The following is a 267,160-nucleotide window of genomic DNA, read 5'->3' as shown; positions in this document are numbered from 1 at the left end:
CCTTCAAGCAATGTGAAGTTTTCATAAATCGCCAGTTCGTGAAAATTGCATTTTAAAAGAGAAGATAATAAATGTAATAAATGTGTAGTGACAGTATTCCCCACTCTCCCAAATCCTCCCGCACCCCCCCAAAAAAGGGACATGGAAGAAGGATCCTGTAAACCCAAAGTGCAACAGTTTGAAAGCTCTTAACTTCATTAAGGGCTTAAATACCATTTCTGCCTCACACACAGTTTATGCCCCTAAGGCTTTTTATAGGCTCCATTTCAGCAGAGAGATGTTAACGTTTGGAAGCTACAAATAGGGTAATTTGATAAGAAGTTGGATAGAGACCCTGAATAATAACAGATTTAAGATAACTTCAAAGAAAAGAGGGATAAAGTAATTCCTAGTTTGAAAAAAATAATGAACATGTATTTCCTAAATGGAAGTAACTGACATGAAATATTTTGTTACAAGGTTATTTTTTCCTTTCAATTCAATGTCTGTGGCATATTATAGAACATGGCAAATGCGTATTCCCTTCCAGTTTCTTTTCTTTTTCTTACTGTCACAAATTTTACACACAATCCCTTTCAGTTTGTACCATCATTTTTCTCCGACTTACGGAGTAAATGAATTATGAAGCCATTCTGCTCCTAGCATGCCCACTACAGGAAACCAGAGACTTTTCTGTCTGTTCACCACTGTATTCTCATTCCTGGTACATAAAGACACATGATAAATATTATCTTGAATAAATTTTGCTCTAAAGCTCAATTTGTACAGTATAAGACTTGTGAGCCTTTAAAATACACAGATGTAGATATATAGATATGAGGCCATGATAATTTTTCAACTCAGTATTAGAAAAAAATACAGTCATACCCTAAGTGAGAATTATAATGTCTTAGTAACCTATTACTGTAATAAATCTCAAAGAAAGAAATTTAACTGGAGAATTACAACTCAAACTTGGAGACACTTAGTCCTTTGGTTTTGTGTGCCAACTACCAAACTACAAACGCTCATGAGCAAATCTAAGGCATTGGCAACCAAAAAGGTAATATGGAGAAATAGAAGAGTAGGCAAAGGAGAAAGAAGAAAAAGAGCAAGAGGCCAGAAGTTGTAACATCAGATGATGCTTCTGATTCCACACTGTAGCTGGCACCTGTGCCAATGTGGGCTCCACCTAGCTTGTGAAAGAATGAACCACGGCCTTTTTTTTTTTTTTTTTTTTTTTTTTTGAGACAGGGTCTCACTTTTGCCCAGGCTGGAGTGCAGGGGTGATCACAGCTCACTGTAACCTCGACCTCCCAGGCTCAAGCAATCCTCCCACCTCAGCCTACCAAGTAGCTGGGACTACAGGCACAGGCCACCACACCAGCTAATTTTTGTGTTCTTTTATAGAGACAGGGTTTTCCATTGTTGCCCAGGCTGGTCTCAAACTCTTGGGCTCAAATAATCTGCCTGCCTTAGCCTCCCAAAGTGCTGGGATTACAGACATGAGCCACCAGCCTAGTGCCCTTATTTTTAAGATGGAGTCTTTGTGAGTTGAAGAGTTTCGCGAGATGGGGAGACTTCTAAAAGAAGGCTCCAAAGGAAAATGAGCAATGCAAAATACATGCAAAGAGCCATAAAATATCAGCTCTGTCCGCATGAGAGACTTAGTCTACTCGCCAGCCTTAAGGCAAGGCCACACCTCCACTGTCCCCAACAGTTAAGTATCCATCAAATAAATTGGAATTCCAGTAAAACAGGAAATGCACCCCACTGGTTTGCTGGTTCTCACAGTTACTGCTGTTTACTGGGGCACCCATGTAACAAGAAGCATGGTGATTCAGCTTGGGCAGTGATAAAAAATGAATTTAAGTGAATACACGTGTTGAAGGGATGTATCTGTCTGCTGCCCTGAAGGCACACCCCAAGGCTCTTGGTGTTTATGAGATGCTCAGTGACTTGTTTCTTTAAAGATGATAAATACTCCATTGAGAGTATATATAATAAGGGAATTGGTACCATTTTGAGAGTGACACAATATTAAGTAGATGAAAACAAATATTCAAGATCTTGTGTTCAGATTTATTAACAGCTGTGGCAAGAAGGATAATCTGACAGTATAAAAAGCACTTACATAAGAGCTGACTACAAAGAGGTAACCCATGCTGAGTGGGGATGGGGACAGAGGTCAGGGGAGGTCCACGGGTATTAGTCAGGATTTGTCTAAATTTGCAAACGACCTAGGCCTGTTTGTGTGTTTTGCTAATTAGAAATGTTTAAAAAAACTGATGGACACTAAAATTTGGCAGAATTTTGTGGAGTGTATCTAATTCACTAAGTATAGCTCGTGACTAGAACCAAGGTTCTTTGCTAATATATTTCAAGTCCTCAGGTTTGAGGGCTGTACTTTGAGGGGCACAGCTTAACCAATCACTTCCCAAATAGCTTCATTGATTGCTAAAAGAATAATTACCACACTTCAAGAATCTCAGGAGAAAATATTAAAAATAAACAACATAGAGATTAAGATGCAAGCATGTAAAAAAAAAAATGGAAAATAAAGAGTGCCAGACAAGTGAAAAAATAGAAACGAAAGCTACTAAAGACAGTTTTTAACCTAAACTGACACATTGGACTCTGTCACTATGGTATCAGATGATACCACATTACAACCATGGATGAACAGGTGTTCTGTCCTGAGGTGAGTTGTCAGAGTAGGGGATAGCAGGAAAAAAAAGATGCCATTTTGTTGTTCTCGGTTGTTCTTCCACTTAGCACCCCCTGGACTGTTACCAGGAGTCCAGGCTAGAAATCAATTTGGTAGGATCAGCTCTTATGAAATTCACTTGAAAGATGATAGAAGCTGAGAGGAAGAGGAAATCCAGCCAGCCAACCATTAAATGAGCCATCGCTAATACTGGCAAGTGAGCTGAAGCCATGACCCAAATCTACAGGCAATCTAAAAAAATCTATTTTCAGGCCCAGCGCGGTGGCTCACACCTGTAATCCTAGCACTTTGGGAGGCCGAGGCAGGTAGATTGCCTGAGCTCAGGAGTTGGAGACCAGCCTGGGCAACATGGTGAAACCCCGTCTCTACTAACAACAACAACAACAAACAAACAAACAAAAAATTAGCCAAGTGTGGTGGTGGGCACCTGTAGTTGCAGCTACTCGGGAGGCTGAGGCAGGAGAATCGCTTGAACCCAGGAGGTAGAAGTTGCAGTGAGCTGAGATCACGCCACCGCACACCAGCCTGAGCAACAGAGCAAGACTCTGTCTCCCCTCCACCCAAAAAAAAAACAAAATATATATATATACACACACACACATATATACACACACACACACACACACATATATACACACACACACACACATATATATATATATATATTTTCAGCCTCAAACTTTCCACTGTTCTCTTTATTCACCTCCATCAACCCCTTTCCAGGAAAGTTGGCTGATTTGAGTTTTATAAAATGATATGGTGCTAATGTTGAACAAAATTGTTACAGTTTTGAATAGTAGGACACAGGAAAATCAAGGAAGTGCATAATACATTAAATAAGACAAGAGATAAAACACTTGTGTCCGTTTTTCTTTCTTTCTTTTTTTTTTTTCGAGATGGGGTCTCACTGTATTGTCCAGGCTGGCATCAAACTCCTGGACTCAAGTGATCCTCCCCCTTGGCCTCCCAAGGTTCTGAGATTACAGGTGTCAGCCATCACACTTGGTCCTTCATGTCAGTTTTTCTAACAGTGTGGTGTGATTCTTTAAAGGCTGGCAAAACTTGACATTCAGTCAACAAATATGTAGGGATCACCTGCTGCAACTCAGGTACTCACTGGGTAGGCATGTGAATTTTCTTGAACCTTGTTAGAGTTAACACATTTTTAAACTAAGAGTTGTTCTCAAGTCATGAATCTGTGACTAAAGTACATGATGAATTTCATTCTAAAATCAGATATAGTTTAAAGAAAACATGATTTAGGGACTAAAATACATATCCAAAGAGCCATATTTGAGTTTTATAGATTTGGATGTGTGAATCTAGGAAGGTACCACAGAGGTATGTTCGAGTTATTTTGCATTGCATTTGTACATATCCAGTTGAACAGGAAAGTCTAACCTTGATTAATTTTATGTCAAATGGTACTTTTTTAAATTGACAAATAAAAATTGTATATATTTATGGTGTACAGCATGCTGTTTAAAAATATGTAGCCAGGTGCAGCAGTGGCACACACCTGTAGTCCCAGTTACTTGGATGGCTGAGGTAAGAGGGTCACTTGAGCCTAGGAGTTCAAGGTTACAGTGAGCTATGATCGAACCACTGCACTCCAGCCAGGGTGACAGAGCAAGACCCTGTCTATTAAATAATTGATTAAGAATGTATACATTAGAGAATGATTAAATCAATCCAATTAACATATGCATTGCCTCACAAACTAATTTTTTGTGGTAAGAGCACTTAAAATCTCTTTTCTCAGCAGTTTTCAAGGATACAATATATAGTCGCTATGACATACAACAGATCTCTTGAACTTACCATGAATTCAACTTTTTAATATTCCACGTAAGTGGAATCATGTGGTATTTTCCATTCTATACCTGGCTTAACATGATGTCCTCCAGGTTCACCTATGTCATCACAAATGACAGGATTTTTTTTTTTTTGAGACAGGGTCTGGCTATGTTGCCCAGGCTGAACTCCAACTTCTGGGCTCAAGCAATCCTTCCATGTAGCTGGAAGAGTCCCACTCCCTTCTTTTATAAGGCTAAATGGTATTCCATTGTGTAGATGCACCACACATTTTCTTCACCTGTTGGTGGACAGTCCTACCTTTTTTTTTTTTTCTTTTTCTTTTTAGAAAGGGGGTCTTACTCTGTGGCCCAGGCTGGAGTGCAGTAGTATGATCATAACTCACTGCAGCCTCAAACTCCCGGATTCAAGTGAGCCTCCCTCCTAAGCCTCCCAAGTACCTGGGACTACAGGTACTTGCCACCATGCCCAGCTGGGACTAGTCTTACTACTACTCTTGGCAGTTGATTTCTTTAATGGCAGCTAGCTCTAACCTCATTGACTGTTCTTAGAAATCCATCCTCTCCAAGGCCCTGGAAAGGGGCCTACGTGTTACATACTAAGTGGTTCCACACCTCCTTAATCACAGTTATGTAGACCAGGGCTGGAAGTAGGGGAAGGCAATTTATTAGTGGGCCAGTGGCCAATCAGATTCACCTTTCAGATCATTTGAGCCAAGGAACTCAAAGTCTAACTAAATTTTACGTTGTTGACCTGGGAGTCATCCAGAATTGATAAGTGGTCCTTGTGTGGTGAGAGAGAAAAGGTTGATGTAAAATAGAAAGAATGAAGCAGATGAACAGAGAGAAGCAGCAACAGAGGACATATGGCTCCAGAATAATGTAGGTTTCTGGTTTTTTTTTTTTTTCCAGTCACTTTTCTAGCCTCTTTTGAAACCCAAATACACCTTCTTCCTTTAGGATATACAAGATACTATGGCATCCTTAAGGTAAATTCCTCATTTTTCTTTAGCTAAAAAGCTAAATTTACTAGTAATTAATTTATTACTAGTTCTTGGTAAAGAAATGAACCCAGTCCAAGACAGAGATGAAAATGAAGCAAAGAGCTTTGACTACCTTAGCTTTACTCTGGATAGAATGGAAATCTTGCCATTTAGTGTTTTATGAGCCGTGTATAGTTAAGAACAGTTTTAGTGAAGATAAACTACTACGAACATTATTTAGATTTTCAGGAAAAACGACACACTTTTAAAGAAAAACAAGTTTTACTTATTGAATTACCTTGGGAGAAATGTTTTCCATGTAGAATTTGGTATCTTTAAAAGCTGAGTAGAATGCATAGATTCTGTGCTGAATTAAATAGTATTAGTACTGGGAACACCTACAAGTTAATGCCAGGAATTGCCTCACTGAACACTTTTCTAAAAGATCTAGAGGTCAAGGCACACAGATGTCCAGGTGTGAAAATGTTACTAAATTCTTTCAGCTAGTGAAATGAGAAACAGGTAGGATAGCCATGCCTGACTGAGTTGTTAAGTAACCCAATACATTAAGGATACCTAACACAGGCTCTTACACCTGCTGTTAGCGTAGGCCGTGCCCTGCAGTGGTTAAAACCTCAGGCTTTGGAAATACACGGACTGGGGTTTGAATCCCAGTTCCACCTCTTACCGTGTTCTTAGAGGCCTTGACACCTGAAGGAGCCACTAAATTTAAACCTGTTTCTTCAGCTGTAGTTTGGAGATAATAGGGTTGATGTGTGGAGCCAATGAGTTAATAATGCACGTAAAGTATTTAGCAAGCTACCTTGCACATAGTGAACTTTCAATAAATGCCAGTTGTCTCAATAAATGCCAGTTGTGGTTATTAGTATTTTCTCTCAATAAATGCCAGTTGTTATAAATGCCATTTGTGACTAGTATTTTCTCTGCCTGGAATAACCCATCTGTTCTCTCAACTCTCTTTGCCTGCCTAACTCCTACTTGCCCGTTAAGGGTCACTTTAGAAGTGTCCTCATTAGCAAATATCTGTATGCCTACTATGTGTTGCACACCTCCTCCAGGAAGCCTTCGCTGATCCACCAGATTAGATAACAGACCTGTAAGATAATTAATTCTAAACTAGCATGGAATATTGGAGTTGCTGTAAAATTTGCTCTTAGATACATGTTCTGCTGTGGCTAAAAGTATAAATATAAAACTGAATCCACTCAGAAAGGTGTAGGAAACAAGAACACACACCATTCTATCTTTTTTTTTTTTTTTAAGTACCATAACAAGTTTAAATCCAACTAAAAACCCAGGAAAAGAGTATAAAATTCAAAACTTGCAAGTTCTGAAATAGCAGTAAATAGTTTTGAATTGTTAAAATGAAAATCAAATGCTTCTATGAGCTCAGATAGAAGAAAAATGCTTCAGGGAAAGAAAAAAATACAATTTATCATGAAATGGGAACTCAGAATGTCTACTTTTTACTCTTGTTCTTGTAGCTGTTAATAATACAAATGACAAAGGTTGACGGTTTCTCTGCAGATTTCATTCCAGTGTCACACCACAAAAGTTAGTGTCTCCTCCTATCCCCCAACCCCTACTCACCACAGGCACACCCCAACACCCCAACACCCCAAGGTGACCCATGTGAATAGCCTGGTATGAATTGTCCTCTCTTTCTCTATTTGTATAATCCTACAGGGATACACTCACAGATCCATGACACACACGAGTTTTTTTGTTGATTGTTTGTTTTGTTTTGTTTTGAGACAGAGTTTCATTCGTTGGCCAGACTGGAGTGCAATGGCACGATCTCGGCTCACTGCAACCTCCGCCTCCTGGATTCAAGCCATTCTCCCTCCTCAGCCTCCTGAGTAGCTGGGATTACAGGTGCCCGCCACCACGCCCAGCTGATTTTTGTATTTTTAGTAGAGACGGGGGTTTCGCTATGATGGCCAGGCTGATCTTGAACTCGTGACCTCAGGTGATCGGCCCACCTTGGCCTCCCAAAGTGCTGGGATTACAGGCGTGAGCCACCGAGCCCAGCCCCACGCATGAGTTTTTAATGCTTGTTTTGTTCTTAGTTGTTTTTAAAAATGGAATCCTATTAAACACACTTTCATCTTGTAGAAATCCCTCCAAGTTACCTGACAGAACCTTCGTTCATGTATATAATGTGGATCTTTTACCCCTTGGTACCAGTATTTCATACTTGATCTAGCCATTTCCCTGTAATAAGCATCTCTTTTGTTTCTAGTCGAGTATTTTCCCCTACCGCAAATAATATGACAGGAAATACCTTTTACATAGTTCCTTAATTACTGGTGATTTTCTTTCTGTGGGCTAGATTCCCTAGAGTAGGATTGTTGGATTGGAAGGTATAAATGTCTGTAGTTTTATGGGATGTTGCTTGACAATTTTACAACAACAACAAAAAGTTCTCCCACTCTCACCAGTGATGTTGAGAGTATCTTTTTTTTTCCTTTCTCCACATCCCAGCCAGCAAAAAGTGTTAGCTTTCTTCTCAGCCAGTTTGATAAGTATGAAGTGACAGCTCATTGCTCTTGTTATGTGCAATTTCCTGACTACTAGTGCTTTAGAGCATCTTTTCATGTGTTTGCTGTATTTGGAGTTGGTCTTCTGTGAACTGTCCATTCATATCTTTTCCCCACCTTTCTACATGGTAATATGCTTTTTTATGGAAGAGTTCTGATATGATTGCTATTAACATTACTATGTTACTAATGCATCTTGCATATATTGTTATATATACTGTGACCATTTCCAATTCTCTATTCTACCCACTGATCTGTCATTCCCATGTCATAACATATTCATTTGATTACCACGACTTTATAGAAGCCTCTTATATTCCCAAAGTCAGTCCCCCTGCTCTCCCTGACCAGACACTGGTGGTTGTTTTTCCCATGCCTTTCTTGGATATTTTTGGGCATTTTCTTCATCCACATAAATTCTAAAGATATTTTAGACAATTAAAATAAACCATTTTAGGATTCCATTTGGAATTGAACTAAATTTATGCAGTGGTTTTGGTACAAGTAACATTTTTATGATATTAAGTCATCTCAAACCAGAAAATGTTATACTCAGCTTTGTTCGGATCTTTTTGAAATGTCTGCTCATAAGATTTTATAGTTTTCCTATAGATCCTGTGAACCTCTTGTTAAATATATTCCCATTATTTACTTACATTGTGTCACTATTATAAATAGAAATTCCCCTATTTTCATTTAAGAACTTACTGCTAGAGCAGAGAAAAACTGTTTATCTTTTAATATTTATTTTGTATACTACCATCTTACCAATAATTTTTAAGTGAATCTAGTACATATTTTACTAGAATCTCATGGATTTCTAGGTATGCAATTAGGTCATCAACAAAAAATGTGGTTTTAATATCTTTTTTAATGTCGATGCCAGTTGTTTAGTAACTAGTTTTAACAACTGGTTCCTGGTTTTAATGGAAATGGTTTAGTGTATTGTGTGTTATAATTTGGAATGACAGTTGTGGTTTGTTTGTGAATTGTCTTTAGTAGATCAAAAAGTTTCATTACTTATCTTGAGTTTTTGTTAGAGATGGTTGTTTAGTTTTATTCAAGCTTTTTCAGAATCTACTGATACAATCCTATGGATTTTATCCTTTAGTCTGTTGATGGAATAGATTGTGCTGATGGTCACTGAGAGTGATTTTCAGAAAGCAAGTCACTCCCACATTCCTTGAAAAAAACTTGCTTGATCTTAGTGCACCAGTTTTTGAGAACTTGCTGATGTCTGTCCATATTTTGTTTAGAAGTTTTTGCATCTTATTTGAAAGTGATATAGGTCTATAAATTTTTATTCTGTGCTCTACTAGATCAGGCTGTGGCATTAAAGTCGTGCTGGCTATGTAAAATGAGTTGGAGACTTTTCTGTCTTTCCTCTCTACCCTGGACTAACTTGAATAGCATTGAAATGATCAGTTCTTTAGAAATTAGATAGCATCCAGCACAAATGCCCATTTGGTCTTCGTGCTTAATTTAAGTGGTAGCTCTCTTACTACCCTTTCTTCTGTCATAATTGGTCTATTCAGATTTATGATTTCTTCCTGGATCTATTTTAGTCATTTGTATTTTGCTGGAAAACTATTATTATCTTCTAGGTTTTAAAATTTGTTGTCAGATTTGCCTTTAGAGAGATAAATATTTCCTTATCATTAAAAATTTCTCTTACATTTTTTTTCTCGTTTTTTTACCTTGTCTCTTTGGCTTTCTCTTCTTTCTCATCAGGCTCCTGAGGGATTTATTTCTATTATTAATCTTTTTCAAAAGACACTTTTACGTAAACTTATCCTTACTCTTTTTGTGTTTGTTTGCTGTTTTATCTTTGTTAATTGTTATTCCTTTTCCTCTTTTAAAAATTGACCTCTTTATAATTTCTTAAATGAAATTCTAAGTTCTTTTATTTTTAATTTCTTTAATGATATAAAAGCATTTCTGTGGATAATTTGTCCTTTCTACTTAGGATCTTATAAGATTTTCCAGTTGTCCCTAGAATTTAGGGGGTTTACTATGCTATGCCTGTGTACTTGTGATTTCTCTTCAATGGATCATTTAGTTTACTGACTCAAGTCTTTCTCCTCAAAGTGAAAAGTTTCGTTTGTTTAGTTTTTTGTTTTTGACACAGTCTGTCATGCGCCCCCCACCCCCCAATGCCCCCCCGCCCCCGCCCTCGCCCCCGCCCCCGCCCTGGCTGGAGTGAAACGCCGCGCGGTTCACGCAATTCTCCTGCCTCAGCCTACCTAGTAGCTGGGACTACTGGCGCACACCACCATATTGGGCTAATTTTTTTCTATTTTTAGTAGAGACAGGGTTTCACTATGTTAGCCAGACTGGTCTCTAACTTCTGACTTCGTGATTCACCCGCCTCGGCCTCCCAAAGTGCTGGGATTACAGGCGTGAGCCACTGCGCCTGGCCTTGTTTAGTTTTTTAAAAATTGTTTTCTCTTTTGGTATATTGTTTTCTCTTTCTGAAATTTCTATTATTTGTCTTTTAAATATCCTGAATAGATAGCCTCCAAATCCCTTACAGTTGCTGTCATGATTTCCAACTTCTTACATTTTTGTGTCCATGAATTTCCAGACCACTAATTCAGACCAGTGACCATTCTCTCCTTTAATTTACCTGTGAAATTTCTAATGAGAAATCATGCGTTTTTATTATTAATGAATTATTATTATTATTTGCAGATGCACTTGGGCTTTTTAAGTGCTTGCTTTTGTTGGTTTGTTTTGTTTTCAGCTTATGTTTTCATCTGTCTCCTGTAGCAGTTGTATTTCCTTGGGCGTGTGCTTGTTCTCTTGGTTTTTCCTCTCTCTGGCTGCTGGGTGCCATCATATGCAGTGTCATGTTTCTTTGTTGGCTGGTTCGGTCTCAGATCTGGTTGGTGGAGAATCCTTACAGTGGGGACCCACAGGTGGTGGAAGACAAAGGGCTTCTCAGGTGTCCCTACGCCTATGGGCCAGTCTGCTGCCAGTTCTCTTGCTTCCCTGCCAGGTTACCTGCAGGAAGCTTCCCTCTTCCTTGGTCCTCAGTCTCAAGGGCAGGGAAGAATTGCCCCCTTTTGGCCTTTGCAGAGGTGGCCAGGAAGGCTTAGCATACCCACGTAGAGCAGGCAGTGTCTCCTACCTCACAGACGCTGCATGGCCCATTTCTCTTCTGGATCCTCTTTGGGAAAATCAATGGTATACATGAGGGCAAGTGGGGATGTGCTCAGGACTACCACTACTGTGAACTCCCCGAGTTATATTTTCTTTTTTGTTTGTTTGTTTGTTTTAGAGACGGAGTCTTGCTCTGTTGCCAGGCTGCAGTGCAGTGGTGCAATCTCGGCTCACTGCAACCTCCATCTCCCAGGTTCAAGCAATTTGCCTGCCTCAGCCTCCCAAGTAGCTGGGACTACAGGCGCAAGCCACCACACCCAGCTAATTTTTTGTATTTTTAGTAGAGATGGGGTTTCACCGTGTTGGCCAGGATGGTCTCGATCACTTGACCTAGTGATCCCCCAGCCTCAGCCTCCCAAAGCTGAGATTACAGGCGCAAGCGCACCGCACCCGGCCACCAAGTTATATTTTCTAAAAGGAAATAAACTAACAAAATTATAACAGGGTAAATGGAAAAGGATATGGAGTCAAACAGATCCGGGTTAGAAGCCGATTTAGTGAGAATAGAGGAAGTTTAAATAACAAGAGTACTTTGCTGCTGGGTGTGGTGGCTCACGCATGTAATCCAGGTACTTTTCAAGCTGGCCAAGCTGTTTTATACCTGTAATCCCAGCACTTTGGGAGGCTAAGGTGAGAGGATCACTTGAGCCTAGGAGTTGAAGACCATCCTGGGAAACATAGTGAAATCCCATCTGTAAAAATAAAGATAAAAATAAATTGTCTGGACATAATGGCATGTGTCTGTAGTCCCATCTACTCTGGAAGCTGAGATGGGAGGATTGCTTGAGCCCAGGAGGTAGAGGCTGCAGTGAGCAGTGATTGTGCCACTGCACTCCAGTTTGGGCAACAGAGCAAGACCCTGTCTCAAAAAAAAAAAAAAAAAGAATATTTTGCAAGGTGACTATTTCAGGGAAAAAGCTTCTTGCAGACCGAGGAATGTTTGCATTTAAAGACCAGAAACTATAGCTGAAGGAGTGGTCCAAATTGACTCAGCCAGTGAATTTGAGAGCCAGGATTCCCAGCCCAATGTATCTGGAGCTTTTAAAAGCCTTCCGAAATCTTTCCATAAGTTCTTCTTAGCCAGGAATTGGAAGCATTAGCTACCTGTTAGCTTTTTAAAGGCTCAAGCAAAATTTATAAATATCTCACCAAGGGTGTTTTCAGTTTTGTTTTTAAATGTGATTTTTAGTTTCCCCATTTGTAGATTTTAAAAATCTTTTTACTATCTAGTACTAAATGACTTGTACTGCCATCAGAGAGTGTAATTTGGGTATTTCTATGTTTTGAGCAAAAGGGGACCTTAAGAGAAGCAATGGTGCGTGTCTGTAATCCCTAGCTCATCGGGAGGCTGAGGCACGAGAATTGCTTGAACCCGGGAAGCGGAGGTTGCAGTGAGCCGAGATCATGCCACTGCACTCCAGCCTGGGCAACAGAGTGAGACTCTGTCAATAATAATAATAATAATAATAATAAAAAGAGAAGCAAAAGAGAGTCTTTGCTAAGTGATCTTTCTTCTTAGGGGATATCTATAGTGGATACTCACCTGGAATACCAGATGCAGCTGGGCTTAATGTGCTTCAGAAAGAGGCATAAAGGAAGTTTGAAGGTCCTACAGAAAAGCAGCAAAGAAGCCCACAGTGTTCATTCTTGATATTATACATTCTACCCCAACACACAGCATCTTATGGGTTTGGACAAATTTGTAATGACATGTGTCTGCCATTATAATATCACACAGAATAGTCTCACTGCCCTAAAAATCCTCTGTGCTCTGTGTATTCATCCCTCCTTCCCCCTAACCCCTGGCAGCCACTGATCTTTTTACTGTCTACAAACTTCGGCTTTCCCAGAATGTCATACAGTTGAAATAACATAGTATGCAGCCTTTTAAGATGAGCTTTTTTTCACTTAGTAATATGCATTTAAGTTTCTTTCATGTCTTTTCATGGCTTGATAGCTCATTTCAGTGCTAAGTGATATTCCATTGTCTGGATGTACCACTGTTTATTCATTTACCTACTGAAGGGCATCTTCATTGCTTCCAAGTTTGGGCAATTGTGAATAAAGCTGCTATCAGCATCTATGTGTGGGTTTTGTGTGGACATAAGTTTTCAACTCCTTTGGGTAAATATCAAGGAATGTGATTCCTGGATCGTATGGTAAGAGTATTGTAAGAAACAGTACAATTGTCTTCCACAGTGGCTGTATAATTTTGCATTCCCACTAGCAATAAATGAGAGCTCCTGTTGCTCTACATCCTCACTAGCATTTGGTGTGGTGAATGTTTTGGAGTTTGGCCATTCTCGTAGGTGTACAGTGGTATCTAACTGTTGTTTCTATTTGTATTTCCCTGATGACAAATGACAAGGAATACCTTTTACATGCTATATATCTAAAAGAAAAAGCAAAGGAACCATTATGAGACCAGTGTAATCCTAATAACAAAACCTACCAAAGATACTACAAAGAAAGAAAACTGCAAATCAATATCACTTATGAACATCAATACAAAAATCTTAACAAAAGATTACAAAATCAAATCCAGCAATATATTAAAATAATGAGGAATGCAAGGATGGCCTTATATTTAAAAATGATCTATACATTTTACCATATTACAAAAAAGGGGAAACATTTTATTAATAGATGCAGCAAAAATATTTGATAAAAATTATGAATTTCTCATAAAACTCTCAGCACATGAACAATAGAAAGTAACTTTCTCAGTCTAATGAGCATCTGCTCCAGTTATTTGTTACTACAAAACAAACCACCCCAACATGCAGCAGCTTTAACAACAAGCAATTTTTTGAGACAGAGTCTTGCAGTGTTGCTCAGGGTGGAGTGCAGTGGTGTGATCTCAGCTCACTGTCTGAGTTCAAGTGATTCTCGTGTCTCAGCCTCCCAAGTAGCTGGGACTACAGGCACCTACCACCACGCCTGGCTGATTTTTGTATTTTTAGTAGAGGTGGGGTTTCACCATGTTGGCCAGGTTGGTTTGGAACTCCTGACCTCAAGTGATCCGCCCACCTTGGCCTCCCAAAGTGCTGGGATTATAGGAGTGAGCCACTGCACCAGGCCCCAATTTTTAAAACATATATTTATTTTTAAATTTTTATTTTAGGTTTAGGGGTACACGTGAAGGTCTGTTACACAGATAAACATGTGTCACGGTAGTGGGTTGTACATATTATTACATCACCCAGGTATTAAGCTCAGTACCCAGTAGTTACCTTTTGTGGTCCTCTCCCTTCTCCCACCCTCCACCGTCAAGTAGACCCGTGTCTTTTGTTTCCTTTTTTGGGTTAATATGTTCTTAACATATACCTTCTACTTATAAATGAGAAATGCAGTACTTGGTTTTCTGTTCCTGAGTTAGTTTGCTAAAGATGATAGCCTCCAGCTCCATGCATGTTCCCGCAAAAGAGATGATCTCATTCTTTTTTATGGATGCATAATATTCCATGGTGAATATGTGCCACATTTTCTTTATCCAGTCTGTCATTGATGGGCATTTAGAACAACCAATTTTTTTTTTTTTTTTCACTCACAAGTCTGCAATTTGAGTAAGACTCAGGGAGTATAGGTCAGCTTGTTTCATGCAATGTTGACTGGGACAGTTTGACCCGAGGATGGGGGCTCTGTTTTCGAGCTGATTCAGTCACATGGTTCACAAGTTGGTACTGGCTGTCAGATAGGAACTAAGCTGAGCTGTGAGCTAGGAGCCTTGGTTCCTTTCCATGTGGAACCCTGCTCTGGCTTCTTGGGCTTCCTCACAGCATGGCAGTGGGGTTCTGAGAATGATTATCTCAAAAGTGCCAGGGAGAAGAGCATGGCATCTTTCATGACCAACCCTTAGAGGTCACATACTTCCCTTCCATCATACTCTATTACTTGAGACAGTCACAAATGCCTGCCCATGTTCAAGAGGAGGGAAAAATAAACTCCACCTCCTACTGGTATTGTGACAAGGTTCTAGAAAAACACGTAGGATAAGAAATTTTGTTGAGTCCATCTTTGGAAAATATCTGCCATAATAACTTTGAAAGACCTTAAGCTAACACCAATGTTAATTATGAAATATTGAGCACTTTCCCTCTAAAATTGGTGCTATACACTGAATGTTTACGCCCCTCCAAAATCCATATGTTAAAGTCTAATCCTCAATGTCATGGTATTTGGAGGTAAATGTTAGTGAAGATGTGAAGAGATTGGAACCCTGATACACTGCTGTTGGGAATATTGCAGATGTTAGCCAAAATGCTTACCGTGGATTATCTGCCTTGTGAATACTGACAGTCTATCTTCCTAGGAAAAAATAAATATATGTCACAAAGTATCCCTTGACAACATAATATTTGGATGAACCATTGGCATGAACCCATATGACGTTTCCTGTTTTTCTGTTGTTTCCTGATTAACCTCCTTCCATCATAGAATCTGCCCTCCCCTTTTAATATACAATTGCCTCTGCTCAGAAGTATTTGAAGATGAAAAACTAGCTGCTAATCAAGGTCTGAATTATGTTGGCAGACATTCATGGAAAAGAGACCTAATAATTCAGTTAAACTAAAACAGTGGGGGTTTTGTTAATATCAGCCCCAATACTGTGCCTTTAAACTAAACTGAACTAAACCAACTCATTCTCACAGTTTAGGGTACTTTAATCGTTTTCCTTGTGATAGCCCAAGACTATTTATAACCGGAATTCCACTGGTTCCTGTCCTATTGGCTTGGTCCTCCTTTTCTTTTGGCTCCATTCACCCTTTGGATTTGGTAGCTGAACTTGGATTTTCCCGTTTGGACTGCACAGGACACTTGAAAACGTGGATCCTACTCAACTCTTGCTGCACTTACTCAGACTGCTTCAGGTAAAATACCTACCTACCTTTGGAGTCTCAGTCTGGTGCCAGACTGGGTCCCATTCCAATTGCCCAGTGGGTAGAGGGTTGGGAGAAGGTGGATTAGCCACTAGAGTTCAAAAGATAACAGTCTTCTTGTCTCTACAAGTCTTAGTAAATGGCCTCTTCAAGTCCCGATAGCTCCTTGGTTACCAATAGCGTTCAAAGCCCATTTTGATTTCTAGTGGTAATGTAAATCTTAGAGCCTGGAGGAAGCAAGATAAAATCCAAGTAGCCCCACAGGCAAAAAATGAAAAACTCAAAGAACTGTGTGTGTCACTTGCTGCTATTAGGGTGAAATATGCACTGATGAATTGTTGGGTACAGCGATAAAAGCCCAGGAAGTCATTTTTCTAGGCTCACCATTGATATTTGAGAATAACATTTAAGCATTTTCTCTTTCTCCAACTGTAACATTTAAGCATTGCCTCTTTCTCCGACTGTAAGCCAAAAAGGAAAAACAGATAAAGTGGGAGGGAGGGGCAAGAAGACTTGAAGTGGCAAAGACTCTTTGAATTGAAACTTGTAAAATACTTTATAATCCTTGAATTATTATAAGAGAACAAATAAACCAATTGTGAAGTCACTAGTTTTCTTCTGATTTACCTTTGGGGATACAGGAGAATCTCACACATACAAAATTGGGTTAACTGTAATTGATCCTTGCTTCACAAACACTATTATCTTTGGTCCACATAAGCTGTCTTTTCTTTTTCATTTATTTATGTTCTCATTTGTTTTTGCTTAATGACTAAATGAAAACCTATGAACCTGCCATTCAGTCTAAGAGCTACAATTATCCCAAAACTTAAAACTTTGCCAGGTATGGTGGTGCATACCTGCAGTCCCAGCTACTTGGGAGGCTGAAGCAGGAGCATCACTTGAGCCCAGGAGGTCGAGGCTGCAGTGAGCTGTGATCATGCCACTGAACTCCAGTTTAAAAATTAAAATTTAAAAATAAAAAACTTGGCTGGGTGCGGTGGCTCACGCCTATAATCCCAGCACTTTGGGAGGCCAAGGCGGGTGGATCACGAGGTCAAGAGATCGAGACTATCCTGGCCAACATGGTGAAACCCCGTCTCTACTAAAAATACAAAAAATTAGCCTGGCATGGTGGTGGGCACCTGTAGTCCTAGCTACTCGGGAGGCTGAGGCAGGAGAATCGCTTGAGCCCGGGAGGCAGAGGTTGCAGTGAGCTGAGATTGTGCCACTGCACTCCAGCCTGGTGACAGAGTGAGACTCACTCCATCTCAAAAAAAACAAAAACAAAAACAAAAACAAAACTTGCCTGTGTGCTGTCTTCAATTCCAGAAACACCCCCATTTTGAGTTTTGTGTTTATCATGTTTTGTATATACATAAACAATATGTTGCTTAGTTTTCCTTATTTTATATCTCAAACTTGCTGTTCTCACTCATTATTATGTTACGCAAATTCACTTATGTCCTGGTGGGTAGCTATGGTTCACTTGTACAATTGGGTGACTATGTCACAGAATATCTATTCTGCTAGTATGAGTATCAGTTTGTGCTGTTCCTAGAAATATCGATGTTGAGGTTGGACACAAGAATATACCTAGGAGTAGCTGGGTATGAGATATGGGAATGTTCAACTTTACAAGATAATGCCAAATTGTTTTTCCAATATGGATGTAGCAATTTACATTCCTGCCTGCAATCCTGTTGAGTCCCATCCTTCTGAAACTAAGTGTCAAATTAGTTAAATTTTGCCAATTGAAAGGGTATAAAATGGTATCTCATTGTGGTCTTGATTTGCATTTCCCTTTTAACTAATAAACTTGAGCATCTCTTCACATGTTGCTTTGGCCATGTATATTATCTCTTCAGTGAAATGCCTCTCTGTTACTTTTGGGTAGGCCTCTATTAGGTTGTCTTTTCCTTATTAACTCTTATTAGCTTTACATACTCTAAAACTATTATTATCTATTATATGTGTTACAAATACCTTATCTCAATATGTAGTTTATCTTTTCACTTTTGAAAGCTCTCTTTGATGAGCAGAAGTTCTTTATTTTAATCTAGCCAAAGATATCAAGCTCTTATTTTATGATGAGTGCATTTGGATGTACTCTTTCAAAGCTCCATGGTCAGAAAGGTTTAAAGTTTTACATTTGACACATAAATCCTTAAACCATTTAGAATTAATTTTTGTGTTTGGTATGAGGTAGGGATCCAATTTACTGTTGTTTTTCTCTTTATAAATCACGTATCTGTATTCTCCATTGACAGGTAGAAAGAGTGTCAGAGTGCCTAAGAAGAAAACCTCTCAATATATATTTTTCTCATTAGAGTAAAAGATGAAAAGACCATGTCACCCATTTATGAGAACACAAATGTAATGTACTGCCCAGAGATTTATCATCGGATTATAGGAATGGGAAGGGCTTTCAGAGTTGTAGAATTCATCACTCCATCTCCAGAGACACTTCAACTAAATCTCTCAGGGCAAACAAATATTTGACTCATTTTAAGATTTCTCTGAGAAAAGATTTCTCATTCCAACATGTCATTGTTTTTGTTAAAAAGTTTCCCCAGAGATTCTAACCCCAAATTAATTTAAGTTAGTGTTGCAGATAAAGGTTTTGAACCTGACTCCATAAAGACTTTTACTGGCCTATAGAACATTTACCTCTCTTCTGGACTATGTCATCACATTGATGAGCTGATGGTAGTTATCATTAATGGCATAAAGAATATTGAGGTTCTTTTTTTTCAACTGAAAGACATTGCATGCAGTTTAATTTTATCTAAGCCTAATCCAATTTATTTTTAGCTCTAATGAACCTAGGAGAGAGAATAAATATACGGCTGAAACTAGAAGCAATAATTGTTCTAAACAATAACAACAACCACCACCAAAAACTAAATTACAAACTGAATTTAAATCTGATTCTCAGGTTTTTAGATAACAGGAAAACAAGGGGGAAAATAATTAAATAGGCAGCAGTTCCATTTTAGTCAATTATGCACTGAAAACAGAACAAGAAAGCCCTTCGTACAATTCAAATACAAGATCACACTCTTGGTCAGATTTTTTGTCAGATAATAAATGTAAGTATCTTCTTATTTATAAAGTATTAAGACAAAAATAAGCCAAGAAACCTACCCAAACCTGATAATTTTAAGAAAGGCCATACATTCCTTTTATCTCTTCCCACTATGTATGTTCTGATGCTCTTCTTCCCTGTAAGATTTTCTTCTTGGTACTTTTCAATTTGCTCGCCTTTAACATTCTCACTGTAGACCCTTTGTTATAGGCTAAAGGATACTATTTTTTAAAGTGCAGGGCTTGACTTAGAGTTCTTCTGTACCTCTTTCGTGGTCTCAGTACTGTTATCCAAGAGGTAACTCATAAAGGCAGTTACTAGTTTGTTACCGGTAGGGTCTTGACTACGTGTCGTCCAGATTCTTGGCATTTTGAATGAAGCAACAAAAGCATAGATTTATTGAAACGAAAGTACCTGCCACAGAGTGGGAGCAGGCTGGAGCAAGGGGCTCAAGAGCCCTGGTTACAGAATTTTCTGGGGTTTAAATACCCTCTACTGATTTCCCATTGGTTACTTGATTATACCCTATGTAAATGAAGACTTGGCTGGCAACCAGTCTGATTGGTTGCAGGAGGGGACCAATTAGAGGTACTTTCCATTTTTCATCTGCAGTAGTGGAGATGGGTGGGTAGCAAAGGGAGTGGCCTTATTCTGGCTAACAGTGAAACCCCGTCTCTATTAAAAAAACACACACACAAAACGTTAGCTGGGCGTGGTGGCGGGCGCCTGTAGTCCCAGTTACTCGGGAGGCTGAGGCAGGAGAATGGCGTGAACCCGGCGGGCAGAGCTTGCAGTGAGCCGAGATCGCGCCACTACACTCCAGCCTGGGCGAAAATGCGAGACTCCCTCTCAATAAAAAAAAAAGGAGTGGTCTCTGATCCTTTTGTTACTTGGGCGTGGAGAGGTGTGGTTTTCCTTTTGGTTCAGTTCTAGGACGTAAGTGTGAGTCGGCCTTAGGTTCTCTGCCTCCAGACTCTATTCTCCGGCCTCAAGTTTAGGTGGAAATTGTTGACAATGGCTTTATTGCTTTTATGTACAATAGAAAACAGTAATGCACATTTAGGGGTGGGGACAAGAAGATATATAAGCATTTATTTATTTTTGTTAGAAAATCTCTTACGTAGTAATGTTGCTAATAATCTAAATGAAGGCTCAATTGAGGCCATCATAAAGCTATTCAAATATTGAAATACACTTTTAAACTCAAAAACTGAAAGCTACATTCTCTCATAATTAGTAAATGAACTAGAAGTTATATTTCTGTTTTCATTTTATGTTCAAACATGTGTACTCACAACTTTTCCCCCAAATTAGAAGTTATACGAGCTCTTTTGGGTTCCCATCAAAGAGCTCTTAATTTCCTGCTTTGCCTATGCCATGGATGTGATGAGTTTTTAACAAATCATTCTATTTTTCATTCGTTTAGTTAATATGCTAAATGGAGATTACCAACACATTTTGCAAGTCTTTGTCAGAAATAAAAATAGTTGAGAATGATTAAGTACTATGTGCTATGTTTACTAGCACAATTCCTTATTTTCCCTTATAGTAATTTGTAAGGCATGTGGGTTCTGGTCTATCACTATTCTTGGTTTAGAACTAAAAAGAATAATATAAAGAATCCTAGAAAAGACTGTAAACAAACAAAGGTCCCAAAGCATATATTACTGGATATTTTTAAGAGAAGAATGGGAAGAAGGAGTAAAAGTATCTTTTCTGTCCTTTCCTTCCAAGTTTCAAGTTTACACCCTAAAAATACAAAAATCAACTAATTACATTGGAGACTCAATGACTAAGTGTCAACACAAATGCCAGTGTGTTTCTAAGTTGGAAATTAACAGAGGGGCAGGTCAGGAGTAGCTTCTCTTCCATCCCTCTCAAGTTCCACTTTGATGCCTAAGCACCTCTGTCCCAGGGAGGACCTGCAGCCTTTCATCGGGCCATGGTTGGGGCAACCTCCCCAGGCCAAGCTGTCCCTGGTCACCCTGTAGGCCTGTAGGCCTGGAGAAGCCTGGTTCCCTCACTGAGTCAGCTCAAGGCAGGTCCCATAGTTCAGTTTGGTCTGTATTTAGTTCTTGGCAACTGCTCAGAAAAAAATAGGAAGGTGGTGGATAAGATGGAAGGGGCTAGAGAAGCAAATGGATGGTGGAGAGTCACTAATTGTCATTTTCTTGTCCTCTTCAATGGCAAATGATTGGTCATCATCAGTTGCTCCTTTCATGGAACACTTTCATGTCCTGGGGAGAACACTGTCCTTTAGATTTGTTGTCTGGACCTCCACTGGAGTATATAGTCAGTGTCTTTCAGTGAATTTGTCCAACTTTTTAGTGAACCCAAGAAACAATGCTCTTTCAGCTTCCAGGGTAGCTTGCCAGTGGCCATTAGTTATTTTGTCTTAAAGAAAATAAAAAGCAATATATGGGGACGAGGAGAGGCAACATTTATATGGATGATATGAAAGAGAAGAGTGTAAACTGAGGTAGGAGATGTCTTGGATAGTAGGGGAAGTCAGGAAGAAACATAAATATGTAAATGACAGAAAATGCAATGACAAAAACTCATAAAGTACTGAGACACTATGGCAATAAATGTTTCCATATTAAACAATATATCACCTAAAGGAAAAATAAAAAGATAATAGTATGAATTGCTGAGATGTCTCAAAATTTAATGGTTTATTTAGTCTTTTTTCTGTTTTGCTCTCTCTCTTCAGGAAAAACTACAAATATAATTTTGCTTGTCTCAGAAACTTTTTATTGGGTTTCTAGTAGCACCAAAAATTTGAGCTTTTAAGTTTTACTTTTAAGATCTAGGACACAGGGAGGCCTTAAGGGTTAGAAGTGATTGTGCCTTTTTTTTTTTTTTTTTTTGCAGAAAATGAGTTGGTTTTGTGGCAATTAAGGCTGGGTTGAAAACAGCATTACACATTCTGTGTGCACAGGACACAATGACATCTGAAGGTGACCGATAGAACAAAGCCTGGGCTAAAAGTGTGCTATTTACATTAGGTGCATGCAGGCTGAATGTTGGCTAGCCCATTCTGTGAGGCCTTCCCTGCTCCTCTAGCCCAACCCTCTTCTTCCTCCACAGCCTCACAGCTCCTTAGTGTTTCCTGGGCTGCCTGTCACCTGCCTACACAGCTGCCAGTGTCTGGAGGCCTCAGACCACATTTTAGGTCACATTCCCTTAAAAAAAAACCCAGGACAAAACTTTATGCGCATGTGTGTGCATGTGACAATTGAGAGAGCTCTCTCAGGAGATATCCACAGGGGAGGGAGGCAGCAGTATACAGAAGGGAAAGGACATGGCTCCCAACAGGTCCTTGTGAGATCGGGGGCATAAATTATACTGCAGAGTCTGTCCTGCCTTGAGACTGGGAGCAGGACTTTCATACCCTCCTCCAGGGGTTCCTGGCCATGCACGAAGGCATCTCAGCTCTGAGCAAGTTGGCTTCCATTGCCCAAAGGCAATTCTCTGGACACGTTTCCAGGGGCCTTCAGCCAAGCATCCACAGAAGCTGGGGGGACAAGCGTACCAACCAACAGTAAAAGGGATTCAAGGGATCCGACTGGAGCACCAGCATCTTCTGCCCCAGAGAGGACCCACTTAGCAGAAACCTGCATGGATTATGACTGAGGAGCAGAGTCTGGCGGTGTGGACTACTCAAGACCTAGGACCAGATGATGATAATAAGAGTAATCAATATAGGGCTAGGAGCGGTGGCTCACACCTGTAATCCCAGCACTTTGGGAGGCCAAGATGGGTGGATCACTTGAGGTCAGGAGTTCAAGACCAACCTGGCCAATACAGTGAAACCTCATCTCTATTAACAATACAAACATTGGCTGGGTGCAGTGGTTCATGCCTGTAATCCCAGCACTTTGGGAGGCCAAGGCAGGCAGATCACTCGAGGCCAAGAGTTCGAGACTAGCATGGCCAACATGGTGGAACCCCATCTCTACTAAAAATACAAAAAATTAGCCAAGCATGGTAGTGGGTGCCAGTAATCCCAGCTACTCAGGAGGCTGCGGCAGGAGAATTGCTTGAACCCAGGAGGCGGAGGTTGCACTGAGCCAAGATTACACCACCACACTCCAGTCTGGGCGACTGAGTGAAACTCCATCTTGGAAAAATATAAATAAATACATAAAAATACAAAAATCAGCGGGGTGTAGTGGCGGGCACCTTTCATCCCAGCTACTTGAGAAGCTGAGACAGGAGAATTGTTTGAACCCCGGAGGCGGAAGTTGCAGTGAGCTGAGATTGCACCACTGCAGCACAGTAGCTTCCCTTAAGGCCTCCCTATGTCCTCCAGGCTGGGCAACAGAGCAAGAGTCCATCCCAAAATATATATATATATAAAAAATAAAAGAAGAGTAATCACCATAATAGCTAATACTTATATACTGTTTGCTACATGCTAGGCACTGTACTAATTTTTGTTAAATGAACATATTTAATCCTCACAGTAACCTGATGAGGTAGGTACTGTTCTTCCCAATTTACAGATGAGGAAATTAACACTCAGAGACGCTGCATCCCTTCACTAAGAGTAACTGCAGGCAGGTGATTGAGCTGGGTTTTAAATCCAGGTGGTTTCTGCTCCGAGTCCCTGTACTATGTGGCCTCTCTGTAGCCCCATTTCCTTTCCAATCCAGAATTCAGCCACCACTTCCAGGACAGTGGCAGTGGGGTGTGTATGAGTCTCCTATGACTGCTGTAACAAATTACCACACTTGGTGGAGTTAAACAACACAGATGTATTATCTTACAGTTCCAGAGGTCAGAAGTCTCAAACGGGTTCCACTGGACTAATCTCAAGGTGTCAGCAAAGCAGTGTTTCTTCTGGAAGCTCTGAGGGAGAATCCAGTTTTGCTCTGGTGGGGTTTTTTTGTTTTTATTTTTGATATTTTTTTTTTTTTTTCATTTTCCAACTTCTAGAAGCCACCTGCATTTCTTAGCTTATGGCCCTTCCTCCTTCTTCAAGGCCAGCAGTGTAGCATCTGCAAATCCCTCTCTCTCTAACCCTGACCCCCGTTTCTGTTGCCATATCTTCTTTGACTCTCCTGCCTCCCCCTTTCACTTACAAGGACTCTTTCTATTACACTGGGCCCACCCAGGTAATCCAGGATATTTTCCTTATCTCTCTATCTTTAAATTAATCATATCTTCAAAATCTCCTTTGCCATGTAAGGTAACATATTCATAGCTTCTAGGAATTAGGACCCAAGCATCCCTGGGGGCCATTATTCTGCCTAGTATAGAGTGGTAAGGAGTTGTCTCAGATTTCATTTTTGCCACTTAACCCAGCAGAAGGAAAGTTCAAGATATATTTTAAGTTTAATTATGGAAGAATAAAGCTACATTTCTCTCACATCTGAATTGGTAACCTGAGATTCATATCAGGTAATATGGTTTGTACATATCTTATAAGCCACATCCATTAACTTATTTATTTATTTATTTATTCATTCATTCATTCACTTAACAAGCATTTATTTACCGCATGCATGGACTGTTTCATGAGATAAATTATCTTCTAGAGGTTTTAGCCACTTTATATCTGGGGAACACTTTGCTACTGGGATCTAGGCTACCCCAAATAATACATTTAAATTTGATAATGTAATTTTAAATGTGAGCACACAAAGGTTAGTTACTCTAAGTCAGATTCCTGGTTACTCCAGCATATTCCTTACTATTTGGGTTAGATTGTTTGTAATTTTTTTTTTTTTTTTTTTTTTTTGAGACAGAGTCTCATTCTGTCACCCAGGCTGGAGTGCCGTGGCACAATCTCAGCTCACTGCAACCTCCGCCTCCTGGATTCAAGCAATTCTCCTGCCTCAGCCTCCTGAGTAGCTGGGATTACAGGCACACACCACCAAGACGAGCTAATTTTTTATTTTTAGTAGAGACAGGGTTTCACCATGTTAGTCAGGCTGGTCTCCAACTCCTGACCTTGTGATCCACCCGCCTTGGCCTCCCGAGCTTACGCTCGGCCTCCAAGCATAAGCATGGGAGGCTTATGCTTACAGGCATAAGCCACCGTACCCAGCCAGCCAGATTGCTTGTAATTTTTAAAAATTGTAATAACATACATAAAACATAAAATTTACCATCGTAACCATTTTTAAGTATACAGTAGTGTTAAGCATATTCATATTGTGGTGCACCAATCTCCAGAACATTTTCATCTTGCTAAATGAAAACTCTATACCCATTAGGAAACAACTTTTCATTTCCCTCTCTTCCCAGTCCCTGACAACCACACTTCTACTCTCTGTTTCTATGAGTTTGACTACTGTAGGTACCTCATATAAATGGATTTGTACAGTATATGTCTGGGGTTTTTTTGTTTTGTTTTGTTGAGACAGAGTCTCGCTCTGTCGCCCAGGCTGGAGTGCAGTGGCATGATCTCAGCTCACTGCAAACTCTGCCTCCCAAGTTCAAGAGATTCTCCTGTCCCAGCCTCCCAAACAGCTGGGATTACAGGCATGCACCAGCATGCCTGGCTAATTTTTGTATTTTTAGTAGAGATGGGGTTTCACCAGACTGGTCTTGAATTCCTGACCTCAAGTGATCCACCCGCCTTGGCCTCCCAAAATGTTGGGATTACAGGCATGAGCCACTGCGCCCAGCCAGGTTGTGACTGGATTATTTCACTTAGCATTATGCCCTCAAGATTCACCCATGTTGTAGCAGGTGTCAGAATATTCTTCATTTTTAAGACTGAACATTATTTCATTGTATGCATATGCCACAGTTTGTTTATCCATTCATCCATCGGTGGACATGCGGTCTACCTATCTGTAATTCTTTCAGAGACTAAGAGGCTTCACTGCAAGAGAAAGGTTCTACAGGTCATATTTTAGATCAACTCTATTTCTCTACCTCCAACAGATCCTCCTTACCAACCACATTCTAATTCTGAAATAACACACTCAGGTATTTAGATGACAGTTGAATCAATGCATGAATAGATACAATGTAAGGGTTTTTTTTGTTGTTGTTTTGTTTTTAAAAAAAGCACTTGAGTATTCACTAGTACATTTTCCACACATTTTGGTGTGCCATGTAGAAAAACAAATCTACACAAGAAATCAATTGAAAATATGACTAATGAAGAGCATTACTATAAGATATAAAGCCTGAAGTTGACATCAGAACATCCAAAATTATATTCATTACTCTGAAATTTTGTATATGCCTCATGCTGAAGAACAGAATACAATTTTATAGCTCTATTACGATTATTCATAGCTTTTTGATCTATTATCTCAAAGAGAAGGCCTGTCATTTATACCTCCTATCCTTAAAAAGATGTTTTTCAGCTTTACATTAAAAGAGAAAAAGAACGTTTCAAATGCTGATTTAGGTCAGAAGTTAAAGTTGTTTCATCAACTCAACAATTAATGAAACTTGGATTTTGATTCTTTATAAAAGGACAGTGCCACTTCATTTTTGATGTCCATCCTACAGAAATATTGGTAAATGTATACAAGGTTGCATGAACAAAGATATCCATTGGATTATTGTTTATGTTAAGAAAATAGAAGTGTCCGAAACATCCAACAATAAGAGAATGGTTATATGGATCATGGTACATTGATACTACAGACTAATATGTGACCATTTATAAGGATATAGCAGTCACTATATCCTTACCTGAAAATAGCTCCAAATGTGTTTTTATGTTAAATAAAAAGCAAGCTACAGATTAATACATACGATACTCATTTATTCAACCTATCTGTTGAAAGTCAACTACCTAGTAGCTAATTGTGAGGATTTAATGAACTATAATTCATGTAAAGCTTCCATAGAACACAGCCCACACATATATCAAGTGCTCCACAATGTTAGCTATTTTACTAGATAACATTTTGCTTATAAAATAGCAGAATAATAATATAAGCAGAATAACCTCCAACAATAAGTCTCTAAGATATAATGTTTCCACTTCTTTACACAACAAAGTGAAATCGTGCACTTCATCATTCCCTTTTCTGCTTTGTGGACCTGCTTCTCTTCGGACTTCCAGGGTCCTTGGGCTATGATACCTGCATCCTTTCATGGGTCATAACCCTATTTACCCAGGATGCCTCATGAGGCCCTTATTCAGGTCTCTCATCTTTGAGCAGAAGATAAAATATTTATATTTCCTGTGTTCGAGCCCCATTAAGATTCTGACTGAATTACTAGCTAACCAGAAAAGTTAATCTATATCAGATCTATGAGTCTTTGCTAAGGATTCTCATTTTTCACAAAGATGTCTCCATTTAACAGCATATTTTGAAGACACTGTCATCTTATGGCATCATTGTCTGCCATTCTGGGTTCAGAGTGCAGAGAGAATGGGTTGTACAGTCTGGGTTCTGCAATCACATGGTCTGGCTTGGAAGCCCAAATTCACCATGTATTCTTAGTTCTGCGATTTAAGGCAAATTACTTACTTTTCCTAATTCCATTTTCTCCATTTGTAAATATAGAATAATACACACTTTTTAAATGTCCTTGGAAGGATTATTAAGATAATAGATGTGAGGCACTTAGCATAGTGTGGGGCATACAGAGTATATTCACCAACTCGTAAAGATATCACTGTCTACATAAATCAGTGAATATCTAGACAGTTTCATATTCCCTCTCTCTCTAATGTGTGTGCTAGTCTCATCTGCTTATTACAGCTATAAATTCCTTGAATATGGCACTCTGCCTTCTATTTAAGATTTACTCCCATAGCTAAGGTGATTTGGTGCCGAGATTTTCCAGGGTATCTTTCTTGTCCCCTTTGAAAGATCAAGGTGTGGACCATGTATCAGCTTTTTGGACTGGACAGTATGGCCAGAAGAATAACATAGAAGTTAAGACTGTGCTTTCTGGAGTCCAACAGACAGAATTCTGCCACATATTCACTGTTTGATCTTAGGCAGACTATTTAATTCCAATAAATCTGAATTTCCTAATATGTGTATATGACTAGTAAAAATTCCTACCTCATAAGCGTTAGTATGAGAGTTCAATATGATTGTGTATGTAAAAAACTGTAGTATAGTTGCTGGCATGTAAGACGTGCTGATAAATGTTAACTGATAACATCCTCCTCTTCCTTACCTGAATGCTAGAAAACCTAGCTCTAATGCTTAGTGTATAGTTTTCATTCCTTCATTTGGACAATGGCTTAATGAGTGCCAACTATGCCAGGAACTGTAATAGGCACTTTAGAATATAAAGATGAATGAGTGTGTTCCTATAATCATGTTGCTCACTAAATGATGAAGGAGACTGACAGACAACGTGGTAAATTAAACGATGAGAGTGGTAATGCAGGAAGAAGGGTAGAAGGAAATCAATACATTTTCCTGATGAATTCAATGGGCATAAATGTGCTCATTGCAAAGACTGACCCACCATCTCCATTTACTTCCAGAACATAAAAGTCTATTTTGTCCAGACTCAGGGAAAACACTCTACTCCACTATCTGACTGTTAGTAGAGGTTTCCTGGCAGGGCTTTCAGGGCAAGTGAGATTATGACACAGAAAGACATATTCTGAAAATGATGGAACCTTGTGGTTGCCCTCTCAGCCCCTATGCTGGACGTGGCTGCTTTGCTCAGGTCTGGGGCAGGCCCTCCATTCATTCATTCATTTTTTCATTCATTCATTCATTCAGGGAGGGAACGGTCTCTGGGACACTCTCTTATTAACGTGGGTGGTTGGGCTCCTACATAAACATGTGTATGCCTAGTATGTTCCATGTTCACAAACACTCAAAACCTCTGTCAATGATTTCCTTTTTTAACGGTTTGTATATCTTCTATGTTTACATATTACAATGCTGTATACAGGCTTTTGTGTGTAGAGAAGAGGGCACATGATTCAAGCCTTGGATGTCCCACTAGCTTTCTGGGCAATACTGCTCTCATCTGTAAAAAGGGGGGTGATAAGACTGGCCCTGCCTCCCTCCCATACTATATCAGGATTCAGAGAAGGAAGCACACTCTGGAGTAAAGAAAACTGTATACATTTAAGTCAATGTTATTGTTATTACTAAAATGGATACCTTTTAAATTTATCACTGTTTCTTTCCTTAAAGAACAGAAAAATGAGTGAAAAAAAATCAATGAAGAAATGTTCTCAATTTGCCAGCTGCTTGCCAGTATACATGTTTAGGACGCACTAAAAACATCTTGTACAAAGGGATGCCTGAGAATGTTCAAAGGGGATGCGCCTACGGTATCAGGGTGCAGGGAAACAATTGTCAGTTAGTGATAGGCTTTGCAGAGGCCTCATCTATGCAATGATATAGCACTTTATTACAGATGCTAAATGGGATCATTGCTTATAGAGATCCTGAATGTGGTATTTTAATAAAGCAGAAGACAGCTGGCCTCTGTTAACCAGACAGGAGGACATGAGTGGATGATGACTTTGATCTCTGAAGAAATTTATAGAGTGGGATAAGAAAGGAAGAAGGGGAAAGAGCAATAGTATTAAAGCAAGAAACATCCATTAACAAGGAGCTAGGGCAAGAAAAAGATTCCAAGCCCAGTTCTCTGTCTCTGTCCAGGGAAATGAATCTAAATTCCATCACAAAAACACTATATTGAGTGACAGTGGTTCCAGAATCCCCCACAGATACCAAAATCTATGCATGCACAAATCTCTTATATAAAATGATAAAGCAGTATTTGCATATAACCTATGCATACCCTTCCATATACTTTAAATCACCTCTAGATTACATATAAAATATAATACAATGTAAATGCTATGTAAATAGTTGTTACACTAGATTGTTTTCTATTTTTATCATTTTTATTGTTGCTTTTCTTCCCAAATTTGTTCAACCCCCAGTTTGTTTAATCTGCAGATGTAAAACTCATATATACGGGGGGCTGACTGCATATGAATATTTGGGTCTTGCCAGAGCAGAAAACTGCTGTAAAACTTGTCACTCTGTAAATCTTGACATATTCATTTTTGAGCACGGAAGGATTCAAATTATATATGTGTTTGTTATAGTATAGTTAAATCTAATCATGAGGTGAAATTTGCATTTGGGGAAATAATAGTTAGAGTCACTATTTTAATTCCTGTGCAGCGTTCACACTAAGGGCACACTTTTCCCAGACTGCTCCCAGCCAATGACTAAGCACAATGGAGTACAAGAGCCTGGTGATTTCTGCCCAAAATGGGACACCTCTACTGGGAAACTTTTGCTCTGGAATTCCCCCATAACCTTATCTGGGACTTTCTCAGAGCTAAACTACAGACTAAGTCTCCTCTTACTCAAGCCTCTCTCCTTCCCTTCTCCTTTTGCTGGGGTCAGACCAGCCTCACATCTGAAATCTTTCCCTGCTAGTCCAGCTCCCTCTTTTCTTTATCCTCCACAGTCATTCCTCCCAATAAATCAATCTCACTTCTAAATCCACGTGCTTTCTGGTGAGCCTGAACTGACACATATCCTCAAAGGTTTGTTGTGAAGATTAAATGAGATCATGCCTGTAAAGTGCTTGTCATGATGTTGGACTCATAGCAAAAGCTCATTGAAAATGAGTTGAATTTTGAAAAAGAAGACTACAGTTGGAAGAATCACACAATTTGATTTTAAAACTTACCATTAAGCTATAGTAACCAAGAAGTGAGGGTATTGATGAAGGAATATAGATGCACAAATCAATGGAACAGAATAGAGAGTCCAGAAATAGAGCCACATCAATATATCCAATTGATTTTTTACACAGGTACAAAAGCAATTCAATGGAGAAAGGATGATCTTTTCCAACAAATGGTGTTAGAACAATTGGACATTCATAGCAAAAAATAAATAAATAAGCCTTAACTTTATATCTTACACAAAGCTTATCTTACACAAAGATCTTTCAAAGATCTATATGAAAAATCTGAAACTATAAAACTTTTTAAAAAAGAACACAGGCAAAACTGTAACATGGGTTTAGTTCTTAGACATAAAGGAATGACTCATAAAAGAAGACAATCATACATTAGACTTCATCAAAACTTTTGCCTGTGAAATGTACTGTTAAGAGAATGAAAAGACAAGCTGTAGACTGGGATAAAATATTGGTAAATTAAATATCCTGCAAATGACTTATATCTAGAATATATAAGAATCCTCAAAATCAACAGTAAGGAAACAAACAAATCAATTAAAAGCCAGCAAAAGACAAACAGATACTTCACTAAAGAGGACATATGGATGGCCAATAAGCAAATGAAAAGATGTCCAACATCTTTAACCATTAGGGAAATGCAAATCAAAATCACAATAAGGTATTGCTACACACCTAGTAGAATGGTCAAAATAAAAAGTACTGACAATACCAAGTGCTGAGAAGGATACAGAGCAACTAGAACTCTCAGACATAGCTGACGAGAATGCAAAATAGTCAAGCTATGCTGATACTTCCATATAAAGTTAAACTTAGGTTTATCATATGACCCAGCAATTCCACTCCTAGGTATTTACCCTATGGAAATGAAAATGTGTTCATAAAAAAAAAGTCTGTACACAAATATTTATAGGAGCTCTACTCTCAGTTGTCTAAAAACAACCCGAATATCTTTCAACAAGTGAACGCATAAACTGTGGTGCATACATACAATGGAATACTACTCAGTAATGAAAAGGAGAAAACAATTAATACATGCAACAACTTGGATGCATCTCAAAAGCACTATGCAGAGTGAAGGAAGTCATTCTCAAAAGGTTATGCATTGTATGATCCATTTATGTGACTTTCTCTAAAAGACAAAGCTATAGCGATAGAGAACTGATCAGTGGCCCAAGGATATGGGCGAGGGGAGGGTGTGACTACAAATGCGCAGCCTAAGGGAATTTTTCTGGAGTGATAGAATTATTCTGCATCCTGACTGTGGTAGTGTTATCGAGAAATCAATAGGCTTGCTGCCTGAGGTACATAGAGCTCAATACCATGGCACTCATTTTGAGCAAAAATTCTTTATTTGGCAGGGAGGCAGGAGGAAATGCCCCAGTGTGTCTCCTCAAGCTGGGTTTGGGTCAGGTTTTATAATCATAGGGTAATGAGGTGTGCTCTGGTTGGATCTTGCAATGAAATGATGCTGGGAGGCATGATCTGACTGGATCCTGCTCTCAACCTTGGGGCAATGCCAGAGCTCAATCTGATTGGATCCTGGATTCTGCCATGCAGTGTCTGCTTCTTAATTCAGTCTCTGCTCCTCAGTCCGGGCACTTAGGTTCCCCCCTGTGATTGCATACTTGGTTCATCTGGGCAAGCTCAGGTTACATGACCTTCATCCTGGGGGTCTATGGCAAATGAAAAACAACTCACAACATTGTTGCATAAAAGTTGAGCCAGTGGCTGGGCACGATGACTCAAGCTTGTAATCCCAGCACTTTGGGAGGCCAAGGCGAGCGGATCACCTGAGGTCAGGAGTTCGAGACCAGCCTGGCCAACATGGCGAAACCCCATCTCTATTAAAATATGAAAAAAAAAAATTAGCCAGGCATGGTGGCAGGCACCTACTGTAATCCCAGCTGCTCGGGAGGCCGAGGCAAGAGAATCGCTTGAACCCGGGAGGCGAAGGTTGCAGTGAGCCAAGATTGCACCACCATACTCCAGCCTGGGCGACAGGATGGGACTCTTGTCTCAAAAAAAAAAAAAAAAGGTTGAGCCAGATTGATCTAGTGTGGTTACAGTAGTGGTTACATGAATCCATACTGTATTAAACTTCATACCACTATGTACCAAAGACGTCGATTTTACCATATAATTTTTAAAAATAAAGTTAAAAAAATTTAGTCATTGATATAAATATTGATATTATTGAGTGTTTATTATATAAATAATAGTTGTCATTGATTGTTGTCTACTTGTTTTACATATTCCTAGTTTTTACTTCCCCCACCCTGCTAAACCTCCCATCAAGCTCATGCCAACTCTCTCTTGCTGTTGGCATACTAAAACCTCATTCAATCCTATAGTAAATCTAGGAATATTTTCTTCAGATAATTGGTTCAGCAAAGGATAGCTAAAAATGCTGTTAACTTACCCGAGTTAATAATGATGACAATGATGATGATGATGCAGATTATGATAACAGCATTCTGAAACTCTGAAGTGTTTTCCCAATGGTTCATATGTGTAGAACAAGTTATTAACACTAACTCTTCCTCCTGGCATGAAAGTCAGCAAGTCATGGCTCAAAATGGGGTGAGAACTTCCAGAGGGATGCCCTTAGTGACACATCAGTGTAACTTTAAAGTGTGACTTTACAGGACTGAAAGATTCTTTTTGCTTCCTGGGAAGACTCTCGATGGGTCTGCATGGCAGGGGGGACTTATAGAAATAACTCTAAGGCTTGATTCATCTCTTTTTCTTTCTTTTTTTTCTTTTGCGACGGACTTTCGCTCTTATTGTCCAGGCCGGAGTACAATGGCGCGATCTCAGCTCACCACAACCTCTGCCTCCTGAGTTCAAGCGATTCTCCTGCCTCAGCGTCCCGAGTAGCTGGGATTACAGGCATGCGCCACCATACCTGGCTAATTTTGTATTTTTAGTAGAGATGGGGTTTCTCCATGTTGGTCAGGCTGGTCTCAAACTCCTAACCTCAGGTGATCCGCCCACCTCACCCTCCCAAACTGCTGGGATTACAGGCATGAGCCACCATGGCTGGCCAATTCATCTCTTTTTCACTTATTTTCTGATCATGCTTACTCTCCATCAATTGCTGACTTGCTTCTGAAAACTGGGCAATCCTGTCTACCAGGTACCTGCTGGATTGCAGATGGTTTGCCTTGGTTGAGTGATGGAACACTCATCCAGTGATGAAGACTCACATGGGACCTCCCAGGGTACCAATTGCATGAGTCAAATGTAGCCAATTAACTCTCTTTTCATCCTTTGGATAGACCCATTATTTTTCTCGAAAGCACATCCACCTCATCTAACTACCAACCACAGAACCTCTCTGAGTTCGGAGTTCCTATACAAAGGTAACAATTCTCTGGTTGAATTCAGAAGTCCACAAACCTTATTTACGTTTTTTTATAAGCAGTATTTTTTCCTGCTTTGAAGTAGAGTTAGGATGACATTAAATACAGTATTTTCTGGTTTTTATTTTCACAGAACCTCCTATCAGGCATAGCCTATTTGTACTTATGCTTTCATTTTATTTAAGTAGGGAAGTACTCAACTCAACAATTCTTGTCCCAAATGATACTTTTGATGTCTCATCATTAAAAATTCATACCACCTACACCTGCCCCACTGCCAGCTTCAGTTCCTTGTTTTGTTAAAACTTGCACGCATGTTCTCTCTGTTCTCTGCCATAGGGGACTCCAGGGAGAGGGAAAAATCAACATTTATGTGGAGTTTTCACTTCTGGTTAAGAGCTTTATGGCGAACAAACTTCTCTCGCCTGTAAAGGGCCTCTTGGGATCAAATTCTGTGTTTCTTAGAGAGCTTCAGATGTGTCCATGCAACACCCTGGCGTCCTTCCAGCAACTTCCCAACACGGAGAGAAGATACACATCTGATTCTAGTGTTACCATCCTTATTAATGCCTAATTTCTTCGCTGGAATAACACCACCTGCCACAGCTTAGAGTTAAAGCCTTCCTCAGTGTTTCTTGTAGTACCCAAGAAACACAAATACCCATTTGCTACAATCTTTCAAATCTGCTTCCTGAGAAATAATGACCACAGGGGATTCCAGCTGCTTCACAGGCTCTGAAATGGCATAAACTTTAAAAATCTCTGAGATCTGTGCTCCAGAATTAGGAAAGAATGTGAAACTTTACTGTACACCCAAAGACAATGCAGAAAAATACTAAGTGTTCTGAACTGACAAACAGGGTAAGGGATCATCAAGGCTCATCATGTGATCTCCTTCAGGGAAGGCTTCCCGCAAGAGGCAATATCTGAGGAGAGGCATGAGGAATGAGTAGGAGTTAACCAGGGAGGAGTGGGGGCAAAGAGTGGGAACATCTTGGCAAATGTGTATGATATGATCAAAGGCACTGAAGCAAGAAGGGGAAAGGAGAAGTGCAGAGGGAGAGCAGCAAGACCCAAAACCAGGGAACAAATCTCTGAGAAAAACCCCCAACCAGTCTAGGCTGAGTGTAACTATTCTGTTGGGATTCACTGATGTGGGATTGTTACTGCTTGCTACAATTTGCACCATATTAAAATCCCAATATGTAAACTAAGATATAAACAAATGTATTTTTTGCAATTCTCACTTTTGAAATTTCCTTCTTTCCACATTTTCTCCTCAATAAGAACTTAGCTCCAAATAGTTTCCATCCTTTTTTGCTGTAGAGTTTTATGTAAGTTTAGATTAGTAGCAATGGTCTCACCCAACAGTAGGAGATGACCTGCTTATATTTGAATAGATATGAGTGTTTGTATATGTATGAGTGTGTGTATGTGTAAGGTGACACAAAAGGTATGCTTTATCCATTGAACTTTATTCCCTAAGTACTTTTTCATTGTTCTGTGGCTTGGCCCATGCTGTTCCCTATGCCTAGAATGCCTTTCCTCCTATGCCTTCCCCACCTGATGAATCTTTGCTAATCTTTCAAACCTAGTACCCACTCCTTGATGCCATTCACCATAGCCCAGGCAGCGTTCATTGTTCCAGCTGTCTTCCCGGAACATTTTCTATCAGTTTTGAACACTTAAGATGCTCAACTGTGGCTGGGCATTAAAATCATTCGGGTTGGGCCGGGCGCGGTGGCTCAAGCCTGTAATCCCAGCACTTTGGGAGGCTGAGACGGGTGGATCACAAGGTCAGGAGATCGAGACCATCCTGGCTAACACGGTGAAACTCCGTCTCTACTAAAAAATACAAAAAAACTAGCGGGGCGAGCTGGCGGGCGCCTGTAGTCCCAGCTACTCGGGAGGCTGAGGCAGGAGAATGGCGTAAACCCGGGAGGCGGAGTTTGCAGTGAGCCGAGATTGCGCCACTGCACTCCAGCCTGGGCAACAGCGCGAGATGCGTCTCAAAAAAAAAAAAAAAATCATTCGGGTTTTTTTGTAAAAAATACCTTTTCTTGGCTTTACCCCTAGAGATTCTGATGTCATTGGTCTGGAGTAGAGCCTAGGAATCAGTATTTTTAAAAAGCTCTCCAGATATTTCTAATGTGAATCAATACGGAGAACCAATACTTATCCTAAGAATCTATCTGTTGACCTGTCTTCCTACCCTATTAGACTTTGTGATGGTTAATTTTATATGTCCATTTGGCTAGGCCATGGTACCCAGATCGTCAAAACTAGTCTAGATGTTACTGTGGATGGACTTTTTAGTGAGATTAACATTTAAATCAGTAGACTTTTAGTAAAAGTCTACTTGGTAGACTTCGACTTTCTTTGTTACAACCAAGAACCCTGACCAGCTGCAAACCCACACAGAAAGAGAGAAGGAAGCCTAGGGTAGGCATTCAGATCTTGCAGAAGAGAAAGCAAAAGCAAAACAACAGCTAGATTTGCTCAGAGAACAATTCAGACACCACATGGCACCAATTACAACATTTTTCAGGATTAGTAAATCAATACGAAGTAAGCACAGATCACCTCCCATAATATGGGTGGGCCTCACCTAATCAGTTTAAGGCTAAGAGAAAAAGACTGACACTCCTTCCCTCCACCCTCCAAGGAAGAGAGAATTCTGCCTCTAGACCATCTTTGGACTCAAGCTGCAACATCAATTCTTCCTTGGGGCTCCAGCCTTCAGGCCAACCCTGCAGATTTTGGATTTACCAGCCTCCATAATTGCATGAGCCAATTCCTTAAAATAACTCAGTCTCTCTCTCTCTCTGTCTCTGACTCTCTCTCTATCTACATATACATATGTATACGTACACACACACACACACACACACACACACACACACACTTGGAACTTATTGTTTCTGTTTTTCTGGAGAACGCTGACTAGTACAAACTGTGAGCCATTCCTGGAAGGCAGCTGTGGCTGATTCCTCTCCATTTCCCCAGGGCCCAGCACAGTATTGGGCACAGAGATGGTACAGCACTTCTATTAGCCAGGGCTTTCTGGTTGCATGTAACAGAAACCAATTCAATTAGCTTGAATAAAAGGGGGAAATAAATAATGAGAACAGCAGGGTGTCTTCCATGATCAGAGGGTGATATGGTTTGGCTCTGTGTCCCCACCCAAATCTCATCTTGAATTGTAATCCCCATGCATCAAGGGATGGAGGTGATTGGATCATAGGGGTGGTTTCCCCCATGCTGTTCACGTGATAGTGAGTGAATTCACACGAGATCTGATGGTGTTATAAGTGCTTGACAGTTTTTCCTTCACACTCCTCTTACCTGCTGCCATGTAAGACATGCCTGCTTCCCTTTCTGTCATAACTGTACGTTTCCTGAGGCCTCCCCAGCCATGCGGAACTGTGAGTTAATTAAACCTTTTTTTTTTTTTTTTTTTAATAATTACCCAGTCTTGGTCAGTTCTTTATAGCAGTGTGAAAACAGACTAATACAGAGAGCAAGGAAGTTCCTAGGTCTTAGTAAAAACCGCTGAGAGCTCATTAGCACTCTGGCCCCATCTCTTATTCTTACTTCTCTTTATTTCTCTTTCCCCTGCTCTCAGCTTTTCTCAACATGGCTTTATCTTTCTTCAGTAGCTCAAGATAAAAATCTTGGCATCCTTCTTGATTCTTCTCTTTTTCTCACACTCCTCACCGATCAGTCAGCAAGTCCTATCAGCCTGACCTTCAAAATATTTCCAAGTCCAAATACTTCATCCTGCCATTATCAATACTAAGCCATTATCGTCTCCTACGTGGAGTACTGCAATAGCCCTTCTGAGCCCCTGGGCCTACAGCTTATTTACTGCCCACATGACTGATCCTCAGAAACGTCAGTGAATAATCAGATAGTATACCAATGTTTCAGGTAAGGAATTCAAGAGGCAAAATAAGAAGTGGGTAGCCTGAGATAACACAGCTTGAAGAAATTAAAATTGAGACCCAAACCTATTAATTATAGATTATACATCATAGGATTTTTTAAAAAGTACCAGTGGGCTTACAAACTAATTTTAGAATTCGGGATCTGTTTCCAAACAACATGTTAATAGAATTCCAATATATACGTTAGATATGAACAGAGTTGCTGGGGTCGAAAGGTGGAATTGGCCTCCAGGACACGATGGCTGTACGTGACAGTGTGGAAGTCAGCATCCTGCATTGCACTTTGGCATTGAAGGATGGAGGAATGACCAGTGAGAACGCAGCTTCCTCTAATCGTAAGTGGAGTCCATATGATGTGTGTTCTTTATTTCAACAAGTTTTATCACAGTTCAATCCCAGTTTCTTCTGCACACTGAAGTTGAACCCATTTCTCCCATTATTTCTACTCTAATATAGGAAAGAGGGAAATCTTGCATCTTGACGGATCACCACCTGCTAGACTACTTTGCAATATTCTTACCTGGGTTTACTAGAGAACAAAGACAAGATGAATCTTGGGCAATGTCTATGGAAATCCTAGAGTTCTCCTTTTATTCAGCCATTCTTTACAATCCTCTAAAGGGATGGTTTAGCCAGGAGGCACGGTGAGAAGCAGAAAGGCTATGGGCAAGGGTCGCAGGCCGGCCACTGATGTGGAGCTCCTTTGCCTCATCTCCAGTGACTCATTGACAAACCAAGTTGCAGTGAAGTGTGCATGACCTCTGGGGCTTTCTGCCACATTGCCATGTCAGTGGCATCTCAACGGAATAATGTTAAAGAGTAAACTTAAAAAAAATTTCTCTTGTGATTACTTTTAAGTTTCAGGCTTGAGATTTAATCTCTACTATTTCCTGGAGAAGAAAAAACAAGTGGCTTCCACAGTCCCAGCTCCTGGTGTCACTACCCACTGTCCCTCCCCCACCACACACACACCTGGGGGTATAAGGAGGTGACCATGTATAAAATCCAACAGCCCACACTTTAGGAAATATATCAATGCCAGTCTGTTTTATTTCTGTGACTACTGGCAGCCAGAGGGGTTAAATAGTGGTTATTGCAGCATCAGACAGGACGGCAATAGCTTCATGGAGTGTCTAACCACTTCCAATTGTACAAGGTCAAATCCTTCAATGATATGACCTATTTGATTTTTCTGGAACTTTAAACTTTTATTTCTATGTCTTATCTTTCATAATTTCTACCTCTGCTCAGTTTTGCAGTAGGTAATTTGATCATATCAGTCTTCCAATTTTCTAATTCCTCCTTCAGGGACAAACTCTTTCTAATCCAGTCTAGTTTTTAAAAGCATTTACTGTGGGATTACCCCCAAAACAATCATGACTAACTACTATCTAATCTAACAAAATAAAGCATACAGGAGTCTTTACTAAACATTTGATTAGTTTCAAAACAAAAAACAAAACTTTTTTGTTTTGAGATAACCAGATAAAATCAATAACAACCTAACAATCAAATGAAATGAATTAAAATACTATGTAGTACTTTTTTTCCTTTGTTTTTGGGAGACTAGTCAATGCTAGCAAGGATGTGTGTGAGATAGATATTTTCATATATTTCAGGTGTCAATATAAATTAGCACAATGATTTTAAGAAGCAATTTAAAATATGTATATTAAGAAACTTTCTTCACTAGTTAAAGATTATGAAACTTATGTAACAAAGACAATGCTCTGAAAATAACATTACATTTTGTTTGTTTGTTTTGAGATGGAGTCTCGGAGTCTCCCTCTGTCTTCCAGGCTGGGGTGCAGTGGCGCTATCTCAGCTCACTGCAACCTCTGCCTCCTGGGTTCAAGAGATTCTCCTGCCTCAGCCTCCCAAGTAGCTGGGATTACAGGCACCCACCACCAAGTCTGGCTAATTTTTCTTTTTTGTGTTTTTAGTAGAGACAGGGTTTTTGTATTTTTAGTAGAGACAGGGTTTCACCACGTTGGACAGGCTGGTCTTAAACTCCTGACCTCTGGTGATCTGCCTGCCTCAGTCTCCCAAGTGCTGGGATTACAGGCATGAGCCACTGTTCCCATCCTGGAAATAACATTAAGTTTTAAAACAAAGTATAAATTATATGTGCAGTATGAATTATTACTATGGAATATACATGGAATAAATTGGCAACAGTATTTAGTTTGGGGTGGCAGAATTATAGGGTAATGTTTTTCTTTCTGCTTTTTCTTATTTTAAAATAATAAATTTCATTGTACTGCTTTTTATGAATGTAAAATTTACATAAAATAGAATTAAGATTTTTAAAATGTACAATCCAGTGGCATTAAGTGCATCCACAATGTTATACAACCATTACCTCTATGTTGTTCTAAAACATTTGATCACTCCAAAAGGAAACCTCATATCCATTAGGAAGTCTCTTCATACTTCCTCTTCTCCAATCCCTGGAAACCATTAATTTGCTTTCCGTTTGTACTAATTTACCTATTCGGAATATGTATGTAAATGGAATCACACCATATATGACTTTTTGTGTCCAGCTTGATTCACTTACTTAGTATATTTCCAAGTTTCACCCATGTAGTAGCAGGTATCAGCCCTTCATTCCTTTTTATGGCCAAATACTATTTCATTGTATAGTATACCACATTTTATTTATCCATTCATCCATCCATGGACATTTAGCTTGTTTCCAACCCTTGGCTAGGGAAGTAAATAGTGCTGCTATGAACCTTCATGTACAAGTTGTTGTTTGACACCTATTTTCAGTTCTTTTGGGAATATACCTAGAAGTGTTGGTACAGAAAAAGAGCTAGTTGCTCAGTGAAGGCATATTTATCAATTTTTGTCTCTCAATTTGTGTGCAGCATCTTGGATGTGATGGAAAGCAGAACCATATAGTAGATCTCGCATCAGCACAGTCCCAAGGGAAAGTGACAGGAAGCGCGTGAGCTCTGGTGAGCCGCCGCGGTTGTCCTGAGGACACCCTAGACTAGTGTTACTGAAGTGTAGTCCAGGAAGCATCCTGTGAATAATAGAGTGCCAATCAGTGGACTGACATTTTGAGGAGCATGACTTAGGGCTGGTAAGGTGCTAAGCACTGATAAGAACCTGAGGAGGTTTTGTAATAAGACTAATGGAGATCCAAGAATCCTTGAATTAGGGTTAAGGTAAGAGGGGTCTTTTAGGTCTGTAGGGACACAACAGTAGGCTTCTATTAACCTTGCATGGCAGCCTCAGGCCACATCTAGAGGTGGGAAGGAACAAGAAGTGTCTGTACACCTCTTTTTCCTGGCAGCCCTTCTCCTCTCACTGTTTGTGACTCAAGGCTGACTTGATGGATTGATGGTTACCCAGGCAACAGATGTTGCATGGCTCTCATCAAAGGTTCTGCTTTGTGTGTGACAACTTAGGAACACTGGGCTTTGCAATGCTTTTCTGGAACAATTGGGGCTCTCATCTGGAATTTGCTTCCAGTTTCATCACAGAGAGCTGATTTCAATGTTATGGGTATGGTCTGAATGCACCTCTTACTTCTTTTGTTTCCTGCAGGAAGAATAAAATCATAAAACCAGATTACAAATGGAGAAAACAACCCCCTTGATAAAATGGATGGAAACTCATTTACATATTATTTTTTGAATGTCATATGTTTAAGCCCACAGGAGCCCCTGCAAGGATATTACAAAGATATTGCAGCCAGCACACACACACCCACACAACTACCTGAGAAATAGTTGCTCCTCTTGATGGGAAATGGAGATTAATCCCAACTGGGCATCAAACATCAGCCAAGTGCTCAAAAACTGTAGAGGCAGAAAATGTTGCAGGTTTTTAATCAAAGTTCTGGCTGGGTCAAAGTGATATTCCAAGTTGGTGCAGCCGCGTATAAACATTTCAACCAAAGGTGAGTAGCCTTTAATACTTCTCCATAACTACAGTAAGAGTGCTTTAATTAAATAGGAGACCAAAGCAAATAGCTGATATGAATCTGTTCTTACATATTCAATGCAAAGCCCAAGTTTGAGCACTTTTTACCAAGCTTTCAGTGCCATTCTAGAGTCTGGATTTGGGCTAGTCAACAAGTGTCTCCTGGTAGCTAATACTGGGATGACAACATCAAAGAAAGGCACCTTAACCTTGAACTCAAGTCCTGTTCCTCAGCTAAGCGTTAGCCTCAGCATCTGAGTGGTAGAATTTCCAGGGATAACGTTCTTCCCTCTGTGGCAACTGAGAACTTGGAAAAAAGTGTCCTTCCTGAGCCTTTGGCTCAGAGAGTTTCCTTTAGAAACACCACGGCCCTTCCAGATGTATCTAGTTATTCCATTTAGCAAACAGGTTTCAAAACTGATTCACAGTAATCCTGCAGGAGTGAATTGAGAAGGAGTCTAAGGCCATTTCGGGGCGCAGTAACAGAGTGTGCTACGTGCTGCCGCAGGCCTGGGAAAGGATTTCTACACTTGCCATTTCTTTTTGGCTTAGAGTCCACAGTTGTTTCCCATTACTGGGGCTGTTTCCCTGGCCTGAGATCCTATCTTCCCACCCATTGTCCCAGGCCTGCCTAGTTTCTCAGCAGTGGGATGGAGTGGAATGGGTTTTGGTTCAAACTGCCCTAGATTCAAACCCTAGCTCTGTTGCTTATTAGCTGTGTGTCTTTGGTGAGAGAATGAATTGAAATAGCACAAGTAAAATATACAGGAGAGGACCTAGGCATGGTAGGTGCTCAATTAATTATATTCTTTTTTATAACTCAAGTTGAGCTACTTTTAGGAAGCTATTTCTGGCTCACTTAGTTCCCATGGCCTCCCACACACCCTCTCCTATGGACTTGTCCCACTTGACTGTGATCTCCATTTTCATCTCTCTCCCTAACTAGTCTGAGCTATTTGTCTTGTTTGTCTTCCTGTATCTCCAGCAACTAACACCATGTCTGACACATCTTAATTGTTCCAGAAATGCTGCTTGTTGACAGCTTGCTTCTAAGCTACTAGTTCTTACCTATCTGCCTTAACAAATTAAGATATTGTGGCTTGAATGATGAAAAACATCAGTTCATAAGGCTTGCATCAGCGGTGTCAAAGGCAAAGTCAGCCCCAGAAGCAGCCGCTCTTCTCCAATAGAAATGAGCCAGCAGCACAGAATGTGAAGACAGCCCCAGTCATTTCCAGACCATCAAACTACAAAAGAGCTTTTCCAAACCACCATATGGCCGGTGAAGCCAGATGCATCCACTGACAAGCATCGTGGTGACACACAGCCAGGCTGCTCACTGAGTCACTGGTGGTCAGGAGATAAGACTTTTGATGCTGCTGGAATCAGGATCTTGATGGGGTTTAGGGAATGATGCATCTAACCAGCTGCTCTTAGAATTCTCTATTGAGTTCTTAACCCTCCTAAATTAGACCTCTGGGGCTTAAGCTTGGCATTGGATGACCTTGTAAAGAAAGCCATGAAATGGTCTCTATGCCAGACCTCTGTGTGGGGAGTTAGGTAGAAAATTTCTTAACATATTTCCTGTCGGTTCAATGCTGTGTCCACCCCTATTGTTTTTCTTTGTTGTGCCTTAGTGCAGAGGGGTCTCTTAACATAAAATAGGTACATAGTTTTCTATGGGAGATGATTGGTTTTAGCATGAAAGAGGCTGGCTTATGTGGTGGGTACTCTACCTAAAGAATTTGAAAACACAGGCAAACAGGACCCCGGTCAGGAAGCAATGGAGAGCCCTGAGAGATGGCACTCACCAGCTCCACCCCAGGGCAATGACAGCATGAGGCTGAGACCTGGGGAGATCAGTGTTGAGGAGGTGGGATGCCAGGAGGCCAAGGGGAAGTGGCTTCTGTGTGCCACATAATATTGAATCAGTGCTTGCTGAAAAGTGGCCCAAAGGGAGAGTGAAGACATATTTATGTATTATATGCATGTAACATATATAGTAGATAATATATATAGTATATACTAGAAATATATTAGGGGCCACATGTGTTTCTGATAAGCCATAGCTAAGATCAAGCTTGTCTTGCGATCAACTAAGAGGGTTCATCTTTCTGGACTTTGAGGACCACAGTGGCAGGATTACGTGGGCATATCTTACTTAAAAAGGAAAAAAGCAAGCTCCTGCTCACTAACCTGCCTGGAGAATTCTCCCATTTTCTTATCCACGCCATAACAATCACTTTTACTACAAGTCAGGCACAGTTCAGTGCTTCCCATGTTTTAACTCACTAATTCTGCAAGTATTATCATTTTATCATTTGTTCCTGAGAGGAACTGAGGCACTGAGAAATAAAGTAGCTTAACCAAGTCACAGGAGCTCATGGTGGCAGAGCTGGAATTGTGAGTGTAGGCCATACAGCCTTTTCTCAGCCATCGAGAGCCTCTTCCACACACCGCCTTTGGTCCTCACCTGCCTCCTGCTTCCTGTGGCTTCTCCCTTCTGTGATCCCAAACTGTGCGTAGGGGGCTGTGCAGTGGCCCTCCTGTTACTTGAAGTATCTATTACTCACTTCTGGGCTAGTCTATGAGACAGTTAGGAGCATGAACCTCATCTCTTCATCATTTTTAATTCCTTGGTGTCCCATTTGATAAAAAACACAAAGCTAGTACTGACAAATGTTTGACCGATGAAATGAATGAGTAAGTGAATAAACTTAGGAATACAGGAGAAAACTGGGGTCATATGTGCATCACTGGACCTAGTAATAATAGCCATTAATATTTATTGATGGCTTGCTCTGTTCCAGGCAGTATGCTTCTATCCAGACAGGTTCTGCTTCTATCCCCATTTTACATTTGAGGAAAGCAAGGCTCCAATACATGGGCTTAGTCAAGTTCGCATCGCTAGTGATCTACAGAGCTAGGATCCCAACTCACATCTATCTGACATCAAAACCTATGATCTTAATCTCCACAACCTTTTACTGTGTTCAGATCCCTGCCCTGATAGTCTAACCTTGCATACTTGGTCATGGGAATCTAGCAGGGGCTTTCAAAGCTACATTTTTAAAGTCCCACCATGTTTGCTGTGTATCTCCCTAAAACAATGCTGCATGTGGTTGTCTTGAAAATCCCTGTTTTTCTTATTGGTGTTAAACCTAGCTACTGGTCATCACATTGCTATTACCACTGCCTAATTTGTAATGGACCCTTGCTATGTAAAGGGCTAGATCCTCATAGTATTTTAATGGGTTTAATTCTGTCAACAGCCATACAAGGAAAGTACTTTTATTAAACTCATTTTATGAAAGAGGAGGACATTGAGGCCCAGAAAGTCAAATTAACTTGCCCAAGGTTTCACTATAAGTAAGGGAAAGGCTGGTATTTAGTTCCAAGCAGCCTGTGTGCAGAGCCTGCATTCTCAGCTGCTGTGCTAACCTGACTCACCAGCAGGGATGGGTGGTTTCACGTCCCAGCCTGTGGTTGCAGTTCTTTAATTCGCTTGGGATCTTCAAAGGCCAAGGTTATAGGCTTGATCTCTGATAGCACTAGTCTGTGCCTTAATCCTGGCCAGATGTCCTGCAAATATCTCATAGATCTAGGCCCTTGGTTACCAAGGAGACCAGGTGGGAGAGTGGGGATGAATAGTGCCAGTCAACCAGTTCTGTGGAGAAAACTGTGCTGCTGACAATAGATCAGAACTAGCTTCCCCATGTCATTAAAATACTCACTGAAAACATGTTAGTCAACAAATCTGCCTTACATGCCCAAATGCTAAACTTGTCCCCAACTGGCTTTACGTGCACAGAATGTTGGCTCTCACATCCACGATTCATTGAAAAGGTCAAATTCCACTCTGGCTGTTTCATCAGAAGGGTAAATACTGTGTGTTTAGTTATTTGATGTGCATAGACTTATTTGCATTTTCCAGTGAAAGCTTCAGAGGTTTGTGGGCAGAGCCAGAGTCACAGGGGATGTTAGAGCTGCCAGGGGCTTTAGGGAATCAAAGTCCAGCCCCCAAAACCCCTGTTTTACAGATAAGGGAGGCCAGATTGCCCCTGCATGCATGCAGCTAGTGATGGCAGAACCAGGACTAGACCTCCCACCTGCCATGAACTGGCTTACGGAGATTGTCAAATTATGTTATCAAAACTCTTCAGAGATTTATTTGGCTTCATTGGCAAAGCTTGGGAATTGAAAGTGGATATTCCATCATTTGGGAAGGGGGAAGGATGTGCTTTTAGGGCATTAGCATCTCTCTATAGTCCAACTGAAATGAAAAATTAATCAACTTTCTGGTCAATTTGATCAATCAAGGTAGTCAATGGGAAGTTATTTCCTCAAATACCCAGGTTCTATGTTTGAATTAACTGCTGTCTGTATGTTAATTCTATGTAACTGCTCTATGTATTTCACTGTGTTTCCATTGATAAAAATAATATTGAAGTCTTTTTTAAAAATCTTGACTAATAGGAAAATTGTCATACTGTCTAAAAGATCTGATAAATCCTTTGCCTTTCACAAATCTTTGCATGAAAAACATGTCTGTCACTTCAAAAATAATTTGTCATATGGGGTTTCCATTTGGAATGATGAAAACTTCTGGAACAAGACAGGAATGATGGTGGCACAACATCACAACTGTACTTAATGGCACCAAATTGTATACTTTACAATGGATAAAATGGTAAATTTTATGTGTATTATTCCACAATAAAATAATTTATAAAAAACCCTACTATTGGGAATAGAAAAAAATCAATTCAGTGACAAATAATATATTTCATTGATCTGTCCAATAAATATATATGGAGTACCTGCTATTGGTTAAGCACTTATTTGAAAAATGTTTGAAAGTCGAGTACTTGCTAACTGTAAGGTGTTATGAAAACATGTTTGTGGATAACTGTGAGTGTGCTTGTAGGGCAGGTGCTGGTCATTTACCCTTCACACCCTTCACTCTTGTGGATTCACTCTTTACTCTTTTCCACCTTGCTTTGTGTTTTGGAAGTCTCTCCTGAATGGACTGCAGCAACAGTTTCCCTTACCAACCTGGCCTCCTGTTAGGTTTGGCCAATGGTGGGGTGGCAGGGGGTGGGGGGATGCCAGGAGAAGAAGAGGGAGAGGGAGGAGTGTGAGGTTTGCATATATTCCTTCAACTCCCTTCCTGCTGGTTCATTGTAAATTGGTTGCATCCCTTTACCAAAGGGCCCCTGTCCCAGAAATCCAGAAGTATTCAAAATAGAGAGAACTAAGTTTCAAGATCTTCTACCAGTTCTGAAGTATTCAAAATAGAGAGAACTAAGTTTCAAGATCTTCTACTTAAGGTTGCTTCTAAGTTTTCTTTTTCTTTTTTTTGCATTATGGCTCATGGTTTAAAAGATGACCACATTTTCAAATGGGTTAACATTTTTGAAAAACTCCATTTTAGAAAAAAATGGAGTTCCAATTAACAGAGTTTTGAATTATCCAATATATTTTATTATAAAACAAGAAATCACCATTTCAACTAGGGAGCACTGATTGCTTAAAACTACACTCTTTTGAATAAACCCATATTAGTTTAATGAAGTTTTCCTGTGATTAGTATAATCTACTGCAATTGTATTCAAACCCCAAATTATGGGTATTATACACACGAAATACAGCACTGGTTAAAGGCAATTAGTTTAATCACTTTCCTGATGGAAAATGAGACAGGGACACCACAGAGCAGGGCTGCCTATTAGCACGTGATGTGAAGAAGCCAGCCCTCCTTTCTGGTTCTTGCAGGGCACAGACATACTCTCTCACGCCTGCCACTGCCCTCTCCTCCTACAGCACATAGCATTTTACAAAACACTACGCTATGTAGTGGTGGCTTTTTTCTGTTAATCAGTATCCTCAAGCCATGTAGTTCAGGCCTTCCTCATCACTCACCTGGACAATCGCCACCACGCTGCCTTGTAAGCTCACACAGCGTGCTTAAATCCAGCCTGACTCCGCTCATCATGCATTTGGTGCTTCTACCCAGAAGAGGTACCTTTTTCTAACTTGCTCAAATGTGGCAGTAGCAGCCCTGTTGCCACCATCTCTTGACTCATCTCTTTTCCTCTGGTCTTGCCCTCTTCTTATTCATCCTCCCACTTACAAACTTATAAAATGTGGGTTTGACCATGCTGCTCCTGCTTAAGCCTTTCAATGGCTCCTGATTCTAGAAAGCAGTGCTTCTCAAACTTCCACATTCACGTGAATCACCTGCAGTGAAGGTGGGGATGGATCTTGTTAAAAGGCAGACTCTAATTTAGTAGGTCTCAGGTGGAGCCTGAGACCTTGCATTTCTAACTAGCTCCCAGGTGAAGCCAATGCTGCTCGTCTGCAGATCACTTTGAGTAGCAAGGTTCTAGGGCAGCCCTGTCCAAGGGAAGTCTCTGTGATGGTGCCTGTCCAATATAGTGGCCACTAACTGTATGCAACTACTGAGTACTTGAAATGTAGCTAGTGTGACTGAGGAACTGAATTTTAAATTCAATTTAATTTTAGTTAAGTTAAATATAAATCGCCACAGGCAGCCAGTGGCTACTGTATTGGACAGCACAGCTACAGAGAATAACATCCATGCTCCTCACTGTGACTTACAAAGTCCTCTGCAGATCTTTTGCCTACTTCTTGTTCCTTGTTTTCTGCCCTTCCCTATCTCTCCTTTTATGATACACCACGAAATTTCCATAAATTTCCAAACAGGTCACATGTTTTCACGTCCCCACTTTGCAAGTGCTGTTCCCCTTGCTTGGAATTCCTTTCTCTGCCTTTTGTGCCCAATGATGCAATATCTTCTGATCCCGTTCCAGCCCCTCCTCGTCTAAGAATCCATCCCTGACCATACCCTGCTAACAGCAACCATTTACCGAGTGTCTCCATGTAGTGTAACAGGGCCCTACACACACCTTATTTCATTTGATGTGCACATTAAGTTTGATATATGAAAACAAGCGTCAAGTGGCTTGCCTAGGGTCACAGAACTAGGAAGTTGAAAATCATAAATTCATACCTAGGTCTGCCTGATTCTGAAGCTCATTCTTTCTCCGCCACACCATGGTGCCCTCCACTTGCACAGGACTGTAATATACATAGCACTAACCACGTGATGGTGAAATTGTTTGTCTATGGTCTCTCTTCTCCATGAAATCATAAGCTGCTAGAGGTCACAGGCTAGGTATTTTTTTATTTCTGGATTCTGGGGGCCTGCTACATCATGAGTGCTTTATCACTGTTGTTGAAATGTGTATGTTTCTTCTCTTCAGCTCCATTGTAAAATCCTTGAGTGTGACAACTGTGTGTTTTTTGTTTTGTTTTGTTTTGGTTTGGTTTTGAGATGAAGTCTCGCTCTGTCACCCAGGCTGGAGTGCGGTGGCGCCATCTCAGCTTACTGCAACCTCCACCTCCCAAGTTCAAGCGATTCTCCCGCCTCAGCCTCCTGAGTAGCTGGGATTATGGGAGTACAACACCACGCCTGGCTAATTTTTGTATTTTTAGTAGAGACGGGGTTTCACCATGTTGGTCAGCTGGTCTCGATCTCCTGACCTCATGATCTGCCCGCCTCAGCCTCCCAAAGTACTGGGATTACAGGTGTGAGCCACCGCGCCTGGCCCTGTTTTATTTCACAGATGTGCTCCGTGTTCGGTAGGCCCCTGATAAGTATTGGAACAAACAAAGGCATAATTAAATGAGTGTGCTGACTATGGACAACATTGGCAAGGATTTTGTTAGGAACTCAAGGGTAGGGTTTCTTTCCAAACAACTTTAATGCAAGAGATAGGTGGGTACCCAAATAATGCCAAGGAGGAAATTAGGGGAGAGTGTAGGGGAGTGTGAGAAAGGCTGAGAATGGAAGAAAACTGCAATAACAAGAATTTGATGTGTGCTTCCCTTCAAATCTGCTTAATTAGCATGGACAGTGTTCCCCTGAATTAACATCTTGAAAAGTACACGTTATTGAGAAAGTGAAAAAATGGGAATGCTTATATGCTGATAGAAGGACCCAGGAGTGTAAACGGGCATGAACTTTATAAGGGAAATTTGGAATAGTATTCACAGTCTTTAAAAACATGCATGTCCTTTATCCTATCAATTCTACTTGTAGGAATTTATCCTAAGATAATCATAGCTATGTACTGAATTTTGTCAGCAAACACATCATTTTAACATTATTTATAATGATTAACAATAAAAAATTCTTTTGAGCCCCTAGATTAAATTACTTAAATCCATGATTGAATACTATTTAGTCATTAAAGTGATATGAAATTATATATATTGATATAGAACATTATGTATAAGATAGAAAAGCAGGTTACAACGTGGAATATTTCATATTATTTCCTATTTGGGGGGGAAGTTTGAGGGTGCTTGTATATGCACAGATAAAACAAAGACATCAGGAAATTCCTGAGTCTTTTAAAAAAATTACTGTAACTTTTATTTTAGATTCAGGGAGTACCTATGCCGGTTTGTTACATGGGACATGTTGCATGGTGCTGAGGTTTGGGGTACAATTGATTCTATCACCCCGGTAGTTAGCATGGTACCCAATAGTTTTTCAATCCTTGCTTCCCTCCGTCCCCACTCTAGTAGTCCTTAGTGTCTATTGTTGCCATCTTTATGTCCATGTTCACCCAATGTTTAACTCCCACTTATAAGTGAGAACATGTGATATTTTGTTTTCTGTTCTTGTGTTAATTTGCTTAGGATAATGGCCTCCAGCTGCATCCATGTTACTGCATATAACATGATTTCATGGTTTTTATGGTTGCATAGTATTCCAAGGTATATATGTACCGCATTTTCTTTATGCAATCCACCGTTGATGGGCACCTAGGTTGATGCCATGTCTTTGCTACTGTGAATAGTGCTGTGATAAACATATCAGTGTATGTGTCTTTTTGGTAGAACAATTTATCTTCTTGGGTCTATGTACCCAGTAATTGGATTGCTGCGTTGAATGGCAGTTCTGTTTTAAGTTCCTTGGGAAATCTCCAAACTGCTTTTCACAGTGACTGAGCTAGTTTACATTCCCACTAACAGTGTATAAGTGTTCTCTTTTCTCTGCAGCCTCACCAGTATCTGTTATTTTTTGACTTTTTAATAGTAGTCATTCTGACTGGTGTGAGATGCTATCTCATTGTGGTTTTGATTTGCATTTCCCTAATGAGTAATGAGGTTGAACATTTTTGCATATGTGTGTTGGCTGCTTGTCTGTCTTCTTTTAAGCGTCTGCTCATGTCTCTTGCTCACTTTTTAATAGTTATTTGTTTTTTGCTTGTTGAATTAAGTTCCTAATAAATTCGGGATATTAGACCTTTGTTAATTGCATAGTTTGTGAATATTTTCTCCCATTTTGTAGGTTGTGTTTGCTCTGTTGATGATTTTCTTTTGCTGTGCAGGAGCTCTTTAGTTTGATTAGGTCCCATTTGTCCATTTTTTGTTGTTGTTGTTGTTGTTGCAATTGCTTTTCAGGACTTAGTTATGCCTTCTTTCCCAAGGTTGACATCCAGAATGGTGTTTCCTAAGTGTTCTTCTAGCATTCTTATAGTTTGAGGTCTTACACTTAAATCTTTAATCCATCTTGAGTTAATTTTTGTATATGGTAAGAAGTTGGGGTCCAGAGTTTCATCCTTCAGCATATGGCTAGCCAGCTATCCCAGCACCATTTATTGAACAGGGAATCCCCAAAAAGACTCTTAATAAGCTCCCTTGGTGATAGGATTTGATATTTTTGCCTTTACACTTTTCATCTGTATGTTCTACTTTTATGACCAGAAAAATATGTTAAAAAATAAAGACATTAATATGTTCACTAGTTCCATTTTAGCCTGGTATCTAATTATCAGATATCTTCTTCAAGATCCAGGATACACCTCGTAGGAAATCTATAGGTGGCCAACTGCTTAGAAATCTCTCCAGCTCCAGGAAGTCATGCTCTCCTGTCATCATTCAATGCCCTGATTTCTTGATTTCCAATATCTATTATTTTCCTGATTCTGCTTTCAAATCTAGGCTAGCTCTAGGCCATCTCACCTTCGTCCAACCTTTATTCCATTGATGTTCCCCTCGGGTGGGTCATCTGTGGTAGACATGAGCCTCTGGTGCTCAAAAGCTGGCCCAGGTATGTTTTTCACTGCCCTGTCTCCTTCTGTTTGCTGTGCATTTTAACATGTAACTTTGTAATCCCTGTTGTCACCATCATCTGTTGCTCTTTTGTTTTTGAGATGCTGTTGTTGTCTTTCCTCCCTTCTGCTATCTCTTCCTTAGCCTCATAGTCAGCAAGAAGAGGGGGTCATACACTTGGTCCAATGTGAATCATTCCACCCACCAGGAGCCTGTGAGTCTCAGATGAAAAGCAAACAAGTAATTAGAGCCTATTCTAGCATCTTAGACACACTTTGCTCTATGAGAAAGACCTTTTAAAAGAGAGAAACAAGCTAAGGAGTAGCTCACTGGTTTGTTCCAATAAGCACAAGATAGGTTTTAGAAGCACAACATGAAATCCTTGAAGGAAACTTTACATGATCATCCTAAGGAATTTTTCAGCTTTGTGTAAGGAGGAGAGAGTTCTAAAAACAAAATTAGAAAATGATGTGATCCGATTTTTTTTTCACTCTGTGAAGACTGTAGATTAAGCTATCTGCTTGTGTTTTACAATATTGTTATAACATATTCCAGCTCCCTGATGTCTATCTGCATTAGAGAGTGTGGCAAAGGGATATGCAGGAGCAGCAAAACACCATGGGTGTGAAGAGAGAGGCCTGTACATAGAAACTACTAAAAAGACCATAGGGGGTTGAGCATGGTGGCTCACGCCTGTAATCCCAGCACTTTGGGAGGTCAAGGTGGGAAGATCACTTGAGCCCAGGAGATTGAGAGCAGCCTGGGACACATAGTGAGACCCCATCTCTAAAAAAAAAATTTTTTTTAATTAGTCAGGTATGGTGGCACACACCTATGTTCCCAGTTACCTGGGAGACTGAGGTGGGAGGATCACTTGAGCCCAGGAGGTTGAGACTGCCATGAGCCATGATTGTGCCACTGCATTCCAGCATGGGTGACAGAGCAAGACCTTATCTCAAAAAATAAAAAATAAAGACCATGGGAATGAGGCCAGGTCTGGGACACCACATCCATCAGTGGTCCCTTCAACTGGAATAAATCAGCAAATACTCAGCAGGTTGGTAGGGGAAGCAAATACCGAGAGCCAGCTTGAAGAAGAAACTGTCCTCAACTAGTATGGCAAATGCATGCAGGTCACACCTCCCACAGTGAGTGTATGCTGCTGACTCATTGGTCATCCAACAGCCATTGACTTCCCACCTCTCCAGTCCCATCTCTCTCCACATTCCTATTGCCTCTACATTCCATACAGCTCCATGAATGCACTGTAATGCCATCGGCATCAGAACCTGTGCCTACACCCCTCAAGCTGCCAGGAATGCTCCTTTCCTTCCTCTTTGCCTAGGTAACTTCTGCTTATCCTTCAGAACCCAGGATATGTCTATACCTGTGTCTATGCCTATGTCTTTGTCTATATCGAGCTTTAGATGTAAACAGAGATGTGGATGTAGATACTCATACACACAAACACAAAAACACATATACACACACTCAATTTATTGTGTGTATGGCACAATAAATGGAGTGTGGCGGGGCACAGGCTTAAGAAGTTTCAAGGTCACTTCCTCAGGAAAGTCTTCTCTGATCACACTGCAGACCAGGTCAAGTGCCCTGTTGTAAGTCCTCTGGCACCGTGTATCTCTCTATTGCATGGTAATCACAGTGTAATTAGAAATGTAAACTCCTCAAAGGTAGGGATTCACTGTTGTGTCCCCAATATCTAGAGCAGAACTTGTCACAATCATGGATGTTTAATAATATTTATTTGTATGTTTATTGGATTCACATCTGTCTTCCAAGCTAGAAGGTAAGTAATCTAGATACTGTGTTTTTGTTCATGGTTTGTTTCCAGCACCTAGTACAGAGCCTGGCACATAGGACACATTCAGCAAATATTTTTGAGTGAATGACTGAACTCTATACCATATGCTGACACAGTGACTGCAGGAGTGAATGAGGGCCAGTCACTGGCCTCACGCGGTTTGCATGAGGCAGATCTTTTAGTGGGAAGACAGACGAGCAGACCATTACCATTCGGTGTAAAACGTGCTGTGAAGAGTGAGAGCAGAGTGAAAAGGAGACACACAGGAGGACATCTTACCCAGTCTAGGCGGAGGGAAGCAGAGAAGTTTGTATGGGGATGGGGGGTCATAAAAGGGACTCTGGAGGGGGTGGCATCTAAGCAGAGAACAGGTGATGGCAGGAAGAAATATAGGCAGAATCATTCTTGGCCAAGGGAGCAGCACCAAAACCCAAAAAGAGAGTTGGAGAAAGACAGGCAGAGACCCAAGGAGACAGACACATGGACACGAAGGACAGACTGCCAAGTGCACTGTAGAGGCAGTGATACTTACCCTTGCTTCAACTTCCTTTTAGCGGGATGGTATAGATATTGCATGATGCTTGTAAAGAACCTTACTGCACAAAATAGACATTATCTATGAAACCGTTTCATTAAAAAAAGAAGCCTAGTTGGAAGGTTTCAGTATGTAAGCAGGTATGCATTTTGTGACTTCAGAAAGGTCCCTTAAAACATCCCCAGGATGGATCCTTGTTTATGCCATCCAAGCCTCAGTTAAAGATAGAAGTTTGACTGGAGAGGGATTCTGCTGCAGGGCATGCAGTGCTGATGCACTCTCTCAGTGACTTGAGCTTGCAGGTTAATGACTAGCAGTGAAAAGTGTTTTTATAACAGGATCAGCACTCATGGACTTTTTCTTCCCCTCAAAGCTAGCTCTGCTCTCAAAAAGCCCCGGTGATGTGCCTTAGCAGCTGATTAGGGAGGAGATACTGTTTGTTGTGTATCACCTTCCCCACACCTTATGCCTCTCAGTCACCTGTATTCATTTAGAAGACGTTTATTATGTGCCTTTTTAGGCTCCCAGCCTACTTAAGGGAAACCCCAGTATTTGAGTTCCTAGGTACTAAGAACTCAGAGATTCAGAGAAAAACTAAAAGACCTAGTCCATAGTGTCACAGAACTTACAATTTGGTTCAGGATACAAAATATATGCATCTGAAGCAATTAGGGGATAGTACTAATTTATATTCTGTTATTTTCAAGCAACAGAAATCATATCTTCCCTCTTAAGAAAAAGGGAAAATTACTGAGTGGAGACAAGGGAATCACACAAAATGGAAGGAGAGTTTGACAGACAGGATGTGAAGGACATAGGGCAGCTCAGGGATCTCAGTAGCAGGAATGTGTGGACCTTTGTCGAGATCTGTCATTTAGGGATGTGCATATAAAATATAAAGAAGAAAATTAAAACCACCTAGTATCTCACCTCCCAGAGGCAACCACCAGTATGCTTCTGACATATATTCTTCTCATCTTTTTTTTTCCTTTGAGCATCTGGGTGAGTGTGTATATTTGTCACAAAATTGAGATTCTGCACTTTATGCTATTTTGTGTCTTGCTCTTTTCACTTAACGTTATACTGAAAACATTGAACTGTCATTGAAACCTCTTTGAAATACATCTTTTAGTGGCTGCATAATTTTAGTATGTGGCTGCACCATAATTCATTTACTAGTCCCTATTGTTGAGCATATAAATTATTTTCAATTTTTCACTATTATAAAATATACTGTAATAAATATCACAGTACATTGTCTGAATTATTGTCTGAATTTCTGCGTGGGAAAAAAGGTTTCAATCAAGGATAAGACGGAATCATTACCTGTGATTTTAAATGCCTGGGATAACCTGAAATATTCTGCCCCCAAAATACTGTTCCACTAACTTTGCCATTTTATGAGGGTATCCATTCTTTTTCACTCCACAATCAAAACATCATTTTGTAAATCACTGACTTCTTAGTGCTCTAAATAGTCTTTGGAAAGAAAGAATGACCCCAAAACCAAATCAATATCAGGCCAGTTATTTATTCTTGGTCCTCGGATATGAATCTACTTTGTGGAGGCTAGGGAGAGTCAACTGGTTGCATTCAGCTTTTCAGTAGACCTTTTCTCCTGGGTCAGTAGAGGAAGGAGGCCGATGTGTTCTGGGAAGAGGGATAAAATCTAGGAGACAATTAGGGACCTCAAAAGATTCTAGTTTTTAATCTTTAATTTAATAAACACCGTGTGTCAGACATTGTTCTGAGGGTTTTATGAAATCACTTAATCTTCCTACTAATGTGTATTAGTTTGTTCTCACACTGCTATAAAGAACTTCCTAAGACTAGATAATTTATAAAGGAAAGAGGTTTAATTGGCTCACAGTTCCAAATGGCTGGGGACACCTCAGGAAACTTACAATCATGGTGGGGAAGGGAAAGCCAGGACCTTCTTCACATGGCAACAGGAGAGAGAAATGCAAGCAGGGGAAATGCCAAACACTTATAAAACCATCAGATCTCATTAGAACTCATTCACTATCATGAGAACAGGATAGGGGAAACCACCCCCATGATCCAATCACTTTCTTCCCTCAAGATATAGGGATTACAGGTCCCTCCCTCAATACATGGGAATTACAATTCAATATGAGATTTGTGTGAGGACACAGAGCCAAAACATGTAATTCCACCCCTGACCCCTCCCAAATATTATGTCCTCACATTTCAAAACCATTCGTGCCTTCCCAACAGTCCCCCAAAGTCTTAACGCATTTCAGCATTAAGTCAAAAGCCACAGTCCAAAGTCTCATCTGAGACAAGGCAAGTCCCTTCCATCCATGAGCCCATAAAATCAAAAACAAGTTTATTTTTTCCAAGGTACAATGAGGGTACAGGCATTGGGTAAATACGTTCATTCCAAATGGGAGATATTGGCCAAAACAAAGAGACTACAGGTCCCATGCAAGTTCAAAATCCAGTGGGGCAGTCGTTAAATCTTAAAGCTCCAACGTAATCTACTCTGACTCCATGTCTCAAATCCAGGGCATGCTGATGCAAAGGGTGGACTCCTATGGCCTTGGGCAACTTTGTCCCTGTGGCTTTATAGGGTACAGCCCCACTCCCTGGCTACTTTCACAGCTGGTGTTGAGTGTCTGCAGCTTTTCCAGACACACAGTGCAAGCTGTTGGTAGATCTGACATTCTGGGGTCTTAAGGATGGTGGCCCTCTTCTCACAGCTCCCCTAGGCAGTGCCCCAGTGGAGACCCTGTGTGGAGGCTCCAACCCCGTATTTCCCCTTTGCACTGCTCTAGCAGAGGTTCTCCATGCAGACCTCTGCTGCATGGGAGGTTTGCTCCTGCAGACCTCTGCCTGGACATCCAGGTGTTTCCATACATCCTCTGAAATCTAGGCAGAGTTTCTCAAACCTCAATTCTTGACTTCTATGCAACTGCAGGCCCAACACCACATGGAAGCTGCCAAACCTTGGGGCTTGCACCCTCAGAAGCAACGGCCTGAGCTGTACATTGGCTTCTTTTAGCCATGACAGGGATGCAGGGAACGAAGTCCTGAGATGGCACGAAGCAGCAAGGCCCTGGGCCTGGCCCATGAAACCATTTTTTCCTGCTAGTCTTCCCAACCTGTGATGGTAGGGGCTCCTGTGAAGACCTCTGACAGGCCCTGGAGATATTTTCCCCATTGTCTTGGTGATTAACGTTTGACTCATTACGCATGCAAATTTCTGCAGTTGGCTTGAAGTTCACCCCAGAAAATGGGTTTTTCTTTTCTACCACATCGTCAGACTGCAAATTTTCCAAACTTGTATGCTTTGCTTCCCTTTTAAATGGAAGTTCCAATTTCAGATCATCTCTCTCAAGTTCAAAGTTCTACAGATCTCTAGGGCAGGAGCAAAATGTCACCAGTCTCTTTGCTAAAGCATAGTAAGAGTGACTGTTGCTTTAGTTTCCAGTAAGTTCCTCATCTCCATCTGAGACCACCTCAGCCTGGATTTCATTGTCCATATCACTATCAGCATTTTGATCAAAACCATTCAACAAGTCTCTAGGAAGTTCCAAACTTTCCCACAGCTTCCTGTCTTCTGAGCCCTCCAAACTGTTCCAAGCTCTGCCTGTTACAAAGTTGGTTCCACGTTTTCAGATATCCTTATAGCAGTACGTCACTCTCCTCAGTACCAATTCTCTATATTAGTCCATTCTCACACTGCTATAAAGAACTTCCCTGAGACTGGGTAATTTATAAAGAAAAGAGGTTTAATTGACTCATAGTTCCACATGGCTTGGGACACCTCAGGAAACTTACAACCAGGGTGGAAGGTGAAGGCAAAGCAAGGACCTTCTTCACATGGCAGCAGGAGAGAGAAGTGCATGCAGGCGAAATGACAGACATTTATAAAACCATCAGATCTCAAGATAACTCACTCGCTACTGTGAGAATAGGATGTGGGAACCGCCCCCATGATCCAGTTGCTTCCCTCCCTCAACACATGGGGATTATAGGTCCCTTCCTTAAAACATGGGGATTACAATTGAAGATGAGATTCAGGTGGGGACACAGAGCCAAACCATATCATAATGTTATGATGCAAGCATTATTATTACCTTCATTGTATAGATGAGAAGACTGAATCACAGAAGACAAAGTATGGGGTAAACCTGGGATCTGAACCCTGAAACACTGGCTCTCAACAACTGTACCTTGCTTCCATGAATATACTGAAGTTTGTATTTTAAAATCAGGATGGTTGAAAAATGCTCACACACTATAATCAAAGAACATCAATCCAATATGCTTTTTTTTCTTTTACTGGGCTTTAGTATTTCTTATCTTGTACAACACAAGCATTAGCAACCTGGGCATCCCCAGGTCTTCCAAATCTCACTTTAATATTGTAAAAACTGACTCAGTGCTCTCTTCAGCAGCACATATACTAAAATTGGAATGATAGAGAGATTAGCATGGCCCTTGCACAAGGGTGACATGCAAATTCATGTTCACAAAAATTCATTTGTGATTCATGTTCTTGTTCATGAGCAATAAGAAAACACCTGAAGGTGTTTTCAGGTGAAGGTACAAAACTCACTGATAATACTAAGTATAGAGATAAACACAAAATATTATAACAATGTAATTGTGGTGTGTAAACTACTCATGCCCTGAGTAGAAAGACTAAAAGATGAACCTATCAAATATGATGGCTATAACAACTTTTCAAGACACAGACAGTGTAAGATATAAATGGAAACAACAAAAAGTTAAAAAGTAGGGGTGATGAAATTAAAATGTAGATTTTGTATTAATTTTCTCTTTGCTTGTTTGTTTTTGCAATCAATGTTAAGTTGTCATTAGTTTAAAATAATGTGTTATAAGATATTATTTGCAAGCTTCATGGTACCCTCAAATTTAAAAAGCCTACATTAGATACGCAAAAAATAAAAAGCAAAAAATTAAAACATACTGCCAGAAAAAAAATCATCTTCACAAAAAGGAAGACAGATGGATGGACAGATGGAAAGAAGGAAGGAAGAGAAGACCACAAAACAACCAGGAAACAAAATAATAACATTGACTATAAATGGACTAACCTCTCCAATCAAAAGGTATAGAGTAGCTGAATGAATTAAAAAACACGATCTGAGCTGGGTGCAGTGGCTCACACATGTAATCCCAGCACTTTGAGAGGCTGAGGCAGGTGGATTGCTTGAGCCCAGGAGTTCAAGACCAGCCTCGGCAACATGGCAAAATCCTGTCTCTACGAAAAATTCAAAAATCAGTCAGTCATGGTAGCGTGCGTCTATAGTCCCAGCTACTCAGGAGGCCGAGGTGGGAGGATCATTTGAGCCTGAGAGGCAGAGGTTGCAATGAGCCAAGATTGTGCCACTGTATGCCAGCCTGGGCAAGACAGTGAGACTCTGTCTCCAAAAACAAACAAACAAAGAAACAAAACCCCATGATCTGTTGCCTACAAGGAACACACTTTATGTATAAAGACACAAATAGAAAGAAATGGAAAAAGATATTCTATGCCAGTGGGAACCAAAAAAGAGCAGAAGTAGCTATACTTACATCAGACAAAATAGATTTTAAGATAGAAACTATAAGAAGAGACAAAGAAGGTCATTATGTAATTGTAAAGGGGTCACTTCAGCAAGAGGATATAACAATTGTAAATCAGCAAGAGGATATAACAATTGTAAATATATAAGCACTCAACATTGGAGCACCAAGATATATAAAGCAAATATCATTAGAGCTAAAGAGAGAGAGATAGGCCCCAATACAATAATAGCTGGAAACTTCAACATCCTACTTTCAGCATTGGACAGATCATACAGACAGAAGACAAACAACAAAACATCAGACTTAATCTGCACTACTAACTAAAAGGACCTAATAGATATTTACAGAACATTTCAACCAATGGCTGCAGAATACACATTCCTCTCCTCACTGCATGGATCATTCTCAAGGATAGACCATATGTTAGGCCACAAAACAAGTCTTTATAAAAATTCAGAAAAATTGAAATTATATTGCATCTTCTCTGACCACAATGTAATAAAATTAGAAATCAATAACAAGAGAAACATTGGGAAATATACAAGCACATGGAAATTAAACAATATGCTCTTGATGGCCAGTGAGTCAATGAAGAAACTAAGAAGAAAATTTTAAAATTTCTTGAAACAAAAGATGGAAACAATACATACAAAAACCTATAGGATACAACAAAAGCAGTAGTAAGAGGAAAGTTTGTAGCAATAAACATCTACATCAAAAAAGTAGAAAAACTTAAACAACCTAACAATGCATCTTTAAAAACTATAAAAGCAAGAGCAAACCAAACCTAAAATTTGCAGAAGAAAATAAGTAATAAAAATCAGAGCAGAAATGAATGACATAGAAATGAATAAAACAATACAAACGATCAATGAAACAAAACTTAAAAAGAGAGACAGAGAGAGAGAGAGATAAACAAAACTGACAAACCTTTAGCCAGGCTAGTAAACCAAGAAAGAAGACCTGAATAAATAAAATCAGAGAGGAAAAAGGAGACACTGAAACTGATATAACAGAAATTCAAAGGATCACTGGAGACCACTCTGAGCAACTATATGCCAATAAATTAGAAAACCTAGAAGAAATTGACAAATTCCTAGATACATACAACTTATCAAGATTAAACCATGAAGAAATCTAAAACCTGAACAGATCAGTAACAAGTAATGAGATTGAAGTCATAATAAAAAGTCTCCCAGTAAAGAATACCCTGAGACCCCATGGCTTCACTGTTGAATTTCATGAAACATTTAAAGAAGATCTAATACCGATCCTACCCAAGCTATTAAAAAAAAAAAAAAAAAAAAGAGGAGGAGGGAATGCTTCCAAACTCATTCTATGAGGCCAGTATTACCCTGATACCAAAACCAGACAAAGATGCATCCAAAAAAGTGATTTTTTTTTTTTAGTTTTCTAAAAACACCAAAACTATCTCTGATGAACATTAATGCAAAAATTATCCACAAAATAAATACTAGCAAACCAAACTTAACAACACACTAAAAAGATCATTCATTAAGATCAAGTGTGATTTATCTCAGGGATGCAAGGATAATTCAACATATGCAAATCAATCCATGTGATACATCATATCAACAGAATGAAGGAAAAAAATCATATGATTATTTCAAGTAATGCTGAAAAAGCAGATGGCAAAGTTTAATATCCCTTCATGGTAATAACCCTTGAAAAACTGCATATAGAAGGAACATACCTCAACATAATAAGAGCCATATATGACAGACCAACAGTTAGTATTATATTGAATAGGGAAAAACTGAAAGCCTTTCCTCCTAAGATCTGGAAGAGGATAAGGATGCCCACTGTCACCACTGTTATTCCACATAGTACTGGAAGTTCTAGCTAGAAAAATCAGACAAAAGAAAGACATCCAAATTGGAAAGGAAGGAGTCAAATTATCCTTGTTTGCAGATGATATAATCTCATATTTGGAAAAACCCAAAAACTCCATCAAAAAACTATTTGAACTGATAAACAAATTCAGAAAAGTTGCAGGATACAAAATAAACATACAAAGGTTAGTAGCACTTCTATATTCCAACAGTGAATAATCTGAAAAAGAAATGAAGAAACTAATCCCATTAATAATAGCTACCAATGAAATAAGCTACCTAGGAACAAATGTAACCAAAGAAGTGAAAAGTCTTTACAATAAAAACTATAAAACACTGATGCAAGGAGTTGAAGAGGACACACACACACACACACAAATGAAAAGATATTCCATGTTCATGGATTGGAAGAATAAATATTGTTAAAATATTCATACTACCAAAAGCAATCTACAGATTCAATGTAATCCCTATCAAAATACCAATGACATTCTTTACACAAGTAGCAAAACAATCCTAAAATTTATATGGAACCACAGAGGACCCAGAATAGCCAAATTTATCCTGAATGATATGGTTAAGCTGTGTCTTCACCCAAATCTCATCTTGAATGGTAGCTCCCATAATTCCCACATGTTGTGGGAGGGACCTGGTGGGAGGTAATTGAATCATGGGGACAGGTCTTCCCATGCTGTTCTCGTGATGGTGAATAAGTCTCACGAGATCTGATGGTTGTATAAAGGGGAGTTCCCCTGCAAAGGCTCTCTTGCCTGCTGCCATGTAAGAAGTGACTTTGCTCCTCCTTTGCCTTCCACCATGATTGTGAGGCCTTCCCAGTCATGTGGACCTGTGAGTCAATTAAATCTCTTTCCTTTCAAATTACCCAGTCTCGGGTATGTCTCTATTAGCAGTGTGAGAACAGACTAATACACTGAGCAAAAAAGAACAAAATGGGAGGAATCACATTACCTGACTTCAAATTATACCACAGAGCTATGGTTATGGTAACCAAAATGACATAGTACAGGTGTAAAGACAGACACACAGACCAATGTAACAGAATACAGAACCCAGAAATAAACCTACATATCTACAGTGAACTCATTTTTGACAAACATGCCAAGAATATAAATTGGGGAAAGCAGTCTCTTCAATAAATGGTGCTGGGAAAACTGGATATCCATATGCAAAAGAATGAAACTAGATCCCTATCTCATGCCATATGTAAAAATCAAATCAAAATGGACTAAAGATTTAAATCTCAGACCTCAAACTATGAAACTACTACAAGAAAGCATTGGGTAAACTCTCCAGGACATTAGACTGAGCAAAGGTTCCTTGAGTAATACCCCACAAGTACAGGCCACCACAGCAAAATGGACAAATGGGATCACATCAAGTTAAAAAGGTTCTGCACAGCAAAGGAAACATCAACAAAGTGAATAGACCACCCACAGAATGGGAGAAAATATTTGCAAACTACTCATCTGACAAGGAATTAATAACCAGAATACATAAGAAGCCCAAAGAAGTCTATAGGACAAAATCTAATAATCCGATTAAAAATGGGCAAAAGAGCAGAATAGGTGTTTCTCTAAAGAAGACATTAAAATGGCAAACAGGTGTATGAAAAGGTGCTCAACATCAGTGATTATCAGATAAACGCAGATCAAAGCTACAATGAGATATCATCTCACCACAGTAAAAATAGTTTTTATTCAAGAGGCAATAATGAATGATGCTGAGGATGTGGAGAAAAGGAAACCCTGATACACTGTTGGTGAGAATGTAAATTAGTACAACCACTATGAAGAACAGTATGGTGGTTCCTCAAAAAACACTAAAAATATAATTATTACATGATCCAGCAATCCTACTGCCAGGTATATACCCCAAAGAAAGGAAATCAGTATTTTGAAGAAATATATGCACTTCCACATTTATTGTGGCACTATTCACAATAGCCAAGATTTGGAGGCAATCTAAGTATCCATCAACAGATGAATGGATAAAGAAAATGTGATACATATACACAATGGAGTACTATTCAGTCATAAAAAAGAATGAGATCCTGTCATTTGCAACAACAGGGATGGAACTGGAGGTCCTTATGTTCAGTGGAATAAGCCAGGCACAGAAAGAGAAATTTCACATATACTGGCTCATTTGTGGGAGCTAAAAATTAAAATAAAGGAACTCATGGAGATGGAGAGTAGAATGATGGTTGCCAGAGGCTGGGAACGGTAGTGTTGGGGTAGGGGGTGCAGTGGTGGTTAAAGGGTACAAAAATATAGTTAGATAGATTAAATAAGATCTAGTATTTGATAGCACAACAGGGTGACTACACTCAACAGTAATTTATTGTGCATTTTAAAATAATTAAAAGAGTACAACTGGAATGTTTGTAGTACAAAGAAACAACAAATGCCCGAGGTGTGGATGCTTCATTTACCCTGATGTGATTATTATACACTGTACACTTGTATCAAAATATCTCATCTACTCTATAAATATATATATACATACTAAGTATGAATTTAAAAATAATGCCTCAAACCCATGAAGTGAACATTGCAGTTGTCTCTCCAGCATCCATGCACACTCACCTCCCCTTCCTCCATGTGTAGAAGCCATGATTTGAGTGGGTTGACCCTGCCTGTGTTGGTGTCAGCATAACCTCATCTCTTTGTCTCAGTGATTGTTTCAGAGATGGGGAGTGCTATGGTTTGAATGTGTCTTCCAAATCTTCTGTGTTGGAAACTTAATCCCCAGTGAAACAGCGTTGGGGATGGGACCTAGGAAGAGGTGATTTGGTCATGAAGCTTCTGCCTGCATGAATGGATTAAAGTTATCAAGAGAGTGGGTTAGTCATCTTGACAGTGGGCTTGTTGTAACAAGCTTGACTCCCTCTTGTTCTCTTGCTCTTCTGTCTTCCACCATGGAATGACACAGCAAGAAGGCCCTCACCAGATGCTGAGTAGATGCCAGCACTATGCCCTTGGACTTCCCAGCCTCCAGATCTGTGAGCCAAATAAATTTCTTCCTGTATAAATTACCCAATCTGGGCCAGGCGCAGTGGCTCACGCCTATAATCCCAGCACTTTGGGAGGCCGAGGCTGGTGGATCACAAGGTCAGGAGATCAAGACCATCCTGGCTAACACGGTGAAACCCTGTCTCTACTAAAAATACAAAAAATTAGCCAGGTGTGGTGGCAGGCACCTGTAGTCCCAGCTACTTGGGAGGCTGAGGTAGGAGAATGGCGTGAACCTGGGAGGCGGAGCTTGCAGTGAGCCAAGATCGTGCCACTGCACTCCAGCCTGGGCGACAGAGCGAGACTCCATGTCAAAAAAAAAAAAAAAAAAAAAAAATTACCTAATCTGTGGCTTTCTGTCATAGCAGCACAAAATGGGTGAAGACAGGAAGTAACAAAAAAAAAAAAAAAAGCCCATCAGCACCTAGTGTTCCTTGCAACACAGGGACTGGTTCAAATTGGTTCAATCTTGGAAACGCAAGGTTTTGTTTAATAGTTGTGGAAGGAAACAGCTCCCTTTTGCATCTCACCTTATTGTCCTCTCTACTTGGAACCTACAAGGTACTGAGTCATGGTTTCTTTGACTTAACCTTCCCAAAGAACCAGTACCACAAGGCAGAGTATGTGGCAGATGTTTACTGGAAGTTGAAGACAATGGAGATGGCTACATAACATATAGAACAACAAATACCCAACAGAAAATATTAGCCTGTTTTCCAAAGTCTCTATGCTCTGCCTCCAATCTGGCTTTCTTTTCCCCTTAGCCACCAGCTTCCACCATCATGCTCAACAACTCTGGCTCCAACTTCCCTGCATCTTGTTTATTTTCCCTCACTTCCTGGGCCCCTTACCCTCTTCTTCTCCAGCTGCTATGCAAAACCAGAACATTCTCATTTCCTTTGCAAACTAGTTCAGCCTTCCTTTGTCCTATCTTCTTCTGTACAGCAAGGTTTATGTTTTGTTTCCCACTCCCATGAATAAACCAAGGTATTTTTTTTTACCAAAATTGCTCCTTGAGGAGGAATTCTACTGTGGCTTCCAGCTTTTAGAATATTTTCTCTCTGTTGCACTATTAAAGAAAATATGATCTGACCTATCACTTGAACAGACCTTGTGCCCTGACTTCACATGCCATTTTCTGCCAGCCATGACATACTATTGATTCTGCATCAGAGAAGTTCTCCATTTAAGCCCCTCTTCTCCCACCCTACCCTGTTCTGTGGCTCTATTTTAGGCCACCATTGTTTCTCCCTAGACTGGGGTTACCAAAGATCATTCCACAGACTCTGATAAAGTTTGTGCTAATCTTCAGGGAAAAATAAAAATAATGCAGTGAGTTTCTCCATAAATTCATTTAGAATCACTAATTCAAAACTGGGTATCCACATGTAAATAATGAAGTTGGACCCTTACCTTTCACTCATATACCAAAATTAATTTAAAATGAATCAGGGACTTACATATAAGAGCTATAAAATTCTTAGAAGAAAACACTGGGAAAAGCTTCTTGACATTGGATTTGGCAATGATTTCTTGGCTTTGACACCAAAAGCACAGACAACAAAGGCTAAAATTGATAAACTGTACCTCATCAAAATTAAAACCTTTTATGTATCATAGGACAGTATAAACAGAATGAAAACGCAACCCACAGAATGGGAGAAAATGTTGCAAATTATATATCTGATAAGAGAGTAATATCCAAACTATTTAAGGAACTCCTACAACTTAACAAAAACAAAACAAACAACTGGATATACGAATGGGCAAAAGACTTAAATAGATGTTTCTTCAAAGCTATACAAATGGCCAATAAGCACATGAAAAGACACACAAATCATAAAGGAAATGGAAATAAAAGCCATAATGAGATACAACTTCACATCCACTCAGATGGAAATTATCAAAAACAAAACAAACAAAATCAAAAAACAAGCATTGGCAAGGATATGGGGAAATTGGAATACCTAAAATGAGTTAGGGTGTATTTCCTCCTGTTCAATTTTTTGGAAAAGTTTGAGAAGGATTGGTGTCAGTTCCTTGATATTTCTTGAAAAGAATCATTCTTTTTTTAAGAATAAGAAAATATTTCCTGGAAATCATCCATTAGACTTGCCCTCACAGCTAAGTATTAGATTACATGTTGTGTCAGAGATTCATGGTTACACATCATAACCTTTTCCTACTTCTCTAAGTGAAGAGAATTCTGACTTTTTGATGGGTTCTTTATGCATTGTACAAGCCACACACTGTCACTTCTCTCTTGTTCTACTTGTTAGATGTGAGTTATTAAATCCAACCCACACTCAATAGGAGGCGGTTATACAAGAGTGAATACCAAGAACCAGGGATCACTGGGGACCATCCTGAAGGTGAGCTATGATGGACCTACTGTGTTCCAGGACCACCTTAGGCACTTTACAGCATTGTGGCCAAGTAGGTATTATTATTACTATTTTAGAAATTTTAAAAACATGAAAGAAAATACTAATGTGGTGTCCATGAAAATACTCTGCTCAAATCTCCTTCCAGAGAATCTTCTGTGGAGAGTATAAGTTAGTTGACAGCCCCACTGTTACTCTAGAATCATTCCCAAATTTGAACTAAGGCATTGCTTTCCCTGGGCTGCTGCTGGCCAGTGACTGAGCACAGCTGGGGCATCAGAGAGGACCCATTCCTGGAGGATGCAGGTCTCATCTAATGGGCAATGTTCACTCAGGGACTTCTCATTGGCCTGTCTGAAATGTCTCAGAAAAATCTGGGGCTTTTCCTATACAATTTTCCTTCCTTTCACAGATGTCAGACCTGCCTTGCAGTCTAAGACTGTTCTTGTCCATTCCTGCTCTTTCCCTTTTATCCTTCACAGGAATTTTCCTCCAATAAGTCTCTTGCATGTCTAATTCTACATGGTGTTTGTTTCCCAGAAGATCCGAACTTATGTGTCATAAAAGTTGAGTGATTTGCCCAAGTGAGTTGGGGGCATAGATGGGATTTGAACACATGTTTTGACTCCAAAGGCCAAACCCAAGCTCCTTCAACACAGCATGCTACCATTTTGTATTGGGTTAATGGTGGCCCTCCTAAAGATAAGTTCATGTCCTAACACCTGTAACCTGTGAAGGTGACCTTATTTGGAAAAAGGGTCTTTGTAGATGTAAGTTAAGGTCCTTGAATTATTTGTGTGGGCCCTAAATCTTATGATGAGAATCCTTAGACAAGACAGAAAAAGAAGAAGACACAGATACAGGGAGAAGGCCAGAGATTAGAAAGATACCCTGAAGCCATCAGAAGGTGGAAGAGGCAAGGAAGGATATTTCCCAGGAGCCTTCAGTGGGAGCTCGACCCTGCGAATATCACCTTGATTTCAGACTTCTGGGCTCCAGATCTATGAGAGTGTAAAGCCACCCAGTTTGTGGTCATTTGTTATGGCAGCCATGGGGAACTAACACAAGTATTTAACCTCTATCTTTAATACTAGCACAGTGCCTGGCACATATTAGGTGTTTTAAAAGAGTGATCCTTGTGGCACATATACACCATGGAATACTATGCAGTCATAGAAAAGAATGAGTTCATGTACTTTGCAGGGACATGGATGAAGCTGGAAGCCATCATTCTTAGCAAACTAACACAGAAACAGAAAACCAAACACTGCATGTTCTTCCTCATAAGTGGGAGTTGAATAATGAGAACACACGGACACAGGGAGGGGAAAATCACACACTGGGGCCTATCAGCGGGTTGGGGGCAAGTAGAGGGACAGCATTAGGACAAATACCTAATGCATGTGGGGCTTAAAACCTAGATGACGGGTTGATAGGTGCAGCAAACTACCATGGCACATGTATGCGTGCGTAACAAACCAGCACATTCTGCACATGTATCCCAGAACTTAAAGTAAAATTAAAAAAAAAAAAAAAAAAAAGACACTGATCTTTGCTTGCTCTGGGAAGGTTTTTAAAAAGAGCTAATTAGTTAATAGATAACTACATGGGGATGATGAAACAAAGCTTTAAACTGCTTCCAAGTAACTTGGATTGAATACTATAAAATTGTACTTGATGACTGATTGCTAGTTTGAGTGTTATCTAGGAAGAGAATGAATATTTGTGGGGCACCTTCTGTGTACCAGACACTAAGATAAGTTTTATTCATAAATTACATCACAGTGGGAGGAAATATTATCAATTATAACGGTGAAAGCAAGGCTTTTGGAGTCAAATTTGAGCTCTGATTCTCATTAGCTGTATGACCTTTAGTAAATCATTTAAACTCTCTTAGCCAAAATTTACTTATCTGAAAAAAAGAAAAGTGATTCCTATCTCCCTGCCTTGCTTTGAAGATTAAAGGAGATAATGAATGAAGCAGCTGAGCACAGTGTCTGGCACATAGAAAATTTCAACAAACATCAGTTATTAGGAGCGAACCATGCTGGTGGGTGCAGGACTGTTGAAGTGGGAACTAGGGCTCTCACCTGAGAGCAAGAGGTGCTAGATACCCCCTTCTAAGAGGTCAGAGAACTGCAGTGTTTGGGACCAGCTAAATCCCCACAGGGCTTGCTGAGAAATTCCAATTTCAGCCCCACAAACACAAACCCCCCAACTCCTGTCTCCTCCAGGTGAACTGGGAGTATGGAGACGACTGTCTCTGTGTGTTAGGCCTGCATCTCCCTAAGGTCAAGGAGCGTGGGGGTGGGAGGGGGTGCAATGAATTTACTTAAGGGAGGAGACTAAACTGAGCCTCTGCCTATGCTAATGCGGGGCTGTGGCTATCTAGCATAGGAACGTTGCCAGGCCCCTGGACTAGCGGAGGTTCTGAGTCTTCCAGGACTCTCAGGTTTCCGTGATATACCAAAGCTTGGAAGGAGAACTGCCTTCCCTAGGTCCCTTCATCCCTGTCTGCAACCCGTGACAGACAACCCCAGTATTCCACACACCCCAACAAGGCTGCCTAGTCAGGGAGGGGACCCTTGGCAGCAAGAGGCTGTTAGGGGCTCAGGGCTGCTTCTGTCAGAGGGCTGATCTGGGGAGAGCAAGCTGAAGCCTGATCTCCCACACCACAGGCAAAGCAGCAGGAAGACCCTCAGGGGCCCTCTGCGGAACCAACACACGGGGTTCACAGAAGAGCCCATATTTGGACGCCTGCCATACCCTGGAACAAATGGCCTGTCGTCATCAAATGGAGGAGCTGTGGTGGCCAACAGAGAGGATTACAAGCTTACAACAGGCATCCAAGTAAGATGAGACCTGCCTCTCTTTCTCCTCCTGCCCCCAACGCCAGCGCAGTGCATGCTGGGAAGGGGGAGGTGTTGGGGGAAGCTGAGGAGGCCAGACCGCCCTCCCAGCGGTCCTGTCAGCCTGGGTTGCACATGAACATCACATGGGGAAGCTTTCAGGAATTCTTCATGAGCCCAGATATTCTGGTTTAACTGGTCTGGAGTGGAACCTAGGCATTGACATTTTTAATGAGCAGCCGAGGCCGCGAACCACTGCTCTAAAGCCGAAGTAGTAGCCTGTGCCGCTGGGGGAAGGTGTAGGATTGCAAGAATTCGCAAATACAAATAAAAGTATCATATGACATTTCCGTTGAACACTTATTTGTCTATCTAAAATTCTAATTTCACTGGGCATTCTGTATTGATAAAATATTTATAGTGACAATCCTAGGAGGGTAGGAAAAATATTTGGATTGCGTAGAAGATTGAAATTTGAAAATGAACAAACAGGACAGAGTTTTAAGGATCAAAAGTAACTGTTTAGTAATAAAAGGTGACTGCAGTGTTATGGAATGGGGCTGAGCTGTCAAGAAAGGAGATGTTACCCGGTGAAAAATAGGGGGATTTGACATAAGTACACTGGGGGCAGTTGCAGAAAAAATAAAACCATTTCATATTGATGCCCCTAGTGAGTTGAGCCTCCCAGTAAACCAGTTATGTCATTACAACCAACAACCTTGCAGAAGGGATGAGAGAATGGAAGCTGAGAGAATTTACGTGATTTGTGGAAGTTCAACACAGCTCGTAAGTGACAAGCCAGGATTTGAGCCAAAATCAGTTTGTCTTTAAAAAAACAAAAAGGGCCGGGCGCGGTGGCTCACGCCTGTAATCCCAGCACTTTGGGAGGCCGAGGCGGGCGGATCACAAGGTTAGGAGATCGAGACCACGGTGAAACCCCGTCTCTACTAAAACTACAAAAAAAATGAGCCGGGCGCAGTGGCGGGCGCCTGTAGTCCCAGCTACTCGGGAGGCTGGGGCAGGAGAATGGCGTGAACCCAGGAGGCGGAGCTTGCAGTGAGCCAGGATCGCGCCACTGCACTCCAGCTTGGGCGACAGAGCAAGACTCCGTCTCAAAAAAAAAATAAATAAAAATAAAAAATAAATAAAAATAAAAATAAAAAAACAAAAAGGTAGCAAGTTGTTTCTTTCTTTCTTTCTTTCTTTCTTTTTTTTTTAAGACGGAGTTTCACTGTTGTTGCCCAGGCTGGAGTGCAATGGCTCGATCTTGGCTCACTGCAACCTCCACCTCCCAGGTTCAAGCGATTTTCCTGCCTCAGCCTCCCGAGCAGCTGGGATGACAGGCATTCACCACCATGCCTGGCTAATTTTGTATTTTTAGTAGAGACAGGGTTTCTCCATGTTGGGCAGCCTGGTCTCAAACTCCTGACCTCGGGTGATTCGCCTGCTTCGGCCTCCCAAAGTGCTGAGATTACAGGTGTGAGCCACCGAGCCGAGCCTAGAACTTTGCTTTGATACTAGTAATACTAGTAGATTGCTTCCCTAAAACAAGTAGGGAAAGGAAGCAAAAAGTCCAGAGAAGCGCCCCCCCCACCGCCCCCCACCCTCTACCCCCATTAAAGTACAGAGTGAAGAGAGGCAGGGACTGGGGCTGTACATTTTGGACCCTACAGACTGGTCCTATCCCTGGCCTTGCTGCCATCTGTAGGTGATCAAGGTGCAAGCAGAAGACCCTTCTGTCTCCTCATCCTCTCAGCTGCTGAGCACCCAAATGGGGGGAGCTGCATGAACGTTTATTTGGCGGTAAGTTCTGCTGCTCCATCATGATGTCTCCTGCTTACATTTCTGTAATTAAATGTCATCTTGTTGTGCCTGTACTTGTTGTGCTTAAGCCCCAAGGCTGTTTTAGTAAAGGGTACAATTTTGTAAATCAAATGGAGAAAAATAAACAAAACCACCTGTTCTGCGAGACAGTGTGCTGCCAAGCGTGGAGCTCTCCTGTCCCTCCCTGCCTCCCCCAGAGTCCAGGAGGGGAGGGCAAGAGAAGCCCCCAGGATGGGGGCTGAGGAGTGTAACCACATCAGTGAGGGGTACCTTGTCCCCATTCAAAAGTAACTCTCTAGTAGGGGGCTCCCCACCGCAGGGCCTTGGCTTTGGGTGGGCCAAGAACAGCTGTCGTGACAGGCAGGGACAGCCACTCAGGACATGAGGGAAGTCAGGCTGCAGAAGGTGGACAGCCCAAGAATTCCCTTAGGCTCACATATGGGAAAGCAAAACTTATGATTGAATAATGCCAGCCTTTGCCTTGCCCCTTCTCACCTCCTGTTAAACAAAAAGCTGTCTTTTCCCTCTCAGCGTCTCTCTTTCCTCCCCCATATGGAGAATTCTGTGTTTGCCAGCCTGTCTCCTGGGATTTCAAGATGTGGCATAAGAGTAGGTACAGAGATACAGGACAAGAAACATAGGAAGGGAGAGAGGGAAACTAAACCCACTGGGCTTGTGGGCTGGGCTTTGGGGAGCATTCTTGGTAGAGTTGAGAGGGAGATACCAAAGCAGTCTTAGGTTGGGAGAGAAAGGGGTTTGTTTCTCCTCTGAATAATTTATTGAGGAGAACATTAACATAACATAAAGTTAACCAATTCCACGGGAACAATTCAGTGGCATTTGGCATATTCACAATGTTGTGCAACCATCCACCTCTGTCTCATTCCAAAATGCTTCCATTGCTCCAGGTAAGGGTATTTTAAGGTGTGTTGATATGGACTATGCATTTGATCCTTTAATGTTTGTCAAGGGACGGAAGTGAATATTGGAGTATATTTTTAATAACTGTTGACTTGTAGACTTTAACCTATCAAAACTGGGTCAAGTGGACCCTAGGGGTTATTTGGGTTCTGTACAGCCATGGCCCCCAGGGCAGGAGACCTGTAGGAGTGCCTCACCCACCACGACATTAGGCTCTGTGCTCCCAGGTTTCCTACAGTGACCTTGGTACCTTGGTATTCTTAATGACCTTGTAATGATATTACCAGGTTACACGTTAGTGGGTGGGATGCACTTTGTGATAAATCCTGTACCCATGTGCTCTAAGACTGAGAGTCTGACCTCAGTATCCTCCAAGAGAGGACCCCACCAGCAGCCTTGGAGTGTGAGCTTTGGGTTATCTCAACCCCTGAAGCAAGCTGAACTACTCATTCTTTTCCAAACATTCCCTGAAGCCTCCCACCGTTATCCTTCCCAGTGTCTACACCAGCTTCCCCCCCATTCTTTACTCCCAGATAACCAGATGCTAACAGTTTTTAAATTTTCTTATTGCTTATATAATATCTAATATGTGATTATACACACATGCTTCAGTACATATACTTTCTCTCTCTCTCTGTCTCTCTGTCTCTACATATTTGAGTTTTTTGCTTGCTTTGGAAAAATTGGATCATGTATTATCTGCATCTTCTATCTCTCATTCGAAAATATCTCATAGAAGTTCCTCTCAGTCCCCTGGTATGTTTCAGATTCATTATTTGTGTTGGCAGCATTATAATCCATAATGAGGCTCCTTCATAATTTATCCAACCCTTTCTCTATTGATGGGTATTTCCTCTGTTTTAAGTTTCTGTCCCTCCAAACAATGAAGCAATATTGTTATACATATATCTTTATATACCAATGCTTTTACTTCTATTGAATGAATTCCAGGGTTGAAAGTCATGTGTATTTTAAAATTTAGTATATATTGCTTTCAGAAAGGCTGAAACATATTTTCATCAGCAAAATATAGAGTACTTTTTACCCTCATCCCTAGTAGCAACAGTTGCTGTCCCTCCTTTTAATTTTTTTCTAGTCTTATATTCATGAAGCCATATCCATTGTAAACTTAATTTGTAATTTGCTGTCTACTGGTGAGCATGAGCATCTTTTTCAACTGTTTATTGGGCAGAGGGATTTGCTTTTTCTGTGTGTGTTGTACTTCAATACAAAAACTTTCTTAGAATGTAAAAATCTGCTGGGCTTATAATTGGGATTGCATTAAATTTTTAATTTTGGGGGGAATTAATTTTTTATGAGATTAACTCCTCTCAACAAATTGCGTAGTATTAAAATATATCCCTGTTTTTTTCCCCCATAGGATTGTTGTTCACATAATCCTGTACCTCTCTTTTATATTTATCCCTCAATGTTTTATAGATTTTAGCTGGGTGCGGTGGCTCACGCCTGTAATCCCAGCACTTTGGGAGGCCAAGGTGGGCACATCACTTGAGGTCAGGAGTTCGAGACCAGCCTGGGCAACATGGTGAAACCCCATCTCTATCAAAAATACAAAAATTAGACAGGCATGGTGGCAGGTGTCTGTAGTCCCTGCTACTCAGGAGGCTGAGGCAGGAGAATCGCTTGAACCTGGGAGGTGGAGGTTACAGTAAGCTGAGATTGCACCACTGCACTCCAGTCTGGGCGACAAGAGTGAAACTGTCTAAAAACAAACAAACAAACAAACAAACAAAATTTTTATAGATTTTTATCACTAAAATATTTTTCTCATTTATATTTCTTGATGAATATGCTATAGCGAATGTTTTATTTTATATGCATTTTGACAAACTTTGCCACCTTGCTGAAGTCTTTATTAATCTGAGTGGTAGGTTTTTTGTTTTTTTTTTTTTGTGATGGAGTCTCACTCTGTCATCCAGGCTGGAGTGCAGTGGCGTGATCTCAGCTCGCTGCAACCTCCACCTCCCAGGTTCAAGCGATTCTCCTGCCTCAGCCTCCCAAGTAGCTAGGATTACAGGCGTGGGCCATCACGCCCAGCTAATTTTTGTATTTTTATTAGAGATGGGGTTTTGCCACATTGGCCAGGCTGGTCTCAAAATCCTGACCTCAGGTGATCCTCCCGCCTCTGCCTCTCAAAGTGCTGGGATTACAGGCATAAACCACCATGCCTGGCCTAATCTGAGTGTGTGTGTTTTTTTAAATTAGTTTCCTAGGTTTTCTAAGAATGCAGTCATGTGATTAATGAAAGAAAATATTGTCAAATATTTATGTCAGTTATTCAATTTTATATTCTTATTGTATTTTCTAAAAACCTCCAATACAATGTTAAACAGTAAAGGTAAAAGCAGGCATAAATCTGGAAAGAAAAGATAGAATCATGAGCAAAAACAAATATTGCAATACTTTGTCACTTCTTTCAAATGTTTACACTAATTATTCCTTTTGCTTACCTTATTACATTTGTTTAACTCTCTAAGTCTCTAAGAAAATGTTGAATTAAAATGGTAATAGTGGGTATTCTTGTCTGATTCTTGATTTTAATTGAAATGTTTTTGGTGTTTTGTTTACTAGAATATTGTCTATTGTTTTTTAATAAAGAGATTTTATTATATCCAACAATCCTAATTTTTATTTTACTTAAAGCTTTAATAGGAATAGCTACTGAATGTTATCAAGTGCCTTTGCAGAAACTACTGATAAGATGATACGGTTTTTCATCTTTAATTTTTTGATAAAAAGACTTCCATTGATATATTTCTTGATGTTGAGCTTTGTAATACTAGAATAAATTCTCCTTACTGTAGTGTATTAGTCTTTTTGCTACATTGCTAGATTCTATTTGTCAATATTTTATTTAGGATTTTTGCATCTCCAGTTATAAGTGTTTGTCTATAATTTTCCTTTTTATGCTGTCTTTATAGGGATTTAGTGTTAAAATTAAGCTTGGTTTGTAAAATAAATTCAGAAGCTTCCATTTTTATTCCTTGGTCTAGAATATATTGATAAACATTACTATTATCTATTCTTTGAAGATTAGAAAACTGAGTTGTGGACACCTCTTTCCTGACACCCTTTTCAATGGTAGATCTTTAATAATCTTCCTGATCTGGCCCAATATAATGATTTATTCAGGTTTTCACTTCTTGGATTAACTTTGGTAATTTCCTTTAGATCTTCAACTTTGTTATCATGGAGTTAGCATGTAATACGTTCTTACAATTGTTCAAATCTCTTCTGAGACCATGGCTCTTTATTCATTCCTAATCTTGTCTTTTTGTTGTTGTTCTTTTTTCTTTAATTAGATTTCAGAGAGGTTTATCTGTTTAGTTGAACTTTTTAAGAATTAGCCTTTGGGCTAGGTGTGGTGGCTCACGCCTGTAATCCTAGCACTTTGGGAGGCCAGAGGTGGTTGGATCACTTGAGGTCAGGAGTCTGAGAACAGCCTGGCCAACATGGTAAAACCCCATCTCTACTGAAAATACAAAAATTAGCTGAGTGTAATGGTGTGCACCTGTAATTCCAACTACTCGGAGGCTGAGATAAGAGAATTGCTTCAACCCGCGAGGCAGAGGTTACGGTGTGCCGAAATAGCACTACTGTCCTGCCCTCCAGCCTGGGTGACCAAGTGATACAAAAGAATTAGCCTCTGGATTTGTCGACAGTGTCTCCTGTGTTTTTGTTTTTTGTTTAGTTCACTCCGTTTTCATGTTTATTAATCCTCCTTTAGAATAGCTTTTCTGCCTCAATTTCCTCTCCTTCTCCAGAGAAGTTATGATAAAATAAATGCTTTGACTTTATTGTTCTGTCCTTCTCCCACTTCTAGGTTTTGTTGACATACAGAAGAACTTTTCAGTCTAGATTACCTTTATTAGAATTTACTTGGAGTATTTATTGCCTATTTCAGGAATCCTTATTTAGAACTTGTATTACACATTCTTAGATAGTCTATCATTATAGGTTTAGATATTCTACGTATTTATATAAAAAGCAAGCATGGCTCACTGCTATTTCCTATCTTATTCTTCTTCCGTAATCTTGAGTTATCTGTTCTGATTCATCTGTTGTTTCACCAGAGTCTTTTTCTCTTGTATTGTCCCCAAATAGGTATGAGAATAATATATTCTCTGAATTCTTGCATACCCCAAATATCTTCCTTTCTTGCTGATATATAAAGGATATCCTGGCTGGCATAGTCTTTTTTTCTCAAGAGTCCATAAATGTCACTCCACTAACTTCCAACACAGCAATGTTATGTGTCAATCTGATTCTTCTTCCTCGTTCTTTTTATCTGTGAATTTAAAAAATTTATACTGCTACCTGTGGAATTCAGAAACTTTACCAAGATATGATTGTGTGTCTTTCTTCTTTAATCTACCCTAAACCAGTGAAACCTTCCAACATACTTTCTGATCCTTCTTTTTATTTTTATTTGTATTTATTTATTTTGAGACATATTTTTATTTGTATTTGTTTATTTTGAGACAGATTCTTGCTCTGTTGCCCGGGCTGGAGTGCAATGACACAATCTTGGCTCACTGCAACCTCCGCCTCCCGGGGATTCTCCTGCCTCAACTTCCCAAGTAGCTGGGATTACAGACACCTGCCACGACGCCCGGCTAATTTTTGTATTTTTAGTAGAGATGGGGTTTGACCGTGCTGGCCAGGCTGGTCTTGAACTCCCGACCTCAGGTGATCCTCCTGTCTCGGCCTCCCAAAGTGCTCGGATTACAGGCGTGAGCCACCGCGCTCAGCCTCTGATACTTCTTTATCCACAGGAAATGTTCTTGCACTATCGTTTAATTGTTGCCTCTTCCCACCTGTTTCTTCATCTGGAATTACTGTTTTCCTGTGCAGTGGACATCTTGACTTGATCCTCAGGCCCTCAGTTGAATCTCAACACTGACTGTTCTACTCTTCACCTAATTCAATTAGTTTTCATTTGAAAAGTCATGTTTATTTGTTTAAATTCCAGGTCATCTTTTAAGGACTTTTCTTAAATCTCCTCAGTTTCTCGTTATTTTTATTTTTGTATAGGTCATAGACTTGTCTCCCCCAGTAGCTCCAATTTTTGATGAGTACTTCTTCTGTACTGATTGCTTTGTTTGTCATTTTTCTCTCTCTCTAGCTGTTGTCCTTCTGTGATGTGTGTTTTTCTGTGTTTACTCCTTGGAGCTCAGGCATAGCTGCTAAGAATCTGATGTGGTCTCATATCCAAGGCAGGAGATGGCCTTGTGCTCTCAGTCCTAAAGGCCAGCAGTGGAGCACATAGGGGTTGTTGGACACTTGGGAAGGTACCACAAGAAGGAAGACTTTATGTTTTATTATGTTTCCTATTGTTCATGAGCTCCCCACCTCAAGGATGAAATGGCCTCAACTTACCTTTTCAGCCTTGGAAATCAGATATGCCTTTCCAGCAGATGAGGATGTTCCTCAGGGATGGGGAGTCCCCTGGGGCCAGCTTTCCGAGGAAACTCTGTTCACATCCTTACCTGAGTCCTTCAGACACTAGTGCCCAGGCTCTCATATAGCCCAGAGGGGAGAAGCCACTAAACTGTACAGGTGCCCTCTGATCCGCTCCTACCGTATGTCTGGATTATGTAAGACAATCAGGCTGGAATTGCAGTTGGGAGGGGAAAAAGTTAGGACATGTTAAGCTACCATGTTCCTGTATTCCTGCTGATTTCTTCAAGTCAAAACTCTTCCCATCCTTAAAGGATGTTCCCACAAAAGCCACTTCCTATATCCTTCTTGATCCTCTTGTCTCATGGTTCGTTCTCAACCCTGGCCACACCCTAAAATCTCCTGAGGAACTTGAAAAAATACTAACACCCGGGTCTGATCTGGTCTAACTGATGTGGAGTGCAGTCTTTGGGATTTTTATTTTTTTTATTTTTATTTTTTTTGAGACGGAGTCTCACTCTGCCGCCCAGGCTGGAGTGCAGTGGCGCAATCTCGGCTCACTGCAAGCTCTGCCTCCCGGGTTCACACCATTCTCCTGCCTCAGCCTCCCGAGTAGCTGGGATTACAGGAGCCTGCCACCACGCCCAGCTAATTTTTTGTATTTTTAGTAGAGACAGGTTTCACCGTGTTAGCCAGGATGGTCTCGATCTGACCTCGTGATCCGCCCGTCTCAGCCTCCCAAAGTGCTGGGATTACAGGCGTGAGTCACCGCACCTGGCCGACTTTGAGATTTTTAAAGCCCTTCATGTGGCTCTAACAGATGAGTCTGACATGCAGCAGGGGTTGAGTATCTAACCTGGTGTGATCATTCCCCCGTCCTTCCTCCCAGCATTCAGTCTTTCTTGTATCTTAACTTTTGTGTGCTTATTTTATCTTCCTACTAGTAAATGTCTTGAGCCCACATTCCCTTATTCTCTCAGTAATTCAGTCATCCACTTCCTCACTTCATTCATTTAACAAATATTTAGTACGTGCCATCCTCCAGGCAGCAGGCCCTGGAAGATTTAAAGATAAATAGGAGTCTCTGTGTAAATATATTTACGGACTTGTTTGGGTTAATATTTTGCAAATGGACATCAATTTTTTCCTTGTGCTCCTCCTTAAAACAGACCTGGAGAAAGCTGCTATAGACTGCTCAGCCACTCTGCCCTGACAAGTGTTTGTGAGGAAAAGTGCTATTGCAATTTCAATTTTTAAAAATCCAGATAAATAAAGGTGGCGGTTCCAACTGTTGGCAGAGACAAATGGGAAAAGCCAGAAAGATCTGTGAACAGGAAAGTCTCAAAAGTCACATAGCATGCAGACTTGTGTCTCAAACATCTGCTTCTCACTAACCTAGAATCCAAACTCCCCCAAGAAATTGATAGCAAGATTCCCTTTTCTTGCCACAGATTTCTCTTTTTGCCCCCTGACTGGGTATAGTTTGCTCTGAGACATAAACATGAAAAACCATTTCTAAGTACTAAGGTTCTGGTGCAGTCTGTTGTTTGCGAATCACTGCTGCACACGGGTTGGGAGGCAGGGCCACCGAGGGAAAGCCTGCTGGCTCTCGAGCTGGAAGGTGCAGTCCTGGCACCCCACCACTCCTCTGAGAACTACCTGCATGGGTCATGTGTACCCTTCACACATGACTGGGAGCCCAGGTGACCTCTTTCTATCCTGAGTGAACATTTGTGTGGACAGGATTTTCAAAAATGTGCGTCTGGAATGCCAGAGGAAGGGTGTCTATGCAGAGAAGCGGTCCTGAGGCTACATTCCCTAAGCACTGGGAAGCTAAAAAAATAAAATAAAATAAAAGGCCGGGCGCGGTGGCTCAAGCCTGTAATCCCAGCACTTTGGGAGGCCGAGATGGGCGGATCACGAGGTCAGGAGATCGAGACCATCCTGGCGAACACGGTGAAACCCCGTCTCTACTACAAAATACAAAAAAACTAGCCGGGCGAGGTGGCGAGCGCATGTAGTTCCAGCTACTCAGGAGGCTGAGGCGGGAGAATGGCGTAAACCAGGAAGGCGGAGCTTGCAGTGAGCTGAGATCCGGCCACTGCACTCCAGCCTGGGTGACAAAGCTAGACTCCATCTCAAAAAATAAAATAAAATAAACAATAAACAATAAACAAAAAACAAAAACCTGACTTCTGAGCTAGAATAACAAATACCACCAAATTACAGTAACTTTTCTCCTCTCTTAATTTACTGTATTTAGAGTCACCTCACCTATCAGGATCCTAGCCAGGAACCAAGAAAAGAAGCCAAAAAGGGCTCTAAGTAGAGGTAGAGATGGTGGAAGTTTTGCCGCGTGGACATTCAGGCATTTTATATCTAGGAGTACCAAGCTGTCATCCAACATCCATTTCCTTTTCTTTTCTTTTTTTTTTTTTTCTTTTTTCTTTTCTTTTCGGAGATGGAGTCTCGCTCTGTCACCCAGACTGGAGTGCAATGGCAGATCTCTGCTCAATGCAACTTCTACGCCCCGAGTTCAAGCGATTCTCTTGCCTCAGCCTCCCAAGTAGCTGGGATTACAGGTGTCCACCACCATTGCCAGCTAATTGTTTTAGTATTTTTAGCAGAAATGGGGTTTCACCATGTTGGCCAGGGTGGTCTTGAACTCCTGACCTCAGGTGATCCACCTGCCTGGGCCTCCCAAAGTGCTGGGATGACAGGTGTGAGCCACCACGCCCAGCCCCATTTCCTTTTCTTCATACCTAGTTTAAATAAGTTGAAGTATCTGGTGTCCAAACTTCCTAGAGATGGATAGTAACACATTGGAGGGCATAAGAGGATGTTACAGGCATGCACACTGACAGCCATGAGAAGCAAGCAGAAGACAGAAAAACGAAAATGTGCAGATAGTGGCATTTCTCTTTTCAGCTCATTCCATTTTCAATAAATATGAATGTTTCATCTCTTCCTAGAAATTCTGATACCTGGTCCCAGGCAGACATCCTCCTCCTCAGCATAGGCTGGGTTGCTCAGGAGGCCGAATCTGGAGCATGTTGGCATGTAGGTTTATTATGGAGAGTCCTGGGGACCACCACTGTGGAAGGAAGGGCAAGGAAGCAGAAGTGGGCAGATAGAGAAGTCAAGCCACAGTGTGGCTCAACAATAGTCTTGACCAACTCCATGGGAGACTCCAGAGCCAGAATAGTCCTTTAGAGCTGCCTTGTTTGGACCATGATGAACAGGTCTTTATATTCGTAGATCAGTAGTCACTGAAGCAGGCTGCTGAGGCTCCCTGGGCAAGGAGGCTCTTTACAGCTGAGGCAGTCCCTGGAGGACTGGCAGGAAATAGTCTCTGCCACAGCATCCCCTGCAGCCTACACCACAAGCCCCTCCTTGACAGGACCATGGCAACCCGTCACAGTGTCCACAGTGCTCCTTGACTCATGCCCTGGAGGACCAGGATAGTCTCACCTTCTCTGTGCCTTACTTCACTGATGGCTGTGACAGAGACTGCTCACTATCCACAGCCTATCCATTCCAGATTTGGGAGTGAGGGTAGCAAGGCACCCAGCTAGAATATTTTATTTCTCTGCCTTCCTTGTGAGTTGGCGTGGCCACGTTATTTTGGCCAATGAGATATAAATAACAGTGCTGTGTAGGAGTTCTGGGAAGGCTTTTTTAGAGTGACACACTCAGCTTTCTCCTTTGCTGCTGCCTGGAACGTGGTCATGAGAGCAGAGTTCTGGCAGCAATCTTGAACCATGAGGTAACTTAAGGATGGGAGCTATGTATTTCCATAGATCAGAAAGACAGGCAGAGCCTGAGCCCCTGACGACTCTGGAGCTGCCATTTCGGAGCAGTTTCAGAGGAACTGCTACTTCTGGACTTCTTTTTGTAAGAGATAAACAAATGGTTATCCTGTTTAAATCACTGCTATTTTGAGGTTTCTGTTTTGCAGCCAAGTGCAGGGGCCAAACTCTACTGGGGATTTGTGGTTAATTAAGATAGTAATTTTTGCTGATTTTGGAATCCATCGTCTCTTCATTACCACAATAGCTATAGTAGAAGTCCTTGTTTCTCCCTCTGTTCTTCATCCCCTGCAATAAATTGCCCATACTACTGCCAGAGGGATTTTCTACTTGATAAATTTGAACATGGCCTTCCCATTGTTAAAAACCTTTCAAGAAACTCTTAAGCTCTAAATTGTGTGTCATACTTTGTCTTATGAATTGAGTATTAGGACATGTCTTACTGCATATTCGTGTTTATTAACTATGCAGTTTTTATCGTGTGTTCATAAGTATTCAAAGAGCATTGCTAGAAACAACACTGGCAGTTCTGCAGGCTGGGAAGCCACTGACTGGCACAACACCCCATAATAGCCAAGGAAATAACATAAATTTATTGTTAGTAAGCTGAGAGTTGGGAAAGTCTAGACCCACCTCTGAGCCACAGTCTAGCAGCCACCCTTATGTCTAACCACGCTATTGTACTCTTCTTTAAATTCCAGTGTCATCTGAGCCATTCCACTTTTCCTTCCTCTGGGTGCCCTGAGCAGGCCCAGCTCCTTTGCAATGAAATGGAAATTACAGACCAGCCCCGAGCCCCAGGCACAGCCAATGGTGTGTTGCATTACGATATCAATGTTTTTACCCCATGCAGATCTCTCTGACTTTTTTGTGTGTGTATACATTTTTTAAAATGATACTTTTGTTTTGACATAATTGTAGTTCACATATAGTTGTAAGAAATAATAACAATACTCTTCACCTAATTTCCCCCTGTGGTAATATCTTACATAATGGTAATATCACAACCAGAAAATTCACATGGATACAACCCACATCAATTTTTAAAAATTATTTTGTTTTCCTAACTTTTTTTTTGAGACAGAGTCTTGCTGTGTTGCCCAGGTTGGAATGCCGTCGCGTGATCTTTGCTCACTGCAATCTCCACCTCTTGGGTTCAAGCAATTCTCCTGCCTCAGCCTCCCAAGTAGCTGGGATTACAGGCGTATACCACCACGCCCAGCTAATTTTTGTATTTTTTTAGTAGAGATGGGGTTTCACTACGTTGGACACACTGGTCTCGAACTCCTGATCTCAGGTGATCCACCCGCCGTGGCCTCCTAAATAAACTTTTGTTGGTATATGCTATATAGAGTCTAGATTCTTCTTGTGATAAAAATACACTTTTTCTTTATTAAAAAAATAAAAAGTTTTTAAGAGCTCCTCTTCCCCTTGGGATAAAATCTGGAATTCTCTACATGGCCTTCAAACTCCTCCAAGTTCCGGCCCTAACTCCCCACACTTACATATCATAGATCTTACCAGGATCCCCCAGGCCCAGCCTTATAGAGCTACTCCACCACATGGAAAATCCTCCTCTTAACTGGGTCTAGATAATTCCTATCTGTCTTTCAGATGAAGTGAAGTCTGTAACTCCTCCTAGAAGCATTAGCCACCCTCTCTTTCAGACTGGGTTACACGCTTTTTAATTTTCATTTGTTTGTACTTCTTGAGTGCCTGGCACACGGTAGATCAGGGGTCCCATCCCCTAGGCGTGTACTGGTAGCCAGCAGTGGCCTGTTAGGAACCAGCCGCACAGCAGGAGGTGAGCACCCAGTAAGTGAGCATGCCGGCTTGAGCTCCGCCTCCTGTCAGATCAGCCTTGGCTTTAGATTCTCATAGGAGCCAGCTTTATTGTGAACTGCGCATGTGAGGGATCTAGGTTGCGTGTTCCTTATGAGAATCTAACTAATGCCTGATTATCTGAGGTGGAACCGTTTCATCCCCAAACCATCCCCCAACTCCCCTATGTCTTACATGAAACTGGTTCCTGGTGTGGAAACCAGGAATCCACTGCAGTAGATAACCAAAAATTATTTGTCGAATGAACAAATGAGTGGGTAGCTCTTACCAGTTTAAGAGTGTTGGAATAAACTGCCCGCTTCTCCCTTCCCATAACCTGACTCTAGGTTCCACTTTTGGGTGGGGAAATCTTGTTCAATTGCTTTTCTATGGGCAGCACCCAGCCCAATGCCTTGCATATATTAGGTGCTCAATATGTGACAATGGCTGACTGGTGGGGAGCTGGGAATTGAGACAAGAAGGGCAGTGTGAGCACAGGCATGAGATAGTGTATTCCAGGACAGCGAGTGGACCATTTGGCTCAGAAAAATCATTTTATAGCCCATTTAATCCATGTCAGCAGTGAGTCTGGCTTATATCACTGGGCATCTCAACCTCAGACATTTAATGGATCCATCCTGCTTCTGCGCTGCTAAAACACACTGTAAAAGAATCTGCAGCTTCTGCAACCTTATACGCTGTGAACATCATTAACCCCCATGGGCTCAGTTAGTGCCTATATTCATCTATCGCTATTCACAGAAACTCCTAGAATCAACGATCGAAGGGAATTGGTGTGGCAGATCTGCTCCATTTACCTTCAGGAAGACAAAATTTTGCCCAAATTCTCAGATAGACTTAAAATGAGCTCCTGAATAGCTGTGACACCCTTAGTAACTTAAAAGGAGCTCCCTACTCTCCCAGCACAGCATTTTATCTTAGGATAATATGAAACTCAGGAAGCTGCAATCCACACACAGTTTGGCAGTTGGCAGCTTCTACTGCATGCCTGCAGCAATAACACCCACTCCTGCCTGTGAGATGCTCTTTTCCATAGAGCCAGGACGCACCACCGGTGAACCAGAGGCAGGGTCACTGGGGCTGGATGTCCCCACTTTTGAATCCTGGTTCTGCCATTCTCCTAGTGTGGATTTAGTCTCTTCAGTTTCCACATCCATAGAATATGGAAATATGATGGTCTCACCTCATAAGAATAATTGCGAGAATTCTGTGGGCTAATGCATGGCAGCTCACACCACAGGAGCAGGCACACAGCAGGGGCTCGATAAATGTTCACTCCGATTGTCATTGCTATTATAAAAGAATCATAGTCAGCCATGAAGTATAGGGGTTCAGGAACACAGAGGGGGTGTTGTTATAGGCATTTCTCTTATTTTTCATTATGCTAGGTCATTGGTGTATAGATATAATTAATATTAGCTTTACCACCGTGGAAGGCTGAATAATGGCCCTCCAAAAGACATGCATGTCCTAACCACTGAAACCTGTAAATGTTACTGTATATGGCAAAAGAGGATATTGCAAATATGGTTGAATTAAGGATCTTGAGATGGGGCATTATCCTGGATTATACAGATGGGCTCTAAATGCAATCAGATGTATCCTTATAGGAGGGAGGAAGAGGAACAGTTGACACACACAGAGAAGAGGAGAAGTGATGTGACCATGGTGTGATGTGGCCGCAAGCAAAGGAGTGCCATCAGCCATCAGCAGTTGGAAGAGACAAGGAATAGTTTCTCCCTTAGAGCAGAGAGTGTGGCTCTGCTGACACCTTGATATTGGCCTAGTTGGACTGATTTTGGACTTTAGCCTCCAGAACTATGAGATAATACATTTCTGCTGTTTCTGGGGGCGGGGGGTTGTTTTTTGAGAGACTGAGTCTCACTCTGTTGTCCAGGCTGGAGTGCAGTGGCACTATTATAGCTCACTGCAGTCTCAAACTTCTGGTCTCAAGTGATCCTCCCCCATCAGTCTCCTGAGTAGCTGGGACTACAGGTGAGCACCACTATGCTTAGCCACTATTATTATTATTTTTTTGGTAGAAACAGGGTCTCGCTATGTTGCTCAGGCTGGTTTCAAACTCTTAGCCTCAGACAATCCTTCTGCTTCGGCCTTCCAAAGTACTGGGATTACAGGTGTGAGACACTGCACCGGCAGTTTCTATGTTTTAAGCAACCAAGTTGTGAAAATTTGTTATAGTAGCCACAGGAAGCTAATATATCACTTAGCTGCATTTTTAATTTTTATTTTTGCTCTTTGTTTTTAAGGTTATTTCCCCCATCTTTTTTGTTCTTTAGGAAAAAAGCATGTAAAATTAATGGACCCCAGATTCAAGTTATAAGTAGCAGATTTTGATGCCTTTTTATTTGCATTCCTGAGTGGTAAAGTGTTATTTTGCTCAATATTGGTCTTCTAATGGGTTCTATGGAGCTTCAGTATAATTTACATTTTAATACTTAATCTGTATTTTAATCTTTAATAAAAGAATCTGAATTTAGAGTATTGCAGACCTGAGGGTTAGGTGAGAAGTTATTGTTTTTCTCATAAGTGGTTTTAAAAAACCAATTACTTATTAGTGATGTTTCTAATAGAGTTTAAGTGCTGAAGACAATTAGCTTTTACTTTAGATTTCCCACAGTAAAATCATGGGTCGGAAAGCGAGAAGACAACTGGGTGCCGTTTTTACTTTTCTGGGACAATCATGTGGAGTGTTTTAAACTGTATGGACTCAGGAGAGGAACATGATTTTGGGGACAACTGGACTGGCCGTCTCTCCATCTTGTTTGTTGTCTGAATGAGTCCATTTGTTCAGCATAGTCGGAGAATCCCTGTAAAGATATTCAGGCCTCAGCCAGGCGCGGTGGCTCAAGCCTGTAATCCCAGCATTTTGGGAGGCCGAGACGGGCGGATCATGAGGTCAGGAGATCGAGACCATCCTGGCGAACACGGTGAAACCCCGTCTCTACTAAAAAAAAAATACAAAAAACTAGCCGGGCGAGGTGTCGGGCACCTGTAGTTCCAGCTACTCGGGAGGCTGAGGCCGGAGAATGGCATAAACCCGGGAGGCGGAGCTTGCAGTGAGCTGAGATCTGGCCACTGCACTCCAGCCTGGGCGACAGAGCGAGACTCTGTCTCCAAAAAACAAACAAACAAACAAACAAACAAAAAGATATTCAGGCCTCTTCTCCTTGTAAAAATGCAAATACAGTTGATTCTTATTATTTATGGTAGTTTTGTTCTATCAAGTCACCATGAACACGGAATGAACAAATACTGAGTCATTGATCCGAGGGGCAATGCAGGGTTAGACTCTTTGGAGCCTCTGGTGATAACATTTTGATCAACCAGTCAATATATAACCTTATTTTATGTGTGTTTCTGTTGAAAGATACCTTGTTTAGTATACATTGTTGATTCATTAACACTGAACTCACGTCCACCAGCACTAGAACTCATGACTAAATGGAGCTTAGCTAACATGCGTGTTTTCTTTGTAAGACACATCAAGCCTAGACCTAGACCACCAAAACGACACGTGTAGAATATGGCAACTGACACAAGAAGGCAGTGTTGCCTCATTTGACCTCAGCTGGGAATGTGTGCCTCAGGCTACTCGCATTTTTCACCTCTCTCTGAGTGTCCATGAAGCTCTCTGTGAGTGTTGATTTTGGAGTTACAAATAAATTTTAGTGAGCACCTGTAGGTACATTTGAAAATACACAAATGGCTCACACCTGTAATCCCAGCACTTTGAGAGGCCGAGGTGGGCGGATCACCTGAGGTCAGGAGTTCAAGACCAGCCTGGCCAACATGGTGAAATCCTGTCTATACTAAAAAACACAAAAAATTAGCTGAGCATGGTGGCGGGCACTGGTAATCCCAGCTATTTGGGAGGCTGAGGCAGGAGAATCGCTTGAACCTGGGAGGTGGAGGTTGCGGGGAGCTGAGATCGTGTCATTGCACTCCAGCCTGGGCAACAAGAGCAAAACTCCGTCTCAAAAAAAGAAAAGAAAAGAAAATATACAATCTATGAATAATGAGGTTCAAATGTACTCCATAGAAAGTTAACAAATCTGGCTTCACCAGCAGTGGGCCCTTGAATGTGAACTGACTTATTTGAAACTATAAGCTGAGCCCGTGCTCATAGTGAGATACGGTTCTTATTGCTGAGGGCCTTAGAATCCAGTGAAGGAGCTGGGCAAGGAATCAGATGCCTTATACCATGGGTGCCTTAACAAAGCTGGGTCAGAATTCCCCATGGACAGGGAGAAGTGTATCTGAGAGAACTACAGAGACATTTCCTGGCAGTGGGTCTTTAAAAAGGAGAAGGGAAGAGGATGAGGATTCTAGGCTCCCAGGAGACAGAAATGGTGAGGGAAGAGAGGCAGAAAGGGAAGCCATGGGACAACAAAGGGATGTTTGCTTCCATCACAGTTTTGTCTGGAGTCTGTACTCCATGTGCTAGTAACAATTGAAGAAAGGTCTGATGATGTGATTATAATCTGATTAACTTTTCTTGACATAGACACAGGGGAAAATTACATATAAAGAGGATTCCGTTTAGCAAAGAAAAATGTTTGTGGGATGACTCAAGTTCCTGAATATAATTTTTATTATACAAGATCTAGAGCTAAAGGGGGATATGATTTTATCAAGTCCCTTTTCTTTGTTTTTCAGAAATGATTAAGTAAGTATTCCAAGGTCTTAGAGTGACAAGGCTAGAACTAGGGTCTCCTAATGTCAATGTCCACCCTACATCATCTTTTAAAAATAGACTTTATTTTATGTCTATGTTATATTTTAGGTCTATTTATTTACCAGTTTTAGGTTCACTTGGACCTACAATCTTTTAGAAGAACTGAGTAGAAGATACAGAGCATTCCCGTATATCCCCTGCCCCCACACAAGCATAGCCTCCCCCATCGTCAACATCCTCCACCATTTGTTACCATTCATGAACCAACATGGACATATCATTATCACCCAAAGTCCTTAGTTTATTTCAGGGTTCACTCTGGGTGTTGTACATTCTATGGGTTTAAACAAATTAATATTGACATGTATCCACCATTATAGCACCATATAGAATAGTCCCACTGCCCTAAAAATCCTCTGTGCTCTGCCTATTCCTCCTTCCCTCTAACCCCTGCCAACCACTGATCTTTTCATTGTCTCCATACTTATCCAAAATTTTATGGTGTAATCATACAGTACGTAGCCTTTCCAGACTGGCTTCTTTCACTTAGTTATATGCATTTACTTTTCACTTAGTAATAAGTAATATGTAATAGTAATTAGTAATAAGTGAAATGTAATTAGTAATTAGTAAGTGAAATGTAAATGTTTATTACTAAGTGAAAGAAGCCAATTACATTTATATCTTTCACTTAGTAATATGCATTTACATTTCCTCCATGTCTTTTCTTGGTTTGATACCTCATTTCTCTTTAGCACTGTATAATATGCCATTGTCTGGATGTACCACAGTTTATCTGTTTACCTACTGAGGACATCTTGGTTGCTTCCAAGCTCTGGCAATTACAAATAAAGTTGCTATAAACATTTATGAGCAGGTTTTTGTGTGGACATAAGTTCAACTCCTTTGGGTAAATGCCAATGAGCACAATCGATGGATTGTGTGGTAAGAGTATGTTAAGTTTTGTAAGAAACTTTCAAATTCTCCTTCACAGTGGCTGTATTGTTTTGCATTCCCACAAGCAATGGGTGAGAGTTTCGTTGCTCTACGTCCTCACCAGCATTTGGTGTTGTCAGTGTTTTGGATTTTTGCCACTGTTACAGATGAGCAGGGATAGCTCACTGTTATTTTAATTTGTAATTTCCTCTGACACATGATGTTGAGCATTTTTTCATATGTTTATTTGCCATCTGTAGATCTTTGATGAGGTATCTGTTCCTATCTTTTGCCCCTCTCATTCTCCCCCACACTAGAATGTAAGTACTTGGATGTCAGGATGGTGTTACATCCTTTGCCCACTCCCAGGGCCTAATCCAGTGTGGTCAACAAATATTATAAAGCAACAGTAGCTAGCATTTGTTGTTTATTACATGGCCTGGCGTGGTGGCTCACACCTGCACTTTGGGAGGCCGAGGCGGGTGGATCGCTTGAGGTCAAGAGTTTGAGACCAGCCCATGGTGAAACCCCATCTCTACTAAAATACAAAAACTAGCTGGGCGTGGTGGCGGGCACCAAGTAATCCCAGTTACTTGGGAGGCTGAGGGAGGAAGACTGCTTGAACCTAGGAGGCAGAGATTGCAGTGAGCCAAGAATGTGCCGCTATACTCCAGCCTGGGTGACAGAGTGAGACTGTCTCAAAAAAAAAAAAAAAAAAAAAGTTGACTACATTCTCTGCCCCACACTAGACATTTTATGTGCTGTCAGGAAGCCACAATGATGAATAGAAAGGAAAGGAAGAAGCCCCACACCCTCTGTCAACACCCCCTACCCCTGACAGAGTGGCCAGCAGAACAGATTCAAGCAAATCCAAGGCTAAATGTGAAAAGGGTAAGAGAGGTAAGATCTTGGTATGTCACGTAAGCTCCCTAATCTGTATTTAACCTCATTTGTAAAATGGGCATAGTATGAATACCCACTTCAAGGGGTTCTTGGGAGGATTAAAACAGATAATATAGATGTAAAGTGTTTCACATAGGGCCAGGCACATATTATTTAATAAACATTAGCAATATTTCTGGGGAAATGCGGCAACCCCCACCCCCTGCCCAATCAGGGCTGCAAGGCAGTGATAGAAAGAGGTCAGACACATGCCATTTCCACAATGCTCACCTAATGTCAGTAAAAGAGAACAGGATAGATTCTACCTGGCTTTCCCCAAACACAGCTAGGGCACAGATGAACCGACCATGGTCACAAGCTGCCATTTGTTCCCTCGCATTCAGTGATCCTAAGTAAGATACTGAACAACTTGGTGACTGGGGCAAGGGAGGCCTTGAACCTCCCCTTCTGGCATGGTTGCAATTGTTCCAAAACTTGGAGGAGGAGGTGGGGTGACAGATAGCCCAATCCACCCACTTTTCTCCCTGCCTAGGGGAGAGGTGGGCAGAGCAGCCAGAAGGCTGTTGGGAGTCTTACTGGGACTAGCTGAGGAAGACAAGTGGGGAGAAGATGAGGAATGGGATACGTCACTGCTTGACTGACCAGACACTCACATCACATGGGACTTGTTCTATGCCAGGACTCAGTGCTTAACCCACGTTCACTCATTTCATCTTCCTGGCAATGAGGATGAGGCAGGTACCAGATTTCTATTGTCATTCTTTCTGGGGAAGGAGGAAACTAGGACCCTCAGTGGCTTAATAACTTGCCCAAAGTCATCAAGCTGGTAAGTGGCATAGCCAGGATCCAAATCTAGGTAGTGCCAGAGCCCATGCTCCTCACCACCAGGCCAGAAGAGGGGGTGGGTGTGTGTGAGAGACAGTGGAAAAGGTGTGTTTGCATAAGAGAGAAGTGTGTGTGTGTGTGTGTGTGTGAGAGAGAGAGAGAGAGAAAAAAAAAAGGAGGAAGAGGAAGAAGAAGAAGAGGAAAAGGAAGAAGGAGGAGGAGGAGGAGGTAAGAAGAAGAAGAGGAAAAGAAGGAGAAGGAGGAGGATATGGTTTGACTGTGTCCTCACCCAAATCTCATCTTGAATTCTGACTCTCACAATTCCCACATGTCGTGGGAGGAACCCAGTGGGAGGTGATCAAATTATGGGGTCAGTTCTTTCTGGTTCGTAGAGGGTGCCTTCTTGCTGTGTCTTCACACGGTGAAAGGGCAAACAAGCTCTCAGGGATCTGTTTTATAAGGGCACTAATCCCATTCATGAGAGCTCTGCCCTTACTACAACCTAATCGCCTCCCCCAAACCCCGCTTTCTAACGCCATCACCTTGGGGGTTAGGGCTTCAGTGTATGAATTTTAGGGTGACATAAACATTCAGTTCATTGCAATAAAATACTGCCAAAAGTGTTTGATACCAGTTATCAGTGGGCACTCTCACCAACAAGGGTGAGAGTTTGCATTTTTCATATTCTGGCAAACATTTAGTATTGTCAGACATTTAAATTTTTGCCAATATGGTGGATATAAACTATCTTATTGAAGTATTGATTTATAATTCCCTGATGACTAGTAAGTATGAGCATCTTTTTATATACTGATTGACCATTTGGAGTTTATCTTCTGTGAATTACCTGTCCATAAACCTTGACCATACCATTCTTTAATTTCCTTTTGTGTTTTTTTTTTTTTTGACACTTATTTGTATAGATTCTTACATATTATGGATACTCAGTGTAAAAACTTTTTCTTCTAGGTTATCAATTGGTTTTTTTACACTTTTTTTTTTTTTTTTTTTTTTTTTGAGATGGAGTCTCACTCTGTCACCCAGACTGGAGTACAGTGGCATGATCTCGGCTCACTGCAAGCTCCACTTCCTGGGTTCACGCCATTCTCCTGCCTCAACCTCCCGAGTAGCTGGGACTACAGGTGCCCACCACCATGCCCAGCTAATTTTTTTGTATTTTTAGTAGAGACAGGGTTTCACCATGTTAGCCAGGATGGTCTCGATCTCGTGACCTTGTGATCCACCTGCCTCAGCCTCCCAAAGTGCTGGGATTACAGGCATGAGCCACCGCGCCTGGCCTGTTTTTTCACTTTTTAATAGTATTGGGTTTTTAAAGTTGTGGTAAAATATACATAGCATGAAATATACCATTTAATCATTTAGTGTATACAGCTCTGTAGCATTAAGTACATTCACATCATTGTATATCACCAGCATCCATATCCAGAGCTTTAGGATCTTTCTCAATTGAAACTCTGTACTCAATAGCATTTGAGATTTTAATGCAGTCAAATTTATCAATCTTTTCTCTTAAGGGTTAGAAATCCTCCAGAAAGATACTCTCTAATATTTCCTCCCAAAAGTCTTTTTTTTTTTTTTTTTTTTGAGATGGAGTCTCACTCTGTCACCCAGGCTGGAGTGCAGTGGCGCAATCTTGGCTCTCTGCAACCTCCCCGTCCCAGGTTCAGGTGATTCTCCTGCCTCAGCCTCCTGAGTAGCTGAGATTACAGGCGTGGGCCAACATGCACAGCTAAGTTTTGTATTTTTAGTAGAGACGGGGTTTCACCATGTTGGCCAGGCTGGTCTTTAACTCCTGACCTCATGATCTGCCCGCCTCGGCCTCCCAAAGTGCTGGTACTACAGGCATGAGCCACCATGCCCGGCCTCCCAAAAGTTTTAAAGATCCACTTTTCATTTTTATATCTTAATTTACCTGGAGATAATTTTAGGAAATTGAGTGAAGAGAGGATCTATTTTAATTTTTTCCACACAGATGACCAGTTGTCCTGGCATAGTTTTATTGATTAAACCATTCTTTTCTCTTTGATCTTTAATTTTAATTTTGTTATACATTATTTTCATTATGCAAGGATCCATTTCTGAACTCTGTATTCTTTTGTCTTGGTCTGTTGTTCTCTCCCTGCACCAAACCACACTGTTTTAATTGCTGTAGGCAATTAAGGGTACCTTATTTCCTCTATCCTTTCACTACCTGATTCTTTCCAGAATTGTCTTGATTAACAGTGAGCAAACCCTTAAGGCAATTATAATTTAGTGACAAACTGTAGTAAAATAATCACACAAATAGATGGCCATGCATGGGGATAATGCCAGAAGGATATAAATGAGGTTCTGAGAGTAGCAGGGTGGGGGTGGGACAAGCTGACCTTCTGTGGGAGGCAATCCTGCAAGACTTGAGGAACAGGAGGAAGTCCATTGTGGCCAAAGCTGATTGAGGAGAGGGTGTATTAACTGAAGCTGGAGGCTGGTGTGCTAAGGCCAGACCTTGCATGATGTGGGCCTTGCTAAAGATTTGGTCTTCATCCTAAAATCAATGGAAGTAACTAAAGAGTTTTAAACCCAGGAGTGAGTGACATGATCAGATTTGCATTTTAGGAAGGTCACTCATCTCTAATATGGAGAATACATTGGACAGGGCATGAATGGATGTGGAAAGACTAATTAAGAGCATATTATAATTCCCAATGAGAGATAACAGAGACCTGGACTAGGTAATGGCACAGGTAAAATTGAGCTGAAAACCCAGTGGGTGTTTATTCTGTGCCAAGGGACATCATCCATGCATCATCTCATTTAATCCCCACAGCATAAGATCCATGACATAGTGCCACTGTCATCCCCAGTGGGTGAATGATGAAACTGAGGCTTAGAGAGGTTAAGTTTATACTGCCAACTAAGCACAGACCTTAAGACTTAAGCCCAGCTAGAATCATTCTTAATATTTTTTTTTTTTTTTTTTTTTGAGATGGAGTTTCACTCTTGTTGCCCAGGCTGGAGTGCAATGGCATGATCTCAGCTCACCGCAACCTCTGCCTCCTGGGTTCAAGGGTTTCTCCTGCCTCCACCTCCCGAGTAGCTGGGATTACAGGCATGCGCCATCACGCCCAGCTTATTTTGTATTTTTAGTAGAGGTGGCGTTTCTCCATGTTGGTCAGGCTGGTCTCAAACACCTGACCTCAGGTGATCTGCCCACCTCAGCCTCCCAAAGTGCTGGGATTACAGGTGTGAGCCAGCTCACCCGGCCAGAATAATTCTTTACTATGCTATACTTCTGTGGGTGAAGGTGGGAACAGAGGGGTGAAGGATGATCCTTAGGTGCTCCCAGACAGAATTCGAAAACTCCTAGCTAAAGGAGCAGGCTGAAAGGACATGAAATGTCAGGTAGGTGCACTGGACCAGGAGACTGGGGGAGCTGATTCCAATCTCAGATCTTCACTCACTTCTTTGTCTGGATGACATCTTTTGTCCCTTCCAACACTAAGACTCTAGGATGATTATGTGACTTTGGAAAGGCCATGGATCTCACAGAATCCTGTTTTCTCATCAGTAAGATAGGGAAATGCCTGTCCACTGAGATGATACATATGAAAGTGTTTTATAAACCTTAAAGAGACGTAGGACGCCAGCTATTGATTACAAGGATTACCTTCTCGTGGAGCAGTTCACTCCATTTGGGGCAATTCTGCGAGTCAGAAAGCGTTTCTTCATCTTCATCCGAGATCAGCTTCGCTGAGTGTTTCTTCCACCCTGATCCAAGCTGCTCTTAGGTGCTAAATCTAAGAACACGGCCCCTTCTCTCCCAGGACAGGGCTTCAGCATCAGAGGCTACTGTGCTGCCTCCCGTGCGGGCCTCGCCTCACCCCGCACACCAGCAGCACCTGGAGCAAACTTCAGCCGGCATAGATTTCAGCCCTCCCAGCATTTCTCAACGTTCTCTGGGCTGTCGGTGTCTGGGTTAAGACGTGGCACTCAGAGCTGAGCACACGGGATTCCCGATACTGGCTGACAAACCTAGCTCCTCCCTCATCTGGATTCTCCACTGCAGTTCTTGAAGTTTGCAAGAGTTTAGTTTACAGGCCCTGATAGGCTGGCAGAGGGCTTCAGCTGTGGATTTGAGGAACTAATTAATTCTTACACAACCTCCTCCTGCCTTCCCAAAAGGGCCTGTGCACCATTCATTCTTATAGCATTAAAAAAAGAATTAACACATATAAATACAGGACTTTATAGATGATACAAATAAATCCTAAGGAAAATATCCAGATGAACCTGGTCCTCTCCCTCATTGCCAGAGTTAGGTACCATAATTTCATTAGTCAAAGTTTCTCATATTCTGGGGAGGAGGATTTCACTGGAAATTTGACAGATTTGAACAGAAAGGTAAAGTTGGAGCAAGGCTTAGGAGGGAAGAATGATGGGAAACGGTTCAGCTGACTTTTATTGATAGTGGAAAAAAATTCATTAAAAAGATGTGATGCTTTTTTTTCCCCAATATCACCTCAAAAATGAGTTCCAAAGCTTTGAAACTTCAAATTCAATTCCAGGAGTCCTCAATAAAATGAATGTGTTGTCTAAGTAAGTTGAAAAAATAAAAAGTGAGAGAACTAATTCCCTTGCCTCCATCAGAAAATTTCTTCTGTTTCAACCTGAATTTGAGAAGGGAACATTTATTAAGTCTAAGGTGGGAATACTTCAGGTGTTTTTTTTTTTTTTTTAATCACTGATGCTTGCCACAGATCTACTAACTAGAAACCAAGATATTTGATTAAATTTTAGCCCAGTGGAGTGCTTAGGTAGTTACAGATGAGGTCTACATAAAACCAACTGTAGTAGCCAGATAGCTTTCACTATAACATAAAACCTGATACAAGTAATGAAAAATTCCCTTTTGCTTCATTTCCCAACTTGCTGTCTTCGCATTCACAGATTTCGTGTGCACTTTCTCCTCTCCACTGGTAGCATTATGACTTTTTCTTTTCCACATGTTCAAGATTTAATAACTTTGAGTACAGTCAACATGCCATTGCTGAGAGCTCAGGCTCCATTTCATGTGCTTCTAACCAACTAAGTAGACATCTTGGAGGAGATGCCAAATGTGTGTGATGCCAACTCACTTGAAATAAACAAGATGTCCATAAAAATGACTTGTGCATAAACCCAGTCCCTCTGGCCTTAGCAATTCCAGTTTTATAGCCACTGCTTTTGGCTTTGGGCTGGGTTAGGCTGTAGGCCTTGCCTCTTCAAGGTGGTCTTCTCAGTACATTTCCAAAACAGGAGCTCATCAGGTAGAGAAAAGTAAAGCTGGATTTCAGATGACCTCAAAGGCAGGTGACCCCATTTCACACAAGGCCATGTATTTACCAATAAGTTCGATATTGAGGACTCCAGCTGCATTTTAACCTAGAAACATTGGGGCTAAATATGTAGGCCTTTACTTTGTTAATCAATTCACTAAATATTTACTGAGAATATATATTTGTCATCCTTTCAAAGCCTGTGACCCATAGTTCATCTCAAATATAACTGGAAGGTTTTTCAGAAGCTGCTAAGTCCACACGGCTAATAGTTGACCAGATCTCCCCAGGATACAAGTTAGAGTTGAAGAAAGTTTCCATGTTTCCCTAAATCTTCTCTTTTCTAAGCTAAACACACAAAAGTAGCTAATATGACAGTGGTTTTCAGATCTTTAAGTACGGAGGTCTGTCCTGAAATGTGGGGCTCAGAATTTATAAAACTTGAATGCTTTGTACTAGTGCAGAGCCCCCTGTAGCCATTAGCTCCTTTTCTCCTGCAACTCTGCTCTAAGAAGACAGTCTATATATGTATTTGCTTTGGGAAGTCATATCAGACAGTGGGGTCACTTCTAGTTGGGCAATCCACACTTAGAGATTAACATGCATTAAAAGGAAGATATCTGAACTGGCCCTCAACACCCCTGATATTTACCGGTAGCAGGGAGAATCCATAATGTGAATATGGGGAAGGGAGGAAGGGAATACACATTTATTGGAAGTCGACTGTGTGCTGGGAATTGTGGTACATGCTTCACATACCTAACCTTCTCTGACTCTCACGAGAACCCTAGGAAGTATCATTTTAGTTCCCATGTGTGATTGTTCTAAACGAGTTTCACTGCAAGTAACACAGAGATTGACAACAAAGACTTATCTCTAAAAATATGAAATCTGGAGGCAGGCTGCCCAAGCTTTCCCAGGAGCTCTGGGAGCCATCAGGGATCAGGCCTTTTCCATCTTTCTGCTCTGCTATCCTTAGTGTGTAGGCCTTCCTCTTCATGTTTTCCACCTCATGATGATGGAATGGCTGCCTCCCCTCCAGGAATCATGTCCAGGTTCCGGGGGAGGGGGAAGAAGGAAAAAAGGCAAAGGGAGAAGTTCATGCCAGCCCAGCCTGCTCTTTCAAGAAACAAGCTTCCCATCCACTGTACCTAGTGATTTCTACTTATGTGTCATTGGCCAGAACTATATCAAATGGGCAACTGGTAAGATGAATATTTTATCTGGGCATAGTTAAGCTCCAAACAAAATCAGAGTTTTATTGGTAAAGAAGAATGAGCAACAGATATGGTGTAAGCAACATCAGGGTCTGCCACTCTGTTACAAATGAGAAAATAGGCCAAGAGACATAAAGTCCATGGCCACGGTCACAGCTGGAAAAAGGATGGGCTGAGATTTGAAGCCAGGCCCCTGCCCAGTCCAAAACTCTTGTTTTCTTGACTGTGCCATACTGCTTTTGGGCATAGCATAAACAGATCTCCCTTCCTAATGCCATCAGGAAGTAGGCATTCTGTTGCTCAGAGTCATTTTACAGATGGAGAAATTGAGGCACAGAAAGGCTAAGTACCTAAGGAACAGAAGATTTGAACTCAGTGTATTAGTCTGTTCTCACACTGCTAATAAAGACATACCTGAGACTGGGTATTATTCTAAAAAGAGGTTTAATGGACTCACAGTTCAACATGCTGGGGAGGCCTCACAATCATGGTGGAAGGCAAAGGAGAAGCAAAGTCACATCTTACATGGTGGCAGACAAGACGGCTTGTTCAGGGGAACTCCCATTTACAAAACCATCAGATCTCGTGAGACTTATTCACTACCAGGAGAACAGTATGAGGGAAATCAACCTATGATTCAATTAGATCCACCTGGCCCCATCATTGACACGTGGGGATTATTACATTTCAAGCTGAGATTTGGATGGGGACACAGTCAAACCATATCATTCAGTCACCATAAAGAGGAAGTGCCACAGTAGAGCAGCATTAGTCTGAAAACTCTCTCTCTCTCTCTCTCTCTCTCTCTCTCTCTCTCTCTCACATGCACACACACACACAGCCATGAGCTGTTTCCAGGGACATCCTACCCTGGGGGAGATTCTGACACTCAACCTAGGACTTGTCAAGGAGGATTGTTGCAGGCTACCAACTGATATATTAAAAATAATATGCAGCCAATTACTGAGACTGTGGGTGATTTCAAAGTTATTCAGAATGTACATATTAAGTTATTCAGAAGAAATCAATTTTGGCTTTAACATTTTCAATGTAATGACCCTTACAGAATTGGTTTGTATCAGAAATACCAAAAGCTCAGTGGTGCCCACTGATCAATTTGTCCTCTACAGTAGCGCTCAAGCAGAGATGGATGAACCCAATAAGAACAGGTGTTATTTAATGAGAGCTTAAGAAGTGCCAGACATGGTGATCAATGTTTACACTTGTCATATTATTTCAACTTGACCCATCTTTCAGAGAGGCTTCCTGTTATCCTTACCTTTCAGGTGAGGACCTGAGGCTCAGTGAAGGCGAGTGACTTGCCCCAAAACACACACCTATGTAAAGGCAGGACTGTCCTGTAATCTAGGTGGCCCACCTGACCCCACAACATCAATGTCCCTGACTGTGTGTAGGGGCTGAAGATAGCAGAAAGGAACTTGGAGTGAGGACCAGTAGACTTGCAAGTAGATAACACCCCAAATGTGCTTCTGCCGCTGAATTTCTAAGCTAACCAAGGACTGTTACGTTCAGCTCTTCTAATTTATATTATGTTCATACAGACCAGTGTTTTAGCCTGGTGAGATATTTTTAGACTAGAAAACCTGTGCAATGCTGAGGATTAAACAACTTTAATTCTATTGCACTTACCCACATCTGGCAGGCAGGGTGTACCTTTATGTAAAATTAAAAGCCAATGAAACTTGCCATTTTTTTTAAAGTTTGGCAGTAAAATTGCTTTCTTCCAGTTGTTCACAAATGAAACATGCTGTGCTGGTTTCTGAAAACCAAGAAGCCTGGAGAGAAATTTATGACTTTGAAACAAAATTTAGAGGTTGAAGGATTTAGCAGTTTGCAAAGAACATGGAGCTAAGCCCTTGAAAAAAACTGTTCAAAAAGTCCTGGCCTAAAGTGCCAACGTCGTTTTCAGAAGTCCCCACAGAAGCTCTTAGGAATCTGAAAGTGTAAAAATGGGGAGAGAGCATTTTAAAGACATCTTTCCCCTGAAAGCCGGTGCTTGTGAGCCTGTGCATTTTCCCACACGAATATGCTCGGCCGTTATGTTAGCCAGGCATTTCCTGCTTACGGCAGGTTTGTTATCCTTCATTTTTTTTTCCTTTTCCTTCTCAGGGAATTATCCAAGATTTGTAGCCAGCAGTCTCTGCCATATTTTCTCTCAGCCCTTAGTCACACGCCCATATATGGAAATCTTTATCACATAGTCCCTGGCTAGGACATTTTATAGGAAGTGTTTAGTGTATTGTGGTCTTTATAACTAAGTCATTCTAAGGATAAAATGGCGGCAATTGGCATGACTATGTGTGCGTGTGTCTGTGTGTGTGTCTGCGTACGTGTCTCTGTGTGTGTTTAGCCTTTGGAGCTGGGAAACATATTTGACAAGTTTGAAGTCAAGGTTTTATCCCCTCAGTAGTTCTTGTATAGCGAAGTGAATTTTTGCTATTTAGAAAGGAATCTTCCTCACTTTTGCCCTAGAAGTAAAGTGGAAAGGCATGCTGGGATATTTTCCCCATAATAAGGGAGTTCAACCTCTCCACATTTGGATATTTTCCCTGCTTAGGCAGCCACAGCACAGAGAGAGAATTAGTCACAAGGTTAGTCCAGCTTAAATAAGCAGAAGTCAAGTTAGTGCTTCACAGATTGGTCTTTTAGCAGATGCTCTGCCCTTTTGAGGAATGCAAGGGGCAAATGTGAGCTCTTAAGGATATTTTACATTTACGCAATGAGTTACGCTGTTCAAAAAACTTTCTCGTCTTTCTACCCTTGTGCAACCTAATTTCTCTTACCAGAAACCTGAGGCTCCAAAGGTAAGTCAGTTGCTTGAGAAAACACAGCTGATACCACTTTACATTCAGAAACTCCCAGCAGCTCCCACTGCATGAGTGATCAAGACCAAGCTCCTTAGGACAAAAGTGAAAGTTTGAGAAACATTTAGCAACCATTTATACACATAAGTACCGGTGGTTAGGCACCGTGAGGGGTCAAACCAAATAAGATGAATTCTTAGAGAGCTGTAATAGAAATGCGGGAATCTGTCATCATACAAATAATTAATTGCAGTAAGTGTCTTAGTCAGCTCAGGCTGCTGTAACAAAATACCACAGACCAGGTGGCTTAAATAACAATTTATTTCTCACAGTTCTGGAGGCCGAAAGTCCAGGGTCAAAGTGCCAGTGGATTACATTTCCTGGTGAGGACCCTCTTCCTGGCTTGTACCTGTAAGTGGCCACTTACAGGGTGAGTGCACTGATATGAGAGAGAGAGAGAGGATCTATTTTCCTCTTTTTATTTTTTATGTACTTATATTTTTATGTACTTATTTTTTTGCACTCTTGCCCAGGCTGGAGTGCAGTGGCATGATCTTGGCTCACTGCAACCTCTGCCTCCCGATTCAAGCAATTCTCCTTCCTCAGCCTCCCCAGTAGCTGGGACTACAGGCACCCACCTCCAAGCCCAGCTAATTTTTGTATTTTTAGTAGAGACAGGGTTTCACCATGTTGGCCAGGCTGGTCTCAAACTCCTGACCTCAGGTGATCTGCCCACCTCAGCTTCCCAAAGTGCTGGGATTATAGACGTGAACCACCGTGTCCGGCCTATTTTCCTCTTCTTAGAAGGGCACTGTTTCTCTCATGAGAATTCTCACCCTCACGACCTCATCTAAACCTAATACTCCCAAAGGCTTTACTTCTAGATACTATTACACTGGGAGTTAGGGCCTCAACATACGATTTTTCAGAGGACATAAACATTCAGCCCATAGCAGTAAGCAAGTGACTGGGGAAGAGTGGTCTGGGATTGAGCAGTGTTGAGGTAAAACTAGCTTTAAAAATCATATTCTTTCCAATGGTCTCCCCACATGGACTTGATCCAGAGTCTGTGAATAGCTTCATCCTGCAACTAGTGATGCATCAGAGCAAAAAAAAAAAAAATAGGCAGGACATAATGCAGCACTTAGGAAGGAGGACGTGTGTGCGACCATCATCAGACTTTCACTTATAGTTTAAAAGAGAAGTGAGAGTTGCAGCTGTGTGTGAGGCCAGGGTAGGGGAAGGAGGAAGCTGGGGAGGGGCTGGCAGGGAAGACCAACACTATGTCATGGACAACCTCCCTGGAAGGTATTTCCCAAATTTCCTTCCAAGAAGATGGTCTGTTGGTACATTATTACTGACATTTTGGACCCAGATTATGTCTTTTTTCAGAGATATTTGATCACTTGAGCCCTTCTCCATATCCAGATCACCTCCAGGGTTAGTGAGATAGTTAACATATTATAAGTGATATTGACTTCCCCCCAGACGTGGTAAGAGTCTCCTTTTGTATAGGCAGTACAGGTTCTGTGAGTTCGGCCTGCCTGCAGTCAAAGTCTAATACAGGCCTGGGGATGAGTGTATTTGCTCTGCTAAGTAGTTGACTCCAGACACATTTTGCCTGTACAGAGACCTGAAGTGGGCATGTGACTGTGTTCAAGATAAAACAAACAAAGAGAACAGCCTCGGGTGACCAGTGTCATGGAGCCCGGCCAGATAAACACCCACTGGGTATACTCAATGCCAATTTTGGTATGGGAACCCTTTTACCCATTGTCCTGCATGGGCTTCAAGAGTCCCAGCAACCATTGGGAAATAATTAAATCACCTTATACGATTGTTCTTGGAAGTAAAATGCTAAGAACTGTTTGTACAGGTCAATCGAGTCAACACAGCAGGAAGCAGAGTTAGCTGCTTTCTTTTAAAGGGGCCTAGCACTATATTCTGCCTTCCTCTCTTCTTCCCTCCTTCCATGACTTCCTCCCACTTCAAATTGAACATCTACTATGTTCTGGTACTGCCCTAAGCACAGGGAGTACGTAAATGACAAAAGTGTGGCCTGGCATTTGTCCTCTTTTATTCTGTGAATATTTATTTTATGTGCCAGCCTCTATGCCATGTACTAGGCATGCTGCATGGAACAGGAAATGCAGATTCTGCATTGTCAGGATACAGGATAGTGGTAATAGTGCTGAGTAAGTAATTAGGAGTGTCTCAAGAGTCATAGAACAGAGTTCCATGAGGACGTATAACAGAAGGGCCTAACTGAGTTTATGGTATCAAACAACTCCTCATCTGAAAAGGAACACGGAGAAAGTGCTTAAAACGTGCTTTTACCTAAGTAAGGTCTATTTTAAATTCAGATTCTATCTTCCTAAAGTTAAGACAACCATATGACTTTTAAAAATGTATTTTATTACATTATATTGATTACATGAGTCAAGCAACCAGTTTAATAAGTGAATTAGTTGCTTAAGATTTAGGTAGATTTAGTCTTTGGATGTTTTCGAGACATATCTCAAAAGATCAAACTCAGATTCAAACTTCCTAAGTTCATATGGCAAGTTAGGCAGAATTCTAAGATGATCTCCAACATTCCCACTCTCTTCTTCCCTGGTGTACACATTCTCCCAGTTATTTAATCAAACTCTAAGCTGGGTACCATGAAGAGATTTTGCAGATGTAGTTAAGGTGCCAAATCAACTGACCTTAAGGTGGGAAGATTATCTGGGGAGCAGCAGGTGCTGATCTAATCAGCCAAGCCCTTAAAAAGGACTGGGCTCCTGCTGATAAAAGAGATTTGAAGTGTGAGATACATTTGACACTAGGGGGTGGGGGGGATTCTCCATAGCTGGATTTGAAGAGGAATATTAGGGGCCTTTAGGAGCTGAGAGCAGCCCCTAGCTGATAGCCAACAAAGAAATGAGGGCCTCAGTCCTACAACCTCAAGGAAGTGAATGCTGCCATGACCACATGAACTTGGAAGATGACCCTGAACTCCCGATGAGAAAAAAAAAAAAAAAATTGCCAATGCTTTTTAGCCTTGTGAGATCCTGAATAGAGAACACAGCCACACTGTGCACAGCCTTCTGACCTATGGCACTGTGAACTAATAGGTGAGCATTGTTTTAAGCCTCTAAGTTTGTGGCAACTTGAGACACAGCAATAGAAAACAAATACAGCTGCTGTTCTGTTTCCCTCTCAGTATGGACGTCTCTATTGCTTCCAGTATGACCCAAATCCTCTTGATTAAAAAGACTGGACATGTGACCAGGTTGGCAAATCATCATATCTCTCACCTCTGAGCATGATGATTGGCTCAGGTGTTGGGATTGTGACCTAAGCTGTGCCACCAGTGTCCTTACCTGTGAATTATCAAAGATGAGCTTAAGGCAGAATGCTAACTTCCCCAGGAATGAGAGCCCAGAGCTGCCCATATCCATGACTCCACTAACATGATGAACCTGATTTGAACCCTGAAACCCAAAGAGCACAGAGAGTCCTGACAGTGTTCGAGACCCTACATCCATTGTCTTTTGGCCACGTAAACCTATGCCCTTCCAGCAACTTGGTTATAGGAACCAAGGCTTCTCCTTTTGATTTGAGCCAGGTCATGCTGAGCTTCTGTTGCAGGCAGCCAGAGAGATCTGAACAATAAAACTAGAGAGAAGTAAAGAACAGTGAGCTACATCATCACTGGCCATCAGAGAAATGCAAATCAAAACCACAATGAGATACCATCTCACACCAGTTAGAATGGCGATCATTAAAAAGTCAGGAAACAACAGGTGCTGGAGAGGATGTGGAGAAATAGGAACACTTTTACACTGTTGGTGGGATTGTAAACTAGTTCAACCATTATGGAAAACAGTATGGCGATTCCTCAAGGATCTAGAACTAGATGTACCATATGACCCAGCCATCCCATTACTGGGTATATACCCAAAGGATTATAAATTATGCTGCTATAAAGACACATGCACACGTATGTTTATTGCAGCACTATTCACAATAGCAAAGACTTGGAATCAACCCAAATGTCCATCAGTGACAGATTGGATTAAGAAAATGTGGCACATATACACCATGGAATACTATGCAGCCATCAAAAAGGATGAGTTTGTGTCCTTTGTAGGGACATGGATGCAGCTGGAAACCATCATTCTTAGCAAACTATCACAAGAACAGAAAACCAAACACCGCATGTTCTCACTCATAGGTGGGAACTGAACAATGAGATCACTTGGACTCAGGAAGGGGAACATCACACACAGGGGCCTATCATGGGGAGGGGGGAGGGGGGAGGGATTGCATTGGGAGTTATACCTGATGTAAATGACGAGTTGATGGGTGCAGCACACCAACATGGCACAAGTATACATATGTAACAAACCTGCACATTATGCACATGTACCCTACAACTTAAAGTATAATAATAATAAATAAATTAAAAAAAAAAGAAAAATGTTAATATTAAAAAATGTACTTTTTGATATTTTATAATAAACTATGGCAACATTTGGAAAGAAAAAAAAAAAAAAAAAAAAAAAGAACAGTGAGCTAGAAGACACCAGTTCTGCTTATCAGACATTATCAAGACATGGAAGTGTCTCCTTGCACGTAACCTGAGTTTTCTATTTTGTTCTTATAAATCAGTGCTGAAGGACATCAAATGATAGCAAAAACAAACACTAGCCCAATCATATTATCAGAACTTGCAGGAATTTTAGATGCTATCTGGTCAAGGGCCCTAATTGTCTATGTGTGGAAACTCAGCCCAGAGAGGAGGAGCAACTAGTTAGGTAACAAGGTGGTCATTCCAGAATTATTGAATAAAACTGACCCAGGTTGAATGAAAAATGATGCTCTCTGTATCTAATCCGTTTTCTTCTGCTTTCCATGATTACTTGGGTCTTCCATCATTTCAGTGTCTTTTTCTCAACTTTTCTAAAATTGTGTCTACTGAGCACTGTGACTCTCATGATCCCTATGATATATTTTCAAGCTAGACTCTCCAGTTTCTGAATCTCTGGTGGTATCTCAGTTTGTCACAGTGATTTCTACTTGATTCTACTAAAAATGGTGTAAAACTGTGTCCTGTTGAACATACTGCAAGAAGCTATCCTGGGCACAACTTACCTTTGTAATGATTGCATAAGGATAAATTCATAAATGATTATCTCCCTTGAATACAAATGTAAGTTGTTTCCATAGATACCTGTTCACAAAGATTAATGAGATAAATGTTTTCCAATGCCTGGTTGAATTACACTTCTGACAATACCAAATTGTGAACATCTTACCCCATTTGAACATGGAATTACAGAGTAGAAGATCTGGGAGAGGGCCTTAGGGATCACCAGACTCAGTCTCTCATGGATCAGAGAAGGACAATGGGCTCCAAAGAGCGGGAAGGCCTTGGTCAAGGTCAGAGCCTCTCTATTTTAAAAATCAATAGGTCGCCTATTGTGCTTTTAAATGAGATGAACTCACAAACATCTTTTCTTAAAATTTGCCTTTTCTGCATGTAAATAAACAAAAGTAGCAAAAAATATAAAATGTAAACATTGTCCACCACATGGATTTCGGAGCAACTAGGGAAAGATCTGTTTCCGGGATTAAGAACAATCTTACCAATGAGATAATAAAATAACCTATTAGTTATTAATTTTAAAACTTGAGTAATTGAAAGAACAGCGTTGTTTTTCTTTATAAAAATTGATATACATTTATTTTTAAATATTTGGAAAACTTTAAGCTGCAGAAAGAAGGAGAAGAAATTGCTTATATTCGCACTACCCAACAAAACCAATTTTTAACATTTTTGGTGATTTTTCTTCTATCTTATTTTATATGAATAGAAAGTCTATGAGGATGGAAGTCATAAACATTTTCCCACGTTATTACATCTTCTTTATAAATATCTACTAAGCACATGTGGTATGTTTTTCTTTAGCAGCTAACTATTCTATTATGGGAATGCTGGTTTTAAAATAACCTTACAAGGAGCATCTTCATGGATACATATATTTTTCCATATTTAGGAGTATTCTTTTATTCCTCATAAATGGAATTTCTGGATCTGTTTTATAATAGGTGCATAGCTCAATTGATAGACATTACAAGAATTGAATAAGTATGTTAATCAGAATGAGCCAGGTGAGCTGTGGTAACAAGTAGCTCTATTATCTCAATGACCTAACAAAAATAAAAATTTACTTCTTAGTCATGGGAATTCGTTTTTGGGCTCAGGTTACTCTCTGAAGCTGCTGTCCTCGTATGGGGACTTAGCAGTCCAGACTTTTCAGTGCTTAGGTTCCACCGTCTCAACCAAGCCTTCTCTCTTATTACATCTTTATGGGAAGGTTCCTAAATACTCACTCGTACCCCATATTACACGGCCCTGTCTGCCTTCAAGGCGGTGGGATTGGGTGGGAAAGCGTGGTCCATCCATGTACCACAAGTAGGTGAGCACTTTCATGTTATTGACCAATTGCTTTTCACAACAATTCACATGCCCATCAATTTGCATGAGAAAGTCCTTTTCACCACATGCATTTACTATGCTAATTGCATATTACTCCTTTAAAAAAAAGCTTTGCTACAGTGATGGGCAAAAATATTTAGTTTTTATTCCTTTGATTACCTCAAGGTAGACTTTTTAATTAATTAATTAATTCATCCATTTAATCAATCATTCAACAAATACAGTTATGCGGCAATGATGAATTGGATATGTGGTGGTGGTCCCATATGATTATAAGGGAGCAAACAACTTTAACCTCAGTGTGGATGAGGATGACATTGAGGAGCCTCTAGATGTGAGTCCTGAGGAACTGACAGAGTTGTGAGAGCTGGAACAGGAACTCAAGAGCTTAAAGAAGAGTCAAGAGAAAAGGAAACTGCAGAAGAAAAAGACAAAACCCTGAGAAAATTCACTGTCAAGGGTTTGGCAGAAGCCTTTGTAGACCTCAGCAACTCGGAAAGTTTGAAACCATGGACCCTAACACTGAAAGGTTTTCATTGGTAGAGAGGAGTGTTCATGATGCATTATCTACTTACAAGCAAATCTATGATGAAACAAAGAAATAAACCAAGCTTTCTTTTCTTTTCTGAAAAGAGTGACACCTCCTCAAGAACAGTCCCAGGCAGGCCCTTCAGGAGGTGCTTCAAAAGAATGTATTGTTTTCATAGATGACAGCTCCATGCGTGTTATTACCCCTTCAGTCCTTCCAGTGGGACAAACTGGAGAAGCAGAAGACAGTGATACTGATGATCCTGACATTGTGTAGGCCTAGGCTAATATGTGTTTGTGTCTTAGTTTTTAACAAAAATGTTTAAAAAGTGAAAAATAAAAAACTGTGAAAGGAGAAAAAAGCTTATAGAATAAGGATATTAAAAAGAAATATTTTTGCACAGCTGTACAATGTGTGTTTAAGCCAAATATCTACAAAATAATCAAAACATTTAAAAAATTAAGAAGTTTATAAAGTAAAAATGTTACAGTAAGCTAAGGTTAATTTAGTATTGAAGAAAGAAAAATATTTTCTATAAATGTAGTGCTGTCTAAGCGTACAGTGTTTATAAGGTGTACGGTTGTATCCTAAGCTTTCACATTCACTCACCACTCACTCATTGACTCACCCTGAGTAACTTCCAGTCCTGCAAGCTCCATTTATGGTAAGTGACCTAAACAGGGCAGGGTGTGCCATTTTTAAACATTTTATATTGTATTTTTACTGTTTTCTGTTTGAATATGTTTGGATACACAAATACTTACCATTGTGTCATAATTGCCTACAGTATTCAGTAGAGTAACATGCTGTACAGGTTTGTGGCCTAAGAGTGATAAAACCATACCATATAGCCTAGGTGTGGAGTAGGCAATACCATCTAGGTTTGTATATGCATACCCTATAATGTTCACACAATGACAAAATTGCCCAAAGAAAACATTTTCATTGTAAATACATGACTGTATTTACTTAACAGGTGAACCAGGCACCGACCCAGGTATCAGGTCTCTAATGGTGGACACATACACATGGCCCCTTTCCCCATGGGCTTTGTGATCATTGACTAGTTACGGTGCCTCTTTTATGAATTGTCTGTAAATATCCTTGCATGTCTGTGTTTAGGGTTCTTTGCATTTTTCTTATTGAGTTACTTCAGCTCTTTATAAAGAAAAGATAGCAGCTCTTTTTTGCATTCACTGCAAACTTTTTTTCAGTTTGCCTTTTAATCTTAATTTTGGTGACGTTTTCCCTTTTTTTACAGATTTTTAAAATTATCTATTCAAATCTCTTGGTCTTTTCCCCTTAAATTTCTTTCCTTACTTTTAATCTTAGGAAATACTAAAAATGGTTATTTCTGAGTTTTTTAGAACTTTTCTCTTGCTAAAAATCACCTTGTGAGAAAACACACACCTACACTCACATATGTGTATGTATGTGTATAGATATTTTTAGAGAGAGAGCATGAGAGTGTGTGTGTGTGTGAGAGAGAGAGAAGGAAATACAGAGAGAGATAGAAAGAGAAAGGAGGGAGAGAATTCAGTGGATAATTCAATTCCAGACTCTTTATGCAGGTTATGAACCTAAAGGCCACTTTAGCAATCCCAGTGCCTGCCTACCATTCCTGATTGCCCAGTCTTTTCTCCTCTTGGAGTTCCCAGATGGAAGGTGCTATGGAAGGTGCTTACACCTTCTGTAGTGCTGTAAGAACTAGCTGCCAGCACTTTCTGTAGTGCTGTAAGGACTAGACAGAAGAATAATGCATGGTCTGTCCTTCTAGTTTATAAAATCACACGCACAACTACACAGGCACATGCACGCAGAGCTCATTAATTCAAGGCTGTGTGTGGTAAGAAACGAGTGAGTTGTGTAGACTGGATGGACTCCAAACTTTTTGTTTTGCAACCCCGTTAGTTAAAAACATGTTGTGCAAGCACTTTCAATACATATTTCATAGAATTCAAGACACTATCAATTGTGCATTACATCATTACGTTATATAGCATGAAGAAAGAAAAATACCCCTGCCAAATTGTGACATAAGCTTTCTGTAGGTATTGATTGTAAAATGCATCTCAATATGAGAGATGTTAAAATGCGAAACAATGTGTGTCTCAGAACTGTTAAAAAATGATCATATACTTCTAAACGGATATATTATGTCCTTTTAAAAGCACACACAAAAATGGGAGTTTTAAAAGGTTGAAATTTTATAAGCAAAAGTTCAATACCTTCCTGTTGTACCCCAAAGGATCACTACAGACACCTGACTCTGGAGGCCACTGGCATAGACAGAGGTCCCGTGTGGGTCCAGAAGAGTGAGGAGCTCTTAGCTGTCTGTGTGGCTCTGGGGAAGTGGATGAGCATTTCAGAAGTGCCCAAACACAGAAACAGGAAAAGCATCTGAGTGATATTAGGTGACAGTGAAGCCAAGGGACCAGAAGTGACTGTGATTCTCAGCCTCAGTGTTAGGGGGAATGGCATAAGTGGGGTAGCCAGGCGAGGAAGCTACTCTCTGGGAGAAAGATAAACAACTTAGGGAAATAACGGCATGTAAATGGAGCTAATTTGAACAGTGTAAGCAGATGACAGCTGGGCACTGTATTTAATGTCAGCATAGACAAAGAGCAACACAAGATTTGGGTGGGTGCCACTTAAGGCTGATCTTACAAGTCAGACGTGCAGTGTCTGTAACAGAAGTCACAAGTGCCTGGCTCAAGATAGCTCCCCGACTGACGGTCACAATTTCTCCTTTGAAGATTAATCTCTTTCAGTTAAAGGACTGAAGACTCCAATTAAAATGCAATTACCCCCAACAGAGGTAACCAACATCTTTTTCTTGTGAGAGGACAGGTTGCTGAGAGGAAGGCACTAAAGAAATACAGTGTGAAAGCTGGAGGTGGATTCTTCTGGTATTCCAGAAGCTGGATAATTTTGGAATACTGGATTCTTCTGGAATGCTTCTCCACTTCCCCAGAGCCACACAGACTCAGCTAAGAGCCCCTCACTCTTCTGGGCCCACACAGGACCTCTGTCTATGCCAGTGGCCTCCACGGTGGGGTGTCTGTAGTGATCATTTGGGGTGCAACAGGAAGGTATTGAACTTTTGCTTATAAAATTTCAACCTTTTAAAACTCCCATTTTTGTGTATGCTTTTAAGAGGACATAATATATTCATTTAGAAGCATATGATCATTGATCATTTTTTATCAGTTCTGAGACACACATTGTTTCACATTTTAACATCTCTCACATTGGAATACATTTTACAATCTACATACAAAAGCCTATGTCACAATTTGATTGGCAGGGATATTTTTCTTTCTTCATGCTATATGTGATGATGTAATGTACAACTGATAGTGTCTTGAATTCTATGAAATATGTATTGAAAGTGCTTGCACAACATGTTTTTAACTAATGGGGTTGCAAAACGAAAAGTTTGGAGTCCATCCAGTCTACACAACTCACTTGTTTCTTATCATACACAGCCTTGAACTAATGAACTCTGCGTGTGTGTGTATGCCTGTGTAGTTGTGCATGTGATACTAAAACCTTGAAGGACAGACCACACATTTTTCTTCTGTCTAGTCCTTACAGCACCTTCCATAGTCTAGGCCAGCAGTTCTCAACACCATCAGACTTAACACCCCTTTTATAACTAGTATTTTATGATGTCCTTTTTATGATCTTAAAATTAAATTCACAAATACGTTTTTTAAAAAGCTCATATTGTATTAGTTGGGTTCCCCTCATTGCTAAAACAAACGTACCCTAATATATTTAATAACTTAAACACAATAAAAGTTTATTTCCAGCTCTCATGATAGGACTGGGCAGATAAGTAATGGGCAGGGAGTTGAAACAGATATGGAGGCATGCACCTGGGAGATTTCCGTGGGCCGGGCCTGGAAGTGGCATGTACCACTTCTGCTCAGGGGCCATTGGCTGGGACTCAAGCACATGACCACACCTGTGTGCAAGGGTGAATGGGAAATAGAGTCTAGTTGGGAAACCAGGAGAGAGAGTGGAACGTGGACTTTGGTGAGCATCTAGCAGTTTCTGCCACAAATATAATGCCTTGTTATAAAAGAAAAATAAAATAATTTACAATAAAACAATATGATTCATTACGTAAACCCTTAGGATAGTCACACCAGAAGACATGAGTCAAATGCTTTCACTCATAAGGAGAATGATGTGAATGTGAAGGCCTTAAGTGCAGTTTAAGAGTGGCGTGTTGTATTAGTGACTAACATATCCTTCCCTATTTTACTATTACTATCCAACAGCAGTGTTTCTTTTTCTTTTTTTTTTTTTTTTTTTTTTACTAGTAATGAGAGTTCCTGAAATAGTGAAAAACACTTAGTAAAATTCTGAACAAAGCACAATCTTCCTTTAATTTATACAGCTGACATGTTACGGGAAAATCTGCTGCATATTAGAACTCTGCAACAAATGCTTTGTATTTATATGTAAAATCAAATTGGGCTCTAGGCTCAGATGCTTATAAAGATGTTTTTTTTTTTTTTTTTTTTTTTTTTTGCCTCCAGGAATATCAAATGGGGCATTAGTAGGCCCTGAAGGATGAGGGAGAATCCTTCATTGTGCAAAACTTTTCCAGATATTGCAGGATGTCTAGCGACCCCAGCACTCTCCTCCCCACATACACAAATCACTGTGACAACCACATACACCTCCACAATTTTCCAAAGCATTCCCATGGAGTCATACTGCTTCCACTGAGAACCACTGGTCTTACTCAATAAATGCCTGACAATTCACTCTTGGGTACTTGAAGAAATGGATAAACAAACTGATTCACTAATCCTGGCATCTTGCTATAAAGCAAAGAATATGAACATATTTGGAATGCCAGCCTTGTGCTATGCTGGGTGATTTTACATAACTATCTCATTTAATCCTCATAATGATCTTGCAAGATATTATAAACTTGAAGGACAGACCACACATCTTCATAATGAATGAAATGGGGGTCTTGGAGGTGAAGTAGCATGTCTGTAATTATATGGTGGGTAAGTATGTGGGAAGCTGGGATTGAAATCTGGGCCTGACTCCAGAATCCATGGTAAATATGCACCATTATTAGGATGACCATATGTCTCCATTTAAGTCTACTGTCCTGGAGTAATGATTATTAGCACTCCCTTTCACTCTCAAAGAGTCCCAGTCTGGAGAGTAAATTACATGGCCACCGTAAATATTATATGCTGCTATTGTCATCATTATTTATTGCACAGGAAGGTCAAGAGAGAGGGGAAAAAAGCAATATTATTCTTTCTCAGACATCAGTGGATGACTGAGGAGGCAGAATGGGTTTTCTCTTCCCCATTTATCACCTGTGCACTTCTCAAATCATCCATGGAGATTTGTATCTGTTTATCTTCTGGAAAAAAAAAATTTAAACAGTAGGAAAATAAACACTTTCTAGATATTCAATCTTTTACTATCAAACAGGGTGTTGTCCTTTACTTGCAAATAAGCTATGCTGTCTCCTAAGAAAGACTAAGTACTCTTAAATCTGAGAAACAGCTGAAGATAGCGTAGGAAGCTGAACTGAGACACGCTGAGCAAGGTGATGCATTGATGCTTGCTCAATGCAAGGCCCCTCATTGGGGGCCTTGCTTTTGATGAGCTGGTCACATTCTTGAAGTTAGGAAGAAATCCTCCCTTTAGATATTTAAGTTAGAAGCCTATTTCTATCAGCTTCTGGTTCTGACGGTTTTCAAACAATTGCTTTAAACAAGTCACAGTTTTAGACATGTCACATGTACACGTTCAGGCTCAGAGTTACCGGAAAGTACCAGAAAAAATTCACAGGGTAATTTCAACACCCAAATGCTGTCTCTGCCACCTCTCCCATCTCATTCCTGTCAATGACTCTCTCCCTCCACTCTGCCTACTATCCCCCCACCTTTTGTTTCAACTCCTTGTGGCATTTGGTGTTTCTCCTCCCAATCTGCAGCCAGGGCCAGCACTGGTGAGGAAAAGTGGGTCAGATTGCCCTCTGTCTCCTGGTGCTGAGCACTCCTATGTTGGTTCAAACACAGAACCAACTGAAACCCACTCAGGCCTTCCCCAGCTGCCATCAGCCACTACCCTAGTGGTGGTCTGAGGGATTTCTTGAAAAGGAAGTAACTAGTGGTCAGCTGCCCTTCTTGGTTTCCCACCAGGAGCTCTAATAGAAAGAGTCCTGGTGGAGATGCTGAGCCTGACCTCATTGGGGGCCTGTTGGAAGATGTGTCTTAGACCCTGGTGGCGCAGGGCAGAGAGGGAGCTTCCGAGCTCTTCCTGGTTTATCCATGCACCATTGCCAAGCTTGGGGATGATGCTTAACAAAGAGCATGGCATTCCATTGAAGACACTTAATAAAGTTATAAAATTTAAAAAATAATAATGGTTGAATTGGGCTTAAGTAATACCATCCTGTTGTAGTTGTTTCCTTCAGCTTCAGTTGTATTTGGAAAAAAAAAAAAAAAAGAAATCACCTCAGAACTGATACAAATTATTAAAATTTCCCCCTCTTCAAGTCTCCATAGCCAAGTAGAAGGTGTGGAGACTGTCAAAAGACGTCTGAAACCTTAAAGGATAAGTACAAAATAATCCCTCTAAGTGTGGATATTGATCGCTTTTGTTGTATAAAGACAGATTGTTCTGCTGAGACCACAGGAAATACACTCCATAAATGCTATCTTTTCTCCCTCCCACATCCATGGCAGACTCTGTTAATTGATCACCTACTCTTTCTGGCTAATTCTTAATAGAATATTTCAGGGAGAAACTGATGAAAGTTGGCAAGGGAGATGAAAGCTGTTTTTCTTTCTGACCTAGAGTAAGCCCACAACGAGGTAGACATTCCCAGAATTTATCGCCCAAGGAAGTTATAGTATTTGATATAGGAATTCGGAATCTTGGAGAATGGACCTTAGACCACCATGAGAAGGATCTCCTAATTTTCTCTCACCCCATCAGTCTGTCTTGAGAAGTCTAGCTATGCTGGAATACTACCAGCTGGGAAGGGATTGATGTGGAGATATGCCGGGTGGTAGGCAGGGAGGCCCTGGAGAGGAACGCAAGCTCAAGATGGGTACTTTACATTTTGGAAGCCAGATTACTTACAAGTAGCACTTTGGGTCTGCTTTCTCTGCTGATATCCTGGAGCCTTAAGCAAAGTTGATCTATTCATTCATTCAACAAACAATTATTGGGCATCTATCCTGTGGCAGTCACTGAGCTGTGATCTAGAATAAGATGAATGACACAGATACAATCTGAGGATGATAAACCAATTACAGCTATTTTTGATCTTGGTGGTAAGGGCTTTGAGTGGCAAAACATGGACAGAAATCTGGGGTGACATAGCAGGGGATCCCAGTGTTCTAGTTAAAAAGTATCTATTCTCCAACGTGATTTCACTGGATGGACTGGACACAGAGAGAAGTATTATGGGCAGGGCTTGGGCAGGAAGATTAAAGAGGTAGCTACTCCCCCAAGAGTTGGGGCCATGAGATCCAGGCACCTTATTCACATAAAGGCTCTTTTCTTTCACTGCCAACTTTGGAGGATCAGGGTTTGATTTTTTTATAGGGGGTCATGGAAGCTAAAACCTTGGCAAAGAGCAATTTGTGATCTGCTATTGTGTTTTTCTATTCCCTTCCACAGGTGATTCCTAGAAGTCTCCATTTTGAAGTTCTCTTGTCCTTTGACCAAGCATCCAGCACATCCTCACAACACTCCAAAGCCACCTTGAAGACTATCTTCAAAGCAATTCTTACTGTTGATACCACCACCATTGTTCCTGACACATGAAGCAGGAGGACCCAAGGCCAGAGGTCATGGCGGAGAGATGAGCAGATAGTCCTCAAATGCAGACAGGGCTGGGGTTGAACAGGAATTCCCTAATAGCTGTTATAAATGGAGATATGACAGGTGTGAACAAACAACCTAGGACTGGAAGAAAGAAGAAGGAGGAGTCAGGTAGAAATAGTACTGAGAGTGGATGCCTGGGCTGTGTAGTGACATAAAGGGGCTTAAAGAGGGCTTAGGGAGCAGATCTGAGAGGAAGAGAATGAAGGAAGGTAAAGAATTCAGTCTTTGGCATTCCGATATGTAGTGAGGGCTGGGGGTGGTGACAGACTAGATTTAGGGAGTCTGAGGGTTGGGTGTTGGTTTGTGTTCTTGAAATTACTTCCTCAGGATTTCACATCTAACCAAATATTAACAATCATTTACTAAATAAATATTGTTCCATCCCTGGATGGGCAGACGGGAGTGTTATGCCTGCCTCTCCCCATCCCGTACCAAAAAATTAACAAAGACAGTTCAATTCATGACCCCAAGGCTGTCACAATCCAGACTAAGAAGTGCCCTGAGAGCCTGGCGGGATCATCTTGGTGCACACTCAGTAGCCAGGGGATCTGAGTGGCCAAGGAACACCCAGAACTCCTGCCTTCTATAAGTCCAAGGCTGAGCATAGCAAAGTATGGAGAGGGGAGGGTCTTCTAACATTGAAGTAAGAAGGAGCAGACTTTTCAGCAAGAAGAAAAGTCCCAGAAATTCAGATAAGATTACAAACAAATTATAAAGCGATAGGCTGGCTGAAACAATAATATTCAAATTAGTTCAATTCAGCAAGTACATATGAGTGCTCCTGTGTGCCCATCCTGGGCTAGTCTACTTGAGGGAATGGACACAGGAGAAACGAACAGGGTTTAAAGGGGAGGTAGTTCTTCAGGCACAAAGATCTGCAGATGGCTGCCTCTCCACTGGGAACCCCATGACAATTCACACAAGATCTCTCCCAAGACCTCTCAAAGCAATTATTTTAAGACCTCAGTCCCTGCCCCCAAGCAGCCAGGAGTCTGTTTCACTGGTATCAGATCAAGCAGACCCTTCCTGAAACTTTTGTAGAGAAATGGAAGTGATTTGGTTAAAACAGGGAATTTTGGCCGGGCGCAGTGGCTGACACCTGTAATCCTAGCACTTTGGGAGACCCAGGCGGGCAGATTGCCTGGGCTCAGGAGTTCGAGACCAGCCTGAGCAACATGGCGAAACTCTATCTCTGCTAAAAATACAATAACGAAAAAATTAGCCAAGCTTGGTAGCATGCGCCTGTAATCCCAAGTACTTGGGTGGCTGAGGCTTGGGAATTGCTTGTACCTGGGAGACGGAAGTTGCAGTGAGCCGAGATCATGTCACTGCACTCCAGCCTGGGCAACACAGCAAGACTCTCTCCAAAACAAACAAACAAACAACACAAGGAATTTCAAAGATGAAAGCAAGAGCAAAGATGGAGAATGGGTTGGAGGTCGAAAAAACACAGAAGTAAGAAGTAGAGGCTAGTGAGGAGAGCATGAATACTTTAGGCTGAGTTGATGGCAGCAAGTAGAGCCAAGGGACAGGGAGAATGAAGACATAGTCTCTACTGACTGGATGTAGAAGAAATGAAAAAGCAGAATCTAAGATGACCTTCAGTAGGAGTGGTAGAAGGGTGAATGAGGAAAGTCAGTAGCTCAGAAGAGAAGCATTTGAAGAAGGAAGACAATGAGTTCAGTAATTCAAGACTCGATCTTTTCTTTCCTGAACTCTTCCTGTGGTATCCCTGTTGGGTCCCCCTCTCCAGGATTTGTTCTCCAGTCCACCCTTTGCACTGAGTTTCTAAAAGGCAATCTTTACTGGATCATTCTCTGCATCCAGCCTCACAGTAGTTGCCACCACCTTGAGGTGAAAGGCCAAGGTCCAGAGCATGGCATACAAGCTCTTGGAGCTCTGCCTTACCTGTATCTTAGCCTCATATCCTGCCATTCTCCTTCTTGGGCTCAACATTCCTGCCATCCTGAAATAGTTGCATTGAAAAAGAAAGCCAGTTTCATGTGTCAGTACTTCTGTACTTGTTAACCTCACCCTGAAAATTTATTCCTACATTTCCTAGTTGAACTTCTCACCATCCTGTATCAGGTGGCTAAAAACCCAGCAAAGCATTCCCTGATGGTCTTCTCCACTCTCCAAAGGAAGGTTTGTTCCAGGAATGCAAGTCTGATTCAATATATGAAAATTACTCGATGTAATCTTCCATACTAATGGCTAAAGGAGAAAAATCACATAGTCTTATCAACTGATATAGAAAAAGTATTTAAAAAATTATTCATTAATTATTAACATGTATTCATGATAAAAACTCTTAGAAAAAAATGAATTAGAGGGTAACTTCCTCAACTTGATAAAGAGTGTCTACCAAAAGGCTCGAGGTAATATTATTTTTAATGGTGAAGGACTGAATGCTTTCTCCATAAGATCAGAACAAGACAATGTCTGCTCTCACCACTCTTATTCAACATAGTACAAGTAGTTCATGAGAAAGGAAGAAATAAAACTGTCCCTATTTGCAGACGAAATGATTGTCTAGGTAGAAAATTCCATGAAATCTATAAAACAACAACCTCCTAGAACTAATAAGTGAGTTCCTCAAGGTTGCAAAATGTAATACAAACATACAAAAGCCAATTTCATTTTGGCATCCATAACAGATGGAAGTTATAGTACTTGACACAGGAATTTGGAATCTTAAAAAATGGATCTTAGACCACCATGAGAGGGATCTTCTAGTTCTCCCTCACCCCATCAGTCTGTCTTGAGAAGTCTAGCTATGCTGGAACACTACCAGCTAAGAAGGTAGTATCTGGTGTCCATAACAAATAGACAACAAAATAAAAAATAAATGCCATTTACAGTTGCTAAAAAAAAAAAAAAACAAGTATTAATCTAACAAAACATGTACAGGACTTCAACTGTACGTTTTGTAGAGGAAAACTACAAAACATTGATGAAATAAACCAAAGAAGATCTAAATAAATGCAAAGACATTGTGTGTTTGTGGATTAGAAGATTCAATACAATAAAGAAGTCAATTCTTTGCAAATTTACATGGAAGTTTAATGCAATTCCTATCAGAATCCCAGCAAGATTTTTGTAGATATAGACACGATTATTCTAAACTTTATATGAAAATGCAAAGGAACCAGAATAGCTAAAATAACTTTGTAAAAGAATAATAAAGTGGGAGGAATCAATCTACCTGATTTCAAGATTTATTATAGAGCTGTGGTATTTACAGAGTGACAGACACATAGATTGATGAAACAAATAGAGAGCCTAGAAACAGACCCAGAAAATATGCCCAACCAAAGGTACAAAAGCAATTCAGTGGAGGAAAGATAGCCTTTTCAATGAAGCTCAACTTAAATCTCATATGTTTAAAGAATTAACTCAAAAATAGATCACAAGCTTAAATGTAAAACTATAAAACTTTTAGAAAACAAAACCCAGGAGAAAATCATGGGGATCTGGGGCTAGGCAAAAAGTTCTTAGATTTGCCATCAAAAGTCTGACCCATAAAAGAAAATAATAATGATTGGATTTCATCAAAATTTAAAACTTTTGCTGTGTAAAATGCCCTATTATGAGAGTGAAAAGACAAGCTTCAGAGAGCAAGAAAACATTTACAAGCCACATATCTGACAAAGGATTAGTAGCTAGATACATAAAGATCTCTCAAAACCCAACACTAAAAAATAAAACAAAAGCAATACAATCAGAAAATGTGAAAAAGACATGAAGAAACACCTTACTGAAGAGGATATATGGATGGCAAATATGCATTTGAAAATACGTTCAACATCGTTAGTCATTAGGAAATGTGAATTAAAATCACAATGAAATGTCACTATGCAACAGAAAGGCTAAAATAAGAAATAGTGACAACACCAAATGCTGGTGTGGATGTGTATAAACTGTATCTCTCCTATGACTGCATCTCTTCTTCACCTCTCCTATATTTTTGTGTAAACATGTTTCCATTTCTCTGGATAAATACTCCTAGGTATTTATCACACAAGTGTTCACAGCTGTTTTTCTGGTAGTCGCCCCAAAACTGTAAACAACCCAGATGTCCTTCAACAGGTGATAGCTAAATGCACTGTGGTACATCCATTGGTAAAAAATATCAGCAATAAAAAGAAATGAACTTCTGATGTGCACAACAAATTGGATGAAGCTTCAGGAAATTATGCAGAGTGAAAAAAGCCAATTCCAAAATGTTACATACTTGATTACAGCATTTATAGAACATTCTTGAAATGACAAAATTATAGACATTGAGAATGGAGGAGAGGTTGCCGGGGTTGAGACGGGTGTTGGAAGGAGGAGATGCAGTCGATAAGGTGGTGTGGCTATAAAAGGATAATAGCAGGGCTATTTGTGGTGACGATATTGTTCTGTATCTTGTCAATATCCTGGTCTGACATCATACTATAGTTTTTCAAGACGTTACCATTGGTTGAAAATGGGTAAAGAGTACACTGGATTTATCTGTATTGTTTCTTACTACTGCATGTGCATCTACAGTGATCTCAAAATTAAAAGTTGAATTTAAAAAATAAATCACAAACCACACTCATGTATTATCTCATAGTCAGAGGCCCAGGCCCAGCATAACTGGGTCCTCTACTTAGGTCCCAGCAGTCTGAGACCAAGGTGCCTGCCAGGGCTGCCGTCTCATCTCAGGTTTGGGGTCCTCTTTCGTGCTTAATCAGGCTGTTGATGGAATTCAGTTCCTTGTGGCTGTAGGACTGAATTCCCCGTTTTCTCACTGTTGACCACAGACCATTCCAGAGACCAACAGCTGCTTCTTGCCACGTGGCTCTTCAATATCCCTTCTCATGCTTTGAGTCTCACTTTCTAGGAGGGCCCAGGCCCATTTATGAAGTTACTTGATTAGGTAAGTCCCACTGGGATAATCTCCCTTTTGATTAACAAGTCAATAGATTAGTAACCTAACCATGGGCACTGATACTCCATCATATTCACAGGTTCAGGAATTATGTGAGGTGTGTACACCAGACGGTGAGAATTCTCGGGACTGCCTTAGAATTCTGCCTCCCACAGACCATCTTAGCCCCAGCATTCTCTGTGGGATAGGCAGAAGTCTTTGATGGGACTGCACCACGGTGCAATTCTTCTCTCTGCCCATTCCTGTTGTCACCAAACAATCAATGGGCTCACTTCCCAATGCACATAAAAGTCAATACCATGCACTGGATTTTGAGAAAAGAAAGGCTTTATTTCTAGCCAATTGTCAAGGAAACAGGAGGAAACACTCCAATCTGTCTTCCTGAGCTGGGGACTGGGTCAGGCTTTATAGACATATGGTGATGAGCCATGACTGATTGAGTCTTTCAATGAAGTGCTGCCGGGGAGGCATGATCTGACTAGATCCTGCCATGAGGTGACACCAGAGCTCCATCTGATTGGATTCCATATCCTGCCATTCAGGGTCTGCTTCTTCATTCAGTCCCTGCTCCCCAGTTTGAGACCTTAGGTTCCACCCATGGTTGAGTCGTTGGTTCATCCAGGCATGTTCAGGTTAGGTGATCTTCAATCCGGAGGATCCTGGCAACTGAAAAACAGCTCACAACTTTCTTACATAAAAATTGAACCAGAGTGGTCTGGTGCAGTTACATTATTTTCTTTGTTCCCTACTGTTGTGGATCCTTAGAGCAATTGCCCATAAACTTTCTGCACTTAAATCTTGGCCTGTGAGTCTGTTTCCTGAGGAACTGGGAGTGGTATTGTTGTACCAACCACTGAGCTAGAGGGCATGGAAGACTGACCGGTAACATTTTATTTATTTATTTTTTGGGGACAGAGTTTTGTTCTTGTTGCCCAGGCTGGAGTGCAATGGCACCATTTCGGTTGCTTCAACCTCTGCCTCCCGGGTTCAAGCGATTCTCCTGTCTCAGCCTCCCGAGTAGCTGGGATTACAGGCATCCACTGCCACACCCTGATAATTTTTTGTATTTTTAGTAGAGATTGGGTTTCACCATGTTGGCCAGGCTGGTCTCAAACTCCTGACCTCAGGTGATCCACCCACCTCGGCCTCCCAAAGTTCTGGGATTACAGGCGTGAGCTACTGCGCCGGGCCCTGACCAGTAACATTTAAAAATCTGGGCACAAGTTATACTTGGGACCCTACTTAAAAAGAATTTGATAGAGCTGTTGGGGGTAATCCCTAGGGCATCAAGTCAGGAGTACTACGTGGATAATCACTGGCAACCAGGTCACTCAATGATCTTCCTCCAGATTCTGTTTCCTGTAAAACTTGATCCTTCTTTATCATCACCATCACTGCCATCGTCATCACCATGACATCATAATTACCTTACACTGAAAGCTCAGTGTGTTCCAAAGAGTGTGCAAAACATCTTATCTACCATCTGATGAGTCATTACAGCAGAGTAGTTAAGGGTACCAGGAGTTAGACTACCTCGTGTTGAATACCAGCTTCTCCATTTAATAGCAACATGGCTTCAGTTGGGTAAACTTTCTGAGCCTCAGCTTCCTCATCTATAAAATAGGGATGGTATTTGTTTGATAAAATAACCCTTCATGTATAACTCTTAATACAGTGCTTGGTACAGAGCAAGCATTCCATAAATGTTAGCGATTTTGTAGTCTCATTTAATGCTTATGACAGCCCTGCAAGAGGATTTATAGCTGAGTAAGCTGAGGTTCAGAGAGGGTAAGCAACTTCCCAGAATCTAACAAACAACTAAAGAGTGCCAGGGGTAAGATTTCAACCAAGTTCTTTCTGAGCACGAAGTGTTAGCCCTTAACCATTATTCTGTCTTGTTTCACAATCGTGGGGATCCACAGGGGTGACAACAATGCCTTAAGCAGAACGCAGAAAGAAAAACTGAAAACATACACACAGAGTCAGAAAATCTCTGAAAAGGAAATGCTCGCGAGAGGGATTCCTAGTGTTTTACCTGCAGGGTGTCAGGCTTCTGAGCCCAAACCCATGTGCTGGTTTGTGGCTTCCTAAGTAGTGTAGTGGAAGTCAAAGTGTTTCTTCTTAAAAAAGATAAGCTGGGCAATAGCCCCTCAGGAAAATGTGATTGCAGCTCCATGATCCCCCATCCAGAAGTTCTGAAATTCAGACAGCTCTGGAAACCAAAAGTTTTTTCATAATTCGTTTGGTGGCAAAACCTGACTTGGCCTGAATTAATGCAAGCTCATCACCGTCTTGTTGCCTTTCTTGGGATGAATCGTCATACATTGCTGCAGAAATGCTCACGGGATGATTTGCGGAGAGGCTGGCCCAGACTCCACTGAGCTGTCAGCGACTATGTTACCTTTCTAAACTCTGAAAAATTCTGAGTTCTAGAACACATCTGGCCCTCCAGATATTTCAGATGAGGGCTTGAAGATCTTTTTCTATTCTTTTTTTTTTTTTTTTTTTTTTTTTTTTGAGACAGGGTCTCGCTCTGTCATCCAGGCTGGAGTAATGAGCTATGCAGTGACATGATCACAGCTCCCTGAAGCCTCAAACTCCTGGTCTCAAGTGATCCTCCCACCTCAGCCTCCTAAGTAGCTGGACCTACAGGACACCATGTCCAGTTAATTCTTTTATTTTTTTGTGGAAACAAGTTCTCACTATGTTGCCCAGGCTGGTCTGGAACTTCTTGGCCTCAAGGTATCCTTCTGCCTTTGCCTCCGAAAGTGCTGGGATTACAGGCATGAGCCACCACACCTGGCCTTTTATTATTATTTTTGACCATTTTTACTAAGCACCAGAGCCAAGTGTACAAACCCATCAGATTTTATTTAAGAGTGAGCTTCATTTAAATAATTTTTATCTGAGAGTTTTTCAGAAGCTCCCTTGTTCACTGAGAAGGAAGAATAGCAAGCTCCCGGCCATCCATACCTGTCCAGCTCTAACTGAAGGTGGGCTCAGGGGTTCTTGGTGGCCACTGCCCAGTCCATTTCCTGGAGTTGTGGTTTTCTTGACACTGTGTTGTAGAACATTCCTGCCTTGTGCTCATGCCCCAGAATGCTGAGCCATGTGTCTCTGTGATACAGTAGCATGTAGGACTAAGAGGGTTGCGGTGAGAATAGGAGAGGACGTTGGGCCTGTGGCTAAAAGAGCAGAAGAGAGACAGGAATGATGCTCTTCCAGTTCCTCTCCTGAAACCTCTGAAAACAGCAATATTTTTGCTCACAGTATTTTGAATTCATAAATGCCACATCGTCTTCTCTTCCTTCTTCGCATTTAAGTGAAATAAAATGCTCAATGAGATAATAGGCCTGGTCATATTTAAAATTACAAGTTCAGAGTTGCAAAGGAACAGTACCTCTGAATAACTGACCTGTCTCTCAATATTTCTGCTGAGTCTATTCTAACATTGAAAACTCTATTTAGCTACTTTGATGTGGAGCCAAATAGGTGAGCATCATTTTACCACCGTTTGTTTAACTGTACCTTGGCAAATGTCAAGTTCGAGTCTGGATATTTGGACTGTGGTGGGCAAAATGAGGTCGGCAGCCTCCCGATAGGTTTTCTGTCTGGCTGACAGCACCTTACCGACCTTCACTCATCTCATAGAGAAGGTCGATGCCTGACTCTTAGAGAAACATCGGATGAATAAGCCTTCTGGCTGCTTTCTTCTCTTCGGGATAAATATCAGAGTTCAGCTGGTGCAGAAGATCCTCGCCACAACTCCAGCTCCAGAGCTTACACTAAGAGCAAACTCAGTGAACACTTGGAGCATCTAAAGTGAAAACAGACCTGGCATGTTGACACATGCCTGTAAGCCCAGAGCTTTGGGAGGTCAAGGCAGGTGGATCATTCGAGCCTGGGAGTATAAGAGCAGCCTGGGTGACGTGGCAAGACCCCGTCTCTACAAAAAAAAAAAAAAAAAAAAAAAATTACAAAAATTAGTCAGGCATGGTGGTGTGTGCCTGTAGTCCCAGATACTCGGGAGGTTGAGGCAGGAGGATCGCCTGAGCCCAGGAGGCAAGGGCTGCATTGAGCTGAGACTGTGCCACTGCACTCCAGCCTGGGTGACAGAGGAAGACCCTGTCTCAAAAAATAAAATAAATAAATAAAGTGAAAACAAGTAAAAATATTTCTATATTTGGCCCTTTCCAAATTATTCTCATCCATTCCTTCTCATCAGTTACAATCTTTGGCCAAGTACACAGTTGGGCGATCCCGCTTCTGATACATTGGTGGGAAGCAGAGATAAAGGAAAACAACATCAGTCTCTTTTGAATTTAATTCAATTTTACAAACAAATTGAGTACCTCTTTGGCTTGATACTAGGGATACAGGGACTAGGAATTACAGTCAAGTCAAAGGAAGAGACTGCTCACTCTCAAAACTAAGAAGTAGCAAGTAGCACAAGATGTTACAAGAACACATGGGAGAGACACTCAACTTAGCCTTGTTGGAGGGAGGATCAGGGAAGGCTTCCTGGAGGAGATGACAGCCTATACTTAGTCCTGAAGACTGAATAGGAGCTTTTCAGGCAAAGAGGACGAGAAGAGGATAAAGATAGTGTATGCAGAGAACAGCTTATGCAAAAGTTCCGAGGAAAGTGCATGGTTTGAATGATACAGCATGTAATTTATTTTTAAATACTTCAGCATCAACTGAGAGATGTGTGCTCTTTTTAATCAACACCTTAGGAGCGATCCACTAACATGTGAAGTCCTCTGATCAGGGATACATACTCCAGAGTGTTTCATTAGCTTTGAAAGGCTCTAATCGGAAGTCCACACTCTAGAGGTAGCTTCTGCAAGAGCTTCAGCAATCTTTGTCTTCCTTCAGCACCAGAGCGTTTATTCATTTGTATAATGGGTTTAGAACTAGTTTTTCATTAATGAAATGAGTTGTTCACAAGATATATGGATGACTAAGAACACGGTAAGGGCCCTCCATGCTTGTGTGCACAGAGTGTAAGAATTTTTCAAGCTCAACAGCTTACACCTTTCATAATGTCCCACCAAGCCTAAGACTCCATCTGGTCTTATGCCACACACACATAATAGATGATTCTATGCTGTCTGGCCTGAATCTGACTAGTAGCCCACATGAATTCTGCCACTAGAACATTTTCTCATCATGCAAGATATGTGTCATATAGAGAACAAACATCTCATCAAGCTTAGAAAAATACTTACGTGTATTATAGTGCCTGCTTATCAGTAAATGTTTATATACATAGCAGAATTTGGTCTGGGTCTTACTTTCAGTGCAACCTACACATACCCCTTGGATGGGTAGCCATAGTAGAGGGGATCTCTAATCCTCATCTTGTTTTAACTAAGGCAGGCCATAGATACCTTTCAAAAAGAACTTAAGAATTATGAGAGCCAAATTGGCTGCAGTCTGTTTTCCACAGCAGGTCTCCTTGGTTTGTTTTTAACAGTGCTAGCCATCCTTTCCCGCCACTCCAGGGAGGAAGTTATCCAAGGTGGGTCAATTCAACTGGGCAGCAGGAAGGAGCAGAATCCCATGGAAAGGTGCCCAAGTTCTACCAGGGAGATAATACCAGTCCTGACAAATCTGCTGGGTAATGCAAGGACAAAAATAAGAAGACTGCTTGGTGACTGGGAGAGCTGAGAGAAAGATGGAAAGGGGTGTGAGGCCCTGGTTAGGATGAGTGGGTCAGGACTGAGGCTGTGACCAGCAGGTGACTGCCACAGCACACCTTCGTCATGATGCCAGAACACAGCATGCTAGCTTCAAGGAGCCACTCCCAGCTGGACACCAGCCAGCTACCCACGGCCAAGCTTATTACCTATTGCTCCTCCAGCACCTCCCGAAATCTGCTCTGCCTCCCGCGTTTACTGTTCAGCTAACGGCATCACCCTCCACATGGGAATCACCCTGGGCACCTCCAATGTCATCTCCCCAATTTTAATCAATCACCAAGTCTAAAAACTTCTATCAACAAAATATCTCTTGACTCCATTATAACTGGCCCACAATCAACTGCCTTGGTTCTGGCCCTATCATCTCTCCTGTGGGCCATTGCCACAGCCCACACTACAAGAGCCTCCTTGCTGGTCTTCATACCTCTATCCCATGTCTCAGCTGCCTGTCTGGGTCTCCCACTCTTCCCTGGATTCAGGGTTGCTCTGGTATTCTAGTAGTGCCTCCACCCCTTGGTTTTTTGTTTTTTGCTTAAGCTGTTTTAGTTTTTAGTCCCTTGTGACCAGAGAATATTTAATTTAATTTAATTTAATGTAATTTAATTTAATGCAGCACAAATCTTTAATACGATATTATTTCACTGCTAACACAGAATTTCTGGCTTATGGTAAAAGTACAGATTTAAAACCCTGTAGAGACTCCACCATTGTTCCCAGTACATCAAATTCTAGAGCATAGATTATTAGAACTGTTTTGATTGCAATGGAGTTAGAAACCTAATTAAGACTAGCTTGAGTGAAAAGGGGAAGTTGGTTGGTTCACTTAACTGAATTATAGCAAACACAACGGTTGTGCCTCAGGGACTGGAATCAAAGACTCAAATATTACTGGAATTCTTCCTCCGTGTGTTGTCAATGTTGTCTTCTCCATGCACCTGGATCATAACCTGTAGCAACTTGGGCCTCACAAATGCTAAGCTGCACCCATCTTTTTAAGTTCCAATATGAAAAATCCCAGGGAGGGCCTCCTATTGGTCTGGTTGGTATAATGGACCTCTAGTCTAAGGAATATGCCTTGGATGGGGTCACCATGATTGACTCTATATGCCCCTGGACAGGGGCCAGATCATGATACATCATTAATGTTGATGACAATGGAGCACTCGGATAACCCACCCAAGTTCTGGCCGTGAAAACATAGCCAAATAATTTTCTCCCTGGTCAGCTAATCCCTAGCAATATGACATAGAAGTTAAGCCCTTAGGCTCTGGAGTTAGAGGTGTGTGGGTTCAAATCCCAGCTCTCCCAACTATTAGTTGTGTGACCTTGGACAGTGTGCATAGCCCCAGTGAGCCTCAGTTTCCTGATCTGTAAAATGGGGAGGGAAGTATAATGACATTGTGTGAAAATTTAAGGAGGCAGGGCATTGAGAGCACTTAGAACACAGCCTGGCTCTTGGTGTACGCTTGTCAGCTCTTCCTGCTCCCAGCAGCCTTGGCATGAGTGGGCAGCCTTCAGAAGGCAGCAGGGCCTCAGGCTACTGCCTGCTGCCAGCAGAATGAGATCAGGGTTAATCAGAGGAACAGACTGACCTGATTCCCAGCACTCCAGTGAAGTGACCCATCTGACACCTTGGAGAAGACAGTGCCAGGAAGAGGAGTTGCTTGGCACATGACATTCTCCATAAGGAAAGGCTAAGGGGTCTTTTCAGAGTACCTTTGTCTCCCTGCCAGAGGAGAACAACATCTGGGAGGAAGTATTTCTTCAGCTTCACGGTTGTAATGCCGCCAGCCTTGCGGGTCATAGCCTGGAATCATCTCTTTATTAAATAATAATTAAGAGGCCCCTGTAAAGGGAATCTGGGTCTAATTACCTGACTCATTAAGCTACCCCGTTGAAACTGGGAGGTTGTTTTGCTCCTGTGGCCCCACTCTAAAGCAATTTTCACATTTCTGGAAGCAGCAAGTGGAGTATCACTTTTGTGGGGGGCTCAAACTCAAGGTCCTGTGTTTAAGTATACACGTCACTCAAGAAGGCTCCCACCAAGCATTCAGCTCAAAGGGTGAGTCCTCCCCTTTCCCGTACTGCAAGATCTAAATTGGTCTTGGAACGGAGAACACAAGGAAGGGCCGAGGGACCAGCTGGGCAAGGAATCAGCTCATTAGTAGCCTCTATGGAGGTGTTGAAATTGAGCAAGTTAAAAGCATATTAGTTTAAATGAGACTTTTCACAAATGAGGGGAAGTGTTTAGGTAGGAAGCAAATGTAATCATTTTGTGACGGGGCATAATTTGATAATTAATGGGGAAGTTGTCAGTATAATCTTGAGGGAGCCTCAGGAAATGAAGAAATCTGTCTTTATTAAGGGAAACTCAGGAGAAAAAGTTATTGGAATGCAAGCAATTCACCAGCAAGGTCCTGGTAGCAAGTCCTTATTAGATGTGTGTGTCGGGATCGTCTCTCCGCCACATCTGTGTGTTTTGTCTTGATTCACCAGGCCCACTACCTCTCCTAATGGGAATGTAGAGAATAGAGAACACTGAAGGCGGTTGTGAAGCAAACCCAGGCTTCTTTCTTCTTTGCAGATGGGCTGGCCAGCGTCTGCTGTGCTCAGCAGGAAGCAGGGAGAGACAAGTCTCACTGGCTCCCTGGGGGCCAGCCAGATTTTGACGCCCTAAAACCTGTGCAGCCAGGGTTCAGTTTCCCAGAGGGATGCCAGGAGTACGCTTTCATGGAATGTGCGAGCCCATGGAAGAGCAAGCCCATGGAAGCGCAAGCCCATGGAAGCACACTGCTAGTATCCCACTGGGAAAAGAGGACTCCCACTTGGCCAGAACAGGAGTCCCAGAGAAAAGCCCCACGAGGGTGCCTAAGCACAGTGATTAAGGCACGGGCTCTGGAGCCAGAATGCCTGGCCTCAGCTCTCCACTTGGCCACAGTTTCTCTTGACATTAAGTGTGCTATTCAAGGTCTCTGTGCTTCAATTTCCTGGTGCCTACCTCATAGGGCCAAGGATGGGAAGAGTGATTCTATGTAAAGGACCCACAGCAATGCCTGGTGCTGAAGGTCTGCTCAACAAGTGTCGTTAGCATTTGCTGTAACTACTAGCCATGTGTGGCATCTGAGCACTGGAAATGCAGCCAGGCTTGGTTGATATGTGCTGTAGGTTTAAAATGCACACAGAATTCAGACTTTGTGCAAGAAAGAGAATATAAAATATCCCAGTGGTAACTTTTAGATTATTGCATATTGAAATGATAGTATTTTTAATATTTTGAGTTAAATAAATACATGTTATCAAAATTAGTATTGCCTATTCTTATTAATTTTCTTATTATAGTAAAAAACACATAACATAAAATTTACACTCTCAACCACTTTTAAGTGTACAGTTTGGTAGTGTTAAGTGTACTCACATTGTGGTGAAACAGATCTCCAGAACTTCTTCATCTTGCAACTCTCAAACTCTATACCCATTAAAAAACTCCCCATATGCCTCTCTCTTCAGCTCTGGCAACCAACCAGTTCTTGTTTCTATGAATTTATATATTTTAGATACCTCATATAAGTGGAATCATACAGTATTTGACTTTTTGTGACTGATTTCTTTCACTTAGCATAATGTCCGCAAGCTTCAGCCATGTCAAATCATGTGACAGGATTTACTTCCTTTTTAAGGTTGAGTAATACTCCGTCCTTTTATTTTTTTAAGGTGGCTATTAGCAAATGTAAAATGTATTTGTGGTTCCTATTCTATTTCTCCTGGATAGTGCTAGTTTAGAACTAGCGGTTCTCAACCCCATCAGTTCCAACCCCTCCTTATCACAATGAATTTGTAACACTCTCTTCACTCTCCTAAAATAAACTGTATAGATGAAATAACTGATATGCACACATAATTTTTTTAAAAAATATAATGACCTAACTGTAAGTATAAAGAATAAATAAAAGGAAAGAAATCTATAGAGAAAAATATATATTTTAATTTATTGTTAGACAAGAGCACTTAATACAAAATAATCAGACGCTTCAATGAATATGTAAAATCACCACTAATGAGATAGGTGTCAATGCAGAGTAGTCACTCAAATTTTAGAAGTGATGTTGCCAGCAGAAACGTGATATCCTGAAATGAAACAGTTCAATCAAATTCCAACAAAACAAAGTACAATTTTCTCTCTATTTATATGGTTACACTCTTACAAAAATACATATAAATTTAAATGAAGCAAAATATATAGGTATATATGGAAATTGTAATTAGGTTCTGGGCTCAGAGACTTCAAAATAGATTTTTCACCTAAATGAACGCCCAATGAGATAACTACAAATCCAGAGGACCCCAGATAAATTTTTCACTTTGCAGAGTTGCCCTCTGCATTGCAGAACATCTTGTTTCCCCGTGTCCCAGTGTATCTATCGAAGGCCTATACCACCCTTCAACCACTGGGACAATCAAAAGCATCCCCTCTACTTTCCAGTGCTCTCCCATGGAGGCAGCAGAGCCCCACTGAGAAGCAGCGATGCTGAATTGTGAGAAACACAGTGTAGTGATCCCAAAGGTCCACTGTTCAGGAGCTGCTCGGCTTTTCTACCTGGTGGTCCCATCCATCCGCAGTTCCCACCACGGCTTTCAGTAACTCAGTGTGAGGCGAGTCCTCTGGTCCAGCACTAACCACTCTCCAGCACAGACCAGAAGCCTGGATGCTGAAGTTTCTCCAGAACTTCAAACACGACAGACTCAGCCTTTTTCCCCTTAAACCCATGCCTTTCTTTGACATCCAAGTTTCACTGTCACCAGTGTTTTCTCAGGACAAGAAACTTACTCTCCTCTCCCTCCAACACCACCTCTGACCCTTAATAAGGCAGAATCACCAAAGCCTCTTCTCTCTTTGCTCATGGTTCCATTTCCCCTGCTTCCAGCTTCTCTGTCTCTGCTTCCAGTTTCCCTATCTTTCCCTTGGATCTGCAGGTTTCTCAGTGGCTCCTCATCGCTCTTCCTTACTCTAGTCTGCCACCGCCACTCCATCCTGTTCATCACAGCCCATGAAAACTGGGAAGCATGAGGTCAGCATTCAGTTCTTTGCAATCAGGCCCAATTTTCCTTTATAGTCCTCCAGAAGTCTCCACCAAGGGCTCTTCCCTTTCATCTGAGTGAGACGCAGCATAGCCTAGTGGACAAACGCAGGCTAGGATCAGCAAGAGCTATCCTGTGTTGACCTAGCCCTACACAGTCACGTGCTGCTGAATGATGGAATATGTTCTGAGAAATGTGTCTTTAGGCGATTTTGCCATTGTGCAAAACATCACAGAGTGAATGTACACAAACTTAGGCGGTATAGCCTACTGCACACCCAGGCCATGTGGAATGGCCTATGGCTCCTAGGCTAAAAACCTGTACAGCATGTTATCATGCTGAATACTCCAGGCAACTAGAACACAATGGTGTTTGTGTATCTAAGCACATCTACACATAGAAAAGGCGCAGTAAAAATATGGGATAAAAATGTTTTAATGGTACATCTGTGTAGGGCAGCTCCAAGATTATTCTTAGGGGACCACCATTGTATATGCGGTCTGTCATTGACTGAAATATGGGTTTCTTTTTTTCTTTTCCTTTTTTTAGAGACAGGTTCTTGCCCTGTCACTGAGGCTGGAGTGGAGTGGTATGATCACAGCTCACTGCAGCCTTGAACTCCTGGTCTCATGCCATCTTCCCACCACAGCCTCCCCAGGTAGCTGGGACTATTAGGCGTGAGCCACCATGCCTGGCTAATTATTTTCTCTGTAGTAATGAGGTCTTGCTATATTGCCCAGGCTGGTCTCAAACTCCTGGGGCCTCAAGTGATCCTCCTGCCTCAGCCTCCCAAAGCTCTGCAGTTACAGGCATGAGCCACTGTGCCCACCCTGAAACACGAGTTCCTATCCAAACTTCACTCCTAATTAGTTGCCTCTGGGTAAATGAGTTAGCCTCTATGTACCTCCTTCTTCCTCTGTGAAACAGGCTTCACCATATGTGCTTTGTGGTGCTGTTATAGATAATTAAGAATGTGCTTGTAAGACGCCAAGGACTAGGCTGGCATGTAGGAGAAACAGCCACTGCTGCATTCCTAGACCATGTTTTCTCTTCTTCAGCATTGTTCCTTCTCTCTACACATTGAGCCAAGTATTTGCACAAATTTCACATCATCTCAGTTAGATATCCCATAACAGATCATAAGGGGAGTTGAAATCTCATTTCACTAGACATGGACTGAGACAAAGAAATATGTGTTTACTAGAAAACAAAGACAGCACTTTTGGTGGGCTGTAAAGTTCCCGAGGGCCATGAGAAGTAGTAACTGACGGGCACTGAGCCGGCAGGTAACTGACTGTACAGCTCTGGTTTTGCTGGGTGGGGTGGGTGTGTTTGGGAACTGTAGAGGCGAAAGAGACGGTCCACCCTGGCCCTTCAGTCCTGCATGCCCTCTGCACTCAGCCTCAGTCTCTCTAGCAGGTGAAATTCAAGCAAAGATTTTTAACACATCAATTTGAAGGAGTGTCCGACGCATGCCAGCCCTGGGTGCCTAGTGCCTTCTGGATATGGTGCATCAATGCTCAGGCTGTCATTCACAACTCCAGGGTCCACCTGCTCTGGGAAGCTTTTCCCATTCTGTCACTCCCTGGCCATCCTTCCCTTCTTGGAAGTCCCGAACACTTACCAAGAGCACATCTGGTGATCTTCTCAGTTGGGTTTTTTGTATCTCAGTGAGACAAATGATGAACCTCTCAGGGGCAAGAACAGCATCTTGCACCTCTTCCCATCCCCTATAACCCCAGGTCACAGCTATGCTAGGAGACAGGCAATGAAATGTGACATGAGTGAAGGATAGAGACAAATGTTCGCAAATTCAGGAAGAAATTTCAGAGTGTGGGGGATGAAAGAAGTTAACTATGGGCTCACTTTCTCTGAGTTAGCCTGGGCGTGGTCTTGCTTAGAGGACAGGTGAGGTGGCCCAGCTGATGGTTTCATGGCACTTCTCTCATCAGTGGGCTCTGTTCTTTCCATCACATATGCTGGACTCTCAGAAGGATGCATCTCCCTCTGTGCAGATTTTGCCACAAATTACCAGACAGAGATCAATATTAAGTGTGGTCTCTGCCGACTAAAAGTTGACCGTCTCAGAGTGCCTTGAGGAGGTGGACTTGATATCCTAATAGTGCCTACCATCCGTTGAAGGGGGAATTATTTTGGCACAAAAAATTCAAGCATCCAAATGGAGGCCACTCCCCCCACCCCACAAAAAGAAAAAAAGAAAAGAAAAAAAAAAAAGACTTGAAAAGAAAAAGAGCTCATTCCCAAAGTTGTTTCTTCCGAAGATAGAACCTACTTGAAACAAAGTTTAACCTTTCTGGGGTTCAAGTTCATTTATTCTTTGCATATACAACTTCAGCAGCTTCTTTATTTCTAAGAACAAAGGCTTGTAAAAAGGAAAAAGTCTCTACGGTCTCCTTGGACATCAAATAGTTCTTCAGAGGAAACGCTTTGATGAGTTAAGTGTAAATGAGTAAGAAACATACGGATTAGATTTCTCATATAATACACACGGATTTAAGAATTAAGGGAAAATCTTTTTGGAAAATGTGGTTTGGATTTGGATTCTGCCTACTCCACAGACACTGATTAAGTTAAAAAAATATGGATTTTCCTTGTGTCTTGCTCTCCATCTTCAACCTCAGGAACTAGCACTCATTCTTTCTCAAGAGTGATGTTGGATAACCAAAGGCCAAGGAGGACTTCTAAATAGGGCACACACAGATGACTAATGTTCAAAAACCAAATAGGTTTTTGCAACAGACTCTCTTCCCAGTAGATTGGGTTTTAAAGCACATTTTAGAAACACCTCTCTATTGGCTACTATGGCTCACTAACCATGAGTAAGCCCTAGCCCTGTGTTTTGGTGAGATAAATACACCACCCTCTGGTAACCAGATTCTGTGGCTGGTAATCCCATTGCAGGAGGCCTCTTGCTACCCTTGAGTAGATGATTTTACCAGCTGTGGCCTTGATGTGACATTACGCATGTGCCACAAGTTGAATCCAATTGAGAATGTTTTCTTTGAGTCAGCACATGCTTTCACACAGTGTCAATCAGAGATTAAATGGGGTTAGAGAGGTGAAAGCAGTTGACACAGTACATGGCACATGGAAGGTGCTCACTGCATGGTGGTTCTATCTAAAAAAATTTGAAAATGGACTTTTGTTACCTCTGAGGATCAGAACTGCTCATCTTGCACAGTTTTACTAAGGAGGGTGCTGACTGCAAGGACCAGGCAGCCCTGCTTCCTGGCACCGACCACGCTGGGCAAAATGTCTCTGTCCAGGAAATTGGAAATCAGGTGAGAGATTCTACTTAATGGGCACTGCAGCTGGCTGGAATATAGAGTAAGCCATAGAACGTAGAGCAAGCCACTTTTCTCCTTGGACAGAGAGAGAGCCAGTAGAGAAAGCCCAGCTCAGACAGGAAGAAGGATGAAGCAGAAGCGCAGAGAAAACAGAAATGAGAGGCCAAATCTTCCTCCTCCAAATCCGCACCAGGTCCCCTCAGTGCTGCTGCCATGTATGGATCTTCTTTCAAAAGCTGCTTTATCAAGACATAATTCATATACTATGCAATTTACCCATATAAAGTGCACAATTCCACACCATATGCAAAAATCAACTCACAATGGATTAAAGACTTAAAGGTAAAACCTGAAGCAATAAAACTCTTAGAGGAAAACAGGGAAATAACTCATAGCCATTGGACTTGGCAATGATTTCTTCGATATTACACAAAAAACAGGTAACAAAAACAAAAAGAGAAAAGTGGGATTATATCACACTAAAAAGCTTCTGTATAACAGAGGAAACAACAATAAGTGAAAAAGCAAACTACAGAATGCAAGGAAGTACTTGCAAATCATTTATCTGATAAGAAGTTAATATACAAAATATATAAAGAACTCACATAACTCAATAGCAAAAAAAAAAAAAAACCCTATTTAAAAATGGGTAAAGGACTTGAATAGCTATTTCATGAGACACGACATACAAATGAACAACAGGTATATGAAAAGGTGCTCAACATCACTAATCATCAGGGAAATGCAAATCAAAGTCATGAGCTAGCACCTCACATCTGTTAGAATGGCTATTATCAAAAAAGTCCCAAAAGATACCAGTGTGTGAGTGTAAAGGTGAGGGTGTGAAGAAAAGGGAACCTTTGTACACTGTTGGTGGAAATGTAAATTGGTGCAAACACTATGGAAAACAGTATGGAAGTTCCTCGAAAAGTTAAAAATAGAGTTACGGTATGATCCAGCAATCTCACTTCTGAGTATACATCCAAAGGAGTTGAAGTCAGGATTCTGAAGAGACATCTGTACTCTCATAATCACTGCAACATTACTCACAATAGCCAAGATATGGAATCAACCTAAGTGTCCATTAATGGATGAATGGATTAAAAATGTGGTACATACATACAGTAGAATATTATTCAGCCTTTAAAAAAGAGGGAAATTCTCTCATTTGCAACAACATAGAAGAACCTGGAGGAAGTTGTGCTAAATGAAATGAGCCAGATACAGAAGGACAAAGGGTGCACAATCTCGCTTTTATGACAACTCTATAATAGTCAAACTCATAGAATCAGAGAGTAGTATAGTGGTTATCAGCGCTTGGGTGGGGAAGAATGGGGAGGTATTGTTCAAAGGGTACGAAGTTTCTGATATGCAAGATGCATAAATCTGGAGATCTACTGTACAACATAGAGCCGACAGTTACAATACTGTATTGTATACTTAAAACTTTGCTGAGAAGGTAGATCTCATATTAAGTACTCTTGCCACAAAAGAAACAAATTTATTTAAAAAAAATAAATATATAAAGGAGGTAGAAGGCAACTTTTGGAGGTGATGGATGAGTTTATGGCTTTGATTGTGGTGATGGTTTCATGAGTGTATGCTTATCCCCATTAAATATGTACAACTTTTTGTATATCAGTCATACTTCAATACAGTGGTTTAAAAAATAAGGTATACAGGCCGGGCGCGGTGGCTCAAGCCTGTAATCCCAGCACTTTGGGAGGCCGAGACGGGCGGATCACGAGGTCAGGAGATCGAGACCATCCTGGCTAACACGGTGAAACCCCGTCTCTACTAAAAAATACAAAAAAAAACTAGCCGGGCGAGGTGGCGGGCGCCTGTAGTCCCAGCTACTCGGGAGGCTGAGGCAGGAGAATGGCGTAAACCCGGGAGGCGGAGCTTGCAGTGAGCCGAGATCGCGCCACTGCACTCCAGCCTGGGTGACAGAGCCAGACTCCGTCTCAAAAAAAAAAAAAAAAAAAAAAATAAGGTATACAATTCAATGGTTTTTAGTATATTCACAGGTATGTGTAACCATCACCACAGTCAATTTTAGAACATTTTTATCAGTTCAGAAAGGAACTCTTGTACTTTTTAGCTATCACTCTACCTCCATTGCCCCATCCCTGTAGTCCTAGTCAACCACTAATCTACACCTTTTTTTTTTTTTTTTTTTTGAGATAGGGTCTTGCTCTGTCACCTAGGCAGGAGTGTAGGAGGGCAATCATAACTCACTGCAACCTCAATCTCCTAGGCTCCAGCCATCCTCCTGCCTCAGTCTCCCCAGTGGCTGAGACCTCAGGTGCATGCCACTATGCCGGGCTAATTTTTTTTGTTGTTAATTTTTTTTTTAAGAGACGGGCTCTTGCTATGTTGCCCAGGCTGGTGGTGAACTTCTGAGCTCAAGCAATCTTCCTGCCTCCGTCTCCCATTAGTGCTGCCCACCACTAATCCACTTACTGTCTCTACAGCTTTTCCTCTTCTGGAGTTTCATATGAATACCAACATAGAACATGTGGCCTTTGGGACTGACTTCTTTCATGTGTCATAGTGTTTTTAAGGTTCATCCACACTGTGGCATGTCTCAGTACCTTATTCCTTTTTATGGACAAACAGTATTCGATTGTATGGATATACTACCATTTGTGTATATTTACCTATTCATGAATTGATGGACACTTGGGTTGCCTCCACCTTTTGGCTGCTGTGAATAATGCCACTGAGGTTAACAATAATGAGCCTTGAGGATGTTATGATGAGAAAAATAAGTTAGTCACATAAAAAAGATAAAGTATGATTCTACTTATACGAGGTATCTAAAGTGGTTAAATTCATAGAAACAGAAAATAGAATGACAGTTGCTGGGAACAAGGCGGGGTGGCAAGTGGGGAGTTGGTTAATGGGGAAGAGTTTAGTTTCACAAGTTTTTGTTTTGTTTTGTTTTGTTTTTGTTTGTTTGTTTTTTGAGCTGGAGTCTCACTCTGTCGCCAAGGCTGGAGTGCAGTGGCATCGTGTCAGCTCACTGCAACCTCCGTCTCTTGGGTTCAAGCAATTCTCCTGCCTCAGTCTCCTGACTAGCTGAGATTACAGGCGCCCACCACCACCCCTGGAGAGTTTTAAAAAATATTTTTAGTAGAGATGGGGTTTCACCATGTTGGCTGGGCTGGTCTTGAACTACTGACCTCAGGTGATCCACCCACCTCGGCCTCCCAAAGTGCTGGGATTACAGGTGTGAGCCACTGTTCCCAGCCTAGTTTCACAAGTTCTGAAGCTCTGTTGCACAACAATATGAATATATTTAACACTACTGAACTGTATACATAAAAATGATTAAGACAGTAAAATTTACATTACGTGTTTTTTACCACAATTACAAACTTTACAAAGCATCTGTGCTTTATTCTCCCCTCCTTTCTTGTCGACTATTTTGCAGTTCAGGCCATGGTCCATGCTGGACTAGGCCTAACCAAGGTCAGGACCTATCTGGAGGGGCTCACAGGGCCCCCGAGGGGATGCTCATTTGAACACTTCCCCTGTTCTGCAGAGCACAACAAGAGGGTGAGGGCAGGGCCAGTTCTCCAGTGGCCACAGCTGGAGGCCCACTCGGTAGCCAGCAGGGACATATTGCATGCCAGGTACTCCCCATGAGGATGCTTCAGACCAGCTGGGGCCTTGGCATAGATTTTCTGGCTAGGCTAAAGTCATGCCCACTTCAGTCTCTCCATTTTTGCTCATTTCCAGTTGATTCCTCTTTGTGCCAATCATATATGCTGCTAGGAAGGGGAGAATAGACTTAAGTAGGCTTTAGGGTATAACCAAGAACACTATTTAGAAGAAAATATTTTGAAACAAGTAGGTGCGGGAAGAACCAATTTGTTCCTAAGCTTCTTACTGTGTAGTCAGAAAACCCCTATATAAGTATTAAATAGATTTACTTTCACTCTGATAGCAACTACGAAAATAATTCTATCTGCCATCCATTGTATACTTACTATTTTTCCAAGGACTTAAAACAATTCTATTTCATTTCATCTGATAAAGCTAATATTACTACTCCATTTCACAGATGAGGACATGGAGGCCCAGAGAGAAACTTGCCCAAGAAGTAGAGCCAAGATTTGAATACATGCCTGTGTGAGTCCAAAGGAGTCCTGTAGGAATTCAAATATATGCCTGTATGAGTAATTATGAGTAATGACTCATAGTCGTTACTATACACAGACCTCTCTTATTAGTCTGTCAACATTTACAAAGTGCCCACTGTGGACAAGCTCCTGAACTAGGCTGTAATGGGAACACCAATAGAGGAGAGAGAAAAACCCATACATGGGGAATGGCAAAGGAATAACTTTAAGTAAGTGCGTATAAGTATCACTGTACTATATATGAATGGGAAGGGTGAATATATAAGTTGACTACATACAGAAGAGAACAATAAACAGTCTAGCTGTATCTTTGAATCATAGGATTTTAGAGTTGAAAGGGATCGATCCGAGCCCCTGGGGCGAGGTAGGGGAAGCTGCTGGCTGTCGTTTTCGTGGTTTTCTCCCAGTGTCCAGTAGAAATGGCGGCGGCGCAAAGTATGGCTGGGCCAACCTAGGGTCCCCCAGGACCCTCCGCTCTGCGCGACAAGGGGCCCGCGCTCGCCAAGGCCGAGGGGCAGGAGTGAACGTGGCCCCCGTGGGTCTGCGGCCCCGACAGGCTAGCCAATTGTATAGAATTTAAATCATCTCTCAGATGTATACAGTAGAACTCAAGAAGACAGACTACCAAGGGTCATCTGAAGTCGTGATTGTCCTGGGTCACTAATAATAGCAGGACAAAGTTAGAGATCGCTACTCAAGCATAAGCCCCAGGCTTCATAAGACTGCAGAGAGGATGTTTGATATAAAGCCTTGGGCTGAGTATGTTGTGGAATGGGCTGCAAAGGACCCATATGGCTTCCTTACAGCGGTTATTTTGGCCCTTACTCCACTGTTCCTAGCAAGTGCTGTACTGTCTTGGAAATTGGCCAAGATGATTGAGGCCAGGGAGAAGGAGCAAAAGAAGAAACAAAATGCCAAGAAAACACTGCAAAAGCTAAACGACTAAAAAAGGATTGAAGGACTGAACAGGCTCTGCAACCAGAGGAAAATCATTTGGAAAATTATGCAGCTTTGGAAGAACCCACTAAAGTTTCTTCTTTGGATTTCTTGACAGTATTATTTAGTAAATGAAATCTGACCAAATGGAAGAATCATGTTTGCTCTGACCTCAATACTATAGTAACTTTTAGGCTTGGGTGTAGAAGTTTATAGGTTTCTATTGACAGTTATTATAAATTATCATTCACTGTGGTACAAATTCTTTATAACTGACTTAGTCATTTGCCGCTTAGCAGTTTATGTACTGAAATGAAAACATCCTGTGGGAAAAGTGACTTTAGATTATGAACTCAATTCAAATGAACTCTATTTAAAATGGAGTCCTATTTTGGAGAAAGGAAATTAAGAATGTAAAAGTTAGAACTGTATTGTTTGAGGTAAAAAGTGTGCTTTGGCTTAAAAGAGATACAATGTATTAATTATGTCTTTTATTATTATTGCTTATTTCTTAGAATCATTTCTGACTTTCTCAAAACAAAATAATATTAATCAATGAATACTTCTATTTGCTGCATTTTTCTTAAAACCTTTGAGACAATGGTAATTATCAAGTCATTTTGCATTTTTTAAAACACTTTTATAAAGAATTCTCTTATCTCGATTATGTAGAATACCACCTACTGGATAGAACAATTTTTGTACTCACAAACACTGCCATTTTCTTAGAGACGGCTTGCTGAGAGGAGTAACACTATGGTCTAAAGCTTGCAGTAAAAATGCTAAACACTGTAGTACTTTGGAACTGGTTTATTCTTGTGCTAAGCAGAACTATAAAATAGTTAAAATGTCTTATCAAGTAATTTGCCGATTATATAGACACCACTTTTGTTTTTTATTTCATTCTTTAACTCATGTGGTAGTAATATTTAATACTTTCTGATCCAATAGTTTCAAAGTAAAACTTTAAATTTCACATTTCTTTTAAAGAACTCGTAAAGCATAACAGTGACGTCATACTTCATAAGTGGTAAAGAAAGGTATAAAATTGGGAAACACGTTGTTAGGCCTAGTAGTAATTGGGTGAAAAGGATAAATTATCTCAAAATGAGAGTGTGCTGTAATTGGAAGGAAGGAGCTAAAGGATGTTTCTTTCAGTTAAGTAGTATAACTGGAAGGTTTTACTATTAAACATGGCTTTTATAAAAAAAGAAAAGAAAGGGATCTGGGGGGGTCATCTAATCCCACCTCTCACCCCAAACAGAGATCTCTTCTACAAGTATCTGTGGAAGTTCCAGTGTCAACCTAAAGGCAGTGAGCCAGTTCTTTTGTTTTCCAGGTTTTTGGTTATTATAAAGTTCCTGCTTTTCATCATCAAATCTGTCTCCCTTTGGGGAATTCTCCTATTGGTCCCAATTTTCCCCATGAATCTATAGCAAATAGTCACCCTTCTCATTGCCGTGACTGCCGTTCTTCACATGGATAAAGGGAAGACAAGCATGTGTTGACCACTTACTCTGCTCCAAACACATTCCAATAGTCCCACTCAATAGGGATGACAGTTTCTCATCTAAGGACTCCGAAGAGTCATTAGAGACATTAAGAGTCATTAGAGATATTAAGAAACTTGTCTAAGGTCACACCGTTGGAAGTACTGGAGCAGAGATTTGAACACAAACTCACCGCTTTTCTACTACACTACACTGCCTTTCAAAACCAGCTGTCATCACCATGCCTCTCATCTTCTCTTATAGACCATCTAGACCTGGTTTCTCCAGACTTTCCTTCTCAGGGGACAAGTTCTTTAGACCTCTCCTGATGTTGGTTTTTCTCTGAATAGGCTCCGGTTTGTCAATGTCTCTCTCGAAATGCACTGTAAGACCAGAGTTCAATACCCAGTGTGGCCAGACCATCCTGCCTGGCTTGCCTGCCCTGCATGCCATTTGCATGCCCAGGATGGCTTCACTGACTTAAGAAGCGTAGTAGACCTGTCACACGTTTGGGTTGGGCTGATCCTGATGTAGCTGCAACCTGGGTTTTTTTCATATGAGCTAGTTTCAAGTCACATTTCATCCATCCTTTACTTAAACCATTGCTTCTAATAAGCTTCATTGGGATCCTGTTGGATTCATTTATTGGTTTTGAGAGAGTATTTCAATTTGTTATACAGCATATTAGCTGCTTCTCTGTCTTTAGGCTATCTGAACATTTTAAAAGCTGGTCTTCAATGTTGTGATACAAGTCACTGATAAGAATGTTGAACATGCCAGGACCAAGAGCAGAGCCTTGAGACATCCATTGGAGACCTCCAACAGGGTGGCAATTCATCGATTAATTAATGCTCTTTCAGTACAGTTGTCTACGCAGCTGTGATTCCAGTGAGCTATTTTTAACTCCACATTTCATTTCTCTACCTCTTCACAGTTTATGTAATAGAAAGCTTTGCAAAACACCTGCTGAAATTAATCCAAAACATCATTTTTTCCAAGTGTTTTCTGTAGAATGCTTGATCAGTGAGATGGTATTAAATAGGTTTTCTGGTGCAGGACTTCTCAGAACCTTTAATGTGCTAATGTGTCCTGTGAATCTTCAACGGAAACTATAATAGCACACTGCGTTTCCCAAAGTTGAGGTGGGTCCTTCATTTTATTTTATTTTTGCTTAGGTGGGTTATGTACTCTGCTGTTTGCTCATTTGTAGTATTCCCTTGATCTCCCAATCTGATAACTGTGTGTAAAAGCAATACAACATTAGCTCTACATGGCTTGTTCTTAGTGAACCTCTGCTAATGCCCAGTGATCAATGCTTGCTTCTTTAAAGATGGTCACATTTAATAATCTGCTCTAGAATTTTGCTGTGGATTAAGACCAAGCTTGTTGACCTGCAGTTTTCAAAATCTATTTTTTCTCTTCTCTCTCCTGATACAATACTTTCTTGTTTCTCAGGGGTTAACCCACCACAACTATGAACTTCAGCACTATATTTACTGCAACAGAAGCATATTTACTGCACCTAACATGGTCAGCTGCTATTGTGGGCTTCAGTTCTCTTCTATCCATGTCTGCACTGCCTTTCCTAGTTTGAACGGGATTCTCTTGATGGAGAATATATAAACGAAATCTAAACAACTCAGGTTCATGGTCAAGGCAGATTCCTGACTGATGCTCCCTCAGATTTTCATGTTACTCACAAAAGGAGGTAAATGCCATGGGGGTAACGAGCTAGCCTGTGTGTCTTGCTACAGAACTGTTCTGATTGAGAATTAAAGGGTGAAGATGAGCTTCCTAGTGGCAGGGTAGGTGATGAAAAAGACCTTTTTCATCTTTTTCAGTGATGAAAAAGACCTGATAAATATTCAAGCAATGGAAACAGTCCAGAATGGCTGGGGACAGAGATGAGGGGAGAAAGTGACTAGGGGCATGGCGGAGGGCTAGAGCGTGGCTTATGAGCCCTGATAAAGGGAAAATAAAAATCACAGAAGGAACTGCAGCAGCGAGAGAGACACAATCAGATTGAACTCTATTCCCAAGGAGTGAACACCCATTCTTTTGTCTCCTACTCTTGTTCTATATGTGGAGTTTGTAAGCTGTGCCCATTTCCTTTTAAATAATAGTCCTTTGCTTTTTCTAAACACCTCAAATCACCTCAGGGTTGGCCACTCCTGATACTCTACTTTTGAGGGGTTTTTTGCCACTCTTGATAAGCATCCTTGGCTGGCTGCAACCTATTTTTGTATATACATGCCCTTTAAAGTTCTGAACTGTTGGTCAGTGATAGAAGGCTTCAGAGAGTGGAGCTGGCTTCTGAAGATGAGAAATGTGGTGTCAGGGAAGAGAAAAAGAAGTTTGGTGGAAAGGACACATTCTCTAAGTGTATGAAGCCCCAAGGCTGCACAAGCAACGTGTGGTTCATCTTTAGTGGCTCATGGGTGGACGTGGTGTACAAGGGCAAGAAGCTAGGAGTAGGAATCTGAAGGTGGCCTGAACCCTGGCTCTGCTATTACCAGCTGCGTGGCCCTGGCCAAGTCATTGCACTACTCTGGGCCTCAGTGTCTTGACCTATGCAATGTAAGGGGTTCAACCAAGGCTTGACCCTGAGCCCCTCCTTCAAACTTCTTCGTTGCTCCTTGTCTCCCCTGTCTGCATGTGTATGTGTTAGCATGTGATAGCTATCTCATGCAGGGTGTTCTGCCATCCAGGCCACAGCCTTCTTCTTGAACTGTTTGCCAGTCAGAAGTTGGGCTGCAGATACAGCATCTGGGAGCAACTCTCCTTGGATAGGAAAGAAGGTGAAAATGTGCTATTCTGTTTTATTTCCCCAGTCATCTTTTAATGTAGCCCAGACTCTGGCTTCCATCAGCAGAAGAGATCAGTAGGTGGATTATGGGATTGTAATCTTACAGAACGACGAGTCCACCTCTCCCTGTGGCCAAGTGAATGATTCACGTTTGGCTCAGTTAACACTAGGGAGAAGTCAGATTAACACAGTCACTTGCTTGGAAATGGAGGTTGTTGCACATGGGACTGGCTTTCTTGAGAGCACACATTTTCAAAAAACACAAATATGTTTTGTTCAGGGATAAAATGTTCTCAGGGGTCCATCATTGCCTGTCTGGAAAGCTTGCAGTAAGCGGATGCAGGAGGGGAGATCATTTAATAGTTCCCCAACCTAAACTCACCACGACAGGATAGAGTTAGGAGGATGAAAGATAATTAGTTCAGTTTGGGGAGAACCACCAATGGAAGTGCCTTTTCTTTAGGACTCTTTTTTGATCAGAGCAGTAACTAAGCCTCAGAAGACACAGAAGGAAGAACGTCTTCCCTAGATGCAGAGCAGATGCAGCCCCTGGCAGCCTAGACCCTGGGGCTCAGCAAAGCTCCGGAAAATCCCCCACAAACATTGCAGTCCCATCTGAAAACCAGAAGGGCGGTGGATTCCATCAGGAAGGAAGCAGCTCTCATATGGAACTGTGAGATGCACTGAAGTGGATCCAGCCAGCTCCTTATGGGGAAAGAGCCATAAAACTGGAACTTGGGGACCTGCTGCAGCAGAACTTTTTGTTTTGCTTTTGTGGCCCAGCGAAGCACCCACTTGCAATACTCTCCATTAGCAAGTTGTTCCGGGGAGGTGACAAATCTCCAGAGGCCAACGGTTCCACCTCTTTCCTTTTGAGGTAGCCCTTATGGGAATCTCCTGGATGGATTAGGTTGATTCTGGGTGGATACCAAGCCCACAAAGGGATTCCTCATGAGTAAAGGGGCTGCCTGGCTGGAAAACTGGGCTCCTCATGGGGCAAAGGCTGGGTGTGGAGTAGACTGTGTTGGAGGCTTGAACTTCCAACCTCCCTGGCACTGTCTTGTGCTTTGGGAGTGACTTTCAGGCATGGTGACACCCAGCCGCCCAAGCGGAAGCACTATCACTGTAGGGTGGAAATGGAAAACAGTATCACGCCAGAGTGGACAACAGTTCACTGCCCTGGGTTGAGCTTGTGGAGCAGAGTGCCTACCTCATAGTGCCCCCAAGTTGGTGGGACCGCCCAGTTCTTCAACCCCAGTGGGTGGAATATATACCTACTGTTAAGAGAATTTGTGCCAGGTGCGGTGGCTCACGCCTGTAATCCCAGCACTTTGGGAGGCCGAGGCGGGCAGATCACGAGGTCAGAGTCCAAGACCAGCCTGATCAACATGGTGAAACCCCATCTCTACTAAAAATACACAAATTAGCCAGGCGTGGTGGTGCACGCCTGTAATACCAGCTACTCAGGAGGCTGAAGCAGGAGACTCGCTTGAACCCGAAAGGCAGAGGTTACAGTGAACCGAGATCGCACCATTGCACTCTAGCCTGGGCGACAGAGTGAGACTCCATCTTGGAAAAAAAAAGAAAAGAGAATTTGGGTGGGGTGGAAGAAGGCCTCAGCAGGGACATGCTGCACTTCCTGCTGGTAATGGCATCTCGAGATTTGAGCAGTTAATTGGAAAAATATGAGATGTGGCTTACTTGAACTCCAAGCAGGTGAAGCGAGTTATCCTGGTTATATTAGAGGTGGATTCACTGTGAAGTTAATGAAGCTATGCTCTTGAGTCCCCTCCCTTCCTTTGCATGGGTGTCTTCCAATATCCTGGGAATTAGCCTAGCAATGGGGCCACATGGCATTCATTTTTGTGAAATTTCAAGAGTAAGAGCTTTTGATATTATTTTTATTAAAGAACCTCTAGAATTGTGAACCCCAAATGGAGAATCCCACAAAAGCTGAAGTTTGAGTTATACCCACAAACTGGCATCCAATGAAGAAAATCATAGCCTTCTTTGGGATCTGGCAAGATCAAAGCAGGTACTGGGGGAGGAGAGTGGATGCCTTGGCACCTGTCCCAGCTCAAGTACTAATGATCAGAAATTGGTCCTCAGTCATTACCTCCAAAGGAAGGTTCTAAGAAACCTGGAAATAAGGTATTTTCTGATTAGCATGCCAACACAGGGGCTATCAATTTCTACAATTGGTGGAGCTCTTACAAGAAAAAAGTAAGCAATGCCAGGTGCGGGCCCTCAGACACAGCTGAATGTGCCCGCTAAAGAAGTGGAGGTGGCAGGGCCCTAACCGCCACATGGAGGCTGAGGGGCACATGGGCCAGAGAACCCTTACAGCATTTCTACAGAATCAGAGGGAACCGGAACAACCCACACCGGAAGTGTCACCTCCAGGGAGGGTTAGTCTGTGCCCTCTGTCCTGCAATCTCACTCTGAGAGCATTTATTGAACACCTGCTGCGTGCCAGGTGCTGGGGATGAACACCCAAGGAGCCTGGAGTCTAGTTGAGATCCGCAACAGCACCGGTATCAAAGAGGTGAATAACAGCACAGGAGAGCACTTCCAAGTGCATCGGGGATAAGGGGAGTTTCACAGAAATAGAGTGTAGAGTGTTTGCACTGAGACTTGAAGCATGAGTGGAGCTTGCCAGGCAGAATGCCAGGGGCAGGCATTCCAGGCAGGAGCCTGGGAGTGTGGTGCACTTGGAGGGCTGTGTGGAGGCCCAGTGGTTCCACAGTGCTAAGCATAAGGGAGAAGCATGGAGATGTAGGGATCAGCAGGAGCTGATGCTGGACACATAGCTGGGTGGGATCCTGGTGCTCCCTTGAGATGCCAAGGAGTATGGGCTTTATCCTGAATCGCTCTCATTTGGCATCAAGCCCCACTGCTTCTCTCTGTAAGGTCTCTCTGGTTTGTTTCTTCCTCTCCATCCAAAGGCTGCCCTAGTTCAGGTCCTCACCAGCTCCTGCCTAGTTTATCACAATTGCCTCTTAATGTGTCCCTGCCTCTAAAGAGGCAGTCAGCGTAGCAGTGATAACAGCACATATTTACTGAACACTCATGACGGGCTGGACACTGTTGTACGTGCTTGTAAAAGATGCCTTTGGGATTTCTTCTTAACAACCCTGTGAGGTACGTATTATCATTCCCAGTTCCCAGAGGAGGCAACGGAGGCACAGCGATGAAATAACTTGCCCAAAGTTAAACAGCTTGTTAGTGGTAGGGGCAGGATTTGAACCAGAAAAATCTGGTGTGTGAGCTAGAGTTCTTCCACTCTCACATCTCAGGTAGAGGATCAAGATCTGCATTCTAGAAGATTACCTGAGTTACTTAACTTCTTCAAACCTCTCGTTTCTCCATCTGTAAAATGGGGCAACAGCAGTGAAGATCTCGTGAGGAATAAATCAGAAAATCCATGAAAGGCACGAAGGAAGGGGCATGGCACACAGCCTAAGGAAGCGTTAGCTTTGATAGAAATTATTTTGCCAAGGAGGGTAAAAACATCACATGCCAGTAACATTAGCAACTCAACAGCACAAAGGTGATGTCACTATCCTAGAGTCCTAGTGAAAATAAGATATTAAATATCTTATTAAATATTAAACAATTTATTTGGAAAACCTCAATATTCCTTTTCCCTCTCCCAATTGGAGCAGCTGGACATTAAAGAATTTTTTAAAACAAGATAAAACCATTTGCAATATTTAAAAATCAAGGGCTAAAACAGTACAAATGAAAAAGGTTGAGGCAGTGGATCTCACACAAGATGCAGACCCTTGTTTCTGTCCTTGGGCCAACTCTCTCATGCCCATTTTGGGTGAGATTTCATGAAGCTGGCCGGCTCTGAAGCAGAGCGCCAGAAGTTGTATTTACACCATTGTTCCAAACCTAAAAGGCAATTCTGCTGCTCGCAGCAATGTCGCCTGAAAAACCCGTGACAATACAAGATAATTTACAGGCCAACAATCACATTTTGGAGCATCCATTACTCTAGAACTCTGATTCTGTCATTTCCCTTTGTAAGTTTTCCCTACAAAACTGACTTCAAATACAAGGCTGATGCATCCACTTTTTTTATCACTTCCATTTCATAATCTATTAACATAACAGTCAACAACGTGAAAGTGAAAACTGATCACAATATAGCAGAGACTTCCTGTTGACTGATGTGAGTGCTCATTCAGAGGGTGTTTGGTGATTCTTTCATCTGCCCTGCTCTTTCCGCATTCCAGTGTGTCATCGAGTGTCCTCCAGCTGATGGGCATGCATTTAACAACATTGTCTACACAAGAGGGCACCATCTGGACCAGGGGAAGCCGCTGCTGCTTTCATGTATTTATTTATTATTATTTTTGAGATGGAGTCTTGCTCTGTCACCCAGGTTAAAGTGCAGTGGCGTGATTTCGGCTCACTGCAACCTCTGCCTCCTGGGTTCAAGCAATTCTCCTGTCTCAGCCACTTGAGTAGCTGGGACTATGGGCGCACGCCACCACACCCAGCTATTTTTTTTTTTTTTGTATTTTTAGTGGAGACGGGGTTTTACCATATTGGTCAGGCGGGTCTCAAACTCCTTACCTCAGGTGATCCACCTGCCTTGACCTCCCAAAGTGCTGGGATTATAGGCATAAGCCACCATGCCTGGCTGCCACTGTTGCTTTTAAGCCAACTTTTTATTATTAATTTTTTTAAAATGTGTGTATTTAGGAGGTACGAGTGCAGATTTCATACATGCATGTATGAAGGAGTGGTGAAGCCTGGGCTTTCAGTGCACCCATCACCCAAAGTGACACTGTGCCCAAAAGGCAATTTCTCAACCCTCCCCCACAACCTTTTGTCGTCTTTAGTGTCTATTATTTCACTCTGTATGTCCATGTACACCCATTGCTTAATGGGTATTTATTTATTTATTGAGACGGAGTCACTCTGTCACCCAGGCTGGAGTGCAGTGGTGCGATATTGGCTCACTGCAACTTCCGCCTCGCAGGTTCAAGCGATTCTCCTGCCTCAGCCTCCTGAGTAGCTGGAGTTACAGGCACCTGCTACCATGGCCGGCTAATGTTTTGTATTTTTAGTAGAGACGGGGTTTCACCATGTTGGCCAGGCTGGTCTTGAACTCCTGACCTCAAGTGGTCCACTCGCCTCAGCTTCCCAAAGTGCAAGGATTACAGGCATGAGCCACCGCGCCTGGCCAAGGGTACTTATAAGTGAGAACAAGATGCATACTTTTTTTTTTTAATGGATAATGGTGTTGGGCTTATCTCCTTTCTGTTGAAATTTCTTAGATGTACATAAACAGAAACTCTTTGGCAGACACACAGTATTGATGAATGGACCTGCAGCTGAGGTGATCTGGGTGGCCAAAGCATAAACATACGTGGATGTTACTGAGAACCACAACGGCCTCTCCTTCATGCCCTACGTGTGGTCTGGCTAGCCTTGCACTCAAGCTGAGCCTGGCATTTTGTGACTCAAATGCGGTCCAGAGAAAGCGACAGGAAGACACAAAGGGTGAGTGTGTGAGTGAATAGGTATTTGTGAGATTATGTGTTTCTGTAGGTGGATACATTTGTGATTGCACTCAAGCTGAGCCTGGGATTTTGTGACTCAAATGTGGTCCACAGAAAGCGGCAGAAGACACAAAGGGTGAGTGTTGAGTGAATAGGTGTTTGTGAGATTATGTGTTTCTGTGGGTGGATATGTTTGCCATTTCAGGCATCCTATTCTCACGCACACTCCTCCACCGTCAGCATACTTAACTGACCACACCAAGAAAGACACGGCCCTATTCACTTTCATAGATGCTGCGGCAGGTGTGGGCTGTTATAATAGGAGTTTGGGAACTTTGGGCTCTGGGTGTTTTTTCAGCTTTCACCCATCATTTTGAACTGGGACGAGGGAGGGTTTAAGGGGGAAAATGCTGAACACCAGCACAGCAATACCACACATTGGCTTCTGTGGTCTGAGAACAGCAGCAGGAATTCACGCAGTGATTGGCGGCTCTTTCCCACCTCAGCAAAGCGCGGGGCTGCTGCTGCCCAGGGTGTGAAATCTAAGCCAGGTGCTGACCCACCGCTAGAATGGAAACTCAAACCTGCACAGCCTCTTTGCTTTGTGGCTGTCTTTCTTGCTCGTGGCGGCAATCAGAAGTCTGTTCCCAGTTAGGGAGCAGAGCCTTGACTGATAAGAGAGATGGGAAGAGAATTTCAAAAATCTTATACGAAAACCCCCTCCTAGAAAGTTAAGGTGGGGTGGGAGGAGGTTGCTAAGTGAGAACATTGGGGGTTATTTTGGGGTGGAGAGACACCAGATCACCAAGGTGGTAAGTATGGAAATGTCACTGTCACCTACCATCCCATCCCCCTCCACGAAGAGTGGCATTTCAAAGTATTTGACCAGTGAGTCATCAGAAAAATGCTATTTTTTCATTTTGGAAAAACACTGTATCACAGCAGGACATTTTGCTGTTATCTGTTCTCCCAAGAAATACAGTGGTGGGGGAGGACCCAACCCCTTAGAAATTAAAGCCATATGCATACCATATTAAAAAAATAACCCACCCAGGCCATTCCATTAGTGCTGACCATAGGAATTCAGTATTTATAATTTACATTCTTTCCCATACTTTGCTGTTTTTCAGATGTGAAAAGTAGAGGTTTATGGCCTCATCAGATTGTAAATCACATTCCTGAGGGCAGAGGGAGCTGCTACAGGGGAGAGAAATTGCCTTCCAACAGTTTGCAGAATGCGTCAAAACACTGGGAAAGAACCCACGTGGAATATGGGGACCCTGTTCAAGGGTGGCATCTCGACTGACTTCAGGCCACAGAAACACAGGGGTGTCGAGGCCGGAGTCTGTCTACTCACAGGACACAAAAGACAATGAAGGCCAACACCAGTTATTCCGTCCATAGAGCACGCAACCAGCCAACCACCCCCAGAGTCATCTGAAGAGTGGCTTGGAGGTGTGGCCATCTCTAATCACGCAAGCACCTGACATCTGAGTCTCCTTCCAAGGAGGAGGAGCAAAGGTGTGGCGGTCACCAGGAAACTAGCTCCTTGCCATCCATTTGCCAGCTCTGGGGACAGCGAGGATCTATGGGGCTGTGGTCTGCTGATGGGAGTAAGACATGTGCACAAGAATCCAGGGGAAGAGCCTGGCCCAGAGCCTCAGGCTGTGTTGCTCTGGCGGCTCCCCCTCCGGCCCCTCCTGGCCATGTGCTCTGTGTGCAAGCTTGTGTTACTACGGCTGGGCTGCTGGGAGGATTCAGGGACGAGAGGGAAGGGGTGCGGAGAGCCCCACACAGGGGTGTTTTGAAGGCTCCAATCCTCTGAATGCCTCTGTCTGGAAGTCATGTTAGTAGTGGCCCTAGTGAACTCTTATTCCCCTGCTCCTGGTCTGGATTTCATCCACTCTAAGAGAGGTGGAGGATCCCTAACATTTTGAAAGCTGAAGATCTTTCTTAAGCCTTTCCCACGCTGCACTCATAAAATACCTAATCAGTCCATGACATATGCAGTTGGAGAGATGAGAATGAGCCCAAACAGCCCTTTGTCGGGCGGGTGGGAACAGTCAGGCTTACAGCCCAGATTTCCAGTATGGATTGTTACATAAACCTTGCCTGTAATTTGACTCTCTAATGAAAGCTATTGTGTGTATACTTCAGATACGAAAATGAAGTATTTTGGGTTTTTTAGTCTCAAATGTTAGAAAACCAATTTTCTTTTGAAGACAGACAAACTTCATTTCCTGTGGTTTGTAAAGCCACAAGAGTCTCCTTTACTCAGCATCCAGAAAGGGGCCACACCCTACGCTGGAACACCAGGCTCTGACGCCCCGGGATGACTGCACCGAGGGGCAGGAGGTCGCAGCTCTGAGCAAATCTTCCTGCCACCGCAGGGCACTGTCGGTGCCCACAGTTTGCAGACCCTGGCCAGGGTGATGTCTTGAGCATTCCAGTACCAAAGAAAAACCAGCAATTAACTCCTGGGCACAAGAAGTACAAGCGTGAGCCCAGATCACTTAAAGAGGCTGGGTGGTTGGTCGCATCAGCTGTGAAAGCAAAACCCTTGGGTAAATTCTATGTTCTGAATGATGTTACTGTCCTCACTGGGGTTACGAGAGGGGAAGGGATCTGCCAACACCCTTCTCCTCTCTGTCCAAGAGGACAACAATGCTGGGGCTTAGGAGTCCCTTTTGCCAGGAAAGCGGGCAGGAAGCTTGCTGTCACCCGCCTCCCCAGCCAGGTGTACTGAATATGGAGGTAGAGACCAGGCTTCAACCAGAGTATTATGAGTATCAGAGTATTATTACAAGGGATAGATTCAGCTTAGCCCTGTGAGGCCTTGGAGGTACTTGGCCCTGTTGCAAACCCTCGAACACTGTTAGACTGTGACAATGAATATCTCTTTGCAGGAAAAGCAGCTTCAAAATTCCACCTAACAAGCTGCAGGAAAGGGGATATCAGAGTAGACCAAGTCACAGATGAACTTTCTGAAATGGACTAAAGGCATTTTTTAGTGAACATGGAAGAAAAGGAAGATTTTTACAATTCAGCATTCCTACAAACTAAAAAAAGTTCACATCCGACTGTTTTTTCTCCTCTTTGGTAGACATCAATGAAATAATTCCTTTAAATTCACAGAAGATAGCAAAATTGAAAAACCATATTTATTTAATGCATCAAATACCAAAGTTCAATTAAGGAAACTATTGCAATCTTCACCTGAGATAGGCCCATCATCAGGTTAGAATAAAGTGTGATAAGGGAAATGCTGTAAAGACCTCTATGGCATAGTAACATGACTGCAGCCCACCAGTCTCAGCCATTACTGATACTGACCCTTGCAAAGAACCAAATCTCTGATATAATCCTGGGAATGTGCACACGTATGTGAAGGAAAGAGGTGTACTATGTAATGGAACACTGACAGACAGACGTCTTAGTTCTCCTTACAGTTTTGTTTGTTTTTTTTTTTATAGTCTCGCCCATCGCCCAGGTTGGAGAGTGCAGTGGCGCGATCTCGGCTCACTGGAACCTCCGCCTCCCGGGTTCAAGCAATTCTTCTGTCTCCGTCTTCCGAGTAGCTGGGACTACAGGCGCCCGCCACCACGCTAGCTAATTTCTGTATTTTCAGTAGAGATGGGGTTTCACCATATTGGTCAGGCTCAAACTCCTGACCTCAGGCGATCCACCCACCTCAGCCTCCCAAAGTGTTGGGATTACAGATGTGAGTCCCACACCCAGTCAGCTCTCCTTACATCTTGATTTCAATCCTATAAATGGGAAATGGTATGGAGCACTATCTGGTCTACTGTGGGAATTCTAGTTGTCATAACAATAAGAACCATATAAACAACGCCCACCTGGTAAACATTAGGGTGGGCCCAGGAACTCTGCAGCAGTCACTGAGCACATTCCAGAGAGTGTGCATGTTAACCCCCCAACCCCGTATTTAAAGGGGTAGCTTCAGTCTGGCTGCCCATGGTTACATTTTTTCTTCCCCACCTTGTGTTCAGCCTCCCCTTCTGTGTTCAACCTCCTCCACTTCTCAATGACCCCGAGGGCCTCTGTAAGTGCAGGATTCTACCCGAAACCCTCCCAATTCCAAAGGGTGGGCCTTGGCATAAACAGGCATCACTCCAGGGTGCTACACGGTGGCTTCTGAGGGAAGACCAAGAAGGCTGAACCTGTTGTATTTGGGAACGAATTTTATTTTCTCCTGGGTGCGCACCTTAGGAGTTTACTGTAAAAGCAGAGTCCTAGTGAAAATAAGACTGGCATTGATAGGATGTCTTAATCATCGAAATGCTTAACAGGTCCATGAAACATCCTAGCATTGCGGTGAGAGTGGTTTGGCCAAGGTTTCTATGAATGGTGAAAACAGACACAAGAAATGTGGGAAGAAGCTTTGGGAAGACCAAGGATGAAAAAAAGGGAAAAGAACCTAACACTCAATGCAATGCTACTTAAGGAAAAACACATAAACCGTCCTTCATGCTTTCGGTCCAAAACAATGTTGTCTCTTAAGAGGGAGGTTTGCAAACAGAGAACATGAGATCATTTACAATCAAATCATTTCAGATATTGAATGATGATTCTGAAATATACATTCTATTTCCATCAATATGAGGTCTATTTCCGTACAAATGGTGAAAAAAGTAGACCAAACCCAGCAGTATGGCTTCTAAAAGGAATGGCAGCTGTGGTTCTGGCCAGCCATGGAAAGCACTGGTTTTGTAAGTACTATAGTAAAGAGCTCTTACTGAAGGGAAATAGAAAGTTTCAACTCAAAGAAAGGGCATGGAAAGTATCTGAGGACTTTCCTGGCTGTTTCTTACAAATCCATGGAGAAAAAATTGTCTCCTGTGCACCCTGCTCTTCACAACGCCACAGTAAAGTCGAATTCACCACCTGTGAAACAGCTGCCTCCTGTAGGCTGGCCACGGAGGAAGCACACATGCTCCATCAGTTGGGCCAAGGCTACAGTCAGACGAGTATGAAAGTGTCAGGCCCAGCGCTCCCGGAAAGTGAACGCGGAAACACTCAGTGAGGCACCACAGGCACGAGAAAGAAGAGACAGGTGTCCAATGGGCACAAGTATGTCATGCTTAGAGATACACAACACAGGATGAAACAAAAGACATTTATTTGCAAAGTACGATCATGTTTAAATTGTACCTACGTTTAAAAATGGCCTCTTTGATCGGTTATAAAAGTGCAGGCAGCTTTTATAAAACACACACTTTGCCTCTCTTCTATCCTTTTGTGGGAAGCAGGCGGATGCTGGCTGGAGGACATTTAAGAGCTTGGAGCTGAGGCTCATCACAGCCAAACCCCTCACTTGCCAAGGGAGCGGAGCTGCCACTGACGCTTCTCCACTCCCGCAGAATCTCCTATTGAGCCCTGGGCCCCCCGAGGACAGGATGTGACCCTGGCTGGCATGATTCATTCAACCCCTTCATCTCAGAATTCTTTTGCAGAAAAAGAAACACATGACACTTCTATGGTTAAAGATTTCCTTAAAGAAGAAGAGACATCGAAACGAACCTTTGTGCTCTGTGAAATGAGGGCACAAAAGAGATTACTTTCAGTGAGTTGGTATCTGTAAGCTAATCAACTGGGTACTGGCCTCTTGTTAGAGGAAAAAAAAATCCAACTTGGAAACCATTACCACAGGAAAAAACAATGACTATGTTGTTCATTTCCTGTTGGTCACTTGGCAAGTCTAAGAAGTAGGACATATATATCCATAAGCCCTTTAAAATACACATCTTTTCTTTTTTCTTCTCACTATATAAAACACATATATACTGTCCTAAAGTCACTTGAAAAACACACTGACTGCTTACAATCAATGGAAGATACCAGTAGGATGCAAGAAAATGTGCATTTTACAGACAGACCTTTGATAGGCTTTAACGTGAATTGTTTTATTTAAAACAGGGATCCATCAGAGGTGGTGAACTATCAGGGTCAAGGTTCTAGAGCATGGCACAGATGAAAGGTAATACTCACCAGCACCTCACATGGGACTCAGTGACAATGTCAGCAACACACCATGGAAGGAGAACAAACCCGATGTAAAAGGCACCTGGCTGGGGAGAAGCTGTGGTGTTCACTGCCTCTCCAGCAGGTTTGCTTTTGTGCACTGTGGGTAAGTCCGGATGAATAACATTGGGAAGGGAATAATCGGAAGCAAGGCTCCTATGCAGGCAGCTACCCTCTCCTGATTGGTGTACACTCGCCATGTGGTGGAAGGTCTTACAGGAGACTGAGGTTACCAAACAGGAATGCAACACCTCTCTCCCTTTTCTGCTCTAGAAGGAAGGGGAAGCCTTCCCCCAATGTCAATTTCAGCAGCGGCTTCTAAAGGCTGTTAAAAAGCATCCTAACTTAAAAACAAATAACAACAGTAACCAAATAAAAGACAGAAAAGTGGCCTGAACTTAAATCAATCAATGGAAAGGTAGATTCATAAAAATAAAATAAAAACTGGCGACCAGTCCATTAACCATGGGGTTAATGCCTTGTCTGAAGATGTTTATGCTGCATCCACGATACAGCAGGCGAGGAGCTGCTGTTGGCAACTGGTAAGGAATAGCTACCGTTTCCCTCCAACACACCGCACTGCTACCGGTGACCGCATGCCAAGTGCTGAAGTTAGAAGAGAACCCACGTTGGCAAAGGCCCCCAGGCGATGAGCTGCCTGACGCGGCCAGGTCTGTGGGAAACAAGACTTACGATCTCAAATAATGACCCCCAAGTGCCCTCGCCTCTTCCTGCTTGCCCTGTGCGCCTCGACCTCCTCACAGGGAGATCCAAATGAGTTCCGTTTCCCTCTCAGTTCTAGGCACTCTGGAACATCTTTGATTAACCAGGGTTTTTCATTTCTTTCCAACGCCATTGGTGACTTTTGACTTGGAATGCCGATTCCTTCTCCTGGAAGAATGGCTTTCGTTGTTGCTTGCGTGCTTGGGTGGGCTGTCTTCAGAACCTGGCCAAAGGAATCAGAGCACACCGTCACCCTGGGCTCTGGAGACTGGTGGCTGTCCCTTTCCAGACCGCCCTAGGCTTCCCGGGGTACAGGTTCTTCCCTGATACGTGCACTCCCCCTAGTGGCCTCATTCATAAATGAAGGCGAAGCTCTCCAAGAACTAGTACTGAAGGAGCACACGCCCAGCACAGGGTTCAACGCAACAGCCCCCCAAAGTCTGGGTGGTTCCTGAAGCGTGTGTACATCTGCCCTGTGTATGATGGACATGGTCATGATGGTGAGGACCAGAAGTGAGAACACAAGTGAAATGGAAGCCCGAACGAGGGGCAATTAGAACACACACCATGCGGTACCCATCCTGCCTTGCAACCAAGGGTTTCCATCCCTTCACCTGCTCCACACCACCTTCTAAACCCGACGTCGGGAAAGATTCTTGACACTATAAAATCAGAGCTATTTCACGCCCTCTACCACTTGATCTGGAGAACATCTTTACAATTCAGGCCCCTGCTGCCCATGAGGGAGGGCACTGGGCAGCCTCTGCCCTCCGGCTGAGCCTGTGGTCAGTCCCTGCTTGGCCTAGAGGCCAAGTCAAAGGGTTCTCTGCCCCAGGGCTCTGATCCAGCCCCATAGGAAATCGCCACCTGAGGCTGCCAGCAAAGAAAAAGTTACCAGAGTTACTGTCTCCACTGTAAGTAGCATTTGGCTTAGACTAAGAGATTCTTTCCCCGCTCAGAAGACTTCTGTTTTTGTTTGTTTTCTTTTTTTATTATTCCATCTAGTAAATACAGCTCTACTACTGCTTATTTCTTTTCAGTGGAGATCCTGTGAGTGCCAAGGTTGTTTGTAAGGGCATGGTTCTAAATAAGATACCTGGGGAGCTCCTCTGCCCATCTCTATCAGATTTCACAACGGGTCGCTCACTGATCAATTCCGTGATTCAGGAGAAATTCCCCAAAAGGGCAGCCAGCAACTCAGCAGAGTGTATGCTAGTATCTCCCCTGGGAGATCTTTAATGAGCCTGATGCCAAAAGAACTTTGGAGAATGACTGCAACAGAGCGCTTTCTTCTCCATTGGCCCACCGTTTCTCTGAGCAATTTTGTGAACTAAAATTCAGTCTTTAGTATTTGTAATTTTCTTTCCTCAGCCAAGCTTCCCAATCAGCTTATAAGAATTGACAAGGAATTACTGTCCAATGAAGTCACCTCAATGTCATTATTCTACAAGTCTAATTCTTTGAAATAACCAGGTAGCCCCAAATCTTCCCAAAGCGATCCTTAGAGGCCAGTGGAGGCTCCCTAACTACATGACTGAAATCTCTTACACTGCTCTGCTCTGCCTCTTGAATAAATGCCATTAAAATGATCCCCCTTTTGAAAGCCTTTTCCTTCTGATACACAATTCTTTTTTGTTTTTTGTTTTTTTTTTTGTTTTTGTTTAAGAGACAGGGTCTTGTTCTGTCTTCCAGGTGGGAGTGCAGTGGTGCAAGCACAGCTCACTGCAGCCTCGAATTCCTGGGCTCAAGCGACCCTCCTATCTCCGACTCCTGAGTAGCTGTAACTACAGGCATGTAGCCACATCTGGCTAATTTTTTAAGCTTTTTGTAGAGACAGGGTCTTGCTCTGTTGCCCACGCTGGTCTCAAATACCTGGCCTCAAATGATCCTGCCATGGCTTCCCAAAGTGCTGGGGTTACAGGCATGAGCCACTGTGCCTGGCCGGATATACAATTCTTCCTGTTCACTCATGATGAAAGCCAAGAGAACGTTCCCATCAGGGTGCTTGAAACAGTGTGGGGCCCTCACGAAGGGCAGAGCTACATGGAGCCTCTTCTTATAAACCAAGTTTTTCACTCAGATCCTGTGAGCATTTTGCACGTTTCTTTTTCTTTTTTCTTTTCTTTTCTTTTCTTTTTTTTGAGACAGAGTCTCACTCTGCTGCCCAGGCTGGAGTGCAGTGGCATGATCTCAGTTCACGGCAACCTCCGCCTTCTGGGTTCATGCAATTCTCCTGGCTCAGCCTCCTGAGTAGCTGGGACTACAGGCGCCCGCCACCACACCCAGCTAATTTCTGTATTTTTTGTAGAGACAGGGTGTCACCATGTTGGTCAGGCTGATCTCGAACTCCTGACCTCAAATGATCCACCCGCCTCAGCCTCCCAAAGTGTTAGGATTACAGGCGTGAGCCACCATGCCCGGCCATTGCATGCTTCTTAATAAGTGACAGGAGACATTCGACGGGTAGGCCTGAGACCCTTCAAGGCTTATATCATCTCCACTTAAAGAATAAGTAATAGTTCCACATCTCAAGGACCCAGTAAAATTTTAAACAACGAACAAGAAGATACCTTTTGTCCCTTTCCTGTGATGCCAGGAGATCTCTGGACTGTAGGTGCCATCTTCACACTCTGAGTAGGTCTAGGGAGAGAGACAGGCTTAGTGCAGGAATTTCAGGAACTCCCTGGGAGAAGTGGCAGAGCAAAAAGGCGAGCACGCTGCATCCCTGCCTCTCCCAGGCTGGGATCATCACTGGCAAGTGACAGAACCTCCCTGTGCTTATGTTTCTCGGCTATAAAAACCAGGTTCTTTCCTCTCCCGGGTGATGCAGAATCAGTCTTCCACAACATGCCTTAAGTTCTTTAGACTGAAGGTGTAAGTAAAGGATGAAATTGTTATTTTTACTGAAAAAAAAATTACTGTCTACCAGACTGCCATCGTGTCTTAAAGTCATTCATGTCTATTTTCTATTGTGTCCTCATATCTACTAAATGAAGGTCAGGGCGAGCGTTTGCCCAGAAGGGCCATAGGCCAGAACACAGGAAGAGGCCTCCACACAGTTCAAGAGCTGGGGAGAAAACCCGGCTTCCAAAAGCCAGTCCACGGCTTTCCTATCACTTTTTTTTCCTCCAAACAAACATGACATTTTTTTATCTAACAAAAGTTAGATAAAAATATTGATCTACTGAACAGAGCAGTCACAAGCAGGGCCAGCAACTGCTAGGGAATGAGTTACGACATGCAGTTTCTGCAGTGGCAGGACTGGAGGCCCTGACCTCAGTGTTCGCCTCGCCATATCCAGAGCACAGGCATGTGCTCTGAGCTAACCTGCCTCTCCTTCCATACCTTTTCCCGGTGACCATAGTGTTCTGCATACCAAATCATGCCGTACAGACAGAGGAAAGTGGTGAAAGCCTGGAAGAGAAAAACAAATGACGCTGCACAAAAAAATTCAATTGCCCAGAACTTCGGGGTTTCAATGGGAATTAATGCAGGACGGCTCAATGCATTGCCGTCTGGACGCAGGTTACAAAACGGCTGGACATGGCAGAGATCAGACCTCAAGGGGAGGGTGCACACCCAAAGCTTCTGACAACAAGGGTTATGATGAGACCACAGTTACTACCTGTGACTCTACTATCAGAAACCAAGAAAGACCATTTTCAGATGTGGGATACGGTGGGATGCGTTTTCTTGATAGCTTTGCGGGTTCTGTTGAAGACGACACAGAGGATTCTATGTTCTAGTTCTGATTTTCAGGGCCCACTCTCTCCCGGTTTCCCCATCACATGACAGCGCTAAGAGGACTCAGTGTGTCAGCTTCTAGGGGGAAGAGGTCACAACGGCCCCTGAGGGCCCAAGGACAAACACTCCGGGGGCAGAGGGTGGGGAGCTCAGCGGGACAGGGCTGCCCTTGCTTTTCCAGGCTTTTGAGTGTCAGTGACCCTACTCTGACCCCAGTTTTTGTTTTTCTTGGTTATATGGATAGGAAAACAAAGAGAAAATAAAGATGCTCTGTAAGGCCCTGAGTGGAATGAGGAGGGTGTGGCCTGTGGGTGCCCAGAGGCAGGGACAACCTCTACTCCACACTTGCCCCACCCACTCGGCCTGCCCCCACACCCTAAATTTTACCCTAATTTAAGGAAAGAAAAGCATAGACAAGAATCCAAAGTTTCAAAACATGTCAAAAAAATCAAAGCTTGGGAAAAGTCTCCGGCTGCCTAGACTGCATACCAAAGGCAGAAGGGAGGGAGGGCCAGCGGGGAGAGCAGGGCCATGAATCTCCCCGGCCTCACCTTCCCCACTGCAAGCAAAGCAACCAGAACAAAACAAGCAACTGCCTGTTCCTTCCGAATTCCTCGTTCTAGAAACCCATTCACATCAAGCCATCCCGGTGTTGAGCCTCCATCTCTCCCCCTGCATTTCCTGTGGACACCTGGGCACCTGTCATTTTCCTGGACCCCTATCATCTTGCACCAACTGTGGGGACAGCTGTGAGAGCATGGAGGGACCTTCTCAAGGAAATAATTTTAGTTCTGAGAATCATAACTTTAGATCCAAAAGGTCACCTCAGAGACCATTAACTCCATTGCCTCTCATTTTCCAGAAGAAGAACGAAAGCTCAGAGAGGTGAACATTGGAGCTGGAACTCAGGTCTCTTAAAACCCCCGATCTGAGTTTAAGGGATGGCTATTGATACAAATATTGGCTTTATGCCTATATAGCTTTATTTCTCCATCCATGTATCCATCCCTGAGGATGAAAAGCATCATGGGAACAGCGAACAGCAGCAACTTCCCCTCTTCACGGCCACAGTCTGGTGGTAGGGTGGGAAGGCAGGGGCTGTGAATTCTCATCATGGCAGCTTGCAGTCTAGCTTTGGCCCAGTTCCTTTATCAGCGACATTTCCTGGTAGCTGCTGGATACACAGTGCCATCTTAGTTCCAAAAAAGAAAGGAGAGCAACACTCCGGCTAGCCATCCTCTTCCGTGCCAGTTACGTGGAAGCAGGAACAGTGGCAGCGTGGAGAGAGAATGAGAAGCACAAGCAACGCCACTGGTTCATTTCTACTAAAAAAAAAAGACAAAAAACTAGCCGGGCGAGGTGGCGGGCGCCTGTAGTCCCGGCTACTCGGGAGGCTGAGGCAGGAGAATGGTGTAAAAACCCGGGAGGCAGAGCTTGCAGTGAGCTGAGATCCGGCCACTGCACTCCAGCCTGGGCAACACAGCGAGACTCCGTCTCAAAAAAAAAAAAAAAAAAACCCACGTGCAAACTGGCATATACCTACAGGTTAGGGATTTTTTTTTTTTTTTTTTTTTTTGAGACGGAGTCTCGCTCTGTCACCCAGGCTGGAGTGCAGTGGCCGGATCTCGGCTCACTGCAAGCTCCGCCTCCCGGGTCACGCCATTCTCCTGCCTCAGCCTCCCGAGTAGCTGCGACTACAGGCACCGGCCACCACGCCCGGCTAATTTTTAGTAGAGATGGGGTTTCACCGTGTTAGCCAGGATGGTCTCGATCTCCTAACCTCGTGATCTGCCTGCCTCGGCCTCCCAAAGGGATTTTTTAAAAAGCTCATCTCCATCAAAAAATTAGGCCACGAATGAATACATTAAAACTACAAAGTGAAAATGACTTCCAACCTTTAACACACTCTAATGCTTGCCCAGATTTCTTATATATACCAACGTTAAGTGTGTCATTTTCATGGCATGGAAAGAGTGGGAAGGACTAGAGATGATTTGCAGAGTGTAAGCCTGTGTATGCGTTAGGACCCTTACAAAGAGCAAAACAGGACATTCTGGGTTTCACACAGGGGGCAGGGGGGTTAGGTTCCACCTCCCCAAACCAGAGGGCTGTGGGGAGGCGGGTCCCTCCACTAGAAGTGTCATTGCAAACTCTGACCACCAGAGGGCAGGCACGCGGGACTCTTCCCTTCCCCAGCCCCAGGCCCAATAGGACAGGCAGTGGCAGCTGCCGCTCCCTCCAGCGGCAAACGGCAGGCAAGTGGAGAACGACAGGTGCTTATCATCACAATCGTCACACAGAGGGTCTGTTGTGATTGCCAAATCTACTTCACCTGCATACAAAGAGGCCCATTTTACACTTGTCCCAGCAAACGGAAGCCGGTAATTTACAGGTTTGCAATCACACCTGTGGAAATCTAGGCACGTACCCACTGAAAATGTCAAGGCTCAGATTTAAAATAGCAATTGCACACGTCGTTTAAAGAAAGGGCAGGGGAGCGAGAAGAAACTACATGGGGTGACAGCCAGGCTGTCCAGGACCACGGGGGCTGGCGGCAACGAGAGCGCAGGACCCCAGCTTGGCTTCTACATTATGGTAATGAGCATTCAAATTAATGACAGCCGAGCAGACAACCACGCTCCTGGAAAAGCTTACTAACCAGCACCCGGGATCTTTGCTTCTGCATTAATCTCAAGCTCCTCCGTGTGCGCTCTCTTACCAGGCCAGGGGAGTAATTAGGGGCTTTGCTTCTCTGAGTGGTGCAGAAATCACAGTGTAACTTGAAGCTCTCTTATTTAATAATGTTCGCCTCTACTCCTAAGTCTGAGATCAATCTTGCTCTTTATAATAAAGGTCAGGAATATAAAAAAAAGTGCCAGGACCTTGTTTCTGCTCTTCTTTAAAGGGAGGCAGTGGAGACCCCTCATCATCCCGTCTCAGGGCCTCTTTTCAGGCCAGGTCCCTCTCTCATGTCTCATCACTGGTAAGTCTAATCAGAGATTCTGCTTGTCTTCAAAATCCTGCTCATCGTCCCCGGCCTGACCTCTTATTAAGGAATCCCAGCCTCAGTCAGCTCCTCTCCCAGAGGCATGTTTCCCGAGCTCATAACCTAATCCCAGGACTCCAACCGCACCCTCCACATGGGCTCCTCCCAAGTATTTTATTTCCACCAACGTGGAAATAAATCTTCCCAGTGTTACTGACAGATTAGAATTTCCCGTCAAGCAGGAAACTTCCACCTGTAAATTCTAAAGGTTCCTCAAACCCAAATCCCCTGAACCAAATTCACCTCCTCCTTTCAATGGGCTTCTCCTATATCCTCCAATCTGTCACTAGCACCGGTGGCCACCCAGTGGCACTAATTAGAACCTTTGGAGTGGCACTCAAGTGCCCTCCCAGTGATCACAACAGGAACGGCATCATGTTGAGCGGATTCCTTAAACAACTCTCAGATCCAGCCCTTCCTCTGCATCTTCAATGCCTCTGCCTTGGTTCAACTTCGGTTACTTGTCAAGTAGGCCTGGCAGCACCTCTGACTGCACCTCCGGCCCCCAACCCATCTTCCCTCTAGACTCTCCCAGCCTCCATGGTGTTTCTCCATGAGACACAGATCAGACCACATTGTTTCCCCACTTAAAAATCATTGGGGCTCTGACTACAGCCGTGCAAAGCCCTTCCTGAGCAGGGGACCCTGTCCTACTCTTCATCCAACTCGCTCTCTTCACTGTCACTCCTCAAACAGGTCACCACCTTCGTGAGCCGCTGGGCACTCTCACAGCTTCCTGTCTTTGTATGTTTGTCCCCCGGCCACCGGTCACCTGTATGTCGCAAGTCTTTGTTTCTTGAACTCATTCCTTTATTCTCCACGAAGCTGCCGAGTACTTCCTATGCACCAGGCACTGTGCTTGAGACAGTGGGGCCAAAAGGATGACTTCAACTTATTCTTTCTGAGCAAGGAGTGCAGTGTGGAGAAGACAGATAGAAACAAAACAAATTCCACTGCACTGGGGTTAGAACTGAGAGTTACACACAAAGTGCTACTGGTCCCAAGGAGGGAGCTATCTACTTGCCTTGGAAGTCAGAGCATATTTCATTGGGGGGGCATATGTTTAAGTTGGTTTTGGGGTATAAGTTTCACCAGGTAGATAAGGCAGGGAAAGTCTTTCAGATCAGGCAGAGAAAACAGCATGAGAAGGGAAAAAGAAGTCTGAAAGGATGACTTGTTTAGGTAACTACCAGCAGAGAAGTGCAGCCTGAGAATAGAGTACACGTGGACAGATGTGATGGCATGCTCCCACTATGAAGGTCCTGAACACACGAGCAGATTTCATAATTCATCTAGGAGGTTTCGTGGTGGGGGGCCTTCTTCCTTCTTGAAGTTTCTTCCTGTGTGGAGGAAGCTTCACTGCTTCCCTCCACCCCTCACTCCTTCCCTGGGGAGGAGTCACACCTTGACTGGTGACTCTAAAGCCAGCATTTCCTGCAAAAGGTGAATTCTCAGTAATGAAGATGCTACTCTGATCCCCATATCTTTCCTCTATCTTGCTTATCTCTTACTTATTTTTTAACTCAGGTGGGGAAAAAGATTGTGTTATTGTGCCCTCTCAAGCCCCCAATCAGAGAGAATGATTCTTAGCAGAAGAAAGAGACTGAGTTCTGAATTTGGAAGATCATTTTGACAGCAGCAAGGAGAATGGATTTGGAGGGCAGAACGGCAAGAAAATGTGTGCTCTGACAGCCGCAGGGGCAGTGGGAATGGAGAGGAGATGGAGTTCAGCTACACTGTCGAATTAACAGAGCTTAGTGACTTGCTGATTCGAAGAGTGATGGAGGACAGGAAGCAGCCTCCAGGTTTTTAGCTGGGGCCTGGGAGGTTGGGGGAAAGCCAGCCATGCACTGCAACCCTTAAAAATCCTGCTCACGTATCACCAAGGAGCCTTCACTAACCCCAGCATGTGTGCTGCTCTAAGTATCCTTTAGCCTTATGCACACAATCTTTTATAGTATTTATCACATATTAACATAATTAATTTGCATGTCTAATTGCCATCTGAACTCACAGATCCTTGGAGGGCAGTGATGAAGAGCAGTTCCCTACAGAGAATGTCTGGGTTTGAGTCCTGGTTCTCCCACTTAACTACCTATGTGACCGTGGGCAAGTTAGTGAGCTTCTTTGTGCCTTCGTTTCCTCATCTATAGAAGAGGGATAAGAAAATACCTTCCCTCAAAGTGTGAAGATCAAATGTGGAATTCATGAAAGTGCTTAGAATAGTCTCTGGCATATAGTAGGCATCAGTAAATCTTATCATCGTCATCTATCTGTGTGGCTAGAGCCCCAGGCACAGCACGGAGGAGCACTCAGCAACTGTCTGTGAATGAAGCCCGGACTAAGAGGTCTGCACCAAGTGAAGCAGAGGTCAATGGGAGCATAAGAAATGGTGCATGTCCTCAGTAAGTTACAATCACACAGACACAAAGGCTAACCCATGTAAGGAGGTATATTCTAAGTGTCAAATAAGTAACCGAAAGTCTCTAAAACTTAAAGAGAAATTAGAGGGGTCCCTACAGTCTGGGTGACTGCTATGGTTTGAATGTCCTTGCCAAAACTCTCCTTGAAACTTAACTGCCAACTTAACAGCATTAGGAGGTGGGACCTTTAAGAGGTGATAGGTCATGAGGGCAAAGCCCTCATGAATGGATTCAGGCTGTTACCTTGGGAGTGGGTTCTTGATAAAAAGCATGAGTTTGGCACTTCCCTCTCTGTCTGGTGCACTTGTTTCTGCCTTCTGCCCTTCCACCATGGGATGACCTCACTGGATGCCAGTGCCATGCTTTTGGACTTCCCAACCTCCAAAACTGTGAGTGGAATAAACTTCTTTTCTTTAGAAATTACCTAGTCTGCAGTATTCTGTTATAGCAACAGAAAATGGACTAAGACAAAATTGGTACCAAAAAGTGGGGTGGTTACTATAACAAATATTTGAAAATGTGGAAGCAGTTTTTGAACTGGCTAATGGGTAGAGGCTGAAAGAATTTGGAGGCACAGGCTAGAAAAAGCCTGTATTGCTGTAAAGGGAGCATTAAGGGCGATCCTGGTGACGGCCCAGAAGAAAAGAGGGAAAGCCTCAGTCTTCTTAGAGATTACTTAAGTGTTCATGACCAGAATGCTGGTAGCAATATGAACAGTCATGGCCATTCTGATGAGGTTTCAAATGGAAACGAAGAGCAAGGATTGGAAAGTGGAGTAAAGGGCATCCTTGTCATATAGTAGCAAAGACCTTGGCTGAATTGTGTCCATGCCTGAAGGCTTTCTGGAATGTGCAACCTAAGAGCAATGAACTAGGATATCCGGTGGAAGACAGCCAAGCAGCAAAGCATTCAGGCTACTGTGTGGCTACTTCTGGCTGCATACAATGAAATTCAAGAGGAAATAAATGACTTAAAGATAATTTATAATTAAAAGGGAAGCAGAATGGAATAATCTGGAATATTCAAAGCCTGGCCATGTAAGGAGTGAAAAAGCATATTCCAAACACTAAGGGTAAGGCCACGTGACTCTTAAAGCGATTACCATGGAAAGAAAGAAACCAGGTGCTATTCATCAAGAAAATGGGAGGAAGACCCCTGAAAGCAAAAGCATTTCAGAGATCTTCAAGGCTGCCCCTCCCATCACAGACCCAGAACTCGAAGAGGGCAGAATGGTTTTTGGTTACAGGCCTGGGAAGCCCTCCCCGGGCTCACTGACCAGGGCTACCTAGGGACTCTACTCCCACATTCTAGCAGAGCACTCCTTGGCTGCCTTAGTTGTGGCTCAAGTGGGCCTTGGTGTGGCTTGGGCTACCACTGTGGGAGGGATAAGCTATAAACCGTGGTGGCGTCCATGTGGTGTTAATTCTGCAGATATGCAAAATCCAAGAGCTGTGGAGGACATGGCTTCCTCCACCTAGATTTCAAAGGATGCGGCAAACTACCTAGAAGACTAGGCAAAAACCCGCCACAGGGGCACTGCCACTGCAGAAAGTCACTACTAGGACAATGCCAAGGAGAAATGTGGGGTTGGAGCCACCAGAGAGGAGCAGTGGCAGCAGGGTCATCCCCAACACCACAGAACTGTAGGGTCGCCAGTGTGCAACTCCTGCCTGGAAGAACTGAAGCACTGGCCGAACCCGGCACAGCCACAGGGGTGGAGCTGCCGGGCCTGGGGGCCCAACTCCTGCCCCAGGCCAGGATGCAGAACATGGAGTCAAAGGAGATTGTTCTCCAGCTTTAAGATGTAATGTTTCCCTGTTGGGTTCTGGACTTACTTGGGACTGCTTATCCCTTTCTTCTTGCCTGTTTCTCCCTTTTGGATTTGCAATGTCTATCCTATGCCTGTCCCACTATTGTATTGTGGAAGTAGATGACCTGTTTGATTTCACACACTCACGGCTGGCATAGTTCTTCTTGGCTGTGGCTCAAGTGGACCTTGGTGTGGCTTGGGCTACCACTCTGGAAGGTATAGGCCAGAAACTGTGGTGGTGTCCATGTGGGATTAATTCACCTCAGGATGAATTGTGCCTTGACTATCACTCATATCTGATTTAGATGAGACTCTGAACTTTGGAGTTGATGCTGGGCCAAGTTAAGACTTTTGGGAAATCAATGTATTTTGTACGTGAGAAGCAGGGGTGAGGGGTGGAATGCTATGGCTCGAATGTCCCTGCCAAAACTCATGTTGAAACTTAGCTGTCAGTGTAATAATATTGGGAGGTGAGGCCTTTAAAACATGATTAGGTCATGAGGAGTGCACCCCATAAATGGATTGATGCTATTATTGCAGGAGTGGGATTGTTATCACAGGAGTGTGTTAGTGATTGTGAGAGTGGGTTCCTGATAAGAAGGGTGAGTCCGGCCCACCTCCTGCTGTCTTACATGCTCACTTCCACCTTCCACCCTTCCATCATGGGGTGACCCTTGCCAGATACCATGCTCTTGGACTTCCCAGCTGTTAGAACTGTGAGCCAAATAAAGTACTGTGATTTAATTTCTCTGTAAACTACCAAGCCCATGGTATTCTGTTGTAGCAACAGAAAATGGACTAAGACAGGGACCAGAGAGGACTGCCTGGGTAGGTGGCCTGAGAAGACCTTTCTGGTCACTGCTGCCTAGGGGCAGTGGTAAGGAGGCAGCTGGGAGGCCTGTGATTTGCTGTGGTGAGGAGGGTTGTCTGTCTTGTCTTGGGAGTACTGCCTATCTCACCCTCCCTGTGGGCAGGTGGTTCTCTGGTACCCAGTGAAGAGGGCACCCACCTCTGCCCCCTGCAGTCAGGTCCTATTACAATTCAGACTTGAGGTGCACACGCCAGAGATATATCCGAGAGAAGCATGGTGAAAATCTCTGGGCACTTCCGACACATTTCCTTAACCGATTCCTTACATTTAGTCTCACCGACATGGAAAAATATACTTGGGCATTAATTCTGTAGTTTAAATACAAAGGAGATCATTATTCCCCTCTATTGTTCAAGATGAAACAGGACAGAACAGGCTCACTGTGCCTTGGCACAGTTAGGATCTCTAACAAGTAACCCTAAAAATAGATCCCGTTAAAGGCGATAAAAGACACATTAAAAATACAAAGGTTAGTCTTGCCAAAAAAGAGAAAAGAAAAGAAAAAATTAGACCCAAATGTGATTAAGCCTGCAGATCCAATTACCGACTTACAGAAAATACAGAGGACAAAGACATATGTTAAATTATAAGATAGGATAAAAATAAGTAAAATCCAGACTGTGGGAAAATCTATAGGACAAAAGAGCTGCTTTCTTCAACTGATAAATTACGAGGGAAAGAGGGTTAGCGATAGAAGGAAAACCTATGGATTAAGAGACTTAAAAGGCATGCCAACCAATCACGATGGGTGAATGCGGATTCAAATACATTGTTAAGCAAATACAAGCTTTAAGAAAAAGTTAGTAATTTGAACACTGATTAGGTACTTGATGATATTAAGGAATTACTGTTAATTCTTTTTCAGATATGATAATGGTAGGGTGGTTGCATTAAACCTAAAAAGCATCCTGAGCTTCTTTTAGTGATCCATCCTGAAATATTAAAGGTGGATCCGTTCCAAAATAAGTTAGCGGTTGGGGCCGTGGGTACAACATAAGAGGAAACACAATTGGCCCTGAGTTAATAACCGATGATGGGTTCATGAGGGGCCATCTATTCTCTCTACTTGCACATGGCTGAAATGTTCTATGATTATTTAGAAAGCCCAATACATTTTCTAGACTAAGTGAAAAATCTTAAGCTTAAATATAAAATAAGAACTTTTCTTCAAAATAATAACTTCAAATATTTAAATAAAGAATGGCAGTCACAAAATGTGTAACTGGGTGCTATCTTACTTCATTTGAAAGGTGAGGGAAGAGCCCCAGGGCAAAAGAACCAAGGCTTAGGCCGGCGTCCCTCCAGGCTCTTCCCCTCAGAGTGGAAGGTTATATCCAGACTTGGGTTATAACATGGGCCTGGAAGGCAGAAATTGCAGGATCGAATTATCTTCCAAAACATATTTTATTGCCTGTGAATCACCATATGTCCTTTTATATATAAATCCATGTGCAATGATATGTATGTTAAGATGTATACGGCATGATGATGAGAAAGCAAAGTGCACTGTGATCTTCCTTGTCCCTTCATGGCAGTCCCTAAATGTGTAGGCCATGTAGACAGATTCCCATGAGTGAAGTAAATGCACGTGGGGTATACCTGACGAGGGCACTGGACTGTAACCTGCTCAGGTGACTCATTTCAGATACTGTGTAGGTGTGTCTTATTCTTGAAATTAGGCTGGTGGCCAGTCTCAGACAATTACAACAGAACATCTTTTTATGAAATTCTAAGGAACTTTGACACACAACTTCTTCTCCCTCTGTTTAAAGCAATACTATGAGAGTTTAGCTAATGCTTTTGGGTAAAATGCAATGACTTACCACGCAAAGAAGCCAAAGCACAACATAGAGTATTTGGGTCTTAGAGAAGAGATCTTGTCCAAATTTTATGCAGACAATGGCCTCCAGGAAACCAATGACCCTAATCAGACAGAGAACAGAGGGTAAGTATTAATCCGTCTTACCAGAGGATACACATTATCCAAAATATGCATGATTGAATCAAAAAGTTCAACTCATCATGTGATTTCTGCCCCAAACACTGGTAGCAGGTACCCCACAAAATAACACTGTTCGAGCCAACGGCATTTATTTCGGAAATAATAAAGAATTTTTCACCTCTGCCTTCTTCCCAGACCAAAATCATGACTCATAAATTTTAATAGCTAGGGCGCTGGCATCACCTAACTTAGTCCCTCCATTGCTATAAGGGTGGGTGATCACGCCGCCTCTGCTGGAACCTTCTCAGGCACAGGGAACCTACTACCTTTGCAAGGTGGCTTATTTTTCTGGTCAAACTCTTTAGCAGTTAGAAAGTTTTTCTCTGTCTCAGGCTGGTATCTGCCTCCTATACCTCCTACCCTGGGTCCTGACATTGCCCTAGCATGTCACAGGTGAGAAAGCATCATTTCAGTGGAGGAACCCTGAAGGCTTTTTTACTGTACTTCTGAAGTCTAGACTGTGATTAAGAGGCTAGCTGGCTGCCACACGGGGTGAGTTTGACCCTTCCAAGGGAGTCTTTCAATAATTTGAAGGCATTAATCACATTCCTTCCCAGCCTTCTAAGAATTTCCAGATTAAATAGCCCCATTTTTGGTGACAATATAAACCCTTTACCTTCTCTTGATATGTAAAAGATTGTGCTAAATACAATTTTTTTGTTTAAGGAAATGCCACACACTTCATATTTCCCCTTTAAGGCATTAAAAAAGCCACTCTTGTGTTCTGTATCTTCATTTATGGCTATAAAAATTGGGCTTTTCTAAAGGTTCAGGACTTGGAGGTAAGAATGGATGAGGTGAGGTTGACACAGTTGGCCATGAGATCCCAGGCAGCATAAGAATAGTGATTTCAGACAAGTCCATTTTATGCATTCCTTGCTCAAGATAAGATCTGGACATTCCAGGAATGGTGTACTCACACAGATGTTTTCTAAAAAGGCAAGAAGGGGCAGGGCATGGTGGCTCACACCTGTAATCCCAGCACTTTGGGAGGCTGAGGCGGGTGGATCACTTGAAGTCAGGAGTTCAAGACCAGCCTGACCAAGATGGTAAAACCCCATCTCTGCCAATAATACAAAAATTAGCCACACATGGTGGCACACACCTGTAGTCCCAGCTATTCAGGAGGCTAAGGCAGGAGAATCACTTGAGCCTGGGAAGTAGAGGCTGTGGTGAGCCAAGATGGCACCACTGCACTCCAGCCTGGGCAACAGAGTGAGGCTCTGTCTCAAAAAAAAAAATGGCAAGAAGGGCTAAGAAGGCCTTTGGCACCCCAGCTTACTGGCAGACACAGTGGTCACTGCCATCATCAACAGTGCGGATGGCTCGAAACAACTGAAGGCCTGAATGCCTGGAGTTAGAACCACGTCAGCAAAGCAGCAAAATCAACAGAAAGTCTCCGGAATGTGTCTTTAGAGAGTCTGGGGCTATCTTTTCCCCTAGCCCAAACCAAACAAGGTTTAACAGTGGTTGGCTTGAATCTTTAAAGCGCTGCTCCACAAAGCGTACCACATGTGAGAAAGCATCATTTCAGTGGAGGAAGCCAGGTTTTTTCACTGTACTTCTGAAGTCTAGACTGTGATTAAGAGGCTAGGTGGCAGTTACATGTTTGGTATTCCAGTCTGTGCAGTGAGGAGACATAAAAAGGATGATTTTATCTTTGGTTGGGACTTCCTGAAAAACTCCTATGCTGGGAGTGTTGAGCTCAGGACATAAGTGTGATTATCTACCCATAAGCCAGAGGGAACACCCTGAGTTCATTATGAAAGATTTCTGAATATTCAACTAGACTTGAGGGTCCCTACTTTTTTTTTTTTTTTTTTTTTCAATGGAGTCTAGCTCTGTCGCCCAGGCTAGAGTGCAATGGCACAATCTCGGCTCACTGCAACCTCTGCCTCCCTGGTTCAAGTGATTCTACTGCCTCAGCCTCCTGAGTAGCTGGGACTACAGGTGCGTGCCACTACACCCAGCTAATTTTTGTATTTTTAGTAGAGGCAGGGTTTCACCATGTTGGCCAGGCTGGTCAGGAACTCCTCACCTCAAATGATCCATCCACCTCAGCCTCCCAAAGTGCTGGGATTATAGACATGAGACAGCCTGAGGCCCCTTTTAAAAGCATGCTGATTGGCCTACTAAAGCTGTGTTTCTCAAACTTTTGTGATTTAAGACCCATTAAGAACCATGGCAAGAAACATAATTTTCACTGTGATTCAGTATACAGGTGCGCGCGCACACACACACACACACACTCACGCACTGAAACAAAAGCTTCATAAGACAATTTGCATCCTTATTTCATTTTAAGAAAATACTGGCCAGAACCCAATCATTGGCCTCATAATGACCTGAAGTTTTTTTTAATTTTTTTTGTTTGTTTTTTTAATTTTTTGAGACTGTCCCTGACTCTGTTGCCCAGGCTGGAATGCTGTGGCATGATCTCGACTCACGGCAACCTCCACCTCCCAGGCTCAAACAATTCTTCTACCTCCCAAGTAGCTGGGATTACAGGCTCACGACACCACGCCCAGCTAATGTTTGTATTTTTGTAGAGACATGGTTTTGCCATGTTACCCCGATTGATCTTGAACTCCTGAGCTCAAGTGATCCACCCACCTCAGCTTCCCAAAGTGCTAGGATTATAGGTATGAGCCACTGCACCTGGCCAACCTGAAGTTTTTTCTGAAGACCAGTGCTTTTGAGTTAGTGACTTTAGGATATGATTTGCTTCAATGTGCTGAGGATTCTTAGCTAAGCCATTGTCTGTGTGTGTGGGCACGTCTCATGAGAAGGTGGCTAGGAGGAGGTGAGGGGGTCGGCTATGGGATTATATAAGTGTGGAGAGTCCCGGACTGAGGCCTGGGCATGGGAAAGGCACAAGGAAGGGCCAGGAATCAGGGGAAAGGGCTGAGTTGAGGTCAGGATAGCATGGACATAGAAGGCCACCCTTAGGCTTGGCTTTTAGTCTGAGGGGATCCTAGAGGGTCTAGAGCAGAGGGTTTAACATGGTTTTCTCTCTCTCTCTCTCCATATATATATATATGTAATTTTATTTTATTTTATTTTATTTTGAGACAGAGTCTCACTCTGTCGCCCAGGCTGGAGTGCAGTGGTGCAATCTCAGCTCACTACAACCTCTGCCTCCTGGGTTCAAGAGATTCTCCTGCCTCAGCCTCCCAAGTAGCTGAAACTATAGGCGTGTGCCACCACACCTGGCTAATCTTTTGTATTTTTAGTAGAGAAGGGGTTTCACCATGTTGGCCACGATAGTCTCAACCTCCTGACCTCGTGATCTGCCCGCCTTGGCCTCCCAGAGTGCTTAGGATTACAGACATGAGCCACCATGCCTAGCCAGTTTGCTTAATATATATTTTAAATATATATATATATATATATTTTTTTTTTTTTTTTAATTTTCAGCTTTTATTTTACATACGGGGATACATGTGGAGGAATGCTACGTGTGTATATTGGACCCAGGTAGTGAGCATAGTACCCAGCAAGTAGTTTTCCCACCCATGCCTCACTTCCTCCCTCCCTAGTAGTGAGCAGTGTCTATTACACTGATGTTTATGTCCATGTGTACTCAATGTTTAGCTCCCACTTTTAAGTTAGAATATGTGGTATTTGGTTTTTTGTTCCTGCTTAGGATTATGGCCTCCAGCTGCACCCATGTTGCTACAAAGGACATGATCTCGTTCTTTTTTATGGCTATTATTCCATGGTGTCTATGTACCACATTTGCTTTATCCAGTCCACCACTGATGCACACCTAGGTGGGTTCCATGTCTGCTATTGTGAACAGCATGGTGATGAATATTCAAAAACCTTCTGCTGGCTGAACAGAACTGTGTGAGAAGACAAGAGCAGAAGCAGGGAGGCTACTGCGCTCATCCAGACACGGGGACTCAGGTTGGGGCTGTGGAGATGGTGAGAAGTGGTGGGAACCCAACGATTACATGGGCTCCTGTAACCGCCAGCAACCGCCCCCACCATTACCTCTGGCCCACTAGAGGGAGTCCTCATCAATAGCATCCTTCCAGAAGGCTAACATTACTTTTCTACCAAGACTCAGAGGGCGGCTAGTTTAGGGCTGAGGCCCAAGGCTTGAGCACAGTGGGAGCCTGTATTAAGCCCACCAGTGTGAGACCACCTACCTCCTCCTACCTCCTCACCCCCAGGGGGGCTGGGGGTTCCTCCGCACAGCTCAGCAATAGGTCCCTTTACTCAGTTCAACTTTAAATCTCTTTGAACTTTCCCAGGATAAGCTAGGTGGCCAAATTGTGGCTTAATGGAATTCAGTCAGGGCCTCCATTCCCTGTGGTGCCATCCACCATCCTGTATCTTGATTTAGCAAGGTTAAAAGGTAAATAAACATTTGGGCAGCCTGAGGTGCTTCTGCTGGGAGCAGGCACTACAGATTCCTGACCTAGGGCTGGTTACTGGCGCACGTACTCCCAGCACCCCCGATTTGTGGAGCCAGCTCCACAAGGTGGGAAAAAAGATGATGTTAATGCAGAGCCCAGAGTCAGGAGCTCTTCGGTGAGTTGAGTGAAGCAGGCATGCTAGCAGGGTTGTTGTAGGAATCTGGGGGATGAAAGCTCTAGGCTAGTGTGTGTGAGCCAAACTTGAGAAGCAGAAGAGGAGTTTTTGGCTTGCCAACAAGACTGCACGTGGATTCTGAGGATGCCACAGCAATGCCGGGGACATGGAGGCCGGGTACCTGGCTGCTGCATCCCACACGCACTGCTCCACGGCTGCACAAGCAATCCCTGGACGGCTCAGAGGGTGGGTGAGCCCCTCTCCTGGCAGCCAGGGGCCGGCCTCCAATAACATGGATGGAGACGTGAATCCATGTTAGCTCAATGACCACACAATCACACAGGATGACATGAAGCGTTCTCCAAGTTCAGGAGTGAGCTTCTAGTTCTGATTAGCGGGGGCAAAGACACCTTTTTGGAGGAAGCAAGAGCTAAGTGTGGCATAAACAATAGAAACAATTCCTACTGCGCTCCTCTGAACTTTCTAACTTCCAAAGAATCCCTGGGGCAAGGAGGGGAGGGGAGAAGCAGGTCTTGGGTGGCAAACCCAGAACTGTTCTGCTTAGTCGTTTAGATACTTAGTAGGATTTGGGGCAAGATGCCATTTGAACACAGGGAGGTCAGCTGCTAAAAAAACAAAAGCTTTGTAACCACTGTCAGAGCTTCTGAGATGTCAGTGGAGGTGTACTTGAGTGGAGGGGATGGGGTGTGGCAAGATACGGGGAGGATGAACAGACACAGTCATGAGGAGAAGGGGAACTGGCTATAAAGCTATACCAGCAGGACGGCGGTGACGCCCTTTTGCTGGGAAGGGACTCCCCTCCTGACACCTGTTCCCCTGTGTTTGCGCCCTCTTCCTAGAAGGAAGCTCATGCTCATAGCTGCATCTACCCTTTAGACAGACAGTCTGGGCTGGGTAGTGGCCCATGCCTGTAATCCCAGCACTTTGAGAGGTCAAGGTGGGAGGACTGCTTGAGCCCAGGAGTTCAAGACCAGCCTGGGCAACATGGTGAAACCCCATCTCTACGAAAACTAAAATATAATTAGCTGGACACTGTGGTGCATGCCTATAGTCCCAGCTACCTGGGAGGCTGACGTGGGAGGACTGCTTGAGCCTGGAAGGTCAAGGCTGCAGTGAGCTGTGATCACTGACACTCAACTCCAGCCTGGACAACACAGCAAGACTCTGTCTCAAAAGAAATAAAATTTAAAAAGAAAGAAAGCCCGAACTATGGGCCTGGAAGAACAACAGAACAAAAGCACAATTACGAGAAATTGTAAGGAGGAGAGAGGGATAGAATGGGAAGTCAACAAAGGGGATTGAAAAGAGAAAAGTGAGAGGAAATCCAGGACAGATGTTGCAGAGGGAAGAGGACAGTTTCAAGAAGGCAGATACTGTATAGAAGATCCGAGAAGAGGATGGGGAAAGGACTGGCTGGTTTGGAGCTGACCTTGGAGACCAGCAGAGGTGGGAACTTATTGTGATGGACACATTAGCAGAGGTGGGATAACAGGCAGCGAGGAAACTGGTCAGGTGAGGAGCAGCTCTGGCTGCCTCTGGGAGGCAGGATGCAGTCCTGGGCCCTCAGGCAGGGTAGGCTCACTCTCCCGTGAGGGTCCACCCCATGCACTCCCAGGAAAAGGAAAAGCCAACTGTGCACTGCTGTTCCAGCAGACCCTTGGCCACCTTCCTCCTAGCACTAGGCGAAAAAACACTGCTTCTATTTAAACTGGGCCAATACTCTTTTTGAGGCAGAGAAGCTCAATTCTAATTGGGGTGGAGTGGGGAAAAGACAAAGATGACATAAACCCCACACCTGGGGAATTTGTTCACATCAGTCTGGCCCCAAAACTCCCACCGAGCTGAAGGAATACCATGTGACATCTAAATAGAGAAAGAGCCCACCTTTCCACGTGGCTGCTTTCTCCCTGTCAGGGATCCCATTCCCTTGCTGGATGGCGCCCTCTCTTTGCTGAGTGCGACACCTTTCGTATAAAAGGTTTAAAAGCTCAGTCTATGGCACAACTGTTAGGGATGACATGTATTTAGCTACAACAGCAAGTAATTCATAAAAACATTTTGAGGATACCATGTTTATAGAAGAGAAAGTACCCTCTTCAGGAGAAAAAGGTTGGAGTGCTGGGAAAGAACCCCAGGCGGGTACTCCTAATTGACCTTTGCCTTTCCCCTTCCACCTCCCAAAAGGCAACATTCAGAAAGTCACTATTTAGGGCACTGCTCCCTCTCATTTCTCCACCTTACCAAAGTCTGAGATCATTCCAAAATTAGTGAAAAGAAAGTTATAAAGCAGCTACTAGTGATTAAAGGAAACCACACACTTAAGTGTTTTCTGTTTTGATAGGAGAGGAAATAATGACAAAACGTCGGGGAGATAGAACTGGGGCAGAGGAAGGAAGTGGGTGGCCTCCGGGGTCAGGAGAGCGGGAGGCTGTGGTTCCTGTTTCACCTTCCCTAGCTGGCAGTGTGGACCGTGCAGGGGGCAGCTCTCATGGTTGTTCACACTCACAGGAGGATCCACTGGGTGTGATTTATGAGGTGGGCTTTATTATTTTTCAGCACAGCTCACTGGTTCTCACAAGATTCATCAATCTTGATATCACACTGTTCCGGGGGTTCTCAATTCTCAGTAAAGCACACTAAGTTAGCCCAATGATCCCTCCTTTGCATTTCACTATATTTTAATCACTTTCAAACAAGCCACAACTTTCTGGGGCAGTGTTTATCACTCTTCGGCATAGTTTACTTTTTTCCTTTTTTTTTTTCCTTAAAAAAAAAAAAGAGGGAGAGAGAAAGACGAGGTCTTGCTCTGTCATCCGGGTGGGAGTGCAGAGGCACAATCATAGCTCACTGCAGCCTTGACCTCCTGGGTTCAAGTGATCCTTCTGCCTCAGCCTCCAGAGTCGCAGACTACAGGCATGTGCCATCATGCCTGGCCGACTTAAAACACTTTTTGTGGAGACAATGTCTCGCTATGTTACCCAGGCTGGTCTCAAACTCCTGGCCTCAAGCGATCCTCCCGCCTCAGCCTCCTAGATTGCTGAGATTACAGGCATGAGCTGCCATAGTGGAGTTTACCTTTGCCATTTCTCCCTCCGTGTGGATGGTGTTTTATGGTTGTCCAATTAGAAAGAAACTTGTCATGACACGACCTCTCTCTCTGACCCACCTATTTTCCTCAACACGTAAATCGATACAATTCTGTGGAAAAAGAAATCCACTCCACAGCAGAATAATAAGACCTTGCTAAGGACTTTTAAATATGAAAGCAAAATGCACGTGGAAAGAATGTGTGAGTGGGAGAGAAGAGCTCAAATGCAGGAAAGCCCATTTCCTCCTTGGACAATCCTTTAGAAGGAGCGGCCCGCATCCCTTCTTCCAGGACACAGGGCCCTCACACAAGAAGCGGGAGCGCTGCCTCTGCTCTGTCAGAAATCTGGGAGATGTGTGAATCCTCCCTCCTGCTATATCATGAACAAAGGAAACCAAATCCATCTTATCACCCTTTACGCTGCAACCACTTTGGGTAAGAAAATCAAGCTTACCACACAGAACTTATGAGAAACAAATGACAATGGCCCTTAGTCTTCTAGGGGTCAGGAGGAACCTTCCTAAATCTAACCTGAGTATCAACATTTTTAGCCTTTAAAACTATGTCACCCTTCAGAATCTAGATGACAGCTGGAAACACACACACACACAGAAAAATGGAAAGGAATGACATTAAAATATTAACAACAATTATCTCCAAATGGTTGACTTCTTTGGGTGATCTTTAGTTCCTTCTAGATCCTTTACTGAATTTTTATCATTGTGCAAGTATTACTTTTTAATTGGGAGAATGTACTGTTTAAATATCTGTGAAAAGTAATTTCTTCTGTATAATGGGTGTGTGTGTGTGTGTATATATATATATACACATACACACATACATATAAATAAAATCTTGTCCACTTGCCTTCACAGAAAAATTATACTGAAAGGCTGTTAACACAGGGTCAAGAAATACCCAAAGAAATTTAGGGCTTAAGTGGTTTTTAAATCTCCACAATAACAGATTACTCACCCAAACACCCAGCACTGTGTTCCTACGCGCTTGCACTGTGTGTCGGTGAGGTAAGCGTAGTACTGTCTGAAAGAACAAAGTTGGAATTCATTGAGAGCTGCTGGAAGACCAGCAAGTCAGGACATAATTAAATCACTTTGACAGAGTGAATGTAAAAACCGTCCCTCCGTGTCCCATGTCAGGCTGCCTGGTCTAGTTCTGTTCAAGAGAAGAAAAAGCCAGTGCCTGTTGAAACATTCCTGTAAGAGATTCAGCATTTGGGTTAGGCTGAAGGGAGCGGGGAGCATCATTTAAAGGGCCAGATTATTGTCTGGTCTGAGTGCCAGGGTGTTTGCAACTAACTAATCACAACCATTTACAGATTTCTCTGTTCCTTTTCCACTCCCACTGCTTCACTCGAGTAGCCTTATAAAAAAAAAAAAAAGAAAAAAAAAAAAAAACGAAAAAGAGCCAGATTATTGGCAAGGCAGTCTGGATTCAGCGGTAAGACTTCCACAGCCCCGCCCAAAGCAAGCCCGGGTGGGTGTTTCCATGTCTAGCTCCGTGGAGGTGACTCCCGAGAGTGAGCAGCACTGTCCATCGGTTGTCCCCTCTGGTTCTCTCCAGGACAAAGGTTGCTGATTGTAACCAGGCAAAAAATATACAGATTTTTGGCTTTCAGAAACTGGAATGGGACCCCAGCTATATCTCACTGCCATTGAGTGCCAATTACTTGGAATGTTACTGACAAGTTCAGAAAAAAACAGGCAATGACATGGTGCTGAAAGGCTCAGAACAGCACCATCCGGTAGAAATGTAATGCAAGCCATAAATGCAATTTTAAATTTTCCAGTAGACGTGTTAAAAAAGTAAAAAGGAACATATAAAATCCATTTTATTAATATGTTAAACTAATATTTAAACAAATATATTAAAACATTATAATGAGGTATTTTATATTCTGTTTTGGCCCCAACTCTTCAAAGTCTGGTGTGTAGTTTCCACGGACGGCACGTTTCATTGTGGACCGACCACATCTCTGTGCTCAACAGCCACAGCTGGGGAGTGGCTTCTGTGTGGGACAGCATGGCTTGGAGTCTTGGAAGTACCCCTGAAACTCAAGCCACCCCTGCAGCAGCAGCATCTGAACCAGAAACTCATCATCTTTTTGGGGTCACTGACTCTTTGAGGATTTGACGAAAGCTATGACAAAGGCATAACCCTTTGCATTAAAGTTCAGGGGATTCACAGATACCTGAAGCTCATCCATAAACTACTGTCTCCTCACCCCAAAGACCAGAGTGAAGAATTCTAATTATAAAGAATGTAGCTTCTCCTCTAACTTCATATTGTCATGACCTAATATGTCTTGACCATTTTAGCTACTTTACCCTCTAACTGGACCCATTTCCTTATATTGTACTTTATATTATCAGATTAAAAGCATGTTCACTCAAATATCTTCTCAAAGCAGATTCGTGTGAAAGTCTAATAAAGAAGGAAGAAGCTGGAGATGTGGTGTGTACGATTTACACTGAAGCCTCTAAACTCTCCTTTCAGGACCTAACATTTGCTAAATGGGGTGGCTATGTTAAAATCCGTTAGCAGCACGTCCATCTTTCCAAGTAATTTGTCAAAGAACCTCCTTACATGGGAACTGCCTCAAACAGTGTTAAGGGCACAGGAAGTGCCTGATTTTTTAAACAAAGAGAGTTGTGGAGAAATCCATAGGGTATTATAAAATTTTGAGGATCTCTCAAGAGTTCAAAACATTGGATTTTTAGTGTCTAGTTTTTGTTTTGGAATGTTTAATACTGAAATTTTATGATAAATCATATGTAATTTGCTATTCTGTTCTAAGAAGAAACTTCTTTCCATTCTTACTTTATTGATTGCTCTTAATTTTATGAAAGAGCTGCAGTGAATCTTTTCTGAAAAAATTGTAAAGTCTCAAATTAAATTACATTTTAAATGGGTACTCTAAACCATTAAGAAAAAACAGGATTTATGAGATAATGACTGCAATAGACCACTGATCTATGAAGTTTCAAAGGGCTGCTGGCTTACCCACTCTTCTTTTCCATTCTGGTCATAACAAAAAGAACAGATGGGAATGTTAGGCTTAACTCCTCAGGACTTGGACGTGTCTTACTTGGTTTGTTGAATCCAGGATCTGGAGATTTTTTTTTTTTTTTTGGTAATAATGAATGATAACAAGAAGAGGTGCTGGCTGGAAGGTCTGTTTGACCAAGGTGTGGATCTACCGTCCTTGGCAAGTAAGGCCCGCTGCTTGTGGGGTTTGCAAGCACATTAAAAATAATGAAATAAGCAATCTTACAGCTTCTGAAAAGCTAACTCTTTTAACTGCTTAGATTATATTTGTACCTTTGGCAGATTTTTGGTCTTGCTACTCTTTAATGCCAGTATTCCATATTAGTTATAAAACCCAAATGCCGTTTCTAAATAGGAAAAATGAAACAAATGGAAATGCTTGCTTTGAACCGCACTGGAACCAGCCTACTTGAGGGATGGTGTCTGAATAAGCCTCACCTCACCCACATGAATCCAGGGGATAATGGCGGGAACACCCAAGCTTATCTCAGTTGTCCTGGAGGACTGCAGGAAGGGCCTTTTTAAAAGGAAATTAAATTAATTGGGTCTGAAAAAGCTAAAAGCCTCATTCAAAAAATAATGTCATTTATGACTTCAGTTCTACCATAAAAACGTTTGCATTTTTCCAGTAATCTCATTTTTAAAAAACTCAGCATCACTATGCTGTTATTTTTTTCTAATATGATGTTATAGGAGAAAAAAAGATCAGCAGTCCAAGACTGTAAAGGAATCTGATGATAATGGATAGTACTATGGTGTGGTGTTGATCAAGTGCTTCCCTTTTTTAATGTCTGGTTAATGTTACTGACATCTGAGAACAAAACATTTTCTTCATATTCTGGATGTATAATTCTTTATGATGATATTTTCATGGAAAATCTGCTAGTTTATGTGACTTTCCTTATGCTAAACAGGACAATCTAAAGCAAGTTAATGTTCTCATATGACAGTCAGGCTTGTGCAGAATTACCTCACTGTGGGAGCCGTGATGCCACCAATAAAGAGAATTCTACCCCAACTTAATGGATGACTGGCTTGGAACACAAAGATATGCTTCAAGAAGAAGGTATTCAACTCAGTCAGCTGAAAAAGACGGAGAAATTAGTCAACCTGGTACCTCGTGCTAATTCAAAATCCTCTATTCTTTAAATAGACATTCTACAATTAGAAATAATTGGTATGTTCAAAGCATTTTCGGAGAATAGATGTGGTCTTCCAAGGGTTGCTATTCAAACTAGTTAACAGCCAGTACATTATGGGCAGGGACCAATTGGAGGCCCAGGGAGAGGTGGTGGGGGTGGTGGATGGGCACGTAGGGGCACAGGATATCAGCTATTTGTCATGTTTCCTCGTTTGTATTATTGTTACTCAGCTCACACGTGTGATCTACTGGGATAGTCAGGAGAGAAATGCTTTCAGCATACAGAAATCATGAAAGCAAACCTGTGCCACAGAACACCTATGCTGCCGTACAGAAATCAGGCCAGGTCTAAGAGAATTCCCACTGTAGATAAGTAAGCTCTTTAATAATCAAAAGAAGCTTGAGGCCATGCGCAGTGGCTCACGCCTATAATCCCAGCACTTTGGGAGCCCGAGGCAGGCAGATCGCCTGAGGTAAGTTGTTTGAGACCAGCCTGGCCAAAATGGTGAAATCCCATCTCTACTAAAGATACAAAAATTAGCCAGGTGTGGTGATGGGCGCCTGTAATCCCAGCTACTCAGGAGGCTGAGACAGGAGAATTGCTTGAACCCAGAAGGCAGAGGTTGCAGGCTGCAGTGAGCCGACATTGTGCCACTGCACTCCAACTTGGGTGACAAGAGTGAAACTCCATCTCAAAAAAAAGCAAAAGAAGAAGCTGGAGACACGTCTGAGAGATGACGATGGACTTGTGCAGCACACGCCTGGGACAGAGCGGATCCTCTACCAAAGGCAGTCCTTAAAAGTGGGTGTGAAGGGTTGGTCCAAGTTTCAGCTGGGAGCAGTAGTCCTTTTCCCTGAGGTTAGCATCTTCATGCAGTTCATCATGATGAGTAGCACAAAATATCTTGTGGCTGGGACATGGCTGCTCTCTGGCTAGATCCCGGATCCAGGTGTGCTCCATCGCATACCACCAGGTGGTTCCACCCTAGCAGCACTATACTACCCTCCTTGACAAATCCAATCATTCTTCCTTCTAATAAAAGAAAGCTTCTGCTTTCCATGACATTGGGCCTGATAAGGCAAAGCTTAATCCCAACCCATCTACGGTCCTGTTTTTAAAGGTACTGACCTCTCCAAACCATGGTGACTACTTACTTAACTATTCACATACACTTCTGTATGCATAAACTCCACTTATTGACATGGGTATTGTCTCTGTGTGAACAAGGAAGATCGTCTGTCCTAAAAGTGACATCTGCTAATGTTTTCCTTATGTTGGGAGTATTTTGTGTTTATGTGTCCAAAACATGATTTCTGATGATTCTGAAAGACCCTCTTCAGGCAAAAGCTGGTTTCTCTTGGCTACTCTCCAAAAGTTGTGAAACAACCTGGGGCCAGGAGCATCAGAAAAAATTGCTGTCAGTCAGAAACACAGATGCTTCATAATCTTTTGCCAAGACCCTGGGCTGTCGGAATCACTTCCGTCGTGAAGTGGGCCACTTGGAAATACAGCTTCTCTCCACGGAGGACAACACTCTGGAGGACTCAGCAAAAGGCTCCAATTCCCTGGCACTCATTTAGCACCCTACAGATTACCCAAAGTGGTCACAGCTGAGGAACAATTTTAACCAATAAACACTAAATTAGGAATGTAAGAAAAGCCTTCTCATTTGTTCCTTTGGTCTTAAAAATGATCATTCTAAAAAGCAATCCAATGCCTAACTAATTGGATGATGGATGCTAGACACAATTTATTTCATGGAATCTAACCTGTTTCTAATTTGTAATTCAAAGATCCATATTTTAAAGCTGTCTTCACAATGAGGCAAGACCTTAGGCATCATAATATCACTTTGCTTAATTATTCTACATGCCAGCTGCAGAATATTATATCTTGTAAAGTATGGCACTGAAAAGCAATGTAAACTAACGTTAACTCTAAATTCCTAAAAAGTTTTTATTTTAGTCTTTGTTTTCCTCCCAACTTCTAGGCATCTGAAAAAATACCTGCCAGATGATCATGAAAAGGTACACTCCGGCTACTCTCTGAAAAGAAGATTTGGGGTCAAACCATCGAACATAGGTCCAGCTAGCAGGAGTGAACTGCAGCACAGCTCTCTTGATCTTCCCGGTGGTGGTATGAATGTCCCTGTAAGAAGAGAATGGCTCCAGTGAAAATCCAGAGATAAGGCAGGGGGAAAAACAAACCACAAGAAAAAAATCCTGTGCGCTGATGATTTTTATAACAAATGCTCAGGACAAAGAGACTGCTTTTTATTTGAATTGTGTCTCAAAAGTCTCTCTATTTATACAGGTAAAGCAGGTGACAGAAGCACACTCAATGGGGAATTGTACGGATGACAGGCACAGGGCAGCAAGGAGACTGTTCTCACCCACTGCTTCTCTCCCAGGTAAAACTGCACACACTCCGTATTCTTGCATTACCCACATCACTTCTTTACCCTATTTCTTCCCCAGAGCAGTAAACACTTTGGGTTGATGAACAGTGATATTTAACCCTTCTTCATTTTCATCCTCGAAATTACTCAAAAGTTTCATACACCCATGAAAGAACTAAACAGTCCTATAATTTACAAATGTGGACATTAAGGCTCAGAGACAGCAAGTGGCTGCCACACTCAGCATTAGGGGTGGGTGTAGATTCCAGCCCTTCCTGTCCTAGTCCAGGAGAGCCAAAACCCAAGGTATAATAAATACTATTTAATAACTGGTAATGAGTCTTTAATTCCACAAATATTTATTTCATGAACTTTCATGTCTCCAACATTGTGCTAAGTGCTTGGAGGCACAAGCACCAACCAGTCAGGCCTTCTGTTCTACCGGATGGGAGCAGGGAGAGTGATAGGAAACCAGGGCTGTTCCTTCATCCACCCACCTATCCACCAACAAACTCTACTGAGAAAACATCACAGCAAGAAGATCTGCGGCACACTGGCAGCAAAAAACAGAGACCATCCCAAAAAAACAAGAACTACAAAAGACTTATACTGTAAAAACAGCAAAGTGCATAGAAAGACTGAAAAGAAAATGGGAATAAGTAGAGATGCAGCGTGATCAAGAATCAGGATATTTAATACAGCAAAGAGGTTAATTCAACTTAATCTGTATTCATTTATACATTTAATATTACTTTAAAAAACCACCAACATGAGTTTTTGTTGTTGTTTATTAGTTGGCCTTATGTCTTGGGAACTTGACAAAATGATTCTGAAGTCAAATTTCAAGAATGAACATAAGAAAACAAGGAAGTATATTGAAGTGAAGTATATTGTAGCAGTGTTTAAGAAAGCAGACATCCTGAGGCCAGGCGCGGTGGCTCATGCCTCTAATCCCAGAACTTTAGGAGGCCAAGGCTGGCAGATCACTTGAGGTCAGGAGTTTGAGACCAGCCTGGCCAACATAGTGAAACCCTGTCTCTACTAAAAATACAAAAATTAGCCAGGTGTGATGGCAAGTGCCTGTAGTCCCAGCTATTCAGGAGGCTGAGGCAGGAGAATCGCTTGAACCTGGGAGACGGAGGTTGCAGTGAGCTGAGATTGTGCCACTGCATTCCAGCCTGTGCGACAGACTCTGTCTCAAAAATAACAACAACAACAAAAAAAAGGAAAGCAGACATTCTGGTGCAAATTCAGACTCAGCTGCTTGCTAGCTATGTGTCCTTAGGCAAATTACTAAACCTAAGCCTCAGTATCGCATCATTCCTAAAATGAAGAGAGTAACAGTGTCTACCCCCAGGACTGATGCAAGGCTCAAATGAGATACTGCTTGTGAAGCTTGCTTGGAGCAATACTTGAAGCATGGCTACTATTTTTGTTAGGTTAAATGCTGCCTTAAATATATTAAAAAGTGACTGGGCATGATGGCTCATGCCTGTAATCCCAGCACTTTAGGAGGCTGGGGTCGAGACTAGCCAGGCCAACATGGAGAAACCCTGTCTCTACTAACAATACAAAAATTAGCTGGGTGTGGTGGTGCATGCCTGTAATGCTAGCTGTGAATTACAGGCACTGGGGAGGCTGACGCAGGATAACTGCTTAAACCCGGGAAGTGGAGGTTGCAGTGAGTCGAGATTGCACCATTGCACCCCAACGTGGGCAACAGAGCAAGACTCTTGTCTCAAAAAAATAAATACATAAAAATTAGAATTAAAATTAAATATATTAAAAAGTGTCCTTGCAAGTCAGTGACCAAAGAAAGGTTTAGTAATAAAAGGGATGGGGAAAACTGGTTAACCAATGGAAAAAACATTGTGAAATCTCCTCCTCACATCATATACCAAAATAAATTTAAGACAGATTAAACACTTAAAACAAGAAAAACCATTAAAGAACTAGAAGAAAGGCCGGGCGCGATGGCTCACGCCTGTAATCCCAGCACTTTGGGAGGCTGAGGTGGGTGGATCACCTAAGATCAGAAGTTAGAGACCAGCCTGACCAACACAGAGAAACCCCGTCTCTACTAAAATACAAAAAAAAAAAAAAATTAGCCGGACGTGGTGGCTAATCCCAGCTACTCGGGAGGCTGAGGCAGGAGAATCGCTTGAACCTGGAAGGCAGAGGGTGCGGTGAGCCGAGATCGTGCCATTGCACTCCAACCTGGGCAACAAGAGTGAAACTCTGTCTCAAAAAACAAACAAACAAAACTAGAAACTACAAGAAAATACTAGTTAAAATTTACCTAAACAAAAAGATTAACAGTATTTTTGATGTTTAAATAAAAAATCCACCACAAACTAGTTTAAAAGGGGATGACAGGCTGGGCATGGTGGCTCACGCCTATAATCCCAACACTCTGAGATGCCGAGGCGAATGATAACCTGAGGCCAGGAGTTTGAGACCAGCCTGGCCAACATGGTGAAACCCCATCTCTACTAAAAACAAAAATTAGCCAGGCGTGCTGGCATGCGCCTGAAGTCCCAGCTACTTGGGAGGCTGAGGCGGGAGAATTGCTTGAACCCGGGAGGCGGAGGCTGCAGTGAGCTGAGATTGCACCACTGCACTCTAGCCTGGGCGACAGAGCGAGACTCCATCTCAAAAAAACAAACACAAAAAACAAGATGACAAAATGGAAAATAAAGTCACATTTATGGCAAAGTCTTAATAAGCTTAATCTATAGAAAGCACAAATAAAAGAGGGTAAATCCAATAGAAATTGATAGAAATCCAGTATCACAATTTTATGTGCGATAAATTTGACAAAGGTTTAAAAATGCAGTTCAAGGCAATAGTGAAATGGATACACATATATATTACAGGTGAGATTATAAATTGGTACACTCTATTTCTAAGAATTTGTTTACCAAAAAAAAAAAAGACGATGCACACTAAGATATATGTCCAAGAATGATCACTCCAGTCTTCTTTATAAAAGCAAAACTTTGAAACAACTAAAGGCCCATAAAACGGAACGGGTTAAATACTACATGGTTTATCCGTATGTTGAAGTACAAAGAAGCCCTTTAAAATCATGTTTTAGAAGAATATTTAATGATGGGGGAAAATGCTATTTTGTTATATAAAGTAAACACAGTTTTAAACACAACTGAAGCAACCACAGCTTTCATTATCACTATCATTATTCTTCCTTATCAATGGCATGATTCCTGCTGCAAACTGAGAAGCAAGTTTAACAAAGCAGGATAAAGCAATGCCGGCAGTGTGACTGTCTTCCACTGGAAGCACAGTGGGGCATGCAACTTAAAACTAGTCAGAGAACTTCCTGGGTGGCAAGTGAGCTGAGTCAGCGAAGAAAAGGATGATCAGGCTGGCCTATGGGTACAGAGGCCAAGTCTCAGGTGAAGAGAGGGGAGCATGTGCACAAACAGACCCTCGGGTGCCTAGGAGGGTATAGAGAAAGGATCTCCCTACTGGGGCAATGGATGTATTGACCATAACCAAAGACCATGAGAAGCCATCACAGGGGAATGACATGATTAATCTGATGTTTTCAAAAAGATCACTCAAGCAATGTTGTGGGAAGGACTGGAGGACTTAACCTGGAAACAGACGAATTGATCCAGGGATAGGAGTCTGAATGACGGCTGAGGCAGTTGGGATAAAAGAGGGGGTAGATTTGAGAAATCTTTTGAATTAAGAGGATGGTGTTAGGACCCCCTGAATACATAGGGTGAGAAAGAGAAAATCATAAATGTTTGAGCATTTTCTGAACAAATGCTTGAAATCAGGTTTATAATCATTTATGAGTTTCAGTTATTAACATGGAATTTATTCCTTATCATCAAAGACCATACTAAAATGAATTCCTACCAAAACAATTAAATATATGTCATGAAAACCTGTGACTAATATCCAAAAAGAAGGCAACTCACTTGAAGCTTGCCCAGTGGTAAGTCCTCATCTCTAAAAACCGGCAAACGACCATGCCCAGCCAAATACCACCGCCATTGCACAACAGGATGTCCAGAATCACTTGATCCCACCAGCACTCAGCAAAATTGGGGAGGAGATGCATGAAGAAGAGCTGAGAAACACAAGAAACCATGGTTGAAATAATAAACAAAACTGGGTTACCATGCAGATAGATACATTTCCTTTTTAATAATACATTATTTCAGAAGAAGTCATTGACATTTCATTTTTTCCTAACGTATAGAAAATAACCAACAGTAACAGGTTCTGCAATCTGTTTCTTATTTTTTATATTGCAGATGGCTTGCAAACAAACAGCACATATCCAAACAGTTCTTCTCTTTTTGACACAGGGCTTTAAAGAAAGGATGGTCTCTCCTGAAAAATACTACCACTTAATTACCTTGGCTAAGGACAACGTGACAAGAATCTGGGAGAGGAAAAGGAGAAAAGTTTCCAACCCTGACAACAAAGCATTGTCATAATTCTCAAAATTAGCAGCTTGAGAATTCAAGTTGTGCATTTCAAAAATATCCCCTAGATATTTAGGTAAAACACTGAGTAAGTTGTAAAAGAACAGTTAGCTCTTGATGACACGATGTAGGAAGCATGACAGTTTAATAGGAAATCTCACACCAAGTGATTCACAATAATGACAATCTTTTATTAAGTGCCCATTGATGTGCAAGGTGGTGAGAGAAAAGGAAGTCAAGGGTCTTGATTTCAAGGGGAGGAGTCAGATGTTGTATTTTTGGGTTTTTTTTCTGAGACAGAGTCTTGCTCTGACGCCCAGGCTGGAGTGCAGTGGTGCGATCTCGGCTCACTGCAACCTCTGCCTACCGGGTTCAAGCAATTCTCCTGCCTCAGCCTCCCAAGTAGCTGGGATTATAGGCACACACCACCACGCCCACTAATTTTTGTATTTTTAGTTGAGCCAGAGTTTCACTATGTTGCCCAGGCTGGTCTCAAACTCCTGACCTCATGATCCGCCTGCCTCGGCCTCCCAAAGTGCTAGGATCAGATGTTTATCCAGATAAACAGAACCACAAAATATGATAGACTGAGGAAAGTGTTATAATGGTGACATAAATGGAGTATGGTGGAAAAAACATGCATTCTGACTGAGGCTGAAGGTTCCTTTGGCCTCTGGAACTTTCCTGGAGAGAGCTTCTGCAAGAAAGACATATTGGAGGGGGAACATTAAGGACAAGAATGACTGATTTCATGAGATGGAGATGAAGATATGGGCATTCCAGGAAAGGGAAACAGTAAGATCAAGGGTGGAACAGAAGTCCTCTGTAAATCAATTTGTTCAAAACAAAGGACGTATCTGCTGTGTTCAGAACAGCATGCCCTGCTGTGTGAAGGTCCAATGTAAGGAGGTGAAATTATTAAGACAATGCCTGGGAGTTCTCTGGAAAGAGACAAGCCTGTAATTATAAACCTTTGAAGCAATATAATAAATACCACAAAGATAAAACAGTATTCATGAAAGCATTTTGTAAGCTATAAACAAATTATAAATATGAGGAATTTTTTGTTCTTAATGAACCTGCTGTCAAGAAGCTACAGAATAGCTGCTGCATGTGATGGCTTGTGGCTGCATTCTTAACCCTGGGGGCCTGGTACTACCCTTCAAGTGTATTCCCAGGTTCCAAGCCACGAGATGGAATCTTAACTCTTGTCCTTAGAGAAGAGAGAAACTTCAGCAGAAGTCTATGACACATATTTGCTGAAAGAAAACTATGCAAGAGAAAGTGGGATGTGGAGGACATCCTCCAGCCTAAGAAACTTTCCTTGAAGGTACCAGGTTCTGGGGGTGAGATGGGCCCCCCACAGACCCAAGCCCAAGGAGGAGGGGGCTGCATTCCTTCATTCACTACAGATTTGTGGAGCATCTGCCGCGTAGAAGGCAAAGTCCTTGGGTCTGGGAATACACAGGCATGGGCCTGCCCTCTTGAGGCACAAGGTTTAGCAGAAGAGACACTTATCAAGTATCTAACACATGAGGAGCATTTCAAAGGAGAGTGGCGAGGTGTTCTATTTCCAGCTGTATGAAGATGGAGCACAGTTACTGGAGGGGCAGGGAAAGCCTTCCGGAGCTGAGCTCTGGAGACAGCTTGTTAGCAGGTGAAGGGCGAGAAGAGAGGGAAGAGCAGTGGGGAGGACTCTGCGGCAGGGAAGACAGCAGAGGCGGCTGCAGCACCAAGGGCAAAAATGAGGCATGATGAGGCTGAGGCTGCAGGCAGGGGCCGGTGAACCTGGAGCCTCGTAGGCAGGGTTGGAAGTTTGGATTCTATTTTAAGAGTAATGGAGGCCTGGCACGGTGGCTCACACCTGTAATCCCAGCACTTTGGGAGGCTGAGGGAGGCGGATCACTTGAGGTCAGGAGTTAAGAGACCAGCCAGGCCAACATGGTGAAACCCCATCTCTACTAAAAATTAAAAATTAGCTGGGTGTGGTGGCACACGCCTGTAATCCCAGCTACTTGGGAGGTTGAGGCAAGAGAATCGCTTGAGCCCAGGAGGTGGAGGTTGCAGTGAGCCGAGATCGCACCACTGCACTCCAGTCTGGGTAACAAAGTAAGACTCCGTCTCAAAAAAGAGTAATGGACAAACACTAAAGAGCTCTGAGTAGGAAAGAGCCTTGGTCTGGTGGGGTCTAAAGAGGATCATTTGGCAATAAACAGTGAAGAGACAAGCAACTCAGACGGAGATGACCGTGGATTAGAGACAAGTGGAAGCAGAGGTCTGAAGAGATGTCAGTGGACGACTGGGTGCTTAGAAGACTCTATAGAAATCTATAGGGCCTGGCGACCACAGGCACTGGGAAGTAGGGAAAGAAGGTACAGCAGATGCCGAGTCTGCAGTGCAAGCAGGAAGCAAGTGAGGCCGACAAGGGCCAAGTGCCTGACACAAGCCCATGCAGCAGCCGGGTTCCAAAGACGCTTGGAATTCAGAGGCGGAATGTGGTGTAAGGGCAGGAATGTGGGCTTCACATCTGGAATCCAATCCTGGCTCACCTAAGGAAGCAAGGCAGTGCGCTCCAGCTCCCCCATCTGTACAGTGGGAATCTGTATACACCGCCTTTCCTGGTTTGTCGTGAGGACTTAGAAGGCATATGTAAAGTGTTGGGCACTATTATGGATCGGTTGAGTTGTGTCCTCTCAAAATTCCAGTGTTGAAGCCCTAACCTCCAATACCTCAGAATTTGAGCTTATTTGGAGATAGAGTCATTGGAGAGGTACTTTGTCAAGATGAGGTCATAGGGAGTACAGTGAGCTGCTAATCCAATGTGACCTGTATCCTTATAAAAGGGAATGCTCGTGTGTCCTTATGAAAAACACATGGGACTGGACACGGTGGCTCACGCCTGTAATCCCAGCACTTTGGGAGGCTGAGGCAGGCAGATCATGAGGACAGGAGATTGAGACCATCCTGGCTAACATGGTGAAACCCCATCTCTACTAAAAATACAAAAAATTAGCTGGGTGTAGTGGCGCACACCTGTAGTCCCAGCTATTGGGAGGCTGAGGCAGGGGTCACTTGAACCCTCCGGGAGGCAGAGGTTGCAGTGAGCTGAGATCGCGCCACTGCACTCCAGCCTGGGCGACAGAGCGAGACTCCATCTCAAAAAAGAAAACAAAAAAAGAACACCATGAAGCCTCAGACATGCACAGGGAGAACGCCACGTGACCACGAAGGGGCCATGCATCAACAAGCCCAGGGACCACGACTGCCAGCAAACCACAAAGATAGAGGAGGAGCCTGGAACAAATGCTCCAAAAGGCCCCAGGGGGAACCAGTCCTGCCAATGCCTTGATCTTGGACTTCTGGCCTCCAGAACAGTGAGAGGCACATTAACGGAAGCCACATCTAGCTGGCACACGTCTCTAAGTTAGGGTCAGGACAATGATGAGCATGGAGAAGTATACTGTGCATGTGGCCAAATGCTGTTCACTGGGAATGATTAAGAATAATAGAACAATAAAGAGGTAGTTCCCAAAATTTCATTTTGCTAATAGTTTTTCAAGACTATAATTCTTTTATTAAGGAAATGCAACAAACTTTTGATTACTGACATATTAGAGCTAACATTTAGAATCCATTTTGCAGCTACCAAATACCCTGGATGCTCTTATAGTACTTGAACACAAAATTCTATTATCTCAAATTGGAAGCTAGTTAGTAGGTCAACTGATCTATTGAATTCTAAGCAGATCTCCTCATTCCCATTTATTTGTCTTACTTGGAATTTTAACTTCATTCTTTAGCTTTATTTCATTTGTTTCTCTTTAACACTTGCAGGACCAAGGTACACTTTATTAAGTTAACAAGGAGGTTTTTTTAAATATTTGCTTGTTTTTTAAACAGAAGTATAAAATATTCTTATGGGATGGTTTAAATATATTTTGTACCACAGGGGCTGGAGAATGGATTAACTATTAACGGACATACTTTTTCCTATATATAAAACCTACACACACGGCACAGTCTGGGGAACCCCCAATGCCCTCCTTCTTACCTCAGTCAGCTCCCAGGTAATACTGATTGTCCAGCAGAGACCGTAACTACGGATCAGCAAGGCCTTCATGGCCCAGCCCCAGAAATGTCCAAATGCAAATATATCAAAGTGGCTGATAATCCTCTCCCAGGTGATCACATGGCAGTTCACAGCATACTCCTATTTAAAAAAGTGAATAATTAGTGAAACTCTAGAAATCAACTTGCTTCTAGGATTCCACCGGTAAATGAAGAGAACAGATATGACCTTGACAACTAAAAAGTCCTGCTCAGTAAAAAAAAGAGAAAGTTTTAATAACTTAAGGGTCTTGAGGGAAAATGGACAAGTATTTGAGTTTATAAATCAAAACTGCTTTGCTGTGAATTGCAAAAGCTGCATTAAAATGAGAAGCAAAATAATTTTACAAAGGCTCAACATATCCTAAAGAGGTGGTATGACATAGATCATGTCATCTGACCACAGGGCAACAATATTAAAGCCAGTAACTAAAGCACAAATACAAGATTCCCAATAGATTTGGAAATTTAAACACACATTTCTAAATATCATGGATTAAAGAAGAAATCATAATATAATTTTTTTAATGTGCCATAATGATAATGAAAATATACCATGTAAAAATTGAACTTTAGAGGAAAATGTAAAGCCTTAAATAGTTACGCTAGAAAAAAGAAGAAAAGCACCCAACTTCAGTAATTAAAAGAACAGAGAACTCCCCTCCCCCAAAATATATCAGATACTACATAATTTAAATATTAAAAATTACAAAGCTTTTAAGAATTTTGGTTCCATTTCTAGTATCTTTGTTTTTGATTATACATATTTCTAAGTAATTTAATATCATATGACTGCATGACAATATGATAATATAACATTTATCGGGAATCTCTACATTTCACATCCTTTCTTCCCAAAATTAATTTGATAGGCAGTAGTAAGAGTTGGCAAATATTCACCCCCTATTATCAGCCAGCTGAAAAAAAATCCTATAAACTATAATAGTTTTAAATTCCAGAAATACTTCCTGAGAGCAAAAGAGCTTCCCTGTCTCTTCTGAAACCCACCACACATCAGATTTCCTTCTCAGATAAAATGCGTTTCAACTTGCAAAGCTGAACAAACATTTTTAAGAATTCTATTTTTTGAGCACTAGTATGATGTGAGATTATGCTGTGTAAATGGGAAATCTGGAGAAAGGAGGATAAAATTCAATACGGATGAGTCAAGATAAGGCTTAAAAAAAAAAAAACAAACTGCCCTGCAATAAGATGAAAAGTCTCTTCCCGGACTCTGGAACAGCACGTTCTTGTCACAGAGAATCGCAGGCTGACAGAGGGAAATGCCCTTAGGCTGAAGCAGGTTATATATTAGGTTAAGGAGCACGGCCACGTCCCATCAACTCAAATGTCTCAACCACCCCACCCTCTTCTTTACTCTGGAATACACTGTGTAGAGTTAGATAAGGAAGGGATAAGATCTGTTTTTAGAAGGCTACTCTTAAAGTAATCACAGCTTGCAGATAACTCTGGAGGCCTTTATACTCTATTAAGTATTTCTACGCTTTGACATGTGGGAAGGCACTTTAAAAATCATAAAGACCAATCCATCTATTTGCAGTATAGTTAGTAATGAACAGATTTACCAGTTATCCCCTTCGTAAGACTTGAGGTCCTGGTCCCGGAAGGGCCACAGGGCACTGCCGTTTAAAGCAGCCAGAGAGCTGCGTGCAGGCAGAACCCTGGGAACCAGGAGGCACAGGCTTTAACCGAAGACAGCGGAGAGCTGAAGCCTGGAAAGGGGGTCAAGTGGACAATGTCTGTGAGCAAAATATGGGTAAAGACAGATTCTGCTGACTCCCAACTGCTCCTAGGCTGATCTTGGCAACCCTACCCTCTGCCTCGCTTGCTGGACACCTAACCAAATACCAAGTCCTATTCATTTTACCTCCCCAGGTTGTTCTTTTATCCATCTCACTGCCACTATTATTTCTTGCTTAGACTTCCGTAATAACAGCTTTCGAAAACTGTGGAATGTGTAAGGCATATAACAAAGTATAGACGATGCTATAATAAGCACCTGGGCATTCACATCCAGCTTCAGACTACAGAGAGATCTTGAAAATCATCATCAGATCATGGAATGTGCATGCATGTGTGTAAAGGTGTCTGGGGCAGGAGGGCGGGGAGAAAGGGGTTGGGTAGCATGCCCGTCCCAGTGCAGAAGGATCTCCACTACTGCACACACCGGGTCTCCAGCCCAACTATCTGTTCACTCCTCTCTGGGGCAGTTGCTGACTTTGGAAGAAGAAAGAGATCCAACCTCTTTTGGGTCCTCTTTGGAAATTACCTGCCTACAGACAGCACAGGTTCTCATCAGCTCCCCCAGCCATGCAGCAACTTTTATGGGTCAGGCCCTGCTTTGTAGAAGAAGCTTGTGGTTGTCTAATGGGCGAGGGGAAGACAGGCTTGCTTAATTCAGCCCAGATCTAAAGCTATCTGCTCCACTGAGCTTTTACAGGAAGAAATCAGCTGAGATTTTGAACTCTTGTTTCTGTTTCCAAACTCCACTAGAAATGGAGGTATTATTGATTGATCTCCTAAAACATCAACACAGGTCATGTAGCTCCTCTGCTTATAAACCTTCCATGGCCTTTTCGTACATTTAGAATAACCCAAACTCCTCATCCCAGCTGGCTCAGCCCTGGCCGCCTCCTTAGCCTCAGGCAGGGCCCTCTGCCTTTTGATCCCTACACTCCTTCTGTACCAGACTGGTCCCAGCTCCCCACACCCCCAATCAGGGCCTCTGCACAGGCTGTCCCCTTTGTAACGATTGTGCTTCCTTGAATCTATGACATGCCTTTTTCACACTGTATTGTTTTGAGAATTAGGGTGACTATTTCAATATATTACAATGTGTAGCACTTTCAACGTAAAGTTTCTTTTTCTTTTTTCTTTTTTTTTTTTTGAGACAGAGTCTCACCCTGTTGCCTAGGCTGTAGTGCAGTGGCGCAATCTCAGCTCACTGCAACCTCCGCCTTCCGGGTTCAAATGATTCCCCTGTCTCAGCCTCCCGAGTAGCTGGGATTACAGGCGCATGCCACCACACCTGGCTAATTTTTGTATTTTTAGTAGAGACAGGGTTTCACCATGTTGGTCTCAAACATGGTCTCAAACACCAGGCTGGTCTCAAACTCCTGACCTTGTGATCCGCCCACCTGGGCCTCCCAAAGTGCTGTGATTACAGGCATGAGCCACCATGCCCAGCCCAAGGTTTCTTTTTTTCTCCTCCAAAAAGTCATACCTATAATTGATGGTGCATCTTAAAATTGATGTTGACCTCGCAAAGCCATGACCAACCTTCACATTATAAAAAGAGAGACCACCAGACACTGTGTGCCTCCTAGTGTGATACGTAGCACCAGCTATGAAGCAGTCCCACTGTAAAAACTGATCCGGAATACAGAATCTCATCCAGCCCCTACACCTGAGTTCTACTTTATAGAAGATACAGGGGGACAAAAAGAACATGTTAAATGATGATACTGCAAATGCAGCTGCAAAATCCAGATGTGAAAAACCCTATAGAATAAAGCAATGTGGTTTCTTTGACAAATAAACTTTCAGGAAATGATGAGAGGGAATTACAGATGAAAACAGATTTAAAAGACACATCAACTGCAATGTGTAAACCTTGTCTGGATCCTATTTTCAATAAATCAACTGTACAGAACATTTACGAAGCAACTACAGAAATGTGAACACTCACTGCGTACTGTTCACTGTTCAGTGGTTATGCAAAAAAAAAAAAAGGAAAAGCCCATCTATTTTAGGTTTAATTTCTGAGAACTGTTTCAAAATAATCCAGGATGTGGAATGAAAAGGTAAAATAAGTTTGGGCCTGTGTCAGTAATACTGACACTGGGTGATGGGTACATGAGGTTATAGATTCTCTCTACTCTTGCACAGGTTTAAAATTTTTCATAATAAAATTCTAAAAAGCTGTTGAAATTGTCTTAGGGTTCAACAGCCAACAATTATTGGTTTAATTTGCCTTCTTGTAGACTCCAAGCTCCAAGAGGACAGGGAGCACGCCCACCCTCTCCCCCACTCCCTCCAGCATGGGATGTTGTCTTATGAAGAAGAAAAGCGGGGTCAGCATTAACTCGCCAAAGACTGCTGCTTCAAGACAACACAGTCTACAAACTTGTCTGAAATTTAAAGACATATTTTTGAATAGAATCAATATTTTAAAATGCAGCAACTTTTCAATTACACAAACAAACTGCCTCTAATGGGATTTCAGTGATCCAATTTACAATATTTATAATATTATAATATTAATTCTAAGGGATTTATAATATTTTATAAATATTTATATTTATAATATTTTATGAATATTTATATTTATATTATATAATATTTTATAATATTAATTTATAATATTGATTCTAAGAGAAAATGAAGTCTGAGTCTCAATGTGTGATACCAGGCATGGACCATGGTCTATCAAGATTAGGAATGGGTAGCAGCATGAAGGAGTGGAGAGAGGAGGGACTCTGGGAAGCCAGGAATTATAGACCTGTCTTGCATAAAGGAACCACTAATGAATAGGTCCTTAGAATTGCAAAAGACAACTTTAAAGAAGTATAAAGGGATGGGATTAGAGATGAAGAAGATGAGGCTGTTTTAGCACCAGTTAGAACTCTACAAGCTGAACACAGCCTCGTGCTTTACTTTGGCAAGAAAGATTTAGCCAATACTTGAAAACTAGAGTTTAAAAGCCAGGTTCAGCTACTTGGGGGCTGTAACTGTGACATCTGGATGTCTCTGTGAGATCAAATTCCTAAGAAAGCCAGGTGTCAAGAGCATTATTATTCGATTCAATCTCCTCCTACTGGCTGTGAGAACTGGATCAACAGAGGCACACAAGCACATCCACCTGCAAGTCAGTTTACTTTGCAATGTGACCACTTTTGGTCAAAAATGCAAGAAAGATGTTTAGGAAAATATTACATTTGGGATCTTTCTCCCAATTTCTATTTCCTAAGGCTCCTGTGAGCATCAAAGCACTTATTTTTATGACTATATACTGGAAGCACACTCCAAATGAAAAGTACAGGTTTTGATGCCAGAGAGATCCATTGGCTTGTGTTTTCAGTGAGATACTGCATTTTTAGCTTCCATCTCCTCCTCTGTAAAATGGTGATATGAACATCTAGCATGCATGCATGAGGCTTATGTAGGATATAAAGTGCCCTGCACAGTGTCTGACAAATAGACAACTCATAATAAATAACTGCCATTATCCTTATAACCGTCATCTGCATTATCATCATTATGATAGGCTAAGATCTTCGTCAACCTCTGCCATTCTCTCCCTTAGAGTAAACAAATTCCAAAACAGACTTTCTCCCCTGAGACTGATAAATAATTTCTGGCATTCTTATTTTAGCTTTAAGCATATCCCTTAAAAAATTTACAGATAACAATCTTTAAATACCACTCTAAGAAGGATTTCACCAGTGTCACTATGGGGGAATGATTATTTCTTGGACCTTTTATTAAGTCCCTTTGTATTACTTCTTGTTTGTCAAAGGAAGCCCATCTATGGCCCAATTCCTGTTCTCCTTTTCAGAAAAGAATTAACCTGTACCAAATGTTGGGATTAAAAAACATTGGAAACAAACACATTATTATATAAAATAGTGTGATATTGTGATTCATAATAAATAAATAATTTGGTCCTTGTCCCCAGTTCCTGGCCCAGAGCTCCTGAAACCCTTGCAATTTTCCTGACCAACAGGGGTGCCAGGTGCATCTTTTGTTCTAATACCTGTTCTTTGACCCCAGTTACTGACACAGAGTTCCTAATCCCTTGGAGTTTCCTGGGTGATAGGAGCATCTTTTGTTCTAATGAGGTGACTTGGTAAGTTCCTGGGTGGGGGCTGGTTATCAGAAAGACCAAACCATGATTAGAAGCCTAGAACTTTCAGTCCCACCCTCCATCTTCCAGGAAGGAGAGCAAGACTGGAGATTGAGTTAAAAATTGATCATGGCGGGCTGAGTGCAGTGGCTCACGCCTGTAATCCCAGCACTTTGGGAGGGCAAATCACCTGAGTTCAGGAGTTTGAGACCAGCCTGGCCAACATGGTGAAACCCTGTCTCTACTAAAAATACAAAAATTAGCTGGGCATAGTGGCAGGCGCCTGTAGTCCCAGCTATTTGGGAGGCTGAGGCAGGAGAATTGCTTGAACCAGGGAGATGGAGGTTACACTGAGCCGAGATTGTGCCACTACACTCCAGCCTGGGGGACAGAGCGAGACTCCGTCTTTAAAAAATAAAAAATAAAAAATAATTTAAAAAAATTGATCATGGGCTGGGTGTGGTGGCTCATGCCTATAATTTCAGCACTTTGGGAGGCTGAGATGGGTGGATCACTTGAGGTCAGGAGTTCGAGACCAGCCTGGCCAACATGTTAAAACCCTGTCTCTACTAAAAATACAAAATTAGCCAAGTGTGGTGGCACATGCCTGTAATCCTAGTTCCTCAGGAGGCTGAGGCAGGAGAATCCTTTGAACCTGGGAGGCCAAGGTTGCAGTGAGCTGAGATCATGCCACTGTGCTCCAGCCTGGACGACAGAGTGAGGTGCCATCTCAAAAAAGAAAAAAAAAAAAAAAGGCCAAGCGTGGTGGCTTATGCCTGTAATCCCTGCACTCTGGGAGGCCGAGGCAGGCAGATCATTTGGGGTCAGGAGTTCGAGACCAGTCTGGCCAACATGGTGAGACCACCGTCTCTACTAAAAATACAAAAGTTAGCCGGGTGTAGTGGCGGGTGCCTGTAATCCTAGCTATTCGGGAGGCTGAGGCAGGAAAATTGCTTGAACCTGGGAGACAGAGGCTGCAGTGAGCCAAGATTGTGCCACTGTACTCCAGCCTAGGCAACAGAGTGAGACTCTGTCTCAAAAAAAAAAAAAAAAAAAAAAAAAAAAAGTTCAAGCCTATGTGATAGTCTCCATAAAAATCTCTGAACTCTCAGGTTCAGAGTTTCCAGGTTAGTGAACACAACCACATGCTGGGAGGGTGGTATACCCCAGCACCACAGAGACAGAAGCTTCTGTCCTCAGGACTCTGCTGGACCTCGCCCTAGGTACCTCTCCATCTGGCCGTTCACCTGTATCCTGTACCATGTCCTTTACAATAAGCTGGCAAACTTAAATATTTCCCTGAGTTCTGTGAGCCATCATAGCAAATGATCATGCACAAGGAGGATATTGTGGGAACCCCTGATTTGTAGCTTATTGGTCAGAAGCACAGATGACAGCCTGGACTTGCGAGTGGCATCTGAAATGTGGGCAGTCTTATGGGACGGGCCCTTAACTAGTGGGATCTGATGCTAACTCCAGGTGTCAGGAAAGTTGGAGAACTGGTTGGTGTGGGAAAAACCCACACATCTGGTCACAGAAGCGTTCACCGTCAGTGAAGAGAAAAATAGTTGGTTTTTCCCATATAATTAGTCTCTTCAGTAAAAGCCAAAATAGAGTCGTTTTAGCCAAGAATAAAATTTTTTTTGTATGGTTTAATAAAAATAATAGTAACAAATGAAATAGCCTAAATCATTACAACTGGCCTCTCTGTGGCAAGCAGTGGGGCAGGACCAAGGCATCAGAGCCAGAGAGTGCAGGTGCTGAGGGTGAGGCTGATGGGTGCAGGGGCAGCCGCCGTGACCCAGAGCCTGGGGTGTTGGGGGCACCATGGCAGACCTCGCAGTAGGCCTCACAGATAATGCTACTTTGTTCACTTCACAACAACCCCCAAGTAAGTATTACTATTTCAACTTACAAAAAAATGGAATAATCTAACAAGTACTTTGCCCAAAGTCCCACAACTACCAAGTAACAGAGGCAGAATTCATGCCCAAGGCTGTCTGACGATAAGGTGTATATTCTTCCTCACAGACCCGTCTGCATAATGAGAGGATATCCTTTCCCTGGACTCTATCACCTGTGGACAACCATGCAACTCAACAACCCTCCCAAAGACCTGGTTTCTAGGTAACTACACAGGAAATATAGAGAAGGGACAATTTAAAATGTCAAGTCTACTACCTCTTACACCCAAGAAAGAATCTACCAGTTTCTCCAAAGGGCCGCTGACAAGTACATACCATGACATCTGCTTCCCTTGTGGCATATCGAAGATTTGGATCTAGCCAATACATGAGAGATTTAACCTGCTCGAAATTCAGGAAGAGTAGGAATACCAGGAACAGGAAGTAGAGCACACTGAGTCCTGAGAGAAACAAAAACATGCTGAAGTTTAGAAGAGATCCAATAGTCAGACACACACGTTACACATTAGACTCGAATGGCATTGCCAAAACCAGACACTAAGATTGCAGCACAGCCTGTCAAGACTCCTCTTATAATCTGGGATTTCCTTTGATGAGATAGTCTGATACACAGTCCTAATTCAGATTGAGAGGGGTGCATAAAACTATCTCTGAGAAACTGATGCTAACTTAGATTGAGACTTGAAGGACCGCGAGGCAAAGGGTGTGTGGGGTGAGTGTGAGGATCGCACGCGACATTCAGGTAGAGAACGGTGTGCAGGTCGGTTTCTGAAAAGAGAAATGTCTAGGACCCAATATGTGGCTAGAGCACTAGCAGAGAAGGGAATGGAGCAAGGCAGCCCTGAAGTGACAGTCAGGGCTTAAAGGCCACGGCCAACGTTTCAGATTTGATTGTAAGTTAAGTGGAGAAATAAAATGATCTCGGTAACATTTTAAAAAGCCAACTAAGTGGACTGGAGGAGGGCAAGGCTGTGTGTGGACAGTACTACTGGTGTAAGGTTCAAGAGGTGGCCCAGGGCCACTTATTTGAGACTTACACTCCACATTAGCCCTTGTAGGCATTATTTCATTGTTCTGTCATCTCATAATTGCGATCCTAGTAATCACTATGTGTAATTTAAAAAAGAAATGTTAACAATGCACTTTTAGAAGGCAAAAGCCTGTCCAATACATTTTAGAGAGATTTCAGAAACCATCACCAGGGGTTTTGTGGTTTCTCTTTCTCTTGAACCCATTGGAATTAAAATGTTTATGCGGGACATTTAGAGACTGTGATACAAATGACCTTGGATCACAGCGTCCATCCAAACTTGGCTCAGCGCTAATCTCCAGTGAGCCACTCCAGAGGAGAGCACGTCCGTGGCTGGCATGAAATCCACTGCAAGCGCTATAGTGCCAGGCCTTCCAACAGCCACCCCTCTCCAGGCCTCAGGGAGCTCAAAGGAGGCCCGGGTGGTATGTGGCCAGCCAATAATGGTGCATCCTAGGGCCCAGGGAATGCACATTTTTTAGGCAAGTCGATATGAGAATTGCCTTCAATTTGCTCTTATGCACCACCCATTTTTTACTAATTTTTACCACAAATGCCCCCCACTACACTTTTTAATAATTATGGTCCTCTTGAATAATTACATTAGGACAGAAAGAATCTGTGGTGCAGGGATTCTCAATCTGGAGTTCTCGGTTGGGCTTTGAGGTCTGTGAAGCCCTGGACACTATATGCAGAACTGTGCATGGTAAATGCCCATGGGTGCACACATAGGGAATGGGTCTATCTATAGGTCTCACTGGATTCTCAAAGGGCTCCATGCTCCCAAAAGGCTCTCAGGAAGGAAATAAAACTGCTTATTACCTACCATAGATCATTTGAAATAGGAAGAATTCAGATGTGTCCCACTAGCTGAAAATAACTTTTAACTTCAAACAGCACTATTAAATCAATGGGAGGTATGTATGTCATAGCCAGGACTATCTTTTTGAAAATGTAAATGGAATCAGGTCACTCTGGGAAAAACCCTCCCGTGATTTCCCCCTGCCCTTCCTGCCCTGCTCTGTACCCTGGCCCACAGTCCCCATGATTACATCTGTGCCCGATGACTCTCTGAGCTCTCTCCTACTCTTCTCCCAGGGCTCACTATGCTTGGGCCACACTGGCCTGGAAGTGGTTTCCAGCTGTGGGCTATTTTAGCAGCTTTTCCCTTTGCCTGGGATGCTCTCCTCCCCCAGAATCTTTGTAGGCTTGGATCCTTCTTTGTATGACAGTTTCAGACTCGGCATCACTCCCTCAGGCCTCCCATCACTCCTCAAGCTAAAGCAGACACCAGCTCCTGTCACCTCCCCTGGTCTTAACTAGCTTCCTAATAACTTCAGATAGGTGATATTTTTTGATTACTGATTTGTGTAGTAGTTTGTTTACTAACTGTCCTCTGTCTCCAAGTGGAAGGGCAGCTCCTTGAGGGCAGGCTCCTGTCTGTCTGGTCTTCCCTGGTAGCTTCAGGGCCCAGAGCAGCACCTGTTACACAGCACACTCAGTGAATGGCTGCTGAGTGAAAAGCTCACCAATCAATTCAAAGAGACTAAGAGTTACCTAGAAGCTCTGAAGACTGAAAGAACAATAGGCAGCCTTTAGCAAAATAGCAATTTCTTAGAGTTCTTGTACATTTTTACATAAGGTTACATTTACCAAACCTAAAATGATTCATTTGGTGACTTATTTAGGCCAGATGAAGCCAATATCCAAAGTTCTGAAGATTCATTTTAAATCCATTTAGGTGATTTCACTATTTAGACTACAAAATCAAGTAAAAATAAGACATCCAATATTTAGATGCTTATTTGTAACCCTTAGTTCAAATTAGGGTTCTTTGTCAGAAGTTTTTTTTGTTTCCGAGTTCTCTCTCATTCATAACACTGAAGAAATTGAATTGCTTTGTTTTCGTTCCCTCCCAGATGCTCACAAGACAAATGTGCTCATAGTAGGTACTTGGGCTTGCACTAGTAAAAACCAATATGAAAACACACAAAGGAAAACAAGAGATATTTGCTTAAGTCAAATCCTGTGTACATTAAGAGACAGCAACATAAGGAGGCATGTGGAGTTGAAACAGTTCACGTGTAAGAGAATTTAAGTCATCATCAACACTTCATTTTGTGTCAAATAATTTTAAGAAACCACGTATATTAGGAACATCAAAAAGTAAAAAGCTAGAATAAAGTTTTAACTATTAAGAGTGGCAAGTAAAAGTCTTAAAGTGATTAACAGAAAAAAAGATTAAAAAAATAGAACATCCTTTTACACTGCTAATGGAAACTCACCAAAAACCATTCGCCATAAGGCTGGATGAGGTCGAGTGAACGGACCTGCAGATAAATAACATTATAAAGTTAGAATGAACTGGTTTCAGAGAAGGCTAAAACTTAAGGTGCTGCTGATCTCCATACAGATAACAATAAGATAAAGCTCTCTACTGTTAAAAGTGTTTTTTTTTTTTTTTGGTTTTGTTTTGTTTTCTTTGTCACATAAACACTTTGAGGTCAAATTTTGGTTGAAATGTTTTCTCCACATTATAACAACTGTCACCACAATCATCACAGGCACCACTCCCCACAACAGAGATTTTTTTAAAGCTTTGTCTTGAGAAGTCAGAACGTAATTTCCCATGGAAACAATGTTGTAACAGTGAGTGGGTCACCAGGCCAGGCTTAAGTGTCTGTGACATATATTGTACCTTAACAAGTAAAATGTCCCAGCTGTCCAGGAGCTCCAGGGAAAGAGGTTCTGGACAACACAGTCATCATTGTGTGCGTGCGTTTGCGTGTGTGTGTGCATATGTGTGTGTGCGGGAGAGAGACAGAGAGAGAAAGACAGAAAGAGAGAAAGAGACAGAGAGAGAGAGAGAGAGAGAGACTGAAAAATAACAGAGGAAAAAGAAACACTGTGTGGCTTTTGATTATGACTTGTGCTGACAAAACACCTCTGACATGGCAATCCCGTTCAGACACAAGCAGATTCCACACAACTGAAACAAAAGTCTCATAGGACAAAACTTTCCCTTACGACAAGTGATACGCCAATACTTTCTCTTTTTTCAGTAAAAAGCAGAAGAGGGAGAAGAAAGCAAGCTGAGCCTTGACCTTACACCTCACAGCTATGGAAAAGCACCATTCTGGTGAGTACCTGTTCTGTGCAGGGCTGCTCACGCCTTTTGAACAGCCTTCCTACACTTGCAGAATTTCCAACGTTATGAATCCCGTGTCCCCAGGAGAGACACCAGAGCTTGTTTCCCAGCCTTCTTTACAGGTAGGGCTCGGTCTGCAGTGGCACTCATGCCAGTGTTGGCCTCAGGAGCTAGTGACAGTGAAGGGAATAGGCACAGCTCTCCTCTCTCTGTTTCTCTAGCCCTGGCCAGTAGGGGCAGTAGTCAGGTGGTGGCCATCCAAAGTGGCACTCCCTTAGAATCCATTGCAGAAGTGACACTGGGGCAGACCATAGCCCTCGCTCGCTGGGGTTTCCTCCTTAGAACAGTTCTGGGTGTGGTGCCTGTTTCTGGAAGCTCAGACTATGGCTGGTTTCCAAGCAAGCCTATGACACTGTGAGCCCCTCCTAGTCTTTAACAGGCTCTTTAATGAGCACAGTCAGCTTCTGTTGCTTGCAATCTTGAATCCTATCTGAGGCAAATATTCCACTGTAATTTTTATTCCTGAATTCATTCTAAAATCATCTATATATTCTTAAAAAGACCACACTGAAACATATTTTAACTACTTTCTTTGGATGAGTCAAGTTTTTATTACGAAAATCAGTTACAAGTACCCCCCACCATTCAAATCTATCAGTTCCTAGGTGGCATTTCGGATGGTGAGTTTGGTTCATGAGAGACTCTGCTTTATCCAAATGTGTTTGGTTCCTGCGTTTTGGATGGCAGGTAGTGAGAACTCAGATGGTTAGGGGTTTATTGAAAATTCATCTAAATCTGTTTGATTTCTGAGTTCTAATAGTGAGGGCTCAGACAGTGAGGAATACCTATAGTCCTTTTCAAAATCAGCTGCTTCTTTCTCAGAAAGTCACAGTGAAGGTTATAAACCAGGATCCCCCACCAGGTAATATGAAACCACCACCTTTTGTCAAGTCATTGGGAAACTCATGGCTAAAACTGTCATCTTTTCAGTTATTTTCATTTCCAAATACTCCTCTTTACTCATGGTAGGTGATAGCTCTTGACTTGTCACCGTAAGTGACTTCTGTATTTTGGTGGCCTCCTGGCTTGCAAATATTACTTCATTTTTACGTTGCAAATAACAACATAAAATTAACATTTTAGACATAAAATGGGATGTTAGTTTTCTGTATAGTTTCCTCTTATAAGGTTCAACTCTAAAACTGTATGACCTATTATTTGGCTTGTGACAAAATCAGCACTTAAAAATCCTATAAAGTTATTCTCAAGAGCAATCATAATGACAGGAGTCAGCAGTACCTTTCTGAGCACTTACTATGCACCAGGCTGTGGAATGAGACACCCCCACACAGTGTCATAAGGACTCAGTGACAAAGGTGTCATCATTACTCCCACTTTACAGATAAGGATACTGAGGCAGAGGAACCTGCCCCAGGTCACGCAGCTCATGGAATCTACCTTAGTTCCGTCAGAGCCTCCTGTGTCACCAGGTTGAGACGTAAGGAGCACCTGGGGACTTTCCTATGAACTTTCACAGAGCTAGGTGAGCTCAGGAAGAGGAGAGGGTTAGAGAGGGTGTCTGAGGGTTGAGCCCGGACTGGTTTCAGAACCAGGAGATCGAGGGGAAAGAAACAAGCTAGGGGTGTTGAGAGCTGACGCAATAGGGGGAAAGGCATGGCACAGGCTCCACCATAATGTGGAACTGATAAGCTGGCTCAGGAAAAGCAAGACCAGGGAAAGGGCAGGGAACTGATGGCTCTAAAGATAAAAGCCAGGGACCACCCTAATCCAGTGAGGTGGGAACCACTGGTAACTCTTGCCCACAAAAGGTGAGATAAGGCCCTGGAATGTAAGGTGACCCTTTCAGTAACTAACTTCAAAACCCAGTCTAGGTTTGATTTCAACCATCAAATCTTTATGTGAGGCTTGTCATAACTGCCCATGGCCTCCTGGGAAAAAACTCTGAATTTTTTAAAGTGGTATTTTAGAAAGTACATTTTCGTAGCATTATACACTAACAGTGCAATCTTTACCATCAGACAGCAGTAAAAGTATCATTTTACTTTTTCAAAAAAAAAAAAAAAAAATCGAGGATGAGGCTGGTGTGTTCTAGATTATAAATCCTGATACTTATGCTCACTAGGTTACCTGCACCTGGCCACTCCAGTCAAGTCACCTTTGCAGAGTCTAAGGGTGTATATGCCAGGGGTAGGGACACAACTGAGGAGGAGCCCCGCCTTCCACAGCATCACCTGCCTGGCATGAGCCCCACCTGCAGCATCCTATGAACATTCATGTCATCTCAATGCCTTCCTCACAGATCTTGTTTCTCAACAGACTACTGACTACTTTCCCAGTGGTCTTGTTAAGGCAGGCTTCCTTCTCTTCTCTGACCATTGTTATGGTTTTGAGGTTATTAGAAGGGCTCCGCCTCATGGTTGCTTTCCACAGGAGTTCCTACTCCTTATCTGTGCTTTATATCCGATTTGATGAAGGTTGCCTGGGAGAATTTGGATCTGTGGTGTGGTTACTTACTCTCTTGCTTATGTTGGAGAATTGGGGAAGACTTCTTAGGGCAGTGGTGCAGCAACAAATGCTGGGTTTTGGTTTTCTTATGAGGGACATTTAAAAACTATGTGTTTTCTTTTCTTTATTGTTCCTTCCACCTAGACTACATCATTTTCTTTTTCTTTTCTTTTTTTTTTTTTTTGAGACGGAGTCTCACCCTGTCACCCAGCTGGAGTGCAGTGGTGCGATCTCAGCTCACTGCAGGCTTCGTCTCCCAGATTCAAGTGATTCTCCTGCCTCAGCCTCCCTGGTAGCTGGGATTACAGGTGCGTGCCACCACGCCCAGCTAATTTTTGTATTTTTAGTAGAGACGAGGTTTCACCATGTTGGCCAGGCTGGTCTCAAACGCCTGACCTCAAGTGATCCACCTACCTCAGCCTACCAAAGTGCTGAGATTACAGGTGTCAGCCACCACGCCTGGCCTAAAATACATCATTTTCAATCAGATACTAAGAGCAAGATTAATTTCAAAAGAAATGGAAACCAAATGTCTTCATCATGAGAAGAGCTAGCATTTTAAAATCTACATCAGAAATTAGAAAATAAGATCATTGCCTGACTCACCAGAAACAGTTATACCTATAAAAAATTAAGTTTACAGGACTTCACCTTAGGGAAATACAATTATTTTAATAAAAATCAGACACTGCCTGTCCAACAGCTAACATTTGTATCCTCAGGCCAGAGGCCTCCTGGCAGACCCTCTTAGTCAGCTTCTCCTTTTGATTATTATTAGTTAGAGTTCTTCGAGGGAAATTTGAGAAGGTGAAAAAAATGATCTCTAAGCAACTTTCAAACTTAAGGAAAAGAAAATTTATTTATTTATTTTTTTTTTTTTTGAGATGGAGTATTGCTCTGTCACCCACACTGGAGTGCAGTGGCGCAATCTCAACTCACTGCAACCTCCACCTCCTGGGTTCATGCAGTTCTCCTGCTTCAGCCTCCTGAACAGCTGGGATTACAGGTATGCGCCACCCCACCTGGCTAATTTTTGTATTTTTAGTAGAGACGAGGTTTCACCGTGTTAGCCAGGCTGGTCTTGAACTCCTGACCTCAAGTGATCCACCTGCCTTGGCCTCCCAAAGTGCCGGGATTATAGGTGTGAGCCACTGCACTGGACTGGAAAATTTTTTTTTACAAAAAGTAGTAAAGCAGGGGACACAGGATGGAAGGAGAAAGGAGCTCTTTTTGTTTTTGTTTTTAAATTTAGAAGATAGTGACCTTTTGGATCTCTTTTAAACATCAAGGAGACATGATTACCATTATCTTAGCAAAGAGAAGTCAAAGGACAAACAATGATAAACTCAGGAAAAACAAGAAATACTAGTTTTCCACTCTCCTCAAAGACCTTAAAAAAGTGCTGAGTGCAGCTGAGTGCGGTGGCTCATGCCTGTAATCCCAGCACTTTGGGAGGCCAAGGCAGGCGGATCACCTGAGGTCAGGAGTTCGAGACCAGCCTGGCCAACATAGTGAAACCCTGTCTCTACTAAAAACACACAAAAAAGTTAGCTGGGCGTGGTGGTGTGCACCTGTAATTCCAGCTACTCAGGAGGCTGAGGCACAAGAATCGCTTGAGCCTGGGAGGTGGAGGGTGCAGTGAGCAGAGATCGCGCCACTGCACTCCAGCCTGGGCAACATAGTGAGACTCTGTCTCAAAAAAAAAAAGTGCTGAGTGGTATTTCTCTTGCAGACAACAAAAGGAAAAAAAGGAGGGCTTGTTCTGTGAACTTTTTCCAGGTGGATTTATTACTTAATTCAACATATGTTAATGAGAAGTTACTGCTGGCCAGGCACTTGAAGTACAGACGAGGCTGGGCTAGTTTCGGGGGCATGGCAAGGTGGAAAGGGGATGAACAACAGTTAAAGGGAGTTCTCAGAAACAGGAAATGTACACCAGAAGGACTCCTGTTGAAAGAAATCTCCAGCCAACTGGAGACTCAAATAGGTTTCTAAATTTCACTCCAGTGATAGGGTGGTATAGTTAAAATTACACATACACTTGAGTGTCAGTTGCTATAATGGGATGAAGGTAGCAATTAAAACATTTTTGTAAGGAAGCCAAAAGAGAATGAAGAGGACAACTGAAGAGGCAAAGAGGGCAGGAGAGAAGAAGTGTAAAAGCGGACATCAGACCCTCTCCTTCCCCTGCTCTCACTGCCAGCCCTCTCCCTCCATATCTGCTTATGGGACTGAAGGAAAGAACCACCCTGGGACCTAATCCTGCCACTCACCCTGTTGATTGTGACACACAATTTTGTTTGAGTGTCCACTCCTCTGCCATATAACTCAGGGGTGGATTCTAAACCAGCAGAGATAATCCTAGTCCCCTGTCATTCTTCTAGCCAACAAATATCTGTTGAATATCTACTCCTCTAAACACTATAAATTTCTGTCCCTGGAACAGATTGAGAAGAGACATGTGGCCCAATCCTAGTCAAAGACATGTAAGTGTGCTGGAGAATGGCTAGAAAAGGGGTCTCCACTCAAGTAAAGACAAACAAGACGAGATGATCTCTTCATCTGCTGGCCACTGCCTGCCACTATATGGCTGGCACTGCAGGAGCTATCTCAAGGCCAGCAGGGCAGACTGCAGACTAGAAGACGGCAGAACAGAAAGGGGTAAAGAAGCTGGCTCTTCACAGGTCACTGAGCTGCTGAATTAGTCAGCTTGCCAACCACCCTATCTCAGAACGTCTTGTTATGTAAGAAAATAACGAATTTCCTTAGTGTTTAAGCCATTTTGAAATGCATTTTCTATCACTTGTAGCCAAAAGCATCCTATTATAAAACCCTATGGAGAAAGTCAAGGGCCTTCTTTGCTATTTAGACTCTACAAAAAGAATCACAAGGCTCCCTTCCTGTAGGAGCTGAGCAAGTCTACCACATAGATAACATATATGAACTCACACATACTTGATGAGACAAATGGACACAAGCCACTTTTGGCCTATATACAGCCATGCAGGGCAGCATTTACCAGGTCAAGGATAAATGCATTTCAAGTTGCCAAAAAATTGTTCCGGGCATGCTATCCACTGCAGGCACTTCCCCAAAACTGTCTGTGAAGGAGAGGGCACGTTTGGGCTCCATTTCTCCCATTCATTTTCATCACTTGAGTTGAGAATATGTGCCAAGGGTGGGGAGAATGGAAAATAAGGGGACAAGACTGAGTGAGAAGGGGCACGTATGCTCCAGTCACAGAGGCAGCCGCTCGGCATGGGCTCCTGGGGAGGCCTGTGGCCTGAGAGCGGGCTCCAACAGGGGAGGCCACATACCTCACAGGCACCCTGCCCAGGGCCCTCCCAAATCCCCACCATCTCCACTGGCACCTTCCAAAGCCATCCCTAATTTGAAAATATTCAGTAACATTCTTTCATGTGGAAAAGTTAGTTTTACTACTCTTAGGTAAGGTGTGAATAAACAGATCTTTAGAAAACAAACGAGGTAAACACAGTATGTTTGCTATGTATACATGGCTTCAAGAGAATCCAAGTCCTCCTTTTACTGACTAATGTCCCAATCCCTCCTGCACAGGACACTGAACTGCCATCCTCCTTGTTTATATCTTCTATACCCATCTGAAACATTATTGTTGGCATGGTCTGCCTTTCAGTGAATGGTGTGTGTGTGTGTGTCTGTGTGTGTGTGTGTGCACGCGCGCGTAGGTGCCCGGGAGGAAAAGAAAGGATGGTAGGGCAGAAATAGAGTAGAAACAGGATACAGTAGGAAGGCTTAGATCAATGTGACAGCTCCTGCCAGTCACAGACAACACACGGGCAACGGAGCATCGACTCAGTCACCACCCACCTCCTTTGTGGGATGCAAAGCATGCTACGTCCAGGCCAACTAAGACCCCACCCTGGGGGAAAAGACAAACCAGAGACTGACAGAAAAAAAGAGAAACAGGAGGAGACAGAAACATATAAGGGAGAAAGCCAGAGATAAAGCATACCACAGTGGACCTAATATGAGATATGACCAGAGCAGCACCGCGGAAGGAAAATGCACAGCTCGTGCCCTGCCAGCAGGCTGACATCAAAGGCTGGGGGACATAGTGGCATGTTTCAGCCTTCTCACTGGTAAACCGAGCTGACTAAACTAAATGAGCTCTGTGGCTCCTCCTCCCTTTGTGTGTATCGTAAAGTCTATGCAGCCAGGATAAGAAAATCGAGCTTCAGTTTTATCTTTCCAGAATCAAAACAAAAGCACAGTCCCACAACGAGAGATTGAGCAGGTAAAGTAAAGTCAACTTTGAAGATTAGAGGACTTCATTGGGGAACAGAGGGGCAAAGCCAGAAGAAATCACACAAAGTGTTACATCAAATAGATTTAATCCCCTTAACCTTCAGTGCCTTTTGTACCTCAAGAAAAACATCTGCTAATGAAGCCCCAATACTCAGCTCCTGCTAAGGACTTAGAGAAGGGACGGCTGTAAAATCACAGCTATTGAGAGACTACTCTTTTTGAATCCTCACACTTCTAAAACAGCTCTGGGCTCAGAAACAGCAAAATTTTTAAAAGGAGCCAAAAAGAAACCTTCAAAGCCATGAAAAAGTAACGCTTGAGAACTAAGCAACAAATAACACAGGTCAAGGAAAGCTGAAGACTTAAAGAACAGACCTGATACCTTTGCACTGATCAGTTTCCTGAGGACATATGCATGTATCATGCTCTGATTGACAGATAAGGGAACAAAAAGACAGGACAGAGGACATAAGAGAAATAAAAGAAAAGTAGGAATAGAGGGCACAGACCAATAATGGTCATGGCATTGAGTGATGACAAAGAAGGAGGCAGCAGATCACAGGATACAGAAGGCAGAATGGCTGAGGGGAAGGGGAATAAACTGTCACTACCATCTGAATAGTCACCTAGTCATGTTTCAGAGGCTCCAAATGTCTGCTTTGGTGGTGGTCAGCCTTGTGTTGGTATGGAACCTGAGATAGAGTTCGCCATATCCTTGCTTTGAGTTGTATTCTTAGGTCACCTTTGTATGGAAAGGCCAGGGTCCAGAGCTCAGGGAACCCACCCTTGGCTGGCCACTTATGCCATATACAATATGGCACTCTTGAAGGAGAGGAGGGTCTACATAACACCCAAGCACTCCTCCAACCTAAAATTCAACAAGAGGGAAGGGAAAGTTGGCAAATAGCCAAAAAGCTGTTTGACATCAGGGATTTTTTTCAGCAAATTTGATAGCAGGAATCCCAGCTACTTAGGCAGCTAAGGATGGAGGATTGCCTGATGCCAAGAGTTTAAGACCAGTCTGGGCAACATAGTGAGACCCCATCACTATCTACAAAAAATATAAAAACATAACTGGGTGTGGTGGTGTATCCCTGCAGTCCCAGCTACTCAGGAGGCTGAGGCAGAAGGATTGCTTGAGCCCAGGAGTTTGAGGATGTAGTGCCCTATAATCACACTTGTGAATAGCTATTGCACTCCAGCCTGAGAAACAGAGCAAGACTCCATCTCTAAAAATAAAAAAAAAAACTAAAAATTCTACAGCAGGGTCAACACCCCTTTATTCCATGACTTACCCATATTATGCACAACTTGTCTTCATACCCTGATAACTGTGCATTACCAGCACCATCAATCCTTACGGAAAAGCCAAACTACATTTGACATATCTGCATAAGGTACGCAGATTTTCATTAGAAAATTCTTTTTAACTTAAAAGCTTGAGTGGCTGGAGAGCTAAACTCAGCTCCCAAATAACCTGGCTATGTAGAACAATTCATTCTCTGAGGGATTCAGAGTCATGGTTTTAACAGCATGATTATTATGCTAGTCTGCTACATACTAAAACCACTACGTTCTTGTAAACACAGTGCTACATATAAGTCTGCCTCCAGAGTCCATGTTCATAATTACGATGGAAAACTCGCATTATTATTAGTATTATTATTATTATTTTGAGACGGAGTTTCACCCTTGTTCCCAGACTGGAGTGCAATGGCGTGATCTCGGCTCACTGCAACCTCTGCCTCCCGGGTTCAAATGATTCTCCTGCCTCAGCCTCCTGAGTAGCTGGGATTACAGGTATGTGTCATCACACCTAGCTAATTTTATATTTTTAATAGAGGCGGGGTTTCTCCATGTTGGTCAGGCTGGTCTCAAACTCCCGACCTCAGGTGATCCACCCACCTCGGCCTCCCAAAGTGCTGGGATTACAGACGTGAGCCACCGCGCCTGGCTGTTGTTTTTACTCTATCTTCTAGATGACTTGTATCTCAAAAAAAACAGGATAAAATTCCACTGCCACCATCTTAGGAAGCCTGAAGGCCTTGACATGGAACATTTCCAGGTAGCATCTGATAACATTCACAATGAGCTTCTTACATTACACATTATAGCCTACTGAATAGCATGAACAGTTACAGAAGAAATGCATCTTAAAGCATGATATTTAAAACCCGAGTAGGGCCGGCCCATGGAGAATAACCCTTAAGAAAGACTGGAACAATTTCCAAATGTCATAGGTGTTAAAATATATATATATATATAAGACAAGAGTGAGTGTTTAGAAATGGCTATGGAGAACAAGTAGAGAATATTCTAGTAGGAAGTTACTGAAAGGGAATAAGAAAAAAGAAAGCAACTTTTAAGGAAGAATTCAGAGGAAAGGGATGAATTGTGAGCATGGCAGAACACCAAACTTGGTTTTTAAACAAAAGCTTTGCTTCACTCACTCCATAATCATGATAGGGGTAAAATTCATAGTAATCCTTGTCTTTTTTTCCTGCTGATGAAAATTCATATCCTAAATGCATAATCAGCAAAGCTTATGGTGATAAAAGATCACTTGGGACAACTTATTTAAGTAATACTCATTACAGCATCGACCCTGTCCTTAGCAAAAAAGAAGAACTCAGCAGTAATGGAGTATTTTATGACCCAACTGATAATAACAAAAACAGCAACAAAAAGAATCACATTTATTGAGAGCTTATAATTTGTCAGTCATGTTCATAGTGTTTAATGTGCACCCATTTATTTAACCCTCACAACCGTACCTATCTGTTATCTCCATTTTATAGAAGAAACTGAAGCATTGTCAGCACTCTTGGGAGGCTTCCCTGGGGCTAGGAAGTGGCAGAATGGGCAGTCTGCCTCCAGAGCCTGTGCCCCTAACCACTACTCAAAACTCAGATTATTTCTTTACTCCATCTTCTAGACGACTCACATCTCAAAAAAAACAGAAAGGTACAATATATAGGAGAAATGTGGTAATGCATGACATTACTTACCATTGGGGAAAGCTAACACACTGATGATAAGAAAGAAGAAAATAACAGAGAGGATGCCTCTCCAGATGTTGTCTTCTGGAACAGAGTCATCCCTGAAAATAGAAAAACAACATTGAGCATTTACTTTCAGATCCAAATAGAAAACCTAGAGGAAGGAAGACTTCCATGTTCTAAAAACTAGGGGACTGCTACATGTATGACAGGATTGAACTTAGGTTCTGAAATAAGAGATTATACAGATCATACAGTACTTCTTAGATCATTATATGTCCAAAAAGGAACTAACAAACTAATGCTGACTGCTAATTTCATAGACCTAATTATAAAACCAGACTACATAATCAGACACACTTTACCTTCCAGTGAAGTGCACTTTTAATAGACACCTAACAATTGAATATCTGCCCAGAGGTTATAAATGTGGCCCTCAAAATGCCAGCCTGATCTTTACAAGGGTACTTATGATGCCTCTGGCTTAGGTAGGGAGGCCCAACATCCAATTTCCAGGAACACCAATTTTTACTTAAGAATGGCTGCACACTGAGGGGACACAATGTCCTCATTCAGACTGATATCATATTATTGACATTGGGAATGATGATGACAACAGTAATAGCTCCCATTTATCTATCCACTGTGTGCCTGGCACTGACCAGGCAGTTTATAAACATTATCTCTAATGATCACAAGTTTGCAAAATGAAGTCGTATCAACCACATTTTACAAAATGAGGTTGCAAAAGTTCAGAAAGATTAAGTAACTTGTCTGAGGTTGTGTAGGTAAGATGTTGCTAAGCTGGCATTCAAAACCAGGTCTGCTAGACACTGAAGATAATGATTGTTCCCCCAAGCCAAGCTGTCTCATGAAAATATGATCTGTCACCCTAAATCAGCCTGACTTATGTTAGAAGAGGCACAGGGTTGGTATAAGAGACATTTACAGGACACACAATATGTAGGTTACAAATTAAAAGCAAGGTTGAAATTAACAACTGTTGCATAGGAAAAGAAGGTTGATTGTAACTCATATTTTATAATAAATATATTCTGGAAGATTCAAAAAATTAAAATTAAAGATTCAAAAAATAAAGATTCAAAAAAATACTGGAAGAAATTGGAGAATTAAAAAAAAACAAATGAACCTCAAAACAAAGCAATCAACAATCATGAAGTGGTAAATTCACATGGCAAACAAATCTGTAACAAAATCAAAGGAAAAGAGGTAAACTTGGGGAAAAAAATTTATAACTCATATCAAGACAAAAGACTAATTTCCTTAATATGCAAAGCATTTTCCTCAAAATCAACTAACAGGAAGAACAACAAATGAACACAGAAAAACAAACAGAAAAACGGGCAAAGGATATGAAGTTTGTTTACAAAGTAAAAAAGTCTAAATAGAAAAATGGGCAAAGCATATGAAGAGTTTGTCCAGAGAGTAAAAAATCTAACGCTCTCAGAAGTGAAAAGACGATCAGCCTCACTCACGGTAAGTTAAAATAGAGACCGTTTTAAAAGTCTACCTTATTGAAAAACGGGCAAAGGATATGAAGAGTTTGTTCACAGAGTCAAAAATCTAACGCTCTCAGAAGTGAAAAGATGGTCAACCTCACTCATGGTAAGTTAAAATACAGACTATTTTAAAAGCCTACCTTATTGAAAAACGGGCAAAGGATATGAAGAGTTTGTTCACAGAGTCAAAAATCTAACGCTCTCAGAAGTGAAAAGATGGTCAACCTCACTCATGGTAAGTTAAAATACAGACTATTTTAAAAGCCTACCTTATTGAAAAACGGGCAAAGGACATGAAGAGTTCAGGCAAAGGGGATGAAGAGTTTGTTCACAGAGTAAAAAATCTAAGGCTCTGAGAAGTGAAAAGATGGTCAGCCTCACTCATGGTAAGTTAAAACAGAGCCTGTTTTTAAAATCTACCTTATTGATAAAGGTAAACCTTTAATGACTGAGCTGGGGAGGAGATGAAAAAATAGGAAAATAGGCATATGCTCATATATTGCTGGTAGCAGTATAAATAAATCGTCTTTATGGAGGCAATTTGCCAATATTTTAAGTCTACAAATGCATATACTCTGTGACTCAGCAATTTTACTTTCGGGTATTTATTCTTTAGATAAACTCTCATTCATGCAAAAATGACATATATCCCAGATTGTGCACTATGGCATTACATGTATTCTTAAAAAGTTGGAAGCAATCAAAATGTCCACAAAAAGAGATTAAGTAAAGAAATTACAGTCCAGTCTTGCAATGGAAAGCTAGGCAGCCATTAAAAAAAACAAGGAAGCTTTTTAAGAATCAACTGATTCATAATAATTTAAAAGATGTCATTAAGTAAATAAAGCAAATTGCAGAATAGTGGGTATAATAAGCAACTACTTGTGCAAAACAAGGTGGGGGAATGTGCATGGGTATGTAGCTTATAATGTATGCTTATACCTGCATAGGATGTCACTGGAAATCCACCCAAAAAATGGTGACACTTGTTTTCTCCAAAGAGGAAAAATGAGGGGTTGGGGAGAAGTATGGAGAGAGGTATTCACCACATATCCTTTGATGTATCTTGGATTTCAAGCGATGTGAATACATCATTCTTTTTGAAAACATTAATTAAAATTTTAATTAATGGGTTATTATTAACCACAAATAAATGGCTATGGCAAATCAGTAAATTCGTCTCTATTTAAAATTATCTACCAATCAAAATGCTTGAAAATGTACATCAGCACTAAATTTATAACTAAATGGGTAATACATTAGGATATAAAACCAATGAAATGGCAGTTTTGTAAATTTTGAGCAATTTTATTAGAAAAAGAGGATCAAATGGATGGCCTAGTTTCAGAGGGGGGAAACTGTTGATTAAATGGAATAAAATAGCAGTTGGGTCTGAAAAGTTGGCAGTTTTATATTTGTCTAATTAGGAAAAAAATGTATTAATGAAAGACAGTGAGGTCTTTGGATAAACTGAAAATACGCAGTATGGGAAGATCAAACTTCCGCAATCAAAGATTAGGAGATAGGAGAGTGAGTTTACGAAGCTATGTGAGTCCTATCGGACTAGAGGCCCCAGTGTCACACTCTACTGTGAGTTTTGAGAGCAGAGAGGGTGTCCCCACCTCATCTAGAATAGCCCCTTACCAGTCTGTGGTGGTGGTGCACAAAAAGAACAGAATCCCTGACAGGTGAGGACGTCAAACTCCCCTCTGGCCACAGGGCAACCTGAGCACACAGGGCCATTCTGTAAGGTCTGCTGTGAGTCCCTCCTCTCTGAACCCCGAATAATCCAGAGATTCAACCACATGCTGAGGTTTCCATAGTTAATCATGAAACAGAACTTGGCTGCAGAGTCCAGATGAGTGGACCCCAAATGAGGGACAAGATCTAGTATCCATGGACGGCCACTATATTCTAGTGGCTTTGCATGTTAACCCTCTGAATCTTCGTAACACTCTAAAGCAGGAAATGATCATAATCTGCATTTTACTGATAGGGCCTGGCCCCAAAATACAAGCTCTTTCCCCTACAGGAGACCATACAGTGCAGTGACTGGTACAGGCTGGGGCCAGACCACCAGCTGTGTGACCCTGGGCAGATTACTTAACCTCTCAGTGCCCCAGTTTACTCCTCAGTAAACAGAGGATGGTAATAGTTCTACCTCATAGGGTTGTGTGAGGATTAAATAACTGAAAACGTGTAAAGCACTTAAAACAGTTCCTGGCACAGAGGAAGTGTCCATTATTATCATGAGTTCACAATGTTTAAATGCCCTTCATTTATGTCCACTCATTCCTTCATCAAATTAATGCCTATCATTGGGTAGGGACTCTTTGAGGTCGGAGATGAAGAGACATGGCCCTTATTCTTGAGTGGATCAAGATAAAAAAGGACAATGAGACATTATCTTAGTATAGCCTTGCCCTGAAGGAAATGTTTTTCATATATAGGAACTGTCTCTGACAGACCTCAAAAAAGCCCGGGTATTCACCTGTGATTGGCCCCTTGGTGGGGTTGTAACTGTCTCCTACGGCTTTGTGAGGCTGCAGTGTGGTTCCTGCTTCTCAGGAGAGATCATGACTTGTGCTCTGGGCTGCCCAAACCTCATCTCGACTCCTCCTGGTCCAAGGGTTCTTGCTCAGCTAAGATATTTCAGTTCACAGCAACAAAAAATAAGAAGACTCAAAGCTTTCCATTGTGATGCTGTGTGTGACACTTCCTTGACTTCTTTCCTGGGTCTACTGCAGCTACTAACAACAAAATGCCCCAGTCTGCAGTGCCCTGAACACTCCAAAGAACTTTCACAGCTGGTATTTTATTTAACTGCTCCAGAGTTCTGTGAGGGAAGGCAGAGCAAATATTATCTTTGCTTGAAGGATGAGGAAAATTAAGCTCTTGGTTTATCTTGCCCACAGTCACACACAAATAGAGGCAGAGTGGAAGTAGGTATGAAGGCTTCTGGAATGTTGGCTCTAGGTCAAGACTGCTATTATACATTCTCCAATAGGGACACAAACAGACAAGCTTAGGGAGGCAAAGTCTTCCTCGCTCTCTGCTAAACTTAGGAGATGCTCCAGCATAGCACCGACCACATATTGTGAAAATACCAAATGTACAGCTTAAAGTAAGAAAGCTCCCTAGGGCACAAGTCCCACCTCATTTCCCCAAGGTAGCTCTGGTGCCTGGCACAATGCCCTGGCACACAGCAGGCATCCACTTGCCATAGTAGGTGGTAAGAATGAGCAAGATGATATGGCAGAGTAGGCCAGTGACTCAGGTAACATGAACGGGGAGTCTCAGCCTGACCCACAGGGTCCACTGGCAGCGACTTCCCTCTCCCCTTGCAGAGTGTTGGCTACACAGGGCTATTGACACCATCAGCAAATATCTAAAAGCCCGACAAGTTTTCAAACACCTTGGCTTCTTCTGCAGAGCATCGTTTCCGCTAGGATAGGGAACTACCCAAAGAGACAACGTCTTAACAGCAGGAAAAGTGTCAGGAAAGCCCCGAGTTTAAAAAAAAAAAAAAAAAAAGTGTGCACTCCAAAGAATTTCTGGACTCCAACTCTGATTCTGTCTCAATTTAATATTTGAGTACAGGAATTTGACCAGAGGAGTGGTAACTTCAAGAAACCAAAGCAAACTCCATTCACTTGCCTACAATCTTTTAGACAAGTCTTTCTCCCTGGGGTCAGACAGCCAGGAATGTCTAACCTTTATTATGATTCCTAAGGCTTCTAGGTTAATTGTCCCTCTCCTCCTCCCATCTTCTCCCGCATTACCCTTAATATGAGTCCTTGAAATAAAGACCTACAAGTTCATATTTAGATAAGTCACTGTTAAGGATCATCTTTCCCAATAAAAAGTTTAATCCCAGGTTACACGGTAGACCAATGTTAAGTAGCTTAGGTATTACCTTTAATACCACATTCATCTATTTTATAGAAAGTTATGATCCTCATTAAGAATTATGGGTGAGATATCAACTAAAGGAAAAGAAAGATGATTCTAAAGTTCTTATTGAATAAATGATTTCATGCATTCCATTCATTCAGCATTTACTAGATATCTATCCTGGGATGATTAAGATAACTGGCCTCAAGAAGCTGACACAGAAACAAATATTATGACATGTGAGATACAATAATAAGTATTTGGAAGGACATAAATATTTCTTTCTCTGTGCTTCTTGGAACAATTGAGAAAGGTATCTTGGAGGGGAACCATCCAAATGGATTGTGAAGGACACCAAGGGTGGCATCATGTGTAGGCAGGAGGTGGCAGGAGGTGCCTTCCAGTCCGAGAGATGGCAGCCCTGCCTATGTGTGGGACACGTGAGCTGTCAGGGCATGTTGGGTGTTGGGTGTTGGGTGTGCTGTGTATGGAGGGAGGGAAACAGGTGGGAAAGTAGACTTACTCCATTACAAAGGACCCTGGAGTCCAGCTAGTACTTTCTTACAGGTGACAGGCATCTACTGAAATACCAATGTCAACTAGCTTTGGTGTTATCTTTCATACCATACTAATTTCATTTTATGGAAAGTCACAATCCTTGTGAAGAATTACAGCTAAGTTATCAATTAAAGCAGGAGAAAGGTGATATGTTTTAAAGTATTTATTGGATAAAGGAGAATTTTAAACAGGGAAAGATGGGACCATGATTTTCTCTAAAAAGATCACAGGGGCAGCACTGGAGGGAGGGGGAGCCAGGGCCTGGGAGTCAGCTATCCCAAAGGGTTGGGAGTTTGCTGAGCAAAGGCTTGGGAATGGAAAGAGAACAGTCCCGAAAGCTGTAAAGGCCCAATCAGACCTGCTGAAGATAAACCAGATGGTGAACTCCAGGTTGGGAGAAACCTAGGCTAGAAGCAACGAGGACTATGAACTGTTGAATTGAAGTAAATGGGATGCCAGGGCTGAGGAAGCAGTGCAGACTGACTGGACTAGTCCTGGTTTTGGGATTGGTTAAGACTAAAAAACTGTAACTTCTCTACAGAAATCTGGGGCAATAGGAATGATGTCACAAGATAAATTGTGTTCTATCTGGTAATAGAACTACATCTAAAATGCTAAACACAGTTTATTCACAACAGATGAACTTGAATTAAGGCTGCTTACTAAAGAGGAGTCTGAAAGGCAGCAGTTCCTAGGTATATAATCTCTGTGGGCTGAGGCATCATCTAAGCCAAATAAATATTTAAGTCACCCAAGTACCCATTCACTGCAGAAGACCCCAAAGAAATATATGGCACAATTCCCCCCCTTTAATAAATTAGAAATTGTATTATGGACATAAAACTCTGGAAACAAGTATAAGAAAAAATATAAAACATTAAATTCAATAAAAAATTTAATTCAAATAGTAACCAGGGAAAAGAAATGTTAACAATCATTGATAACTGGACCTCAGGTGCAACCTGACACAATGTTCACCTCCAGGGCTGGTTTAATCCTAGCCCATAATGGCTAGTTAGCACTTAACATTGCTAGTGTCAGGGAACAAGGGCATGCAGGGCTTTTGTTGCTGGGAGAGAAGGAACATGATGTATACAAAGGAAACAGGATCAAAACAACTGAATCAGCAGTATCAGGGGACATTTTCTACTGGTAATTTATGTGGTCAAGAGGGAAAGAACAGGGAAGGCTAGCAAGTATCCATAAGCAATGCAATACAGGTGGCCAGAAGTACGCCCCAATGATATGATGGTGAACTGGATTTCCAAAGCCAATAAGGGAAATTAAGTAAATATCATTATTAACAAATCAATCAATCAATCAATCAATCAATCAATCGGTCTGTCTGTCCATTTCCCTGTCCTTGTCTGTCTCCTTAGTTCTAAATCGAGGAGAAATGAAGCATAGACAAATTGATGATCACTTAAGTACCCAAATCCGCAGAAAGGCAATCTCCTCTAGGTAAGTAACCATTTTTGTTGGACAAGTGCTAACAAAGGCTGATTCTACTGTTTAATGGCAGGTGCCTCTTAAGGAGAGGTGGGCTTCTTTGAATGTGAATTAATAGATTCTGGTGTTTTCTAAATCTAAAGCTTGAGTTTTTCAAACTAAAGGCATTCAGTATTTCCAAGTTTACCAACATCTGAATGCAGAGTAAATATGAGGGTATCTTAAAGGTAATTATTATACTCTGAGCTTGAGACAAAACGTTTCCTTGCCCTACTTTGGCTAATAAACTTCTAAGACATATGCATAAGCATTTATTTATAAAAATACTATTTATGTTTTAATAGAGATGGGGTCTTGCTATGTTAGCCAGGTTGATCTTGGACTCTTGGCCTCAAGCAATCCTCCGACTTTGGCTTCCCAAAGTGCTAGGATTACCGGTGTAAGCCATTGTGCCCAGCGTACTTATTCTAAAATGTGGGAAAATAAGTTTTTGGTTTTCTTTTGAGACAGAGTCTCACTCTGTTGAGTGAGTAGGGTAGAGGCTGGAGTATGGTGGCATGATCACAGCTCACTGCAACCTCTGCCTCCTAGGCTCAGGTGATCCTCTTACCTCAGCCTTCAGGTGCATGCCACTACACCCAGCTAATTTTTGTTTTGTTTTGTTTTGTTTGTAGAGATAGGGTTTCACCATGTTGCCCAGGCTAGAAATGAGCTTTTTCAAATAGGAAAATGATTAGGTAGTATCTAACTTTACTTTTAATGATGGTGATAAAGACAGGAGATTTAAACACTGTGGTTTAACAGGGAATTGGCCTAAGGGCCATCTAACAAAAGAATTACTTGACAAATCCACACTTGTCTCAGACTTCAGTGCAAGGTATAATCCTCTGTAATCTTTAATTCTTGCTGGATTTCTGAAGCATGAGACAGTACCCAAGCACTGTTTCTCACATACTCGTTATATGACATCCCAAAAGTATCCTATCTCCTTGTTCTCTTAGACAACTAGTCTTCGCAAAACAAACTTTAAGACATATTTTTTAAGTTTTACTGAAAGAATTGCACTGAACAATTGTCCAACTAAAATCCTTATAAAATAAATATAAGGTACTGGAGTTAATCATTACAAAAGAGCATAGGATAAATTCTCATTTAAGAAGTCGTTACTTTCCATCTTTATGGAGGAAGATAGAGCTATTATTGTAATGCCCCACTTAAGAGTCACAAATCATTACAAAAAATGAGTAAGATTGAGTAAGTACTAACTCTATTAATGGTGCTTATGATTTTATATAAAGTGAAACTTGTTATTAATTCATTATGTGATTTCTGTCTCTTTATGAAATTAGTGGAAGAAATAAAATTGTTAACATTTTTGGATGAAGCCACAGTCTGAGGTTCAGATTATGGTTCTTCTATTATTTTGGACAAGCTGTTAAAATTCATATTCAATTCTTATACTTTCACTGCTGCAATTTATTGACTGCCTTGACAGAATATGATGTAAAAAGAAATTTCAGAAGAATGTGACTTTTTATATCAGAATAGAGGAAGAGAAATCTATTTAAGGACCTAGAATCATTATTTAAAACAAAATACCATAATTATTTTTCTAATTTCCAGAGAAACTCCCTCACTAATTTCATCATTTCAAACCCACACATAAGATGAAATTAAACTGAAGCTAACATGAAGCAGGTATGTATGTTACCTAATGTCCATTTTTCCAATGCTTTTATCCTTCTCAATTACAGAGCATATGACATCCTCATTCAATAACAAATATAACTTAGAAGACAGTAGCATACAATGAAATCACATCATAATAACCACTAATGTTTATTAAGCACTTAATACTTCCCATGCACTGAGCTAAACACAGATTATCTAAAAAGATGAACTTAATCCTCATGACAGATAATCCTGACAGATTAATGTATTGATATTTTCATTTTACACATAGATAAGGAAACTGAGGCCTAGCAAAAGTATGTGGCCACACAGCTATTAAGAGATAAAATCAGGCAACATAATGAAGTATTTGAAAGTAACCATAGTTAGGGACATGACTAATTTCTCTCCAAAGCTAGAAATATGTCTGGTCAGTTACTGTGGAAAGGTCTGGTCTTATCCTGCTGCACAGCCTTAGCAGATTTTATAGTAATAGTGGCAAGATCCCTCAATCATTAAAGAGTAAGTAATTGTTAAGCTTTATACCTTTAGGTAGATTGTCTCAAAAGGATAAACACTTACATAACAAGAACCAAGAGTCAAGTGAATCCCAGAGGTAAGGAAAAAGTGTGATGTGGGAAGATACTAGCTTTATGAGGATTTGAAAAACTGCAGTTATTCCCAAGGGAGGCACCACCGGCACTTGTGCGTGTGTACGCAAACGACTGTGTAGAAGACAATTCACTTTATGTTGTACAGCGCTGTCACATATGTCACAATACATTTAGTATCCTTTAACTGTTCCCCCTCCCAAATACTAGAAGTTCTCTCAATCCTTGTGACTACCCAATATATATATATCCCTGCACATGTTCTGCTGACCCTCACAGAGGACCTTGATTGCTGGATAAAATTGCTGGGAGAGAAGTAACTGACATGAATTGTACATTGTGCTCCAGGGACTCTGCTAAACGCATTCACACACATTCATTTAATTTTCATAAACCTATATAAGTGGATATTTCATCCCCATTTTACCAGTGTGGCCCCTGAGGCTCAGAGCAAGGTTATGCAACTTAACTAAGGACACACAGCCAGGTTTGAAAACAACAGTATGGCTCAAAAACTACACTACTCTAAGTTGGCCTTTTAAGCCATAATGGTGAGGGAGGCGTGACTTCCCTTTCTTTAAAGAGGTTCATTCGGAAAGTATAAGTCCTTCTAAGTAGGAACCACGGTGTGTACCTCCTTATGAACCAAGGATGAATTAGTTCCCTAGGTTAGGAATAAGGGGCCACAGGCGCAGTGCCACAGAGTTACATGAGGTGTGTTCAAGATTTGGGCTGGGCAGCTCTTCTGAACAGGTATATATTAGAATGTGTGTGTACGTATTCCGGGGAATAATAGAGATGTGTTATGCTGTGCGAGGTTTATGTGTTTCATTTAACACACAGCAGTTAGTATACACCAGGCACCATTAAAATTGCTGGACAGGATCACATTTCAGCACGTATGTTAGGAAATGAGTGAGCAGGGTATGCACTGCGTGCTGTGTGGCGGGCTGGTGTCTGTGCAGCCATGTACCCAGATGATGGGTATTGGGCTGTGCTGGAAAGGAAAGGTCCGCTGTGATGTGTGTGTTTAGAGTGGCAGTTTGTGCCGTGGTACAGAAGGTAGTGTTTGAGGCTGGGGGAAGGGTTATACTGGATGGATGACTTGTGTGCAATACATACGGGAAGTGCTGCACAGGAAAGACCGTGTATGTAGCACACATGTGCATTTTTTATGTGTTACGGATAGTGCCGAATACCGGAGTTCCTCAGGAAGGGATCTAGGCTGTGTCCTGGGCCTGTGTATGGTGCCTGTAGGCGCTGTGGATTGGGGTGCTTTATACGTGTAGCGGTGTGTGCTGAAAGTGGTGCATACGAGATGATTCATGCGGTGTGCTGGGTAGGGACGGGGGCTGAAACGGTGCAGAGGAGGGGCCCGCGTCGTGATGTTGTGTGGAGCCATGCTGAGTGAGGTGGGTGGGGGGGTGATCGTGCTAGGTGACTCGCGTGCGTTCACCGTGTAACCAGAGGTGCTGTATGGAGAAGGGGCCCTGAGGGGTGGGGGAGCAGGCTAGCGTACTGTGAGACACCGGGCGGGCGGAGGGGCTGCGTGGGCGGCGGGCTGCCAATACGTGTGAGTGGAGCAGCCAGCCCGCTTCCTCACCCAAAGCCATGCCGGGCCACCCTCCCCACCACCCTGCCTCCCGCCTCTTGCCTAGCCCTTGGACGCGCCCCCGGCGCGGCCGGGCCGCCCCACCTGGTAAAGGCGAAGTACATGAGGCTGACGATGGTGAAGCTGAGCAGGGTGATGGTATGCGGCCGGTAGAAGAAGTCAATGGTGATGTCCTCCACTTGCTGCTCGTTGATCATCCGGAAATGCATTTTGTAGTTCACATCATCCTTGCTTAGGGTCCGGCTCCCCACGCAGGACGCCATGGCCCGCCTCCCCGTCCTGCCGCGGTGGCGGCGGCCCCAGCCCGCGGAGGCCGGGACCCCGGGGGTGACTAGCCACAGTCGGCTAATAGCCGGACGGCGAAGCCGGGTCTGGCGCCCAGCAAAGGCTGGGAGCGGAGGGAAGGACAGGAGCGAGAGGGCGGGGTCGCGGCGCCGCCACCGCGGCCTGGGGCAGGGGGCGCCGCCGGCCGTCCCCACGCTGTCATCCCGGCTGAGGCATCTCTACGCACTCGAGAAGCCTTCAGACTCCAAGTCCACAGGACTTCAAGGGAGTGGCGAGCCGGAGAAGGCTATCTGCTGCCCCTGGCTGACTCTTTTCCGCGCACGTAGCCCGCTGTCTCCCCACGCAACTCGGCACATGGTCTCGCCCACTCCGGCCGCAGCCCACGTGGGCCGGGGAGCGCGGCTGCGCTGGGCCGGGCAGGCTGAGGAGCCGGCGTGCGGCACTGCTGGACTGGGCGTGCGGCCCTGCGAGTCGGTCGGTCCCGGGGTCACCCGCTACGGGGCGCAGGCCTCGCCACAGGTAAAGCAGGAGCTGCCTCAGCGCGAGGATCGCGGTCCTGGCAGGAGTTCAGGTTCCGGCGCACCCGAGTCCAGACCGCGCCCCAAGGCCTCAAGGGCCTTTAGGTTTTCGCGGCCCAGTCGAAGGTGATTGGTTTTGTTTTGTGTTTTTCACTGGCTGGCGTGAAAACTCAACCATGTTGACTAATTAGCGCGGTGTGAGAAGCCTCAGGAGGGGGCTCTGCCTTCCTGCGGAAGTTTGGGGGAACTGAAATGGGCTAAAATGGCCTAGGAAGTATTGAGAGGCCCTTTATTAGGAAGCTACCCCCATACCTCCCTTTCTTTCCTGATTTCATTTATAGCCTTTCTTAGGTAGAAATCTTGAACCCTATTTCAGTGCCTTTTTCTAGCGAAGCACTAGGCACTCATTGAGAACCGTATATATGAATTGTTAATAGACTTCAGAGTTTCTTTTAAGGGTTTTCTGTAATTTTCCTGATGAAAGGAACTTGTTAGAAGACTTCCGGTTACCACCTCACAGGGCTTTTATACACATCTGCTTATCCCCTACCCGCTTTTGCGTACTGTGTAAGCCAGTGAGTTAACTGTACTTGCCATTGATTTATTTCCATTCCGCAAGCATTAGAGCAGTACAAGGCTCTGGGAGAGTGGAGAATAGTCCCTGGAAGGGTGGATCCAGGAATGAGACCCAGCCTTGCTCTCGTGAATGAACAATTAATCAATTGTTAAGATGTTTAGGCAGCAATGAAATAATGTGGAGAAGATAGTGCACTTGTAAATAAAAATGCAAGGATAAACATTAGTTGTATGCACAAAGATCTTTTAATGACGGGATGAAATTTGAAAGTGAATCTTCCTGATGTTTAAGGGGTATTGAGTGTGGAAAGGCTTCAGGATGAATTTGGGATTTCAGAAGTTTGAAGTAGGATGAAGTGCTTAGGCGTCAAAAAAATGTTAGAGCTGATAGGGGCCTTACGAATCATCGTATTGTACCCTTAGCCTTTTAAAAAAGCATTATTTGAAGAATGGTTATTGACCCCACACCCACCCCACATCATGGGCTAGACATTTTGTTAGACTGCTGCCAGAAACAGCCTTGTCAAGGTAGCACAACCGAGGTCTTCTGGCTTCCAATTTAGTGCCCTTATGACTACTGTGCAGAGAATGAATGTTGTAGGTTTGAGGGAAAACTTGGCACATTTGGAAGCCCATTTCCTACCAAAATCTGACAGAAACCACCTATCCCAGCAGGGTATTGTGAATACTTCTTTTCTAAAATCGTCGCAAAAATACTTATTTCTTTTCTAAAATCATCGCAAAATGGGCCGAGCGCAGTGGCTCACACCTGTAATCCTAGCACTTTGGGAAGCCGAGGTGGGTGGATCACGTGAGATCAGGAGTTCGAGGCCAGCCTGGCCAACATGGTGAAACCCCATCTCTATAAACATACAAAAAAGTAGCCAGGCGTAGTGGCGGGCACGGGTAATCCCAGCTACTCGGGAGGCTGAGGCAGCTGCCGAGAATCGAGAATCGCTTGAACCCGGGAGACAGAGGTTGCAGTGAGCTGAGATGGTGCCATTGCACTCCAGCCTGGGCGACAAGGGCGAAACTCCGTCTCAAAAATAAATAAATAAGTAATAATAATAAATAATTGCAGGATGAAAGGAGACTTTCACTTTCGTAAAATCTCTTTCAGCAAACTTCCCAAAACTACGCATCTCCAAAAGGAGATTAGACCCTCAAGTATTTGGTCTAATTTAAAGCATAAAACAAGCCGAATTCCACCATGTAGAAAAACAAAGTATAAAGTTGTAGGCCGCAATTAATTCAGCAGAATTCATTTGTATTTGGTTGTGTAATCAATAATAATGGCTAACATTTATTGAGCATTTCTTATATCCTGACTCTATCCTGTGTTTTATATGGATAATGTTATTTAATGTAAGATTATATGCATCAAATTTACCTTTCTTATTAGCTGGCTAAATATAAATCCCTTCATATTCCTGGAGTTTAACATAGCACTAGCCTTTCCTGATAAACATCTTTTTGAAAACTACTTTTTCAGTCAAAATATACAGGTATTAATTGCTGGTTGCTTATTTATTTCTGTTACTTGGTTTTGCTTGCTAGTTTTGACCTTTTCTTTTGGAAGGCTTTTTTCTTCTTTCCTACAGTGAAACAAAACTTGACAAAACTGGTTTTGTTCAATTCCCTTTGGAAGAACAGCTTTATCTGTGAAGTAATCAACAGTGTTCAGCCCTGAGAATGAAGCAAGAAACTGCTTTCACTGTTCTATATATCAATAATAATAATTTGATGATTCATTTAGGACACAGTAGATTTCTGTTTTTTCATTTTGGGACAAATTTATATACATAAAATATAAAATGCATTTGAATAATTCAGTGTTACTTTGATCAGCAATCTGCTGCAGAAACATCCTTCACACCAAATTTCAAGAACACTTAATTGCATCAGCTTATTCTCTTTAAATGATTAAATTAACAGATTAGTGAGGTCTGCTGTTATTTGAACATTTGCAGATTTTTGTTTTAAGCATTTTTCTTACACCAGTGATGTTGCATTGTTTTTAAATTGTAAAGTATATCTTTATTTTTCCACTCAGAAGTTCCTGTCTGTTGGTTTGTAACTGAGATTGCCTTGTTGTTGGATTTTCCTGTGCATAAGAAACATCTATTTTAGACTAACTATGTTTAAACACCTTTCATTTAGAAAAAAATAATTTACAGTTTATTTTTTTGTTGTTTGAATACTGTTTTAAACATTTAAGTAAATTAAGTTTCTCTTCTTTTGACGGTTATATCTTTCCTTTGTAGACTAAGAAAAATGGCTTTGTCAGCCCAACAGATACCCAGGTGGTTTAACTCAGCTAAGTTGAGGAGCCTCATTAATGCTGTACAACTCACAAAATGTTTTGCTAGACCAGGAAGAACATTGTTACATGGCTTTTCTGCTCAGCCTCAGATATCCTCTGACAATTGCTTTCTCCAGTGGGGATTTAAGACTTACAAGACTTCCTCCTTATGGAATAGTTCCCAGTCTACTAGCTCAAGTAGTCAAGAGAATAATTCTACCCAAAGCAGTCTGCTTCCTTCCATGAATGAACAGTCACAGAAGACACAAAAGATACCCAGCTTTGATTCTGAGCTGTTTCTAGAAGGTAATTCTGAACTTTCAGAAAAGTCTCCCTTTCTCTACTTTGGCCATTTGAACAAGCTACCTGTTTACATTCTGCTAGCCCATTTCAGGTAATATTTTGTATCAAGAAAGAAAAAGAATAATACCGGTTCTATTGATGAACTTCTATCATGCCTTTATTTTACTGGCTAAGAAAAAAAGTTCGTGGGCTAACGTGTAAGATTATTTTATAGCTACACATATAAAACATTTGCTTTCTAAATACTTTGTTGTTTAGATTCTTAAAACAAAAATATTCTAGTGGTAATTAGTTTTATTAGGGTATAATTATATCAAGTAAAATTCATCTTGTGGGATATATAGTTCTATGAATTTTGACATACGCATTTAGTGTCTAACAACTACTGCAATCAACAAATAAAACAGTTATATTACTCCAGAAAGTGCCCTCATGTCGCTTTTTAGTCAGTCCTCTCCTTCCTATGGGTCCTATTCTAGGAATATTTCACTGGTAATGAAATAATACAAGGTTAAGTAGAATATGAAGGAAAGAGAGCTGGGGAGAGGGCAGGGAGGAGATGCTGGCTATAAATGATGAGAAAGGCTAGTTAATGATTAGAGGCAAAAAACAGAACAAGAAATCACAGACCTGATTCCTTACCTTAAGGTATTGTGTAGTTCTAAGTGTCTTCCATACTGCGTTTGATTTTAAAAAAACAGAAACAACTTCAGAATCAGCGCTGTACTAGAGAGAGTCACATCTCCTGTAGAGAGGACTACAGGTTGTAGAAACAATCATAGAAACCCTCTTAAAGATGTATTTGAGGGTAACTTGAAGGGGAGGGCATTGGGTCAAAACAAAGACTTTCAGGATATAATTACTTTAATCCATGCAATTCAGACTGTTGGCATATGTGTACTTTAGGCCAAGTTAACAGGCTATGGTAAACTCAATCTCTTTCAAAATGTGCTTGAAAGTTAGGTAATCTTTAGCATTCTCACCTACTGATTAAGTGAAGGAAAGGCATTGTGTGCTTTGAAATTTACCAACAAATTTCTAATCTTGGAGGAACAGTAGTTAGTCTGTCTAAATAGTTGTAACCTTACCTCTTAAAAGGTGAAAAATTGGGGTCTTCTTGGATGTTTAATTCTAAAATCATCCCGAGATTTAACCATTGAAAGAAGCAAACAAGGGAAGAGCCGATCTTTGTAGAAATAGTTTTAAGTGTGCATATTAGAGCACTAATTTGTTTCTTTCTTTCAAAGAACTGGATGAATTGCCTCCATTGTCTCCAATGCAGCCAATTTCAGAGGAAGAGGCTATTCAGATTATTGCAGACCCTCCATTGCCACCAGCTTCATTCACACTTCGAGACTATGTGGATCATTCTGAGACTCTGCAGAAGTTAGTTCTTCTAGGTAAGTTTGACTAAACTACAAGTACTTTTTGTATGTACTCTTCATTACTTTTTTTACTTTTTTAAATTAACAATTTAATCTATACTAAGTAGTATACAAACATAAGCAAAAGTCAAATAGTATAAAAAGGCTTCTAGTGAGAAACTGTATTCCCTGCCTCATCCTTGCTGATCTTGCATCCTATTCCCCAGATGTATCTACTTAACTTGTATCATGGTTTCTGTTTGTGTTCAACCTCCTCATTTTAAAATAATTGTTTATAGTGCTGTTGTTTGATTCATCAGCTTTAGACATCATTTGATCTCTTGTATGTACACATCTACTTTTCCTGTATTCTTTTCAATTCTCCTAATATAAATTACAATTTTAGATCAATCAGTAATTAAATTATGACTATAAATATTGCTATCTGCCCTAACAAGAAGTATGCTATCATTATTTACCTTCCTGTACAACTTTTCATTTTTCCGGCATTAATAGTTGCCTTGTTCTTCATTTGATGAATTGTTTTGTTTGTTTGTTTCTGGGGTTAAACTTTTCCATACCTTCCAATAGCCACTCAGGACAGTTTTTCCCAGGTAACCCTATCAGATGATGTATTCCATTTCTCCAGAGTGGATTGTTCCCTGCTTGTCCCACTACCCTGACCTCCTTCCTGAAGCCACCGTCCTCCTGATTTGGACGGTTTCTCTCTAGGCCTACTCTATAGCTGTCTTCGCTTGTTGACCATTAGGTTGCACTTGGATCTGGATGGCTGAAGGGAACCATGGGATCTCCCTCCAAACTTTAATTTAGTCATCTTATTTTTAGTCTGGCATTTTATTACAAACTTTTGCTTTCCTCATTTTCTCTGGGTTTGGTACTTCTCATACTTGATTTTCCCAGATAATGAATCTTCTTTCTCCTGGTGCATTGAGAGGAACTGGATTTGGGGGAGGTTAGATTTCTCCACACTGAATCCCCCAGTTTTTAGTCTGCACCTCATCTCTAATCTCTCAGATTTCTAGGGACTCCAATTTAGGAGACTTTGGAGTTTTTCGTGGTACTGATCACTTACCACTTGCCAGATTCTCATTTGCAAGCATTTCAGTGTCGTCTTTCTCCTCTCTGATAAGGCTGTTGCCATGCCTTCTTCTGTTTTCAGATATGTGGGGATATAATCTCGTTTCCTCAAAGAAGGATCTTATTTTTTGTTTCTCATTCCTCATATTTTTGGGAGGTGATTTTTAACAGGAGAGGAAAAAGAAAAACCTTTGCTCTGTTAGAAACTTTGGGAGTCATCCTTGAATTTTTTTTTTTTTTTTTTCAGATGGAGTCTCACTGTGTCTCCCAGGCTGGAGTGCAGTGGCGCCATCTCAGCTCACTGCAACCTGCCTCCCAGGTTCAAGAGATTCTCCCACCTCAGCCTCCCTAGTAGCTGGGATTACAGGCATGTGCCACCATGCCTGGCTATTTTTTTATTTTTAGTAGAGACGAGGTTTCACCCTATTGGCCAGGCTGATCTTGAACTCTTGGCCCCAAGCAATCTGCCTGCCTGGGCCTCCCAAAGTGCTGAGATTATAGGCATGAGCCACTGCACTCAGCCTATCCTTGATTCTTATTGCTTTTGTCCCCTCCCTCTTTACATCTAATTTAACACCTTATCCTATGGATGCTACCCTCTTTATTTCTTTCAAATCCGTCCACTTCTGTCATCCTACAGTCACTACCTTGTTTAGGTCCTCATTTGTCACTGAGTGGCTGCAGGAGCCTCCTATCTTGATAGTCTTCTCCTCAGCAGTATTGGCTCTGATATCTTTACAGTGTTAGTGTTCTTTCTGAAATGCAGATCTAAGTCAGTGACCTACTTAAAATCCTTCAAAACCTTCCTATGGCATCAAAGCTTGCCCTGATTTGGCTTCTGCTTACCTGTTCAGCTCATGGCTTGCCACTTCCCTCCTTTGTTTAGCCAACTCCAACAACTGGAGAACATCACTGAAGTCCAAGTAACTTCTAAAGTGTCTTCTTGACCCTGCAGACAGAGTGACCCTCTTCAGGCTCTCATTTCACTTCCTGCTTACTTTGATCCTAGCACTCATGACACTCCATTATAATTGTATATTCATCACTCTGTGCCCAGTTACCCAAATGTTACCTGTATGTTTAGAATGGCCTTTGTTCTTGGCCGGGCGCGGTGGCTCACGCCTGTAATCCCAGCACTTTGGGAGGCCGAGGCGGGCGGATCACAAGGTCAGGAGATCGAGACCACGGTGAAACCCCGTCTCTACTAAAAATACAAAAAATTAGCTGGGCGCGGTTGTGGGCGCCTGTAGTCCCAGCTACTCGGGAGGCTGAGGCAGGAGAATGGGGTGAACCCGGGAGGCGGAGCTTGCAGTGAGCCGAGATCGCGCCACTGCACTCCAGCCTGGGCGACAGAGCGAGACTCCGTCTCAAAAAAAAAAAAGAATGGCCTTTGTTCTCAAGAAGCTTCAAGTCCTCAGAAACATCTAAATATTAATGCAAGGATGAAGGGCAAAGTGATAAGTCCCACATGAGAGATGCAAATAAAGTGTTCTGTGAATCAGCCTAAGTGTCCATCAGTGGATGAATGGTTAAAGAAAATGTGGTATATTTATACATTGGAGTACTAGTCAGCTTTGAAAAAGGAGATCCTGTTATTTGCAACAACATGGATGAACCTGGAGGATGCTATGCTAAGTGAAATAAGCACAGAATGACTAATGCTACATGATCTCACTTATATATGAAACCTAAAAAAGTTGAACTCTTAGGAGCAGAGGGAGCCAGGGAGTGGGGGTGGGGAGGAATGGGGAGTTGTTGGGCAAAGGGTACAAAGTTTCAATTAAACAGGTGGCATAAGTTCTGGAGATCTATTGTCCAGCATGATGGTGGTAGTTAATAATAATGTATACTTGAAAATTCTTAAGAGAGTAGATTTTAAGTGTTCTCACCACAAAAAAAAAAATGATGAGTATGTGAGGTAATGAATATGTTAATTAGTTTGATTTAATCATTCCATTATGTATTCAGATGTCAAAACATGTTGTACTCCATAAACATATAATTTAAAAAATGTACATTCAGAGGTAGGAAAAGGATGACGTCTGCTGTGAGGACGTCACCTTTCCTCTCGAAACAGCTTTCCCTGTCTTATGGCAGGTGCTATGGGTAATACAAGATAAACTAAGACACAGTCCCTGTCTTATCTTTTTTTTTTTGACACAGGGTCTTGCTCTGTCTCCCAGGCTGGAGTGCAGTGACACGGTCTTGGCTCATTGCAGCCTTGACCTCCTGGGCTCAAGTGATCCTCCCACTCAGCCCCCCAAGTAGCTGGGACTTTAGGCACGTGCCATCCCGGCTAATTTTTTTTTCTTTTGTAGAAGGGGGTGTCACTATGTTGCCCAGGCTGGTCTCAAACTCTTGGGCTCAAGCTCTCCTCCCACCTCGGCTTTCCAAAGTGCTGGGATAACAGGCATGAGCCACCATGCCTGGCCCAGTCCTTACCTTTAAATAATTTACAGTATACATACAGGTTTGGAATATGTTTCAGCCATTCCTTTACCTGTATGCTGATACTTCAACAGCATGTGTTAGAAATAACTTAAATAATAGTAACTTAAGGGAGACTTATTTGCTTGGTCAGACAGTATTTTTGAGTACTCAAGTCCTAGTTGCTTCTCTGTTTGCTTCTGAGACCCATTTTCTGCCTGATCTGTGTCCCAGGAGGCCAAACCCCTATGCACCAGGGTTCCTATGCCAGCTGGCTTCTTGGCAGCTTCAGCCAGCGGGAGGCACCTATAGGACAGAAGGTAGAAGAGCCAGGTGGGGATATTTTTCCCATGTTCCTTCCCTTCTTTGGGTCCTGTACCTGCCTCACTCCATGACAACAGCTCTCTTGAGCAGCCCTTCCTTAATAGCCTGTAGTCCCTCTGTGCCTTGGTAACATTTTGCCTCCTTGTCTCTTTAATGTTGGGAAGGTTCTTGTTTGTTCTCTTAAGGCTGCTCACACCGCTGTATAGAGTCCCTTCATTAAAGTCCTTGTCATTTGTGCTTTCTAGGGCACGTTGTATAGCCTGCTAGACCCTGATTGATGTACTAAATACGTGTAACCATAACTGAATACAATGGTAATATTCGTAATTACTGAACTGATGAGGTAAAGCCCAACTAGACTGGTCACCTAGAGGTTAGAATCGTTTACTATTCTTTTTTTATAACCCCAGTGCCTAACAGAAGTGCCTGGTCCGTAGTGGGCATTCAGGGACTATTTTTTCAAGTTAATGAAATGAAGTGAGCCCAAGTTATTTGCATTGAGAGCAGTGTGCATTCCTGATGAGATTCTGCTCTCCTACTGCTGCTAAAAAAGCAGCTTTTCAGGATTTCTGTTCGAGCACAGTCAGGGTGTGACAGCTCATGCTGAGCAAGGCACTTCAGTTCATGTCAGCTGTAATATTGAGTTAAATGTGAAGTCTGAACCCTTTATGTTATTTTTAAAGCATCTGTTCTCCCGTTTATCACAGATTTTTGGAACCGGTTTTCATCTTATTTATTTGTCCATCTAATAATTGGATTTATTTTTCTACTAATATTTAAATTACAAAAGAATTACATCTGGTTGTCAAAAGTGCAGATATTATAAGAGAAGGACCTCTTACCCTCTCTTCATCCCCAGTTCCACTTCTCAAAAGTAACCACTATTACCAATTCGTGGAAAAGCTTTCCAGACCTTTTTCTACACGTAGGTTTTATACTTTTCTGTAAACTTAATTTTTTTTAAATTTTATGTTTTTCTAGTAGAGTTAGTATATATTTAGATTCTTTATCTAGAATTAATTTCATATAAGATATAAAGAGAATGTTTTTTTTCAAAAGTATAGCTAGTGGTCCCATATATTTTAACAAATAGTCTATCTATTTGATCTGAAATGCATATTGTTGTATAATAACATTTTCTAGTTTATTCTGGATCTTCATTCTGTGAGTGGGTGTATTAGGCTGTTTTCACACTGCTGATAAAGACATACCTGAGACTGGGCAATTTACAAAAGGAAGAGGTTTAATGGACTTACAGTTCCATGTGGCTGGGGAGGCCTCACAATTATGGCGGAAGGTAAAAGGCACGTCTCATGTGGCAGCAGCCAAGAGAAGGGAGCTTGTGCCGGGAAACCCCCCTGTTTAAAACCATCAGGTCTTGTGAGACTTACTCAGTATCACACAACAGCACAGCAAAGACCTCTCCCCATGATTCAGTTACCTCCCACCAGGTCCCTCCCACACCACATGGGAATTCAAGATGAGATTTGGGTGGGGACACAGCCTAACCATATCATTGTGTCTATGTGTATTTAATCCATTTCACTGTTCATGGGCATCTTTTATCAATACCTGTTTAATATCAAGAAATTTGGATTTATAATCATATTTGGTTCTAATATTTGGAGTTATAATGAATATGATGATTTTTTTTTTTTAATTGTGGATGCCATTAAGAAGTTTTAAATGTGGAGGTTTAAGGTTGTATATTTTCTGCTTTGTTGTATACTTGAAGGGCTATGTGTTCACTTGTTCTCAAACATTTCTTGAGTTTCTTCAAGGGACTTGTCTCTGTGCTAAAGACCTAGAGATTACAATGATGAGTAAGGCACAGGGTCATTTTTATTCCCCCTATGATGGGAATCATAAACATATTTTTAAAATAATGCTTATAACTAAGGAAATAATAAAATCTTCAGAGACAGTAACATTTTATTCATATTGTTTGTTACCCTGCAGAATTACCAGTTACTACGGGGTTCGTTAGGGACTGACAAACATTCTGAAACAATATTCAAGAAACCTTAGACAAAGATGATGACCCTACTCCAGTATGACTTAGTGAATTTGTTTTGGGGGGAAATGTAGCACTAAATGCTCTATTTTCCTCTGTACTTGATTTTTAAAATAAATACTATGTTGTTTCTGCAACCAACTTAGTTTAAAAATATTTAGAAGTTTCTATTGATCTATCTCAGTGTTCCTTTGGATAGGTATTGATCTCCATCAGTAATTTCTTGTGCTTATGTATATGAGTTTAACAGGTAAACTAAGAAGTCATCTTCAAACAGTATTTATAATTTATTATAGGAGTGGATTTGTCCAAGATAGAAAAACATACAGAAGCAGCAAACCTCCTTCTGAGACTGGATTTTGAAAAAGACATTAAGCAGATGCTCCTGTTTCTTAAAGACGTGGGTATAGAGGATAACCAACTGGGAGCATTCCTGACAAAAAATCATGCAATTTTCTCTGAAGACCTTGAAAATCTGAAGATCAGGTAGGACTTTTAAAAGGATTATCGGCCAGGTGCAGTGGCTCAAGCCTGTAATCTCAGCACTTTGGGAGGCCGAGATGGGCAGATCACGAGGTCAGGAGATCGAGACCATCCTGGCTAACACGGTGAAACCCCGTCTGTAGTAAAACATACAAAAAACTAGCTGGGTGAGGTGGCGGGCGCCTGTAGTCCCAGCTGCTTGGGAGGCTGAGGCAGGAGAATGGCGTAAACCCAGGAGGTGGAGCTTGTGAGCCGAGATCGCGCCACTGCACTCCAGCCTAGGCCACAAAGTGAGACTCGGTCTCAAAAAAAAAAAAAAAAAAAAAAAGATTATCATATAACCCAAGAAATGATTATGAAGGAAATATATGTGGAAGTTATTCTGTAAGTCTCTGCTGCACAAGAGTCTACGAAGATAATGAACATGAAAGTTATTTTTTTGTTATAGACCTTTTTTGATCTAAATTAAGTATTTACAACAGTTCTTTTATTCAACTACCTATTATTATTATTATTATTATTTGAGATGGAGTCTCGCCCTGTTGCCCAGGCTGGAGTTCAGTGGCAAAATTTTGGCTCACTGTAACCTCCGCCTCCCGGGTTCAAGTGATTCTCATGCCTCAGCCTCCCAAGTATCTGGGTGATTATGGATAGCCACCAGGCCTGGCTAATTTTTGTATTTTTAGTAGAGATGGGGTTTCACCATGTTGGCCAGGCTGGTCTTGAACTCCTGACCTCAAGTGATCTGCCCATCTTGGCCTCCAAAGTGCTGGAATTTTACAGGCATGAGCCACCCTGCCCAGCCCCATTATTATTTTTATGTTTTCAACTTATTACTGAGTCAGTAATTAACTCTTTCTCTTTAGAAACTGGAATAAGTTTTTTTCTTAAAAAAATAAAATCATCAACAAAAACTAACTTATCTGAGAGTACGCTTAAAGATAAGATCTTTTGTAGTTTTTTTGTCTGGCCAATTTTTGTTGTTAGATGTTTGATATTGTCGTGGCAAATTACTATGTAATTTGCTTAATCATTTCCATAAGTTGGCTATTTTGGTTGTTCCTTGTTTTCTTCTTTAAAGAGCACTTTTATAAACATCTCTGTACTTCATTCAACATTCAAAGAAATACTGAATTTGTGAAAATAAATACAGTGAGATATTGATCCATGAGGTAAGAATCTTGCTAGGCATTGGGAATACCACAGAGAACAAAACCCCTGTCCCTAAGTTAACATTTTGAATTCATCATCACCCCCACCTGTCACCCAAGCCAGTCTGTATTCCCAGATTCACTGAATACCCTTTTGCCCAACTCAGAAATATTGGTATTAATTTGCTTTCTCTTCTTTTATCATCTACATCTAATAAATCATGAAAGCCCATCAGTTCTTCCTTTCTTATAGCTCAAATCAGTCATGACATTTCTCTGAATCTTTGCTTTGACTGTTTTGCCTCAGTTCCCCATCATACCACACCAAGACTACTGCAACAGTCTCCTAATTGGTCTGCCTCTAGTCTTGACCCTCCAGACTGTTCTCCACACTGATGTTGATTCTCACTACATTTCAGAGGGCTTTGCAGTTCCTTAAACCATCATAGTCTAATGTCTTTTCTCGGAATTAGGAAAAAAAACACGAAACAAAAACCGCATTTATTAAATTGAACATTTGAGCCCTTCTATATGCGAGACACTGGCCTAAACTTTAGACATCAGAGACAGTCTTTCCCTTCATGAGAGTGATATTCTGGTGTAATATAGATAAGCTATCACAATACAGAGGGGAGAGAGAATGATTCTAAGAAACTAATCTGACATATCCAGCTGTAGTCTTCCTGGCTGTCAGGAACACTAATTCCCTCTGCAGTCAAAAACCAGCCTTTTTGCTCAAGATTTATTCCAAGAAAGCATGAATACCAGGAGGGTAGGGATCATTTCCCAGGCTGCACTGTTATTGTTAATAGCCCCTTTGTACATGGGAGTCGCAGAGAGGTTAAATAATTTGCCCAAGATTACACACCGTTAGTATAAGTAGCAGAGTAAGTGGTTTCAACTCCAGTTAATCAAACTCCAGGGTTCTGACTACTACATACTGTCTCTGCATTTAATTCTTTGAAGGAAACTTAAGCTTAGTAGCTTAAGTTACTTGCTTAAGCCATACATGCTTCTAACAACTGAGGAATATTCTCACATAGGTAGCATAGTCCATTGATTCCTAATCATAGTCCATTGATTCCTAAGTTTTTTTCTTAAAAAAATAAAATCTGGCTAAACCTGGCTGGCTATCAAATTAAGCTGTAGAACGTTTATAAAAATTACTTAGAATTTTGTAATACGTCATGCAACCACATATATTCAAAAGAGTATACAGTAAAAAAAATACTGAATAGGCACAGGTGTGAGAACCTTTATTTAAATGAACTTTGTTACTGGTTCTGATGTATGCAGCAGTCTTATTTCTATAACAGTTGATTTCATGTACTTATTTTTTCAATAAAAAATTGTGTTTAAAAGATCCTTGTAGAATTTTCAAATGAATAATTGGCATTTTAATTATTTAAATACTCTTTTTTTTTTGGTTGGGTGGGCATTATATCTTAATTTTTTATTGGAAAAATCATTACAATGTAGACAATAGTTTTGATAATTTTTTAATCAAATGCCAAACCTTGCTGCCAAAAAAACAACAAGTAATACCTCCTTTTCTCCTACTTTGTCCCTTGGCCTTCCAGGACCCACCTATGGATACAGCTGCTGTTATCAGGATTTTTTGTTCAACCTTCTAGGAATGTTCTATAAAGCATATATCTGTGTATACACACATGAATACAAATACATAACAATTGGTAGCATTTATACATACTATTCTGTATCCCACTATCTTAACTATATCTCGGAGATTATTTTTTCTTGGTGCTGCCTATTCTTTTTAACTCTAGTACAGTCCATGCTGCGGATCTCCTTAGTACCTGTTGATAAGCATGGAGTATGTTTCCAGTCCACTGTTAGGACAAGGCTGCAGTGACTGACTTTGTATACTTCTGAAAAATCACACATATTGGTGTGTCTCTGTAGGACATATTTCTAAAAGTGGAAATGCTCGGTCAAAGGGTATGTTCATCTGTAACTTCAGTAGATATTGCCAAATTATCCTTCAAAGGGGTTGTTTTCCAGTTTATACTCTCCCCAACAGTGTACAGAAGTGCCAGCTTCCCTGTTATCCTCACAAATACAGTGCTATCACACTTTGCTTTCAGTTCATTGTATAGATAAAAAGAATACTTTATTTGTTGGTTTGGAGCATCAAATGTTGAAACATGGAATGTTGTTTGGAGCATCTTTTCATATGTTGAATTTCTGTCTACATTTCCTTTTCTGTAATGTATCCTTTGCTATTTTTTAACCAGGCTTTTTTCCTTTTTGGTAAACGTTCTTTTATATATTAAGAAAATTAGTTCTGTATCTGAGACATGTTGCAGATATTTTTCCTAGATTGTCACTTGTCTTTTGACTTCATTTATAGTGGGGTGTTTTTGTTGTGTTTTGTTTTATTTTGCCATGCACTTAAAATTTTTATATACTTAAATTTATAAATATTTTAACTATTTTTAAAGGAGTAATAGTCATGTGATTATAAAGTAATATAAGTTTTGGTATATAGTATGAAAATACCATAGGCTTTAGATGTAGGCATGCCTGAGTTCACATCTTAGTTTTGTCAGTAATTAGGTGATGATCTCAGACAAGTTATTTAACTTCCCTGAATCCATGTTTCCTCAAGTGTAATGAGGAAAATTTACCTGGCTCACAAGTTTTTTTGTTTTTCTGGTTAGAATTAAACAAAATAATATCCTGATATATTTTAGACATTTAGTAAAACTATCTTTTACTATGTTCTTAGATTTTTTAAAAAATAATATTATTTTATAGTCAAGCTTTCTATATTTTACTAACTTACATAGTTTAATTTTCAAAAACTTAACAGGAAAATATCTAAGTTAACAAAATACATATTGAAAGACCGTAGTAAAAAATTATTTATGAAAATACATATTCAGGCCAGGCATGGTCACTCAAGTGTAATCCCAGCACTTTGGGAAGCCGAGGTGGGTGGATCACTTGAAGTTAGGAGTTCGAGACTAGCCTGGTCAAGATGGTGAAACCCCGTCTCTACTAAAAATACAAAAATTAGCTGGGTCTACTGGTGCATGCCTGTAATCCCAGCTACTTGGGAGGCTGAAGCAAGAGAGTCACTTGAACCTGGGAGGCGGAGGTTGCATTGAGCCAAGATCATGCCACTGCACTCCAGCCTGGGCAACAGAGCGAGACTCTTCCTGAAAGGAAAAGAATAGAAGAGGGGAAGGGAGGGGCTCAGTAAATATACTAACCTAAAAAATGCTTCTCTCAGTTGTAACCATTATTTCCTTAATTTTCTTAATTTGTGTTATTTTCTTAATTTGTGTTTTTCTGTTCTTATCCCCCCAAAAAAATAACAAAAAAACTTAAGCAGAAGCTATTTCATTCTTTCTTACCAAGTAATAAACCAGATTAATTGAAAAGAGAATCTAAAGGTTGGTGCAAAAGTAATCATGTTTTTGCTATTGAAAGTAATGGCAAAAACCACAACTAATACCTATTAGTGGATTTCAGAATTATTTTCTGTTTTTAAGTGTAAATGGAAACCATCTAGAGTTGGGTGAATGCTTGTTTTAAACATGTTTTTGCCATTTTTGCCATTGTTACAGAATGCTTTTATTTAGTTAGTAATTTAGGATGTGGGAGCCTTTTTAAAAATAGCTGTTATTTTGGAAAGCAGCATGAGACTGTGTCTCAAAAAAAAAAAGAATGTAAATGTTTATCACATGCGTATGTATTTATGTTTCTCTAGGGTGGCTTATCTGCTTTCAAAAAATTTCAGTAAAGCAGATGTTGCACAGATGGTCAGAAAAGCACCATTTTTGCTGAACTTTTCAGTGGAAAGACTGGATAACAGATTGGGATTTTTTCAGAAAGAACTTGAACTTAGTGTGAAAAAGGTAAAGAAAAGGAGAGAATTTGTTTATTTCTATGTCTGGTACATTTTAGTAGCTGATAAATCTCATGTTCCTAACAGATGCCCAGCCCATGTGAATCATATACATTTCTGGTATTTTTTGTACAAAAATGAATTATCCTGCTAGTTTAAACATAGAGCTACATCATTTTATAATACTTAATCAAACTGGTTCCTTCACTTTTTGTTTTCTTTTTTTCCAAACAGTACTAACATTTTATATTCCTGGGGTTCCTATCATTTTTCTGACTGGGTCATATTTTAAGTTTTAACTTTGTGTCTTATTAGTGCCTTAATTCTCCAAACTAGTTAAAGATGCACATATAGTAATACTAGATTGTTTTGTTTGCACCCACAGACTAGAGATCTGGTAGTTCGTCTCCCAAGGCTGCTAACTGGAAGTCTGGAACCCGTGAAAGAAAATATGAAGGTAGGACAACTTTAGGCTTTTGAGAAATCAGTTTCTTTAAGTGTTAAAATCCTCTGAAGAGAATAGATTTTGCTGTCATCTAAAAGAAAACTAGACTTTAAAATAAGTTATTTCTAAAAAGAGAAATAGGAAATTATCTTTAACAAATGTCTAGCAAGCAGTTTGTTTCAGTTAATATTTTCATGTTGACCAGGTATTAACATGAGTAAATCACCTTGCAGACATTGATACCCACAATCCTAAAGCAATAGATAGGGATATAAGTGGTACCCTGAAACTGTTTCTGTTGCCCATTGTGGGAGTCTGATGTCTTTGTTACCTGGGCAGTGTTACCAGTCTACGAAACTACTCCTGTTGGCCAGCATGACAGTCTGTGTATGTCTCAGGGAGTTTTGGAGGCTGGATCCAAAAGACTTCTGTGAAAAGAGTAACAGATAACACATTGCTCTCCTTTGCACCTGTCCCAATTGCCAACTCTCATTCTATCACAGAATGTACCAGACACTCTTTACTGTCCTTCCTGCAAGAGAATAACATGAAGCCAAGAGCAGTTGACTAGTTAGTATATAAAGCTGTAGTAGTATTTGAAATATTATGTAAGGGCTGTTTTCTGAGGTGAACAGTTCAGTCATTAAATAAATCTTTATTGAGCTCCTGCCCAAGCGCCATGCTGGGGAGACAGCTCCTCCTCCCAAGGAGCTTACAGTCTAGTGGTGGATCAAATCCAGAGTGATGGGGGCAGTTACTTGGTGGGCGCACACAGGACACTATGGAAGCAAGTAGAGGACCTGGCCCATGTTTGGTTGTTTAGTTCCTTATCTCTGCTTGGAATGTTGACATGTCATTTTTCAGACAACATATATGTCGGTGTGCTTGGGAGCAAAAGCTCAAAAAGCATTTTGATGATCCTGCTGCTGAAGGATCTGTTTGGTGTTGCCTCTGACCTGCAGCCCTCCCATGTCACTCATTCTCTCTCATAATTATGGTTGCCCCTTTGGTGATCTTCATGACGATCACTGTGTAGCTCTTTCTCAGCAGAGGGGTTTGAAATTCCGGTGACCCCAGGAGCCGGAAGCTGTAATTCCCTGAAGGCACTGGCATAGCTGTCTCCAAATTTTAAAATGTTATTTTAAGTTTAGAAGAATCATGGCCAGGTGCGGTGGCTCAGGCCCGTAACCCTAGCGTGGGAGGCCGAGGTGGGCAGATCACTTGAAGTCAAGAGTTTGAGACTAGCCTATCTAACATGGTGAAACCTCATCTCTACTAAAAATACAAAAATTAGCCAGGCGTGGTGATGGGCACCTGTAATCCTAGCTACTTAGAAGTCTGAGGCAGGAGAATCACTTGAATCCAAGAAATGGAGGTTGCAGTAAGCTGAGATCGTGTTACTGCACTCCAGCCTGGATGACAGAGCGAGACGCAGTCTCAAAAAAAGAATCTTGTCCAGATGCGGTGGCTCATGCCTGTAAGCACTTCAGGAGGCCAAGGCGGGTAGATCACTTGAGGTCAGGAGTTCACGATCAGCCTGGCCAACCTGGTGAAACCCTGGCTCTACTAAAAATACAAGAACTAGTCAGGTGTGGTGGCATTCCTCTGTAGTTCCAGTTACTTGGGAGACTGAGGCAGGAGATTGTGCCACTGCACTGAAGCCTGGGCAACAGAACGAGCTCTATCTCAAAAACAAAAAGAATCAGCGCAGCCTTGCCATGGTACCAAAATAACTATTTCTACTTATTCATAGCAAATTTACTTTCGTTTAGGTTTACCGTCTTGAACTTGGTTTTAAACATAACGAAATTCAACATATGATCACCAGAATCCCGAAGATGTTAACTGCAAATAAAAGGAAACTTACCGAGACATTTGATTTTGTGCACAATGTGATGAGCATTCCCCACCACATCATTGTCAAGTTCCCACAGGTAATGCCACTCACAGCTCTCTCTGTAAGCGCTGCCATTGCGCTTCATTCAGAGCTGCTGTCCAGCTGCATGGTTCTGTACACTGGGAAGAGTTTACAACTTTCAGGGCACAAATGTACATTTCCTGAGGAGAAATCAGTGATTAGTCTGTTTCCCTGGAGTTTCTACCTAGTCCTAGTTCTGTTTGTTGGAATCAGGCAGAACAAATCGAGTGTAGTCTCTCTCATGTTTTTCTCCACTTAACTTTGAAATAGATCACTTCCCTTAAAGGTCTTTTCACTGCTACATGTACTTTTTAGTCACAGTTTATTTAAATCCATGAATCAATGAGCCATATTGTAATGATCCCCATCCCAATATAAAAGTGTTCCAGTTTGCCATAATGTCCAAGCCGTAATTATATTTTCTAAGCTAATCAAACTCTTGTATTCTTTACCTAGTGAGTGATATTATCTGCTGTTCGCAAGAATATTGATCTTGAATATTACTCTTTAAAAGCAGAAACTTTGTCTGATTTATACACTGCCAAATCCCCAGTGCGTAGAACTACACCTGGCACTAAGGGAGGCGCACAATTAATATTTGATGAACAAATGAATGATTGGATTTTATCAAAGTAATCCTTTTTTCCTATTTCCTATGCAAATAGCCACTCAGTATTTATTGGATAAATGACAAACTGAATTTTTATTTAAGTGATCCTTCTACTCCATTTGCTAGAACACGTGTGTTCCTGTTTTTGAAAAAAGATGGGTAAAACAAATATTACCTTAATACAGCTCTCAGAACTAGACTGCATTAGGTCCAGTTCCTTCACATACAGCTATATTTATTTGCCTATTATACTTCACGAGGAATGGGTCTCTAATATAGGATTTTCCTATTTTACCAAACATAAATATACTCATTATAGAAGTGTTAGAAGCCTACAATTTTGTGAATTTGACTCATGGAGTAATTGTAAAATAATCTTCAACAAAAAAGCAATGACAGTTTGTTTTTCCCTGGGTTGGTGGGTAATTCAGGGACCATAAATGATGGTAAGAATATATGATATTGTCCCCTCCTAACCTTCGTGGTCTGTCATTTTTCCAGTATATCACTGAGCATCCATCAGTGCTAGACACTGGGCACTGAGGATACAAAAGTCAAGCAGACATGGTCTCTGTTCTTGTGGAACTTATAATTGAGTGTGGAAGACAGGTTTTAAAATAGAATTGCTTTGGTCGGGCGCTGTGGCTCACGCCTGTAAACCCAGCACTTTGGGAGGCCAAGTTGGGCAGATCACGAGGTCAGGAGTTTGAGACCATCCTGCCTAACACGTGAAACCCCGTCTCTACTAAAAATACAAAAAAAAAAAAAAAAAATTAGCCAGGCGTAGTGGCGGGCGCCTGTAGTCCTAGCTACTGAGGAAGCTGAGGCAGGAGAATGGCATGAACCCGAGAGGCAGAGCTTGCAGTGAGCCGAGATCATGCCACTGTACTCCAGCCTGGGCGACAGAGCAAAACTCCATCTCAAAAAATAAATTAATTAATTAAATAAAATAAAATTGCTTTATATGATGGTAAAGAGTCCTAATCCGAGCTGCTACAGTGTGATTTAGAAGTGGTAGGAGAATTATAGAAGTAATAACAGCAATTGAGTACTTACTGTGTGCCAGCTCTATCTTTATTGCTTTATTTGTATTAACACAGTTAATTCTCACAACAACCATGTGAGGTAGATGTTATTATTACCCCTATTTTACACATAAAGAACTTAAGCTTAAAGAGATTTAAGTAACCTGTCCAAGGTTACCCAAGTAACAAGGTTGGGGCACAACCACGATTAGAACTCCAGCAGTCCAGTTTAAAAACTGGACTTTTACAAGCCTTTTACTATGATCTGCTAGAAGTGACATTTGAATTGTCTGTAGAAGAGTGAGTGGTGTTTGAAAGATGGAGAGGAGCTTTCCAAATAGAAGAAATTATAAGCTGACCAGATGTATCAAAATCACTTAAAAACACAGATTTTTAGGCACCCCAAACCCTTGCTTCTGAGAAGCTCTATTGTAGAATTGTGGCTTCCAAATTGGGATTCTCAGATTCCTAGAGTCTGGGTGGAATTATTGGGGGAAAAAGAACAGAAAAATAAAAAGCTTATTAATGAAAAAATACATTAACAGACAGTAAGGCTGTGGACGGGCTGATATAGACTTTAAATTTTTGGCTGGTGTTTAAATCTCAGTGGCGTGGAACTAATTTTCTCATGCAGATAATATTCCTGGTTGGCAGATCTGACTTAGGATTAATTAAAAATGGGGAAAGAAGTAATTTAGTCATTTCAAAGAAGAGATCGTGGAAGGTAGAGGATAACAAAAGCAGTTTTAGGGTAATGAATGTGAAGAAATCACTAGGCTAAGGAAAGAGGTTATATTCAATATCCCCCAAAACCTTGGCTCTCCCCTTCCTCTGTGATTTTCTGTGAAGGCAAAGCTGAAGTCCACCTTAGGATAAGAGGGAACCAATAATTCTCAGGCTAGGGGCACTTTTTTTTTTTTAACTCCGAAGAATTTAATATGTCATTAATGGGATGAAATTTTTGTGCCAATGGCAAAGTAGCCCCTGGTGGCCAACAACCCTCCTCCTGCACCACCACACTCATAAAAAAAGAAGGGAGAAACACTTCAATCTGAGCAGTAACTTTTGGACTTGAAAGAGTACACAACTCTCTAATGATGGAGTAACTTTGGACCACTGGAGAAGTAAACATAATATCTACTCATAAGCTAAATAAATGCTTTGAAGTGTTATTATATTTAGGAAATTAATAATAGTTTGGGAGCACCAGAACCGTTTGTGGTTTTGTCTGTATGCTGGGTGATAGTTGTTTTTTGGTTTTTGGTTTTTGGTTTTTTGGGTTTTTTGAGACCGAGTCTGGCTCTGTTGCCAGGCTGGAGTGCAGTGGCATGATCTCAGCTCACTGCCACCTCCGCCTCCCGGGTTCAAGCGATTCTCCTGCCTCAGCCTCCCGAGTAGATGGGACTACAGGCGCCCGCCACCATGCCCAGCTAATTTTTGGATTTTTAGTAGAGATGAGGTTTCACCATGTTGGCCAGGATGGTCTCAAACTCTTGACCTCGTGATCCGCCCACCTTGGCCTCCAAAGTGCTGGGATTACAGGTGTGAGCCACCGTGCCCGGCTGGGTGATAGTTTTTTAAGCCAAGAATCACTGCATTGGAGTCATACTTTAAAAAAAAAAATATGTGTGTGTGTGTGTATGTGTATATATATATATATACACACACACATATATATATATGTATATATATATATAAAAAAAACATCTTACATCTTCATTATCCATAATATTGTGATCATGGGAATTTAATGATCAGAACAAGGGCAGAATAGCAGAGACTGAAAAGAGAGATGTTCTGTTCCAAAAGCAAGCCAATCCCATGTTGAGGTAGCACCCTGTACTTTTTGTAGTCACTCTTCTCATAGTACTTTGGTTTTCAACAATTGTTTTTCATAGTGTCCTTTCCAACTGATCTGTTACTGTTTTCACTTGAATGTAGGGAAAGAGGCCTAGGGGTTGTGTATCATGTCCTGTGTTCACATTGTGTCTGTAAGAGCCAAGAGGAGAGCTTGAGGCAGGCATAATATTGAAAGGGCTTCCTCTGAGCCTCACTAGGGGGCCTCACAGATCTCTCAGGCTTCAGGGCTGTAGCTCAAGTCTGGCCTGATCTCCCATTTCTCTCTTCTTTCTGCAGTCGGCTGTAGAGCCTTGCCTGCTTCTGACTCCTTTCTAAAGTTGCTTCTCACTGTAGTTTTTAGGAGTTTTAGTTTGAGGCAGGTAAGACATATTTTCCCAGTTGCTCTCGCAGAGGTCAGATTCATTTCATTTTGATTCTAGTTAAGGGGAGGTGTGGGAATTTAAAAAAAGAGAGAAAGAGGTGTTACAGATTATGAAATCTTATCCTTTTTTTTACAATAACATCCTGATGTCTAACATTGGTTCTCAAACTTGGTAAATATCAGAATCATCTAGAGGGCTTATTAAGACAGATTTCTGAGTCCTGCTCTCAGAGTTGCTGATTAAGTAGTTTTGGGGTGAGGCTTGAAGATTTGCCCTTTTTTTTTTTTTTTTTTTTTTTTTTTGAGACGGAGTCTTACTCTGTTGCCCAGGCTGGAGGTGGTGGCAGGATCTCGGCTCACTGCAACCTCTGTCTCCTGGGTTCAACCAATTCTCCTGCCTCAACCTCCCGAGTAGCTGGGATTATAGGCATGTGCCACCACGCCCAGCTAATTTTTGTATTTTTAGTAGAGATAGGGTTTTGCCATGTTGGCCAGGCTTGTCTTGAACTCCTGACCTCAGATGATCTGCCTGCCTCAGCCTCCCAAAGTGCTAGGACTACAGGCGTGAGCCACCGCGCCAGGCCGAAGATTTGCTTTTTTAACACATTCTCCTCTGTCTCTGGAGCACTCAATCTTCTTTGCCCACATTATAGCCCTTAATTATTTTATTATTGTTTTGTATGTTGATTTTGAATCCCTTTTTCTAGTTTTTTAACAGAAAATATAGGATTTAAATCCTCTGGCATTTATCCTACTTACTGAACACGTGGTTAGTACTTTGTATTGGTTAACCTATTAAAATTTTTGCCAAGTAAACTTTTTAATGTTTCATCCTCCAATGTGCAATGTTTTTTAAAAACTTTTTTTCTTTTCTAGGTATTTAATACAAGGCTGTTTAAAATCAAAGAAAGACACTTGTTTCTTACCTATTTAGGAAGAGCCCAGTATGATCCAGCAAAACCTAACTACATCTCTTTGGACAAACTCGTATCTATTCCTGATGAAATATTTTGTGAAGAGATTGCCAAAGCATCAGTACAAGACTTTGATAAATTCTTAAAAACGCTTTAGATTTTTATGTATGTGAAAATGCAATATTGTAAAGTGAATATATGTATGAATAAATGAATATATTTTTAAATGCCTCGGGTCTCAACTGATATTGGAAACCATTTGATACTGTAAATTTGGGTACATATACTGTGGTAGATTTTTCATCAAGTTCCTAGTGACTCAATTCTTGTTTACCTTTTCCTTCTTAGAAAATACAGCGAGTTCAGAGAAAGGGAGAGAGTTGGTTTACTTTAAGTTGGTGCTTTGTCATTCTAGTGAAGATGAAAACGGAGGATTTTTAAAGTGGTTTCATTATAAAATGGCTTTATTTCATTTGAACTGTTACAAGTTTCCAGAGCACATACTACATTAGTCATCTAATATCTACAGCTCAGATAATGCCACAAAGCACACTTCATTTTGGATTATCTACATTGTTAACTTCTTGAACACAGATATTCACAGTTGGCTAAGAATCAGGAAAAGGAAAGTGGAGTTTAAAGATTAGGGGCAATGAGATATAGTGAAAGGCTTAACTAGCCTTTGACTTATTACCAGTAAACAAAGATTTGTTTTCTGTTTATGATGTGTTATCCTGGGCAAGTGATTTCATCTCTGAGTCTTTGCTTTTTTATTTGTAAAACAAAGTATCGCAACTTCAGTTGTCTGCGTTATGATCACTAGATTGGGTAGACTGTTAACACTGGTAACCCCCATGAACCACACCTGGTATTTGCACTGTTGTGTAGTTAGTCCTCTCCCACACTGACTCTGGGCCAATGTGATTTGGCCCAGGGGACATTTGTCAAGCACAGGCTTGATAAGAATTTGCACATCAGGGCTTGCCCTCTTGGAACATTTGCTCTTGGCACCCAAAGCTACGGTATAGAGAGGTCTGGTTACTCTGCTGGAGAAACTAGGTGGAGAGAAAGATGTCTGGCCAAACCCCAGCTTTTTCAGCCATGCCAACTGAGTACCAGACATGCATGAAGAAGTTATCTGGGATGTCCCAGCCTTAGCAGACACTACACTAAGCAGAACAACCCAGCTGAATTCAGAATTGGGAGAAAGTGTTTTAAGTCACTAACTTTCGGGGTAGTTTGTTGTGCTGAGGGTTTTGTGGTGTGCTGGATGCCCTTCAAAAAACCTCATGAAAAACTAAATTTGTAATTGGTCAGGGCCAGGTATAGTGGCTTTCCTGTTACATATTTTATTCATGCAACCGACATTTGAGTTCCTAGAATACAGTAGTGAGTGTGACATAGATAGGTGCTTTCATGGAGTTCGCCAATGGATGAGATCAACAAACAGGAAACAATAAAAAATAAGCTGGGGACACCATGGAACCATCCTGTCCTCTCTTTGTATGGCTCACAACCGCATTTTGCCTTTATGAATAACCCACTGAACAACCTTAGAATAGGCAAGTTGTGCTGATACAATGAACAATCCTAAAACCTCAAATGATTGAAAAACCACAAAAGGTTTTTATCTTATACATGTCTCTTAGGACCACAAAGGCTCTGCTCCACATCATCTTTAGTGATACAGGTTGATGTATCCTGTCTCCATCATTTCTGGAGTGTTACCAGTCTATGGAAAAGGAAAGGAATGTGAAGAATTGCTCTTAAAGAGTTATCACATTTTTCTTGGCTAAAGTATCACATGGCCATGCCTAACTTTGAGGGCAGAGAAAGGCAATCCCTAATCCTGTGCTGGGAGGAAAGAAAACCAAAATTAGTTTTTGAATCAACATTAATGACTACCAGCAAACATTCAGTCTCTAGCTTAATTCCTTAGGAGCTGGATTTTGTGACAATTTTGGGTTTCTGATTTTTTGATATGTCTTTTCTTGTCACCTTCACCTGTAACCAGCAAGTAAAACGTAAAGGGTAGAAGGGAGGAGAGTTTATTGAGTACCTACCCTCTGCAGGGCAATGTGCCAATGTACATATGTATTGCATTTCTTCACATCTTTCAGACTTCACTTTGGCTAGTGTAAGATAGAAGAGATCATTCATCAGCTTTAGTGCTGCATACAGGACTGACTAATAGAAGAATTGTAGCAGCATGGAGATAAAAGAAAAAGGAAAATCAATAGAATCTTAGAACTGGAATGTGACTAAGATCATTAAATCTAACCTTTTGAACTTACGACGAGACAAGGTTCTATTCTATATTGTCCCAGCTCTGAGCTTAAAACTGAGGGGAAAAAAGATATCACCGAGTAATGGTAGAAGTTCACCAGTAACTATCAGTCATGCCAGTTCCCCCCAATTGTTTTCTGTCTCTAGATGTTTATGCCTAAGACTTCACATGTTGGGGCTGAGACCTTAATAGTTAGCAAATCTATATACTTTTGTCTTTAAATTATGTGCAAATTCTGCAATACATCTTAGATTTAATCTTTAAAAACCTTTTCTTCTGGGCGTGATGGCTCACACCTGTAATCCAGTATTTTGGGAGGCCGACGTGGGTGCATCACTTGAGGTCAAGAGTTTGATACCAGCCTGGCCAACACGGTGAAACCCTGTCTCTACTAAAAATACAAAAATTAGCGAGCATGGTGGCATGTACACCTGTAGTCTCAGCTACTCAGGAGGCTGAGGCACGAATCGTTTGAACCCTGGAGGCAGAAGTTGCAGTGAGCCAAGATTGTGCCATTCAGCCTGGGTGATAGAGGCTGAACAACAAAAAAAGAGGTGACCAAAAAAAAAAAAAAAAAAAAAAACCAACCAACCAACCAAACGAAAAACCCAAAACCTTTCTGACCTAACCTTCCACTAAAATAGCTAGATGTAGATCTTCAGCTGGAGAAACCCAAGGCCTGAAAGGCTTGGTGTCTTTCCTGGATTAGTAGTGTAGCATATGGCCCTAGAATTAAGGAGCCCTAAGTTTGCGTCTGGATTTTCAGATTCTGGAAGAAGAACCTGGACTCTTCTAGTCATGTCCTCTTGGACAAGTTATTCAACCTTTCTGAGCTTCAGCTTTCTCCTATCTACAATGAGATAATGACAGTACTTTTAGAATTAAATGACAGTGTAGGGGAGTGAGAGATCACGCCTTTGCTCTTATGTGGGCTCTTTGGTTGGATCTAGGAACCAAATTGACACAAGGCAGATTAACAAGAGAAAAGCATACTAATTTTACTAGTTTTACATGTTTTACATGTGCATGGGGATCCTCACAAGAGAGTGAAGTGGCCAATGTAAGATGCCTTTATACTTTTTACACGAACTACAAATCAGAAGAAAGGGGATCTGGCTAGGGGCAGTGAATTTCTTGCGGAGTCATTAGGAGAAACGTGGGTGTGGTGGGGTGTAAACTTAGTGGAAGATAAGGGTTATTTCGGAAAGTATATTCAGGTCCAAAGCAGCTCCCAGTTTCCAGTCTCTGGTGATGGGTGCTATTTTCTCCCTCTGGTAAGGGACGGGTACTCCGGAGGAATCCTGGAGGAAACTTTACGGCTTGCTGCATGCAGGAAGAGATGGGTCATCAAACCCTTTCTGAAACTACAATTTCTCCAACATTTTCAACTCCAAATAATCAGTGTACCAATTCCATATATTTTTGGGATGGCGCATCCATCAGTCCTTCAATAGAAAATAAAACGATGCCCTTAAAACATTTAGCTTCCTGCCTGGCACAAAGAGCTGAATTCATACTGCCCACGCTCTCATAGCTATTAACAGCAAGTAACAGAACCCAGCTTTAAGCCTCGGTCTCCTAATTCCTGACCTGTGTTCTTCCCATCACATCACAACCAATACTTCTTGGAATGTAGCACGCAAAACGCCCCGCCTACTCCATTGGCCTCACCCTGGCCGAGAAGTGCACACGCAAGAGCTCAACGACAGCCGTCAGAACTGCGCCTGCGCAAGCGGCGTTTCTCGGTTCGCGATGTGGCGTAACGCGCCTGCGGACTGGGCCCAGCGTGTCCTCTATGACTTACCCAGAAGGCAACGTTTCATTTTCTGGTCAAAATGGCTGGCAAGCAGGCGGGTAAGTGACTGGGGAGTCTTCTTGGCGGGCATCGTCGCGCTCCACCGTTTATTTTCGCTGCAGCTCACTCCGTTTTCTCTCTTCTTTGTAAGTCACCAAGTTTGTCGCGGAAGGGAAAGTGGCGGCTTCAGTCCAGCCAAAAGGACGTGCTTCCCCACTCGTTTGTTGTTCCCAGGCCGGGCTTGCCTATATAGGGTTGGGGTGTTAACCCGCTGTTTGTGAAGGTGCCCGCGGTGGCTCTAACAGCCCTGGAGTTCCAGCTGCCTGTGCTCGGAAGTCCTTCCCCTCGGCCTTAGAAAAGTTAAAGGTCACAAGAAGATAACTAGTGGATGACTTTCAACCAGAATGAGCTCAGTGCTTTCTTCTATGACCCAGGTGCTCTATCGTGTGCATTGGCCCTATAAATTCTCCTGCCAGTGCCACGAGGGAGATATTAATTTCCCGTTTACGCTGATAAGACAACTGAGGCAAAGTGACCCAAGGAAGTAGAATTGGAAATTTCATTGCACCCCTCGCGCTTCTCAAACTGTGAATCAGAGACAGTCTAGCAAGGGATACGAGCGACGCTTCACATTAACCTTGGATTATCTAGAACGTCAGCTTGATCAGTAGGTTTGGAGAAATTTGAATTTATTGTAGGTTCAAACAAATTTATTGTGGAATAGAATGCAGATATTACTGGAATATTTAAAACAACTTGAACATTAAGTTGGGTTTCCTTGTTTTTTTGTTTTGTTTTTTTTTTTGCTAATCTCTGCCCTCTGGCGGTACAAGTTGGAGTATCTTTTTTTTTTTTTTTTTTTTTTTTCTTTTGAGAAGGAGTCTTGCTTTGTCGCCCAGGCTGGAGTGCAGTGGCACAATCTCGTCTCACTGCAATGCAACCAAGTTGGAGTAGCTTTTAAAAAATATTGATCCTTTTCTCCCTGACCCCAGCAATTGTGAAGCTGTTAGGAAACATCAGGTTGCCAGAAACATCCGCTAACCTAATTGACATTGAGCTTTTTGGGGGTGGGGGAGACTTTTTAAATAATTATTTTATTAATTTAGCAGATATTGAAGGAGTCTTACTAAATTCAAGACACTGATTCTGTGCGTGTTTGGGATCTACATAGACCAGATCTCAACTCCCATTAGCTAACTGACCTTGGGTGGGATCACTTCTGTAAGTCTGCTTCCCTTGCTGTAGTAAGAGGCATGTAAATAAATCAGCTAATGTTGGTAAAGCAAATAGGAAAGTGTTTGGTGCACAATAAGTGTTTAGTGAATATTATTCTAGTCACTGATAGGTGGTTAAAAATAATCTGTCTTCCACAAGTATGTTTGTAGATTGTTGACTGATACTTGTTTTTCTGGCAGCAGTTTTATACATGACTTCATTTCCAAGGAGATGTGCTGAAGCCACGTAATCTGTAGTGCACTGAGTTTGCAGGCAAGGAGGGCTGAGTGAAAGGAGAGTTTGCTTTCCTTCCTTGGTAAGGGGCTAACGCTAGACAAAATTTTAAAAGAAAATGTAAACTTGTTCTACCTCCCCTTTTGTAAAACGTCTCTCCTAAAATGTCAGGTACGGTCCTGCTGTACTTGGACCCTGCTGGGTTACTTCATCAGACTCAGCCCTGTTCCCCAAAGAATTTTATTTATTTATTTTTTTTTTTTGTTTGTTTGTTTGTTTTTGAGACGGAGTCTGGCTCTGTCCCCCAGGCTGGAGTGCAGTGGCCGGATCTCAGCTCACTGCAAGCCCCGCCTCCCGGGTTCACGCCATTCTCCTGCCTCAGCCTCCCGAGTAGCTGGGACTACAGGCGCCCGCCACCTCGCCCGGCTAATTTTTTTTGTATTTTAGTAGAGACAGGGTTTCACTGTGTTAGCCAGGATGGTCTCGATCTCCTGAACTCGTGATCCGCCCGTCTCGGCCTCCCAAAGTGCTGGGATTACAGGCTTGAGCCACCGCGCCCGGCAAGAATTTTAAAATTACCCATTTCTCATCCGTTTTCAATACCTATTCCCTTGGGGGGAACTTAGTTGCTTAGGAGGAGGTAAATGGACTTCTTTTACTAATCCATATTAATGTTTAAATGACTAATGGTATCAAAATCCTCCCCAAAATACATATATTTTTAAAGAATGTAGCCAAATGAAATAACTGTAATGTCGAGTAAAATTTTTACAGGATGAGGGTCATTTAGACCTGCCAGCCTATGCTGAAATCTCACTCTCTTTTCATACAACTCCAGCTCCTTTGAAATGAAAAGTTTACAATTATTTCCTGTGATCTATTTATGAAACTACAAATGATAGAAATTTCCAAGTCCTTTTCCTATCTCTCACCCCTTCATTTCTGAAGGTAACAGGGCAGGCATAAGGGCACACGATGTACCTATGGATCTTTTGTACATTCAATGTTTGAGTTTACCCTCTTCTTCCATGACTTGCCACCATTTTCCTGCAGCCACTTTTGCTCATAAATAAAATAAGCAATTTTTATCAACAGTTTATAAACTTTTTTCTTTTAAATCTAATTCTTTTTTGATTAAATTCTTGCTGTATATAGTATATACTTTTAAAAGGAAATTTCTTTCTATGTTTGCATTCATCAGCAAGATAACTGAGTACTGGTTGCTTGCCCATCAGTGTGTTCATATAGTATAATTGTAGCAACTAACAGTGTGACAATGATCAGTTTCAGCATCAGGCAAGTGGCTGGATGGTATTCGAAAATGGTATTACAATGCTGCAGGATTCAATAAACTGGGTAAGCATCTGTGCTTTTTAATTTTTCTTTTTTTTCTGAGAGTATTGCTTTTACAAGTGTTACTGTGGTTCCAAAAAATATTTCAGTTCTTGTATACATCAGAAGATGTTAAAATTAAATCACATTATGTTAAATCCAGTTCCTTTTTAAAATTTTTTTGAGAGGAGAGGGATGAAAGCCTCTAAAATGTTTGACTTGGTAATGATTTAAGTAGTAAGACATTTTCCTTCTACACCCCTTCTCCCAACTCTACCACTTAAAATTTTATTTATTTATTTGGGACAGAGTCTTGCTCTGTCACCAGGCTGGAGTGCAGTGGCGCAATCTCAGTTCACTGCAACCTCCGCCTCCCGGGCTCAAGTGATTCTCCTGCCTCAGCCTCCTGAGTAGGTGGGATTACAGGCGTGTGCCACCATGCCTGGCTAATTTTTTTTGTATGTAGTAGAGACAGGGTTTCACCATGTTAGGCTGGTGGCGAGCTCCTGACCTCAGGTGATCCACCTGCCTCTGCCTTCCAAAGTGCTGGGATTACAGGTATGCGCCAGTGCGCCCAGCATTCCACTTAAAATTTTAAGTTTTATAAACACTGAAAGTAGAGATTTTTCAAATATTAAAATTTTATCATATCCATGCGATCATATGTTTCCTAAGCTTTTTTAGAACTTTGTAATTTGCCATGAACTTCATCTTTTGCTATTGAAGCTTGAAGAAAGTGTAAGCAAAAGTCACTGGTTCCTTAGTATACTATTATTTTAAGATTCATTAATACCTTGATCTCAGATTTAAACTATGAGAAAGTAGAGATGTGGTTTATTAATGTGTGTTTAAAAACAAAGTAAACATTTAAAATATTTTGTAAATGGTTTAGATAAAATATGAATTTTGTGGCATTGGATTTTAAGAGGCTCATATATTGTTTCCATAGTCTAGTTCAAGAAATAACCCATTATGTCAAGTAATAACTCATTACTTTTAATGGCAAAACCGCAATTACTTTTGCACCAACCTAATGTATGAAGTGCATTGAATTTCCATTGAACCTAGTGATTTGAATTCGATAGTTCACCAAAAGTTGTAAGTTATAAGTCATAAAGATATTTTACTAATTTTAAAAAAACGTGATCTTTGAGATGCATGTGCTATCTAACTTTGTCGTCTGTCATAGGGTTATTGCGAGATGATACAATGTACGAGGATGAAGACGTAAAAGAAGCCATAAGAAGGCTTCCTGAGAACCTTTATAATGGCAGGGTGTTTCGAATTAAGAGGGCACTGGACCTGAACCTGAAGCATCAGATCTTGCCTAAAGAGCAGTGGACCAAATATGAAGAGGTAGCACAGCTTTATCTACCTGACAATGTTGCTCATTAAGGATTGAGTTTTAGAAACGAGAAACATGTTCATTTGCGTGGTGTTAGAGTTTTCTGAGTCATGTCAAATAAATATTCTGTCAATAGTTTGGTGAGGTTAATAAAGCAAATGTTATTTCCGTTTTAGAAGAAAACCACATTGACTCTTATATGTGAAATGATTCTTCTGAAATCACTAAGCAAGTCTCTAATATAGAGAGCCAGGACTAAAATCCAGGTCTGTTGCCACCCAGGTCATTGTTGTTCTACCTCTGCACTCTGCTTCCTACTTAGATGAAAAGATCAGCCCATTGAGTGGCCCTCCAGATCCCAAGAAGAGCTTCTGTGAAGCAAACTCTCACCCCTTGAACTGCATTGAAACTAGGCGAAGGCCTGTAGACACTCATTTCTTTTTCTTCCCAAAAAGACTTCCCTCTCATAACCTATCAAAGCAACTTACCACACTATCACCACAGATTTGACTTTTTAAAAAGCAGATAGTTCTTAGGTTGAGAATATGTTTTCTAAAATTGGAAATTAAAAAGTAATTTTCTTTTTCTTGTTATCGAAGACCTGTTGAGTGTTTGGGATATATCAGTACGCAATGGTAACATATAATATTTCATTCATTCTTTAGGAAAATTTCTACCTTGAACCGTATCTGAAAGAGGTTATTCGGGAAAGAAAAGAAAGAGAAGAATGGGCAAAGAAGTAATCATGTAGTTGAAGTCTGTGAATGCAGCTGTTATGAAGATGGTTATACTTGAAACAAACAATTTTAAGAATTGTTTGGTCTGCAGATGTTTTACTTTAAATAAATGTCTATTGTAATGGCTGGAGTTTTTGAATTCCAAACCTTACACTGAATAACTACTGAATCCATTTACTGTTAAATTTTTTTACAAACTTTCAAGATATTTTTAGTCGTGTTTAACTGCTGCCTGGAGCTCAGAGGCCACTTTATCAGTTTTCCTCACTGGTTGGATAGCCTATCAGTTTATGGAAGGATATAACTTCCATAAGTTACATCCTTGTGGAAGCTACTGAATAAAAGAAGGGGGAGTACACCCCCTAGTTTGCCAGGATTGAGAAATAGCCTCTTCACTGCTATCCAAATAGATTTGATTTTGCATCCTATCATTTAAAAATAAATTATGTATTCACCCCAACATAGGCATGCTTAAGTAATACATATACTCCTGTGCTAACATGTATACTAGAAAACAAAAAGTAGACATTAGAAAAATGGAAGTATAAATACAAATCATACTTGTTCCCATATCCCAGTGACTTTTCCACTTTTGAAATAATTGTTATGAAGTTTAAGGCTTGGATACTAATCAGTTAAAAGTTTTAAGATCATAGGGTAATTTTTTAAAATATAAATTAGAATCATTGGCTTGGCATGGTGAGTCATGCCTGTAATCCCAGCACTTTGGAAGACTGAGGTGGGCAGGTCACCTGAAGGAAGGAATTCGAGACCAGCCTGGCCAACACGCTGAAACCCTGTCTCTACTAAAAATAGAAAAAATTAGCTAGGCGTGGTGGTAGGCACCTATAATCGCAGCTGCTCGGGAGGCTGAGGCAGAATTGCTTGACCCCAGGAGGCGGAGATTGCAGTGAGCCTAGATCACACTACTGCACTTCAGCCTGAGCGACAGTGGCTCTGTCTCCAAAAAAAAAAGGAAATTAGAATTATTTAATGTTGTCATTTCCACTCCTGAATTCTGAAATGCTTTCTTTGGTGGAGGTGAGAGTGTGGAGCCACAGCTAGCAGAGAAGGAACAGTAGCACCTGCAGCCTCCCTGGTTTTCCAGGACAAGTCATTGCTGTGTGTGGTAGGAATGCCTTACTTCAAGTAACAAAACTGTGTGAGAAATTTGTGTTACATTTAAAATTTGTAAAGCAATGAGAAATGTGTGTATCATGAAGAGCATCTTCAAATTTTTGCTAAAATAGCCTCTTAAATTCCCTAGGAACCCGCTTCCCCCACTAGTTTTTTTTTTTTTTTTTTTTTTTTTGGCTAGTCAGATTATTTTTCTAAACCTGTCCTTAAATCATGTCAATTTTCTTTTGTCTGGTTCAAGACAACAATATTACTTAATAATGGTTTTGCTCAGGTCACATTGTGACAAAGTTTTAATGTCCTACTTTGCAGAAGGAGGCCAAGAAGATGGGCTATCTAGAACCCCTTTTAAAAGCATTTGTCTATTCAGAAAATTTTCCTGAATAGATGTCTCCAAAGGCTCTTTTAATTGTGATTTCAAGATCACTTTTGCAGGACTCTGGTCTATTCGTTCAGACATCTACCATGTACGATTACAAGGAGACTAGAACTGAGGCATCTCAAAGAGTACTGTCAAGGTGTGTAGGGAGCCAGGTGGGTGGAGGGAGGCTGGGCTCTGACCCTAGAAACCATGCTTATGAATAGCTGTTAATGTTTAAAGCAAGCCTAAGGGCACTGCTGAAGGACAGGGGAACAAATAGAACTGACCAAGATTGAGGTATAACAGGAACCCCCAGGCTATCCACCTGCTCAAGGTAAAAAGTGTGGTATTACATAGGGCAACCTCTGATTTTGTAAGAGTTCTTCCTAAAGCCAAAGTGTATGCCTATTCTCTGTTTCCAGATTACTTCATTCTTCTAAATGAGAACAAGTGTGCAAAAGTTCTTTGAACACGATATCAATGTTTTGTGTTCATTGTAAATTATGGTTATCATCCTGCTTGTTATGAAGACTAAGAAAGTAGATCTAGTATTTGGCTCACATAGGTGAATGGGTGAGAATTTGTTAATCCATCAGTGAAGTCCTTTCATTTGAAAGAGAGAGCCTTTCTTTTATCAAAAGCTGTCCTGTGTGAAAAATCACCATGAGAGCGCCGGAAACACACAGGCTTGTCGTCCTGTAGACAGAATGATAGGGTGATTCCGAGCTAATTCTGGGTTAGACTGCACAGGTCTGAATCTTATTTGCTCACTGTGTGGTGCTTTAGGAATACAATTTAACCTCTCCGTACTTCAGTTTGTTTGGCCCTAAGATAGAGCTAATGATAGAAACCTACTTTACACAGTTGTGAAGATTGACTACACGTCAAGCACTAACAGTTTTTGGCACATAGTATGCATAATGTAAATTATGTGATGAGAAGCGAGAAAAAACAACTTGGGAAAACGCTGAATATCACCAAAGTCTAATAGCTAACCGGTAGCTAAGGTCCAAGGTCTCCTCTCTTCCTTCTATGCGGCACTCTTGTTTCTGGTCCGTCTACTCCCCTTGGGTGTCACCTCCTTGAGTGAAGTACCTGCTGGAGATAAGAAGAGTGGAACTGGATCTGCATGACAGCTTTGATTAGGATGGAGCTAAGACTTGGCTATCTCCCTGTTTTGTGTTTTGGATGGGTGACATTTTAAAACTGCCAACATTAAAATCCTGCTAATTTGCTTTGTACAGTTTAAAATGTTTGATATCTTTTATTGTTTAAAGTTTGAGATTGGTTTTGAATATCCGGTTTTCCTACATCTTGAAGAAGGATATGTTTGTTTACTCTGAAGTGGTCTAGTTCTGTTTTTCTGTTTTACTATACTTTGCAAAAAAACAGATGGCTGGCTTACGTTCACTGTTGTAGTGCACTACCTAGCATCACTCAGCCTTCCTGTTGTCAAGGTGTAGGAAGCAGTGTAAGGGATGTTGGACCTTAGGACCCCCAATTGCTAGCTCTGGTCCTGGTTCCAGATTGCATGGAAATATTTGGTAACATTCTTGCACTGAGCTATCATGGTCTGAATATTTATGTGAAGCTCTACGAGTGGTACCAAAATATTAGTGATGGAATTTTCACTGATGGCACCTTTTCCTGTTTTTAAATTCTAGAATCTTAATAAATCCCAAGTGTACATTTTGGTAATGATTTCATTTAGCTATTTACTTTAAGGACTCCCTTTTAAAGCATTAACTCTGCACTAATTTTGACTTATGAAAAGATTCAGCAGTAAGAATAAAAGCTGGGCCAAAGCCCAAAGTAATAATCCTTCACAAATAGGATGGTGTTTTAAAAATATGGGCATCCTGTGTGTAGCTTTGAAAATAACCAAAGTACTTGGAATTAAAAAGTTAGGTGAACATAAAAATTGTCATAACCAAATCCTTGACAGCTTGATGGATGAAGAGCAGATGAGTTTACACTGTATGGCAGGAGGCATGGATTTTAGGAGGGACAGCAACAGAGAGGGATGTTTAGAAAGTGAATAAGACACATAGCTCTTTGGAAAACAAGGAAAGTCCCTTTATTAGAACAAGGCATGAAATTCTGCCACTAGGTGGCGATGCCCCATAACTTTACAACTTAGGGTACATCACACCAGCACTATGGAAGATTTCTCCATTCTGCACCCCACCAACTCCCTCCCCTCCTTCATTTTTCAGGATGACAACACCTCAGAGGTTTATGGCCATCAGGAGAATTTACTACTAAGCTATATACTGATGTAATGAAATCTAATATATGTTGTGCAATGAATTATGAGATGTTATTTAGTTTCAGGATTTTATTACTTCAATCAGTTATGACCATATTTCCTTTAATATGATTGCACACTCTTTAAACATACCAGATGACTGTATAAGGAACACCTAATAAAGTCCATAGATGTTAAAATATTTTAAATGTTTTAATTTATATGCCATAATTTGTTTACATTCTGGTTATACTGGTGTTCATATTAAAAGCCATAACATGTTAGAATCTGAGATCTCAGGTTGGATAGTGCCTCTAAGTTATATTTTACTAAGAAATTTTATTGTATTAGCAATTGAGCAAGGAAGAAGAACTGAATCGTTATAAGGTGGTTAATTTTTAGCATAGATGTCAGAAAGCCTGTTCATATTCCAGAGGCTTATGATAAACTATTTAAATTGTCATTCTGGATTCTGATTATATCTCCTACAGGGAAAGAGTGTATTATTTATTGAACTTTTTATTTGAATACATGTGCCTATTTTTGCATACATGTAAAAATGTAATTTTAAAATAAACCCCTGAAAACTTCTGGTAACATTATCCAGTTGAATAATTGTTCTGTTAGTATTCTAAGTATTTTAAGAAAATTTTATACATATCTATGACAATTGTATTCACAAGCCAAACCAAAAAACGATAATTATTTGTTTTACAAAGGAGTCAGCTTACAATTTATCTCTTATGCGTGCATTTAAAATGTGGTCTGCCACTAAGCTGGAAAGACTGATCTGAGGCCAATGATTTAGGCAAGTCATTAGTCTAAAGATTGGCTTCCTCAGCTATAAAATGAAAGGCTTTGACTAAAAAGTCTTTAAGACTCATTTCAGTACCAAAACATTCTGGGTCTGTGATTTAACTTACGCACTTTATTGTTGAGATGAACTAATACTGATGGAATACTAGCTTTGTACTAGGCACGGTTCGTATGTTGTCTCTTTTAATCCTCCCTGCAACCTTCTGGCATCGCTATAATTATGCCCATTGTATGGAAGAAGAAATTGGGTTTTGAAAGTACATTTTATGTTTGTTCATTATATAGTTTCATGGGTTTTTCTAAATTGATGTATGTGTTTATATTCCAGGCTAGGCAGAAGCTAGGTAGAATATAGCAGCCTCATCACTGTTGAAATCTGGGGCTAGATAATTCTTGTTGTGGGGGCCTCCTCTGTATGTTATAGGATATTTAGCAGCATGCCTGGCTTCTACACGGTAGATATCAGTAACACCTCCCACCTCCAATTGTAACAACCAAAAATGTTTTGAGACATTGTCTGGAAATGTCCCCTGGGGGAGCAGAATTGCCCCCGGCTAAAAACCACCAGTGTAGGGAATACAGAGAAAAACCGAGATGGTAGAGACAGGTATGCAATCAGATACATGAAAATGTAAATATATATGTACATACTGTGTGAATTGTCCACAAAAATCATGTACTGGCTACTATGGAAACATGGAGACGGTAAATTAACTCAACCTGGATGGGAATCAGGGCCTCCGATAATGTGGCTGATTCCAGAAGAGTAAGCAAAGTTAGCCAAACCAAGAAGAGGGTGAAGGGCTTTCCAAGCAGAAGAAAATGAGCCGGAAATGCTCCAAGGCATGGAGGGGCAGGGTGTATGTCTAGGTAAGGACAGGCAGTTTTGCACTGATGGAGTAGCAAATGTCAGCTGGAGAGACATGGGAGATGAAACCTGAAAGATGAACGCCATATTGAGATGCCTGGACTTCATCCTGTGAGCAGCAGAGTGTTTGGATAGATTCTGGGAAGTGAAAATGTTGGGGCAAAGGGGATGAACATTTGAAGTTTTTCAATACTGGACTTCCAATTTGCTTTTCAAAAGTTTATAATAATTTATATTCATCTAAGCAATCACGAGGGTCCCTTTATTGCATTCCTGCCTGCACTGAGTGCTCTCATTAAAAACAATCTTTGTGAATTCGGTTGGAGAGTTTCTTGTTTAAACTTGCATTTCTTGGATTGAGTAGCTAGACTTTTTTCCATATGCTATGATCAAGTTGTTATTTCTCTTTCATCAGTCTTGTTCATGTCCTTCGCCTATGGGCCTATTTTTACTTTTCACAGCCTTTTCCTTATTTGTTCAGGTTTCCTCGTAGCCCCCTCTTTGCCCTTCCCAAACCTGGGTCAGTTCTTATCTATTTGTATGAGGACTTTATATGTTTAGATAAATTTTTACTTAAATTTGCTGAAATGATATTTTTATTTCATTGTTTGAATTTTATTTGAGGTTTTTTGGATGCCTTTTCAACTTTGTTCATGGTGGGTTTTGTCAAATGGAGGTTTCTGATTTTTATGTAGCACAAATTCTCAGTCCTCTCCTTTGTGGTTTTGCCTCTGAGGTCATGCTTTGAGAAGTCCTCTCTTTATTCCAAGGTTTCATAAATATCCAGCAAGGTTTTCATCCAGTACTTTCAGGTATAAGAAACAAAACCATAAATCTTCAATCCCTGTGGAGTTTAGGTATAGGGTGTGAGCAGAGTATATTTTTGAGAGATATTAGAAGGTCCAGTTGGCCAGACTGGATGTCAGTTAGATGTTTAGGAGGTGGATGTGAGGAAGGGTAAAAGAGAGAGGTCCAGAGGGGCTCCACCAACAGGGGTCTGTTAAGGGTGATGCAGCCTGGTAATCAGCCCCTTCTGTGGGCTTGTCATTCTGTGAGATGTTGGCTGTGCTGCGTATTCCAAATCTACTGTTGTCCCTTCTGGATTCAGCTCTGTACCCCAGGAGAGATAAACTGATGTAAAGACTGCACAAACAGACACTTTTGCCTTCTCGCTTCTGGCTTGGTCTTGGCCAGCCAGTGTGGGGGTGGGTGACCACCTGCAAGAGAGGGCAGATGAGAGAGACGGGAATATTTATTCCCCAGCCCACGTTCCTCTGAAGAAAGCTACAGCTCCTGTCAGGCAGCCCCTCTCAAGATTCCTACAGCTCTCCCTTCCATCCCTCCCCACTGTGCTGTCCCTATCAAAGTTGGTTCTCCTTGACCTTGCCTGCCCTTTGTTAATTGTCCCTTCACTGGACATTCTTTGGTTTGCCTGATTGGGTGCGCCACACTTTCCTGCCGGGACCCTGATTCACACAGAACTGGGCTGCCCTTGAGAATGGCTGGGCTGCCCCATGAGAGAACCAAGTGCTGCCACTTGGAACTGGTTTGTGGTCTGTTCCTGGAAAACCAAAGCTTGCTTCTTTGTGGTTAGCTAACTCATACCCCAGAGTCAGACTCCAGGAGACCACACTAGTTCCTGTTGAAGGGAGTGGCCTTCCGAAGCCTGGCTTCTACCACCCCCACCTGTCTGCCTCTACCCATGATAGATCTGCTTCCAATCAGAGATTTACTCTTCTACACAATTTAATGCAGGTAAATGCCAGTGCTAAAAAGATGCCATATGATAGAAAACAGAAGGTATGTCCATTCTGAAAACATTGTGTTCTCTTTCCTCCTGTTTTAACTCCCTCTTCCCCAAACACATTCTGCAAAATTCTACCTCCAGCCTTTGTTCGTTCTATTCTCAGTCCCCTGCAATGCCACTTGGAATCCTCACCATGCTCTCTGTTTGTCTAAATTCTAGATTTACTCTAAGACAAAAATTAAATTCTGCCTACTGGGAGAAGCTCTGTCATTCCCAGGCACTTGATATTTCTGTTTTCATTGACTTAGTAAAGCACTTACTGCTTCAACCAATTATTTCTTATTTAACAATAATGAATACTAGTTACCTAGTGTTCACTGTGGGCCATTTCAGGTTTCGTCTATTCCTTGAAAATTTTTCCAAGGTGAGCACAATTATCCTCTTTTCAGAGAGGCTCAGAGATGCTAGGTAATGGGTACAAGATCACACTTTGCAAGTGAGCAAATGGAAACTTAAATTCTGTCTTCCTTGAAATTGCTATATTGTCTTTTCTTTTTTATTTAAGGTGTACAGCACAGTGTTTTGATATACATATATGTAGTGAAATGATTACTACAGGCAAGCAAATTAAAATATCCATTACCACAATAGTTACTTTGTGTATATGTGTGTCTGGTGAGCACCTAAAATCTACACTTTTAGCAAATTTTCAGTTTACAACATAATTAATTAATTACAGTCACCATGCCGTACATGAGATCTCTAGACCTGTTCATCTTATATAATTGAAAATTTGTATCCTTTGACCTGCCTCTCCCCGTTTCCTGATCCTCCCCACTCTGGAAACCACCATTCTTCTCTGTTTCTATGTATTTGACATGTTTTAGATTGCACAAATAAGTAAGATCATGCAGTATTTCCCTTTCTGTGTCTGGCTTATTTCACTTAGCGTAATGTCTTTCAGGTCATCTATGTTGTCACAAATGGCAGTATCTTATT

The 267,160-nt window shown here is 41.8% G+C and overlaps 4 protein-coding genes, 2 long non-coding RNA genes and 1 other non-coding gene across 11 annotated transcripts; 5 read left to right on the top strand and 2 right to left on the bottom strand.

Moving 5' to 3' along the window:
* Positions 1-58,994: 58,994 nt before the first annotated feature.
* Positions 58,995-59,098, top strand: LOC114680459 (U6 spliceosomal RNA). The gene has a single exon (XR_003732684.1). It is a non-coding gene; the product is annotated as a U6 spliceosomal RNA (small nuclear RNA).
* Positions 59,099-99,733: 40,635 nt separating this feature from the next.
* Positions 99,734-115,802, top strand: LOC144330826 (uncharacterized). 2 transcript variants are annotated; one of them, XR_013397357.1, is made up of 3 exons: positions 99,734-100,066; positions 101,133-101,211; positions 115,497-115,802. It is a non-coding gene; the product is annotated as an uncharacterized LOC144330826 (long non-coding RNA). The 2 variants fall into 2 exon arrangements; XR_013397356.1 differs by lacking the exon at positions 99,734-100,066 and adding an exon at positions 100,535-100,800.
* A 2,942-nt stretch (positions 115,803-118,744) lies between these two features.
* LOC144330825 (uncharacterized) lies at positions 118,745-129,956 on the bottom strand. The gene is made up of 2 exons (XR_013397355.1): positions 129,742-129,956; positions 118,745-121,287 (listed from the first exon to the last, which is right to left on the bottom strand). It is a non-coding gene; the product is annotated as an uncharacterized LOC144330825 (long non-coding RNA).
* A 1,346-nt stretch (positions 129,957-131,302) lies between these two features.
* Positions 131,303-226,593, bottom strand: PTDSS1 (phosphatidylserine synthase 1). Of its 3 annotated transcripts, NM_001257822.1 has the most exon segments (13): positions 155,514-156,594; positions 158,942-159,011; positions 159,717-159,785; positions 170,089-170,188; positions 178,891-178,956; positions 181,952-182,064; positions 184,130-184,271; positions 188,472-188,623; positions 193,036-193,194; positions 201,198-201,322; positions 204,198-204,242; positions 214,882-214,973; positions 226,272-226,556. In NM_001257822.1, coding segments are annotated over 13 exon segments (1,422 nt in total). In that variant the 5' UTR covers positions 226,451-226,556; the 3' UTR covers positions 155,514-156,484.
* Positions 139,518-139,941, top strand: LOC106999869 (small integral membrane protein 15-like). Its single transcript, XM_028852783.2, has one exon. The coding sequence runs from the start codon at positions 139,592-139,594 to the stop codon at positions 139,802-139,804; it is 213 nt and encodes a 70-aa protein (XP_028708616.1). The 5' UTR covers positions 139,518-139,591; the 3' UTR covers positions 139,805-139,941.
* A 279-nt stretch (positions 226,594-226,872) lies between the features above and the next one.
* On the top strand, positions 226,873-250,266 carry MTERF3 (mitochondrial transcription termination factor 3). Of its 2 annotated transcripts, none has more exons than XM_015145723.3 (8): positions 226,873-226,991; positions 229,831-230,174; positions 231,419-231,571; positions 237,695-237,884; positions 242,769-242,916; positions 243,292-243,363; positions 245,124-245,285; positions 250,002-250,266. In XM_015145723.3, exons 2-8 carry the CDS (start codon positions 229,841-229,843, stop codon positions 250,194-250,196), a joined length of 1,254 nt encoding a protein of 417 aa, XP_015001209.1. In that variant the 5' UTR covers positions 226,873-226,991; positions 229,831-229,840; the 3' UTR covers positions 250,197-250,266. The 2 variants fall into 2 exon arrangements, with proteins under 2 accessions (XP_015001209.1, XP_001091306.1); XM_001091306.5 differs by having other exon boundaries at positions 226,873-227,116.
* Positions 250,267-254,154: 3,888 nt separating this feature from the next.
* UQCRB (ubiquinol-cytochrome c reductase binding protein) lies at positions 254,155-263,332 on the top strand. Its single transcript, XM_001090937.5, has 4 exons — positions 254,155-254,180; positions 256,855-256,926; positions 258,092-258,258; positions 258,913-263,332. The coding sequence occupies exons 1-4, from the start codon at positions 254,162-254,164 to the stop codon at positions 258,988-258,990; spliced, it is 336 nt and encodes a 111-aa protein (XP_001090937.2). The 5' UTR covers positions 254,155-254,161; the 3' UTR covers positions 258,991-263,332.
* The last annotated feature ends 3,828 nt before the right edge of the window (positions 263,333-267,160 follow it).

The sequence above is a fragment of the Macaca mulatta genome, chromosome 8, assembly GCF_049350105.2.
Source record: "Macaca mulatta isolate MMU2019108-1 chromosome 8, T2T-MMU8v2.0, whole genome shotgun sequence".
Lineage (NCBI taxonomy): Eukaryota > Metazoa > Chordata > Mammalia > Primates > Cercopithecidae > Macaca > Macaca mulatta.
This window is presented reverse-complemented; position numbering and strand designations above follow the sequence as displayed.

What these genes read in the sequence shown, in the direction of transcription:
- UQCRB (XM_001090937.5), top strand. An exon ending in TGCAGGATTCAATAAACTGG is followed by an intron (nt 256,927 to 258,091) that starts GTAAGCATCTGT and finishes CGTCTGTCATAG; the next exon opens with GGTTATTGCGAGATGATACA. An exon ending in AGTGGACCAAATATGAAGAG is followed by an intron (nt 258,259 to 258,912) that starts GTAGCACAGCTT and finishes TTCATTCTTTAG; the next exon opens with GAAAATTTCTACCTTGAACC.
- LOC106999869 (XM_028852783.2), top strand. Translation starts at nt 139,592, where the DNA reads ATGTTTGATATAAAGCCTTGGGCTGAGTATGTTGTGGAATGGGCTGCA.
- MTERF3 (XM_015145723.3), top strand. Translation starts at nt 229,841, where the DNA reads ATGGCTTTGTCAGCCCAACAGATACCCAGGTGGTTTAACTCAGCTAAG. An exon ending in GCAGAAGTTAGTTCTTCTAG is followed by an intron (nt 231,572 to 237,694) that starts GTAAGTTTGACT and finishes AATTTATTATAG; the next exon opens with GAGTGGATTTGTCCAAGATA. An exon ending in TCATTGTCAAGTTCCCACAG is followed by an intron (nt 245,286 to 250,001) that starts GTAATGCCACTC and finishes TTTCTTTTCTAG; the next exon opens with GTATTTAATACAAGGCTGTT.
- PTDSS1 (XM_077942421.1), bottom strand. Translation starts at nt 226,450, where the DNA reads ATGGCGTCCTGCGTGGGGAGCCGGACCCTAAGCAAGGATGATGTGAAC. An exon ending in TGTGTTAGCTTTCCCCAATG is followed by an intron (nt 204,243 to 214,881) that starts GTAAGTAATGTC and finishes ATTTATCTGCAG; the next exon opens with GTCCGTTCACTCGACCTCAT. An exon ending in ACACAGTGCTGGGTGTTTGG is followed by an intron (nt 170,189 to 178,890) that starts GTGAGTAATCTG and finishes CTGTCTGATTAG; the next exon opens with GGTCATTGGTTTCCTGGAGG.